At 44.2% G+C, this 259,127-nt stretch overlaps 3 protein-coding genes across 7 annotated transcripts; 2 read left to right on the top strand and 1 right to left on the bottom strand.

Annotated features, from left to right (window-relative positions):
- Positions 1 to 22,452: 22,452 nt before the first annotated feature.
- Positions 22,453 to 145,947, top strand: LOC115193092 (anoctamin-2; the record flags this gene model as incomplete). The annotated part of the gene is made up of 24 exons (XM_029752074.1): positions 22,453 to 22,551; positions 23,297 to 23,463; positions 23,669 to 23,723; positions 27,005 to 27,056; positions 61,489 to 61,544; positions 61,628 to 61,675; positions 61,773 to 61,837; positions 61,942 to 62,076; positions 63,195 to 63,355; positions 75,668 to 75,750; positions 84,508 to 84,582; positions 91,004 to 91,063; positions 97,586 to 97,660; positions 109,965 to 110,166; positions 111,799 to 111,910; positions 118,544 to 118,601; positions 118,686 to 118,786; positions 127,688 to 127,842; positions 127,980 to 128,132; positions 128,741 to 128,793; positions 129,264 to 129,442; positions 130,292 to 130,397; positions 142,906 to 143,392; positions 144,878 to 145,947. Coding segments are annotated over 24 exons (3,384 nt in total), but the record flags the coding sequence as incomplete, so codon positions are not given.
- A 3,152-nt stretch (positions 145,948 to 149,099) lies between these two features.
- cfap161 (cilia and flagella associated protein 161) lies at positions 149,100 to 180,234 on the top strand. Of its 4 annotated transcripts, none has more exons than XM_029752011.1 (10): positions 149,100 to 149,488; positions 152,447 to 152,536; positions 152,785 to 152,920; positions 159,869 to 159,944; positions 160,093 to 160,174; positions 166,369 to 166,404; positions 169,342 to 169,464; positions 170,132 to 170,205; positions 179,066 to 179,182; positions 179,536 to 179,549. In XM_029752011.1, exons 1-9 carry the CDS (start codon positions 149,417 to 149,419, stop codon positions 179,175 to 179,177), a joined length of 801 nt encoding a protein of 266 aa, XP_029607871.1. In that variant the 5' UTR covers positions 149,100 to 149,416; the 3' UTR covers positions 179,178 to 179,182; positions 179,536 to 179,549. The 4 variants fall into 4 exon arrangements, with proteins under 4 accessions (XP_029607871.1, XP_029607870.1, XP_029607872.1 ...); XM_029752010.1 differs by lacking the exon at positions 179,536 to 179,549 and adding an exon at positions 180,019 to 180,138 and having other exon boundaries at positions 149,101 to 149,488; XM_029752012.1 differs by lacking the exons at positions 179,066 to 179,182; positions 179,536 to 179,549 and adding an exon at positions 172,191 to 172,376 and having other exon boundaries at positions 149,174 to 149,488.
- A 5,803-nt stretch (positions 180,235 to 186,037) lies between these two features.
- ice2 (interactor of little elongator complex ELL subunit 2) lies at positions 186,038 to 253,941 on the bottom strand. 2 transcript variants are annotated; one of them, XM_029752006.1, is made up of 15 exons: positions 253,785 to 253,941; positions 253,556 to 253,666; positions 251,265 to 251,634; positions 249,498 to 249,617; positions 249,284 to 249,418; positions 239,162 to 239,278; positions 235,339 to 235,498; positions 233,425 to 233,603; positions 224,197 to 225,079; positions 223,060 to 223,226; positions 221,437 to 221,566; positions 211,200 to 211,284; positions 210,253 to 210,303; positions 208,582 to 208,834; positions 186,038 to 186,574 (listed from the first exon to the last, which is right to left on the bottom strand). In XM_029752006.1, the coding sequence occupies exons 1-15, from the start codon at positions 253,796 to 253,798 to the stop codon at positions 186,389 to 186,391; spliced, it is 2,961 nt and encodes a 986-aa protein (XP_029607866.1). In that variant the 5' UTR covers positions 253,799 to 253,941; the 3' UTR covers positions 186,038 to 186,388. The 2 variants fall into 2 exon arrangements, with proteins under 2 accessions (XP_029607866.1, XP_029607868.1); XM_029752008.1 differs by lacking the exon at positions 239,162 to 239,278.
- Between the last annotated feature and the right edge of the window lie 5,186 nt (positions 253,942 to 259,127).

The following is a 259,127-nucleotide window of genomic DNA, read 5'->3' as shown; positions in this document are numbered from 1 at the left end:
AGCTAGGTTGCGTCAGCTAACTGTCAGCTAGGTTGCATCAGCTAACTGTCAGCTAGGTTGAGCCAGCTCCTCGTCAGCTAGGTTGAGCCAGCTCCTCGTCAGCTAGTTTGAGTCAGCTCCTCGTCAGCGAGGTTGAGTCAGCTCCTCGTCAGCGAGGTTGAGTCAGCTACTCGTCAGCTAGGTTGCGTCAGCTTCAGGTCAGCTAATAGTTAGCTAGGTTGTGTCAGCTACTAATCAGCGTCAGCTAGGTTGTGTCAGCTACTAGTCACCGTCAGCTACTAGTCAGCTAGGTTTTTCAGCTAGGTTGTGTCAGCTACTCGTCAGCTAGGTTGTGTCAGCTACTCGTCAGCAAGGTTGTGTCAGCTAGGTTGTGTCAGCTACTCGTCAGCAAGGTTGTGTCAGCTACTCGTCAGCAAGGTTGTGTCAGCTACTTGTCAGCTAGGTTGTGTCAGCTACTCGTCAGCTAGGTTGCGTCAGCTGCTTGTCAGCTAGGTTACGTCAGCTACTTGTCAGCTAGGTTGTGGCAGCTACTCGTCAGCTACGTTGCGTGAGCTTCTCGTCAGCTAGGTTGCGTCAGCTACTCGTCAGCTAGGTTGCGTCAGCTACTCGTCAGCTAGGTTGCGTCAGCTACTCGTCAGCTAGGTTGCCTCTGCTAGATTACGTGAGCTACGTTGCCTCTGTTAGATTGGGTCAGCTAGGTTGCTTCAGCTATTCGTCAGCTAGGTTGTCAGCAACTTGTCAGCTAGGTTGTGTCAGCTACTCGTCAGCTAGGTTGTCAGCAACTTGTCAGCAAGGTTGTGTCAGCTACTCGTCAGCTAGGTTGTCAGCTTCTCGTCAGCTAGGTTGTGTCAGCTACTCGTCAGCTAGGTTGTCAGCAACTTGTCAGCTAGGTTGCATCAGTTACTCGACAGCTAGGTTGCCTTTGCTAGATTGCGTCAGCTAGGTTGCTTCAGCTACTCATCACCTAGGTTGCGTCAGCTTCTCGTCAACTACTCTTCATCGATTTGTCGGCTTGGTTGTGTCAGCTACTGGTCAGCGTCAGCTAGGGTTGTCAGCTGGGCTGTGTCGGCTACTCGTCAGCTAGGTTGTGTGTCAGCAGCTCATCAGCTAGCTTGTGTGTCAGCTGCTCATCAACTGGGTTGTGTGTCAGCTGCTCATAAGCTGCACGTCAGCTAGGTTTTGTGTCAGCTGCTCGTCAGCTAGGTTGTGTGTTAGCTACTTGTCAGCTACTCGTCAGCTAGGTTGTGTCAGCTACTCGTCAGCTAGGTTGTGTCAGCTAGATTGTACATACACTACTTGTCCCGCTAGGTTGCGTCAGCTAGGTTGCATCAGCTGCTCGTCAGCTAGGATGCGTCAGCTACTAGTCGGCGTCAGCTAGGTTGTGTCTTCTACTAGTCAGCTAGGTCGTGTCAGCTACTAGGCAGTCAGCTACTAGTCAGCTAGGTTGCTTCAGCTACTAGTCAGCTAGGTTGCGTCAGCTACTAGTCACCTTGGTTGCATCAGCCTCTAGTCAGCTAGGTTGTGTCAGCCTCTAGTCAGCTAGGTTGCGTCAGCCTCTAGTCAGCTAGGTTGCGTCAGCCTATAGTCAGCTAGGTTGCGTCAGCCTCTAGTCAGCGTAATTGCGTCAGCCTCTAGTCAGCTAGGTTGCGTCAGCTTGGTAGCGTCTGCTCCTCGTCAGCTGTGTTTTGTCTGCTACTAGTCAGTTTCATCTACTAGTCAGCTAGGTTGTGTTACCTACTCGTCAGCTAGGTTGTGTCAGTTCATCGTCAGCTAGGTTGCATCAGCTAGGTTGCATCAGCTAGGTTGCATCAGCAAGTTTGCGTCAGCTACTCGTCAGCTAGGTTACGTCAGCTACGTTGCATCAGATACTCGTCAGCTAGGTTGTGTCAGCTACTCATCAGCTACTCGTCAATTACTAGTCAGCTAGCTTTTGTCAGCTACTAGTCAGTGTCAGCTACGTGTCAGCTAGTTTTCTACAGCTACCCCTTAGCTAGGTTGCAACATATATTAGTCAGCTGCAGTTTCTACTCAGCTAGGTTTTGTCAAATACTAGTCAGCGTCAGCTAGGTTGTATCAGCTAGGTTGAGCCTGCTAGGTTGTGTCAGGTAGGTTGTGTCAGCTACTCATCAGCTAGGTTGTCAGCTACTCATCAGCTAGGTTGTGTCAGCTACTCATCAGCTAGGTTGCGTCAGCTACTCGTCAGCTAGGTAGCATCAGCTATTAGTCAGCTGCAGCTACTCGTCAGCTAGGTTGTGTCAGCTACTCGTCAGCTAGGTTGTGTCAGCTACTCATCAGCTAGGTTGTGTCAGCTACTCGTCAGCTAGGTTGTGTCAGCTAAGCATCAGTTAGGTTGTGTCAGCTTCTCGTCATCTAGGTTGCGTCAGCTTCTCGTCATCTAGGTTGCGTCAGCTACTCATCAGCTAGGTTGCGTCAGCCTCTAGTCAGCTAGGTTGCGTCAGCCTCTAGTCAGCGTAATTGCGTCAGCCTCTAGTCAGCTAGGTTGCGTCAGCTTGGTAGCGTCTGCTGCTCGTCAGCTGTGTTTTGTCTGTTACTAGTCAGTTTCATCTACTAGTCAGCTAGGTTGTGTTACCTACTCGTCAGCTAGGTTGTGTCAGTTCATCGTCAGCTAGGTTGTATCAGCTAGGTTGCGTCAGCTAGGTTGCATCAGCAAGTTTGCGTCAGCTACTCGTCAGCTAGGTTACGTCAGCTACGTTGCATCAGATACTCGTCAGCTAGGTTGTGTCAGCTACTCATCAGCTACTCGTCAATTACTAGTCAGCTAGCTTTTGTCAGCTACTAGTCAGTGTCAGCTACGTGTCAGCTAGTTTTCTACAGCTACCCCTTAGCTAGGTTGCAACATATATTAGTCAGCTGCAGTTTCTACTCAGCTAGGTTTTGTCAAATACTAGTCAGCGTCAGCTAGGTTGTATCAGCTAGGTTGAGCCTGCTAGGTTGTGTCAGGTAGGTTGTGTCAGCTACTCATCAGCTAGGTTGTGTCAGCTACTCATCAGCTAGGTTGTGTCAGCTACTCATCAGCTAGGTTGTGTCAGATACTCATCAGCTAGGTTGCGTCAGCTACTCGTCAGCTAGGTAGCATCAGCTATTAGTCAGCTGCAGCTACTCGTCAGCTAGGTTGTGTCAGCTACTCGTCAGCAAGGTTGTGTCAGCTACTCGTCAGCTAGGTTGTGTCAGCTACTCGTCAGCTAGGTTGTGTCAGCTAAGCATCAGTTAGGTTGTGTCAGCTTCTCGTCATCTAGGTTGCGTCAGCTACTCATCAGCTAGGTTGCGTCAGCCTCTAGTCAGCGTAATTGCGTCAGGCTCTAGTCAGCTAGGTTGCGTCAGCTTGGTAGCGTCTGCTGCTCGTCAGCTGTGTTTTGTCTGCTACTAGTCAGTTTCATCTACTAGTCAGCTAGGTTGTGTTACCTACTCGTCAGCTAGGTTGTGTCAGTTCATCGTCAGCTAGGTTGTATCAGCTAGGTTGCGTCAGCTAGGTTGCATCAGCAAGTTTGCTTCAGCTACTCGTCAGCTAGGTTACGTCAGCTACGTTGCATCAGATACTCGTCAGCTACTCGTCAATTACTAGTCAGCTAGCTTTTGTCAGCTACTAGTCAGTGTCAGCTACGTGTCAGCTAGTTTTCTATAGCTACCCCTTAGCTAGGTTGCAACATATATTAGTCAGCTGCAGTTTCTACTCAGCTAGGTTTTGTCAAATACTAGTCAGCGTCAGCTAGGTTGTATCAGCTAGGTTGAGCCTGCTAGGTTGTGTCAGGTAGGTTGTGTCAGCTACTCATCAGCTAGGTTGTGTCAGCTACTCATCAGCTAGGTTGTGTCAGCTACTCATCAGCTAGGTTGTGTCAGATACTCATCAGCTAGGTTGCGTCAGCTACTCGTCAGCTAGGTTGTGTCAGCTATTAGTCAGCTGCAGCTACTCATCAGCTAGGTTGTGTCAGCTACTCATCAGCTAGGTTGTGTCAGCTACTCATCAGCTAGGTTGTGTCAGATACTCATCAGCTAGGTTGCGTCAGCTACTCGTCAGCTAGGTAGCATCAGCTATTAGTCAGCTGCAGCTACTCGTCAGCTAGGTTGTGTCAGCTACTCGTCAGCTAGGTTGTGTCAGCTACTCGTCAGCTAGGTTGTGTCAGCTAAGCCTCAGTTAGGTTGTGTCAGCTTCTCGTCATCTAGGTTGTGTCAGCTTCTCGTCATCTAGGTTGCGTCAGCTACTCATCAGCTAGGTTGTGTCAGATACTAGTCAGCGTAAGCTAGGTTTGTCATTAAGGTTGCGCCAGCAACTCGTTCGCTAGGTTGCATCAGCTACTCGTCAGCTAGGTTGAATCTGCTCCGCGTCAGCGAGGTTGAGTCAGCTACAAGTCAGCGAGGTTGAGTCAGCTACAAGTCAGCGTAAGCTAGGTGTGTCACTAAGGTTGCGCCAGCTACTCGTCCGCTAGGTTGCGCCAGCTACTCATCCGCTAGGTTCCGCCAGCTACTCGTCAGCGAGGTTGCGCCAGCTACTCGTCAGCGAGGTTGCGTCAGCTACTCGTCTGCGAGGTTGCGTCAGCTACTCGTCAGCGAGGTTGCGTCAGCTACTAGTCAGTGTCAGCTACGTGTCAGCTAGTTTGCTACAGCTACCCCTTAGCTAGGTTGCAACATCTATTAGTCAGCTGCAGTTTCTACTCAGCTAGGTTTTGTCAAATACTAGTCAGCTTCAGCTAGGTTGTATCAGCTAGGAAGAGCCTGCTAGGTTGTGTCATTTAGGTTGTGTCAGCTACTCATCAGCTAGGTTGTGTCAGCTACTCGTCAGCTAGGTTGCGTCAGCTACTCGTCAGCTAGGTAGCATCAGCTATTAGTCAGCTGCAGCTACTCGTCAGCTAGGTTGTGTCAGCTACTCGTCAGCTAGGTTGTGTCAGCTACTTGTCAGCTAGGTTGTGTCAGCTACTCGTCAGCTAGGTTGTGTCAGCTCAGCGTCAATTAGGTTGTGTCAGCTTCTCGTCATCTAGGTTGCGTCAGCTTCTCGTCATCTAGGTTGTGTCAGATACTAGTCAGCGTAAGCTAGGTATGTCACTAAGGTTGCGACAGCTACTCGTCCGCTAGGTTGCGCCAGCTACTCGTCAGCGAGGTTGCGTCAGCTACTCGTCAGCGAGGTTGCGTCAGCTACTCGTCAGCGAGGTTGCGTCAGCTCCTCGTCAGCGAGGTTGCGTCATCTACTCGTCAGCGAGGTTGCGTCAGCTACTAGTCAGCGAGGTTGCGTCAGCTACTAGTCAGCGAGGTTGCGTCAGCTACTCGTCAGCGAGGTTGCGTGAGCTACTCGTCAGCGAGGTTGCGTCAGCTCCTCGTCAGCGAGTTTGCGCGAGCTTGCGTCAGCTCCTCGTCAGCGAGTTTGCGCGAGCTTGCGTCAGCGAGTTTGGGCGAGCTTGCGTCAGCTCCTCGTCAGCGAGGTTGCGCAGGCTTGCGTCAGCTACTCGTCAGCGAGGTTGCGCGAGCTTGCGTCAGCTACTCATCAGCGAGGTTGCGCGAGCTTGCGTCAGCTACTCGTCAGCGAGGTTGCGTGAGCTACTCGTCAGCGAGGTTGCGTGAGCTACTCGTCAGCGAGGTTGCGTGAGCTACTCGTCAGCGAGGTTGCGTCAGCTACTACTCGTCAGCGAGGTTGCGTCAGCTACTACTCGTCAGCGAGGTTGCGTCAGCTACTACTCGTCAGCGAGGTTGCGTCAGCTACTACTCGTCAGCGAGGTTGCGTCAGCTACTACTCGTCAGCGAGGTTGCGTCAGCTACTACTCGTCAGCGAGGTTGCGTCAGCTACTACTCGTCAGCTAGGTTGCGTCAGCTACTACTCGTCAGCTAGGTTGCGTCAGCTACTACTCGTCAGCTAGGTTGCGTCAGCTACTACTCGTCAGCTAGGTTGCGTCAGCTACTACTCGTCAGCTAGGTTGCGTCAGCTACTCGTCAGCTAGGTTGCGTCAGCTACTCGTCAGCTAGGTTGCGTCAGCTACTCGTCAGCTACTCGTCAGCTAGGTTGCGTCAGCTACTCGTCAGCTAGGTTGCGTCGGCTACTCGTCAGCTAGGTTGCGTCAGCTAGGTTGTGTCAGCTACTAGTCACCGTCAGCTACTACTCAGCTTGATTGTGTCAGCTACTTGTCAGCTTGATTGTGTTAGCTACTTGTCAGCTTGATTGTGTCAGCTACTTGTCAGCTTGGTTGTGTCAGCTACTCGTCAGCGAGGTTGCGTCAGCTCCTCGTCAGCCAGGTTGTGTCAGCTACTTGTCAGCGAGGTTGTGTCAGCTACTCGTCAGCTAGGTTGTGTCCGTTAGATTGTATATACACGACTTGTCCCGCTAGGTTGCGTCAGCTAGGTTGCGTCAGCTACTCGCCAGCCAGGTTGCGTCAGGTTCTCGTCAGCTACCAGTCAGCTAGGTTGTTTCAGCTACTAGTCAGTGTCAGCTACGTTGTGTCAGCTACTAGTCACCGTCAGCTAAGTCTGTCAGCTAGGTTGCGTCAGCTTCTCGTCAGCTATGTTGCGTCAGCTTCTCATTAGCTACTCGTCAACTAGGTTGTGTCAGCTAGATTGTACATACACTACTTTTCCCGCTAGGTTGCGTCAGCTAGGTTGCATCAGCTGCTCGTCAGCTAGTAGTCAGCTAGGTTTTGTCAGCTACTAGTCGGCGTCAGCTAGTTTGTGTCAACTACTAGTCGGCTAGGTTGTGTCAGCTACTAGTCACCGTCAGCTACTAGTCAGCTAGGTTGTGTCTTCTACTAGTCAGCTAGGTCGTGTCAGCTACTAGGCAGTCAGCTAATAGTCAGCTAGGTTGCGTCAGCTTCTCGTCAGCTAGGTTGTGTGAGCTTCTAGTCAGCTAGGTTGCGTCAGCCTCTAGTCAGCTAGGTTGCGTCAGCCGCTAGTTAGCGTAGTTGCGTCAGCTCGGTAGCGTCTGCTACTCGTCAGCTGTGTTTTGTCTGCTACTAGTCAGTTTCATCTACTAGTCAGCTAGGTTGTGTTACCTACTCATCAGCAAGTTTGCGTCAGCTACTCGTCAGCTAGGTTACGTCAGCTACGTTGAATCAGATACTCGTCAGCTAGGTTGTGTCAGCTACTCATCAGCTAATCGTCAATTACTAGTCAGCTAGCTTTTGTCAGCTACTAGTCAGTGTCAGCTACGTGTCAGCTAGTTTGCTACAGCTACCCCTTAGCTAGGTTGCAACATCTATTAGTCAGCTGCAGTTTCTACTCAGCTAGGTTTTGTCAAATACTAGTCAGCTTTAGCTAGGTTGTATCAGCTAGGAAGAGCCTGCTAGGTTGTGTCATTTAGGTTGTGTCAGCTACTTGTCAGCTAGGTAGCATCAGCTATTAGTCAGCTGCAGCTACTCGTCAGCTAGGTTGTGTCAGCTACTCGTCAGCTAGGTTGTGTCAGCTACTCGTCAGCTAGGTTGTGTCAGCTACTCGTCAGCTAGGTTGTGTCAGCTCAGCGTCAATTAGGTTGTGTCAGCTTCTCGTCATCTAGGTTGCGTCAGCTTCTCGTCATCTAGGTTGTGTCAGATACTAGTCAGCGTAAGCTAGGTTCGTCACTAAGGTTGCGACAGCTACTCGTCCGCTAGGTTGCGCCAGCTACTCGTCCGCTAGGTTGCGCCAGCTACTCGTTCGCTAGGTTGCGCCAGCTACTCGTCAGCGAGGTTGCGTCAGCTACTCGTCAGCGAGGTTGCGTCAGCTACTCGTCAGCGAGGTTGCGTCAGCTACTCGTCAGCGAGGTTGCGTCAGCTACTCGTCAGCGAGGTTGTGTCAGCTACTACTCGTCAGATAGGTTGCGTCAGCTACTACTCGTCAGATAGGTTGCGTCAGCTACTCGTCAGCGAGGTTGCGTCAGCTACTACTCGTCAGATAGGTTGCGGCAGCTACTCGTCAGCTAGGTTGCATAAGCTACTCATCAGCTAGGTTGCGTCAGCTACTCGTCAGCTAGGCTGTCAGCTTCTTGTCAGCTAGGTTGCTTCAGCTACTCGTCAGCTAGGTTGCTTCAGCTACTCATCAGCTAGGTTGTGTCAGCTTCTCGTCAGCTGTGTTGCGTCAGCTTCTCATTAGCTACTCATCAGCTGTGTTGTGTCATCTACTCGTCAGCTAGGTTGTGTCAGCTACTCGTCAGCAAGGTTGTGTCAGCTACTCGTAAGCTAGGTTGTGTCAGCTACATTGTACATACACTACTTGTCCCGCTAGGTTGCGTCAGCTAGGATGCATCAGCTGCTCGTCAGCTAGGTTGCGTCAACTTCTCATCAGCTACTAGTCAGCTAGGTTGTGTCAGCTACTAGTCGGATAGGTTGTGTCAGCTACTAGTCACCCTCAGCTACTAGTCAGCTAGGTTGTGTCTTCTACTAGTCAGCTAGGTCGTGTCAGCTACTAGGCAGTCAGCTACTAGTCAGCTAGGTTGCGTCAGCTACTCGTCAGCGAGGTTGCGTCAGCTACTCGTCAGCGAGGTTGCGTCAGCTACTCGTCAGCGAGGTTGCGTCAGCTACTCGTCAGCGAGGTTGTGTCAGCTACTACTCGTCAGATAGGTTGTGGGAGCTACTCGTCAGCTAGGTTTTATCCGTTAGATTGTATATACACTACTTGTCCCGCTAGGGTGCATCAGCTAGGTTGCGTCAGCTTACTGTCAGCTAGGTTGAGTCAGCTCCTCGTCAGCTAGGTTGAGTCAGCTCCTCGTCAGCGAGGTTGAGTCAGCTCCTCGTCAGCGAGGTTGAGTCAGCTACTCGTCAGCGAGGTTGAGTCAGCTTCTCGTCAGCGAGGTTGAGTCAGCTACTCGTCAGCTAGGTTGAGTCAGCTACTCGTCAGCTAGGTTGTTTCAGCTTCTGGTCAGCTAATAGTTAGCTATGTTGTGTCAGCTACTACTCAGCATCAGCTAGGTTGTTTCAGCTACTACTCAGCATCAGCTAGGATGTTTCAGCTACTAGTGAGCATCAGCTAGGTTGCGTCAGCTACTACTCCTCAGATAGGTTGCGTCAGCTACTCGTCAGCTAGGTTGCGTCAGCTATTCGTCAGCTAGGTTGCGTCAGCTACTCGTCATCTAGGTTGTGTCAGCTACTCGTCAGCTAGGTTGTCAGCTTCTTGTCAGCTAGGTTGCTTCAGCTACTTATCAGCTAGGTTGTGTCAGCTTCTCGTCAGCTATGTTGCGTCAGCTTCTCATTAGCTACTCATCAGCTGTGTTGTGTCAGCTACTCGTCAGCTAGGTTGTGTCATCTACTCGTCAGCTAGGTTGTGTCAGCTACTCATCAGCTAGGTTGTGTCATCTACTCGTCAGCTAGGTTGTGTCATCTACTCGTCAGCAAGGTTGTGTCAGCTCCATTGTACATACACTACTTGTCCCGCTAGGTTGCGTCAGCTAGGATGCATCAGCTGCTCGTCAGCTAGGTTGCGTCAGCTTCTCATCAGCTACTAGTCAGCTAGGTTGTGTCAGCTACTAGTCGGCTAGGTTGTGTCAGCTACTAGTCACCCTCAGCTACTAGTGAGCTAGGTTGTGTCTTCTACTAGTCAGCTAGGTCGTGTCAGCTACTAGGCAGTCAGCTACTCGTCAGCTAGGTTGCGTCAGCTAATAGTCAGCGAGGTTGCGTCAGCTACTCGTCAGCGAGGTTGTGTCAGCTACTCGTCAGCTAGGTCGTGTCAGCTACTAGGCTGTCAGCTACTAGTCAGCTAGGTTGCGTCAGCTACTCGTCAGCGAGGTTGCGTCAGCTACTACTCGTCAGCTAGGTTGCGTCAGCTACTACTCGTCAGCTAGGTTGCGTCAGCTACTACTCGTCAGCTAGGTTGCGTCAGCTACTACTCGTCAGCTAGGTTGCGTCAGCTACTCGTCAGCTAGGTTGCGTCAGCTACTCGTCAGCTACTCGTCAGCTAGGTTGCGTCAGCTACTCGTCAGCTAGGTTGCGTCAGCTACTCGTCAGCTGGGTTGCGTCGGCTACTCGTCAGCTAGGTTGCGTCAGCTAGGTTGTGTCAGCTACTAGTCACCGTCAGCTACTAGTCAGCTTGATTGTGTCAGCTACTTGTCAGCTTGATTGTGTTAGCTACTTGTCAGCTTGATTGTGTCAGCTACTTGTCAGCTTGGTTGTGTCAGCTACTTGTCAGCGAGGTTGTGTCAGCTACTTGTCAGCGAGGTTGTGTCAGCTACTTGTCAGCGAGGTTGTGTCAGCTACTCGTCAGATAGGTTGTGTCAGCTACTCGTCAGCTAGGTTGTGTCCGTTAGATTGTATATACACGACTTGTCCCGCTAGGTCGCGTCAGCTAGGTTGCGTCAGCTACTCGCCAGCCAGGTTGCGTCAGGTTCTCGTCAGCTACCAGTCAGCTAGGTTGTTTCAGCTACTAGTCAGTGTCAGCTACGTTGTGTCAGCTGCTAGTCACCGTCAGCTAAGTCTGTCAGCTAGGTTGTGTCAGCTTCTCGTCAGCTATGTTGCGTCAGCTTCTCATTAGCTACTCGTCAACTAGGTTGTGTCAGCTAGATTGTACATACACTACTTTTCCCGCTAGGTTGCATCAGCTAGGTTGCATCAGCTGCTCGTCAGCTAGTAGTCAGCTAGGTTTTGTCAGCTACTAGTCGGCGTCAGCTAGGTTGTGTCAACTACTAGTCGGCTAGGTTGTGTCAGCTACTAGTCACCGTCAGCTACTAGTCAGCTAGGTTGTGTCTTCTACTAGTCAGCTAGGTCGTGTCAGCTACTAGGCAGTCAGCTAATAGTCAGCTAGGTTGCGTCAGCTTCTCGTCAGCTAGGTTGCGTCAGCTTCTCGTCAGCTAGGTTGTGTGAGCTTCTAGTCAGCTAGGTTGCGTCAGCCTCTAGTCAGCTAGGTTGCGTCAGCCGCTAGTTAGCGTAGTTGCGTCAGCTCGGTAGCGTCTGCTACTCGTCAGCTGTGTTTTGTCTGCTACTAGTCAGTTTCATCTACTAGTCAGCTAGGTTGTGTTACCTACTCATCAGCAAGTTTGCGTCAGCTACTCGTCAGCTAGGTTACGTCAGCTACGTTGAATCAGATACTCGTCAGCTAGGTTGTGTCAGCTACTCATCAGCTACTCGTCAATTACTAGTCAGCTAGCTTTTGTCAGCTACTAGTCAGTGTCAGCTACGTGTCAGCTAGTTTGCTACAGCTACCCCTTAGCTAGGTTGCAACATCTCTTAGTCAGCTGCAGTTTCTACTCAGCTAGGTTTTGTCAAATACTAGTCAGCTTCAGCTAGGTTGTATCAGCTAGGAAGAGCCTGCTAGGTTGTGTCATTTAGGTTGTGTCAGCTACTTGTCAGCTAGGTAGCATCAGCTATTAGTCAGCTGCAGCTACTCGTCAGCTAGGTTGTCAGCTACTCGTCAGCTAGGTTGTGTCAGCTACTCGTCAGCTAGGTTGTGTCAGCTACTCGTCAGCTAGGTTGTGTCAGCTCAGCGTCAATTAGGTTGTGTCAGCTTCTCGTCATCTAGGTTGCGTCAGCTTCTCGTCATCTAGGTTGTCAGATACTAGTCAGTGTAAGCTAGGTTCGTCACTAAGGTTGCGACAGCTACTCGTCAGCGAGGTTGCGTCAGCTACTCGTCTGCGAGGTTGCGTCAGCTACTCGTCTGCGAGGTTGCGTCAGCTACTCGTCTGCGAGGTTGCGTCAGCTACTCGTCTGCGAGGTTGCGTCAGCTACTCGTCTGCGAGGTTGCGTCAGCTACTCGTCAGCGAGGTTGCGTCAGCTACTCGTCAGCGAGGTTGCGTCAGCTACTCGTCAGCGAGGTTGCGTCAGCTCCTCGTCAGCGAGGTTGCGTCAGCTCCTCGTCAGCGAGGTTGCGTCAGCTCCTCGTCAGCGAGGTTGCGTCAGCTCCTCGTCAGCGAGGTTGCGTCAGCTCCTCGTCAGCGAGGTTGCGTGAGCTACTCGTCAGCGAGGTTGCGTGAGCTACTCGTCAGCGAGGTTGCGTGAGCTACTCGTCAGCGAGGTTGCGTCAGCTACTACTCGTCAGATAGGTTGCGTCAGCTACTACTCGTCAGATAGGTTGCGTCAGCTACTCGTCAGCGAGGTTGCGTCAGCTACTACTCGTCAGCTAGGTTGCGGCAGCTACTCGTCAGCTAGGTTGCATAAGCTACTCATCATCTAGGTTGCATAAGCTACTCGTCAGCTAGGCTGTCAGCTTCTTGTCAGCTAGGTTGCTTCAGCTACTCGTCAGCTAGGTTGCTTCAGCTACTCATCAGCTAGGTTGTGTCATCTACTCGTCAGCTAGGTTGTGTCAGCTACTCGTCAGCAAGGTTGTGTCAGCTACTCGTAAGCTAGGTTGTGTCAGCTACATTGTACATACACTACTTGTCCCGCTAGGTTGCGTCAGCTAGGATGCGTCAACTTCTCATCAGCTACTAGTAAGCTAGGTTGTGTCAGCTACTAGTCGGATAGGTTGTGTCAGCTACTAGTCACCCTCAGCTACTAGTCAGCTAGGTTGTGTCTTCTACTAGTCAGCTAGGTCGTGTCAGCTACTAGGCAGTCAGCTACTAGTCAGCTAGGTTGCGTCAGCTACTCGTCAGCGAGGTTGCGTCAGCTACTCGTCAGCGAGGTTGCGTCAGCTACTCGTCAGCGAGGTTGTGTCAGCTACTACTCGTCAGATAGGCTGTGGGAGCTACTCGTCAGCTAGGTTTTATCCGTTAGATTGTATATACACTACTTGTCCCGCTAGGGTGCATCAGCTAGGTTGCGTCAGCTTACTGTCAGCTAGGTTGAGTCAGCTCCTCGTCAGCTAGGTTGAGTCAGCTCCTCGTCAGCGAGGTTGAGTCAGCTCCTCGTCAGCGAGGTTGAGTCAGCTACTCGTCAGCGAGGTTGAGTCAGCTACTCGTCAGCGAGGTTGAGTCAGCTTCTCGTCAGCGAGGTTGAGTCAGCTACTCGTCAGCTAGGTTGAGTGAGCTACTCGTCAGCTAGGTTGTTTCAGCTTCTGGTCAGCTAATAGTTAGCTATGTTGTGTCAGCTACTACTCAGCATCAGCTAGGTTGTTTCAGCTACTACTCAGCATCAGCAAGGATGTTTCAGCTACTAGTGAGCGTCAGCTAGGTTGCGTCAGCTACTACTCCTCAGAAAGGTTGCGTCAGCTTCTCGTCAGCTAGGTTGCGTCAGCTATTCGTCAGCTAGGTTGCGTCAGCTACTCGTCAGCTAGGTTGTGTCAGCTACTCGTCAGCTAGGTTGTCAGCTTCTTGTCAGCTAGGTTGCTTCAGCTACTTATCAGCTAGGTTGTGTCAGCTTCTCGTCAGCTATGTTGCGTCAGCTTCTCATTAGCTACTCATCAGCTGTGTTGTGTCAGCTACTCGTCAGCTAGGTTGTGTCATCTACTCGTCAGCTAGGTTGTGTCATCTACTCGTCAGCAAGGTTGAGTCAGCTACTCGTCAGCTAGGTTGTGTCAGCTACATTGTACATACACTACTTGTCCCGCTAGGTTGCGTCAGCTAGGATGCGTCAGCTGCTCGTCAGCTAGGTTGCGTCAGCTTCTCATCAGCTACTAGTCAGCTAGGTTGTGTCAGCTACTAGTCGGCTAGGTTGTGTCAGCTACTAGTCACCCTCAGCTACTAGTGAGCTAGGTTGTGTCTTCTACTAGTCAGCTAGGTCGTGTCAGCTACTAGGCAGTCAGCTACTAGTCAGCTAGGTTGCGTCAGCTACTCGTCAGCGAGGTTGCGTCAGCTACTCGTCAGCGAGGTTGTGTCAGCTACTCGTCAGCTAGGTCGTGTCAGCTACTAGGCAGTCAGCTACTAGTCAGCTAGGTTGCGTCAGCTACTCGTCAGCGAGGTTGCGTCAGCTACTCGTCAGCAAGGTTGTGTCAGCTACTCGTCAGCGAGGTTGTGTCAGCTACTCGTCAGCGAGGTTGTGTCAGCTACTACTCGTCAGATAGGTTGTGGGAGCTACTCTTCAGCTAGGTTTTATCCGTTAGATTGTATATACACTACTTGTCCCGCTAGGTTGCATCAGCTAGGTTGCGTCAGCTAACTGTCAGCTAGGTTGAGTCAGCTCCTCGTCAGCTAGGTTGAGTCAGCTCCTCGTCAGCGAGGTTGAGTCAGCTCCTCGTCAGCGAGGTTGAGTCAGCTCCTCGTCAGCGAGGTTGAGTCAGCTCCTCGTCAGCGAGGTTGAGTCAGCTCCTCGTCAGCGAGGTTGAGTCAGCTCCTCGTCAGCGAGGTTGCGTCAGCTCCTCGTCAGCGAGGTTGAGTCACCTCCTCGTCAGCGAGGTTGAGTCAGCTCCTCGTCAGCGAGGTTGAGTCAGCTCCTCGTCAGCGAGGTTGAGTCAGCTCCTCGTCAGCTAGGTTGAGTCAGCTACTCGTCAGCTAGGTTGATTCAGCTTCTGATCAGCTAATAGTTAGCTAGGTTGTGTCAGCTACTACTCAGCATCAGCTAGGATGTTTCAGCTACTAGTGAGCGTCAGCTAGGTTGTGTCAGCTACTAGTCGTCAGATAGGTTGTGGCAGCTACTCGTCAGCTAGGTTGCGTGAGCTACTCGTCAGCGAGGTTGCGTCTGCTACTACTCCTCAGATAGGTTGCGTCAGCTACTCGCCAGCTAGTTTGTGTCAGCTACTAATCAGCGTAAGCTAGGTTTGTCATTAAGGTTGCCTCAGCTACTCGTTAGCTAGGTTGAGTCAGCTCCTCGTCAGCTAGGTTGAGTCAGCTACTCGTCAGCGAGGTTGTGTCAGCTACTTGTCAGCGAGGTTGTGTCAGCTACTCGTCAGCGAGGTTGTGTCAGCTACTTGTCAGCAAGGTTGTGTCAGCTACTCGTCACCTAGGTTGTGTCAGCTACTCATCAGCTATATTGCGTCAACTAGGTTGAGTCAACTAGGTTGCATCAGCTACTAGTCAGCTAGGATGCGTCAGCTACTAGTCAGCTAGGTTGCTTTAGCTAGGTTGCGTCTGCCTCTAGTCAGCTAGGTTGCGTCTGCCTCTAGTCAGCTAGGTTGCGTCAGCCTCTAGTCAGCGTAGTTGCGTCAGCTTGGTAGCGTCTGCTCCTCGTCAGCTAGATTGCGTCAGCCACTCGTCAGCTAGGTTGTGTCAGCTACTCATCAGCTAGTTTGTGTCATCTACTTGTCAGCTAGATTGCGTCAGCCACTCGTCAGCTAGGTTGTGTGTCAGCTACTCGTCAGCTAGGTTGTGTCAGCTACTCGTCAGCTAGGTTGTGTTACCTACTCATCAGCTAGGTTGCGTCAGCTAGGTTGCATCAGCAAAATTGCATCAGCTACTCGTCAGCTAGGTTCCGTCAGCTACTCGTCAGCTAGGTTGTGTCAGCTACTCGTCAGCTAGGTTGTGTCAGCTACTCGTCAGCTAGTTTGCATCAGCTAGGTTACGTCAGCTACGTTGCATCAGATACTCGTCAGCTAGGTTGCGTCAGCTTGGCTGTGTCAGCTAATCATCAGCTACTAGTCACCGAAATTGTGTCAGCAACTAGGCAGTCAGCTACTAGTCAGCTAGGTTGTGTCACCTACTCGTCAGCTAGTGTCACCTACTCGTCAGCTAAAACTGTTCGCTGCTCTGGCACCCCAATGGTGGAACAAGCTCCCTCACGACGCCAGGACAGCGGAGTCAATAACCACCTTCTGTAGACACCTGAAACCCCACCTCTTTCAGGAATACCTGGGATAGGATATAGTAATCCTTCTAACCCCCCCCCCCAAAAAAAGGTATAGATGTACTATTGTAAAGTGGCTGTTCCACTGGATATCTTAAGGTGAATGCATCAATTTGTAAGTCGCTCTGGATAAGAGCATCTGCTAAATTACGTAAATGTAAAATGTAAATGTAAATGTACTCGTCAGCTACTAGTCAGCGAGGTTGTGTCAGCTACTAGGCAGTCAGCTACTAGTCAGCGTAAGCTAGGTTTGTCAGATATGTTGTGTCAGCTACTCATCAGCTAGGTTACATCAGCTACGTTGCGTCAGCTACTCGTAAGTTAGGTTTTGTCAGCTACTCTTCAGCTACTCTTCAGCTACTCGTCAGCTAGGTTACGTCAGCTACACTTCAGCTAGGTTGTGTCAGCTAGATTGCATCAGCTACTCATGAGCCATGTTGCGTCAGCTACTCGTCACCAAGGTTGTGTCAGCTACTTGTCAGCGAGGTTGTGTCAGCTACTCGTCAGCGAGGTTGTGTCAGCTACTTGTCAGCAAGGTTGTGTCAGCTACTCGTCACCTAGGTTGTGTCAGCTACTCATCAGCTATATTGCGTCAACTAGGTTGAGTCAACTAGGTTGCATCAGCTACTAGTCAGCTAGGATGCGTCAGCTACTAGTCAGCTAGGTTGCTTTAGCTAGGTTGCGTCTGCCTCTAGTCAGCTAGGTTGCGTCTGCCTCTAGTCAGCTAGGTTGCGTCAGCCTCTAGTCAGCGTAGTTGCGTCAGCTTGGTAGCGTCTGCTCCTCGTCAGCTAGATTGCGTCAGCCACTCGTCAGCTAGGTTGTGTCAGCTACTCATCAGCTAGTTTGTGTCATCTACTTGTCAGCTAGATTGCGTCAGCCACTCGTCAGCTAGGTTGTGTGTCAGCTACTCGTCAGCTAGGTTGTGTCAGCTACTCGTCAGCTAGGTTGTGTTACCTACTCATCAGCTAGGTTGCGTCAGCTAGGTTGCATCAGCAAGTTTGCATCAGCTACTCGTCAGCTAGGTTCCGTCAGCTACTCGTCAGCAAGGTTGTGTCAGCTACTCGTCAGCTAGGTTGTGTCAGCTACTCGTCAGCTAGTTTGCATCAGCTACTCGTCAGCTAGGTTACGTCAGCTACGTTGCATCAGATACTCGTCAGCTAGGTTGCGTCAGCTTGGCTGTGTCAGCTAATCATCAGCTACTAGTCACCGAAATTGTGTCAGCAACTAGGCAGTCAGCTACTAGTCAGCTAGGTTGTGTCACCTACTCGTCAGCTAGTGTCACCTACTCGTCAGCTAAAACTGTTCGCTGCTCTGGCACCCCAATGGTGGAACAAGCTCCCTCACGACGCCAGGACAGCGGAGTCAATCACCACCTTCTGTAGACACCTGAAATCCCACCTCTTTCAGGAATACCTGGGATAGGATATAGTAATCCTTCTAACCCCCCCCCCAAAAAAAGGTATAGATGTACTATTGTAAAGTGGCTGTTCCACTGGATATCTTAAGGTGAATGCATCAATTTGTAAGTCGCTCTGGATAAGAGCATCTGCTAAATTACGTAAATGTAAAATGTAAATGTAAATGTACTCGTCAGCTACTAGTCAGCGAGGTTGTGTCAGCTACTAGGCAGTCAGCTACTAGTCAGCGTAAGCTAGGTTTGTCAGATATGTTGTGTCAGCTACTCATCAGCTAGGTTACATCAGCTACGTTGCGTCAGCTACTCGTAAGTTAGGTTTTGTCAGCTACTCTTCAGCTACTCTTCAGCTACTCGTCAGCTAGGTTACGTCAGCTACACTTCAGCTAGGTTGTGTCAGCTAGATTGCATCAGCTACTCATGAGCCATGTTGCGTCAGCTACTCGTCACCAAGGTTGTGTCAGCTACTTGTCAGCGAGGTTGTGTCAGCTACTCGTCAGCGAGGTTGTGTCAGCTACTTGTCAGCAAGGTTGTGTCAGCTACTCGTCACCTAGGTTGTGTCAGCTACTCATCAGCTATATTGCGTCAACTAGGTTGAGTCAACTAGGTTGCATCAGCTACTAGTCAGCTAGGATGCGTCAGCTACTAGTCAGCTAGGTTGCTTTAGCTAGGTTGCGTCAGCCTCTAGTCAGCTAGGTTGCGTCTGCCTCTAGTCAGCTAGGTTGCGTCAGCCTCTAGTCAGCGTAGTTGCGTCAGCTTGGTAGCGTCTGCTCCTCGTCAGCTAGATTGCGTCAGCCACTCGTCAGCTAGGTTGTGTCAGCTACTCATCAGCTAGTTTGTGTCATCTACTTGTCAGCTAGATTGCGTCAGCCACTCGTCAGCTAGGTTGTGTGTCAGCTACTCGTCAGCTAGGTTGTGTCAGCTACTCGTCAGCTAGGTTGTGTTACCTACTCATCAGCTAGGTTGCGTCAGCTAGGTTGCATCAGCAAGTTTGCATCAGCTACTTGTCAGCTAGGTTGTCAGCTACTCATCAGCTAGGTTGTCAGCAACTTGTCAGCTAGGTTGTGTCAGCTACTTGTCAGCTAGGTTGCATCAGTTACTCGACAGCTAGATTGCGTCAGCTACTCGTCATCTAGATTGTGTCAGCTAGTCGTCAGCTAGGTTGTGTCAGCTACTCGTCAGCTAGGTTGTCAGCTACTTGTCAGCTAGGTTGCTTCAGCTACTCATCAGCTAGGTTGCGTCAGCTTCTCGTCAACTACTCTTTATCTACTTGTCGGCTAGGTTGTGTCAGCTACTAGTCAGCGTCAGCTAGGGTTGTCAGCTGGGTTGTGTCGGCTACTCGTCAGCTTGGTTGTGTCAGCTACTAGTCAGCGAGGTTGTGTCAGCTACTCGTCAGATAGGTTGTGTCAGCTAATCGTCAGCTAGGTTGTGTTCGTTAGATTGTATATACACTACCTGTCCCGCTAGGTTGCGTCAGCTAGGTTGCGTCAGCTACTCCCCAGCCAGGTTGCGTCAGCTTCTCGTCAGCTACTAGTCAGCTAGGTTGTTTCAGCTACTAGTCAGCGTCAGCTACTAGTCAGCTAGGTTTGTCAGCTAGGTTGTGTCAGCTTCTCGTCAGCTATGTTGCGCCAGCTTCTCATTAGCTAATCGTCAGCTGTGTTGTGTCAGCTACTCGTTAGCTAGGTTGTGTCATCTACTCGTCAGCTAGTTTGTGTCAGCTACTCGTCAGCTAGGTTGCGTCAGCTACTCGTCACCAAGGTTGCATCAGCTAGGTTGAGTCTGCTAGGTTGAGTCAGCTACTCGTCAGCTAGTTTGCGTCAGGTACTCGTCAGCTGCTCATCAGCTAGGTTGTGTCAGCTACTAGTCAGCGTAAGCTAGGTTTGTCGTTAAGGTTGTGTCAGCTACTCTTCAGCTAGGTTATGTCAGCAACTCGCCAGCTAGGTTGTGTCAGCTACTAATCAGCGTAAGCTAGGTTTGTCATTAAGGTTGCCTCAGCTACTCGTTAGCTAGGTTGAGTCAGCTCCTCGTCAGCTAGGTTGCGTCAGCTACTCATCAGCTAGGTTGAGTCAGCTACTCATCAGCTAGGTTGAGTCAGCTACAAGTCAACTAGGTTGTGTCAGCTACTTGTCAGCGAGGTTGTGTCAGCTACTCGTCAGCGAGGTTGTGTCAGCTACTTGTCAGCTAGGTTGCGTCAGCTACTCATCAGCTAGGTTGAGTCAGCTACAAGTCAACTAGGTTGAGTCAGCTACTCGTCAGCTAGGTTGTGTCAGCTACTTGTCAGCTAGGTTGTGTCAGCTACTCGTCATCCAGGTTGTGTCAGCTAGATTGTACATACACTACTTGTCCCTCTAGGTTGCGTCAGCTAGGTTTCATCAGCTGCTCGTCAGCTAGGTTGCATCAGGTTCTCATCAGCTGCTAGTCAGCTAGGTTTTGTCAGCTACTAGTCGGCGTCAGCTAGGTTGTGTCAGCTACTAGTCGGCTAGGTTGTGTCAGCTACTAGAGTCACCGTCAGCTACTAGTCAGCTAGGTTGTGTCAGCTACTAGTTGGCTAGGTTGCGTCAGCTACTAGTTGGCTAGGTTGCGTCAGCTACTTGTCAGCTAGGTTGCGTCAGCTACTTGTCAGCTAGGTTGCGTCAGCTACTTGTCAGCTAGGTTGCGTCAGCTACTTGTCAGCTAGGTTGCGTCAGCTACTTGTCAGCTAGGTTGCGTCAGCTACTTGTCAGCTAGGTTGCGTCAGCTACTTGTCAGCTAGGTTGCGTCAGCTACTTGTCAGCTAGGTTGTCAGCTACTAGTCAGCTAGGTTGTGTCAGCTGCTAGTCAGCTAGGTTGTGTCAGCTACTAGTCACCGTCATCTACTAGTCAGCTAGGTTGTGTCTTTTACTAGTCAGCTAGGTTGTGTCAGCTACTAGTCAGCTAGGTTGTGTCAGCTGCTAGTCAGCTAGGTTGTGTCAGCTACTAGTCAGCTAGGTTGTGTCTTCTACTAGTCAACTAGGTTGTGTCTTCTACAAGTCAACTAGGTTGTTTCTTCTACTAGTCAGCTATGTTGTGTCTTCTAACAGTCAACTAGGTTGTGTCTTCTACTAGTCAACTAGGTTGTGTCTTCTACTAGTCAACTAGGTTGTGTCAGCTACTAGTCAGCTAGGTTGTGTCTTCTACTAGTCAACTAGGTTGTGTCTTCTACTAGTCAACTAGGTTGTGTCAGCTACTAGTCAACTAGGTTGTGTCTTCTACTAGTCAACTAGGTTGTGTCTTCTACTAGTCAACTAGGTTGTGTCTTCTACTAGTCAACTAGGTTGTGTCAGCTACTAGTCAACTAGGTTGTGTCTTCTACTAGTCAGCTAGGTTGTGTCTTCTACTAGTCAGCTAGGTTGTGTCTTCTACTAGTCAGCTAGGTTGTGTCAGCTACTAGTCAGCTAGGTTGTGTCAGCTACTAGTCAACTAGGTTGTGTCAGCTACTAGTCAACTAGGTTGTGTCTTCTACTAGTCAACTAGGTTGTGTCAGCTACTAGTCAACTAGGTTGTGTCTTCTACTAGTCAGCTAGGTTGTGTCTTCTACTAGTCAGCTAGGTTGCGTCAGCTACTAGTCACCGTCATCTACTAGTCAGCTAGGTTGTGTCAGCTACTAGTCAGCTAGGTTGTATCAAATCAAATATATCAAGTTTTATTGGTCATGTACATCTTGCTAGCAGATGTTATTGCGATTGTAGCAAAATGCTTGTGCTTCTAGTTCTGACAGTGCATTAATGTCTGTCAAGCAATCGAACAATTCCACAACAACTACCTAATACACACATCTAAATAAATGGATGGAATAAGAATATATACATATAAAATGTGGATGAGCATTGTGTTAGCGACATAGGCAAGATGCAATAGATGGTATACATTTTACATTTAAATTTTAGTCATTTATCAGATGCTCTTATCCAGAGCGACTTACAGTAGTGAATGCATACATTTTTTTTTTTGTACTGGCCCCCCGTGGGAATCGAACCCACAACCCTGGCGTTGCACACACCATGCTGGCGTTGCAAACACCATGCTCTACCAACTGAGCCACAGTATGTACAGTATGTACATATGGGATGAGTAATGCAAGATATGTAAACATCATGATTAAAGTGGTATTAATAAAGTGACTCTATTTGTTAGAGTGGCCAATGATTTCAAGTATGTATGTAGGCAGCAGCCTCTCTGTGTTAGTGATGGCTGTTTAACAGTCTGACGGCCTGGAGATAGAAGATATTTTTCAGTCTCTCGGTCCCAGCTTTGAGGCACCTGTACTGACCTCGTCTTCTGGATGGTAGCGGGTTGAACAGGCAGTGGCTCGGGTGGTTGTTGTCCTTGATGATCTTTTTGGCCTTCCTGTGACATCGGGTGCTGTAGGTAACCTGGCGGGCAGGTAGTTTGCCCCTGGTGATGCGTTGTGCAGACCACACCACCCTCTGAGGTTGTGGGCAGTGCAGTTGCCATACCAAGCGGTGATACAGCCTGACCGGATGCTCTCAATTACTGCAGCTGTAAAAGTTTGTGAGGGTTTTAGGTGACAAGCCGAATTTCTTCAGCCTCCTGAAGTTGAAGAGGCACTGTTGCGCCTTCTTCACCACACTGTCTGTGTGGGTGGACCATTTCAGTCTATCATTGGTGTGTACGCCAAGGATCTTAAAACTTTCCACCTTTTCCACTGCTGTCCCATCAATGTGGATAGGGGGGGTACTCCCTCTGCTGTTTCCTGAAGTCCACAATCATCTCCTTTGTTTTGTTGGCGTTGAGTGTGAGGTTGTTTTCCTGACAATCAATGTGGATAGGGGGGGTACTCCCTCTGCTGTTTCCTGAAGTCCACAATCATCTCCTTTGTTTTGTTGGCGTTGAGTGTGAGGTTGTTTTCCTGACACCACACTCCGAGTGCCCTCACCTCCTCCCTATAGGCTGTCTTGTCATTGTTGTGATCATGCCTACTACTGTTGTGTTATCTGCAAACTTGATGATTGAGTTGGAGGCGTGCATGGCCACGCAGTCATTGGTGAACAGGGAGTACAGGAGGGGGCTGAGCACGCACCCTTTTGGGGCTCCAGTGTTGAGGATCAGCGAGGTGTAGATGTTGTTTCCTACCTTCACCTGGGGGCGGCCCGTCAAAGTCAGGGTCTACAGTGGAATTTGTCCATTTACCTTGGCTGTAGTTTAATATTGTTTCTCCTTTGTTTTTAGCTTTCACTCCGTTCAACATCCCTTTAAGACGTGTTGTGTACAGAATCAAAGATTTAAGGGTTGGGATGACTTGTAGATCATCCTTTGTAATCATCTTGTCTTGATCTACGTTACTAGCCTAAGAGTGTTGAAATTCAACCTATTTCTCACGCAACCTAAATACATCATTGAAGATCCCTGGTTTGTGCTCGTGTGTGCGTGTGTGCTCGTGTGTGTGTGTGTGTGTGTGTGTGTGTGTGTGTGTGTGTGTGTGTGTGTGTGTGTGTGTGTGTGTGTGTGCGCGTGTAGTCTAGGTCCCAGGGTATAGGGTTTATCCGGCTGCATGTTCCCTGGGCGACGCTGAGCAGAGAGGCGGAGCTACAGAAGATCAAAGTGCCAGTCAAAAAGGTATGCCTGTTACCACAGCAACACACATGCACACCTGGTAGCTTTTTGAGTAATCTTGTGATTGAGCTGATGTGACCGTGTTACATGTGTTGTGTTCTTTGATTGGACAGAGTTATGGATGTTGTGTTCTCTGATTGGACAGGATTATGGTTGTTGTGTTCTCTGATTAGACAGAGTCATGGGTGTTGTGTTCTCTGATTGGACAGGATTATGGTTGTTGTGTTCTCTGATTGGGCGATATACCGTATACCGGGGCATTTAGAAATACCTACTACCCTAAGCAGGAGGTGCGTGCTATACCACTGCTTATATCAAACTAAAACATATTCAAAGATGACAAAAAATGTAATGTGATACAAAATTGTATCACTTATTTTCAATTTCAATCAATAATAAAATGATAGCAATACCAATGCTAAGTTAAGTAAACTATCTGTGTCCAATAAATGATATCCAGCTCAGGACTCCAGCTATGCATTTGTTTTGCTAACTTGCTAGCTAATTGGCTAGATGGCGAGATCAAGCTTCTTTCTACAGCAGAGACAATCCCCTCCTGGATCAAGAATGCTGTTGCCTAAATTGTTTTGTGATTTTTTCCCCAAAAAATATGCGCCTCTTGTAATACCTTGTAATATTGTGTACCTCGGTATGGTACGGAAACGGTATGAACATCTGAATACCGCCCAACCCTATTATGTTCTCTGATTGGACAGAGTTATGAGTGTTGTGTTCTCTGATTGGACAGAGTTATGAGTTGCGGCAGCCTCAGGGCATCGCGGGGAAAATAGCATTGTTGTATCAAACCCTGATCAAACCCTTCCGACCTGATGTCCCAGAAACACTAAACACACAGTCCCACCAGAACCGAACAAAGACCCTTTCACACCCCTTCTCCAGAGACAAGCTACACCTGTGAGTACACACACATGCTCACACACATGCATACAAACACATATGCGCTCACACACATGCATACAAACACTCATGCGCTCACACACATGCTTACAAACACACATGCTTACAAACACATACAAGCACACATGCTTGCACATACATACAAACTCTTACACACACATATTAGCTCATGCTTTCTAACCATGTCTGTCATCCTCTGCAGGTTTGAAATCAAGTCGCAGGACATTCTATTTGACTATGCCGTACGCAGCAGAATAGTGAGTCACACACACCTCTCAATAACACTTTCTTACGGAGTACGGTTACATGCACACGATCATGTGATTATTGTGGATAGGGTAATTGTTAATCATGTGATTATTGTGGACAGGGTAATGGTTAATAATGTGATTATTGTGGACAGGGTAATGGTTAATCATGTGATTATTGTGGATAGGGTCATGGTTAATCATGTGATTATTGTGGACAGGGTCATGGTTAATCATGTGATTATTGTGGATAGGGTCATGGTTAACCATGTGATTATTGTGGATAGGGTCATGGTTAATCATGTGATTATTGTGGACAGGGTCATGGTTAATCATGTGATTATTGTGGATAGGGTCATGGTTAATCATGTGATTATTGTGGACAGGGTCATGGTTAATCATGTGATTATTGTGGATAGGGTCATGGTTAATCATGTGATTATTGTGGACAGGGTCATGGTTAATCATGTGATTATTGTGGATAGGGTCATGGTTAATCATGTGATTATTGTGGATAGGGTAATGGTTAATCATGTGATTATTGTGGATAGGGTCATGGTTAATCATGTGATTATTGTGGACAGGGTAATGGTTAATCATGTGATTATTGTGGATAGGGTAATGGTTAATCATGGGATTATTGTGGACAGGGTCATGGTTAATCATGGGATTATTGTGGACAGGGTCATGGTTAATCATGGGATTATTGTGGACAGGGTCATGGTTAATCATGTGATTATTGTGGACAGGGTCATGGTTAATCATGTGATTATTGTGGACAGGGTAATGGTTAATCATGTGATTATTGTGGATAGGGTCATGGTTAATCATGTGATTATTGTGGATAGGGTAATGGTTAATCATGTGATTATTGTGGATAGGGTAATGGTTAATCATGTGATTATTGTGGATAGGGTAATGGTTAATCATGTCATTATTGTGGATAGGGTAATGGTTAATCATGTCATTATTGTGGATAGGGTAATGGTTAATCATGTCATTATTGTGGATAGGGTAATGGTTAATCATGTGATTATTGTGGATAGGGTCATGGTTAATCATGTGATTATTTTGGATAGGGTAATGGTTAATCATGTGATTATTGTGGATAGGGTAATGGTTAATCATGTGATTATTGTGGATAGGGTAATGGTTAATCATGTGATTATTGTGGATAGGGTAATGGCTAATCATGTGATTATTGTGGATAGGGTAATGGTTAATCATGTGATTATTGTGGACAGGGTAATGGTTAATCATGTGATTATTGTGGATAGGGTCATGGTTAATCATGTGATTATTGTGGATAGGGTAATGGTTAATCATGTGATTATTGTGGATAGGGTAATGGTTAATCATGTGATTATTGTGGATAGGGTAATGGTTAATCATGTGATTATTGTGGACAGGGTAATGGTTAATCATGTGATTATTGTGGATAGGGTCATGGTTAATCATGTGATTATTGTGGATAGGGTCATGGTTAATCATGTGATTATTGTGGATAGGGTCATGGTTAATCATGTGATTATTGTGGATAGGGTAATGGTTAATCATGTGATTATTGTGGATAGGGTAATGGTTAATCATGTGATTATTGTGGATATGGTAATGGTTAATCATGTGATTATTGTGGATAGGGTCATGGTTAATCATGTGATTATTGTGGATAGGGTCATGGTTAATCATGTCACGGCTGTTCAAATAATCGGACCAAAGCGCAGCATGTTCGTAGTTCCAAATCTTTATTTATTCGTGAAACGTAATGCAATACACTAAATACTTGAACTAACAAAAACATCAAACCGTGACGCAGAGAGGAAAACACACTACTCAAAAATTAATCACCCACCAAAACAGGTGGGACAAACATCAACTTAAATATGACCTCCAATTAGAGACAACGACGACCAGCTGCCTCCAATTGTAGATCATACCAAACAAAACCAACATAGAAATACAAAACTAGAAACTGAACATAGAAATACAAAACATAGACCATCACCCCCTGTCATGCCCTGACCTACTCTACCATAGAAAATAACCACTTACTATGGTTAGGGCGTGACAAATCATGTAATTATTGTGGGTAGGGTAATGGTTAATCATGTGATTATTGTGGATAGGGTAATGGTTAATCATGTAATTATTGTGGACAGGGTAATGGTTAATCATGTGATTATTGTGGATGGTCAGATTAATTTAATAGTTAAAATGAAATATTTAGATACTTGCTAGATGAACAATTTCCCTAATAATCCTGTTTACATGGATACATCTGAAATCAAGCTACCTGATGGAACTCTGATTAAAAAAAAGAAACTGCAGTCAAAATAAACGTTCTACCACAGCGATAATGTTATTTTTGTGAAGCATATATAGTTGGCATGTGAAAACTACTTATAAAACGTTCAATTGTTCAGATTTCATTTCACTCACGCAAAAGAGGGAAGCTCGCATGGCTGATGCTAGCACACGCGCCGATCAAATACACGCGCCGATCAAATACACGCGCCGATCAAATACACGCACCGATCAAATACACGCGCCGATCAAATACACTGCGTTCTCTTACTACAGGATGGAGAAGGCGCCAAACCACTGGAACCAGTTCACAAATTGAACTTTGCAACCAATGAAGTGGCTGTTGTGGTTGAAGAGGTGCTTGATCATCTGTCGAGATGCCTTTGCTGTTTACTGAAAGAATCCGTTGGGACCTTGCAGACTTGAAATAGCTTTTTCGGCCAATTGGGAAAGATCATGTTAATAAAGCTCTGACGAAGGCCTTGAGGCAGATGCGTAAAGCTTAATAAAGAGCAGTGATACTAGCAAACATGTATAAATAAAATATACACAGCTGTCCTAATATTTTGAAAGATTGCTCAGAAAACCAGGTGTTTTAACTGGCGTTTGTTTACTTCAATTTTAACTATTACATAATCTGCCTACTGCTATAATCAGTTTAATATGGAATTATCACAGTGCATGGAAACGTGTCATAACAACAGCTTCAGTAAAGGAATCACCACCTTCATTTCCTGTGTTTGTCTGTACGTATGGGTTAGGGTTAGGGCTAACCCTAACCCCATTTCCTGTGTTTGTGTGTACGTATGGGTTAGGGTTAGGGTTAGGGTGTGATTATTGAGTAACCCTAACCCCATTTCCTGTGTTTGTGTGTACGTATGTTTAGGGCTAGGGTTAGGGTTAGATCTCTATATCCATCTGTATCTGTTAGCCCTAACCCTAACCCTAACCCTATCCCTAACCCCATTTCCTGTGTTTGTGTCTAGGTCAAGGAGATATTGACACGCACCGCCTGTACACAGACTTGCCAAGCCACTGGTGAGCTCTCTCTCTCTTTCTTTATATCTCCCTCTCTTTCTTTATATCTCCCTCTCGCTTGTGTATCTTTCTCTGTATCTGTATGTCTCTCTCTCTCTATCTCGCTCTGTTTCTCTCTCTCTCTCTCTCTTTCTTAGTATCTCCCTCTCGCTCTGTCTCTCTCTCTCTGTACCTCTCTCTTGCTCTGTTTCTCTCTCTCTGTATCTGTCTCTGTCTGTCTGTCTCTCTCTCTCTCCATCTGTATCCCTCTCTCTGTATCTGTATCTGTCTCTCTCTGTATCTGTATCTCTCTCTCTCTCTCTCTCTCTTTCTCTCTCTTTCTCTCTCTATCTGTATCTCTCTCTGTATCTGTCTCTCTCTGTATCTGTATCACTCTCTCTGTCTCTCTCTCTCTGTCTCTCTCTTTCTCTCTCTTTCTCTCCCTATCTGTATCTCTCTCTCTCTCTGTATCTCTCTCTATATATATATATCTCTCTCTCTGTATCTCTCTCTCTCTCTGTTTCTCGCTCTGTATCTCTCTCTCTCTGTATCTCTCTCTCTCATATATATATATATAATATATATATATATATATATCTCTATATATCTCTCTCAATTAAATTCAATTAAATTTGCTTTATTGGCTCTCTCTGTATATCAATTCAATTCAATTCAAGGGGCTTTATTAGCATGGGAAACATATGTTAACATTGCCAAAGCAAGTGATGTAGATAATATACAAAAGTGAAATAAACAATACAAATGAACAGTAAACATTACACTCACAGAAGTTCCAAAAGAATAATGACATTACAAATGTCATATTATGTATATATACAGTGTTGTAACGATGTACAAATGGTTAATGTACAAAAGAGAAAATAAATAAGCATAAATATGGGTTGTATTTACAATGGTGTTTGTTCTTCGCTGGTTGCCCTTTTCTTGTGGCAACAGGTCACAAATATTGCTGCTGTGATTAAACACTGTGGTATTTCATCCAGTAGATATGGGAGTTTATCAAAATCGGGTTTGTTTTAGAATTCTTTGTGGGTCTGTGTAATCTGAGGGAAATATGTGTCTCTAATATGGTCATACATTTGGCAGGAGGTTAGGAAGTACATCTCAGTTTCCACCTCATTTTTTGGGCAGTGTGCACATAGCCTGTCTTCTCTTGAGAGCCAGGTCTGCCTACGGCGGCCTTTCTCAATAGCAAGGCTATGCTCACTGAGTCTGTACATAGTCAAAGCTTTCCTTAAGTTTGGGTCAGTCACAGTGGTAAGGTATTCTGCCACTGTGTACGCTCTGTTTAGGGACAAATAGCATTCTAGTTTGCTCTGTTTTTTTGTTAATTCTTTCCAATGTGTCAAGTAATTATCTTTTTGTTTTCTCATGATTTGGTTGGGTCTAATTGTGTTGCTGTCCTGGGGCTCTGTGGGGTGTGTTTGTGTTTGTGAACAGAGTCCCAGGACCAGCTTGCTTAGGAGGCTCTTCTCCAGGTTCATCTCTCTGTAGGTGATGGCTTTGTTATGGGTTTGGGTTCTCTCTCTCTGTCTGTCTCTCGCTCACAATTCAATTCAATTTGCTTTATTGGCATGACTTAACAATATACATATTGCCAAAGCTTACTTTAGTTATTTACAATATTAAGATAAGATATATCTCTGTCTCTCTCTGTATCTCTCTCTCTCTCTGTATCTCTCTCTGTATCTCTCTCTCTCTCTGTATCTCTCTCTGTATCTCTCTCTCTCTGTATCTATCTCTCTTTCTCGCTATCTCTCTATCTCTCTGTATCTCTCTCTCTGTATCTCTCTCTCTGTATCTCTCTCTCTGTATCTCTCTCTCTCTGAATCTCTCTATCGCTCTCTGTATCGCTCTCTCTCTGTATCTCTCTCTCTCTGTATCACTCTCTCTGTATCGCTCTCTCTGTATCGCTCTCTCTCTGTATCTCTCTCTCTGTATCGCTCTCTCTCTGTATCGCTCTCTCTCTGTATCGCTCTCTCTGTATCGCTCTCTCTTTATCTCTCCCTCTCTGTATCGCTCTCTCTGTATCGCTCTCTCTGTATCGCTCTCTCTCTCTCTGTATCGCTCTCTCTCTCTGTATCGCTCTCTCTCTCTGTATCGCTCTCTCTCTCTGTATCGCTCTCTCTCTCTCTATCTCTCTCTGTATCACTCTCTGTATTGCTCTCTCTCTCTCTGTATCTCTCTCTGTATCTCTCTCTGTTTCGCTCTCTGTATCACTCTCTCTCTCTGTATCTCTCTCTGTATCGCTCTCTCTTTGTATCTCTCTCTCTGTATCTCTCCCTGTCTCTCTCTCTGTATCGCTCTCTCTCTCTCTCTCTCTCTCTCTCTGTATATCTCTCTCTGTATATCGCTCTCTCTGTATCGCTCTCTCTGTATCGCTCTCTCTCTCTGTATCTCTCTCTGTATCACTCTCTCTCTGTATCTCTCTCTCTGTATCGCTCTCTCTGTATTGCTCTCTCTGTATCGCTCTCTCTGTATCGCTCTCTCTGTATCGCTCTCTCTCTGTATCGCTCTCTCTGTATCGCTCTCTCTGTATCGCTCTCTCTGTATCGCTCTCTCTCTTTATTTCTCTCTCTTTATCTCTCTCTGTATCGCTCTCTCTCTCTATCTCTCTCTGTATCGCTCTCTCTTTGTATCTCTCTCTCTGTATCTCTCCCTGTCTTTCTCTCTGTATCGCTCTCGCTCTCTCTATCTCTCTCTCTGTATCGCTCTCTCTGTATCGCTCTCTCTTTATCTCTCCCTCTCTGTATCGCTCTCTCTGTATCGCTCTCTCTGTATCGCTCTCTCTCTCTCTCTCTGTATCGCTCTCTCTCTCTGTATCGCTCTCTCTCTCTGTATCGCTCTCTCTCTCTGTATCACTCTCTCTCTGTATCTCTCTCTCTGTATCGCTCTCTCTGTATCGCTCTCTCTGTATCGCTCTCTCTCTTTATTTCTCTCTCTTTATCTCTCTCTGTATCGCTCTCTCTCTCTGTATCGCTCTCTCTCTCTGTATCTCTCTCTCTGTATCGCTCTCTCTCTCTGTATCTCTCTCTGTATCTCTCTCTGTTTCGCACTCTGTATCGCTCCCTCTCTCTATCTCTCTCTGTATCGCTCTCTCTTTGTATCTCTCTCTCTGTATCTCTCCCTGTCTTTCTCTCTGTATCTCTCTCTCTGTATATCTCTCTCTCTGTATATCGCTCTCTCTGTATCGCTCACTCTGTATCGCTCTCTCTCTGTATCTCTCTCTGTATCGCTCTTTCTCTCTGTATTTCTCTCTCTCTGTATCGCTCTCTCTATCTCTCTCTCTCTGTATCGCTCTCTCGGTGTATCTCTCTCTCTCTGTATCTCTCTCTCGGTGTATCTCTCTCTCTCTGTATCTCTCTCTGTATTGCTCTCTCTATCTCTGTATCTCTCTCTTTATCTCTCTCTCTGTATCTCTCCCTGTCTCTCTCTCTGTATCTCTCTCTCTCTCTCTCTGTGTATATCTCTCTTTGTATATCTCTATCTCTGTATCTCTCTCTGTATCACTCTGTATCGCTCTCTCTTTGTATCTCTCTCTCTGTATCTCTCCCTGTCTCTCTCTCTGTATCGCTCTCTCTCTGTATCGCTCTCTCTCTGTATCGCTCTCTCTCTGTATCGCTCTCTCTCTGTATCGCTCTCTCTCTCTGTATCGCTCTCTCTCTGTCTCTGTATCGCTCTCTCTCTCTCTCTGTATCACTCTCTCTCTCTCTGTATCGCTCTCTCTCTGTATCGCTCTCTCTCTCTGTATCTCTCTCTGTATCGCTCTCTCTCTCTGTATCTCTCTCTCTATCTCTCTCTCTCTCTGTATCACTCTCTCTCTCTCTGTATTGCTAAATTACTTACATTGTCAAATTATACATATAACAGAGCCCAGACAGAACCTGTGATGAACGGTCAGAGCCCAGGTCGGACGGAACCAGTGGTTAACGGTCAGAGCCCAGACAGAACCTGTGGTTAACGGTCAGAGCCCAGACAGAACCTGTGATGAACGGTCAGAGCCTAGACAGAACCTGTGGTTAACGGTCAGAGCCCAGACAGAACCTGTGGTTAACGGTCAGAGCCCAGACAGAACCTGTGATGAACGGTCAGAGCCCAGGTCAGACGGAACCTGTGGTTAACGGTCAGAGCCCAGACAGAACCTGTGGTTAACGGTCAGAGCCCAGACAGAACCTGTGGTTAACGGTCAGAGCCCAGGTCTGGCAGAACCTGTGGTTAACGGTCAGAGCCCAGACAGAACCTGTGGTTAACGGTCAGAGCCCAGACACAACCTGTGGTTAACGGTCAGAGCCCAGGTCTGACGGAACCTGTGGTTAACGGTCAGAGCCCAGGTCTGACGGAACCTGTGGTTAACGGTCAGAGCCCAGGTCTGACGGAACCTGTGGTTAACGGTCAGAGCCCAGACAGAACCTGTGCAGATGATCTACAGTGGGCAACCAATTATTTAATACAAGATACATTTCACCAAAATCAAGGTTTCATAATTATTGGCACTCCTCATTTAGTACCTAGTGCCTCTGGCAGGGATACCACCATGGTCTTTTCCTGTAATGTTTGACAAGGTTAAGGAACACATTTGGAGGGATTTTGGACCATTCCTCTATGCAGATCCTTTCAAGATCCTTCACATTCTTGGGTTTGCGCTTATCAACTGCCCTCTTCAACTCAGCCCACAGGTTTTCTATTGGATTGAGGTCCGGCGACTGAGATGGCCACGGCAGAACATTGATTTTGTTGTCACAGAACCATTTCTGTGTGGATCTTGAGGTATGTTTTGGGTCACTGTCTTGTTGGAAAGTCCACCTACGGCCAAGTCCGAGCCTTCTGGCAGAGGTAACTAGATTGTCAACCAAAATTGCCTGATACTTGGTGGAATTCATTATACCATCAATCTTAACCGGTTCCCCTGGACCTCTGGAATTAAAACAGCCCCAAAACATCACTGACCCACCACCATATTTCACCGTGAGTATGAGGTGCCTCTCCTTGTATGCATCTCGGTTTCGACGCCAAACATGCCGATGCTGTATCTGACCAAAACGTTCAATTTTTGGTCTCATCTGGTCTCATCTCACCTTCTTCCAGTCATAATTTAAATGACGTTTGGCAACTCCAAGCGCTTGCGTCCATGTCTTGGGGTCATTAAGGGCTTCCTTCTGGCAAACCTTCCAAAGAGCCTGTGGTTGTGGAGGTGGCGTCTGATGGTGCTTTCTGAAACCTGGTGACCCCAAGACGCCATCAAGTCCTGCAATTCTTTCACAGTGATTCTTGGGGATTTTGTTGCTTCTCACCATCCTCCTCCCTATCCTGGGGGGCAAAATGCATTTTCGTCTTCTACCCATGAGGTTTTCAACTGTTCCATATCTTTTGAATGTTTTAATAATTGCCCTGACAGAGCCCAGTGGTAAATTCAATTGTTTGTGGATCTTCTTGTAGCCATTACCAGATTTATGAAGGTCTCCGATCATCTGTCTCTTTTGAACTGCCAGGTCTTTTCTTGTCTTCATGGTGTTGGATGACAAAGGGATATTACATGCCTGTTACCTCATTTTTATACCCTAGTGAAACAGGAAGTGATGTAATGGCACAATATAGTTCCTTAACACTTAGATTAACTTAAATAAGTTAATTTTGGTTTAATTTTGGAAGATGTTATTTTGGAAGATGTTATTTACAAAAATCTGTAAGGGTGCCAATAATTGTGAACTTGATTTGGAGGACATTTAATTAAAAATCAATCAATAATTGATTTTTGTGGGTTCCAGTGAAAAATTAATAAAGTACAGTATTGAGTTTCTCTATTAGTGTTTTTATTTTTAAAGATTTGTTTGTAAATTGCCAGTCGGGTGCCAACAATTTTGGAGCCCACTGAAGATGCTGCTGTAACCTGTGGATGGTAGAGCCATGCTGTATAGAGCCATGCTGTATAGAGCCATGCTGTATAGAGTCATACTGTATCAGTGGATGGTAGAGTCATGCTGTATAGAGTCATACTGTATCAGTGGATGGTAGAGTCATGCTGTATAGAGTCATGCTGTATCAGTGGATGGTAGGGCCATGCTGTATAGAGCCATGCTGTATAGAGCCATGCTGTATAGAGCCATGCTGTATAGAGCCATGCTGTATAGAGTCATACTGTATCAGTGGATGGTAGAGTCATGCTGTATAGAGTCATACTGTATCAGTGGATGGTAGAGTCATGCTGTATAGAGTCATGCTGTATCAGTCAATGGTAGAGTCATGCTGTATCAGTGGATGGTAGAGTCATGCTGTATAGTCATGCTATATCAGTGGATGGTAGAGTCATGCTGTATAGAGTCATGCTGTATCAGCCAATGGTAGAGTCATGCTGTATCAGTGGATGGTAGAGTCATGCTGTATAGAGTCATGCTGTATCAGTGGATGGTAGGGCCATGCTGTATAGAGTCATGCTGTATAGAGTCATGCTGTATCAGTGGATGGTAGAGTATTGCTGTATCAGTGGATGGTAGAGACATGCTGTATAGAGTCATGCTGTATCAGTGGATGGTAGAGTCATGCTGTATAGAGCCATACTGTATCAGTAGATGGTAGAGTCATGCTGTAATAGTGAATGGTAGAGTCATGCTGTATCAGTGGATGGTAGAGTCATGCTGTATCAGTGGATGGTAGAGCAATGCTATATTAGTGGATGGTAGAGTCATGCTGTATAGAGTCATGCTGTATCAATGGATGGTAGAGTCATGCTGTATAGAGTCATGCTGTATGAGTGGATGGTAGAGTCATGCTGTATAGAGTCATGCTGTATCAGTGGATGGTAGAGTCGTGCTGTATCATTGGATGGTATAGTCATGCTGTATCATTGGATGGTAGAGTCATGCTGTATAGAGTCATGCTGTATCAATGGATGGTAGAGTCATGCTGTATAGAGTCATGCTGTATCAGTGGATGGTAGAGTCATGCTGTATCAATGGATGGTAGAGTCATGCTGTATAGAGTCATGCTGTTTAATTGGAAGGTAGAGCCATGATATATCATTGGATGGTGGAGTCATGCTGTATAGAGTCATGCTGTATCAGTGGATGCTAGAGTCATGCTGTATAGAGTAATGCTATATTAGTGGATGCTAGAGTCATACTGTATAGAGTCATGCTATATCAGTGGATGGTAGAGACATGCTGTATCAGTGGATGGTAAATATATACTATATCAGTGGATGGTAGAGTCATGCTGTATAGAGTCTTGCTGTATCAGTGGATGGTAGTCTTGCTGTATCAGTGGATGGTAGAGTCTTGCTGTATCAGTGGATGGTAGAGTCTTGCTATATCAGTGGATGGTAGTCTTGCTATATCAGTGGATGGTAGAGACATGCTGTATCAGTGGATGGTAAATATATACTATATCAGTGGATGGTAGAGTCATGCTGTATAGAGTCTTGCTGTATCAGTGGATGGTAGAGTCATGCTGTATCAGTGGATGGTAGAGTCATGCTGTATTAGTGGATGGTAGAGTCATGGTGTATCAGTGGATTGTAGGAGTCATTCTGTATAGAGTCTTGCTGTATCAGTGGATTGTAGAGTCATGCTATATCAGTGGATTGTAGAGTCATTCTGTACAGAGTCTTGCTGTATCAGTGGATTGTAGAGTCATGCTGTATCAGTGGATTGTAGAGTCATGCTGTATCAGTGGATGGTAGAGTCATGCTGTATCATTGGATGGTAGAGTCATGCTGTATCAGTGGATTGTAGAGTCATGCTGTATAGAGTCATGCTATATCAGTGGATGGTAGAGTCATGCTGTATCAGTGGATGGTAGAGTCATGCTGTATCAGTGGATGGTAGAGTCATGCTGTATCATTGGATGGTAGAATCGTGCTGTATCATTGGATGGTAGAGTCGTGCTGTATCATTGGATGGTAGAGTCATGCTGTATCATTGGATGGTAGAGTCATGCTGTATCATTGGATGGTAGAGTCATGCTGTATCATTGGATGGTAGAGTCATTCTGTATAGAGTCTTGTTGTATCAGTGGATGGTAGAGTCATGCTGTATCAGTGGATGGTAGAGTCATGCTGTATCAGTGGATGGTAGAGTCATGCTGCATCAGTGGATGGTAGAGTCATGCTGTATCAGTGGATGGTAGAGTCATGCTGTATCAGTGGATGGTAGAGTCATGCTGTATCAGTGAATGGTAGTCATGCTGTATCAGTGGATGGTAGATTCATGCTGTATCAGTGGATGGTAGATTCATGCTGTATCATTGGATGGTAGAGTCATGCTGTATCATTGGATGGTAGAGTCATGCTGTGTCATTGGATGGTAGAGTCATGCTGTATCATTGGATGGTAGAGTCATGCTGTATCATTGGATGGTAGAGTCATGCTGTATCATTGGATGGTAGAGTCATGCTGTATCATTGGATGGTAGAGTCATGCTGTATCATTGGATGGTAGAGTCATGCTGTATCATTGGATGGTAGAGTCATGCTGTATCATTGGATTGTAGAGTCATTCTGTATAGAGTCTTGCTTAATCATTGGATGGTAGCGTCATGCTGTATCAGTGGATGGTAGAGTCATGCTGTATCAGTGGATGGTAGAGTCATGCTGTATCAGTGGATGGTAGTCATGCTGTATCAGTGGATTGTAGAGTCATGCTGTATAGAGTCATGCAATATTACTGAATGGTAGACACATGCTGTGTAGAGTCATGCTATATCAGTGGATGGTAGAGTCATGCTGTATCAGTGGATGGTAGAGTCATGCTGTATAGAGTCATGCAATATTACTGGATGGTAGAGTCATGCTGTATAGAGTCATGCTATATCAGTGGATGGTAGAATCATGCTGTATAGAGTCATGCTGTATCATTGGATGGTAGAGTCATGCTGTATCATTGGATGGTAGAGTCATGCTGTATCATTGGATGGTAGAGTCATTCTGTATAGAGTCTTGTTGTATCAGTGGATGGTACAGTCATGCTGTATCAGTGGATGGTAGAGTCATGCTGTATCAGTGGATGGTAGAGTCATGCTGTATCAGTGGATGGTAGAGTCATGCTGTATCAGTGGATGGTAGAGTCATGCTGTATCAGTGGATGGTAGAGTCATTCTGTATCAGTGGATGGTAGAGTCATGCTGTATCAGTGGATGGTAGAGTCATGCTGTATCAGTGGATGGTAGAGTCATGCTGTATCAGTGGATGGTAGAGTCATGCTGTATAGAGTCATGCTGTAGCAGTGGATGGTAGATTCATGCTGTAGCAGTGGATGGTAGAGTCATGCTGTATCATTGGATGGTAGAGTCATGCTGTATCATTGGATGGTAGAGTCATGCTGTATCATTGGATGGTAGAGTCATGCTGTATCATTGGATGGTAGAGTCATGCTGTATCATTGGATGGCAGAGTCATGCTGTATCATTGGATGGTAGAGTCATGCTTTATCAGTGGATTGTAGAGTCATTCTGTATAGAGTCTTGCTTAATCAGTGGATGGTAGAGTCATGCTGTATCAGTGGATGGTAGAGTCATGCTGTATCAGTGGATGGTAGAGTCATGCTGTATCAGTGGATGGTAGTCATGCTGTATCAGTGGATGGTAGAGTCATGCTGTATCAGTGGATTGTAGAGTCATGCTGTATAGAGTCATGCTGTATCAGTGGATGGTAGAATATTGCTGTATCAGTGGATGGTAGAGACATGCTGTATAGAGCCATGCTGTATAGAGTCATGCTGTATCAGTGGATGGTAGAGTCTTGCTGTATCAGTGGATGGTAGAGTCATGCTGTATAGAGTCATGCAATATTACTGGATGGAAGACACATGCTGTATAGAGTCATGCTATATCAGTGGATGGTAGAGTCATGCTGTATCAGTGGATGGTAGAGTCATGCTGTATAGAGTCATGCTATATCAGTGGATGGTAGAGTCATGCTGTATCAGTAGATGGTAGAGTCATGATGTATCAATGGATGGTAAAGACATGCTGTATAGAGTCATGCAATATTACTGGATGGTAGAGTCATGCTGTATAGAGTCATGCTATATCAGTGGATGGTAGAGTCATGCTGTATAGAGTCATGCTGTATCAGTGGATGGTAGAGTCATGCTGTATCAGTGGATGGTAAAGACATGCTGTATAGAGTCATGCAATATTACTGGATGGTAGAGTCATGCTGTATAGAGTCATGCTATATCAGTGGATGGTAGAGTCATGCTGTATAGAGTCATGCTGTATCAGTGGATGGTAGAGTCATGCTGTATCAGTGGATGGTAGAGTCATGCTGTATCAGTGGATGGTAGAGTCATGCTGTATCAGTGGATGGTAGAGTCATTCTGTATCAGTGGATGGTAGAGTCATGCTGTATCAGTGGATGGTAGAGTCATGCTGTATCAGTGGATGGTAGAGTCATGCTGTATCAGTGGATGGTAGAGTCATGCTGTATAGAGTCATGCTGTAGCAGTGGATGGTAGATTCATGCTGTAGCAGTGGATGGTAGAGTCATGCTGTATCATTGGATGGTAGAGTCATGCTGTATCATTGGATGGTAGAGTCATGCTGTATCATTGGATGGTAGAGTCATGCTGTATCATTGATGTAGTCATGCTGTATCAGTGGATGGTAGAGTCATGCTGTATCATTGGATGGTAGAGTCATGCTGTATCATTGGATGGCAGAGTCATGCTGTATCATTGGATGGTAGAGTCATGCTTTATCAGTGGATTGTAGAGTCATTCTGTATAGAGTCTTGCTTAATCAGTGGATGGTAGAGTCATGCTGTATCAGTGGATGGTAGAGTCATGCTGTATCAGTGGATGGTAGAGTCATGCTGTATCAGTGGATGGTAGTCATGCTGTATCAGTGGATGGTAGAGTCATGCTGTATCAGTGGATTGTAGAGTCATGCTGTATAGAGTCATGCTGTATCAGTGGATGGTAGAATATTGCTGTATCAGTGGATGGTAGAGACATGCTGTATAGAGCCATGCTGTATAGAGTCATGCTGTATCAGTGGATGGTAGAGTCTTGCTGTATCAGTGGATGGTAGAGTCATGCTGTATAGAGTCATGCAATATTACTGGATGGAAGACACATGCTGTATAGAGTCATGCTATATCAGTGGATGGTAGAGTCATGCTGTATCAGTGGATGGTAGAGTCATGCTGTATAGAGTCATGCTATATCAGTGGATGGTAGAGTCATGCTGTATCAGTAGATGGTAGAGTCATGATGTATCAATGGATGGTAAAGACATGCTGTATAGAGTCATGCAATATTACTGGATGGTAGAGTCATGCTGTATAGAGTCATGCTATATCAGTGGATGGTAGAGTCATGCTGTATAGAGTCATGCTGTATCAGTGGATGGTAGAGTCATGCTGTATCAGTGGATGGTAAAGACATGCTGTATAGAGTCATGCAATATTACTGGATGGTAGAGTCATGCTGTATAGAGTCATGCTATATCAGTGGATGGTAGAGTCATGCTGTATAGAGTCATGCTGTATCAGTGGATGGTAGAGTCATGCTGTATCAGTGGATGGAAGTGTCATGCTGTATCAGTGGATGGTAGAGTCATGATGTATATATGGATGGTAAAGACATGCTGTATAGAGTCATGCTGTATCAGTAGATGGTAGAGTCATGCTGTATAGAGTCATGCTGTATCAGTGGATGGTAGAGTCATGCTGTATCAGTGGATGGTAGAGTCATGCTGTATCAATGGATGGTAGAGTCATGCTGTATACAGCCATACTGTATCAGTAGATGGTAGGTCATGCTGTATAGATCCATGCTATATCAGTGGATGGTAGAGTCATGCTGTATCAGTGGATGGTAGAGTCATGCTGTATCAGTGGATGGTTGTCATGCTGTATCAGTGGATGGTAGAGTCATGCTGTATCAGTGGATTGTAGAGTCATGGTGTATCAGTGGATTGTAGGAGTCATTCTGTATAGAGTCTTGCTGTATCAGTGGATTGTAGAGTCATGCTATATCAGTGGATTGTAGAGTCATTCTGTATAGAGTCTTGCTGTATCAGTGGATTGTAGAGTCATGCTGTATCAGTGGATTGTAGAGTCATGCTGTATCAGTGGATGGTAGAGTCATGCTGTATCATTGGATGGTAGAGTCATGCTGTATCAGTGGATTGTAGAGTCATGCTGTATAGAGTCATGCTATATCAGTGGATGGTAGAGTCATGCTGTATCATTGGATGGTAGAGTCATGCTGTATCATTGGATGGTAGAGTCATGCTGTATCATTGGATGGTAGAGTCATGCTGTATCATTGGATGGTAGAGTCATTCTGTATAGAGTCTTGTTGTATCAGTGGATGGTAGAGTCATGCTGTATCAGTGGATGGTAGAGTCATGCTGTATCAGTGGATGGTAGAGTCATGCTGTATCAGTGGATGGTAGAGTCATGCTGTATCAGTGGATGGTAGAGTCATGCTGTATCAGTGGATGGTAGAGTCATGCTGTATCAGTGGATGGTAGTCATGCTGTATCAGTGGATGGTAGATTCATGCTGTATCAGTGGATGGTAGATTCATGCTGTATCATTGGATGGTAGAGTCATGCTGTATCATTGGATGGTAGAGTCATGCTGTGTCATTGGATGGTAGAGTCATGCTGTATCATTGGATGGTAGAGTCATGCTGTATCATTGGATGGTAGAGTCATGCTGTATCATTGGATGGTAGAGTCATGCTGTATCATTGGATGGTAGAGTCATGCTGTATCATTGGATGGTAGAGTCATGCTGTATCATTGGATTGTAGAGTCATTCTGTATAGAGTCTTGCTTAATCATTGGATGGTAGCGTCATGCTGTATCAGTGGATGGTAGAGTCATGCTGTATCAGTGGATGGTAGAGTCATGCTGTATCAGTGGATGGTAGTCATGCTGTATCAGTGGATTGTAGAGTCATGCTGTATAGAGTCATGCAATATTACTGGATGGTAGACACATGCTGTGTAGAGTCATGCTATATCAGTGGATGGTAGAGTCATGCTGTATCAGTGGATGGTAGAGTCATGCTGTATAGAGTCATGCAATATTACTGGATGGTAGAGTCATGCTGTATAGAGTCATGCTATATCAGTGGATGGTAGAATCATGCTGTATAGAGTCATGCTGTATCATTGGATGGTAGAGTCATGCTGTATCATTGGATGGTAGAGTCATGCTGTATCATTGGATGGTAGAGTCATTCTGTATAGAGTCTTGTTGTATCAGTGGATGGTACAGTCATGCTGTATCAGTGGATGGTAGAGTCATGCTGTATAGAGTCATGCTATATCAGTGGATGGTAGAGTCATGCTGTATAGAGTCATGCTGTATCAGTGGATGGTAGAGTCATGCTGTATCAGTGGATGGTAAAGACATGCTGTATAGAGTCATGCAATATTACTGGATGGTAGAGTCATGCTGTATAGAGTCATGCTATATCAGTGGATGGTAGAGTCATGCTGTATAGAGTCATGCTGTATCAGTGGATGGTAGAGTCATGCTGTATCAGTGGATGGAAGTGTCATGCTGTATCAGTGGATGGTAGAGTCATGATGTATATATGGATGGTAAAGACATGCTGTATAGAGTCATGCTGTATCAGTAGATGGTAGAGTCATGCTGTATAGAGTCATGCTGTATCAGTGGATGGTAGAGTCATGCTGTGTCAGTGGATGGTAGAGTCATGCTGTATCAATGGATGGTAGAGTCATGCTGTATACAGCCATACTGTATCAGTAGATGGTAGGTCATGCTGTATAGATCCATGCTATATCAGTGGATGGTTGTCATGCTGTATCAGTGGATGGTAGAGTCATGCTGTATCAGTGGATTGTAGAGTCATGCTGTATCAGTGGATGGTAGAGTCATGCTGTATCAATGGATGATAGAGTCATGCTGTATAGAGTCATGCTGTATCAGTGGATGGTAGAGTCATGCTGTATCAGTGGATGGTAGTCATGCTGTATCAGTGGATGGTAGTCATGCTGTATCAGTGGATGGTAGAGTCATGCTGTATCAGTGGATTGTAGAGTCATGCTGTATAGAGTCATGCTGTATCAGTAGATGGTAGAGAATTGCTGTATCAGTGGATGGTAGAGACATGCTGTATAGAGCAATGCTGTATAGAGTCATGCTGTATCAGTGGATGGTAGAGTATTGCTCTATCAGTAGAATGTAGAGTCATGCTGTATAGAGTCATGCTGTATCAGTGGATGGTAGAGTCATGCTGTATCAGTGGATGGTAGAGTCATGCTGTATAGAGTCATGCAATATTACTGGATGGTAGACACATGCTGTATAGAGTCATGCTATATCAGTGGATGGTAGAGTCATGCTGTATCAGTGGATGGTAGAGTGATGCTGTATAGAGTCATGCAATATTACTGGATGGTAGAGTCATGCTGTATAGAGTCATGCTATATCAGTGGATGGTAGAGTCATGCTGTATAGAGTCATGCTGTATCAGTGGATGGTAGAGTCATGCTGTATTAGTGGATGGAAGTGTCATGCTGTATCAGTGGATGGTAGAGTCATGATGTATCAATGGATGGTAGAGTCATGCTGTATACAGCCATACTGTATCAGTAGATGGTAGGTCATGCTGTATAGATCCATGCTATATCAGTGGATGTTTGTCATGCTGTATCAGTGGATGGTAGAGTCATGCTGTATCAGTGGATTGTAGAGTCATGCTGTATCAGTGGATGGTAGAGTCATGCTGTATCAATGGATGATAGAGTCATGCTGTATAGAGTCATGCTGTATCAGTGGATGGTAGAGTCATGCTGTATCAGTGGATGGTAGAGTCATGCTGTATCAGTGGATGGTAGTCATGCTGTATCAGTGGATGGTAGTCATGCTGTATCAGTGGATGGTAGAGTCATGCTGTATCAGTGGATTGTAGAGTCATGCTGTATAGAGTCATGCTCTATCAGTAGATGGTAGAGTATTGCTGTATCAGTGGATGGTAGAGACATGCTGTATAGAGCAATGCTGTATAGAGTCATGCTGTATCAGTGGATGGTAGAGTATTGCTCTATCAGTAGAATGTAGAGTCATGCTGTATAGAGTCATGCTGTATCAGTGGATGGTAGAGTCATGCTGTATCAGTGGATGGTAGAGTCATGCTGTATAGAGTCATGCAATATTACTGGATGGTAGACACATGCTGTATAGAGTCATGCTATATCAGTGGATGGTAGAGTCATGCTGTATCAGTGGATGGTAGAGTGATGCTGTATAGAGTCATGCAATATTACTGGATGGTAGAGTCATGCTGTATAGAGTCATGCTATATCAGTGGATGGTAGAGTCATGCTGTATAGAGTCATGCTGTATCAGTGGATGGTAGAGTCATGCTGTATTAGTGGATGGAAGTGTCATGCTGTATCAGTGGATGGTAGAGTCATGATGTATCAATGGATGGTAAAACATGCTGTTTCGAGTCATGCTGTATCAGTAGATGGTAGAGTCATGCTGTATAGAGCCATACTGTATCAGTAGATGGTAGGTCATGCTGTATAGAGTCATGCTGTATCAGTGGATGGTAGAGTCATGCTGTTAGAGCCATACTGTATCAGTAGATGGTAGAGTCATGCTGTAATAGTGGATGGTAGAGTCATGCTGTATCAGTGGATGGTAGAGTCATGCTGTATCAGTGGATGGTAGAGAAATGCTATATTAGTGGATGGTAGAGTCATGCTGTATAGAGTCATGCTGTATCAATGGATGGTAGAGTCATGCTGTATAGAGTCATGCTGTATGAGTGGATGGTAGAGTCGTGCTGTATCATTGGATGGTATAGTCATGCTGTATCATTGGATGGTAGAGTCATGCTGTATCATTGGATGGTAGAGTCATGCTGTATAGAGTCATGCTGTATGAGTGGATGGTAGAGTCATGCTGTATAGAGTCATGCTGTATCAATGGATGGTAGAGTCATGCTGTATAGAGTCATGCTGTATGAGTGGATGGTAGAGTCATGCTGTATCAGTGGATGGTAGAGTCGTGCTGTATCATTGGATGGTATAGTCATGCTGTATCATTGGATGGTAGAGTCATGCTGTATCATTGGATGGTAGAGTCATTCTGTATAGAGTCTTGTTGTATCAGTGGATGGTAGAGTCATGCTGTATCAATGGATGGTAGAGTCATGCTGTATCAGTGGATGGTAGAGTCATGCTGTATCAGTGGATGGTAGAGTCATGCTGTATCAGTGGATGGTAGAGTCATGCTGTATCAGCGGATGGTAGAGTCATGCTGTATCAGTGGATGGTAGAGTCATGCTGTATCAGTGGATTGTAGAGTCATGCTGTATAGAGTCATGCTGTAGCAGTGGATGGTAGAGTCATGCTGTATCATTGGATGGTAGAGTTATGCTGTATCATTGGATGGTAGAGTCATGCTGTATCATTGGATGGTAGAGTCATGCTTTATCAGTGGATTGTAGAGTCATTCTGTACAGAGTCTTGCTTAATCAGTGGATGGTAGAGTCATGCTGTATCAGTGGATGGTAGAGTCATGCTGTATCAGTGGATGGTAGAGTCATGCTGTATCAGTGGATTGTAGAGTCATGCTGTATCAGTGGAGTGTAGAGTCATGCTGTATCAGTGGATGGTAGAGTCATGCTGTATAAGTTGATGGTAGAGTCATGCTGTATAGAGTCATGCAATATTACTGGATGGTAGACACATGCTGTATAGAGTCATGCTATATCAGTGGATGGTAGAGTCATGCTGTATCAGTGGATGGTAGAGTCATGCTGTATAGAGTCATGCAATATTACTGGATGATAGAGTCATGCTGTATAGAGTCATGCTATATCAGTGGATGGTAGAGTCATGCTGTATCAGTGGATGGTAGAGTCATGCTGTATTAGTGGATGGAAGTGTCATGCTGTATCAGTGGATGGTAGAGTCATGATGTGTCAATGGATGGTAAAGACATGCTGTATAGAGTCATGCTGTATCAGTAGATGGTAGAGTCATGCTGTATCAGTGGATGGTAAAGTCATGCTGTATCAGTGGATTGTAGAGTAATGCTATATTAGTGGATGGTAGAGTCATGCTGTATAGAGTCATGCTGTATCAATGGATGGTAGAGTCATGCTGTATAGAGTCATGCTGTATGAGTGGATGGTAGAGTCATGCTGTATAGAGTCATGCTGTATCAGTGGATGGTAGAGTCATGCTGTATCAATGGAAGGTTAGAGTCATGCTGTATAGAGTCATGCTGTTTAATTGGAAGGTAGAGCCATGATATATCATTGGATGGTGGAGTCATGCTGTATAGAGTCATGCTGTATCAGTGGATGCTAGAGTCATGCTGTATAGAGTAATGCTATATTAGTGGATGGTAGAGTCATACTGTATAGAGTCATGCTATATCAGTGGATGGTAGAGACATGCTGTATCAGTGGATGGTAGATTCATACTATATCAGTGGATGGTAGAGTCATGCTGTATAGAGTCTTGCTGTATCAGTGGAAGGTAGAGTCTTGCTCTATCAGTGGATGGTAGAGTCTTGCTCTATCTGGATGGAGAGTCATGCTGTATCAGTGGATGGTAGAGTCATGCTATATCAGTGGATGGTAGAGTCATGCTATATCAGTGGATGGTAGAGTCATGCAATATCAGTGGATGGTAGAGTCTTGCTGTATAGAGTCTTGCTGTATCAGTGGATGGTAGAGTCATGCTGTATTGAGTCAGGCTATATCAGTGGATGGTAGAGTCATGTTGTATCAGTGGATGGTAGAGTCATGTTGTATCAGTGGATTGTAGAGTCATTCTGTATAGAGTCTTGCTGTATCAGTGGATGGTAGAGTCATGCTGTATCAGTGGATGGTAGAGTCATGCTGTATCAGTGGATGGTAGAGTCATGCTGTATCAGTGGATGATAGAGTCATGCTGTATCATTGGATGGTAGAGTCATGCTGTATCAGTGGATTGTAGAGTCATGCTGTATAGAGTCATGCTGTATCAGTGGATGGTAGAGTCATGCTGTATCATTGGATGGTAGAGTCATGCTGTATCAGTGGATTGTAGAGTCATGCTGTATAGAGTCATGCTGTATCAGTGGATGGTAGAGTCATGCTGTATCAGTGGATGGTAGAGTCATGCTGTATCATTGGATGGTAGAGTCATGCTGTATCATTGGATGGTAGAGTCATGCTGTATCATTCGATGGTAGAGTCATGCTGTATCATTGGATGGTAGAGTCATGCTTTATCAGTGGATTGTAGAGTCATTCTGTATAGAGTCTTGCTTAATCAGTGGATGGTAGAATCATGCTGTATCAGTGGATGGTAGAGTCATGCTGTATCAGTGGATGGTAGAGTCATGCTCTATCAGTGGATGGTAGTCATGCTGTATCAGTGGATGGTAGAGTCATGCTGTATCAGTGGATTGTAGAGTCATGCTGTATAGAGTCATGCTGTATCAGTGGATGGTAGAGTATTGCTGTATCGGTGGATGGTAGAGTCATGCTGTATAGAGTCATGCAATATTACTGGATGGTAGACACATGCTGTATAGAGTCATGCTATATCAGTGGATGGTAGAGTCATGCTGTATCAGTGGATGGTAGAGTCATGCTGTATAGAGTCATGCAATATTACTGGATGGTAGAGTCATGCTGTATAGAGTCATGCTATATCAGTGGATGGTAGAGTCATGCTGTATAGAGTCATGCTGTATCAGTGGATGGTAGAGTCATGCTGTATTAGTGGATGGAAGTGTCATGCTGTATCAGTGGATGGTAGAGTCATGCTGTATCAATGTATGGTAGAGTCATGCTGTATAGAGCCATACTGCATCAGTAGATGGTAGAGTCATGCTGTAATAGTGGATGGTAGAGTCATGCTGTATCAGTGGATGGTAGAGTCATGCTGTATCAGTGGATGGTAGGTCATGCTGTATAGAGCCATGCTATATCAGTGGATGGTAGAGTCATGCTGTATAGAGCCATACTGCATCAGTAGATGGTAGAGTCATGCTGTAATAGTGGATGGTAGAGTCATGCTGTATCAGTGGATGGTAGAGCAATGCTATATTAGTGGATGGTAGAGTCATGCTGTATAGAGTCATGCTGTATCAATGGATGGTAGAGTCATGCTGTATAGAGTCATGCTGTATCAGTGGATGGTAGAGTCATGCTGTTTAATTGGAAGGTAGAGCCATGATATATCATTGGATGTTGGAGTCATGCTGTATAGAGTCATGCTGTATCAGTGGATGCTAGAGTCATTCTGTATAGAGTAAGGCTATATTAGTGGATAATAGAGTCATACTGTATAGAGTCATGCTGTATCAGTGGATGGTAGAGACATGCTGTATCAGTGGATGGTAGATTCATACTATATCAGTGGATGGTAGAGTCATGCTGTATAGAGTCTTGCTGTATCAGTGGATGGTAGAGTCTTGCTGTATCAGTGGATGGTAGAGTCATGCTGTATCAGTGGATGGTAGAGTCATGCTGTATCAGTGGATGGTAGAGTCATGCTTTATCAGTGGATTGTAGAGTCATGCTGTATAGAGTCATGCTGTATCGTTGGATGGTAGAGTCATGCTGTATCATTGGATGGTAGAGTCATGCTTTATCAGTGGATTGTAGAGTCATTCTGTATAGAGTCTTGCTTAATCAGTGGATGGTAGAGTCATGCTGTATCAGTGGATGGTAGAGTCATGCTGTATCAGTGGATGGTAGTCATGCTGTATCAGTGGATGGTAGTCATGCTGTATCAGTGGATGGTAGAGTCATGCTGTATCAGTGGATTGTAGAGTCATGCTGTATAGAGTCATGCTGTATCAGTGGATGGTAGAGTCATGCTGTATCATTGGATGGTAGAGTCATGCTGTATCAGTGGATTGTAGAGTCATGCTGTATAGAGTCATGCTATATCAGTGGATGGTAGAGTCATGCTGTATAGAGTCATGCTGTATCATTGGATGGTAGAGTCATGCTGTATCATTGGATGGTAGAGTCATGCTGTATCATTGGATGGTAGAGTCATGCTGTATCATTGGATGGTAGAGTCATGCTGTATCAGTGGAAGGTAGAGTCATGCTGTATCAGTGGAAGGTAGAGTCATGCTGTATCAATGGAAGGTAGAGTCATGCTGTATCAGTGGAAGGTAGAGTCATGCTGTATCAGTAGATGTAGAGTCATGCTGTATAGAGTCATGCTGTATCAGTGGATGGTAGAGTCATGCTGTATAGAGTCATGCTGTATCAGTAGATGTAGAGTAATGCTGTATCAGTGGATGGTAGAGTCATGCTGTATCAGTGGATGGTAGAGTCATGCTGTATCAGTGGATGGTAGAGTCATGCTGTATCAGTGGATGGTAGAGTCATGCTATATCATAGGATCGTAGAGGTATATCAGTGGATGGTACTCTATACAGCATGACTCTACCATCCACTGATACAGCATGACTCTATACAGCATGGCGCTGCCATCCACTGATGTAGGTGGGACGCCAGTGGAATCACATGGCGCGAATTACAAATACCTCATAAATGCTATAACTTCAATTTCTCAAACATTTGACTATTTTACACCATTTTAACCTCTCTAGGGTAGGGGGCAGTATTTGCACGGCCGGATAAAAAACGTTCCTGATTTAATCTGGTTATTACTACTGCCCAGAAACTAGAATATGCATATAATTGTTTGATTTGGATAGAAAACACCCTTAAGTTTCTAAAACTGTTTGAATGGTGTCTGTGAGTATAACAGAACTCATATGGCAGGCAAAAACCTGAGAAGATTCCAAACAGGAAGTGCCCTCTCTGACCATTTCTTGGCCTTCTACACTCTCTTTATTGAAACTGAGGATCTCTGCTGTAACGTGACACTTCCTACGGCTCCCATAGGCTCTCAGAAGGCGGCAGAACGTTGAATGATGACTTTGCAGCCCATTGCTGAAAAACAGTAGCGCATTTGGTAAGTGGTCGATCTGAGAACAATGAGACTAGCGTGCGCGTGTACGAGAAGAGACCATTTTAGATGTTTAGTCTTTGAACGAAAACAGGGTTTCCGGTCGGAATATTATCGCTTTTTTACGAGAAAAATCGCATAAAAATGTATTTTAAACAGCGTTTGACATGCTTCGAAGTACGGTAATGGAATATTTAGATTCCAGATTTTTTTGTCACAATACTCGCCGGCGCGTCACCCTTCGTTACCCTTCGGATAGTGTCTTGAACGCACGAACAAAACAGAGGATATTTGAACATAACGATGGATTATTTTGAACCAAACCAACATTTGTTATTGAAGTAGAAGCCCTGGGAGTGCATTCTGACGAAGAACAGCAAAGGTAATCCAATTTTTCTTATAGTAAATCTGAGTTTGGTGAGTGCCAAACTTGGTGGGTGTCAAAATAGCTAGCCCGTGATGGCGAGCTATCTACTCAGAATATTGCAAAATGTGCTTTTGCCGAAAAGCTATTTTAAAATCGGACATAGCGATTGCATAAAGGAGTTCTGTATCTATAATTCTTTAAATAATTGTTATGTTTTTTGTGAACGTTTATCGTGAGTAATTTAGTAAATTCACTCAATGCCTGGTTTACCTCCACTGTACCCGCACCCCACCATACCCGTCTGTACATTATGCCCTGAATCTATTCTACCACGCCCAGAAATCTGCTCCTTTTATTCTCTGTCCCCAACGCACTAGATGACCAGTTTTGATAGGCTTTAGCCGTACCCTCATCCTACTCCTCCTCTGTTCCTCAGGTGATGTAGATTTTAACCCCTGTGTGTCCCCAGGCACTCTCATTTGTTGACTTCTGTAACCGTAAAAGCCTTGGTTTCATGCCTTGGTTTCATGCATGTTTTACTCACTGCTTTTACTCACTGCTTTAGCATACTCCGCCAACCCTGATGTCCTTGCCGTGTCTGAATCCTGGCTTAGGAAGGCCACCAAATATTCTGAGATTTCCATCCCCAACTACAACATTTTCCGTCAAGACAGAACTACCAAAGGGGGAGGAGTTGCAATCTATTGCAGAGATAGCCTGCAAAGTTCTGTCATACATTCCAGGTCTATGCCCAAACAGTTCGAGCTTCTACTTTTTAAAAATTAATCTCTCCAGAAATAAGTCTCACGCTGTTGCCAGCTGTTATAGACCCCCTCAGCTCCCAGCTGTGCCCTGGACACCATATGTGAATTGATTGCCCCCCATCAATATTCAGAGTTCGTTCTGTTAGGTGACCTAAACTGGGATGTGCTTAACACCCCGGCAGTCCTACAATCTAAGCTAGATGCCCTCAATCTCACGCAAATTATCAATGAACCCACAAGGTACAACCCTAAATCCGTAAACCCGGGCACCCTCATAGATATTATCCTGACCAACTTGCCCTCCAAATACACCTCTGCTGTTTTCAATCAGGATCTCAGCGATCATTGCCTCATTGCCTGCATCCGTTATGGGTCCGTGGTCAAACAACCACCCCTCATCACTGTCAATTGCTCCCTAAAACACTTCTGTGAGCAGGCCTTTCTAATCAACCTTGCCCTGGAATCCTTGAAGGATATTGACCTCATCCAGTCAGTAGAGGATGCCTGGTTGTTCTTTAAAAGTAATTTCCTCACCATCTAAAATAAGCATGCCCCTTTCAAAACAAAATTGAACTAAGAAAAGATATAGCCCTTGGTTCACTCCAGACCTGACTGCCCTCGACCAGCACAAGAACATCCTAGCATCGAATAGTCCCCACGATATGCAACTTTTCAGGGAAGTCAGGAATCAATACGTGTTGTCAGTTTTTCAATCAGAAATTTGCATTCGGTAGCTCTAACTCCAAAAAGTTTTGGGACACTGTAAAGTCCATGGAGAACAAGAGCACCTCCTCCCAGCTGCACACTGCACTGAGTCTAGGAAACACTGTCACCACTGATAAATCCACAATAATCGAGAATTTCAATAAGCATTTCTCTACGGCTGGCCATGCTTTCCTCCTGACTACCTCAACCCCGGCCAAGAGCTCTGCACCCCCCGCAGCTACTTGCCAAAGTCTCCCCAGCTTCTCCTTCACCCAAATCCAGATAGCAGATGTTCTGAAAGAGCTGTAAAACCTGGACCCGTACAAATCAGCTGGGCTAGACAATCTTGACTCTCTCTTTCTAAAATGATCTGCCGCCTTTGTTGCAACCCCTATTACCAGTCTGTTCAACCTCTCTTTTGTATCGTCTGAAATTCGTAAAGGTTGGAAAGCTGCCGCGGTCATCTCCCTCTTCAAAGGGGGTGACACTCTAGACCATCCTGCCCTGCCTTTCTAAAGTCTTCGAAAGCCAAGTTAAGAAAACAGATCACTCACCATTTCGAATCCCACCGTACCTTCTCCGCTGTGCAATACGGTTTCTGAGCTGGTCACAGGTGCACCTCAGCCACGCTCAAGGTACTAAACAATATCATAACCGGCATCGATAAAAGACAGCCGTCTTCATCGACCTGGCCAAGGCATTCGACTGTGTCAATCACCGTATTCTTATCAGCAGACTCAACAGCCTTGGTTTCTCAAATGACTGCCTCACCTGGTTCACCAACTACTTCTCCGATAGAGTTCAGTGTGTCACATCGGAGGGCCTGTTGTCCGTACCTCTGGCAGTCTCTATGGGGGTACCACAGGGTTCAATTCTTGGGCCGACTCTTTTCTCTGTATATTTCAATGATGTCGCTCTTGCTGCAGGTGATTCCTTGATCCACTTCTACGCAAACAACACCATTCTGTATACATCTGGCACTTCTTTGGACACTGTGTTAACTAACCTCCAAACGAGCTTCAATGCCATACAAGACTCCTTCTGTGGCCTCCAACTGCTCTTAAACACTAGCAAAACCAAATGCATGCTTTTCAACCAATCACTGCCCGCACCCGCCCACCCGACTAGCATCACTACTCTGGACGGTTCTGACTTAGAATATGTGGACAACTACAAATACCTAGGTGTCTGGCCAGACTGTAAACTCTCCATCCAGACTCATATTAAGCATCTCCAATCCAAAATTAAATCTAGAATCGGTTTCCTATTTTGCAACAAAGCCTCCTTCACTCACGCTGCCAAACATACCCTTGTAAAACTGACTATCCTACCGATCCTCAACTTCGGCGATGTCATTTACAGAATAGCCTCCAACACTCTACTCAGCAAACTGGATGCAGTCTTTCACAGTGCCATCCGTTTTGTCACTGAACTCCATATACCACCCACCACTGCGACCTGTATGCTCTCGTCGGCTGGCCCTCGCTACATATTTGTCTCCAAACCCACTGGCTCCAGGTCATCTATAAGTCTTTGCTTGGTAAAGCTCCACCTTATTTCAGCTCACTGGTCACCATAACAACACCCACCCATAGCACGCGTTCCAGCAGGTATATCTCACCGGTCATTCCAAAGCCAACTCCTCCTTTGGCTGCCTTTCTTTCCAGTTCTCTGCTGCCAATGACTGGAACAAATTGCAACAATTGCTGAAGTTGGAGACTTGTATCTCCCTCACTAACTTTAAGCATCAGCTATATGAGCAGCTTACCAATCGCTGCAGCTGTACATAGTCCATCTGTAAATAGCCCACCCAACTACCTACCTCATCCACATATTGTTTTTTACTTTTTTGCTCTTTTGCACACCAGTATTTCTACTTGCACATCATCATCTGCACATCTATCATGCCAGTGTTAATTTGCTAAATTTTAATTACTTTGCTACTATGGCCTATTTATTTCCTTACCTCCTTACTCCATTTGCACACACTGTATATAGATTTTTCTACTGTGTTATTGACTGTATGTTTGTTTATCCCACGTGTAACTCTGTTGTTTTTTTTGTTGCACTGCTTTGCTTTATCTTGACCAGGTTGCAGTTGTAAATGAGAACTTGTTCTCAACTGGCCTACCTGGTTAAATAAAGGTGAAATAAAAATAAAATAAAAAACAGTGAGGGAGCTGACAAGGTTCCTGAATGAGACCACGGGGGAAAAGTTAATCTTGTGGCTTTTTTTCTAATCCGAGAAAGTTTGTAAGATATGTACAACATGGTATGCATTTTTTTTTTTTTACCTTTTATTTAACCAGGTAGGCTAGTTGAGAACAAGTTCTTATTTGCAACTGCGACCTGTTACACATGGAATAAACAAAACATACAGTAAATAATACACTAGAACAAAAGAAAACAAAAAGTATACATACACTGAGTGCAAATGAGGTAAGTTAAGGCAATAAATAGGCCATGGAGGCGAAGTAATTACAATATAGCAAATAAACACTGGAATGGTAGATGTGCAGAAGATGAATGTGGAAGTAGAGATATTGGGGTGCAAAGGAGCAAGATAAATAAATAAATAAATAAATACAGTATGGAGATGAGGTAGGTAGATAGATGGGCTGTTTACAGATGGGCTATGTGCAGTGATCTGTGAGCTGCTCTGACAGCTGGTGCTTAAAGCTAGTGAGGGAGATATGAGTCTCCAGCTTCAGAGATTTTTGCAGTTCGTTCCAGTCATTGGCAGCAGAGAACTGGAAGGAAAGACGACCAAAGGAGGAATTGGCTTTGGGGGTGACTGGTGAGATATACCTGCTGGAGCGCGTGCTACGAGCGGGTGCTGCTATGGTGACCAGTGAGCTGAGATAAGGCAGGGCTTCACCTAGCAGAGACTTGTAGATAACCTGTAGCCAGTGGGTTTGGCGATGAGAATGAAGCGAGGGCCAACCAACGAGAGCATACAGGTCGCAATGGTGGGTAGTGTATGGGCTTTGGTGACAAAACGGATGGCACTGTGATAGACTGCATCCAGTTTGTTGAGTAGAGTGTTGGAGGCTGTTTTATAGATGACATCACCGAAGTCGAGGATTGGTAGGATGGTCAGTTTTACGAGGGTATGTTTGGCAGCATGAGTGAAGGATGCTTTGTTGCGCTATAGGAAGCCGATTCTAGATTTAATTTTGGATTGGAGATGCTTAAAAATGAGGGGTATGGTGTTCTCTCACCCCGGAAACGGTTTAGGAAGTGAGTCACAACAGTGCCTAAGGGCCGACCTTCAGATGCTGTTTAGATGTATAGTTTTCTTCTGGCGCTGGGGCTTTTTGAGCTTTGCTATTGGTCTCTTTCTTTGCTGGCTTTTCTCCCACTTCTTATGGAGACTCTCAGGTAGGCTCACTTAATATAAATGGCACCAGAGATGTGGGAAACAGGAGTGTGTTGGGTGAATATGTAAAACAAAAAAAGTACAGGTGATGTTTCTGCGGGAGACACATAGTGATGTGATGAATGAAGTCGATTGAGGGCTCTGGTGGAAAGGGGCAAGTGTGTTGAGCCATGGGACAAATTTTAGTCCAGGGGTGGCAGTCTTTTTTGTACCGGGTCTGTCTGTAAAAATGTGCTCCTCAAAGGAGGTGTGTAGGGGTAGACTGCTTGTTGTAAAAGCTGAAATTTACAAAGTCCTGGAGGAAGTCCAGAAGGCACTGTCTGAGCCGGTAAGGGGGTGTTTGAGCAGCCAAAGGGGGAGGTGCCGCCAATGTTTCCGCCACTGCAGGTGACGGCAGAGACGGTGGACTGGCAAGGGGGTCTGGAGGACTTGTTAGATTTTAACACAACAAGCCTGGGGGAGTTTGAGGGGGTGGGAGGTAAAGCCCTCTACAACCATTAAGGTAAGGAACATTAGGAGTATAACTTGAGTAAAGGCACATCAGTGGCAGGGGGTATGTGGGGTGGAGAGTATGGTGGGTTTTAGATGGAGGGGGCTCTACAAACCCCCAGTACCAAAGAGGTCAGGGGACCTCCAGTGGAGGGTTCTTCATGGAGCCCTGGCCACTGACAGCTGGTTGGCACGGGTTGAACCGGGAGTCAGGCAGGGGTGATCTTTCTGTGTTATGAGAGAAACTGATTGTTTTTCCTGTGTGCGCCATGTTAATGCCATTAATGTCTCTGTTGGAATGTCTGTGTGAGAGGTTGGGGGTGGTTTTTACTGTTGGGATGTTTATAATGGGGTACAGATATTCAAGTAAGGAGAAGGCCAAATGTGTTTTGTTGAATTTTCTGTTTGGCTAACAAGGAGGAACATGGACAAAGGTGGAGGGATAACAGACCCTTTACTATTATTTAATGGGATGGTCTCTGTGCGCTTTAGGGTGGAATTTGAGTTCTATAAAATTATTAGTGTGTTGAGGTTTCAGGAGATACGGTGTGTTGGGGGGGGTGTATGTATAGCTGGGGAAGATGTTTTGGATAGTAGAAGCGGTGAGGTTTCGGTTATTGTGATGTGTGGTGGTGTTTTGTATTGTGGGGTAGGGGGCAAGGTGAGTATGGTACATGTATGCAGTACATATATACAGTTGAAGTAGGAAGTTTACATACACCTTAGCCAAATACATTTAAACTCAGTTTTTTACAATTCCTGACATTTAATCCTAGTAAAAATGTCCTGTCTTAGGTCAGTTAGGATCACCACATAATTTAAGAATGTGAAATGTCAGAATAATAGTAGAGAGAATTATTTATTTCAGCTTTTATTTCTTTCATCACATTCCCAGTTGGTCAGAAGTTTACATACACTCAATTAGTATTTGGTAGCATTGTCTTTAAATTGTTTAACTTAGGTCAAACGTGTCAGGTAGCCTTCCACAAGATTCCCTCAATAAGTTGGGTGAATTTTGGCCCATTCCTCCTGACAGAGCTGGTGTAACTGAGTCAGGTTTGTAGGCTTACTTGCTCGCACACACTTTTTTCAGTTCTGGCCACATATTTTCTATAAGATTGAGGTCAAGGCTTTGTGATGGCCACTCCAATACCTTGACTTAGTTGTCCTTAAGCCAATTTGCCACAACTTTGGAAGTATGCTTGAGGTCATTCTCCATTTGGAAGACTCATTTGCGACCAAGCTTTAACTTCCTGACTTATGTCCTGAGATGTTGCTTCAATATATCCACATCATTTTCCTGCTTCATGATGCCATCTATTTTGTGAAGTGCACCAGTCCCTCCTGCAGCAAAGCACCCCCACAACATGATGCTGCCACCCCTGTGCTTCACGGTTGGGATGGTGTTCTTCGGCTTGCAAGCCTCCCCCTTTTTCCTCCAAACATAACGATGGTCATTATGGCCAAACAGTTCTATTTTTTGTTTCATCAGACCAGAGGACATTTCTCCAAAAAGTACGATCTTTGTCCCCATGTGCAGTTGCAAACCGTAGTCTGGCTTTTTTATGGCGGTTTTGGAGCAGTGGCTTCTTCCTTGCTGAGCGGCCTTTCAGGTTATGTCAATATAGGACTCGTTTTACTGTGGATATTAGATACTTTTGTACCTTTTGTTTCCTCCAGCATCTTCACAAGGTCATTTGCTGCTGTTCTGGGATTGATTTGCACTTTTCGCATAAAAGTACGTTCATCTCCAGGAGACAGAACGCGCCTCCTTCCTGAGTGGTATGTGGACTGCGTGGTCCCATGGTGTTTATATTTGCGTACTATTGTTTGTACAGATGAACGTGTTACCTACAGGTGTTTGGAAATCGCTCCCAAGGATGAACCAGACGTGTGGAGGTCTACAACTTTTTTTCTGAGGTCTTGGCTGATTCTTTTGAGTTTCCCATGATGTCAAGCAAAGAGGCACTGAGTTTGAAGGTAGGCCTTGAAATACATCCACAGGTACACCTCTAATTGACTAAAAGGATGTCAATTAGCCTATTTGAAGCTTCTAATGCCATGACATCATTTTCTGGAATTTTCCAAGCTGTTTAAAGGCACAGTCAACTTAGTGTAGGTAAACATCTGACCCACTGGAATTGTGATACAGGGAATTATAAGTGAAATAATCTGTCTGTAAACAATTGTTGGAAAAATTACTTGTGTCATGCACAAAGTAGATGTCCTAACTGACTTGCCAAAACTATAGTTTGTTAAGAAGAAACTTGTGGAGTGGTTGAAAAACAGGTTTTAATGACTCCAACCTTAGTGTATGTAAACTTCCGACTTCAACTGTGTGTGTGTATATATATATATATATATATATATATTTCTTTTTTTGGGGGGGGGTGTTTCATTAAAGAAAGACAAAAAGTCAAGTCCTCTCTCTCTCTGAAATGTATTGGCATGGGAAACATTGCCAAAGCAAGTGAAATACATAATAAACAAAAGTGAAATAAACAAAACATTTCACATTACACTCACATGTTTCCAAAGTAATAAAGGCATTTCAAATGTCATATGTTTATATACAGTGCTGTGCAAATAGTTAAAGTACAAGAGGGAAAATCTGTCTCTAATATGGTACAAATATTTGGCAGGAGGTTAGGAAGTGCAGCTCAGTTTCCACCTCATTTTGTGGGCAGTGTGCACATAGCCTGTCCTCTCTTGAGAGCCAGGTCTGCCTACTTTCTCAAAAGCAAGGCTTTGCTCACTGAGCCTGTACATAGTCAAAGCTTTCCTTAAGTTTGGGTCAGTCACAGTGGTCAGGTATTCTGCTCTGCTCTGCTCTGCATGCATTATTTGGTGTTTTACGTTGTACACAGATGATATTTTTGCAGAATTATGCATGCGGTGCAGTGTTTTTCCCATTTTGTGAATTCTTGGTTGGTGAGCGTACCCGAAGACCTCACAACCATAAAGGGCAATGGGTTCTATAACTGATTCAAGTGTTTTTAGACAGATCCTAATTGGTATGTCGAATTGTATGTTCCTTTTGATGGCGTAGAAGGCCCTTCTTGCCTTGTCTCTCAGATCGTTCACGGCTTTGTGGAAGTTACACGTGGCTCTGATGTACACACATTTGTTGTTTGTGTACATGGATTTTATAATGTTGAAAGTTTTTCCCTGAACACCACTTTCCATCAATTTGTATAGCAGACCAAATTGAGTCAAAAGTTTTTTGGAAATCAACAAAGCCTGAGAAGACTTTGCCTTTGTTTTGGTTTGTTTGTTTGTATATTCAAATCAAATTTAATTTGTCACATGCTCCAAATACAACAAGTGTAGACCTTACAGTGAAATGCTTACTTACAAGCCCTTAACCAACAATGCAGTTTTAACAAAATACCAAAAAAAAAGTAAGAGGTAAGAAAAACAAATAATTAAAGAGCAGCAGAAAAATAACAATAGCGGGGCTATATACAGGGGGTAACGGTACAGAGTCAATGTGCAGGGGCACCGGTGTCGAGGTAATTGACGTAATATGTACGTGTAGGTAGAGTTATTAAATTGACTATGCATAGATAATAACAGAGTAGCAGCAGCGTAGAAGGGGGGTCAATGCAAATAGTCTGGGTAGCCATTTGATTAGATGTTCAGGAGTCTTATGGCTTGGGGGTAGAAGCTGTTTAGAAGCCTCTTGAACCTAGACTTGGCGCTCCGGTACCACTTGCCATGCGGTAGCAGAGAGAACAGTCTATGACTAGGGTGCCTGGAGTCTAAAATTTTTTAGGGCCTTCCTCTGACACTGCCTGGTATAGAGGTCTTGGATGGCAGGAAGTTTGACCCCAGTGATGTACTGGGCCGTTCGCACTACCCTCTGTAGTGCCTTGCGGTCGGAGGCCGAGCAATTGACATACCAGGCAGTGATGCAACCAGTCAGGGTGTTCTCGATGGTGCAGCTGAGGACACATGCCAAATCTTTTCAGTCTCCTGAGGGGGAAAAGGTTTTGTCACGCCCTTTCACGACTGTCTTGATGTGCTTGGACCATGTTAATTTGTTGGTGATTTGGAAACCAAAGAAATTGAAGCTCTCAAACTGCTCCGCTGCAGCCCCATTGATGACAATGGGGGAGTGCTTGGACCTCTTTTTCCTATAGTCCACAATCATCTCCTTTGTCTTGATCATGTTAAGGGAGAGGTTGTTGTCCTGACACCACACGGCCAAATTTAATGATGGTGTTGGAGTCGTGCCTGGCCATGCAGTCATGAGTGAACCAGGAGTACAGGAGGGGACTGAGCACGCACCCCTGAGGGGCCCCTGTGTTGAGGATCAGCATGGCGGATGTGTTGTTACCTACCCTTACCACCTGGGGGCAGCCCGTCAGGAAGTCCAGGATCCAGTTGCAGAGGGAGGTGTTTAGTCCCTGGGTCCTTACCTTATTGATGAGCTTCGAGGGCACTATGGTGTTGAATACTGAGCTGTAGTCAATGAATAGCATTCTCACATAGGTGTTCCTTTTGTCCAGGTGGGAAAGGGCAGTGTGGAGTGCAATAGAGATTGCATCATCTGTGGATCTGTTGGGGCGGTATGCAAATTGGAGTCGCGCCATGACAAGCCTTTCAAAGCACTTCATGGCTTCAGACGTGAGTGCTACAGGTTGGTAGTTAGTTAGGCAGGTTACCTTAGTGTTGTTGGGCACAGGCACTATGGTGGTCTGCTTAAAACATGTTGGTATTACAGACTCGGACAGGGAGAGGTTGAAATGTCAGTGAAGACACTTGCCAGTTGGTCAGCACATGCTTGCAGTACATGTCCTGGTAATCCATCTAGCCCTGCGGCCTTGTGAATGTTGACCTGCTTAAAGGTCTTACTCAAATCGTCTGAAGAGAGCGTGATCACACAGTCTTCCAGAACAGCTGGTGCTCTCATGAATGTTTCAGTGTTATTTGCCTCGAAGCGAGCATAGATGTAGTTTAGCTCGTCTGGTAGGCTTGTGTCATTGGGCAGCTCTCAGCTGTGCTTCCCTTTGTAGTCTGTAATGGTTTGCATGCCCTGCCACATCCGACGAGCATTAGAGCCGGTGTAGTACGATTTGATCTTTGTCCTGTATTAACCTCACTAGGGGGTGTGGGATGCTAGCGTCCCACCTGGCCAACATCCAGTGAAATTGCAGAGCGCCATATTCAAAAACAGAAATACTCATTATAAAAATTAATGAAACTTACAAGTGTTATTCATTGGTTTAAAGATTAACTTCTTGTTAATCCAACCACGGTGTCAGATTTCAAAAAGGCTTTACGGCGAAAGCATACCATGCGATTATCTGAGAACAGCGCCCAGCAGACAAATCATTACCAACAGTAACAAGCCAAGTAGAGGAGTTACAAAAGTCAGAAATAGTGATAAAATGAATCACTTACCTTTGATGATCTTCCTATGTTTGCACTCACAAGACTCCATGTTACACAATAAATGTTGGTTTTGTTCGATAATGTCCCTCTTTATGTCCAAAACCTCAGTTTTGTTGATGCGTTTTGTTCAGCAATCCATTGGAACAAAGCGCGGTCACAACAGACAGACGAAAAATCAAAAAAGTACAATAAAAGTTCGTAGAAACATGTCAAACGATGTTTAAAATCAATCCTCAGGTTGTTTTTGTCATAAATAATCAATAATATTTCAACCGGACCAAAGCTTCATCAATAGAAAAGGAGAAACAAGAAAGGCGCGCTCCCGATCATGTGCTGGACTTATGTCTGGAAATTTCCACTGTTCCCTTATTGAGAGTGCTGTATCTCCCTCATTTTTCAGAGTAAAAGCCTGAAACAATGCCTAAAGACTGGCCACATGTAGAAGAAGCCATAGAGATCGTGAACTGGGTCCTAAGTCTTTGTATGGTGGATAGGCTTTCAATGGAAAAACAGCCTTTCAAAATAATAGTACTTCCTGGATGGATTTTCCTCAAGTTTTTGCCTGCCATATCAGTTCTGTTATACTCACTTTAGAGTGTTTTCTTTCCAAATCTACCAATTATATGCATATCCTAGCTTCTGGACCTGAGTAGCAGGCAGTTTACTTTGGGCATGCTTTTCATCCAAAATTCCGAATGCTGCCCCCTACCCTAGTGAAGTTAATGCTTTGCCTGTTTGATGGTTCGTCAGAGGGCATATCAGTTTTTCTTATAAGCTTCAGGGTTAGAGTCCCGCTCCTTGAAAGCGGCAGCTCTAGCCATTAGCTCAGTGTGGATGCTACCTGTAATCCATTGCTTCTGGTTGGGCTATGTACGTGCGGTCACTGTGGGGACGACGTCATCAATGCACTTATTGATGAAGACAGTGACTAATGTGGTGTACTCCTCAATGCCATCGGATGAATCCCGGAACATGTTCCAGTCTGTGATAGCAAAAGAGTCCTGTAGCTTAGCATCCGCTTCCTCTGATCACTTTTTTAATGATCTAGTCACTGGTGCTTCCTGCTTTAATTTTTGCTTGTAAGTAGGAATCAGGAGGATAGAATTATTGTCAGATTTGCCAAATGGAGGATGATTTGTATGCGTCTCTGTGTGTGGAGTATAGGTGGTCCAGAGTTATTTTTCCTCTGGTTGCACATTTAACATGCTGATAGAAATTAGGTAAAACAAATTTAAGTTTCCCTGCATTAAAGTCCCCGGCTACGAGGCGCGCTGCCTCGGTGAGTGTTTTCTTGTTTGCTTATGGCCGAATACATCTCATTCAATGCTGTCTTAGTGCCAGCCTCTGACTGTGGTGGTATGTAAACAGCTACGAATAATACAGAGGAAAACTTTCTTGGTAGGTAATGTGGTTGACAGATTTTCATGAGATACTCTCCCTCTGGTGAGCAATAGCTCGAGACTTCCTTAGATATCGTGCACCAGCAATTTTTTTACAAAAATACATAGTCCGCCGCCGCTGTTCTATCCTGTTGATACAGCGTATAACCAGCCAGCTGTATGTTGATAATGTCGTCGTTCAGCCACGACTCCTTGACGAATAAGATACAGTTTTAAATGTCCAGTCGGTAGTTTAATCTTCCGCGTAACTCGGCGATTTTATTCTCCAAGGACGTTTGCAGAATGGAGGGAAGTGGGGGTTTATTCAATCTACTACGGATTCTCAGAAGGCAGGCCGCTCTTCGGCACCGGTGCCTCCACTTCACACAGATCACGGGGATCCGGGCCTCCTCCTGAGCAAGCAGTATAACCTTCGTGTCGGGCTCGTCAGAGTCGTGAAAGGAAGTCCGTGGTGAGAAATCTCAGTCCTGATGTCCAGAAGTTATTTTCGGTCATAAGAGACGGCAGCATTATGTACAAAATAAGTAAAAAACAACGCAAATAAACTAACAAATAACACATTCGGCTGGGGGCACGTAAAACGTCTGCCTTATTCTCTGGCGCCATCTTACATCTATCAGGTATCTGATCGTTATTAGCTACTTGTGTCTGTAACTCTGTCTCTATCAGGTATCGCATCATTATTAGCTACTGGTGTGTATAACTCTCTATCAGGTATCTCAGTGTTATTAGTTGCTGGTGTGTATAACTCTCTATCAGGTATCTCAGTGTTATTAGTTGCTGGTGTCTATAACTCTCTATCAGGTATCTGTGTTATTAGTTGCTGGTGTCTATAACTCTCTATCAGGTATCTCATCATTATTAGCTACTGGTGTGTATAACTCTCTATCCATCAGGTATGTCATCGTTATTAGCTACTGGTGTCTATATCTCTGTCTCTCTCTCTCTATCAGGTATCTCCTCGTTATTAGCTACTGGTGTCTATATCTCTGTCTCTCTCTCTCTATCAGGTATCTCATCGTTATTAGCTACTGGTGTCTATAACTCTGCCTTTCCTCCACACGATGTGAGTATGATTCCATCCCCATGATAACATGGTGTTAAGAAGTTAAGGTCATGGGGTTAGAGGTAACACTGGTCTGTCCTCAGGGGTCATTCACCAGGAAAGGAGGGCGGGATCAGAGGAACGACAGACAGGTGAGCTGATGTGATTGGTCAGCAGTGTCCTTTAGCATGTCTTATGATTCCAGAGAAACAGCGTTAACTAAATTGTGTGTGTGTGTGTGTGTTTCAGCTCCTATATGAGGAGTGGGCCAACTATGGAGTGATGTTCAAATACCAGCCATTGGACCTAATCAGGTATAACCTAAAGTGTGTCTGTCTGGACCCACTCAGGTATAACCTAAAGTGTGTCTGTCTGGACCTGTAATAAGAAGTACTATATTGACTCTGACCTCTAACAGGAAGTATTTTGGGGAGGCGATTGGTCTGTACTTTGCCTGGATGGGAGTTTACACCCGGATGTTGGTCCCGCCCTCTCTACTGGGCCTCATAGTGTTCCTCTATGGTGTCCTCACTGTCAACACTAATGTACCCAGGTACACATACACACCACACACAGTCCTCATTCTCTCTCCCATGCTTTCTGTACACCAATATGTCTCTCTTTACTTGACTGATTGTTGAATCCTGCCCTTAGTTACTTTTCATAACAATTTTCCAATAACTTCAGTTAGCATGATCAAGCATTATGTCAGTTACCATAATCATTATGTCAGTTACCATAATCAATACGCCAGTTACCATAATCATTGCTTCAGTTACCATGATCAATACTTCAGTTACCATAATCATTACTTCAGTTACCATGATCAATATGCCAGTTACCATGATCAATACGCCAGTTACCATGATCAATACGCCAGTTACCATAATCAATACGCCAGTTACCATAATCAATACGCCAGTTACCATGATCAATACGCCAGTTACCATGATCAATACGTCAGTTACCATGATCAATACGCCAGTTACCATGATCAATACGCCAGTTACCATAATCATTACTTCAGTTACCATGATCATTATATCAGTTACCATAATCAATACGCCAGTTACCATAATCATTGCTTCAGATACCATGATCAATACGCCAGTTACCATAATCATTACTTCAGTTACCATGATCATTACTTCAGTTACCATGATCAATACGCCAGTTACCATGATCAATACGCCAGTTACCATAATCATTACTTCAGTTACCATAATCAATACGCCAAATACCATAATCAATGTCAGTTACCATGATCATTATGTCAGTTACGATAATCAATACGCCAGTTACCATAATCATTACTTCAGTTTCCATGATCAATACGTCAGTTACCATGATCAATATGTCAGTTACCATGATCATTATGTCAGTTACTATAATCAATACGCCAGTTACCATGATCATTATGTCAGTTTCCATAATCAATACGCCAGTTACCATGATCATTATGTCAGTTACGATAATCAATATGCCAGTTACCATAATCAATATGTCAGTTACCATGATCATTATGTCAGTTACCATAATCAATACATCAGTTACCATAATCAATACGCCAGTTACCATAATCAATACGCCAGTTACCATGATCAATACGTCAGTTACCATGATCAGTCATTACCTCAGGCTGTGTTTATGGTTTGTTCTTGTGTGTTTCAGCCAGGAGATGTGTGATGACAGTCTGAACTTCACGATGTGTCCACTGTGTGATGCGGTGTGTGACTACTGGAAGCTGAGTTCAGTCTGTTCGTTGACTCGAGCCTCTTACCTGTTTGACAACGGAGCTACCACCCTCTTCGCCATCTTCATGTCCCTCTGGGGTATCTATGTATATATATATATATATATAATTACTTTCCTGCCCATACCTATACCCTACTGCCCCTACCTACACCACTATTGCTCCTACCTACCCCCTACTGCCCCTTTACAGCAAAAGCAAAACATTAGATTATGTTAGGAGAGTACCCTGCCAAAAAAATCACACTGCCATTTTCAAAGCAACTAGATGCATCACAAATACCCAAAACACAGCTAAATGCAGCACTAACCTTTGACAATCTTCATCAGATGACACTCCTATGACATCATGTTACACAATACATGTATTTTTTGCTCGATAAAGTTCATATTTATATATAAAAACAGCATTTTACATTGGCACGTGACGTTCAGAAAATATTTTCCCTCAAATGCTTCCGGTGGATCAGGGCTACAATTTACAAAATTACTATTCGAAAACATTGTTAAAATGTAATATTGTCATTCAAAGAATTATAGATGAACATCTCGTGAATGCAACCGCATTGACAGATTTAAAAATAACTTTACTGGGAAATCACACTTTGCAATAAACGATGTGGTATGCTCAGAAAAATAGGCTAGGCGATACATGTTAGCGCCATCTTGGAACCATCTAAAATCAAAAATACTATCGTAAATATTCCCTTACCTTTGATTATCTTCATCAGAAGGCACTTCCAGGGATCCCAGGTCCACAACAAATGTAGTTTTGTACGAAAAAGTTAATAATTTATGTCCCAATAGTTCCTTCTTGTTAGCGCGTTCCGAAGGCTACTCATATTGTACTGAAGCGCGCGGGACTTGTCACCACGAATGTGCAAAAAATATATATTTACATTCGTTCAAACATGTCAAACGTTGTATAACATAAATCTTTAGGGCCTTTTTCAACCAAAGCTTCAATAATATTCAAGGCGGACGATTGCATTGTCTTACTAAACGTTTCGGAACAAAAGGTTTCCCATGGGTGCCTGCGTCATAGTAGTAATAGCCCTCCCCCTGTGATCAACTTCCCAAGCCTCTCTTTGGGTCAGTTTCTACCATAAAAGACTCAAACCACTTTGTAAAGACTGTCGACATCTAGTAGAAGCCTTAGGACGTGCTAAATGATTAATCAGTCCCTGTGTGTTTCAATGGCAAAGGTTTGAAGTGATTCCACACATCAGATTTCCATTTCCTGTTAGGATTTGTCTCAGGGTTTTGACTGCCATATGAGTTCTGTTATACTCACAGACACCATTCAAACAGTTTTAGAAACTTTAGAGTGTTTTCTATCCAAATCTACTAATTATATGCATATTCTCATTACTGGGCAGGAGTAGTAACCAGATTAAATCGGGTATGTTTTTTCTCCGGCCGTGCAAATACTGCTCCCTACCCCCAACAGGTTTTAACTACCCCCTAACTGTCCTTAACCTTCCCCTACCGCCCCTAACTACCCCCCCTCTTTATCTAACCCCTAATGCTTCTACCAAACCCCTACTACAACTACCTACAACCCTACTGCCCTTACCTAACCCCCTAATGCTGCTACCTAACCCCTACTACAACTACCTACAACCCTACTGCCCTTACCTAACCCCCTAATGCTGCTACCTAACCCCTACTACAACTACCTACAACCCTACTGCCCTTACCTAACCCCCTAATGCTGCTACCTAACCCCTACTACAACTACCTACAACCCTACTGCCCTTACCTAACCCCCTAATGCTGCTACCTAACCCCTACTACAACTACCTACAACCCTACTGCCCTTACCTAACCCCCTAATGCTGCTACCTAACCCCTACTACAACTACCTACAGTGGGGCAAAAAAGTATTTAGTCAGCCACCAATTGTGCAAGTTCTCCCACTTAAAAAGATGAGAGGCCTGTAATTTTCATCATAGGTACACTTCAACTATGACAGACAAAATGAGAAAAAGAAATCCAGAAAATCACATTGTAGGATTTTTTATGAATTTATTTGCAAATTATGGTGGAAAATAAGTATTTGGTCAATAACAAAAGTTTATCTCAATACTTTGTTATATACCCTTTGTTGGCAATGACACAGGTCAAACGTTTTCTGTAAGTCTTCACAAGGTTTTCACACATTGTTGCTGGTATTTTGACCCATTCCTCCATGCAGATCTCCTCTGGAGCAGTGATGTTTTGGGGCTGTCGCTGGGCAACACGGACTTTCAACTCCCTCCAAAGATTTTCTATGGGGTTGAGATCTGGAGACTGGCTAGGCCACTCCAGGACCTTGAAATGCTTCTTACGAAGCCACTCCTTTGTTGCCCGGGCGGTGTGTTTGGGATCATTGTCATGCTGAAAGACCCAGCCACGTTTCATCTTCAATGCCCTTGCTGATGGAAGGAGGTTTTCACTCAAAATCTCATGATACATGGCCCCATTCATTCTTTCCTTTACACGGATCAGTCGTCCTGGTCCCTTTGCATAAAAACAGCCCAAAGCATGATGTTTCCACCCCCATGCTTCACAGTAGGTATGGTGTTCTTTGGATGCAACTCAGCGTTCTTTGTCCTCCAAACACGACGAGTTGAGTTTTTACCAAAAAGTTATATTTTGGTTTCATCTGACCATATGACATTCCCCCATCCTCTTCTGGATCATCCAAATTCTCTCTAGCAAACTTCAGACGGGCCTGGACATGTACTGGCTTAAGCAGGGGGACACGTCTGGCACTGCAGGATTTGAGTCCCTGGCGGCGTAGTGTGTTACTGATGGTAGGCTTTGTTACTTTGGTCCCAGCTCTCTGCAGGTCATTTACTAGGTCCCCCCGTGTGGTTCTGGGATTTTTGCTCACCGTTCTTGTGATCATTTTGACCTCACGGGGTGAGATCTTGCGTGGAGCCCCAGATCGAGGGAGATTATCAGTGGTCTTGTATGTCTTCCATTTCCTAATAATTGCTCCCACAGTTGATTTCTTCAAACCAAGCTGCTTACCTATTGCAGATTCAGTCTTCCCAGCCTGGTGCAGGTCTACAATTTTGTTTCTGGTGTCCTTTGACAGCTCTTTGGTCTTGGCCACAGTGGAGTTTGGAGTGGGACTGTTTGAGGTTGTGGACAGGTGTCTTTTATACTGATAACAAGTTCAAACAGGTGCCATTAATACAGGTAACGAGTGGAGGACAGAGGAGCCTCTTAAAGAAGAAGTTACAGGTCTGTGAGAGCCATAAATCTTGCTTGTTTGTAGGTGACCAAATATTGATTTTCCACCATAATTTGAAAATAAATTCATAAAAACTCCTACAATGTGATTTTCTGGATTTGTTTTCTCATTTTGTCTGTCATAGTTGACGTGTACCTATGATGAAAATTACAGGCCTCTCTCATCTTTTTAAGTGGGAGAACTTGCACAATTGGTGGCTGACTAAATACCTTTTTGCCCCACTGTGCAACCCTACTGCCCTTACCTAACCCCCTAATGCTGCTACCTAACCCCTACTACAACTACCTACAACCCTACTGCCCTTACCTAACCCCCTAATGCTGCTACCTAACCCCTGATGATCCCAACTACCCCTAAATACCCAGTACTGCCCCTAACTACCCCCTACTACAACTACATACAAACCTACTGTTCTTACCTTACTCCTACTGTTGCTACCTAACCCCTAATGACCCTACCTACCCTCTACTGCCCATAACTACCCCCTACTGCCCATAACTACCCCATACCGCCCCTAACTGCCCCCTACTACCCCTAACTACCCCATACTGCCCCTAACTACCCCATACTGCCCCTAACTACCCCCTACTGCCCATAACTACCCCCTACTAGCCCTACCTACCCCATACTATCCCTGTCTACCCCATACAGGCCCTAACTACCCCATAATGGCCTTAACCACCCCCTTCTACTACTACCTACCCCCTTCTGCCCCTACCTACCCCCTAATGACCCTACCTACCCCTAACTGACCCCTAACTGCCCCTAACTACCCCCTACTTCCCCTAACTGCCCCTTACTGCCACTACCTAACCCCTACTACAACTACCTACAACTCTACAGTCCTTACCTAACCCCTACCGCTGAAACCTAACCCTTAATAACCCTACCTACCCCTACCTGACACCCTACTGCCCCTAACTGACCCCATACTCCCCCTAACTACCGCTATCTACCCACTACTGCCCCAAACTATCCCATGCTGCCCTTGACTACCCCCTACTACAACTACCTAAACCCTAATGACCCTAACTACCCCACAATGCTCATAACTACATCCTACTGCCCCTACCTACCCCCTACTGGCCCTATCTACCCCATAATGTCCCTAACTACCCCCCACTACAACTACAAAACCCCTAAGGACCCTAACTACCCCCTACTTCCCATAACTACCCCCTACTGCCCCTAACTACCCCCTACTACAACTACCTATTGCCCCTAACTGACCCCAATGACCCTTACTGCCCCTAACTATTCCATACTTCCCGAACTACCCCCTACCACAACTACCTAACCACTATTGCCCCTAACTACCCCATACTGCCCCTAACTACCCATTACTTCCCCTAAAATTTCCGAACATGATGTCATGGTTTTAGAAGCTTCTGATAGGTTAATTGACATCATTTGAATCAATTGGAGGTGTACCTGTGGATGTATTTCAAGGCCTACCTTCAAATTCAGTGCCTCTTTGTATGACAACATGGAAAAATTAAAATAAATCAGCCAAGACCTCAGAAAAAACACTGATAGATCTCCACAAGTCTGGTTCATCCTTGGGGAGCAATTTCCAAACGCCTGAAGGTACCACGTTCATCTGTACAAACAATAGTACGCAAGTATAAACACCATGGGACCACGCAGCCGTCATACCGCTCAGGAAGGAGATGCGTTCTGTCTCCTAGAGATGAACGTACTTTGGTGTGAAAAGTGCAAATCAATCCAAGAACAACAGCAAAGGACCTTGTGAAGATGCTGGAGGAAACAGGTATAAAAGTATCTATATCCACAGTAAAACAAGTCCTATATCGACATAACCTGAAAGGCCGCTCAGCAAGGAAGAAGCCACTGCTCCAAAACCGCCATAAAAAAGCCAGACTACGGTTTGCAACTGCACATGGGGACAAAGATCGTACTTTTTGGTGAAATGTCCTCTGGTTTGATGAAATAAAAATGGAACTGTTTGGCCATAATGACCATCGTTATGTTTGGAGGAAAAAGTGTGAGGCTTGCAAGCTGAAGAACACCATCCCAAGGGTGGCAGCATCATGTTGTGGGGGTGCTTTGCTGCAGGAGGGTCTGGTGCACCTGACAAAATAGATGGCATCAGGAGGCAGGAAAATTATGTGGCTATATTGAAGCAACATCTCAAGACATCAGTCAGGAAGTTAAAGCTTGGTCGCGAATGTGTCTTCAAAATGAACAATGACCCCAAGCATACTTCCAAAGTTGTGGCAAAATGGCATAAGGACAACTAAGTCAAGGTATTGGAGTGGCCATCACAAAGCCTTGACCTCAATCCCATAGAAAATTTGTGGGCAGAACTGAAAAAGCAAGTGCGAGCAAGGAGGCCTACAAACCTGACTCAGTTACACCAGCTCTGTCAAGAGGAATGGACCAAAATTCACCCAACTTATTGTGGGAAGCTTGTGGAAGGCAACCCGAAACGTTTGCCCCAAGTTAAACAATTTAAAGGCAATGCTACAAAATACTAATTGTGTGTATGTAAACTTCTGACCCATTGGAAATGTGATGAAAGAAATAAAAACTGAAATAAATCATTCTCTCAACTATTGTTCTGACATTTCACATTCCTAAAATAAAGTGGTGTTCCTAACTGACCTAAAACAGGAGATTTTTACTAGGATTAAATGTCAGGAATTGTGAAAAACAGAGTTTAAATGTATTTGGCTAAGGTGTATGTAAACTTCTGACTTCAACTGTATAATAATACTGCCCATAACTATCCTCTTACTGCCACTAACTACCCCCTTACTTTACCCTACTACCCCTACCTGCCCCTAACTATCCTCCTTACTTCCCCTACCTACCCACTACTGCTTCTACCTGTCCCCTACTTCCCCTACCTACCCACTACTGCTTCTACCTGTCCCCTACTTCCCCTACCTACCCACTACTGCTCCTACCTTTCCCCTACTTCCCCTACCTACCCACTACTGCTCCTACCTGTCCCCTACTTCCCCTACCTACCCACTACTGCTCCTACCTGTCCCCTACTTCCCCTACCTACCCACTACTGCTCCTACCTTTCCCTTACCTCCACTGCCTGCCACCTTACTTCCCCTACCTAACCCCATTACTTCCCCTACCTACCCCATTACTACCCCTACCTACCCCATTACTTCCCCCAACTACCCCATTACTTCCCCTACCTACCCCATTACTTCCCCTACTATCCCCTTACTTCCCCTACCTAACCCCATTACTTCCCCTACCTAGCCCATTACTTCCCCTACCTACTCCATTACTTCCCCTACCTACCCCATTACTTCCCCTACCTAACCCCATTACTTCCCCTACCTACCCCATTACTCCCCCTACCTAACCCCATTACTTCCCCTACCTAACCCCATTACTTCCCCTACCTAACCCCATTACTTCCCCTACCTACCCCATTACTTCCCCTACCTACCCCATTACTTCCCCCACCTACCCCATTACTTCCCCTACCTACCCCATTACTTCCCCTACTATCCCCTTACTTCCCCTACCTAACCCCATTACTTCCCCTACCTAACCCATTACTTCCCCTACCTACCCCATTACTTCCCCTACTATCCCCTTACTTCCCCTACCTAACCCCATTACTTCCCCTACCTAACCCCATTACTTCCCCTACCTAACACCATTACTTCCCCTACCTACCCCATTACTTCCCCTACCTACCCCATTACTTCCCCCACCTACCCCATTACTTCCCCTACCTACCCCATTACTTCCCCTACTATCCCCTTACTTCCCCTACCTAACCCCATTACTTCCCCTACCTACCCCATTACTTCCCCTACTATCCCCTTACTTCCCCTACCTAACCCCATTACTTCCCCTACCTAACCCATTACTTCCCCTACCTACCCCATTACTTCCACTACCTACTCCATTACTTCCACTACCTACCCCATTACTTCCCCTACCTAACCCCATTACTTCCCCTACCTACCCCATTACTCCCCCTACCTAACCCCATTACTTCCCCTACCTAACCCCATTACTTCCCCTACCTAACCCCATTACTTCCCCTACCTAACCCCATTAATTCACCTACCTAACCCCATTACTTCCCCTACCTACCCCATTACTTCCCCTACCTATCCCCATTACTTCCCCTACCTAACCCATTACTTCCCCTACCTAACCCATTACTTCCCCTACCTACCCCATTACTTCCCCTACCTACCCCATTACTTCCCCTACCTACCCCATTACTTCCCCTACCTATCCCCATTACTTCCCCTACCTATCCCCATTACTTCCCCTACCTATCCCCTTACTTTCCCTACCTTACCCCATTACTTCCCCTACCTAACCCCATTACTTCCCCTACCTAACCCCATTACTTCCCTTACTTCCCCTGCCTAACCCCATTACTTCCCCTGCCTAACCCCATTACTTCCCCTACCTACCCCATTACTTCCCCTACCTACCCCCATTTCTTCCCCCAACCTACCCCATTACTTCCCCTACCTACCCCATTACTTCCCCTACCTAACCCCATTACTTCCCCTACCTAACCCCATTACTTCCACTGCCTGCCCCCATTATTTCCCCTACCTACCCCCATTACTTCCCCTACCTACCCCATTGCTTCCCCTACCTACCCCATTGCTTCCCCTACCTACCCCTTAGTGACCCTACCTAACCCCATTACTTCCCCTACCTACCCCTTAGTGACCCTACCTAACCCCATTACTTCCCCTACCTAACCCCATTACTTCCCCTACCTAACCCCATTACTTCCCCTACCTACCCCTTACTTCCCCTACATATCCCCTTACTTCCCCTACCTAACCCCATTACTTCCCCTACCTAACCCCATTACTTCCCCTACCTAACCCCATTACTTCCCCTACCTAACCCCATTACTTCACCTACCTAACCCCATTACTTCCCCTACCTACCCCATTACTTCCCCTACCTATCCCCATTACTTCCCCTACCTAACCCATTACTTCCCCTACCTAACCCATTACTTCCCCTACCTACCCCATTACTTCCCCTACCTATCCCCATTACTTCCCCTACCTACCCCATTACTTCCCCTACCTATCCCCTTACTTTCCCTACCTAACCCCATTACTTCCCCTACCTACCCCATTACTTCCCCTACTTAACCCCATTACTTCCCCTACCTAACCCCATTACTTCCCCTACCTATCCCCATTACTTCCCCTACCTATCCCCATTACTTCCCCTACCTATCCCCTTACTTTCCCTACCTAACCCCATTACTTCCCCTACCTACCCCATTACTTCCCCTACCTAACCCCATTACTTCCCCTACCTAACCCCATTACTTCCCCTGCCTAACCCCATTACTTCCCCTGCCTAACCCCATTACTTCCCCTACCTACCCCATTACTTCCCCTACCTACCCCCATTACTTCCCCCAACCTACCCCATTACTTCCCCTACCTACCCCATTACTTCCCCTACCTAACCCCATTACTTCCCCTACCTAACCCCATTACTTCCACTGCCTGCCCCCATTATTTCCCCTACCTACCCCCATTACTTCCCCTACCTACCCCCATTACTTCCCCTACCTACCCCATTGCTTCCCCTACCTACCCCTTAGTGACCCTACCTAACCCCATTACTTCCCCTACCTACCCCTTAGTGACCCTACCTAACCCCATTACTTCCCCTACCTAACCCCATTACTTCCCCTACCTAACCCCATTACTTCCCCTACCTACCCCCATTACTTCCCCTACCTACCCCCATTACTTCCCCTACCTACCCCATTGCTTCCCCTACCTACCCCTTAGTGACCCTACCTAACCCCATTACTTCCCCTACCTACCCCTTAGTGACCCTACCTAACCCCATTACTTCCCCTACCTAACCCCATTACTTCCCCTACCTAACCCCATTACTTCCCCTACCTAACCCCATTACTTCCCCTACCTACCCCTTACTTCCCCTACCTACCCCATTACTTCCCCAACCTACCCCATTACTTCCCCTACCTAACCCCATTACTTCCCCTACCTAACCCCATTACTTCCCCTACCTACCCCTAGTGACCCAACCTACCCCCTACTGACCCTACCTAACCCCTACTGACCCTACCTACCCCCTACTGGCCCTACCTACCCCCTACTGACCCTACCTACCCCCTACTGACCCTACCTACCCCCTACTGACCCTACCTACCCCCTACTGACCCTACCTACCCCCTACTGACCCTATCTACCCCTAGTGACCCAACCTACCCACTACTGACCCTACCTAACCTCTACTGACCCTACCTACCCCTTAGTGACCCTACCTACCCCTACCTACCCCCTAGTGACCCTACCTACCCCCTACTGACCCTACCTACCCCCTACTGACCCTACATACTCCCTACTGACCCTACCTACCCCCTAGTGACCCTACCTACCCCCTAGTGACCCTACCTACTCCCTAGTGACCCTACCTACCCCTTAGTGACACTACCTACCCCTTAGTGACCCTACCTACCCCTTAGTGACCCTACCTACCCTCTACTGACCCTACCTACCCCTTAGTGACCCTACCTACTCCCTACTGACCCTACCTACCCCCTACTGACCCTACCTACCCCCTACTGACCCTACCTACCCCCTACTGACCCTACCTACCCCCTACTGACTCTACCTACCCCCTAGTGACCCTACCTACCCCCTACTGACCCTACCTACCCAATACTGACCCTACCTACCCCTTAGTGACCCTACCTACTCCCTACTGACCCTACCTACCCCCTACTGACCCTACCTACCCCCTACTGACCCTACCTACCCCCTACTGACTCTACCTACCCCCTACTGACCCTACCTACCCCTTAGTGACCCTACCTACCCCCTACTGACCCTACCTACCCCCTACTGACTCTACCTACCCCTTAGTGACCCTACCTACACCTACCTACCCCCTACTGACCATACCTACCCCCTAGTGACCCTACCTACCCCTTACTGACCCTACCTACTCCCTACTGACCCTACCTACCCCCTACTGACCCTACCTACCCCCTACTGACCCTACATACCCCCTAGTGACCCTACCTATCCCCTAGTGACCCTACCTACTCCCTAGTGACCCTACCTACCCCTTAGTGACCCTACCTACCCCTTAGTGACCCTACCTACCCCTTAGTGACCCTACCTACTCCCTAGTGACCCTACCTACCCCTTAGTGACCCTACCTACTCCCTACTGACCCTACCTACCCCCTAGTGACCTTACCTACCCCCTACTGACCCTACCTACCCCCTAGTGACCCTAACTACCCCTTAGTGACCCTAACTACTCCCTACTGACCCTACCTACCCCCTACTGACCCTACCTACCCCCTAGTGACCCTACCTACCCCCTAGTGACCCTACCTACCCCCTACTGACCCTACCTACCCCTTAGTGACCCTACCTACTCCCTACTGACCCTACCTACCCCCTACTGACCCTACCTACCCCCTACTGACCCTACCTACCCCCTACTGACTCTACCTACCCCTTAGTGACCCTACCTACACCTACCTACCCCCTACTGACCATACCTACCCCCTACTGACCCTACCTACCCCCTACTGACCCTACCTACCCCCTACTGACCCTACCTACTCCCTACTGACCCTACCTACCTCCTAGTGACCCTACCTACCCCCTACTGACCCTACCTACCCCCTAGTGACCCTACCTACCCCTTAGTGACCCTACCTCCTCCTTAGTGACCCTATCTACTCCCTACTGACCCTACCTACCCCCTAGTGACCCTACCTACCCCCTAGTGACCCTACCTACCCCCTAGTGACCCTACCTACCCCCTAGTGACCCTACCTACCCCCTAGTGACCCTACCTACTCCCTACTGACCCTACCTACCCCCTAGTGACCCTACCTACTCCCTACTGACCCTACCTACCCCCTAGTGACCCTACCTACCCCCTAGTGACCCTACCTACCCTCTTCTGACCCTACCTACTCCCTAGTGACCCTACCTACTCCCTAGTGACCCTACCTACCCCTTAGTGACCCTACCTACTCCCTACTGACCCTACCTACCCCCTAGTGACCCTACCTACCCCTTAGTGACCCTACCTACCCCCTACTGACCCTACCTACCCCCTACTGACCCTACCTACTCCCTAGTGACCCTACCTACCCCCTAGTGACCCTACCTACCCCCTAGTGACCCTACCTACCCCCTAGTGACCCTACCTACCCCCTAGTGACCCTACCTACTCCCTACTGACCCTACCTACCCCCTACTGACCCTACCTACCCCCTACTGACCCTACCTACCCCTACTGACCCTACCTACCCCTACTGATCCTACCTACCCCCTAGTGACCCTACCTACCCCCTAGTGACCCTACCTACCCCCTAGTGACCCTACCTACCCCCTACTGACCCTACCTACTCCCTACTGACCCTACCTACCCCCTACTGACCCTACCTACCCCCTACTGACCCTACCTACCCCTTACTGACCCTACCTACCCCCTACTGACCCTACCTACCCCTACTGATCCTACCTACCCCCTAGTGACCCTACCTACCCCCTAGTGACCCTACCTACCCCCTAGTGACCCTACCTACCCCCTACTGACCCTACCTACCCCCTACTGACCCTACCTACTCCAAACTGACCCTACCTACCCCCTATTGACCCTACCTACTCCCTACTGACCCTGCCTACTCCCTACTGACCCTGCCTACCCCCTAGTGACCCTACCTACCCCCTACTGACCCTACCTACCCCTTACTGCCTCTACCTCGCCCCTACTGCCCCTAACTACCCACTACTGCCCCTACCTACCCTTGTACTGCCCCTACCTACCCCTACTGACCTCACCTGTCCCATACTGCCCCTACCTACTTTCTACCGCAACTACCTATCCCCCTACTGCTCCTACCTACCCCTGTACTGCCCCTACCTATCCCCCTACTTGCCCTGTCTACCCGCTACTGCCCCTACTTAACCCACTACTGCCTCTACTTACTAGCAACTAATTAAGCTACCTAGCTTTTAGGGCTTTGGCCACAGAGTTTTGATACATTTCAGGTCCTTTTAACGTTTTTGTGTGTGTGTGGTGTGGTGTGGTGTGGTGTGGTGTGGTGTGGTGTGTGTGTGTGTGTGTGTGTGGTGTGGTGTGTTTAGCTGCTTTTTTTCTGGAGCACTGGAAGAGGAGGCAGATGTGTCTGAAACATGCCTGGGATCTGACCAGTCTAGAGGATGAGGAGGTAGGACCAGACACACCGACTTAAACGGCATGTTAGCATTACTAGAGTCATGACCTGCTGCTCTGATGTCAAGAGGTGAATGATACCAGCTCATCGTCTTCGCAGATTATCCTCTTAAAACACACCACACACACACACACACACACACACACACACACACACACACACACCACACCACCACCCACCCCCCCCCCCCACACACACACACACAAACACCCCACACAGCATGCCTATAATCAAATCAAATTGTATTTGTTACATGCACCGAATACAAATCGGTGTAGCCCTTACCGTGAAATGTTTACTTACAAGCCCTAAGCGTCAATGCAGTGAAAATAAAATATTTGCTAAATAAACTAAATAAAAAAATACTCCTACCTGAGATTGAGTTTTCTTGTAAAAGCAGTGAGCTAGATGGATAAACATATTTTTCAGGATATGTTAAAGCAGCGAGCTGGATAAAGAGATGTTTCAGGGTCTGTTAAAGCAGCGAGCTGGATAAAGAGATGTTTCAGGGTCTGTTAAAGCAGCGAGCTGGATAAAGAGATGTTTCAGGGTCTGTTAAAGCAGCGAGCTGGATAAAGAGATGTTTCAGGGTCTGTTAAAGCAGCGAGCTGGATAAAGAGATGTTTCAGGGTCTGTTAAAGCAGCGAGCTGGATAAAGAGATGTTTCAGGGTGTGTTAAAGCAGCGAGCTGGATAAAGAGATGTTTCAGGGTCTGTTAAAGCAGCGAGCTGGATAAAGAGATGTTTCAGGGTCTGTTAAACCAGTGAGCTGGCTGGATAAATACATATTTCAGGGTTTGTTAAAGCAGTGAATTGGATAAAGAGCTGCTTCTGGATCTGTTATAGCAGTGAGCTGTCTGGATAAAGAGCTGCTTCAAGGTTTGTTATAGCAGTGAGCTGTCTGGATAAAGAGCTGCTTCAGGGTCTGTTATAGCAGTGAGCTGTCTGGATAAAGAGCTGCTTCAGGGTCTGTTATAGCAGTGAGCTGTCTGGATAAAGAGCTGCTTCAGGGTCTGTTATAGCAGTGAGCTGTCTGGATAAAGAGCTGCTTCAGGTTCTGTTATAGCAGTGAGCTGTCTGGATAAAGAGCTGCTTCAGGGTCTGTTATAGCAGTGAGCTGTCTGAATAAAGAGCTGCTTCTGGATCTGTTATAGCAGTGAGCTGTCTGGATAAAGAGCTGCTTCAGGGTCTGTTAAATCTGCAAGCTGGATGGATAAAGAGCTGCTTAAGTGTCTGTCGAAGCAGTGAGCTAATGTGATAGAGCTGCTTCAGGGTCTGTTAAAGCATTGAGCTAGCTGGACGAAGAGCTGCTTCAGGGTCTGTTGAAGCAGTGAGCTAGCTAGACAAAGAGCTGTTTCAGGGTCTGTTGAAGCAGTGAGCTAGCTGGACAAAGAGCTGTTTCAGGGTCTGTTAAAGCAGTGAGCTGGATAAAGAGCTTCTTCAGAGTCTATTAAAGCAGTGAGCTGGATAAAGAGCTGCTTCTGGGCCTGTTAAAGCAGTGAGATGGATAAGGAGCTGCTTCAGTGCCTGTTAAAGCAGTGAGATGGATAAGGAGCTGCTTCAGTCTTACATCTAGACGTTCCGCTAGCGGAAAACCTGCTCCAATATTCATGATGGGCGTGGCGCGAAATATAAACTCCTCTAAAATCCGAAACTTCCATTTTTCAAACATATGACTATTTTACACCATTTTAAAGACAAGACTCTCCTTTATCTAACCACACTGTCCGATTTCAAAAAGGCTTTACAGCGAAAGCAAAACATTAGATTATGTCAGCAGAGTACTCAGCCAGAAATAATCAGACACCCATTTTTCAAGCTAGCATATAATGTCACAAAAAACAAAACCACAGCTAAATGCAGCACTAACCTTTGATGATCTTCATCAGATGACAACCCTAGGACATTATGTTATACAATGCATGCATGTTTTGTTCAATCAAGTTCATATTTATATCAAAAAAGAGCTTTTTTACATTAGCATGTGACGTTCAGAACTAGCATACCCACCGAAAACTTCAGGTGAATTTACTAAATTACTCACGATAAACGTTCACAAAAAACATAACAATTATTTTAAGAATTATAGATACAGAACTTCTTTATGCAATCGCCATGTCCGATTTTGAAATAGCTTTTCGGTGAAAGCACATTTTGCAATATTCTGACTAGATAGCCCAGCCATCACGGGCTAGCCTATTTAGACACCCACCAAGTTTAGCCCGGACCAAAGTCAGATTTACTATAAGAAAAATGTTATTACCTTTGCTGTCTTCGTCAGAATGCACTCCCAGGACTTCTACTTCAATAACAAATGTTGGTTTGGTTCCAAATAATCCATAGTTATATCCAAATAGCGGCGTTTTGTTTGTGCCTTCAAGACACTATCCGAATGGTAAAGAAGGGTTACGAGCACGACGCATTTCGTGACAAAAAAATTCTAAATATTCCATTACCGTACTTCGAAGCATGTCAACCGCTGTTTAAAATCGTAAAAAAGCGATAATATTCCGACTGGGAGTCGTTGTATCCGTTCAAAGACGAAAGAATAAAAACATGGGGTTGTCTCGTGCACGAGCCTGAGTCCCATTGTCCGCTGATAGACCACTTAGCAAAAGCGCTAGTGTGTTTCAGCCTGGGCCTGGAATTACGTCATTCAGCTTTTTCCTGGGTTCTGAGAGCCTATGGGAGCCGTAGGAAGTGTCACGTCATGCCAGAGATCCCCTGTTTAGGTTAGAGATGATCAAGGAAGCCAAGAAATGGTCAGAGAGGGCGCTTCCTGTTTGGAATCTTCTCAGGTTTTGGCCTGCCAAATGAGTTCTGTTATACTCACAGACACCATTCAAACAGTTTTAGAAACTTTGGAGTGTTTTCTATCCAAAGCTAATAATTATATGCATATTCTCTGGGCAGGAGTAATAATCAGATTAAATCGGGTACGTTTTTTATCCGGCCGTGAAAATACTGCCCCCTAGCCATAAGAGGTTAAAGCAGTGAGATGGATAAAGAGCTGCTTTAGGGCCTGTTAAAGCAGTGAGATGGATAAGGAGCTGCTTCAGTGCCTGTTAAAGCAGTGAGATGGATAAAGAGCTGCTTCAGTGCCTGTTAAAGCAGTGAGATGGATAAAGAGCTGCTTTAGGGCCTGTTAAAGCAGTGAGATGGATAAAGAGCTGCTTCAGTGCCTGTTAAAGCAGTGAGATGGATAAAGAGCTGCTTTAGGGCCTGTTAAAGCAGTGAGATGGATAAAGAGCTGCTTCAGTGCCTGTTAAAGCAGTGAGATGGATAAAGAGCTGCTTCAAGATCTGTTAATGCAGTTAGCTAGCTGGAGAAAGAGCTGCTTCTGTGTTTGTTATTTTATTGGAATCCCCATTAGCTGTTACAAAAGCAACCTCTGCTCTTCCTGTGGTCCACACCATGCAATAATTGCTCTATATTATACTGCACACTTTCTTGAATTTGGCCTGGATTTGGGGACTGTGAAAAGACCCCTGGTGGCATATTTGGTGTGGTAAGTGTGTGTCAGAGCTGTGTGTAAGTTGACTATGCAAACAATTTGGAATTTTTAACACATTAATGAGTCTTGTAAAAAGAAGAAGAGAGACTGAAATGCATTGTATTTATATTAACCCTCTGATTACAATGAATAGCAAGATGTGCCACTCTGTTCTGGGGCAGCAGCTGCTTAACTAGGTCTTTCCTTGCAGCACTTGACCACATATCTGGACAATAATCAAGATAAGATAAAACTAGAGCCTGCAGGATTTGCTTTTTGGAGTGTGGTGTCAAAAAAAGCAGCAGATCTCTTTATTACGGACAAACCTCTCCCCATCTTTACAACCATTGACTCTATATGCTTTGACATGACATTTTACAAGTGAAGTTAACACTAATTAGTTTAGTTTCCTCAACTTCTTCAACAGCCACACCATTCATTACCAGATTCAGTTGAGGTCTAGAGCTTAGGGAATGAATTGTACCAAATACTATGCTCTTGGGTTTTAGAGATGTTCAGAAGCAGTTTATTACTGGCCACGCTGTGTTTAAGCGCTTCAGGGTCTATTTAAGCAGTGTGCTATCTGCTCCTCGGCATGCACATCACCGACAACCTGAAATGGCCCAGCACCCCTTCAACCTCAGGAGCCTGAAGGAATTTGGCTTGGCCCTTAAGACCCTCACAAACTTCTACAGATGCACCAATGAGAGCATCCTGTCGGGCTGTATCACTGCCTGGTATGGCAATTACACTGTCCGCAATTGCAGGGCTCTCCAGAGAGTGCTGCAGTCAGCCCAACGCTTTACACCAGGGTCAAGAAGATCATCAAGGACCTCAGCCACCCGTGAACGGCCTGTTCACCGCACTACCATCTAAAAGGCAGAGACAGTACAGTTGCTGTTTTTCAGTCTCTCGGTCTGATGCTTCTATCTCCAGGCGATCAGACTGTTATAGTCAGCACCCTGCCATGAACTTAGTCATAATTTTTTATTTATTTCACCTTTATTTAACCAGGTAGGTTAGTTGAGAACAACTTCTCATTTACAACTGCGACCTGGCCCAGATAAAGCAAAGCAGTGCGACACATACAACACAGAGTTACACATTGAATAAACAAGCGTACAGTCAAGAACACAATAGAAAAAAAGAAAGTCTATATACAGTGTGTGCAAATAGCATGAGGAGGTAAGGCAATAAATAGGCCATAGTAGCGAAGTAATTACAATTTAGCAAGTTAACACTGGAGTGATGTGAAATTGTTGCTATTCAGCTACCACCCGGCACACTACCCTGCACCTTGAGACCCTGCCCTATGTATATAGTAACACTGGTCCCTTCAATGTTTACACCCTGTTTTACCCACTTCATATGCATACTAAATAAAAATATAAACGCAACATGTAAAGTGTTGGTCCAATGTGTCATGAGCGGAAATAAAATATCCCAGAAATGTTCCATACGCACAAAAAGCTAATTTCTCTCAAATTTTGTGCACAAATTTGTTTACATCCCTAATAATTAATTAGCATTTCTCCTTTTTAGCCAATATAATCTATCCACCTGACAGGTGGGGCATATCAAGAAGCTGATTTAACAGCATGGATATTATGATGGCGCCGGAAGAGATGGCTGCCGTTTTACGGGCTCCTAACCAATAGTGCTATTGTGTGTGTTTTTACACGTTATTTGAAACTTATTTTGTAAAGAAGGTTTCTGCCACCGTATCTTATGATGAAAAGAGCTTCTGGATATCAGGACAGCGATTACTCACCTCGTACTGGATGAAGATTTTTTGTTTAACGAGTCAGATGCGAAGGATTTACTTCAGACACCCGACAAGGCCCAAATCCCATTATTCACATGAAGAAGAGACGGAGATATCGGGGTCGTAGGTCGGGGTGCCTTGTAAGGATCCGACGGTCAGTGACTAATCCCCCTTTACCGTCAGTCCTATTAGCCAATGTGCAATTATTGGATAACAAAATGGATGAGCTCCAATCACGACTATCCTACCAACAGGACATTATAAGATATTACAGTTTGTGTTTCACCAAGTCGTGGCTGAACGACGACATGGATAACATACAGCTGCCTGGGTTTTCTGTTCATCGGCAAGATAGAACAGCTGCCTCCGGTAAGACAAGGGGTGGCGGTCTGTGTCTATTTGTAAATAACAGCTGGTGCACAAAATCTAATATTAAGGAAGTCTCAAGGTTTTGCTCGCCTGAAGTAGAGTATCTCATGATAAGCTGTAGACCACAGTATTTACCAAGAGTTTTCATCTATATTTTCCGTAGCTGTCTATTTACCACCACAAACCGATGCAGGCACTAAGATGGCACTCAACAAGCTGTATAAGGCCATAAGCAAACAGGAAAACGCTCATCCAGAGGTGGCGCTATTAGTGGCAGGGGACTTTAATGCAGGGAAACTTAAATCAGTTTTACCTCATTTCTATCAGCATGTTAAATGTGGAAACAGAGGGAAAAAAACTCTAGACCACCTTTACTCCACACTCAGAGACGCGTACAAAGCTCTCCCTCGCCCTCCATTTGGCAAATCTGACCATAACTATATTCTCCTGATTCCTGCTTACAAGCAAAAATTATAGCAGGAAGTACCGGTGACTCGCTCAATAAGGAAGTGGTCAGATGACGCAGATGCTAAGCTACAGGAATGTTTTGGAATAATGACTGGAATATGTACCAGGATTCTTCCGACGGCATTGAGGAGTACACCACATCAGTACTGGCTTCATCAATAAGTGTATCGATGGCGTCATCCCCACAGTGACTGTACGTACATACCCCAACCAGAAGCAATGGATTACAGGCAACATCCACACTGAGCTAAAGGCTAGAGCTGCCGCTTTCAAGGAGCAGGACTCTAACCGGGATGGTTAGAAGAAATTCCAGGCAAAGCGTCAATGCAGGACTAAGATTGAATCATACTACACCGGCTCCGACGCTCGTCGGATGTGGCAGGACTTACAAACTATTACGGACTGCAAAGGCCTACCAGATGAGCTAAATAACTTCTCTGCTCGCTTTGAGGCAAGCAACACTAAAGCATGCATGAGAGCATCAACTGCTCCGGACGACTGTGTGATCACGCTCTCCGTAGCCAATGTGAGAAAGACCTTTAAACAGGTCAACATTCACAAGGCCGCAGGGCCAGACGGATTACCAGGACGTGTACTCCGAGCATGCGCTGACCAACTGGAAAGTGTCTTCACTGACATTTTCAACCTCTCCCTGACCGAGTCTGTAATAACAACGTATTTCAAGCAGACCACCATAGTCCCTGTGCCCAAGAACACCAAGCTAACCTACCTAAATGACTACCGACCTGTAGCACTCAAGTCTGTATCCATGAGGTGCTTTGAAAGGCTGGTCATGGCTCACATCAACACCATTATCCTAGAATCCCTAGACCCACTCCAATTTGCGTACCACCCCAACAGATCCACAGATGATGCAATCTCTATTGCACTCCACACTGCCCTTTCCCACCTGGGTAAAAGGAACACCTACATGAGAATGCTGTTCATTGACTACAGCTCAGCGTTCAACACCTTAGTGCCCTCAAAGCTCATCAATAAGCTAAGGACCCTGGGAATAAACACCTCCCTCTGCAACTGGATCCTGGAATTCCTGATGGGCCGCCCCCAGGTGGTAAGGGTAGGTAACAACACATTTGCCATGGTGATCCTCAACATGGGGGCCCCTCAGGAGTGTTGTCTTAGTCCCCTCCTGTACTCCCTTTTCACCCACGACTGCGTGGTCAAGCACAACTCCAACACCATCATTAAATTTGCCGACGACACAACAGTAGTAGGCCTGATCACCGACAACAGTGTGGTGCCAGGACAACAACCTCTCCCCAAAACGTGAGCAAGTCAAAGGAGCTGATCGTGGACTACAGGAAAAGGAGGGCCGAACACTCCCCCATTCACCTTGACGGAGCTATAGTGGAGCAGATCGAGAATTTCAATCTCCTTGGTGTCCACATCACCAACAAACTATCATGGTCCAAACAAACCAAGACAGTCATGAAGAGGGCACGACAACACCTTTTCCCCCTCAGGAGACTGAAAAGATTTGGCATGGGTCCCCAGATCCTCAAGAAGTTCTACAGCTGCACCATCGAGAGCATCCTGACTGGTTGCATCACTGCCTGGTTTGGCAACTGCTCGGCATCTGACCGTAAGGCGCTACAGAGGGTAGTGCGTACGGCCCAGTACATCACTGGGGCAAAGCTTCCTGCCATCCAGGACCTAAATATTTGGCGGTGTCAGAGGAAAGCACAAAACACTGTCAGACTTCAGTCACCCACGTCATAGACTGTTCTCTCTGCTACTGCATGGCAAGCGGTACCGGAGTGCCAAGTCTAGGACCAAAAGGCTCCTTAACAGCTTCTACCCCCAAGTCATATGACTGCTGAAAAATGTATCAAATGGCCACCCGGGCTATTTACGTTTTTACACTGTTGCAACTTGCTGTTCATTATCTATGCATAGTCTCTTCACCCCTACCTACATGTATAAAATACCTCGGCTAACCTGTATACCCGCACATTGACTAGGGAACCGGTACCCCCTGTATTTAGCCTCATTATTGTTATTTTATTGTGCTACTTTTTATTATTTTTGACTTTAGATTGTTTGGTAAATATTTTTTTAACTCTTTCTTGAACTGTACTGTTGGTTAAGGGTGTGTAAGTAAGCATTTCACAGTAAGGTCTACACTTGTTGTATTCGGCGCATGTGACAAAGTTTGATTTCATTTACCTAATTTTCTGTCAATGGGCATGTTTTACCTGATTATTGATAACTGGGTATGTTTGACCTGATTATCTATAAATGGGAACTTTTTACCTTATTTATCTATTAATCCTGGGATCCTGAGTGGTGCAGGGCTCTAAGGCACTGCATCGCAGTGCTAGAAGCGTCACTACAGACCCGGGTTTGATCCCGGACTGTATCACAACCGGCCGTGATTGGGAGTCCCATAGGGCGGCGCACAATTGGCCCAGTGTCATGAGGGTTTGGCTGGAGTAGGCCACCATTATAAATAAGAATTTGTTCTAAACTGACTTGCCTTGTTAAATAAAACAATTAATCTTTAACTGAGCATGTTTGATCTAGAAATGGATAATCAACTAGACGTCATTGTTGCACCTTTTAGTGATCATAGTGTGAAATCCAGTATATATTGTCTGTGTGTTTGTGTGCCTTCAGTGTTTGTGTTTGTGTCTCAGGAAACCCCCAGGCCAGAGTATGATCAAATCCTACAAGAGAAGAGACGGAATAAGAGAGGAGCCAAAAGGAGTGAGGTATTTATTATAATAATTATAATATCTATATAGATAGAGTGATATTCACTGGATATCAGAAGGTGAATGAATATAATATCTATATAGATAGAGAGATACAGTGGCTTGCGAAAGTATTCACCTCCATTGGCATTTTTCCTATTTTGTTACCTTACAACCTGGAATTAAAATAGATTTTGGGGGTGGGTTTGTATCATTTGATTTACACAACATGCCTACCACTTTGAAAAGGCAAAATATTTTATTATTGTGAAACAAGCAAGAAATAAGACAAAAAAAACAGAACTTGAGCGTGCATAATCTACTTTGTAGAGCCACCTTTTGCAGCAATTACATCTGCAAGTCTCTTGGGGTATGTCTCTATAAGCTCGGCAAATCTAGCCACTGGGATTGTTGTCCATTCTTCAAGGCTAAACTGCTCCAGCTCCTTCAAGTTGGATGGGTTCCGCTGGTGTACAGCAATCTTTAAGTTATACTACAGATTCTCAATTGGATTGAGGTCTGGGATTTGACTAGGCCATTCCAATACATTTAAATCTTTCCCCATAAACCACTCGAGTGTTGCATTAGCAGTATGCTTTGGATCATTGTCCTGCTGGAAGGTAAACCTCCGTCCCAGTCTCACATCTCTGGAAGACTGAAACAGGTTTTCCTCAAGAGTTTCCCTTTATTTAGCGCCATCCATCATTCCTTCAATTCTGACCAGTTTCCCAGTCCCTGCTAATGAAAAACATCCCCACAGCATGATGCTGCCACCACCATGCTTCACTGTGGGGATGGTGTTCTCGTGGTGATGAGAGGTGTTGGGTTTGCGCCAGACATAGCGTTTGTCTTGATGGCCAAAAAGCTCAATTTTAGTCTCATCTGACCAGAGTATGTTCTTCCATACACTGCGTGCACAATTGTTAGGCAAATTGTATTCCTCGGGATTAATTTTATTGTTGAACAAACACAATGCTCTCAGTCAATCCAAAATGTTATTGAACCTCAAACCTGAATGTTTAACAAAGGAAAAGTGAGTTGTGTCTTTCTCAGGGAAATATATAAGTGTGCACAATTATTAGGCAACTAAATTACAAAAATAATTTCCTCTCAACTCACTTGTTGATTCTCAATTTTTAGAGTAAGTGTAACAGATAAGTAACACAAAATGACAATTATATAACATTTTTGGCCTTTCAAAAATATTCAGTGACCAATATAGTGACCCTTATTTTCAATAACTGCCATGAGCCTTCCATCCATGGAGTCTGTCAGTTTCTTGATCTGTTAACGATCAATTTTCGCTGAAGCAGCAACCACAGCCTCCCAAATGCTGTTCAAAGAGGTGTATTGTCTTCCCTCACTGTAAATCTCACGTTTGAGAAGGGCCCACAAGTTCTCAATAGGATTTAAGTCGGGTGAGGAAGGGGGCCAGGTCGTTATTCAGGCATCTTTGAGACCCTTGCTGGCTAGCCAAGCAGTGGAGTACTTGGATGCATGTGATGGAGCATTGTCCTGCATAAAGATCATGGCCTTCTAGAATGCTGAGGACTTCTTTCTGTACCACTGTTTGACGAAAGAATCTTCCAGAAACTGGCAGTAGGTTTGGAAGTTGAGTTTCAGTCCATCTTCAACCCGAAAAGGTCCAACTACCTCATCCTCAATGATAGCAGCCCATACCAGTACCCCTCCTTCACCTTGCTGGCACCTGACTCAAAGTGGTGCCCTGTGTCCATTACTGATCCAGACACGGGCCCATCCATTTGGTCCATCAAGAGTCACTTTCATTTCATCTGTCCATAAAACCTTTGAAAAATCTGTCTTCTGGTAATCTTGAGACTTCAACTTATGAATCTTATTCAGTGGTGGTCTTGTTTCAGTCTTCTTGACCTTGGCCATGTCTCTGAGCTCTTGACACCTTGTACTTCTGAACACTCCAGGTAGGTTGCAGTTCTGGAATACGGTGGCACTGGAGGATAATGGGTTCCTAGTAGTTTGACGTGTAATTCTTCTCAAGTCTTTTACAGTTAATTTGTGCCTTTTCTTCCCCATGCATTTTGCGCCCCAGTTGACTATTCGCAACAAAACCTTTGATTGTCCGGTGGTCACGCCTCAATAGTTTAGCTATTTAAAGAGTGTCGCAGCCGTCTGAAAGGCATTTTACATTTTTTGCTTTCAGTGTCAGTTAAATTTCTTTTTTGGCCCATTTTACCTGAGGTAATGAGGCTGCCTAATAATTATGCACAACTTGATATAAGGTGTTATTCACTTTCGCCAGACCCTCCCTCATTACACAAATACATATCACCTGAAAATGATTAAATCCAATAAGCATTCAAGTTTATATGGTTTGGAGTTCGAAAATGTGAATAGAAATAATGATAAGATCAGAATACTCACTTGCCTAATAATTGTGCACGCAGTGTATGTTTGGGGAGTTTCCCACATGCCTTTTGGCAAACACTTTAAGCAATGTCTTTTTTCTGGCCACTCTTCTGTAAAGCCCAGCTCTGTGGAGTGTACGACTTAAAGTGGGCCTATGGACAGATACTCCAATCTCAGCTGTGGAGCTTTGCAGCTTCTTCAGGATTATCTTTGGTCTCTTTGTTGCTTCTGATTAATGCCCTCCTTGCCTGGTCTGTGAGTTTTGGTGGGCGGCCCTCTCTTGGCAGGTTTGTTGTGGTGCCATATTCTTTAATTTTTTTAATAATGGATTTAATGGTGCTCCGTGGGATGTTCAAAGTTTCTGATATTTTTTTATAACCCAACCCTGATCTGTACTTCTCCACAACTTTGTCCCTGACCTGTTTGGAGAGCTCCTTGGTTTTCATGGTGCCTCTTGCTTGGTGGTGCCCCCTTGCTTAGTGGTGTTGCAGACTCTGGGGACTTTCAGAACAGGTGTATATATACTGAGATCATGTGGCAGATCATGTGACACTTAGATTGCACACAGGTGCACTTTATTTAACTAATTGTGTGACTTCTGAAGGTAATTGGTTGCACCAGATCTTATTTAGGGTCTTCATAGCGAAGGGGGTGAGTACATATACACGCACCACTTTTCATATTTAGATTTTTTTGAAACAAGTAATTTTTTTTCATTTCACTTCACCAATTTTGACTATTTTGTGTATGTCCATTACATGAAATCCAAATGCAACAAAATAGGAAAAACGCCAAGGGGAATAAATACTTTTGCAAGGCACTGTAGATAGATAGATAGATAGATAGATATAGATAGATAGATAGATAGATAGATAGATAGATAGATAGATAGATAGATAGATAGATAGATAGATAGATAGATAGATAGATAGATAGATAGATAGATATAGAGCTACACCACCGGTCAAAAGGTTTAGAACACCTACTCATTCAAAGGTTTTTCTTTATTTTTACTATTTTCTACATTGTAAAAAAACTATGAAACAACACATATGGAATTATGTACTAACCAAAAAAGTGTTAAACAAATCAAAATATATTTTATATTTGAGATTCTTCAAATAACCACCCTTTGTCTTGATGACAGCTTTGCACACTCTTGACATTCTCTCAACCAGCCTCATTGAGGAATGCATTGCAATCACCTGGAATGCATTCCAATTGACAGGTGTGCCTTCTTAAAAGTAAATTTGTGGAATTTCCTTCCTTCTTAATGCATTTGAGCCAATCAGTTGTGTTGTGATACGGTGGGGGGTGTAATACAGAAGATAGCCCTATTTGGTAAAAGACCAAGTCCCTATTATGGCAAGAGCAGCTCAAATAAGCAAAGGGAAATTAAAGTCTACCATTGCTTTAAGACATGAAGGTCAGTCAATCCGGATATTGTCAAGAACTTTGAAAGTTTCTTCAGTTGCAAAAAAAATCAAGCACTATGATGAAACTGGCTCTCGTGAGGACGTCACAGGAAAGGAATCAAATCAAATCAAAATCAAATCAAATGAAATGTATTTATATAGCCCTTCTTACATCAGCTGATATCTCAAAGTGCTGTACAGAAACCCAGCCTAAAACCCCAAACAGCAAGCAATGCAGGTGTAGAAGCACGGTGGCTAGGAAAAACTCCCTAGAAAGGCCAAAACCTGGGAAGAAACCTAGAGAGGAACCAGGCTATGAGGGGTGGCCAGTCCTCTTCTGGCTGTGCCGGGTGGAGATTATAACAGCACATGGCCTAGATGTTCAAATGTTCATAAATGACCAGCATGGTCAAATAATAATAATCATAGTAGTTGTCGAGGGTGCAACAAGTCAGCAACACAAGAGTAAGTGTCAGTTGGCTTTTTCATAGCCGATCTTTGAGAGTATCTCTACCGCTCCTGCTGTCTCTAGAGAGTTGAAAACAGCAAGTCTGGGACAGGTAGCACGTCCGGTGAATAGGTCAGGGTTCCAGCAGGTCTGGGACAGGAGGTCTGGGACAGGTAGCACGTCCGGTGAACAGGTCAGGGTTCCATAGCTGCAGGCAGAACAGTTGGAACTGGAGCAGCAGCACGGCCAGGTAAACTGGGGACAGCAAGGAGTCATCAAGCCAGGTAGTCCTGAGGCATGGTCCTAGGGCTCAGGTCCTCCGAGAGAGAGAGAGAAAGAGAGAATTAGAGAGAGCATATTTAAATTCACACAGGACACCGGAAAAGACAAGAGAAATACTCCAGAGTGTGACAGACTGACCCTAGCCCCCCGACACATAAACTACTGCAGCATAAATACTGGAGGAAGAAAGGAAGACCCAGAGTTACCTCTGCTGCAGAGGATAAGTTCATTAGAGTTACTAGCCTCAGAAATTGAAGCCCAAATGAATGGTTCACAGAGTTCAAGTAACAGACACATCTCAACATCAACTGTTCAGAGGAGACTGCATGAATCAGGCCTTCATGGTTGAATTTCTGCAAAGATACCACTACTAAAGGACACCAATAAGAAGAAGACTTGCTTGGGCCAAGAAACACGATAAATGAACATTAGACCAGTGGACATTTGAAATGTGCTCTGATGAATCCAAATTGGAGATTTTTGGTTCCAACCGCCGCGTCTTTGTGAGACGCGGTGTGGGTGAACGGTGGATCTCCGCATGTGAATTTCCCACCATGAAGCATGGAGGAGGAGTCGTTATGGTGTGGGGGTGCTTTGCTGGTGACATTGTCTGTGATTTATTTAGAATTCAAGGCACACTTAACCAGCATGGCTACCACAGCATTCTGCAGAGATACGCCATCCCGTCTGGTTTTGGCTTAGTGGGACTTTCCATTTTGTTTTTACACAGGACAATGACCCAACACACTTCCAGGCTGTGTAAGGGCAATATTACCAGGAAGGAGAGTGATGGAGTGCTGCATTAGATGAAGTGGCCTCCACAATCCCCCGACCTCAACCAAATTGAGATGGTTTGGAATGAGTCGGACCGCAGAGTGAAGGAAAAGCAGCCAACAAGTGCTCAGCATATGTGGGAACTCCTTCAAGACGGTTGGGAAATCATTCCAGATAAAGCTGGTTGAGAGAATGTCAAGCGTGTGCAAAGCTGTCATCAAGGCAAAGGGTGGCTATTTGAAGAATCTCAATATAAAATATATTTTGATTTGTTTAACACTTTTTTGGTTACTACATGATGACATATGTGTTATTTGATAGTTGTGATGTCTTCACTATTATCCAACAATGTAGAAAATAGTAAAAAATGTAATTCTCTGGATTGACTGACCATGTCTCAATGTCTGACCTTCATGTCTTAAAGTAATGATGGACAGTCGCTTCTCTTTTATCTTCTGTATACCACCCCTACCTTGTCACAACACAACTGATTGGCTCAAACGCATTAGGAAAGAAGGAAAGAAATTCCACAAATGAACTTTTAACAAGGCACACCTGTCAATTGAAATGCATTCCAGGTGACTACCTCATGAAGCTGGCTGAGAGAATGCCAAGAGTGTGCAAAGCTGTCATCAAGGCAAAGAGTGGCTACTCTGAAGAATTTCAAATATAAAATATTTTTTGATTTGTTTAACTTATCACTTTTTTGATCGCTACATGGTTCCATGTGTGTTATTTCATTAGTTTTGAGTAGGTGTGTCCAAACTTTAGACTGGTACTGTAGGTATATATGGTGTGTGTATTGTGTGTTAGTGTACAGGTGTGTGTTAGCGTACAGGTGTGTGTTAGCATACAGGTGTGTGTTAGCATACAGGTGTGTGGTGTGTGTTAGCGTACAGGTGTGTGTTAGCATACAGGTGTGTGTTAGCATACAGGTGTGTGTTAGCATACAGGTGTGTGGTGTGTGTGTGTTAGTGTACAAATGTGTGTTAGCATACAGGTGTGTGTTGTGTGTTAGTATTCAGGTGTGTATTGTGAAATGTTGGTATACAAAATAATATTTACTCCCAAAGACAGCTTAGCTCCATTAATGTGTGTTTGTGTGTGATGACATTATGTATTCCATTATTTGCAGCTGGGTGGAGTGAGGTATGGTGATGCAGAGGAGGGAGAGAAGGACAAGATGCTCTCACAGGTACAACTGATGGACGGAGGGAGGGAGGGAGGGAGGGAGGGAGGGAGGGAGGGAGGGAGGGAAGAATGGAAGGAGAGAGGGAAGAATGGGAGGAGAGAGGGAGGAATGGAAGGAGAGAGGGAGGAATGGAAGGAGAGAGGGAGGAATGGAAGGAGAGAGGGAGGAATGGAAGGAGAGAGGGAGAATGGGAGGATTGGAAGGAGAGAGGGAGGGAGGGAGGGAGGGAGGAATGGAAGGAGAGAGGGAGGAATGGAAGGAGAGAGGGAGAATGGGAGGATTGGAAGGAGAGAGGGAGGGAGGGAGGAATGGAAGGAGAGAGGGAGGGTTGGAAGAATGGAAGGAGAGAGGGAGGGATGGAAGGAGAGAGGGAGGGATGGAAGGAGAGAGGGAGGAATTGAAGGAGAGAGGGAAGGAGGGAGGAATGGAAGGAGGGAGGAATGGAAGGAGAGAGGGAAGGAGGGAGGAATGGAAGGAGGGAGGAATGGAAGGAGAGAGGGAGGAATGGAAGGAGAGAGGGAGAATGGGAGGATTGGAAGGAGAGAGGGAGGGAGGGAGGGAGGGAGGGAGGAATGGAAGGAGAGAGGGAGGAATGGAAGGAGAGAGGGAGAATGGGAGGATTGGAAGGAGAGAGGGAGGGAGGGAGGAATGGAAGGAGAGAGGGAGGGTTGGAAGAATGGAAGGAGAGAGGGAGGGATGGAAGGAGAGAGGGAGGGATGGAAGGAGAGAGGGAGGAATTGAAGGAGAGAGGGAAGGAGGGAGGAATGGAAGGAGGGAGGAATGGAAGGAGAGAGGGAAGGAGGGAGGAATGGAAGGAGAGAGGGAAGGAGGGAGGGAGGGAGGGAGGGAGGGAGGGAGGGAAGGAGGGAGGGAGGGAGGGAGGGAGGGAGGGAGGGAGGGAGGGAGGGAGGGAGGGGGGAATGGAAGGAGAGAGGGAGGGCGGGAGGAATGGAAGGAGAGAGGGAGGGGGGGAGGAATGGAAGGAGCGAGAGAGGGAGGGAGGAATGGAAGGAGCGAGAGAGGGAGGGAGGGAGGGAGGGAGGGAGGAATGAAAGGAGAGAAGGAGGGAGGATTGGAGGGAGTGAGGGAGGGAGGGAGGGAGGGGGGAAATAAGTGGTGGGAGGAAGCGAGGGAAGGAGAGAAGGCGGTAGAGAAGGAGAGAGAAAGGGAGGGAGGGAGGGAAAGTAGTGGTGGGAGGGGAGGAGGGAGGGAAAGAAGTGGTGGGAGGGGAGGACAGAGGGAGGCAAGGAGAGGGAAGGAAGGAAGGACAGGGGGAAGGAGAGGGAGGGAGGAAGGAAGGAAGGAAGGAAGGAAGGAAGGAAGGAAGGAAGGAAGGAAGGAAGGAAAGAGGGAGGGAAGGAGGGGGGGGAAAGAGAGAAGTGGTGGAAGGAGAGAAGTGGTGGAAGGAGAGAGAGGGAGGGAGGGGGGAGAGAAGTGGTGGGAGGGAGCGAGGGAAGGAAGGGAAGGAGTGAGGGAAAGAGAGAGGGAGGGAGGGAAAGCAAGAAGTTCTGGGAGGGAAGGAGAGAGGGAGAGGGAAAGAAAGAAGTGGTGGGAGGGAGGGAGGGAGAAAAGTCGTGGGAAGAGGGAGGGAGGGAGGGAGGGAGGGAAGGAGAGAGGGAGGGAGGGAGGGACAGAGAGAAGTTGTGGAAGGGGTGAGAGGGAGGGAGGGAAGAGAGAGGGAGGAGTTCCATTCAATTTGTTAAACAAAGCATGCTGAAGAGCTCCTACTGTTTTGTTAAAGATCAAGCTAACAGAGCTTCAATTGTTTTTATCTGAAGGATGCTAACAGAGCTTCCATTGTTTTTATCTGAAGGATGCTAACAGAGCTTCCATTGTTTTTATCTGAAGGATGCTAACAAAGGTTCCATTGTTTTGAACTGGAGGATGCTAATGCTAAGGCTTAACTGCAGTTTAGTAAATAAACCTGTGTGTGTGTGTGTGTGTGTGTGTGTGTGTGTGTGTGTGTGTGTGTGCGAGCGCGCGTGCGTGCGTGAACCCCTGCTCTGGTTGGTTTAGCCAAAAGCTGCTTACCTTCCGCAGATTACCTCAGATTATATATAGAGAGAGAAGGTAGACTAGCTAGAGAGATGTTGAGGCTTTCTGTAAACAGGTACATGATTTCCCTGTCAGTATGAGTCTATCCATAACCCTGTAGGTATGAGTCTCACCATAACCCTGAAGGTATGAGTCTATCCATAACCCTGTCAGTATGAGTCAATCCATAACCCTGTCAGTATGAGTCTATCCATAACCCTGTCAGTATGAGTCTATCCATAACCCTGTCAGTATGAGTCTATCCATAACCCTGTCAGTATGAGTCTATCCATAACCCTGTCAGTATGAGTCTATCCATAACCCTGTCAGTATGAGTCTATCCATAACCCTGTCAGTATGAGTCTATCCATAACCCTGTCAGTATGAGTCTATCCATAACCCTGTAGGTATGAGTCTATCCATAACCCTGTAGGTATGAGTCTATCCATAACCCTGTAGGTATGAGTCTATCCATAACCCTGTAGGTATGAGTCTATCCATAACCCTGTCAGTATGAGTCAATCCATAACCCTGTCAGTATGAGTCTATCCATAACCCTGTCAGAGTCTATCCATAACCCTGTCAGTATGAGTCTATCCATAACCCTGTCAGTATGAGTCTATCCATAACCCTGTAGGTATGAGTCTATCCATAACCCTGTCAGTATGAGTCTATCCATAACCCTGTCAGTATGAGTCTATCCATAACCCTGTAGGTATGAGTCTATCCATAACCCTGTCGGTATGAGTCAATCCATAACCCTGTCAGTATGAGTCTATCCATAACCCTGTCAGTATGAGTCTATCCATAACCCTGTCAGTATGAGTCCAATCCATAACCCTGTCAGTATGAGTCTATCCATAACCCTGTCAGTATGAGTCTATCCATAACCCTGTCAGTATGAGTCTATCCATAACCCTGTCAGTATGAGTCTATCCATAACCCTGTCAGTATGAGTCTATCCATTACCCTGTCAGTATGAGTCTATCCATTACCCTGTCAGTATGAGTCCAATCCATAACCCTGTCAGTATGAGTCCTATCCATAACCCTGTCAGTATGAGTCTATCCATAACCCTGTCGGTATGAGTCTATCCATAACCCTGTAGGTATGAGTCTATCCATAACCCTGTAGGTATGAGTCTATCCATAACCCTGTCAGTATGAGTCTATCCATAACCCTGTCAGTATGAGTCTATCCATTACCCTGTCAGAATGAGTCTATCCATAACCCTGTCAGTATGAGTCTATCCATTACCCTGTCAGTATGAGTCCAATCCATAACCCTGTAGGTATGAGTCTATCCATAACCCTGTAGGTATGAGTCTATCCATAACCCTGTAGGTATGAGTCTATCCATAACCCTGTCAGAGTCTATCCATAACCCTGTAGGTATGAGTCTATCCATAACCCTGTAGGTATGAGTCTATCCATAACCCTGTCAGTATGAGTCTATCCATAACCCTGTCAGTATGAGTCTATCCATAACCCTGTCAGTATGAGTCTATCCATAACCCTGTCAGTATGAGTCTATCCATTACCCTGTCAGTATGAGTCCAATCCATAACCCTGTCAGTATGAGTCCAATCCATAACCCTGTCAGTATGAGTCTATCCATAACCCTGTAGGTATGAGTCTATCCATAACCCTGTCAGTATGAGTCTATCCATAACCCTGTCAGTATGAGTCTATCCATTACCCTGTCAGAATGAGTCTATCCATAACCCTGTCAGTATGAGTCTATCCATAACACTGTCAGTATGAGTCTATCCATTACCCTGTCAGTATGAGTCTATCCATAACCCTGTCAGTATGAGTCCAATCCATAACCCTGTAGGTATGAGTCCAATCCATAACCCTGTCAGTATGAGTCTATCCATAACCCTGTAGGTATGAGTCAATCCATAACCCTGTCAGTATGAGTCTATCCATAACCCTGTCAGTATGAGTCTATCCATAACCCTGTAGGTATGAGTCTATCCATAACCCTGTAGGTATGAGTCTATCCATAACCCTGTAGGTATGAGTCCTATCCATAACCCTGTCAGTATGAGTCTATCCATAACCCTGTCAGTATGAGTCTATCCATAACCCTGTCAGTATGAGTCTAACCATAACTGACCATTTCGAATCCCACCGTACCTTCTCCGCTATGCAATCTGGTTTCCGAGCTGGTCACGGGTGCACCTCAGCCACGCTCAAGGACCTAAATGATATCATAACCGCAATCGATAAAAGACAATTCTGTGCAGCCGTCTTCATCAACCTGGCCAAGGCTTTCGACTCTGTCAATCACCATATTCTTATCGGCAGACTCAACAGCCTTGGTTTCTCTAATTACTGCCTCGCCTGGTTCACCAACTACTTTTCAGATAAAGTTGTGTGTCACATCGGAGGGCCTGTTGTCCGGACCTCTTGCAGTCTCTATGGGGGTGCCACAGGGTTCAATTCTCAGGCCAACTCTTTTCTCTGTATACATCAATGATGTCGCTCTTGCTGCTGTTATTCTCTGATCCACTTCTACGCAGACGACACCATTCTGTATACTTCTGGCTCTTCTTTGGACACTGTGTTAACAAACCTCCAGACGAGCTTCAATGCCATACAACACTCCTTCCGTGGCCTCCAACTGCTCTTAAATGCAAGAAAATCTAAATGCAAGCTCTTCAACCGATCGCTGCCTGCACCCTCCCGCCCGACCAGCATCACTACTCTGGACGGTTCTGACTTAGAATATGTGGACAACTACAAATACCTAGCTATCTGGTTAGACTGTAAACTCTCCTTCCAGACTCACATTAAGCATCTCCAATCCAAAATTACATCTAGAATCGGCTTCCTATTTCGCAACAAAGCCTCCTTCACTCACGCCGTCAAACATACCCTCGTAAAACTGACTATCCTACCAATTCCTGACTTTGGCGATGTCATTTACAAAATCGCCTCCAACACTCTACTCAGCAAACTGGACGTAGTCTATCACAGTGCCATCCGTTTTGTCACCAAAGCCCCATATACTACCCACCACTGCGACCTGTATGTTCTCGTTGGTTGGCCCTCGCTTCATACTCGTCGCCAAACCCACTGGCTACAGGTTATCTACAAGTCTCTGCTAGGTAAAGCCCTGCCTTTTCTCAGCTCACTGGTCACCATAGCAGCACCCACCCGTAGTACGCGCTCCAGCAGGTATATTTCACTTGTCATCCCCAAAGCCAACTCCTCCTTTGGCCGCCTTTCCTTCCAGTTCTATGCTGCCAATGACTGGAATGAACTGCAAAAATCACTGAAGCTGGAGACTCATATCTCCCTCACTAACTTCAATCATCAGCTGTAGGTGCAGCTAACCGATCATTGCACCTGGACACAGCCCATCTGTAAATAGCCCACCCAACTACCTCATCCCCCATACTGTTATTTATTTTTGCTCTTTTGCACCCCAGTATCTCTACTTGCACACCATCATCTGCACATCTATCACTCCAATGTTAATGCTTCATTGTAATTATTTCGCCACTCTGGCCTATTTATTGCCTTATCTCCCTAATCTTACTAAATTTCCACACACTGTATATAGATTTTTCTATTGTGTTATTGACTGTATGTTTGTTAATCCCATGTGTAACTCTGTGTTGTTGTTTTTGTCGCACTGCTTTGCTTTATCTTGGCCAAGTCACAGTTGTAAATGAGAACTTGTTCTCAACTGGCCTACCTGGTTAAATAAAGGTGAAATAAATAAAAAATTATAAATAAAAACCTTCCACCCACCTTGCACTCTATAAATAACCTTCTTCCTTGTCAGTGAAGGGCTGTTAAGTTAAAACCAAGACGTCCATATAATACTTATGAATGGCAGTTTTTTCTTGAAACTGCAAATACAATGATAGTTTCATGCAATGCTTTACTATAAAGGAGATCTTTCCACCATTACTCTTGCACACAGTGGTCTGCGAACCCACAACCTTCTGTGTTGCCATGCTTACAGGACGAAGAACAGTTTCTAAAAATTCACCCTGATTACTGTGATGTAGCTGTATTCACCATGGTTACTGGGATTTAGCTTTAATAACCATGGTTACTGGGATTTAGCTTTAATAACCATGGTTACTGGGATCTAGCTGTATTCACCATGGTTACTGGGATCTAGCTGTATTCACCATGGTTACTGTGATGTAGCTGTATTCACCATGGTTACTGGGATTTAGCTTCAATAACCATGGTTACTGTGATCTAGCTATGTTCACCATGATCTAGCTGTGTTCACCATGGTTACTGTGATCTAGCTGTATTCACCATGGTTACTGTGATCTAGATGTGTTCACCGTGGTAGTTATGGTAATCTAAACGTTTTCACAATGGTTACTGTGATCTAGCTGTATTAACAATCTGTCTATCTGTGTGTGTGTGTGTGTGTGTGTGTGTGTGTGTGTGTGTGTGTGTGTGTGTGTGTGTGTGTGTGTGTGTGTGTGTGTGTGTGTGTTCATTCCTCTGGCAGAGGGAGCAAGAGTCATTGACCTTGGAGGATCGGTTGCCAGGATACATGATCAACGTGTCAGTCATTCTAATGATGGTACTGTCACTACCACACTTCCTTTTTTACCCCTATCCATCACTCTATCATTCTATCCTTCTATACCTCTAATTATAACTATCCTTCTATACCTCTAATTATAACTATCCTTCTATACCTCCAATTATAACTATCCTTCTATACCTCCAATTATAACTATCCTTCTATACCTCCAATTATAAATATCACTCTATACCTCCAATTATAACTATCCTTCTATACCTCCAATTATAACTATCCTTCTATACCTCCAATTATAACTATCACTCTATACCTCCAATTATAACTATCACTCTATACCTCCAATTTTAACTATCCTTCTATACCTCTATCCATAGCTCTAGAACTAGCTATCTGTTAGGTATGCGTAACTGGCTGGGTAGCCAAAGGAGCCTTTTATTTCAGTGAACAAAAACACACGGCACTAAGAACACTACACACAATAGGGGTTGAAATAACCCAGCGCAAACCAGTCTAGCGTGCACATACACGAAACAACAAACAATTCCACACACAGACATGGGGGGAACAGAGGGTTATATACACGTCAAATACTGGGGGAATTGAAACCAGGTGTGTAGGAAAACAAGACAAGATAAATGGAAAAATGAAAGGTGGATCGGCGATGGCTAGAAAACCGGTGACGTCGACCACCGAACGTCGCCCGAACAAGGAGAGGAACCGACTTCAGCTGAAGTCATGACACTATCACTCTATACCTCTAATTATAACTATCCTTCTATACCTCTAAATATCACTATCACTCTATACCTCTAATTATAACTATGCTTCTATACCTCTAATTATAACTATCCTTCTATACCTCTAATTATAACTATCCTTCTATACCTCTAAATATCACTATCACTCTATACCTCTAATTATAACTATCCTTCTATACCTCTAATTATAACTATCCTTCTATACCTCTAATTATAACTATCCTTCTATACCTCCAATTATAACTATCCTTCTATACCTCCAATTATAACTATCCTTCTATACCTCTAATTATAACTATCCTTCTATACCTCTAAATATCACTATCACTCTATACCTCTAATTATAACTATCCTTCTATACCTCTAATTATAACTATCCTTCTATACCTCTAATTATAACTATCCTTCTATACCTCTAAATATCACTATCACTCTATACCTCTAAATATCACTATCCCTCTATACCCCCATCTAGCACTACCCTTCTATACCTCTACCTAGCACTCTATCCTTCTATACCTCTACCTAACACTCTATCCTTCTATACCTCTACCTAGCACTCTATCCTTCTATACCTCTACCTAACACTCTATCCTTCTATACCTCTACCTAGCACTCTATCCTTCTCTACCTCTACCTAGCACTCTATCCTTCTATACCTCTACCTAGCACTCTATCCTTCTATACCTCTACCTAGCACTCTATCCTTCTATACCTCTACCTAGCACTCTATCCTTCTCTACCTAGCACTCTATCCTTCTATACCTCTACCTAGCACTCTATCCTTCTATACCTCTACCTAACACTCTATCCTTCTATACCTCTACCTAGCACTCTATCCTTCTATACCTCTACCTAACACTCTATCCTTCTATACCTCTACCTAGCACTCTATCCTTCTCTACCTCTACCTAGCACTCTATCCTTCTATACCTCTACCTAGCACTCTATCCTTCTATACCTCTACCTAGCACTCTATCCTTCTATACCTCTACCTAGCACTCTATCCTTCTCTACCTAGCACTCTATCCTTCTCTACCTAGCACTCTATCCTTCTATACCTCTACCTAGCACTCTATCCTTCTATACCTCTACCTAGCACTCTATCCTTCTATACCTCTACCTAGCACTCTATCCTTCTCTACCTAGCACTCTATCCTTCTCTACCTAGCACTCTATCCCTCTATACCCCCATCTAACACTATCCTTTTATACCTCCACCTAGCACTCTATCCTTCTATACCTCTACCTAACACTCTATCCTTCTATACCTCTACCTAACACTCTATCCTTCTATACCTCTACCTAGCACTCTATCCTTCTCTACCTAGCACTCTATCATTCTCTACCTAGCACTCTATCCTTCTATACCTCTACCTAGCACTCTATCCTTCTATACCTCCACCTAGCACTCTATCCTTCTATACCTCTACCTAGCACTCTATCCTTCTATACCTCTACCTAGCACTCTATCCTTCTATACCTCTACCTAGCACTCTATCCTTCTCTACCTAGCACTCTATCCTTCTATACCTCTACCTAGCACTCTATCCTTCTATACCTCTACCTAGCACTCTATCCTTCTATACCTAGCACTCTATCCTTCTATACCTCTACCTAGCACTCTATCCTTCTATACCTAGCACTCTATCCTTCTATACCTCTACCTAGCACTCTATCCTTCTCTACCTAGCACTCTATCCTTCTATACCTCTACCTAGCACTCTATCCTTCTATACCCCCATCTAGCACTCTGTCCATCTATACCTCTAAGTATCAATTTATACCTCCATTTATAATCACTCTCTTTTTATAAATCTATCAATCTATCCTTCTACACCTCATCACTCTATACATGTATATATCACTCTATTCCTCTAAATATTACTCTTCCCTTCTATACCTCTATCTAGCACTCTATCCTTCTATACCTCAATCAATACCTATATCTTTCAACCTATCTTTCTATATCTCTATCCCTCTCTTTCCTTTTGTACTTCTATCTCTTACTATCTTTGATACGTCAATCCCTCTATCCTTCTATACCTCTAATTATCCTGCTATACCTCAATCTATCACTCCATACCTCTGCCGCTATTTACTTTTATTCCACTAATTACCATTCTATTCTTCTATACCGCTAATATCACTCTATATATCCCCATCCTTCTATACTTCTATCACTAGTAGTTACAAACAGCAAAGGCTCTAAACGCTGGCCCAATATATTGTATAATGTCTTTATATATTTAAACATTTTCTTGTGCATTTTGCTATTTGCCTCATGACTCCTGGGGGCTTTGTTGACTACAAACATTCTTTACCAATCCGTGGGACAGACTGTTTGTTCCCACACTCGGGACTCTGACTCTCTATTGGTTAAACAGACTTTTGGCCTCCCATCCTATTCTAACCACCTCTCACTGGCTTTGTGTTCATGTTACCTGATGAAATTGATGTACAATATGATCTTGTTACCATCTGATGCACATTCAGATGTTATAAATCAGCACTGCAGAGGTCTCCCTGTCCTCTGCCGTGCCTTGATTGTATTACTGCTGATCATATCTGGAAATGTGCATGTACACCCTGGCCCATCTACTGTTGCTAGCCCCAATTCTGACTGGTGCTCTGATATCACTGATTTCTGCTCTCGTGAAAGCCTGGGTTTTCTGCACGTTAACACTAGAAGCTTATTACCTAAAATGGATCAATTGAAAGTGTGGGTTCACAGCTCCAATCCAGATGTGTTGGTCATTACTGACACGTGGTTAAGGAAGAGTGTTTTGAATACTGATGTTAACCTTTCTGGTTATACCTTTTTCAGCAAGACAGATCTTCCAAAGGTGGGGGAGTGGCAATTTTTACCAAGGATCACCTTCAGTGCTCAGATGTCTCCACCAAGTCTGTCCACAAACAATTTTTAAGTATTAAACTTAAGTATTAAACTTTCAAATAGCTCTTTGTTGACTGTTGCTGGATGCTATCGTCCTCCATCAGCACCGGCCTGTACCCTACCTGCCCTAATCTCTCTCCTGGCCCCTTACACTAAGTCTGAATTTGTCCTGCTAGGTGACCTAAACTGGGACATGCTTAAACCACCTGAACCAAGTCCTAAAGCAATGAGACTCCCTAAATCTTTATCAGATTATTACCAATCCCAAAAGGTATGACTCCAAACACCCAGAAAAGGCTACTCTCCTTGATGTTATCCTCAAAAATAATCCTGATAGGTATCAGTCTGGTGTTTTCTGTAATGAACTTAGTGATCACTGTTTTACAGCCCGTGTTCAAAATGGCTGCTCAGTGAAACGACCTGTCCTAATTTGTCATGGACACTTGCTAAAAAAATTGAATGAGCAAGCCTTCCTTCATGAACTGGCCTCTGTAAAATGGTATATAATCAGCTTGATCCCCTCTGTCGAGACACTTGGACCTTCTTTTTTGATATTTTCAGTGGCATTGTTGACAAACACGCCTCCATAAAGAAATTTTGAATTAAAAACAGGTTTAGCCTCTGGTTCGACCGTGATCTTGCAGAGTTACTCCACCTCAAGAATTGCATTTGGCAAAAGGCTCGGCACATGCATACTCAGACTGACTGGCTCTCGTTCAGGCAAATGAGAAGTAAGTGCACTCAGGCTTTCCGGAAGGTCAAAGTTAGTTACTTAAAGGAGAATTTCTCTCTCTGTGAGTCTAACAGTTAAAGTCCTGGAGAATAAACCCTCCTCCTCACAGCTGCCCATGTCCCTTAATGTTGATGATGTGGTTGTTACTGACAAGAAGCACATAGCTGAGCTCTTTAATCAGGATTCCTATTTGACTCAGCCATGCCTCCTTGCCCGTCCAACATTTTCTCATCTCCCACCCCTTGTAATGTGACTATCCCCGATGCTTCTCCCTCTTTTTCCCCTGCCTCGCTACAAAGTTTCTCCCTGCAGGCAGTCACTGAGTCTGAGGTGCTAGTGGAGCTCCTGAAACTTGCTGCCCCTATCATCACCAAGCCTATCTCTGACCTTTTTAACCTGTCTCTCCTTTCTGGGGAGGTTCCCATTGCTTGGAAGGCAGCCACGGTTCATCCTTTATTGAAAGGGGGAGATCAAGTTGATCCTAACTGTTATAGGCCTATTTCTATTTTACCCTGTTTATCAAAAGTGTTGGAAAAACTTGTCAATAATCAACTGACTGGCTTTCTTGATGTCTATAGTATTCTCTATGGTATGCAATCTGGTTTCCGCTCAGGTTATGGATGTGTCACTGCAACCTTAAAGGTCCTCAATGATGTCACCATTGCCCTTGATTCTTATCAATGATGTGCTGCTATTTTAATTGACTTGGCCAAAGCTTTTGATACGGTAGACCATTCCATTATTGTGGTCCGGCTAAGGAGTATTGGTGTCTCTGAGGGGTCTTTGGCCTGGTTTGCTAACTACCTCTCTCAAAGAGTGCAGTGAATAAAGTCAGAAAATCTGCTCTCTCAGCCACTGCCTGTCACCAAGGGAGTACCCCAAGGCTCAATCCTAGGCCCCACGGTCTTCTCAATTTACATCAACAACACAGCTCAGGTAGTAGGAAGCTCTCTCATCCATTTATATGCAGATGATACAGTCGTATACTCAGCTGACCCCTCCCCGGATTCTGTGTTAACCTCTCTGGGCTAGGTGGCACCAAATCGTCCCACCTACGTAACAGCCAGTTGAATCCTGTGGCGCGATTTTCAAATACCTTAGAAATGCTATTACTTCAATTTCTCAAACATATGACTATTTTACAGCTATTTAAAGACAAGACTCTCGTTAATCTAACCACACTGTCCGATTTCAAAAAGGCTTTACAACGAAAGCAAAACATTAGATTATGTCAGCAGAGTACCCAGCCAGAAATAATCAGACACCCATTTTTCAAGCTAGCATATAATGTCACAAAAACCCAGAAGACAGCTAAATGCAGCACTAACCTTTGATGATCTTCATCAGATGACACACCTAGGACATTATGTTATACAATACATGCATGTTTTGTTCAATCAAGTTCATATTTATATCAAAAACAGCTTTTTACATTAGCATGTGACGTTCAGAACTAGCATACCCCCCGCAAACTCCCGGCAAATTCACTAACAATTTACTAAATTACTCACGATAAACGTTCACAAAAAGCATAACAATTATTTTAAGAATTATAGATACAGAACTCCTCTATGCACTCGATATATCCGATTTTAAAATAGCTTTTCGGTGAAAGCACATTTTGCAATATTCTAAGTAGATAGCCCGGCATCACAGGGCTAGCTATTTAGACACCCAGCAAGTTAGCCTTCACCAAACTCCGATTTACTATTAGAAAAGTTTGATTACCTTTCTTGTTCTTCGTCAGAATGCACTCCCAGGACTTCTACTTCAATAACAAATGTTGGTTTGGTCCAAAATAATCCATAGTTATGTTCCAACAGCGGCGTTTTGTTCGTGCGTTCTAGACACTATCCGAATGGTAAATAAGGGTCACGCGCACGGCGCATTTCGTGACAAAAGATTTCTAAATATTTCATTACCGTACTTCGAAGCATGTCAACCGCTGTTTAAAATCATTTTTTTATGCCATTTTTCTCGTAAAAAAGCGATAATATTCCGACCGGGAATCTGCAATTAGGTAAACAGCCGAAAGAAAATATATCACTGGGTCGACTCGGGCACGCACCTAATTCCTTTGTCCTCTGATCGGCCACTTGGCAAACGCGATAATGTGTTTCAGCCTGGGGCTGCCTCAACATCGTTCAGCTTTTTCCCGTGCTCTGAGAGCCTATTGGAGCCGTAGGAAGGGTCACGTTACAGCTAAGATCCTGACTCTTCAATAAACAGAGGCAAGAACAACAACACCTTGTCAGACAGGCCACTTCCTGCATTTTTTTTGCCTGCCATATGAGTTCTGTTATACTCACAGACACCATTCAAACAGTTTTAGAAACTTTAGGGTGTTTTCTATCAAAAGCCAATAATTATATGCATATTCTAGTTACTGGGCAGGAGTAGTAACCAGATTAAATCGGGTAAATTTTTTATCCGGCCGTGTAAATACTGCCCCCTAGCCCTAACAGGTTAAATGCTCTACAACAAAGCTTTCTTAGTGTCCAACAAGCTTTCTCTACCCTTAACCTTGTTCTGAACTCCTCTAAAACAAAGGTCATGTGGTTTGGTAAGAAGAATGCCCCTCTCCCCACAGGTGTGATTACTACCTCTGAGGGTTTAGAGTTTTGACATAGTCACCTCATAGAAGTACTTGGGAGTATGGCTAGACAGTACACTGTCCTCCTCTCAGCACATATCAAAGCTGCAGGCTTAAGTTAAATCTAGACTTGGTTTCCTCAATCGTAATCGCTCCTCTTTCACAACAGCTGCCAAACTAACCCTGATTCAGATGACCATCCTTCCCATGCTAAATTACGGAGACATAATTTATAGATCGGCAGGTAAGTGTGCTCTCGAGCGACTAGATGTTCTTTACCATTTGGCCATCAGATTTGCCACCAATGGTCCTTATAGGACACATCACTGCACTCTGTACTCCTCTGTATACTGGTCATCTCTGTATACCCGTCGCAAGACCCACTGGTTGATGCTTATTCCTAAAACCCTCTAAGGCCTCACTCCCCCATATCTGAGATATCTAATGCAGCCCTCATCCTCCACATACAACACCCGCTCTGCCAGTCACATTCTGTTAAAGGTCCCCAAAGCACACACATCCCTGGGTCGCTCGTCTTTTCAGTTCGCTGCAGCTAGCGACTGGAACAAACTGCAACAAACACTCAAACTGGACAGTTTTATCTCAATCTCTTCATTGAAAGACTCAAAGACTCAATCATGGATTTTTGTGGTACTTTCTGGTTTACATTTCCCATGAATACCACAGGACTACCACTGGACAATCACAGAGTACCACAGGACATTTGCTAATACAAGTTAGTAACGATGTCTAGCTATCTAACATTGCTAATACAGACAAGTAACGATAGCTAGCTAGCTATTAATGCAAATAAAAGCTAGTAACGATAGCTAGATAGCTAACAATGCTAATACAAGTTAGTAATGATGAGATGTCGCCGAAGAGGATGGCTGACATTTTACAAGCCCGTAACAAATTGCGCTAATTTGTTCGTTTTTTTTGCGTTGTTTGTAAATTATTTTTTTTACTTATTTTGTACATAATTTTGCTGCTACCGTCTCTTATGACCGAAAATAACTTCTGGACATCAGAACTGGGGTTACTCACCACGAACTGGAAGAAGCCTTTTCCTTTAAAGAGTGAGACGAGAAAGATATACTGCTTTCCCGGGAACAGGCCCAGATCCCTGTCATTTGCGTGAAGAAAAGAGGATGCAGATTGGGCATTTTGAGAATCCGTAGGTGAGCGAGTAAACTCTGACTGCCGTCAATTCTACTTGCAAACCTGCAATCATTGGAAAATAAAATTGATGACCTACAATTATTATTTATCCTACCAACAGGACATTAAGAACTGTAATATATTATGTTTCACACGTGGCTGAACGATGACACGGATAATATGGAGCTGGTGGGATTTTCCATGCACCGGCAGAACAGAGAAGCTACGTCTGGTAAGACGAGGGGTGGGGGTGTGTCTTTTTGTCAATAACAGCTGATGCGCAACGTATAATATTAATATTGCTTGCCTGAGGTAGAGTGACTTATGATAAGCTGTAGACCACACTATCTACCAATAGTTCTCATCTATATTTTTCCTAGCCGTCTATTTACCACCACAGACTGAAGCTGGCACTAAGACAGCACTCAACCAGCTCTATAAGGCCATAAGCAAACAAGAAAATGCTCACCCAGAAGTGGCGCTCCTAGTGGCCGGGAACTTTAATGCAGGCAAACTTAAATCAGTTTTATCAAATTTTTACCAGCATGTCACGTGCAACCAGAGGAATAAAACTCTTGACCACCTTTACTCCACACACAGAGATGAGTACAAAGCTCTCGCCCACCCTCCCTTTGGCAAATCTGACCATAATTCTATCCTCCTGATTCCTGCTAACAAGCAAAATCTAAAGCAGGACTCGCTCAATACGGAAGTGGTCAGATGATGCGGATGCTACGCTACAGGACTGTTTTTGCTAGCGCAGACTGGAATATGTTCCGGGATTCATCCAATGGCATTGAAGAGCATACCACCTCAATCACAAGCTTCATCAATAAGTGCATCGACGACGTCGTCCCCACAGTGACCGCACGTACATATCCCAACCAGAAGCCATGGATTACAGGCAACATCCGCATTGAGCTAAAGGCTAGAGCAGCCGCTTTCAAGAAGGACACTAATCTAGACGCCTATAAGAATTCCCACTATGCCCTCCGACGAACCATCAAACAAGCAAAGCGTCAATACAGGATTAAGATTGAATCCTACTACACCGGCTCTGACACTCGTCGGATGTGGCAGGGCTTGAAAACTATAACGGACAAGAAAGGGAAACCCTGACGCGAGCCTACCAGACGAGCTAAATGCCTTTCATGCTCGCTTCGAGGCAAGCAACACTGAAACATGTAGGAGAGCACCAGCTGTTCTGGATGACTGTGTGATAACACTCTCGGTAGCCAATGTGAGTAAGACCTTTAAACAGGTCATTCACAAAGCCGCAGGGCCAGACGGATTACCAGGACGTGTACTCAAAGCATGCGCTGACCAACTGGCAAGTATCTTCACTGACATTTCAACCTCTCCCTGACTGAGTCTGTAATACCAACATGTTTCAAGCAGACCACCATAGTCCCTGTGCCCAATGAAGCGAAGGCAACCTGCCTAAATGATTACCGCCCCATAGCACTCACGTCAGTAGCCATAAAGTGCTTTGAAAGGCTGGTCATGGCTCACATCAAAAGCATCCTCCCGGATACCCTAGACCCACACCAATTTGCACACCACAACATAAGGAACACTTATGTGAGAATGCTGTTCATTGACTACAGCTCAGCGTTCAACACCATAGTGCCCATGAAATTCATCACTAAGCTAAGGACCCTGAGACTAAACACCTCTCTCTGCAAATGGATCCTGGACTTCCTGAGGGGCCGCCCCCAGGTGGTAAGGGTAGGCAATAACACATCTGCCACACTGATCCTCAACACTCATGCCCCTCAGGGGTGTGTACTTAGTCCCCTCCTGTACTCCCTGTTCACCTACGATTGTGTGGCCAAACACGACTCCAACACCATCATTAAGTTTGCTGACGACACAACAGTGGTAGGCCTGATCACGGACAATGATGAGACAGCCTATAGGGAGGAGGTCAGAGAACTTGCAGTGTGGTGCCAGGACAACAACCTCTCCCTAAATGTGATCAAGACAAAGGAGCTGATCGTGGATGACAGGAAAAGTCGGGCCGAACAGGCCCCCATTAACATCGGCAGGGCTGTAGCAGAGCGGGTCAAGAGTTTCAAGTTCCATGGTGTCCACATCATCAACGAACTATCATGGTCCAAACACATCAAGACAGTTGTGAAGAGTGCACGGCAAAATCTTTTGCCCCTCAGGAGACTGAATAGATTTGGCATGGGTCCCCAGATCCTCAGAAATAGCTGCACCATCGAGAGCATCCTGACCGGTTGCATCACTGCCTGGTACAGCAACTGCTCAGCATCTGACCGTAAGGCGCTACAGAGGGTAGTGCGACCAGCCCAGTACGTCACCGGGGCAAAGCTTCCTGCAATCCAGGAACTATATAATAGGTGGTGTGAGAGGAAAGCCCATAAAATTGTCAGAGACTTCAGTCACCCAAGCCATAGACTGTTCTCTCTGCTACCGCACGGGCAAGCGGTACCGGAGCCCCAAGTCTAAGACCAAAATGCTCCTTAACAGCTTCTATCCCCAAGCCATAAGACTGCTGAACAATTAATCAGATGGCCACTGGACTATTACATTTACCCCCCTCTCCACCCCCATTTGTTTTAACCCTGACCGTAACACTAACCCTCACCCTAACACTAACCCTCACCCTAACCCAAACATTAACCCTCACCCTAACACAAACCCTCACCCTAACACAAACCCTCACCCTAACACAAACCCTCACCCTAACACAAACCCTCACCCTAACACAAACCCTCACCCTAACATTAACCCTCACCCTAACACTAACCCTCAACCTAACACTAACCCTCACCCTAACACTAACCCTCACCCTAACACTAACCCTCACCCTAACACTAACCCTCACCCTCACACTAACCCTCACCCTAACACTAACCCTCACCCTAACACTAACCCTAACACTAACCCTCCCATTAACACTAACCCTCCCATTAACACTAACCCTCCCCTTAACACTAACCCTCCCCTTAACACTAACCCTCCCCTTAACACTAACCCTCACCCTAACACTAACCCTCCCCTTAACACTAACCCTCACCCTAACACTAACCCTCACCCTAACACTAACCCTCACCCTCACACTAACCCTCACCCTAACACTAACCCTCACCCTAACACTAACCCTCACCCTAACACTAACCCTCACCCTAACACTAGCCCTCACCCTAACATTAACCCTATCATCCCCCCCATTTGTTTTGTACACCATTGCTACTCGCTACTTATTGTCTATGCGTAGTCACTTCACCCTTACCTACATGTGCAAATTACCTCAACTAACCTGTACCCCTACACACTGACTCGGTACCGGTATCCCCTGTGTATAGCCTCGTTATTGTTATGTTATTCTCTTAATTTATATTATTTTTTACTTTAGTTTATTTGGTAAATAGTTTCTTAACTCTTCTTGAACTACACTGATGGTTAAGGGCTTGTAAGTATGCATTTCACAGTAAGGTGTCATCTACAAGTCTCTGATAGGTAAAGCCCCGCCTTATCTCAGCTCACTGGTCACCATATCAGCACCCACCTGTAGCACGCGCTCCAGCAGGTATATCTCTCTGGTCACCCCCAAAGCCAATTCCTCCTTTGGCCGTCTCTCCTTCCAGTTCTCTGCTGCCAATGACTGGAACAAACTGCAAAAATCTCTGAAGCTGGAGACTCTTACTTCCCTCACTAGCTTTAAGCACCAGCTGTCAGAGCAGCTCACAGATCACTGCACCTGTACATAGCCCATCTGTAAATAGCCCATACAATCTACCTCATCCCCATACTGTATTTATTTATTTATCTTGCTCCTTTGCACCCCAGTATCTCAACTTGCACATTCATCTTCTGCACATCTACCATTTCAGTGTTTAATTGCTATATTGTAATTACTTCGCCACTACGGCCTATTTATTTCTTTACCTCCCTTATCCTACCTCATTTGCACACACTGTATATAGATTTTTCTACTGTATTATTGATTGTATGTTTGTTTATTCCATGTGTAACTCTGTTCTCAACTAGCCAAGGTGAAATAAAATAAAAAAGGTCTACATTTGTTGTATTCGGCGCATTTGACAAATAAAGTTTAATTTGATTAGATAGCTAACAATACTTATACAGGCTAACTACAATAGCTAGCTATATATCCCTCTATCCTGTGTTTTGGTTGATAATTTACTGTATGTGTGTTTGTGTGTTAGATGGGGGTAACGTTTTCCGCAGTGTTCGGAGTGATCCTGTATCGTATCACCATGCTGTCTATCTGGTCCATGAACCCAGACCCTGAAGCCAAGGCTTCTGTTAGGATGACAGTGACCACCACCGCCATCATCATCAACCTGCTAGTTGTATTGATACTGGATGAGATCTACGGAGCTATCGCTGTCTGGCTCACGAAACTGGGTAACCCTAACCCCTAACCCTAACCCCTAACCCTAACCCTAACCCTAACCCTATCGCTGTCTGGCTCACGAAACTGGGTAACCCTAACCCTAACACTAAACCTAACCCTAACCCTAACCCTAACACTAAACCTAACACTAACACTAACCCTAACCCTATCGCTGTCTGGCTCACAAAACTGGGTAACCCAAACCCTAACCCTAACACTAACCCTAACCCTAACCCTATCGCTGTCTGGCTCACGAAACTGGGTAACCCTAAACCCTAACCCTAACCCTAACACTAACCCTATCGCTGTCTGGCTCACGAAACTGGGTAACCCTAACCCTATCGCTGTCTGGCTCACGAAACTGGGTAACCCAAAACCTAACCCAACCCCTAACCCTAACCCTATCGCTGTCTGGCACACGAAACTGGGTAACCCTAAACCTAACCCTAACCCTATCACTGTCTGGCTCACGAAACTGGGTAACCCTAAACCTAACCCTAACCCTAACCCTATCACTGTCTGACTCACTGAACTGGGTAACCCTAACCCCTAACCCTAACCCTAACACTATCGATGTCTGGCTCACGAAACTGGGTAACCCTAAACCTAACCCTATTGCTGTCTGGCTCACTGAACTGGGTAACTCTCACCCTAACACTAACCCTAACCCTAACCCTAACACTAACCCTATCACTGTCTGACTCACTGAACTGGGTAACCCTCAACCTCAAACTAACCCTCACCTTAACACTAACCCTCACCCTCACACTAACCCCCACCTTATCACTAGCCCTCACCCTCACACTAACCCTCACACTAACCCTCACCTTATCACTAACCCTCACCCTCACACTAACTCTCACCCTCACACTAACCCTCACCCTCACACTAACCCTCACCCTCACACTAACCCTCACCTTAACACTCACCCTCACACTAACCCTCACACTAACCCTCACCTTAACACTAACCCTCACACTAACCCTCACCTTAACACTAACCCTCCCCTAAACACTAACCCTCACCTTAACACTAACCCTCACCCTCACACTAACCCTCACACTAACCCTCACCTTAACACTAACCCTCAAATTAACACTAACCCTCCCCTTAACACTAACCCTCACCCTAACACTAACCCTCACCCTAACGCTAACCCTCACCCTAACACTAACCCTCACCCTAACACTAACCCTCCCCCTAACGCTAACCCTCCCCCTAACGCTAACCTTCCCCCTAACGCTAACCCTCACCCTCACACTAACCCTCACCCTCACACTAACCCTCACCTTAACACTAACCCTCACCTTAACACTAACCCTCACCCTAACATTAATCCTCACCCTAACGCTAACCCTCACCCTAACATTAACCCTCACCCTAACGCTAACCCTCCCCCTAACGCTAACCCTCACCTTAACACTAACCCTCCCCCTATCGCTAACGCTAACAATCACCTTAACACTAAACCTCACCTTAACCCTCACCCTAACACCAACGCTCACCCAAACATTAACCCTCACCCTATCACTGTCTGGCTCACTGAACTGTTTAACACACACTTCTGATAACGTCTGATGATATGATTGGCTGGTTGTCCTGTCTGTCTAATAATGTGATTGGCTGCTTGTCTTGTCTGTCAGAGGTTCCTAAGACGGAGGCGGAGTTTGAGGAGCGTTTGATTCTGAAATCGTTTCTGTTGAAATCCATGAACACCTTTGCTCCCGTCTTCTATGTGGCTTTCTTCAAGGGCAGGTGAGGGGGTGTGTGTGCATGTGGGTGTGCATGTTTTATTTATTTTTATTGAACCTTTATATTAACAGGGAGTCATGCTGAGACCAAGGTCTCCTTTCCAAATGAGCCCTGTATAGCACCACAATACCAAATAATAAAACATTATACACATCAATACACTATGAAAAGCCAAACAGAGATACACAATCATAGAACATAAACTCATGTTTCAGTATAAAGGTCCTCAATCATTCATCTGAATTGCTCTGTAGGCACCAAATCATGTGTTTGTTTTAGACTTTTGGAGATTATTCCACAAGTAAAATGCATTAAAACTAATATCTGATTTACCTAACTCTGTAGAGACCGAATTCATTTCCAGAGTTAGCCATCCCTGAGACTGGGTGTGGTAACTCCTACGTGTAAAGGTTATTCATGATGTTAGGTACAGAGGGAGTTTTTGCAAAAGAGCTTTATGAATGAAAAGAGAGCAATGTAATGACCTTTACACAATGGGTGGGTCTAATCCTGGATGCTGATTGGTTAAAATCGTGTTCCAGCCGGTGTCTACAGGTCGTTTTTAAAAAAAACATCACAATGAGGTGCAGAGCAATCAATTTTCCTTCTCGGGGCAAGGAGACCCCCAGCTCCACTAAAATCATTGACAATTTTGTGCCATTTTCAAGGGATTGTTAAATAAATGTTAACTATCTGTTTGTAATATCATCACTGCAACACATGTAATATCCTCAGCGCGACACGCCCCCCAGTGTGAGTGTGTTGTTGATGAAACGCGTTTTGCTAGCCTGGATTACAATACTCCACCATTCATTTATCACAACGTGAATTTCACAAAATGTTTAATGACTTCTGTGTTTGGTTTATCCGGGACAATGTGGTGTGCCAGGACTTCCAATGTAGCAACTATTTGCTTGCAGAGGACTACAGGTGCAAAGTGGCTACTTTTAGCAAACAAGTAGCGAACGAACACAAGCTACTGGGGAATCCACACCCGCCTACTTCTTCTTTGTCTTCTACCCCAGTAGCCAGATGCATCTCTGGCCTGGTGGAAGTGTCTCTGCTGTGTCAGCTCTCTACAGCCGACTGGCCGTTACTCTGCAGGGATCCCTCCCAGAAGGGGTCTTCCCCTTCCCTGGATAATGGAGTTAGTAGGATGCTCCTGGATGACTAAGTGGATGTTCCTGGTTTCAATCCTGCCAACCAGCCATGGAGACATGACACTCGCTGTGGAAGTTGAAAACAGAGACCTCTGGCAATGGGGGCCTCCTTGGCGAAGGTGAGCCTGGACCAGACACAGACTAGAAACAGCTTTGATGCCCTAGTTCCAGAGGTTACGGTGCCTTCTTCCCTGGGGGCTTACGATTTGAGATCAGATCCAGAGGTACCTGCGCCTTCGTCCTCTACTCCTGGACTCTGTCCATGCATTTTAAGGCCACGTTCAGACAATGACTTATCAATGACCCAAGACTATCTCATATAATCCCTACCATTGTGTTGCTGACTTGTCATAATTCTGCAGCAAATGTACATTATCCCAGGGGCATTGGCAGTCACAAGGCACAAACTCAGATACCTCCTGCATCTCAACCTTTTTGTTTCAGTCTGTTGTTTCAGAAGTTGCATTTTGCTTAATTTTTATTTTGTTCATAAGTGTTTGTGTCAACCTGTTACCAACTAGCCAGTTAGCCAGCTAGGTTGCAATGGATCCCGCTTCGACCTGGAATAGACAATCTGGACGCTCTCTTCCTAAAATGATCCACTGCAATTGTCGCAACCCCTATTACTATTACTTTAGATTCCTAAAGATTTGAAAGCGGCCGAGGTCATCCCCCTCTTCAAAGGGGGAGACACTCTAGACCCAAACTGTTACAGACCTATATCCATCCTGCCCTGCCTTTATAAAGTCTTCGAAAGCCAAGTGAACAAACAGATCACCGACCATCTCGAATCCCACCGTACCTTCTCCACTATGCAATCCGGTTTCCGAGCTGGTCATGGGTGCACCTCAGCCACGCTCAAGGTCCTAAAAGATATCATAACCACCATCAATAAAAAACAGTACTGTGCAGCCGTCTTCATCGACCTGGCCAAGGCTTTCGACTCTGTCAATCACCGTATTCTTATCGGCAGACTCAACAGCCTTGGTTCCTCTATTTACTGCCTCGCCTGGTTCACCAACTACTTCTCCGATAGAGTTCAGTATGTCAAATAGGAGGGCCTGTTGTCCGGACCTCTGGCAGTCTCTATGGCAGTGCCACAGGGTTCAATTCTCTGGACGATTCTTTTCTCTGTATATATCAATGATGTCTCTCTTGCTGCGGGTGATTCTTTGATCCACCTCTACGCAGACGACACCATTATGTATACATCTGGCCCTTCTTTGGACACTGGGTTAACCAACCGCCAAACGAGCTTCAATGCCATACAACACTTCCTTAAAACCTGTTTTTGTTTTGTCATTATGGAGTATTGTGTTGAGGATCAGCGTTGCGGATGTGTTGTTATCTACCCTTACCACCTGCGGGCGGCCCGTCAGGATCCAGTTGCAGAGGGAGGTGTTTAGTCCCAGGGTTCTTAGCTTATTGATGAGCTTTGGGGTATTGTGTTAAGATTAATGAGGGTAAAAGTTTGAGTAAGGCTGTAACTGAATAAGGCTGTAACGTAAAACAAAATGTGGAAAAAGTCAAGGAGTCTGAATCAAATCAAATCAAATCAAATCAAATCAAATTTATTTATATAGCCCTTCGTACATCAGCTGAAATCTCAAAGTGCTGTACAGAAACCCAGCCTAAAACCCCAAACAGCAAGCAATGCATGTGAAAGAAGCACGGTGGCTGGGAAAAACTCCCTAGGAAAAACTCCTGAGAAAGGCCAAAAACCTAGGAAGAAACCTAGAGAGGAACCAGGCTATGAGGGGTGGCCAGTCCTCTTCTGGCTGTGCCGGGTGGATATTATAACAGAACATGGTCAAGATGTTAAAATGTTCGTAAATGACCAGCATGGTCAAATAATAATAATCATAGTAATTGTCGAGGGTGCAACAAGCACGTCCGGTGAACAGGTCAGGGTTCCGTAGCCGCAGGCAGAACAGTTGAAACTGGAGCAGCAGCATGGCCAGGTGGACTGGGGACAGCAAGGAGTCATCATGCCAGGTAGTCCTAGGGCTCAGGTCCTCCGAGAGAAAGAAAGAAAGAAAGAAAGAAAGAGAGAATTAGAGAGAGCATATTTACATTCACACAGGACACTGGATAAGACAAGAGAATACTCCAGATGTAACAGACTGACCCTAGCCCCCCGACACATAAACTACTGCAGCATAAATACTGGAGGCTGAGACAGGAGGGATCAGAAGACACTGTGGCCCCATCCGATGATACCCCCGGACAGGGCCAAACAGGCAGGATATAACCCCACCCACTTTGCCAAAGCACAGCCCCCACACCACTAGAGGGATATCTACAACCACCAACTTACCGTCCGAAGACAAGGCTGAGTATAGCCCACAAAGATGTCCGCCACGGCACAACCCAAGGGGGGGGCGCCAACCCAGACAGGAAGACCACGTCAGTGGCTCAACCTACTCAAGTGACGCACCCCTCCCATGGACGGCATGGAAGAACACCAGTAAGTCAGTGACTCAGCCCCTGTAAAAGGGTTAGAGGCAGAGAATCCCAGTGGGAAGAGGGGAACCGACAAGGCAGAGACAGCAAGGGCGGTTCGTTGCTCCAGCCTTTCCGTTCACCTTCACACTCCTGGGCCAGACTATACTTAATCATAGGACCTACTGAAGAGATAAGTCTTCAGTAAAGACTTAAAGGTTGAGACTGAGTCTGCGTCTCTCACATGGGTAGGCAGACCATTCCATAAAAATGGAGCTCTATAGGAGAAAGCCCTACCTCCAGCCGTTTGCTTAGAAATTCTAGGGACAATTAGGAGGCCTGCGTCTTGTGACCGTAGCGTACGTGTAGGTATGTACGGCAGGACCAAATCGGAAAGATAGGTAGGAGCAAGCCCATGTAATGCTTTGTAGGTTAGCAGTAAAACCTTGAAATCAGCCCTTGCCTTAACAGGAAGCCAGTGTAGGGAAGCTAGCACTGGAGTAATATGATCAAATTTTTTGGTTCTAGTCAGGATTCTAGCAGTAGTATTTAGCACTAACTGAAGTTTGTTTAGTGCTTTATCCGGGTAGCCGGAAAGTAGAGCATTGCAGTAGTCGAGCCTAGAAGTAACAAAAGCATGGATTAATTTTTCTGCGTCATTTTTGGACAGAAAGTTTCTGATTTTTGCAATGTTACGTAGATGGAAAAAAGCTGTCCTTGAAGCAGTCTTGATATGTTCTTCAAAAGAGAGATCAGGGTCCAGAGTAACGCCGAGGTCCTTCACAGTTTTATTTGAGACGACTGTACAACCATCCAGATTAATTGTCAGATTCAACAGAAGATCTCTTTGTTTCTTGGGACCTAGGACAAGCATCTCTGTTTTGTTCGAGTTTAAAAGTAGAAAATTTGCAGCCATCCACTTCCTTATGTCTGAAACACAGGCTTCTAGCGAGGGCAATTTTGGGGCTTCACCATGTTTCATTGAAATGTACAGCTGTGTGTCGTCCGCATAGCAGTGAAATTTAACATTATGTTTTCGAATGACATCCCCAAGAGGTAAAATATATAGTGAAAACAATAGTGGTCCTAGAACGGAACCTTGAGGAACACCGAAATTTACAATTGATTTGTCAGAGGACGAACCATTCACAGAGACAAACTGATATCTTTCCGACAGATAAGATCTAAACCAGGCCAGAACTTGTCCATGTAGACCAATTTGGGTTTCCAATCTCTCCAAAAGAATGTGGTGATCGATGGTATCAAAAGCGGCACTAAGATCTAGGAGCACGAGGACAGATGCAGAGCCTCGGTCTGACGTCATTAAAAGGTCATTTACCACCTTCACAAGTGCAGTCTCAGTGCTATGATGGGGTCTAAAACCAGACTGAAGCGTTTCGTATACATTGTTTGTCTTCAGGAAGGCAGTGAGTTGCTGCGCAACAACTTTTTCTAAAATTTTTGAGAGGAATGGAAGATTCGATATAGGCCGATAGTTTTTTATAATTTCTGGGTCAAGATTCGGCTTTTTCAAGAGAGGCTTTATTACTGCCATTTTTAGTGAGCTTGGTGCACATCCGGTGGATAGAGAGCCGTTTATTATGTTCAACATAGGAGGGCCAAGCACAGGAAGCAGCTCTTTCAGTAGTTTAGTTGGAATAGGGTCCAGTATGCAGCTTGAGGGTTTGGAGGCCATGATTATTTTCATCATTGTGTCAAGAGATATAGTACTAAAACACTTTAGTATCTCCCTTGAGCCAAGGTCCTGGCAGAGTTGTGCAGACTCTGGACAATGAAGCCCTGGAGGAATACCCAGATTTAAAGATGAGTCCGTAATTTGCTTTCTAATGATCATGATCTTTTCCTCAAAAAAGTTCATAAATTTATTACTGCTGAAGTGAAAGCCATCCTCCATTTGCGAATGCTGCTTTTTAGTTAGCTTTGCGACAGTGTCAAAAAGAAATTTCGGATTGTTCTTATTTTCCTCAATTAAGTTGGAAAAATAGGATGATCGTGCAGCAGTGAGGGCTCTTCGATACTGCACGGTACTGTCTTTCCAAGCTAGTCGGAAGACTTCCAGTTTAGTGTGGCGCCATTTCCGTTCCAATTTTCTGGAAGCTTGCTTCAGAGCTCGTGTATTTTCTGTATACCAGGGAGCTAGTTTCTTATGACAGATGTTTTTAATTTTTAGGGGTGCAACTGCATCTAGGGTATTGCGCAAGGTTGAATTGAGTTCCTCGGTTAGGTGGTTAACTGATTATTGTCCTCTGACGTCCTTGGGTAGGCAGAGGGAGTCTGGAAGGGCATCAAGGAATCTTTGGGTTGTCTGAGAATTTATAGCACGACTTTTAATCTTCCTTGGTTGGGGTCTGAGCAGATTATTTGTTGCAATTGTAAACGCAATAAAATGGTGGTCTGATAATCCAGGATTATGAGGAAAAACATTAAGATCCACAACATTTATTCCATGGGACAAAACTAGGTCCAGAGTATGACTGTGGCAGTGAGTAGGTCCAGAGACATGTTGGACAAAACCCACTGAGTCGATGATGGCTCCGAAAGCCTTTTGGAGTGGGTCTGTGGACTTTTCCATGTGAATGTTAAAGTCACCAAAAATTAGAATATTATCTGCTATGACTACAAGATCCGATAGGAATTCAGGGAACTCAGTAAGGAACACTGCATATGGCCCAGGAGGCCTGTAAACAGTAGCTATAAAAAGTGATTGAGTAGGCTGCATAGATTTCATGACTAGAAGCTCAAAAGACGAAAACGTCATTGTTTTTTTTTTTGTAAATTGAAATTTGCTATCGTAAATGTTAGCAACACCTCCGCCTTTGCCGGATGCACGGGGGGTTTGGTCACTAGTGTAACCAGGGGGTGAGGCCTCATTTAACACAGTAAATTCATCAGGCTTAAGCCATGTTTCAGTCAGGCCAATCACATCAAGATTATGATCAGTGATTAGTTCATTGACTATATGAATGCCTTCCGAATGCACTGTATGTGTCTCTCTCCCCTCCTCCCTCTGTAGGTTTGCTGGACCTCCAGGGGACTATGTCTACTTGTTTGGCCACTTCCGCATGGAGGAGGTGGGTTCACTACAACACACACACATGTGAACACAAACACACATCCACTAATGCTGTGTGCGTGGATGTGTATTTTCTCCACAGTGTGCCCCACCAGGCTGTCTGATAGAGCTGTGTATCCAGCTTAGTATGATCATGTTGGGAAAACAACTCATCCAGAACAACGTGTTCGAGATTGTTATACCGTATGTAGACACACACACACAAACACACACACACACACACACACACACACACACACACGTACTATCGCTTACATGTCAATTACAATTTGGAGCAGTCTGAGAGGTAGCTTTAACGTTAGCTAGCTCATATCTGTAAATAGATTACATAGCTATCTTAACGCTAATAATTCGTTTTCTCATATCTGTAAATGGGTTGCATAGCTATTTTAACATTAGTAGTTGGCTAGCTCATATCTGTAAATACATAACTATCTTAAAATGGCTGAACGGCGACATTAAGAACATACAGCTTGTCACGGTTGTCGTCGGTGAAAGAGGACCAAAACGCAGCAGGTACGTGTATGCTCATCTTGATGTTTTAATTACTCTCAAAAATGAACATACAAAAATAACAAAGAAACGAACGAACAACTACAAACAGTCTGGCCAAGCAAAGCTCAAACACAGAACAATCACCCACGAATAACAAACACAAACACACCCTAATATATGGGACTCTCAATCAAAGGCAGATAGACAACACCTGCCTTCAACTGAGAGTCCCAACCCCAATCAGCACAACATAGAAACACACTCACCAGACTACACATAGAAATACATAAACATAGACCATCAACCAAAAATCCCGGAAATACTAAATCAAACCCCCCTTTGAACAAACACACCACCCTGAACCACATAAAACAAATACCCTCTGCCACGCCCTGACCAAACTACACAAACAATTAACCTTATACTGGCCAGGACGTGACAGTACCCCCCCCCTTAAAGGTGCTACCCCGGAAGCACCTTAACAAAAAATAACCCCAAGCAACACCCTAAAGAAAAATTCCCCCTTACTAAAAAGGAGGGAAGGGAGGGTGGCTGCCGTCAACAACGGCACTGTGCTACACCCCCCCTCCCCAACCCACCTATATCAGGAGGTGGCTCCGGCTCAGGCCGTTCCAGGCTGTCTGGGCAGTCTGGCAGCTCGGGACAGTCTGGGCAATCTGGCAGCTCGGGACAGTCTGGGCAGTCTGGCAGCTCGGGACAGTCTGGGCAGTCTGGCAGCTCAGGGCAGTCTGGCAGCTCGGGACAGTCTGGGCAGTCTGGCAGCTCGGGACAGTCTGGGCAGTCTGGCAGCTCGGGACAGTCTGGGCAGTCTGGCAGCTCGGGACAGTCTGGGCAGTCTGGCAGCTCGGGACAGTCTGGGCAGTCTGGCAACTCGGGACAGTCTGGGCAGTCTGGCAACTCGGGACAGTCTGGGCAGTCTGGCAACTCGGGACAGTCTGGGCAGTCTGGCAACTCGGGACAGTCTGGGCAGTCTGGCAACTCGGGACAGTCTGGGCAGTCTGGCAACTCGGGACAGTCTGGGCAGTCTGGCAACTCGGGACAGTCTGGGCAGTCTGGCCACTCCGGCAGTTCAGGGCAGTCTGGCCACTCCGGCAGTTCAGGGCAGTCTGGCCACTCCGGCAGTTCAGGGCAGTCTGGCCACTCCGGCAGTTCAGGGCAGTCTGGCCACTCCGGCAGTTCAGGGCAGTCTGGCCACTCCGGCAGTTCAGGGCAGTCTGGCCACTCCGGCAGATCAGGGCAGTCTGGCCACTCCGGCAGATCAGGGCAGTCTGGCCACTCCGGCAGATCAGGGCAGTCTGGCCACTCCGGCAGATCAGGGCAGTCTGGCCACTCCGGCAGTTCAGGGCAGTCTGGCCACTCCGGCAGTTCAGGGCAGTCTGGCCACTCCGGCAGTTCAGGGCAGTCTGGCCACTCCGGCAGTTCAGGGCAGTCTGGCCACTCCGGCAGGTCAGCGCAGTCTGGCCACTCCGGCAGGTCAGGGCAGTCTGGCCACTCCGGCAGTTCAGCGCAGTCTGGCCACTCCGGCAGTTCAGGGCAGTCTGGCCACTCCGGCAGTTAAGCGCAGTCTGGCCACTCCGGCGACTGTTGACTGGCGGGCAGCTCCGACGACTGTTGACTGGCGGGCAGCTCCGACGACTGTTGACTGGCGGGCAGCTCCGACGACTGTTGACTGGCGGGCAGCTCCGACGACTGTTGACTGGCGGGCAGCTCCGTCGACTGTTGACTGGCGAGGCTGGGTTTACGCACTTGAAGGCTAGTGCGGGGAGCGGGAACAGGACGAGTCGGACTGGGTTGACGCACTTCCGGGTCCGCACGAGAGACAGGAGCTGGAAACCCAGGGCTATGGAGGCGCACAGCCGGTCTAGATCTTACCTCCTGCACAACCCGCCTTGGCTGGATGGAATTAGTAGCCCTGTACGAGCGGAGTACTCGTACAGGGCAGACTGGGCTGTGCAGGGGCCTGATGGTAGCCGTGCGTAGAGCGGGAGTTGGGTAGCCTGGTCCTCGGAGGCGTACCGGCGACCAGATGCGCTGCGCAGGCATCCTCCTACCAGGCTGGATGCCCGCTCTAGCACGGCACCTGCGAGGGGCTGGAATAACTCGCACCGGACTGAGCGTGCGTATGGGTGAGAGTGCGCTTCTCAGCGAAACATGGCGCTCCCCACCTCATACGCTCCTCCATATAACCACGGGTAGCTGGCTTCCGGCTCTTCCTATGCCTAGCCAAACTACCCGTGTGCCCCCCCCAAAAAAATGTCTTGGGGGTGCCTCTCGCGCTTCAAGCCAGTCGTGTACCTCGGAAACGTTCCCGGTCCATACCAGCCTCACTCCTTTCCTCTCTCTCGTGTACCACCTGTTTCCAAGGAAGGCGATCTTTCCCTGCTTGGATCTCCTCCCAAGTGTACGAGCCTTCTCCCTCCAAGATCTCCTCCCAAGTCCATCTCTCTCGTTTGTCCACTCCGAATTTCCTCCGCTCCTTCATCTGCTGCTTGGTCCTTGAGTGGTGGGTGATTCTGTCACGGTTGTCGTCGGTGAAAGAGGACCAAAATGCAGCAGGTACGTGTATGCTCATCTTGATGTTTTAATTACTCTCAAAAATGAACATACAAAAATAACAAAGAAACGAACGAACAACTACAAACAGTCTGGCCAAGCAAAGCTCAAACACAGAACAATCACCCACGAATAACAAACACAAACACACCCTAATATATGGGACTCTCAAAGGCAGATAGACAACACCTGCCTTCAACTGAGAGTCCCAACCCCAATCAGCACAACATAGAAACACACTCACCAGACTACACATAGAAATACATAAACATAGACCATCAACCAAAAACCCCGGAAATACTAAATCAAACCCCCCTTTGAACAAACACACCACCCTGAACCACATAAAACAAATACCCTCTGCCACGCCCTGACCAAACTACACAAACAATTAACCTTATACTGGCCAGGACGTGACACAGCTGGCGGGTTATACACCATCGGCAGGGATAGAACAGCAGCCTCTGGTAAGACACGGGGCAGGGCCTATGCATATTTGTAAACAACAGCTGGTGCACGATATCTAAGGAAGTCTCAGGGTTTTGCTCGCCTGAGGTAGAGTATCTCATGATAAGCTATAGACCACAATATTTACCGAGAGAGATTTCATCTGTATTTTTTGTAGCTGTCTACATACCACCACAGACCGATTCTGGCAGTAAAACCGCACTCAATGAGCTGTATATACCGCCATAAGCAAACAGGAAAATGCTCATCCAGAGGCGGCGCTCCTAGTGGACAGGGACTTTAATGCAAGGAAACTTAAATCAGTTTTACCTAATATCTATCAGCATGTTAAATGTGCAACCAGAGTGAAAAAAATCTAGACCTCCTTTACTCCACACATAGAGATGCATACAAAGCTCTCCCTCACCCTCCATTTGGCAAATCTGACCAAGCATCATTTTATCCTCCTGATTCCTGCTTACAAGCTAAAATTAAAGCAGGAAGCACCAGTGACTCGGTCTATAAAAAAGTGGTCAGATGAAGCAGATGCTAAACTACAGGACTGTTTTGCTAGCACAGACTGGAACAAGTTCCGGGATTCTTCCGATGGCATTGAGGAGTACACCACATCAGTCATTGGCATCATCAATAAGTGCATTGATGACATCGTCCCAACAGTGACTGTATGTACATACCCCAACCAGAAGCAATGGATTGCAGGCGACATTCGCACTGAGCTAAAGGGTAGAGCTGCCACCTTCAAGGAGCAGGACTCTAACCCAAAAGCTTTTAAGAAATCCCGTTATGCCCCCCGACGAACCATCAAACAGGCAAAGCTTCAATACAGGACTTTGATTGAATCGTACTATACCCGGCTCTGACGCTCGTCGGATGTGGCAGGGCTTGCAAACTGTTACAGAATACAAAGGCAAGCACAGCCGAGAGCTGCCCAGTGACACGAGCCTACCAGACAAGCTAAATAACTTATATGCTCGCTTCGAGGCAAGTACCACTGAAACATGCATGAGAGCGTCAGCTGTTCCGGATGACTGTGTGATCACGCTCTCCACAGCCGATGTGACTAAGCCCTTTAAACAGGTCAACATTCACAAGGCCGCAGGGCCAGATGGATTACCAGGACGTGTACCGCGAGCATGCGCTGACCAACTGGCAAGTGTCTTCACTGACATTTTCAAACTCTCCCTGTCCGAGTCTGTAATACCAACATGTCCCTGTGCCCAAGAACACTAAGGTAACCTGCCTAAATGACTACCAACCTAGTCCCTGTGCCCAAGAACACTAAGGTAACCTGCCTAAATGACTACCAACCTTAGCACTCACGTCTGTAGCCATGAAATGCTTTGAAACGCTGGTCATGGCTCACACCAACACCATTATCCCAGAAACCTTAGAACCACTCCAATTTGCATACCGCCCCAACAGATCCACAGATGATGCAATCTCTATTGCACTCCACACTGCCCTTTCCCACCTGGACAAAAGGAACACTTACGTGAGAATGCTATTCATTGACTATAGCTCAGCGTTCAACACCATAGTACCCTCAAAGCTCATCACTAAGCTAAGGACCCTGAGACTAAACACATCCCTCTGCAACTGGATCCTGGACTTCCTGACGGGCCGCCCCCAGGTGGTAAGGATAGGTAGCAACACATTCACAACACTAATCCTCAACACGGGGGCCCCTCAGGGGTGCATGCTCAGTCCCCTCCTGTAGTCCCTGTTCACTCATGACTGCACGGCCAGGCACAACTCCATCAAGCTTGCTGACAACACAACAGTGGTAGGCCTGATCACCGACAGCGATGAGACAGCCTATAGGGAGGAGGTCAGAGACCTGGCCGTGTGGTGCCAGGACAACACCCTCTCCCTCAACGTGATCAAGACAAAGGAGATGATTGTGGACAACAGGAGAAGGAGGACCGAGCATGCCCCCATTCTTATCGACGGGGCTGTAGTGGAGCAGGTTGAGAGCTTCAACTTCCTTGGTGTCCACATCACCAACAAACCAACATCGTCCAAACGCCAAGACAGTCGTGAAGAGGGCACGGCAAAGCCTATTCCCCCTCAGAAGACTGAAAAGATTTGGCATGGGTCCTCAGATCCTCAAAAAGTTCTACAGCTGCACCATCGAGAGCATCCTGACTGGTTGCATCACTGCCTGGTATGGCAACTGCTCGGCCTCGAACCGCAAGGCACTACAGAGGGTAGTGCGTACGGCCCAGTACATCACTGGGGCAAAGCTGCCTGCCATCCAGGACCTCTACACCAGGCGGTGTTAGAGGAAGGCCCTAAAAATTGTCAAAGACTCCAGACACCCTAGTCATAGACTCTTTTCTCTGCTACCGCACGGCAAGCGGTGCCAAAGCGTGTAGGTCCAAAAGGCTTCTTAACAGCTTCAACACCCAAGCCATAAGACTATTTGCATCACCCCCCCTCCTCTTTTAAGCTGCTGCTACTCTCTGGTTATTATCTATGCATAATCACTTTAACTCTACCTACATCTACATATTTCCTCAATTACCTCGACTGACCGGTGCCCCCACACATTGACTCTGTACCGGTACCCCCTGTATATAGCCTCCACATTGACTCTGTACCGGTACCCCCTGTATATAGCCTCGATACTGTTATTTCATTGCTACTCTTTAACTATTTGTTATTTTCATTTTTAACTTATCTATTTTTTACTAAACATTTATTTTTCTTAAAACTGCATTGTTGGTTAAGGGCTTGTAACTAAGCACTTCACTGCACGGTCTACACTTGTTGTATTCGGCACATGTGATAAATAACATTTGATTTGATTTGATCTATTATAGCCTCGTTACTGTTATTTTGTTGTTGCTCTTCAATTATTTGTTATTTTTCTATTTGTCTCTTTTATTTTATTTTTTTTTTACTATCGATTATTTTAGCAAATACTTTCTGAACACTTATTTTTCTTAAAACTTTTGGTTATAAGTAAGCATTTCATTATTCGGCGCAAGTGACAAATACAATTTGATTTAATTCGTTATTAGCTAGTTCATATCTGTAAATACATAGCTATCTTAATATTAGCAATTAGCTATGTATTACAGATATGAGTTAGCTATCTTAATATTAGCAATTAGCTATGTATTACAGATATGAGTTAGCTATCTTAATATTAGCAATTAGCTATGTATTACAGATATGAGTTAGCTATCTTAATATTAGCAATTAGCTATGTTTTACAGATATGAGTTAGCTATCTTAATATTAGCAATTAGCTATGTATTACAGATATGAGTTAGCTATCTTAATATTAGCAATTAGCTATGTATTACAGATATGAGTTAGCTATCTTAATGCTAGTAGATAGTTGGCTCATATTGTTAATACCTATGTAGGTAACAACCATGCTATTAGTTCAACCCTGAAATGTGTTTTCAGAATCTAAATAGTACACAGACATACATAACCCTAACCCTAAGTAAATACAGCTTACAGCTAAAAAAATATATATATATATACTGTCACAAGTGTCAATGAAGGGGGACCAAAACGCAGCAGGTATACTGCTCATCTTCTTTAATTACTTAATAAAGTGAACACTTAAACGAAAACAATGAACCGACAAACAACAGTTCTGCAAGGTACACAGACTATGCAGAAATCAACCACCCACAAAAACACAGGGAAAAACAGGCTGCCTACGTATGGCTTCCAATCAGAGACAACGAAAGACACCTGCCTCTGATTGGAAGCTATACTTGGCCACACATAGAAAAAGAAACATAGAAATAGAAAACTAGAACCAAAATCCTCTAGAACCAAAAAATAAAAAAACACACAAAACAAACACCCCCTGCCACGCCCTGACCAAACTACAATAACAAATAACCCCTTTTACTGGTCAGGACGTGACAGATACAGTGCATTCGGAAAGTATTCAGACCCCTTCCCATTATTCCAGATTTTGTTACCTTCCAGCCTTATTCTAAAATTGAATAAATTATATTTTTTCCTCATTAATCTACACACAATACCCCATAATGACAAAACAGAAATACATTATTTACATAAGTATTCAGACCCTTTGCTATGAAACTCGAAATTGAGCTCAGGTGCATCCTGTTTCCATTGATCATCCTTGAGATGTTTCTACAACTTCATAGGAGTCCACCTGTGGTCAATTCAATTGATTGGACATGATTTGGAAAGGCACACACCTGTCTATATAAGGTATCAGAGTTGACAGTGCATGTTAGAGCAAAAACCAAGCAATGAGGTCAAAGGAATTGTCCATAGAGCTCCGAGACAGGAAGGAGTCGAGGCACAGATCTGGGGAATGGTACCAAAACATTTCTGCAGAGAAATGAGAAACAAGATTCTTTGGACTGATGAAACGAAGACTCTTTGGCCTGAATGCCAACCATCACGCCTGGAGGAAACCTGGCATCATCCCTAAGGTGAAGCATGGTGGTGGCAACATCATGCTGTGGGGATGTTTTCAGCGGCAGGGACTGGGAGACTAGTCAGGATCGAGGGAAAGATGAACAGAGAAAAGTACAGAGTGATCCTTGATGAAAACCTGCTTCAGAGCGCTCAGGACCTCAGACTGGGCCGAAGGTTCATCTTTCAACTCGAAAACGACCCTCGGCACACAGCCAAGGCAACGCAGGGGTCTCTGAATGTCCTTGAGTGGCCCACCCAGAGCCTGGACTTGAACCTAATTGAACATCTCTGGATAACTGTGCAACGACGCTCCCCATCTAACCTGACATCGCTTGAGAGGATCTGCAGAGAAGAATGGGAGAAACTCCCCAAATACAGGTGTGCCAAGCTTGTAGTGTCATACCCAAGAAGACTCGAGGCCATAATCGCTGCCAGAGGTGCAACAACAAAGTACTGAGTAAAGGGTCTGAATACTTATGTAAATGTGATATTTCATTAAAAGAAAAATACATTTGCAAACATTTCTAAAAACCTGTTTTTTCTATGTCATTATGGGGTATTGTGTGTAAATTAAAACAATTTAATCAATTTTAGAATGAGGCTGTAACGTAACAAAAAGTCATGGTCTGAGTACTGTCCGAATGCACTGTAATGTCTACTGCACTGTATAACTAACTGAATTTCTCTCTCTGTCTCTATCACTCTCTCTCTGTCTCTATCACTCTCTCTGTGTCTCTATCACTCTCTCTCTGTCTCTATCGCTCTCTCTCTCTCCCTGTCTCTCACTCACTCTCTCTCTCTGTCTCTCACTCTCTCTCTGTCGCTCTCTCTCTCTCTCTGTCTCTCACTCTCTATCACTCTCTCTCTGTCTCTCTCTCACTCACTTTCTCTCTCACTCTCTCTGTCTATCACTTTCTCTCTCTCTGTCTCTCTCTCTGTCTCTCTCTCTCTGTCTCTCACTCTATCACTCTCTCTCTGTCTTTCACTCTGTCTCTCTGTCTCTGTCTCTCTCTCACTCACTTTCTCTCTCTCTCTGTCTATCACTCTCTGTCTCTATCACTCTCTCTCTCTGTCTCTCTCTGTCTCTCACTTTCTCTCTCTGTCTTTATCACTCTCTCTCTGCAGTAAGCTAAAAAAAATGTACAGAACATACAAGGAGAAGGATAAAGGAGGAGAGGAAGATGATGATGAGGAGGAGACGAAGAGGCCGAAGCAACAGTGGGACAAAGACTTCTCTCTGGATCCCTATGAGGGGCTTAGCCCGGAATACATGGAGATGAGTGAGTCAAGCACGCACACACATGCGCGAGCACACACACACACACACACACACGCCCAATGTGTACATGGAAAGTGAACAATTAACAAACAATGTGTATGTGTGTCTGGGCATGTGTGCATTCGTGTGTGTGTGCAGTAATCCAGTACGGGTTTGTCACCATCTTCGTGGCATCGTTCCCTCTGGCTCCTCTCTTTGCTCTGCTCAACAACGTGATCGAGATCCGCCTCGACGCTGCCAAGTTCACCACAGAGATCCGTCGCCCAGACGCTGTGCGCCGCAAAGACATAGGTACTGACCACAACACAACCACCTCACAGTCAACTGCAAGACAACCATGACGTAACCACACATGAACCACAATCGAACAACTTCAAACCGTAACACAATCTCTGTATGAGTTTTCTGGACTATCCTTAAAGAACTGTACTCTTCCTCTCCTTCTCTCTGTCTCTGTCACATTCTTCCTCTCTTTCTCTTATATGTCACATACCTCCTCTCCTTCTCTGTCTATGTCACATACCTCCTCTCCTTCTCTGTCTGTCACATTCCTCCTCTCCTTCTGTCACATTCCTCCTCTCCTTCTCTGTCTCTGTCACATTCTTCCTCTCTTTCTCTTATGTCACATTCCTCCTCTCCTTCTCTGTCTCTGTCACATTCCTTCTCTTTCTCTGTCGCGTTACTTCTCTTTCTGTCACATTCTTCCTCTCTCTGTCACATTCCTCCACTCCTTCTCACATTCCCCCACTCCTTCTTTCTCTGTCACATTCCTCCACTCCTTCTGTCACATTCCTCCTCTCCTTCTCTGTCTCTGTCACATTCCTCCTCTCCTTCTCTGTCTCTGTCACATTCCTCCTCTCCTTCTCTGTCTCTGTCACATACATACGTGCTGTCTCCAGGAATTTGGTTCAACATTCTCATTGGAATCAGCAAGTTTTCTGTCATTACAAATGTAAGTCTGTGTGTGTGTGTGTGTGTGTGTGTGTGTGTGTGTGTGTGTGTGTGTGTGTGTGTGTGTGTGTGTTTATATATGTAAATAATTGGTTATTTTGGTGAGATATCCTTTAATTTGTGTGTGTGGGACGGAGAGATTTGAAATGTCTATTTCTTATTAAAACTTTTGTAATTGTAATGTTTACTAATGTTTCCCTTGTTTATTGTCTATTCTATTTGCTTTGGCAATGTCACTATATGTTTCCCATGCCAATAAATCCCTTTGAATTGAGAGAGAGAGAGAGAGAGAGATGGAGGGAGGGAGAGGGAGAGAGAAAGAGGGAGCGAGAAAGAGGGGGAGGGAGAGGGAGAGGGAGAGGAGGAGGGAGAGGGAGGGAGGGAGGGAGAGAGAGGGGGGAGGGAGGGAGAGGGAGAGAGAAAGAGACCTGGTATTCAGCTTGTCAGTCTGTTTGTTGCTCTCTTCTTCAGGCCTTTGTGATCTCGTTCACTTCTGACTTCATTCCTCGGACGGTGTACCAGTACATGTACAGTCAGACTGGCAGCATGCATGGATTCACAGAACACTCCCTGTCCTACTTTAACGTGTCCAACTTTGAGGCTGATTCCTCCCCCTCCTCTACACTATTTACTGGAGTCACCATATGCAGGTAAACATAACCTCTAATGCTGTTCTCTAACCTTGACCTCTAATGTCTCTGTCTATCAGATATAAAGACTACAGGGATCCACCATGGGGAGCTCAGCCATACTCCTTCTAACCTCTAACCCTGACCCCTGTCCCTCAGATATAAAGACTACAGGGATCCACCATGGGGAGCTCAGCCATACTCCTTCTAACCTCTAACCCTGACCCCTGTCCCTCAGATATAAAGACTACAGGGATCCACCATGGGGAACTCAGCCATACTCCTTCTAACCTCTAACCCTGACCCCTGTCCCTCAGATATCAAGACTACAGGGATCCACCATGGGGAGCTCAGCCATACTCCTTCTAACCTCTAATCCTGACCCCTGTCCCTCAGATATAAAGACTACAGGGATCCACCATGGGGAGCTCAGCCATACTCCTTCTAACCTCTAACTCTGACCTCTGTCCCTCAGATATAAAGACTACAGGGATCCACCATGGGGAGCTCAGCCATACTCCTTCTAACCTCTAACCCTGACCTCTGTCCCTCAGATATAAAGACTACAGGGATCCACCATGGGGAGCTCAGCCATACTCCTTCTAACCTCTAACTCTGACCTCTGTCCCTCAGATATAAAGACTACAGGGATCCACCATGGGGAGCTCAGCCATACTCCTTCTAACCTCTAACTCTGACCCCTGTCCCTCAGATATAAAGACTACAGGGATCCACCATGGGGAGCTCAGCCATACTCCTTCTAACCTCTAACCCTGACCTCTGTCCCTCAGATATAAAGACTACAGGGATCCACCATGGGGAGCTCAGCCATACTCCTTCTAACCTCTAACTCTGACCTCTGTCCCTCAGATATAAAGACTACAGGGATCCACCATGGGGAGCTCAGCCATACTCCTTCTCTAAACAGTACTGGTCTGTCCTGGCAGCTCGATTGGCCTTTGTCATCTTCTTTCAGGTATAGACCACTCCTAACCCCTGACCCTAACCCCTGACCTCAGTATCAATCCAGCCCTGTCTTCTGACCCCAATCCTTGACTTCATCATCAATCCAAAGCCTGTAACCTGAAAGTGGTGAAGGGGGCTATATATGTTGTATCTAATGTAGAACCTTTTGTAATAAATACTCATGGAGAAAAAGGTGTAGATTCACACACAGAGCGTGGAGGATGTTTATTAAGCCTTCGCAGAAGGCAGGAATTGTGTTCACAGTCAGGCAATGGTCAAACACAGGCAGGTAGTCAAACAATACAGCACAACCATACAAACAGAAAGAACTGAACTAAGTAGGGAGCTGATGAGAAACGAACACAGGTGAAATCAATGAACATAAATGAAAGACTACGTTCAAGAACACAAAGACAAAGAGCACAAGGTTGACTACGAAAAGAAAAGCAGAACCTTACAGTACCCCCCCAACGTCCAACGGTGGAGGCGCACTGCGGGTAGAGACTGGAGGATGAAGAGGACTGTAGGTGACCAGTTTTAGCAGAGACACATGGAAAGACGAGGTGATTTTATACTGACGGGGTAACTGGAGGCAGTACGTGACAGGGTTGATGCGATGGGTTATCTTGGAGGCACCAATGAAGTGAGGACAGAACTTTTTGATGGGAGGCGGAGCCGGATGTCTCTGGTAGAGAGCCACACATGCTGTCTGGGGTGAAAGAGTGGCGTAGGTTGGCGTAGGTTGGCGGGGTCTGCCGGCAAACCATTTCTGGGTATTAGAGGCTTCCTGCAGATGCTGGTGAGCGGTCTCCCATACCCACTTACTACGCCGAAACCAGTCGTCGACAGATGGGACAGTACCAGGCTCCGCCTCCCAGGGAAACAAGGGGGGTTGGTAACCAAGGACACACTGAAATGGAGTAAGGCAGAAGGATGAGTGCGTTCTGAGCGTATTCGAGCCAGGCCATATGCCGACTCCAGTCATGTGGAAAGGCAGAATATTGGTGGTGTACTTCCCTATTACTTGGTTCAGGTGATCCGTCTGCCCGTTGGTCTGGGGGTGGTACCCGGAGGAGAGGCTGAGAGTGACACCCAGTCGCAGAAGGCTCGCCACACCCAGGACACAAACTGAGGCCCGTGGTCAGAGACGATTTCCTCCGGAATCCCATACAGACGGAACACCTGCTGGAACATACACTCTGCCAATTCCATGGCGTTAGGTAGACGAGGAAGAGGAACCAGACACATTTTTTTTAAATGGTCTACTATGACAAGGATGGTGGTGTTACCAGAGGTTTCAGGAAGGTCTGTGATGAAGTCAACAGCTATGTGGGACCAGGGTCTGTGAGGGATTGGCAAAGGTTGAAGCTTACTGGAAGGGAGATGACGAGGGCTTTTGGTTTGGGCGCAGACTGGACAAGAGAGTACGTAACCCCTTACGTCGGATGCCAGTGAGGACCACCAGAACTTCCGGGCTAGAAGTTCGGTGGTTCATGTAATGCCCGGTTGTCCTGACCCCAAGGACGTGTGACACCATTGCATCAGTTGGGGTCTAACAGCTGCTGGTACGTAACTCTTCCCAGCTGGTGTCTCAAGAGGAGCCGGGTCTGAGGTCAGGGCTTCTGGTATGGCAGAGTGAACCTCCCTCTGTACCGGTACCATAATGCAAGAGGAAGGAAGAATGGGTGTAGGGTCTGAGTTACTGGTCGGAAGGTCAAACTGGAGGGAGAGAGCATCAGCTTTTACGTTTTTTTTATGTAAGTAACATGAAAATGGAAGCATGTGAACCTTTTGCACATGCTGTATGTGTTCCTTCAGGGAGTAAATCAGGATGTCATCAATGTAGACGATGTGAAAGCGGTTGATCATATCCTGGAAAACTTTGTTCATAAAGGATTGGAAGACGGCAGGGGCGTTCGTAAGGCGGTAGGGCATGACCAGGTATTCGCAGTGTCCTCGCGGTGATAAAAGCCATCTTCCATTCGTCGCCTTCACGTATACGGACAAGGTTATGGGCACTTCGCAGGTCGAGTTTAGTATAGATGTTGGCGCAGCCCACTTGTTCAAGGGTCGCTGGGATCAGAGGAAGAGGGAAACGGTTCTTGACCGTGACGTCATTCAGGGAACAATAATCAATACATGGACGGAGACCATCGTCCTTTTTTCCAACGAAGAAGAAGCTGGACGTAGCCGGGGAAGAAGGACGAATTAAACCATTTGAGTGATTTGTCAATGTAGTTCTCCATTGCCTCATTTTCCGGGATAGAAAGGGGGTAAACACGGCCCTTTGGTGGGGACACTCCAGGGAGTAAGTCAATAGCACAGTCTCCTGGAAGATGTGGTGGCAGAGTGGAGGCCTTGACTTTGCTGAAGACATTGCTGTACTGGGCATATTCAGATGGTATGGTGGGTGGCACTGCCAAGGCAGATTCCTCAATGGTGGTGGCTCTGCAGGGTAGGCTGAGACAACTGGAGAAGCATGTAGAAGACCAGGACAGTAGTTCACCTTGTTGCCACGAGATGGCACAGTCATGACAACAAAGCCAGGGGTGTCTGAGGATGAGTGGCTGTTTGGGGGATGAGAGTTCCATGAGTTGAATGGTTTCGGTGTGGAAGACTCCAATCTGGAGGGTACGCTCTGTGTCCAGGGTGTTAATCATTAAAGGAGGGGTGACAGGTGTTAGATCAATGTCAAGCTCTTGAACTAGCTGGTGATCGATAAAATGACCTGCTGCTCCGGAATCTATCAAGCCCTCTACGTACTTGGTAACCCCCTTCACAGTTATCAATACTGGGACGGAGAATTAGTTCTGGGAGATATTTAGAAATCAAATCAAATCAAATGTATTTATATAGCCCTTCGTGCATCAGCTGAAATCTCAAAGTGCTGTACAGAAACCCAGCCTAAAACCCCAAACAGCAAGCAATGCATGTGAAAGAAGCACGGTGGCTAGGAAAAACTCTCTAGGAAAAACTCCCTAGAAAGGCCAAAAACCTAGGAAGAAACCTAGAGAGGAACCAGGCTATGACGGGTGGCCTCCTCTTCTGGCTGTGCCGGGTGGATATTATAACAGAACATGGTCAAGATGTTAAAATGTTCATAAATGACCAGCATGGTCAAATAATAATAATCATAGTAGTTGTCGAGGGTGCAACAAGCACGTCCGGTGAACAGGTCAGGTTTCCATAGCCGCAGGCAGAACAGTTGAAACTGGAGCAGCAGCATGGCCAGGTGGACTGGGGACAGCAAGGAGTCATCATGCCAGGTAGTCCTGAGGCATGGTCCTAGGGCTCAGGTCCTCCGAGAGAAAGAAAGAAAGAGAGAAAGAGAGAATTAGAGAGAGCATATTAAAATTCACACAGGACACCGGATAAGACAAGAGAAATACTCCAGATGTAACAGACTGACCCTAGCCCCCTGACACATAAACTACTGCAGCATAAATACTGGAGGCTGAGACAGGAGGGATCAGAAGACACTGTGGCCCCATCCGATGATACCCCCGGACTTGGCCAAACAGGCAGGATATAACCCCACCCACTTTGCCAAAGCACAGCCCCCACACCACTAGAGGGATGTCTACAACCACCAACTTACCATCCTAAGACAAGGCCGAGTATAGCCCACAAAGATCTCCGCCATGGCACAACCGAAGGGGGGGGCGCCAACCCAGACAGGAAGACCACGTCAGTGACTCAACCCACTCAAGTGACGCACCCCTCCCATGGACGGCATGGAAGAACACCAGTAAGCCAGTGACTCAGCCCCTGTTATAGGGTTAGAGGCAGAGAATCCCAGTGGAAAGAGGGGAACCGGCAAGGCAGAGACAGCAAGGGCGGTTCGTTGCTCCAGCCTTTCCGTTCACCTTCACACTCCTGGGCCAGACTACACTTAATCATAGGACCCACTGAAGAGATAAGTCTTCAGTAAAGACTTAAAACCTCTTACATCTACACGTTCCGCTAGCGGAACGTCTGCTCCAATATCCAATGATGGGCGGGGCGCGAAATACAAACTCCTCTAAAATCCGAAAACTTCCACTTTTCAAACATATGACTATTTTACAGCTATTTAAAGACAAGACTCTCCTTTATCTAACCACACTGTCCGATTTCAAAAAGGCTTTACAGCGAAAGCAAAACATTAGATTATGTCAGCAGAGTACCCAGCCAGAAATAATCAGACACCCATTTTTCAAGCTAGCATTTAATGTCACATAAACCCAAACCACAGCTAAATGCAGCACTAACCTTTTACGATCTTCATCAGATGACACACCTAGGACATTATGTTATACAATACATGCATGTCTGTTCAATCAAGTTCATATTTATATCAAAAAACAGCTTTTTACATTAGCATGTGACGTTCAGAACTAGCATTCCCACCGAACACTTCCGGTGATTTTACTAAATTATTCACGATAAACGTTCACAAAAAGCATAACAATTATTTTAAGAATTATAGATACAGAACTCCTCTATGCACTCGATATGTCCGATTTTAAAATAGAATATTGCAAAATGTGCTTCATCCGAAAAGCTAAGTACATAGCCCAGCCATCACGGGCTAGCTATTTAGACACCCACCCAGTTTAGCCTTCACCAAAATCACATTTCCTATAAGAAAAATGTTCTTACCTTTCCTGTTCTTCGTCAGAATGCACTCCCACGACTTCTACTTCAATAACAAATGTAGGTTTGGTCCCAAATAATCCATCGTTATGTTCCAACAGCGGCGTTTTGTTCATGCGTTCTAGACACTATCCCAACGCTAAATCACGGTCACGAGCATGGCGCAGAAAGTGACAAAGAATTTCTAAATATTCCATTACCGTACTTCGAAGCATGTCAACCGCTGTTTAAAACCAATTTTTATGCAATTTATCTCGTAGAAAAGCGATAATATTCCGACCGGGAATCTGCATGTCTGTATACTGAGGGAAAAACCGAAAGACGGGGGCGGGGCAGGTCGCGAGCGTAAGGCTTACTCCACTGAGAGACCACTTAGCTTTTGCTCTCCTTTGTTTCAGCCAGGGCTTTGAATTACGTCATTCCTGTTTTTCCCGGGCTCTGAGACCCCATTGGAGCCATGGGAAGTGTCACGTAACAGCAGAGATCCCTTGTAAAAGATAGAGAGAATCAACAAGGGCAAGAAATGTTCAGACAGGGTACTTGCTGAACAGAACCTTCTCAGGTGTTTGCCTGCCATAGGAGTTCTGTTATACTCACAGACACCATTCAAACAGTTTTAGAAACTTTGGAGTGTTTTCTCTCCAAAGCTAATAATTATATGCATATTCTAGTTTCTGGGCAGGACTAATAATCAGATTAAATCGGGTACGTTTTTTATCCAGCCGTGAAAATACTGCCCCCTAGCCATAAGAGGTTAAAGGTTGAGACTCAGTCTGCGTCTCTCACATGGGTAGGCAGACCATTCCATAAAAATTGAGCTCTATAGGAGAAAGCCCTACCTCCAGCCGTATGCTTAGAAATTCTAGGGACAATTAGGAGGTCTTACGGTCTTGTGACCGTAGCGTACGTGTAGGTATGTACGGCAGGACCAAATCGGAAAGATAGGTAGGAGCAAGCCCATGTAATGCTTTGTTGTTTAGCATTAAAACCTTGAAATCAGCCCTTGCCTTAACAGGAAGCCAGTGTAGGGAGGCTAGCACTGGAGTAATATGATCACATTTTTTGGTTCTAGTCAGGATTCTAGCAGCCGTATTTAGCACTAACTGAAGTTTGTTTAGTGCTTTATGCGGGTAGCCGGAGAGTAGAGCATTGCAGTAGTCCAGCCTAGAAGTAACAAAAGCATGGATACATTTTTCTGCGTAATTTTTGGACAGAAAGTTTCTGATTTTTGCAATGTTACGTAGATGGAAAAAAGCTGTCCTTGAAACAGTCTTGATATGTTCTTCAAAAGAGAGATCAGGGTCCAGAGTAACGCCGAGGTCCTTCACAGTTTTATTTGAGACGACTGTACAACCATCCAGATTAATTGTCAGATTCAACAGAAGATCTCTTTGTTTCTTGGGACCTAGAACAAGCATCTCTGTTTTGTCCGAGTTTAAAAGTAGAAAGTTTGCAGCCATCCACTTCCTTATTTCTGAAACACAGGCTTCTAGCGAGGGCAATTTTGGGGCTTCACCATGTTTCATTGAAATGTACAGCTGTGTGTCGTCCGCATAGCAGTGAAATTTAACATTATGTTTTCGAATGACATCCCCAAGAGGTAAAATATATAGTGAAAACAATAGTGGTCCTAAAACGGAACCTTGAGGAACACCGAAATGTACAATTGATTTGTCAGAGGACAAACCATTCACAGAGACAAACTGATATCTTTCCGACAGATAAGATCTAAACCAGGCCAGAACTTGTCCATGTAGACCAATTTGGGTTTCCAATCTCTCCAAAAGAATGTGGTGATCGATGGTATCAAAAGCGGCACTAAGATCTAGGACCACGAGGACAGAGGCAGAGCCTCGGTCTGACGTCATTAAAAGGTCATTTACCACCTTCACAAGTGCAGTCTCAGTGCTATGATGGGGTCTAAAACCAGACTGAAGCGTTTCGTATACATTGTTTGTCTTCAGGAAGGCAGTGAGTTGCTGTGCAACAGCTTTTTCAAAACATTTTGAGAGGAATGGAAGATTCGATATAGGCCGATAGTTTTTTATAATTTCTGGGTCAAGATTCGGCTTTTTCAAGAGAGGCTTTATTACTGCCACTTTTAGTGAGCTTGGTACACATCCGGTGGATAGAGAGCCGTTTATTATGTTCAACATAGGAGGGCCAAGCACAGGAAGCAGCTCTTTCAGTAGTTTAGTTGGAATAGAGTCCAGTATGCAGCTTGAGGGTTTGGAGGCCATGATTATTTTCATCATTGTGTCAAGAGATATAGTACTAAAACACTTTAGTATCTCCCTTGATCCTAGGTCCTGGCAGAGTTGTGCAGACTCAGGACAATGGAGCTTTGGAGGAATACCCAGATTTAAAGAGGAGTCCGTAATTGGCTTTCTAATGATCATGATCTTTTCCTCAAAGAAGTTCATAAATGTATTACTGCTGAAGTGAAAGCCATCCTCCATTTGCGAATGCTGCTTTTTAGTTAGCTTTGCGACAGTATCAAAAAGAAATTTTGGATTGTTCTTATTTTCCTCAATTAAGTTGGAAAAATAGGATGATCGAGCAGCAGTGAGGGCTCTTTGATACTGCACGGTACTGTCTTTCCAAGCTAGTCGGAAGACTTCCAGTTTGGTGTGGCGCCATTTCCGTTCCAATTTTCTGGAATCTTGCTTCAGAGCTCGTGTATTTTCTGTATACCAGGGAGCAGTTTCTTATGACAGATGTTTTTAATTTTTAGGGGTGCAACTGCATCTAGGGTATTGCGCAAGGTTAAATTGAGTTCCTCGGTTAGGTGGTTAACTGATTTTTGTCCTCTGACGTCCTTGGGTAGGCAGAGGGAGTCTGGAAGGGCATCAAGGAATCTTTGGGTTGTCTGAGAATTTATAGCACGACTTTTAATGCTCCTTGGTTGGGGTCTGAGCAGATTATTTGTTGCAATTTTAAACGCCATAAAATGGTGGTCTGATAATCCAGGATTATGAGGAAAAACATTAAGATCCACAACATTTATTCCATGGGACAAAACTAGGTCCAGAGTATGACTGTGGCAGTGAGTAGGTCCAGAGACATGTTGGACAAAACCCACTGAGTCGATGATGGCTCCGAAAGCCTTTTGGAGTGGGTCTGTGGACTTTTCCATGTGAATGTTAAAACCTGTTAGGGCTAGGGGGCAGTATTTACACGGCCGGATAAAAAACGTACCCGATTTAATCTGGTTACTACTCCTGCCCAGTAACTAGAATATGCATATAATTATTGGCTTTGGATAGAAAACACCCTAAAGTTTCTAAAACTGTTTGAATGGTGTCTGTGAGTATAACAGAACTCATATGGCAGGCAAAAACCTGAGAAGATTTCATGCAGGAAGTTGCCTGTCTGACAAGTAGTCGTTCTTCTTGTCTCTGTTTATTGAAGAGTGAGGATCTTAGCTGTAACGTGACACTTCCTACAGCTCCCATAGGCTCTCAGAGCCCGGGAAAAAGCTAAACGATATCAAGGCAGCCCCAGGCTGAAACACATTATCGCCTTTGCCAAGTGGCCGATCAGAGGACAAAGGAATTAGGCGCGTGCCCGAGTCGACTCTGTGCTGTATTTTCTTTCGGCTGTTTACCTAATTGCAGATTCCCGGTCGGAATATTATCGCTTTTTTACGAGAAAAATGGCATAAAAAATGATTTTAAACAGCGGTTGACATGCTTCGAAGTACGGTAATGAAATATTTAGAAATCTTTTGTCACGAAATGCGCCGTGCGCGTGACCCTTATTTACCATTCGGATATTGTCTTGAACGCACGAACAAAACGCCGCTGTTGGAACATAACTATGGATTATTTTGGACCAAACCAACATTTGTTATTGAAGTAGAAGTCCTGGGAGTGCATTCTGACGAAGAACAGGAAAGGTAATCAAACTTTTCTAATAGTAAATCGGAGTTTGGTGAAGGCTAAACTTGCTGGGTGTCTAAATAGCTAGCCCTGTGATGCCGGGCTATCTACTTAGAATATTGCAAAATGTGCTTTCACCGAAAAGCTATTTTAAAATCGGACATATCGAGTGCATAGAGGAGTTCTGTATCTATAATTCTTTAAAAAATTGTTATGCTTTTTGTGAACGTTTATCGTGAGTAATTTAGTAAATTGTTAGTAAATTCGCCAGAAGTTTGCGGGGGGTATGCTAGTTCTGAACGTCACATGCTAATGTAAAAAGCTGGTTTTTGATATAAATATGAACTTGATTGAACAAAACATGCATGTATTGTATAACATAATGTCCTAGGTGTGTCATCTGATGAAGATCATCAAAGGTTAGTGCTGCATTTAGCTGTCTTCTGGGTTTTTGTGACATTTTATGCTAGCTTGAAAAATAGGTGTCTGATTATTTCTGGCTGGGTACTCTGCTGACATAATCTAATGTTTTGCTTTCGTTGTAAAGCCTTTTTGAAATCGGACAGTGTGGTTAGATTAACGAGAGTCTTGTCTTTAAATAGCTGTAAAATAGTCATATGTTTGAGAAATTAAAGTAATAGCATTTCTAAGGTATTTGAAAATCGCGCCACAGGATTCAACTGGCTGTTACGTAGGTGGGACGATTTGGTGCCACCTGCCCTAGAGAGGTTAAAGTCACCAAAAATTAGAATATTATCTGCTATGACTACAAGATCCGATAGGAATTCAGGGAACTCAGTGAGGAACCCTTCATATGGCCCAGGAGGCCTGTAAACAGTAGCTATAAAAAGTGATTGAGTAGGCTGCATAGATTTCATGACTAGAAGCTCAAAAGACGAAAACGTCATTGTTTTTTTTTTGTAAATTGAAATTTTCTATCGGAAATGTTAGCAACACCTCCACCTTTGCCGGATGCACGGGAGGTATGGTCACTAGTGTAACCAGGGGGTGAGGCCTCATTTAACACAGTAAATTCATCAGGCTTAAGCCATGTTTCAGTCAGGCCAATCACATCAAGATTATGATCAGTGATTAGTTCATTGACTATAACTGCCTTGGAAGTGAGGGATCTAACATTAAGTAACCCAATTTTGAGATGTGAAGTATCACAATCTCTTTCAATAATGGCAGGAATGGAGGAGGTCTTTATACTAGAGATTACTAAAGCGAACACCGCCATTTTTAATTTTGCCCAACCTAGATCGAGGCACAGACACGGTCTCAATGGGGAAAGCTGAGCTGACTACGCTGACTGTGCTAGTGGCAGACTCCACTAAGCCTACCTGCCTGGCAGTGGGGGGACCCTTCTCATCCCTCTGTTGGTGGGGCAAACAGGGCAATGGTTGAGTAGATGATCTTTCCCTCCACAGTATAGGCAGAGCCTTTCTTGGATCCACTTTTGACGTTCAATACACGAGAGAGGAGCATGGCCCAACTGCATGGGCTCTGGAAGACTCAGACGGTATGACGAAATCATGGAAAGAGAATGTTTTGCGTTCCTGGGTGGCAGAGTTTTTCGGTGATGAGGTGCTCGATGGAGATGGACATACGAATGTATTTACTTAAATCCTGAAGGTCACCTCTACAGGCCAGCTCCGCCTGAAGTTCCCTGTTGAGCCCTCTTCAGTAGACGGTAAGGAAAGCAGCCTCATTCCATCCACTCCCTGCGGCCACGGTGTGGAACTCGAGGGCATACTCAGCAGCTGAATAGCGTCCTTGTTGAAGTTCTATGAGGAGGTCTCCTATAGGACGACCGGAGGGAGAGTGATCGAATACCTCTTTGAAGAGGGTGTGGAAATGGGTCTCGGATCCGAGTTCTGTGCTGTTGGCAGTCCATATGGCGGTGGCCCAATCCAGCGCTTTGCCTGGGAGTAGAGACAACAAAAATCCACCCTGCTGTTGTCGGTGGAGAAGTTAGTGGGGTTGTGCTCAATGTATTTGCTGCATTGTATCAGAAGTCCCTGACATTTCCCAGGTGAACCGTCATATTTTCCAGGCATGGATATGAATGAAGGAGGGCCATGGGGATCGAAGGAGTAGGCATAGGCTGGCCGAGAAGATGGCACATTTCCTCCATACGCTCCTCTTGCTGGGTTAGGCATCGCTGTAGCTCCACTGAATCCATTCCGTTTTTAGGTGAGGTATTCTGTAATGAATACTCAGGGAGAACAAGGTGTCGATTCACTACTCAGGGAGAAAAAGGTGTCGATTCACTACTCAGGGAGAAAAAGGTGTCGATTCACTACTCGGGGAGAAAAAGGTGTCGATTCACTACTCGGGGAGAAAAAGGTGTCGATTCACTACTCGGGGAGAAAAAGGTGTCGATTCACTACTCAGGGAGAAAAAGGTGTAGATTCAATACTCAGGGAGAAAAAGGTGTAGATTCAATACTCAGGGAGAACAAGGTTCTCAGAGCGCGGCATATTATTAAGCCTTAGCAGAAGGCAGGAATTGTGGTCACAGGCAGGCAATGGTCAAACACAGGCAGGCAATGGTCAAACACAGGCAGGCAATGGTCAAACACAGCCAGGCAATGGTCAAACACAGGCAGGCAGTCAAACAAACAATACCTCACAACCATACAAACAGAAAGAACTGAACTAAATAGGGAGCTGATGAGACCAGGTGAGAAACGAACACAGGACAATGTTCCAGAACACAAAGAAACAGGGCTATGTTCCAGAACACAAAGAAACAGGGCTATGTTCCAGAACACAAAGAAACAGGGCTATGTTCCAGAACACAAAGAAACAGGGCTACGTTCCAGAACACAAAGAAACAGGGCTATGTTCCAGAACACAAAGAAACAGGGCTATGTTCCAGAACACAAAGAAACAGGGCTATGTTCCAGAACACAAAGAAACAGGGCTGTGTTCCAGAACACAAAGAAACAGGGCTATGTTCCAGAACACAAAGAAACAGGGCTATGTTCCAGAACACAAAGAAACAGGGCTATGTTCCAGAACACAAAGAAACAGGGCTATGTTCCAGAACACAAAGAAACAGGGCTATGTTCCAGAACAGAACACAAAGAAACAGGGCTATGTTCAAGAACAAAAAGAAACAGAACAAGGTTGACTAAGAAAAGAAAAGCAGAACCTTACACATTTCTGTTGAAAAACCTGTTGTATCTAATGTAGAACCTTTCTGTTGAAAAACCTGTTGTATCTAATGTAGAACCTTTCAGATGATTTTTTATTTGCATCTAATGTAGAACCTTTCTGTTGAAAAACCTGTTATATCTAATGTAGAACCTTTCAGATGATTTTTGTTGTATCTAATGTAGAACCTTTCAGGTTGAACCTGTTGTATCTAATGTAGAACCTAATGTAGAACCTTTGTTGTATCTAATGTAGAACCTGTTGGATCTAATGTAGAACCTGTTGTATCTAATGTAGACCCTTTGTTGTATCTAATGTAGAACCTTTGTTGTATCTAATGTAGAACCTGTTGTATCTAATATAGAACCTGTTGTATCTAATATAGAACCTGTTGTATCTAATGTTGAACCTGTTGGATCTAATGTAGAACCTTTCTGTTGTATTTCATGTAGAACCTTTATGTTGTATCTAATGTAGAACCTGTTATATCTAATGTAGAACCTGATGGATCTAATGTAGAACCTGTTGTATCTAATGTAGAACCTTTCTATTGTATCTAATGTAGAACCTGTTGGATCTAATGTAGAACCTGTTGTTTCTAATGTAGAACCTGTTAAATCGAATGTAGAACCTGCTGTATCTAATATAGAACCTGTTGGATCTAATGTAGAACCTGTTGGATCTAATGTAGAACCTGTTGATCTAATATAGAACCTGATGGATCTAATGTAGAACCTGCTGTATCTAATGTAGAACCTGTTGTATCTAATGAAGACCCTTCCTGTTGTATTTCATGTAGAACCTATGGTAATGGATCTAATGTAGACCCTTTCTGTTGTAGAACCTGGCGATGTTCCTGAGCATGCTGGTGGCCTGGTTGATCCCTGACGTTCCCCGTTCTCTTAGAGAACAGGTCAGGAAAGAGAACATGTTGCTGATGGAGTTCCTTGTTCAGGATGAACAGGAGGCCGTACGCTCCAGACTTCCACATCACTCCCCCACAGAACAACCTGCACAAACACATAACACACACTCACATATTGACATCGTGGTGGAGGGGTCAGTGGGAGAAGAGGGGGCAGAGGAGGAGAAGGTGGACAGATCAGGACAAACCCTGGACAACCCAGATAGCACTGACCCAGCAGAAGGAGGAGAAGAAGGAGGGGGAAAAGATGGGAGAGGAGAAGAGGGGAAAGAAGAAGAGTCAGAAGATCAGAGCGAAGGAGTGGGAGAAGGAGGAGAAGGAGACAGAGGAGGAGAAGGGCCAGACCAGGAGGAAGTCTCCATTGTGGATCTGGACTCTGTTATGGACCAGCTGTATCTGTCAGGTAATAACACTAACCCCTAATCCCTAGTTACCTGCTGTATCTGTCAGGTAATAACACTAAACCCTGACCCCTAATCCCTTGTTACCTGCTGTATCTAAACCCTGACCCCTAATCCCTAGTTATCTGCTGTGTCTAAACCCTGACCCCTAATCCCTAGTTACCTGCTGTATCTGTCAGGTAATAACACTAACCCTTGACCCCTAATCCCTAGTTACCCGCTGTATCTGTCAGGTAATAACACTAACCCATAATCCCTAGTTACCTGCTGTATCTAAACCCTGACCCCTAATCCCTAGTTATTTGCTGTGTCTAACCCCTGACCCCTAATCCCTAGTTACCTGCTGCGTCTGTCAGGTAATAACACTAACCCCTAATCCCTAGTTACCTGCTGTATCTGTCAGGTAATAACACTAAACCCTAATCCCTAGTTACCTGCTGTGTCTGTCAGGTAATAACACTAACCCATAATCCCTAGTTACCTGCTGTATCTGTCAGGTAATAACACTAACCCCTGACCCCTAATCCCTAGTTACCTGCTGTATCTGTCAGGTAATAACACTGACCCCTAATCCCTAGTTACCTGCTGTGTCTGTCAGGTAATAACACTAACCCATAATCCCTAGTTACCTGCTGTATCTGTCAGGTAATAACACTAACCCCTGACCCCTAATCCCTAGTTACCTGCTGTATCTGTCAGGTAATAACACTGACCCCTAATCCCTAGTTACCTGCTGTGTCTGTCAGGTAATAACACTAACCCATAATCCCTAGTTACCTGCTGTATCTGTCAGGTAATAACACTAACCCCTAATCCCTAGTTACCTGCTGTGTCTAACCCCTGACCCCTAATCCCTAGTTACCTGCTGTATCTAAACCCTGACCCCTAATCCCTAGTTACCTGCTGTATCTGTCAGGTAATAACACTAACCCCTAATCCCTAGTTACCTGCTGTGTCTAAACCCTGACCCCTAATCCCTAGTTACCTGCTGTGTCTAAACCCTGACCCCTAATCCCTAGTTACCTGCTGTGTCTAACCCCTGACCCCTAATCCCTAGTTACCTGCTGTATCTGTCAGGTACCTACGACGAGCATGTTTTCTAGTTTCATCTTCTTAAAACACTCATTGGTTTAAAATCTACGCTCTTAGAAAAAAAGGGTTCCAAAAGGGTTCTACTGCTGTCTCCATAGGATAACCCTTTTTGTTTCCATTCAGAGCCCTTTTTGGTTCCAGGTAGAATCCTTTTGGGTTCCATGTAGAACCCTCTGTAGAAAAGATTCAACATGGAACCAAAAGGGGTTCTATCTGGAATCAAAAAGGGTTCTTCAAAGGGTTCTCTTATGGGGACAGCCAAAGAACCCTTTTAGATTCTTGATAACACCTTTTTTTCCTAAGAGTCTATCCTTTACTTTTCTCTTCACTTGTATTAATATGTCTATGTTGTTGTACAGTGTAACTTAAATCCAGATGGATTTGATTTGCTGCAGACCCAGAGCCGTCCCAGAGCCAGAGCCTAGCTGACATGGAGCTGCCTGTCTCTGGAGCAGCCCCACTGGAGCAGGAGGACGAGCCACCAGGCCCAGACAGCCCTCCAGCTGCCCCAGAAGAGGACACAGCCTCCCCCGAGACTCCACTGGCCAAGACCCACCCAGCAGGCCTGAAGGCTGCAGACAGCAGGCTGTTCTCCAGAGGCCCTCCCCTCATAGATTCAGCATACTCCAGGACCAAGGGCCGCTGCTCCACCCTGCCTCCCAAACAGAGAGGGCCTGAGCCAGGGCACAGCCGGCCCCGACCCAGCCACTCAACCAGCCTCACAAAGTTCCACCTTCCAGCTCTACCTCCTCTGGTCCCCTCACCTTCCCCTACAAACACCCCTCAGTCAGCCCCTCCCAAGCCCCTCCCACCCCCTCCCAAGCCCCTGTCTCACAATGAACTGTTAATGCTGAAGGGGCCTCCCAGAAGAGAACCAGGAGGCTCCAGGGCTAAGGGGCGCTGCTCCACTCTGCCTGCCCGCCAGCGAGGTCCCGAGGCTGAGGAGAGCTCCTCCAGACCCAGCCACTCTTCCAGCTTCACCCGGCAGGAAGACCGTATCCCCCCATCCCCCAGTGAACTAAAACAAGACACCCCGGTGTGAGGAGAGGGGAAATAGAGGGGGAGGATTAGAGAGGGACAGCCGAGTCTCATCATCAGAGAAATTGATCTGTCCATCTCTCCGTCTTCATCCACCCATCTCATATGATAGCTCAGATGCAACATTGACTTGGTTGTAGGAACCAAATGGACCTGTTCTTCTTCTAGCGCATCAGTTAATAGCTCAGGTCGATTCACTGGGTTTATAAAGGAGAATGAAGTGGAATAAATCAGGATAAAAGAGAGTAGAGGAGAATAAAGGATAATAAAATGTATTAAAGGATAATAATGGAAAATATACCAAGATAAATAAGAATAAAGGAGAATAAAGGAGAATAAACCAGGATAAATGAGAATGAAGGAGATTATAAACTGGGTGGTTCGAGCCCTGAATGCTGATTGGCTGACAGCCGTGGTATATCAGACCGTATACCAAGGGTATGACAAAACATATATTTTTACTGCTCTAATTACGTTGGTAACCAGTTTATAATACTAATAAGGCACCTCGGGGGTTTGTGGTAAGTGGCCAATATAGGAAAATAAACCACGACAAAAAAGAATAAAGGATAATAAAACAAGATAAAGATGAATAAAAGAGTAATCCAGGATAAAGGAGAATATACCAGGACAAAGTAGAATAAAGGAGGATAAATGAGAATAAAGGGTAATAAAGGAGAATAAACCAGGATAAAGGAGAATAAAAGAGAATAAACCAGGATAAAGATGAATAAAAGAGTAATCCAGGATAAAGGAGAATATACCAGGACAAAGGAGAATAAAGGAGGATAAATGAGAATAAAGGGTAATAAAGGAGAATAAACCAGGATAAAGGAGAATAAAAGAGAATAAACCAGGATAAAGGAGAATAAAAGAGTAATCCAGGATAAAGGAGAATATACCAGGACAAAGGAGAATAAAGGAGGATAAATGAGAATAAAGGGTAATAAAGGAGAATAAACCAGGATAAAGGAGAATAAAGGAGAATAAACCAGGATAAAGCAGAATAAACCAGAACAAAGAAGAATAGAGGAGTATAAACCAGGATAAATGACAATAAAAGAGAATAAAGTACATTAAATGAGAATAAAGGAGACTAAACCAGGATAAAGGAGATTAAAGTATAATAAAGTATAATAAAAGAGAATAACCTAGGACAATGGACAAATGAGAATAAAGGAGAATAAACCAGAACAAATGAGAATAAATGAGAATAAAGGAGAATAAACCAGAATAAATGAGAATAAAGGAGAATAGGTTTTGGTGATTCTGAGACAATAGTTCGTTATCAATAAAATGTCACAATATAATTCGATTTTGCTGCTGGGGGACAAGGAGAACCGCAGCTCCGCTAAAATCATTGACAACTATATGCTGTTTTCAACGGATTGTTAAATAAATGTTAACTATTTGGTTGTAATATCATCATGTCTTGAAGAGCGAAATCAGAACTACACATTTCTGATTTCCCCATTTAGCTCCATCAGAGTTTTACAGCAATCAGTAAACATCAATTGATCATGTTTTTTCAGATATGTGAAGGTATCCAGATTCATTTGGTATGTAGCTAGTTAGCTAAAGCAAACAACGTGTGTAATTTAGCCTGTTTCATCAGAGACTAGGGTTTTGGAAAGAGTTTTCCATTGTCAGTCGGACTACTGTCATCACCACTATAGATGGCAAGCAAATCAAACAATATTTGGATATAGCCATCTAGTTTGTCCCCTGAAAGTTAGCTTGTTAACTAGCCGTATTGCCGTGATCTGTTGTTAGCTAGCTAGCCAATTTGACGTGGTCCATCAATATCATGTCTGTCAGCAGCAATTGGGATTAAACACTCTTAAAAACAATGTTGAAAAGGGGATAATGTTAGCTAACTTTGCTAGGTAGGCCTATGTTGGTTGGAGAAAAAAGTACACTATGTCTACTTACCACCATGTTTAGCCAACTGTACCAAGTTTCTACCGGTAGCTTGCATAGTAAACATTATCAGCTAACAGTAACGTTACAATGGCATATGCGCCATTCTGCTGCTTTGACAGCCAGACCCCAGAAAGGATGGGAAATTAACCTAAACCACTCATACTGGTCAGGCATAGTTATTTTATATCACTCAAATATCCAATTAATGGTGGTCAATATTGAGAGATATCGTGAGGCTACCCTGACGTAGTTAAAAATACATGATCAATTGATGTTTAATGATCATTAAAAACATGCAGTTACTTGCTGTATAACTCTGATGATAGAGCTAAATGTGCTAAATTGTTTTGCATGGAATAGTCTAAAATGTGTAGTTCTGACTATGCTCTTCAAGATGAGATATTACAACCAAATAGTTAACATTCCCTTAACAATCCCTTGCAAACGGCACACAGTTGTCAATGGTTTTAGTGGAGCTGCGGGTCTCCTTGCCCCTCAGCAGGCAAATCGAACGCGCTGCACCTTTATTGAGACGTTTTGTTGATAACGACCTATAAGGCCTCAGACTGAGAATGTCCCAGTGTTCTAACTCTCTCAGCCAGTGAGAAGACACAGCTGCTGCTCACACTGTATTGTTACTGCCAGACGGAACTGGACCAACCCGGGCTGAACTGGACCAGACCAAACAAGACCACACCAGACAGAGCCAGCTCCCCTCCCCCAGTAGACACAGGGCCAATCTGAAATGGCACCCTACTCCCTATCAGGCTCTGGCCAAAATAACTACACTATATAGGGGAATAGGGTGCCATTTACTCCCAGTAGACCCTCTATGAAGTATTTAGGTAAACAGTAATAACAGAGCTATGCTTGTAGATTTATTATATTACAACTGTGACATTTTGATAATATGAAAATCATTACTTTTGTTCATAAGAAAAAAAATCTATTAAATAAAAAACATTTTTGCTATGAGTTTTCTCTTGTCAACAACCAAGGTCCAGTATGGCTTTAGAATATATCAACTGACAATCAGTGTTGGGGAAGCTACTCTGAAAATATGGTTTACCAAACTACCAATTATGTCACACTAGAAGAAGTAGCTAAACTAAAGCTACCCTTAAGAAAAATATTGTTTACTTAACTGAAGTTACTTTAAAAAAGCAGTTCACTATATACAAACTACTTCGTGAAAATGTATCATATTTAAATATGAAATATCGTAGACTACAAATTATAAGAATGGATCACTCTGGAGTCAGAATGTGTAATTCAGCCTATACACAAAAAGTATGTTTCAAGTGGAAATAAGGAAGGTCTGATGCCAAAACAGAAAGGAAATTATTGCCTGCTTCACCCATATTTTCCTTTCTTTTTACAGAAAAGTAGTGGGTTATTCCAGTAGTTAGCTACACCACTACATGGAAAAATATATATTAACTACTGGTAACACTACCAAGATTTTTACTTGTAGTCGTATTATTCGTTGAATTAACGTTAACGTTCAACACTCCCCAACACTGCTGACAACTGCTGTGAAAGACAACAAGTATAGTTCATCCTGACACCTTCCATGTCTGCCAAATGTTGCTAAACGGGAGGTGAGGGAACACTGCCATTTTAATGAGTGTTTTTGATGTATTTTTGTCTCTTTTACTGTAAATGTAATGTGTAAAGTCACTGCATAGACCAGTCAAACAGCGCTGTTGCTACAGGTCCAGATCTCCCTGTATGAGTCTGCCTTCCGGTGGAACAGTTACCGTGGAGACGGCTAAACAGCGCTGTTGCTACAGGTCCAGATCTCCCTGTATGAGTCTGCCTTCCGGTGGAACAGTTACCGTGGAGACGGCTAAACAAAGCTCGTGTAGTTGTTTTGGTTGGAGAGCTTGGCTAGCTAGCTACAGGATAAATACCAGCTAGTTACCTAGCTAACTTACAATAAGTACACAAACATAACAAGCATCTGCAGCACCATGGCTCACGTTAGGACATACAGACCAAACGTCCGTGTTGGAAACTGGAGGGAGGACGTTACATTGGAGGAGGTGAGTGTCTCCAGAATAGCACAGTTACCACAGGCATGGCTAGCTAATTAAGCCCGAGAAGCCGGTGTTTGAAGGATATATTGGCACGGGTGTCGTTAGGCCCAGACGAAGTCAATGTGACAGTTGGCGTTAAACCAATATTAGTTGGTGCCTAGATATTCGACATACTACTTCTTGTTATTATTATTCCGGCGCCTATTCCTACAGTGTTTATGCTAGAAACGCCATTCCAACTTCAGAACGTGCGGAATGGTTTGGACCGAGTTGCTTGAATACAACTTTAGCACACAATTGGTGTCTGCTAGGGGTTTTATGGTGTCTGCTAGGGGTTTTATGGTGTCTACTATAGGTTTTATGGTGTCTACTATAGGTTTTATGGTGTCTACTATAGGTTTTATGGTGTCTGCTATAGGTTTTATGGTGTCTGCTAGGGGTTTTATGGTGTCTGCTATAGGTTTTATGGTGTCTGCTATAGGTTTTATGGTGTCTATTATAGGTTTTATGGTGTCTGCTATAGGTTTTATGGTGTCTACTATAGGTTTTATGGTGTCTGCTAGAGGTTTTATGGTGTCTGCTAGAGGTTTTATGGTGTCTGCTATAGGTTTTATGGTGTCTGCTATAGGTTTTATGGTGTCTGCTATAGGTTTTATGGTGTCTGCTAAAGGTTTTATGGTGTCTGCTAGAGGTTTTATGGTGTCTGCTAGAGGTTTTATGGTGTCTGCTAGAGGTTTTATGGTGTCTGCTAGAGGTTTTATGGTGTCTGCTATAGGTTTTATGGTGTCTGCTATAGGTTTTATGGTGTGTGCTATAGGTTTTATGGTGTCTACTATAGGTTTCATGGTTTTATGGTGTCTACTATAGGTTTTATGGTGTCTGCTATTGGTTTTATGGTGTCTACTATTGGTTTTACGGTGTCTGCTATAGGTTTCATGGTTTTATGGTGTCTGCTATTGGTTTTATGGTGTCTGCTATTGGTTTTATGGTGTCTACTATTGGTTTTATGGTGTCTGCTAGGGGTTTTACGGTGTCTGCTATAGGTTTCATGGTTTTATGGTGTCTACTATAGGTTTTATGGTGTCTGCTATTGGTTTTATGGTGTCTGCTATAGGTTTTATGTCAAATCAGCTAATTATTCCCACTTTGCAACCACTTAGACAAAATATTTCAAGCTTACCAGCTTCGTATACTTCTCTGCTACTCAAATCTGGCGTTTGGACTAAACTTAACATTCAAATCAATATTTACAGCAGTTTAAGTAACCCAATCAACAACATTTTCTGTAACATTTTTGCAAACAATGTCCGTTTTCACCACTACCACAGAAAGTTAGTGTACAGTTGTTTTTGTAACTGCATTACCACGTGTTTTTCAAACTTTGCCCAACAGCTGCCATTTTGACCACAACCACATACCACAATCTGACAGCAACCACACAACTGCTTACCATATCTAGTGACAACAACCACACAATTACATACCACAACCACACAACTTCTTACCATATCTAGTGACAAAAACCACACAATTACATACCACAACCACACAACTTCTTACCATATCTAGTGACAAAAACCACACAATTACATACCACAACCACACAACTTCTTACCATATCTAGTGACAACAACCACACAATTACATACCACAACCACACAACTTCTTACCATATCTAGTGACAACAACCACACAATTACATACCACAACCACACAACTTCTTACCATATCTAGTGACAACAACCACACAATTACATACCACAACCACACAACTGCTGACCATATCTAGTGACAAAAACCACACAATTACATACCACAACCACACAACTGCTTACCATATCTAGTGACAACAACCACACAATTACATACCACAACCACACAACTGCTTACCATATCTAGTGACAACAACCACACAATTACATACCACAACCACACAACTTCTGACCACACATTTAACTACTGACCGTATCCAAATAACTACCGACCACAAATTCTGACAAAATCTAATGAATTTCGATGGGAATTAAAAATGACATTTTTACACTTCTTTCACTACCACAAACAAACGTTTAAAGAGCTTTAGCTAGCTCCACCAACTTTACCTGTAAAGTTACCATCTAGTTTTTATACAATATCATTTTTGTTTGGGGACTTAACTGATGTCTCTGTCCTTGGCGCGCACACACACACACACTGAGCTGTCTCTCCACACACACACTGAGCTGTCTCTCCACACACACACACTGAGCTGTCTCTCCACACACACACTGAGCTGTCTCTCCACACACACACACTGAGCTGTCTCTCCACACACACACACTGAGCTGTCTCTCCACACACACACACTGAGCTGTCTCTCCACACACACACACTGAGCTGTCTCTCCACACACACACACTGAGCTGTCTCTCCACACACACACACACTGAGCTGTCTCTCCACACACACACACACACTGAGCTGTCTCTCCACACACACACACACTGAGCTGTCTCTCCACACACACACACACACACTGAGCTGTCTCTCCACACACACACACACACACTGAGCTGTCTCTCCACACACACACACACTGAGCTGTCTCTCCACACACACACACACTGAGCTGTCTCTCCACACACACACACACTGAGCTGTCTCTCCACACACACACACACTGAGCTGTCTCTCCACACACACACACACTGAGCTGTCTCCACACACACACACACACTGAGCTGTCTCTCCACACACACACACACACTGAGCTGTCTCTCCACACACACACACACTGAGCTGTCTCTCCACACACACACACACTGAGCTGTCTCTCCACACACACACACACTGAGCTGTCTCTCCACACACACACACACTGAGCTGTCTCCACACACACACACACACTGAGCTGTCTCTCCACACACACACACACTGAGCTGTCTCTCCACACACACACACACACTGAGCTGTCTCTCCACACAGGACACACTGAAGGACTTCTTGGAAAGGAAGGAGAGGGGAGAGCTGATGGTGCAGAAAACTGGGTTCCTCAAACAAAACATCCTCAAACAGGTCAGCGTATCTTAAATAAGACATCAGTCTTATACCCCCACGTCCCCCGTCCCCACTTGTATTCTCCTACTAGCTGACATTGCTGAAAGCTACTTTATTGAGGACACATGTACTTATTACTGAGATATGTAGTTGTGCCACCTAGATGAATGCATTAACTGTATCACTCTGGATAAGAGTTTCTGATAAATAACTCAAATGTGTGTGTGTGTGTGTGTGTGTGTGTGTGTGTGTGTGTGTGTGTGTAGGTTAGCCTGTCTGTTTCTCTGGGAGGTGCAGTGTGTTTTGGTGATGTGGTGATGCTGGTGAATGTGTGCGGAGAAAACAGCTTCTCAGTCAGCATCTATGCTGACCTGACCAACCTGGGGGAAGGGCCTAGTCCAGGTACACACACGCGTGCCATAACTCTATCCCTGAGGGACGGTCAATAAGTCAAAAGTAATATTTAGGATTTTCCATGTCACCAATGTGGATACTGTTCCAACGATGATGATGATGATAGTGGTGATTATGATGATGGTGATGATAATGATGGTAGCGATGGTGATGATAGTGATGTTGATAGGGATAGTGATGTTGATAGGGATAGTGATGTTGATAGGGATAGTGATGGTGATGATAGTGATGTTCATAGGGATAGTGGTGTTGATAGGGATAGTGATGTTGATAGGGATAGTGATGGTGATGTTGATAGGGAGAGTGATGGTGATGATAGTGATGTTGATAGGATAGCGGTGATGATAGGGATAGTGATGTCGATAGGGATAGTGATGATGATGATAGTGGTGTTGATAGTGATAGTGGTGTTGATAGGGATAGTGGTGTTGATAGGGATAGTGATGGTGATGATAGTGGTGTTGATAGGGATAGTGATGTTGATAGGGATAGTGATGTTGATAGGGATAGTGATGGGGATGATAGTGATGTTGATAGGGATAGTGGTGATGATAGGGATAGGGATGGTGATGATAGTGATGTTGATAGGGATAGTGGTGATGATAGGGATAGTGATGTTGATAGTGATAGTGATGTTGATAGGGATAGTGATGTTGATAGGGATAGTGGTGTTGATAGGGATAGTGGTGTTGATAGGGATAGTGATGTTGATAGGGATAGTGATGTTGATAGTGATAGTGATGTTGATAGGGATAGGGATGGTGATAGGGATGGTGATGGTGATAGGGATAGTGATGTTGATAGGGATAGTGAAGGTGATAGGGATAGTGATGTTGATGATAGTGATGTTGATATGGATAGTAATGTTGATAGGGATAGTGATGGGGATGCTTGTGATGTTGATAGGGATAGTGATGGTGTTAGGAATGGTGATGGTGATGATAGTGATGTTGATGATAGTGATGTTGATAGGGATGGTGATGTTGATAGGGATGGTGATGTTGATAGGGTTAGTGGTGTTGATAGGGATAGTGATGGTGTTGATAGTGATGTTGATAGTGATGTTGATAGTGATGTTGATAGGGATAGTGATGGTGATGATAGTGATGGTGATGATAGTGACGTTGATAGTGATAGTGATGGTGATGATAGTGATGTTGATGGTGATAGGGATAGTGATGTTGATAGGGATAGTGATGTTGATAGGGATAGTGATGATAGTGATGTTGATAGTGATGGTGTTGATAGTGATGTTGATAGGGATAGTGATGTTGATAGTGATGGTGATGATAATGATGGTAGCAATGGTGCTGATAGTGTTGTTGATAGGGAGGGTGATGTTGATAGGGAGAGTGATGTTGATAGGGAGAGTGATGTTGATAGGGAGAGTGATGTCGATAGGGAGAGTGATGTCGATAGGGAGAGTGATGTCGATAGGGATAGTGATGTCGATAGGGATAGTGATGTCGATAGTGATGTTGATAGTGATAGTGATGTTGATAGTGATAGTGATGTTGATAGTGATAGTGATGTTGATAGGGATAGTGATGTTGATAGGGATAGTGATGTTGATAGGGATAGTGATGTTAATAGGGATAGTGATGTTGATAGGGGTAGTGATGGTGATGATAGTGATGTTGATAGGGAAAGTGATGTTGATAGGGATAGCGATGTTGATAGGGATAGTGATGTTGATAGGGATAGTGATGTCAATAGGAATAGTGATGATGATAGGGATAGTGATGTTGATAAGGATAGTGATGATAGTGATGGTGATGATAGTGACGTTGATAGTGATAGTGATGTTGATAGGGATAGTGATGTTGATAGGGATAGTGATGTTGATAGTGATAGTGATATGGATAGTGATGTTGATAAGGATAGTGATGGTGATAGTGATGGTGATGATAGTGATGTTGATAGGGATAGTGATGTTGATAGTGATGGTGATATGGATAGTGATGGTGATGATAGTGATGTTGATAGGGATAGTGATGTTGATATGGATAGTGATGTTGATAGGGATAGGATAGTGATGTTGATAGGGGTGTTGATAGTGATAGTGATGTTGATAGGGATAGTGATGTTGATAGGGATAGTGGTGTTGATAGGCATAGTGATGTTGATAGGGATAGTGATGTTGATAGGGATAGTGATGGTGATGATAGTGACGTTGATAGTGATAGTGATGGTGATGATAGTGATGTTGATAGTGATAGTGATGTTGCTAGTGATAGTGATGTTGATAGGGATGGTGATGATAGTGATGTTGATAGTGATAGTGATGTTGATAGTGATGGTGATTATAGTGACGTTGATAGTGATGTTGATAGGGATAGTGATGTTGATAGGGATAGTGATGGTGATGATAGTGATGTTGATAGAGATAGTGATGTTGATAGGGATAGTGATGGTGTTGATAGTGATAGTGATGGTGATGATAGTGATAGTGATGTTGATAGTGACGTTGATAGTGATAGTGATGTTGATAGTGATGGTGATGATAGTGATAGTGATGGTGTTGATAGTGATGGTGATGGTGATGATAGTGATAGTGACGTTGATAGTGATGTTGATAGGGATAGTGATGTTGATAGGGATAGTGATGGTGATGATAGTGATGTTGATAGGGATAGTGATGGTGATGTTGATAGGGATAGTGGTGTTGATAGGGATAGTGATGTCGATAGAGATACTGATGTCGATAGGGATTGTGATGTTGATAGGGATAGTGATGTTGATAGGGATAGTGATGGTGATGATAGGGATGTTGATAGGGATAGTGATGGTGATGATAGTGATGTTGATAGTGATGGTGATGATAGTGACGTTGATAGGGATGGTGATGGTGATGGTGATAGGGATGGTGATGTTGATAGGGATAGTGATGTTGATAGGGATAGTGAAGGTGATAGGGATAGTGATGTTGATGATAGTGATGTTGATATGGATAGTAATGTTGATAGGGATAGTGATGGGGATGCTTGTTATGTTGATAGGGATAGGGATGGTGATAGGGATGGTGATGTTGATAGGGATAGTGATGTTGATAGGGATAGGGATAGTGATGTTGATGATAGTGATGTTGATATGGATAGTAATGTTGATAGGGATAGTGATGGGGATGCTTGTGATGTTGATAGTGATGGTGTTAGGAATAGTGATGGTGATGATAGTGATGTTGATAGTGATAGTGATGTTGATAGTGATGGTGTTGATAGGGATAGTGATGTCGATATGGATAGTGATGGTGATGATAGTGATGTTGATAGGGTTAGTGATGTTGATAGGGATAGTGATGGTGATGATGATGATAGTGATGTTGTTAGTGATAGTGATGTTGATAGGGATGGTGATGTTGATAGGGATGGTGATGTTGATAGGGATAGTGGTGTTGATAGGGATAGTGATGGTGATAGTGATGGTGATGATAGTGATGTTGATAGGGATAGTGATGTTGATAGGGATAGTGATGGTGACGATAGTGACGTTGATAGTGATGTTGATAGGGATAGTGATGATAGTGATGTTGATAGTGATGGTGTTGATAGTGATGTTGATAGGAATAGTGATGTTGATAGTGATGGTGATGTAAGTCGCTCTGGATAAGAGCGTCTGCTAAATGACTTAAATGTAAATGATAATGATGGTAGCAATGGTGATGATAGTGATGTTGATAGGGAGGGTGATGTTGATAGGGAGAGTGATGTTGATAGGGAGAGTGATGTTGATAGGGAGAGTGATGTTGATAGGGAGAGTGATGTTGATAGTGATGTCGATAGGGATAGTGATGTCGATAGGGATAGTGATGTCGATAGGGATAGTGATGTCGATAGGGATAGTGATGTCGATAGGGATAGTGATGTTGATAGGGATAGTGATGTCGATAGGGATAGTGATGGTAATGATAGTGATGTTGATAGGGATAGTGATGTCAATAGGGATAGTGATGTCAATAGGGATAGTAATGTTGATAGTGATAGGGATAGTGATGTTAATAGGGATAGTGATGTTGATAGGGATAGTTATGTTGATAAGGATAGTGATGGTGATGATAGTGATGTTGATAGTGATAGTGATGTTGATAGGGATAGTGATGTTGATAGGGATAGTGATGTTGATCGGGGAGTGATGTTGATAGTGATAGTGATGGTGATGATAGTTATGTTGATAGGGATAGTGATGTTGATAGTGATGGTGATATGGATAGTGATGTTGATAGGGATAGTGATGGTGATAGTGATGTGATGATAGTGATGTTGATAGGGATAGTGATGTTGATATGGATAGTGATGTTGATAGGGATAGTGATGTTGATAGGGATAGTGGTGTTGATAGGGATAGTGGTGTTGATAGGCATAGTGGTGTTGATAGGCATAGTGATGTTGATAGGGATAGTGATGTTGATAGGGATAGTGATGTTGATAGGGATAGTGGTGTTGATAGGGATAGTGGTGTTGGTAGTGATAGTGGTGATGATAGTGACGTTGATAGTGATGTTGATAGGGATAGTGATGTTGATAGGGATAGTGATGGTGATGATAGTGATGTTGATAGGGATAGTGATGGTGATGTTGATAGGGATAGTGGTGTTGATAGGGATAGTGATGTCGATAGAGATAGTGATGTCGATAGGGATTGTGATGTTGATAGGGATAGTGATGTTGATAGGGATAGTGATGGTGATGATAGGGATGTTGATAGGGATAGTGATGGTGATGATAGTGATGTTGATAGTGATGGTGATGATAGTGACGTTGATAGGGATGGTGATGGTGATGGTGATAGGGATGGTGATGTTGATAGGGATAGTGATGTTGATAGGGATAGTGAAGGTGATAGGGATAGTGATGTTGATGATAGTGATGTTGATATGGATAGTAATGTTGATAGGGATAGTGATGGGGATGCTTGTTATGTTGATAGGGATAGGGATGGTGATAGGGATGGTGATGTTGATAGGGATAGTGATGTTGATAGGGATAGGGATAGTGATGTTGATGATAGTGATGTTGATATGGATAGTAATGTTGATAGGGATAGTGATGGGGATGCTTGTGATGTTGATAGTGATGGTGTTAGGAATAGTGATGGTGATGATAGTGATGTTGATAGTGATAGTGATGTTGATAGTGATGGTGTTGATAGGGATAGTGATGTCGATATGGATAGTGATGGTGATGATAGTGATGTTGATAGGGTTAGTGATGTTGATAGGGATAGTGATGGTGATGATGATGATAGTGATGTTGTTAGTGATAGTGATGTTGATAGGGATGGTGATGTTGATAGGGATGGTGATGTTGATAGGGATAGTGGTGTTGATAGGGATAGTGATGGTGATAGTGATGGTGATGATAGTGATGTTGATAGGGATAGTGATAGGGATAGTGATGGTGACGATAGTGACGTTGATAGTGATGTTGATAGTGATGTTGATAGGGATAGTGATGATAGTGATGTTGATAGTGATGGTGTTGATAGTGATGTTGATAGGAATAGTGATGTTGATAGTGATGGTGATGTAAGTCGCTCTGGATAAGAGCGTCTGCTAAATGACTTAAATGTAAATGATAATGATGGTAGCAATGGTGATGATAGTGATGTTGATAGGGAGGGTGATGTTGATAGGGAGAGTGATGTTGATAGGGAGAGTGATGTTGATAGGGAGAGTGATGTTGATAGGGAGAGTGATGTTGATAGTGATGTCGATAGGGATAGTGATGTCGATAGGGATAGTGATGTCGATAGGGATAGTGATGTCGATAGGGATAGTGATGTCGATAGGGATAGTGATGTTGATAGGGATAGTGATGTCGATAGGGATAGTGATGGTAATGATAGTGATGTTGATAGGGATAGTGATGTCAATAGGGATAGTGATGTCAATAGGGATAGTAATGTTGATAGTGATAGGGATAGTGATGTTAATAGGGATAGTGATGTTGATAGGGATAGTTATGTTGATAAGGATAGTGATGGTGATGATAGTGATGTTGATAGGGATAGTAATGTTGATAGTGATAGGGATAGTGATGTTAATAGGGATAGTGATGTTGATAGGGATAGTTATGTTGATAAGGATAGTGATGGTGATGATAGTGATGTTGATAGTGATAGTGATGTTGATAGGGATAGTGATGTTGATAGGGATAGTGATGTTGATCGGGGAGTGATGTTGATAGTGATAGTGATGGTGATGATAGTTATGTTGATAGGGATAGTGATGTTGATAGTGATGGTGATATGGATAGTGATGTTGATAGGGATAGTGATGGTGATAGTGATGTGATGATAGTGATGTTGATAGGGATAGTGATGTTGATAGGGATAGTGATGTTGATAGGGATAGTGATGTTGATAGGGATAGTGGTGTTGATAGGGATAGTGGTGTTGATAGGCATAGTGGTGTTGATAGGCATAGTGATGTTGATAGGGATAGTGATGTTGATAGGGATAGTGATGTTGATAGGGATAGTGGTGTTGATAGGGATAGTGGTGTTGGTAGTGATAGTGGTGATGATAGTGACGTTGATAGTGATGTTGATAGGGATAGTGATGTTGATAGGGATAGTGATGGTGATGATAGTGATGTTGATAGGGATAGTGATGTTGATAGGGATAGTGATGGTGATGATAGTTACGTTGATAGTGATAGTGATGGTGATGATAGTGACGTTGATAGTGATAGTGATGTTGATAGTGATAGTGATGTTGATAGGGATAGTGATGGTGATGTTGATAGTGATGATGATAGTGATAGTGATGTTGATAGGGATTGTGATGTTGATGGTGATGATAGGGATGTTGATAGGGATAGTGATGATGATGATGGTGATGATAGGGATGTTGATAGGGATAGTGATGTTGATAGGGATAGTGATGGTGGTTATGATGATGTGATGGTGATAATATAAACCCTGTTTGTCTCTCTAGCCGTTCAGGCTCCCTGTGGAGTCAGTGGGGGGAGGAGTCTGCAGCCATGCACACGCAATGCATTCATCATCAGCAGGTACACACACACACGCACACACGCACACACGCACACACACAGACACACAGACACACACGCACACGCACACACACGCACACACACACACAGACACACAGAGGAATAGGTGTGGAGTAGGTGTTTTTTACCATGCGGTGTGTTTGTCCAGTGTGGATGGCAGTGCAGAGGGAGAGCCTCTGCGCTACAATCAGAGTTTCGCCCTCAGAACAACTAGTGGCTTTGCTGGAGGGGTGAGTTCCAGACACACACACACAGACACACAGACACACACACAGACACACACACAGACACACAGACAGACAGACAGACAGACAGACAGACAGACAGACAGACAGACAGACAGACAGACAGACAGACAGACAGACAGACAGACAGACAGACAGACAGACAGACACTATACATATTAGACCTCTATAATATAATACATAGATTTAACCTAACCCATAGAACTACATATTAGACCTCTATAATATAATACATAGATTTAGCCTAACCCATAGAACTACATATTAGACCTCTATAAGATAATACATTAACCTAACCCATAGAACTACATATTAGACCTCTATAATAGATGCATTTAACCCTAACCCATAGAACTACATATTAGACCTCTATAATACATACATTTAACCCTAACCCATAGAACTACATATTAGACCTCTATAATACAATACATACATTTAACCCTAACCCATAGAACTACATATTAGACCTCTATAATATAATAAACTCAGCAATAAATGAAACGTCCCTTTTTCAAGACCCTGTCAAAGCTAATTTGTGAAAATCCAAATAACTTCACAGATCTTCATTGTAAAGGGTTTAAACACTGTTTCCCATGCTTGTTCAATGAACCATAGACAATTAATGAACAAGCACCTGTGGAACGGTCATTAAGACACTAACAGCTTACAGACGGTAGGCAATTTAGGTCACAGTTATGAAATCTTAGGACGCTAAAGAGGCCTTTCTACTGACTCTGAAAAACACCAAAAGAAATATGCCCAGGATCCCTTCTCATCTGCGTGAACGTGCCTTAGGCATGCTGCAAGGAGGCATGAGGACTGCAGATGTGGCCAGGGCAATAAATTGCAATGTCCGTACTGGGAGACGCCTAAGACAGAGCTACAGGGAGACAGGACGGACAGCTGATCCTCCTCATAGTGGCAGATCATATGTAACAACACCTGCACATCCGAACATCACACCTGCGGGACAGGTACAGGATGGCAACAACAACTCCCCGAGTTACACCAGGAACACACAATCCCTCCATCAGTGCTCAGACTGTCCGCAATAGGCTGAGAGAGGCTGGACTGAGGGCTTGTAGGCCTGTTGTAAGGCAGGTCCTCACCAGACATCACTGGCAACAACGTCGCCTATGGGCACAAACCCACCGTCGCTGGGCCAGACAGGACTGGCAAAAAGTGCTCTTTACTGACGAGTCGCGGTTTTGTCTCACCAAGGGTGGTGGTCAGATTCGCGTTTATCGTTGAAGGAATGAGCGTTACATCGAGGCCTGTACTCTGGAGCGGGATCGATTTGGAGGTGGAGGGTCCGTCATGGTCTGGGGCGGTGTGTCACAGCATCATCGGACGGAGCTTGTTGTCATTGCAGGCAATCTCTATGCTGTGCGTTACAGGGAAGACATCCTCCTCCCTCATGTGGTACCCTTCCTGCAGGCTATCCTGACATCACCCTCCAGCATGACAATGCCACCAGCCATACTGCTTGTTCTGTGTGTGATTTCCTGCAACACAGGAATGTCAGTGTTCTGCCATGGCCAGCAAAGAGCCCGGATCTCAATCCCACTGAGCACGTCTGGGACCTGTTGGATCGGAGGGTGATGGCTAGATGGCTAGGATCATTCCCCCCAAAATGTCTGGGAACTTGCAGGTGCCTTGGTGGAAGAGTGGGGTAACATCTCACAGCAAGAACAGGCAAATCTGGTGCAGTCCATGAGGAGGAGATGCCCTGCAGTACTTAATGCAGCTGGTGGCCACACCAGATGCTGTCTGTTACTTTTGATTTTGACCCCCCTTTGTTCAGGGACACATTATTCCATTTATTTTAGTCACATGTTTTCCGATTAATTAAGGCCGATTTCAAGTTTTCATACCAATCGGAAATCGGTATTTTTGGACGCCGATTTGCCGATTTATTTTTAGACCTTTATTTAACTAGGCAAGTCAGTTAAGAACATATTCTTATTTTCAATGACGGCCTACCAGGGAACAGTGGGCTAACTGCCTTGTTCAGGGGCAGAACGACAGATTTTTACCTTGTCAGCTCAGGGATTCAATCTTGCAAATTTACGGTTAACTAGTCCAACGCTCTAACCACCTGCTTTACATTGCACTCCATGAGGAGCCTGCCTGTTACGCGAATGCAGTAAGAAGCCAAGGTAAGTTGCTAGCTAGCATTAAACTTATCTTATAAAAAACAATCAATCAATCATAATCACTAGTTAACTACACATGGTTGATTATATTACTAGTTTATCTAGCCTGTCCTGCGTTGCATATAATCGCTTAGGTACACGTTGCTCCAACCATAAACATCAATGCCTTTCTTAAAATCAATACACAAGTATATATTTTTAAACCTGCATATTTAGTTAATATTGCCTGCTAACATGAATTTCTTTTAACTAGGGAAAATGTGTTACTTCTCTTGCAACATAGTCAGGGTATATGCAGCAGTTTGGGCCGCCTGGCTCGTTGCAAACTGTGTGAAGATTATTTCTTCCTAACAAAGACAGCCAACTTCGCCAAACGGGGGATGATTTAACAAAAGCGCATTTGCGAAAAAAGCACAATCGTTGCACGACTTTACCTAACCATTAACATTAATGCCTTTCTTAAAATCAATACACAGAAGTATATATTTTTAAAACTGCATATTTAGCTAAAAGAAATCCAGGTTAGCAGGCAATATTAACCAGGTGAAATTGTGTCATTTTGCGTTCATTGCACGCAGTCAGGGTATATGCAACAGTTTGGGCCGCCTGGCTCGTACTGTAACAGGAATAACGTTTTGTTTTCGAGATGATAGTTTCCGGATTCGACCATATTAATGACCTAAGGCTCGTATTTCTGTGTGTTATTATGTTATAATTAAGTCTATGATTTGATAGAGCAGTCTGACTGAGCGATGGTAGGCAGCAGCAGGATCGTAAGCATTCATTCAAAATAGCACTTTCGTGCGTTTTGCCAGCAGCCCTTTGCAATGCATTGCGCTGTTTATGACTTCAATCCTGTCAACTCCCAAGATTAGGCTGGTGTAACCGATGTGAAATGGCTAGCTAGTTAGCGGGGTGCGCGCTAATAGCTTTTCAAACGTCACTCGCTCTGAGACTTGGAGTAGTTGTTTCCCCTTGCTCTACATGGGTAACGCTGCTTCGAGGGTGGCTGTTGTCGATGTGTTCCTGGTTCAAGCCCAGGTAGGAGCGAGGAGAGGGACGGAAGCTATACTGTTACACTGGCAATACTAAAGTGCCTATAAGAACATCCAATAGTCAAAGGTATATGAAATGCAAATCGTATAGAGAGAAATAGTCCTATAATTCCTATAATAACTACAACCTAAAACATCTTACCTGGGAATATTGAAGACTCATGTTAAAAGGAACCACCAGCTTTCATATGTTCTCATGTTCTGAGCAAGGAACTTAAACGTTAGCTTTTTTACATGGCACATATTGCACTTTTACTTTCTTCTCCAACACTTTGTTTTTGCATTATTTAAACCAAGTTGAACATGTTTCATTATTCATTTGAGGCTAAATTGATTTTATTGATGTATTATATTAAGTTAAAATAAGTGTTCATTCAGTATTGTCATAATTGTCATTATTACAAATAAGTAGAAAAAAAATCGGCTGATTAATCGGTAGCGGGTTTTTGGGCCTCCAATAATCGGCATCGGTATCGGCGTTGAAAAATCATAATTGGTCGACTTCTAGTTGCTGTACCAGGCGGTGATACAGCCCGACAGGATGCTCTCGATTGTGCATCTGTAAAAGTTTGTGAGTGTTTTTGGTGACAAGCTGAATTTCTTCAGCCTCCTGAGGTTGAAGAGGGCTGCTGCACCTTCTTCACCACGCTGTCTGTGTGGGTGGACCATTTCAGTTTGTCTGTGATGTGTACGCCGAGGAACTTAAAACTTTCCACATTCTCCACTCCTGTCCCGTCGATGTGGATAGGGGGCTGCTCCCTCTGCTGTTTCCTGAAGTCCACAATCCTCTCCTTTGTTTTGTTGACATTGAGTGTGAGGTTATTTTCCTGACACCACACTCCGAGGGCCCTCACCTCCTTCCTGTAGGCCATCTCGTTGTTGTTGGTAATCAAGCCTACCACTGTAGTGTCGTCTGCAAACTTAATGATTGAGTTGGAGGCGTGCATGGCCACGCAGTCATAGGTGAACAGGGAGTACAGGAGAGGGCTGAGAACGCACCCTTGTGGGGCCCCAGTGTTGAGGATCAGCGGGGTGGAGATGTTGTTACCTACCCTTACCACCTGTGGGCGGCCCGTCAGGAAGTCCAGGACCCAGTTGCACAGGGCGGGGTCGAGACCCAGGGTCTCGAACTAGGACGAGTTTGGGGGGTACTATGGTGTTAAATGCTGAGCTGTAGTCGATGAACAGCATTCTTACATAGGTATTCCTCTTGTCCAGATGGGTTAGGGCAGTGTGCAGTGTGATTGCAATTGCGTCGTCTGTGGACCTATTGGGGCGGTAAGCAAATTGGAGTGGGTCAGGTAGGGTGGAGGTGATATGGTCCTTGACTAGTCTCTCAAAGCACTTCATGATGACGGAAGTGAGTGCTACAGGGTGATAGTCATTTAGCTCAGTTACCTTTGCTTTCTTGGGAACAGGAACAATGGTGGCCCTCTTGAAGCATGTGGGAACAGCAGACTGGGATAAGGATTGATTGAATATGTCCGTAAACACACCAGCCAGCTGGTCTGCGCATGCTCTGAGGACGCGGCTGGGGATGCTGTCTGGGCCGGCAGCCTTGCGAGGGTTAACACGTTTAAATGTTTTACTTACGTTGGCTGCAGTGAAGGAGAGGCCGCAGGTTTTGGTAGCGGGCCGTGTCAGTGGCACTGTGTTGTCCTCAAAGCGAGCAAAGAAGTTTAGTTTGTCTGGGAGCAAGACATCGTGGTCCGCGACGGGGCTGGTTTTCCTTTTGTAGTCCATGATTGACTGTAGACCCTGCCACATACCTCTCGTGTCTGAGCCATTGAATTACGACTTTACTTTGTCTCTATACTGATGCTTAGCTTGTTTGATTGCCTTGCGGAGGGAATAGCTACACTGTTTGTATTCGGTCATGTTTCCGGTCACCTTGCCCTGATTTAAAAGCAGTGGTTCGCGCTTTCAGTTTTGCACGAATGCTGCCATCAATCCACGGTTTCTGGTTGGGGAATGTTTTAATAGACACTGTGGGTACAACATCACTGATGCACTTGCTAATAAACTCGCTCACCGAATCAGCGTATTCATCAATGTTATTGTCCGACGCTATGCGGAACATATCCCAGTCCACGTGATGGAAGCAATCTTGAAGCGTGGAATCAGATTGGTGGACCAGCGTTGAACAGACCTGAGCACGGGCACTTCCTGTTTTATTTTCTGGCTATAGGCTGGGAGCAACAAAATGGAGTCGTGGTCAGATTTTCCGAAAGGAGGGTGGGGGAGGGCTTTATATGCGTTGTAGATGTTAGAATAACAATGATCCAGGATTTTTCCAGCCCGGGTCGCGCATTCGATATGCTGATAAAATTTAAGGAGCCTTGTTTTCAGATTAGCCTTGTTAAAATCCCCAGCTACAATAAATGCAGCCTCAGGATATGTGGTTTCCAGTTTACATAGAGTCCAATGAAGTTCTTTCAGGGCCGTCTTGGTGTCTGATTGGGGCGGGGATATACACGGCTGTGATTATAATCAAAGAGAATTCTCTTGGTAGATAATGCGGTCGGCATTTGATTGTAAGGAATTCTAGGTCAGGTGAACAAAAGGACTTGAGTTCCTGTATGTTGTTATGATCACTCCACGTCTCGGTAATCATAAGGCATACACCCCCGCCCTTCTTCTTACCATACCTCTATAATATAATACATATATTTAACCTAGCCCTAACCCATAGAACTACATATTAGACCTTTATAATACACACATTTTAATTCTCTTTAATATGATCTCTGTGGGAGAGTACCCCTGACCCCTAGCAGACATGTATCCCTGACCCCTGACCCCTAACAGACATGTATCCCTGACCCCTAACCCCTAGCAGACATGTATCCCTGACCCCTGACCCCTAGCAGACATGTATCCCTGACCCCTGACAGACACGTACCATGGAACTAGAGAAAGCACCAGCTTTAATACTATGCTTACTGAATGTGTGTGTGTTTTACAGTTGTATCTGACGAGTGACCACAAGACCTTCCAGAAGGTGATTGCTCTTTTTTCATTGAAGGACTGACTCCTAACAGACATGTATCCCTGACCCCTAACAGACATGTATCCCTGACCCCTAACAGACATGTATCCCTGACCCCTGACCCCTAACAGACATGTATCCCTGACCCCTGACCCCTAACAGACATGTATCCCTGATCCCTGACCCCTAACAGACATGTATCCCTGACCCCTAACAGACATGTATCCCTGACCCCTAACAGACATGTACCCCTGACAGACATGTATCCCTGACCCCTAGCAGACATGTATCCCTAACCCCTGACCCCTAACAGACATGTATCCCTGACCCCTGATCCCTAACAGACATGTATCCCTGACCCCTAGCAGAAATGTATCCCTGACCCCTGACCCCTAACAGACATGTATCCCTGACCCCTAACAGACATGTACCCCTGACCCCTGACAGACATGTATCCCTGACCCCTAGCAGACATGTATCCCTGACCCCTGACCCCTAACAGACATGTATCCCTGACCCCTAACAGACATGTATCCCTGACCCCTAACAGACATGTATCCCTGACCCCTAACAGACATGTATCCCTGACCCCTGACAGACATGTATCCCTGACCCCTAACAGACATGTATCCCTGACCCCTGACCCCTAACAGACATGTATCCCTGACCCCTGACAGACATGTATCCCTGACCCCTGACCCCTAACGGACATGTATCCCTGACCCCTAACAGACATGTATCCCTGACCCCTAACAGACATGTATCCCTGATCCCTAACAGACATGTATCCCTGACCCCTAACAGACATGTATCCCTGACCCCTGACCCCTAACAGACATGTATCCCTGACCCCTAACAGACATGTATCCCTGACCCCTGACCCCTAACAGACATGTATCCCTGACTCCTGACCCCTAACAGACATGTATCCCTGACCCCTGACCCCTAACAAACATGTATCCCTGACCCCTAACCCCTAACAGCCATGTATCCCTGACCCCTAACAGACATGTATCCCTGACCCCTGACAGACATGTACCCGACCCCTAACAGACATGTATCCCTGACCCCTAACAAACATGTATCCCTGACCCCTAACAGACATGTATCCCTGACCCCTAACAGACAAGTATCCCTGACCCCTGACCCCTAACAGACATGTATCCCTGACCCTTGACAGACATGTATCCCTGACCCCTAACAGACATGTATCCCTGACCCCTGACCCCTAACAGACATGTATCCCTGACCCCTGACAGACATGTATCCCTGACCCCTAACCCCTAACAGACATGTATCCCTGACCCCTAACCCCTAACAGCCATGTATCCCTGACCCCTAACAGACATGTATCCCTGACCCCTGACCCCTAACAGACATGTACCCGACCCCTAACAGACATGTATCCCTGACCCCTAACAAACATGTATCCCTGACCCCTAACAGACATGTATCCCTGACCCCTAACAGACAAGTATCCCTGACCCCTGACCCCTAACAGACATGTATCCCTGACAGACATGTATCCCTGACCCCTAACAGACATGTATCCCTGACAGACATGTATCCCTGACCCCTAACAGACATGTATCCCTGACCCCTGACGGACATGTATCCGTGACCCCTGACCCCTAACAGACATGTATCCCTGACTCCTGACCCCTAACAGACATGTATCCCTGACCCCTGACCCCTAACAAACATGTATCCCTGACCCCTAACCCCTAACAGCCATGTATCCCTGACCCCTAACAGACATGTATCCCTGACCCCTGACAGACATGTACCCGACCCCTAACAGACATGTATCCCTGACCCCTAACAAACATGTATCCCTGACCCCTAACAGACATGTATCCCTGACCCCTAACAGACAAGTATCCCTGACCCCTGACCCCTAACAGACATGTATCCCTGACCCTTGACAGACATGTATCCCTGACCCCTAACAGACATGTATCCCTGACCCCTAACAGACATGTATCCCTGACCCCTGACAGACATGTATCCCTGACCCCTAACCCCTAACAGACATGTATCCCTGACCCCTAACCCCTAACAGCCATGTATCCCTGACCCCTAACAGACATGTATCCCTGACCCCTGACCCCTAACAGACATGTACCCGACCCCTAACAGACATGTATCCCTGACCCCTAACAAACATGTATCCCTGACCCCTAACAGACATGTATCCCTGACCCCTAACAAACATGTATCCCTGACCCCTAACAGACATGTATCCCTGACCCCTAACAGACAAGTATCCCTGACCCCTGACCCCTAACAGACATGTATCCCTGACCCTTGACAGACATGTATCCCTGACCCCTAACAGACATGTATCCCTGACCCCTAACAGACATGTATCCCTGACCCCTGACAGACATGTATCCCTGACCCCTAACCCCTAACAGACATGTATCCCTGACCCCTAACCCCTAACAGCCATGTATCCCTGACCCCTAACAGACATGTATCCCTGACCCCTGACCCCTAACAGACATGTACCCGACCCCTAACAGACATGTATCCCTGACCCCTAACAAACATGTATCCCTGACCCCTAACAGACATGTATCCCTGACCCCTAACAGACAAGTATCCCTGACCCCTGACCCCTAACAGACATGTATCCCTGACCCCTGACAGACATGTATCCCTGACCCCTAACAGACATGTATCCCTGACCCCTAACAGACATGTATCCCTGACCCCTGACCCCTAACAGACATGTATCCCTGACCCCTAACAGACATGTAACTCTTTCTTTCATTGAACGACTGCTTCATTCATGTCACCTGGATTGTCTTCAGGCATTCTTCACTTTATCTTCATTTTTTTCTTACTTTATTTTCATCTCAGTTTTCTTTCTTATCGTTTTTGTGAGGTATATTTTAGCTAGGTTATGAAATATGCTTTGCAAATAAAGTTTGCTGTGATTTGAAGTGTGCCAAGAAGTCCCGCCTCCAGGAAGTGATCATGGAGCATCAGGCTAACTTCCTGTCCTGGTGGAAGGTTTTACACAATGACCCTCAGGAAAGACTGGAGCATGAGGGGCTGCCTGTTCCTGTACGTAAAAAGCGAGCACACACACACACACACAGTTCTGTTATCAGTAGACCAGTTTATACCTTGCGTTAGCATGTGGTATATGTGATCTGATCAACATTTGACATGTCTACCCTTTGTTTTAAAATGTGTCCCTTTTCTGTCTACTGTGTCCACATTGTGACCAGATTTCCTGGTCCCTCTCTGTATGCAAATCATTTGACAGATATTCTTTGAAAATATGATTTATTTATTTTAAGGCACTTATTGATGCTATATGTCAATGGTGCCACCTGTCAATGATTTGAGGGCAGTATAATGATGGTTTGACCATCCAGATCTGTTTACACTTGTTAGATATCCAGACACAATTGGTCCCTATCTAGCTCCAGGTGTGGTCAGGAACTTCTGATCTGTCTCTCTCTACAGGCCAACAGTAAAGTGCTGTAACTCTGTCTCTCTACAGACCAACAGTAAAGTGCTGTAACTCTGTCTCTCTACAGGCCAACAGTAAAGTGCTGTAACTCTGTCTCTCTACAGGCCAACAGTAAAGTGCTGTAACTCTGTCTCTCTACAGGCCAACAGTAAAGTGCTGTAACTCTGTCTCTCTACAGGCCAACAGTAAAGTGCTGTAACTCTGTCTCTCTACAGACCAACAGTAAAGTGCTGTAACTCTGTCTCTCTACAGGCCAACAGTAAAGTGCTCATCTCCCACTGCAAGACCAACCAGGCTCTGGCTGTTCTAGGACAGCACATCTTGTGGTAAAACATTAGAGAACCCTGTAAAGGTTACACAGGATAGAAGCAGCAGTAGTCTATTAGTAGTCTATGTTGGATTTTGTAGTAGTAATAGTAGTAGTAGCAGTACTAGTAGTACTAGTATCTAATATTAAACCTATTCCTGCAGGACTCTGTATGGTAAAGAATGTAGTAGTAGTATTAGTAGTAGTGGTGGTAGTAGCGTAGTAATAGTATATAACTGCAGGACTCCATTTGGTAAAGAATATGAGGTGACAGTAGTAGTAGTAGTAGTAGTAGTAGTATAGTGTATTAATTCAACAGAACTCCACATGGTAAAGAATATCAGGTGACAGTAGTAGTAGTAGTATAGTGTATTAATTCAACAGAACTCCATATGGTAAAGAATATGAGGTGACAGTACTAGTAGTAGTAGTATAGTGTATTAATTCAACAGAACTCCATATGGTAAAGAATATGAGGTGACACCAGTAGTAGTAGTATAGTAGTTATATAGTGTATTAATTCAACAGAACTCCACATTGTAAAGAATATGAGGTGAGAACAGTACTACTAGTAGTAGTAGTATAGTGTAATAATTCAACAGAACTCCATATGGTAAAGAATATGAGGTGAAAACAGTACTACTAGTAGTAGTAGTATAGTGTAATAATTCAACAGAACTCCATATGGTAAAGAATATGAGGTGACACCAGTAGTAGTATAGTAGATATATAGTGTATTAATTCAACAGAACTCCACATTGTAAAGAATATGAGGTGAGAACAGTACTACTAGTAGTAGTAGTAATAGTAGTAGTATAGTGTATTAATTCAACAGAACTCCATATGGTAAAGAATATGAGGTGACACCAGTAGTAGTAGTATAGTAGTTATATAGTGTATTAATTCAACAGAACTCCACATTGTAAAGAATATGAGGTGAGAACAGTACTACTAGTAGTAGTAGTAATAGTAGTAGTATAGTGTATTAATTCAACAGAACTCCACATTGTAAAGAATATGAGGTGACAGAGGTAGTAGTAGTTATATCGTGTATTTTTTTCAACAGAACTCCATATGGTAAAGAATATGAGGTGGAAACAGTACTACTAGTAGTAGTAGTATAGTGTAATAATTCAACAGAACTCCATATGGTAAAGAATATGAGGTGACACCAGTAGTAGTATAGTAGTTATATAGTGTATGATTTCAACAGAACTCCATATGAGGGATAGTAGTAGTAGCTAGTATGGTAGTATTGTACCTTTATTTAACTAGGCAAGTCAGTTAAGAACAAATTCTTATTTACAATGACGGCCTACCCCGGCCAAACCCGGACGACGCTGGGCCAATTGTGCGCCGCCCCATGGGACTCCCAATCACGGCCGGTTGTGATACAGCCTGGATTCGAACCAGGGTGTCTGTAGTGACGTCTCAAGCACTGAGATGTAGTGCCTTAGAACACTTTGCCACTCGGGAGCCCAACCCTAGTAGTAGTAGTTGTAGTATTATTATTAGTAGTAGTAGTAGTAGTTGTAGCTAGTAGTACTACAGTTGTAATATTGTTTATTATTGTTCCTAACAGGAGTCCATATGGTAAAGAATATGAGGGGACAATAGTATTGTAGTAGTTGTAGTAGTATTGTAGTAGTAGCTAGTAGTACTACAGTTGTAATATTGTGTATTAATGTGTCTAGCATAACTATGTATGGAAAAGAATACGAGGTGGCAGTTGTAGTGGTAGTAGTTAGTAGTACTACAGTAATAATATATTGTGTATTATTGTGTCTAACAGGACTCTGTATGGTAAAGAATATGAGGTGGCAGTAGTAGTAGTAGTCTAGTTTTACTGTAGTAGTAGTAGTTTTACTATAGTAGTAGCAGTAGCCGTAGCTAGTAGTAGTATTTGTAGAATTAATAGTATTAGAATTTTATTAGTAGAAGTAGTGTTGTAGTAGCAGTAGTAATAGCAATATTATAGTATTAATATTGTATTGTGTCTAACAGGACTCCGTATGGTAAAGAATACACTAGTAGTAGTAGTATTATTGTAGTAGTAGTACTACAGTAATAATATTGTGGATTATTGTGGCTAACAGGGCTCCATATGGTAAAGAATACGAGACAGCAGTAGTAGTAGTAGTAATCCCTAAAATGGTGCCGAAGAAGAAGGTAGACGTTTTACATGCCCCCAACCGATTGTGTTTTTTGTTTGTTTATTTGCTTTGTTTTTTACTTATTTTGTACATAATGTTGCCGCTACCGTCTCTTATGACCGAAAATAACTTCTGGACATCAGGACTGTGATTACTCACCACAAACAGGCACGACGTGAACGACGTACTGCTTTCCCGGGAACAGGCCCAAATCCCCGTCATTTGCGTGATGAGAAGACGGACGTTTTTTACTTATTTTGTACATAATGTTGCCGCTACCGTCTCTTATGACCGAAAATAACTTCTGGACATCAGGACTGTGATTACTCACCACGGACTTCCTTTAACGAGTCTGACGGGGCCGACGCGTACAATATACTGCTTTTTTGGGAACAGGCCCAGATCCCCGTGATTTGCGTGAAGAGAAGGCGGAGAAAAAGGGGCCAGAGGGCGGGCTGCCTTCTGAGAATGAACCCCCACTTCCTTCCATTCAGCTAGCAAACGTGCCAATCTTTGGACAATAAAATAGATGACCTACGCGGAAGATTAAACTACCAAGGTACTTTCTTGTATACTGGAGCCTCAGAATGGAATGAGTTGCCTCTGCCTATAAAAACAACATCCTCTCTGGACAGCTTTAAAAATAAAGTAAAAATATGTTTGATGTCTTCTGTGCCCATATGAATAACCCCTATGATGTAACTGGAATGACGAGATAGATGTTCTTCTTCTATGTTTTTGTTTTATTATTTCACTGCTATACTGTGTTGGATCTTGTCTAGCCATCTTGTCTCAAGAGGACCACAATGGAAATAAGTCCCCAGACTTTATTGTGTGTTATCCTCGATGATTTTATTTATGGCTTTTAGGTTTTATGTGTGCTTGTTTTTTAAAATGGTCGAATTAATAAACTAAACTTAAACTAAACGGGACATTAAAAACTGTAACATCTTATTCTTCACGGAGTCGTGGCTGAACGACGACACTATCAACATACAGCTGGATGGTTATACGCTGTATCGACAGGATGCAACAGCGGCGGCGGACTATGTATTTTTGTAAACAACAGCTGGTGCACGATATCTAAGGAAGTCTCGAGCTATTGCTCGCCTGAGGTAGAGCATCTCATGATAAGCTGTAGACCACACTATCTACCTAGAGAGTTTAAATCTAGAGAGTTTACATACCACCACAGTCAGAGGCTGGTACTAAGACAGCATTGAATGAGCTGTATGCTGTCATAATCAAATTTTATTTGTCACATACACATGGTTAGCAGATGTTAATGCGAGGGTAGTGAAATGCTTGTGCTTCTAGTTCCAACCATGCAGTAATATCTAACTAGTAATCTAACCTAACAATTTCACAACAACTACCTTAGAAAAAACAAGTGTAAAGGAATGAATAAGAATATGTATATAAAAATATATGAATGAGCGATGGCCGAACAGCATAGGCAAGATGAGGTAGATGGTATAGAGTACAGTATGTACATATGAGATGAGTAATGTAGGGTATGTAAACATTATATAAAGTGGCATTGTTTAAAGTGGCTAGTGATACATTTATTACATACATTTTTCATTCTTAAAGTGGCTAGAGATGAGTCAGTATGTTGGCAGCAGCCACTCAATGTTAGTGATGGCTGTTTAACCTCTATGGGACCGGCGGGACGAATTCGTCCCACCTACGTAACAGCCAGTTGAATCCTGTGGCGCGATTTTTAAAACGTTTGAAATGCTATTACTTCAATTTCTCAAACATATGACTATTTTACAGCTATTTAAAGACAAGACTCTCGTTAATCTAACCACACTGTCCGATTTCAAAAAGGCTTTACAACGAAAGCAAAACATTAGATTATGTCAGCAGTGTACCCAGCCAGAAATAATCAGACACACATTTTTCAAGCTAGCATATAATGTCACAAAAACCCAAACCACAGCTAAATGCAGCACTAACCTTTGATGATCTTCATCAGATGACACACCTAGGACATTATGTTATACAATACATGCATGTCTGTTCAATCAAGTTCATATTTATATCAAAAAACAGCTTTTTACATTAGCATGTGACGTTCAGAAAAAGCATACCCCCCGCAAACTTCCGGGGAATTTACTAACAATTTACTAAATTACTCACGATAAACGTTCACAAAAAGCATAACAATTATTTAAAGAATTATATATACATTACTCCTCTATGCACTCGATATGTCCGATTTTAAAATAGCTTTTCGGATGAAGCACATTTTGCAATATTCTAAGTACATAGCCCAGCCATCACGGGCTAGCTATTTAGACACCCACCCAGTTTAGCCTTCACCAAAATCACATTTCCTATAAGAAAAATTGTCTTACCTTTCCTGTTCTTCGTCAGAATGCACTCCCAGGACTTCTACTTCAATAACAAATGTAGGTTTGGTCCCAAATAATCCATCGTTATGTTCCATCAGCGACGTTTTGTTCGTGCGTTCTAGACACTATCAGAATGGTAAATCACGGTCGCGCGCATGGCGCAGAACGTGACAAAAAAATTCTAAATATTCCATTACCGTACTTCGAAGCATGTCAACCGCTGTTTAAAATCAATTTTTATGCCATTATTCTCGTAAAAAAGCGATAATATTCCGACCGGGAATCTGCAATTAGCTAAACAGCCGAAGGAAAATACTGCACGTGGTCGAATCGGGCACGCGCCTAATTCCATTGTCCTCTGATCGGCCACTTGGAAAAGGGGATTCTGTGTTTCAGCCTGAGGCTGCCTCGTCATCGTTCAGGTTTTTCCCGGGTTCTGAGAGCCTATTGGAGTCCTAGGAATTGTCACGTTACAGCTAAGATCCTGACTCTTCAATAAACAGAAGCAAGAACAACAACACCTTGTCAGACAGGTTACTTCCTGCATGAAACCTTCTCAGGTTTTTGCCTGCCATAGGAGTTCTGTTTTACTCAGACACCATTCAAACAGTTTTAGAAACTTTAGGGTGTTTTCTATCCAAACCTGAACAATAATATGCATATTCTAGCTTCTGAGTTGGTGTAGGAGGCAGTTAAAAATGGGCACATATTTTTTCCAAAATTCTCAATACTGCCCCCTAGCCCGTAGAGGTTAACAGTCTGATGGCCTTGAGATAGAAGCTGTTTTTCAGTCTCTCGGTTCCAGCTTTGATGCACCTGTACTGACCTCGCCTTCTGGATGATAGCGGGGTGAACAGGCAGTGGCTCTGGTGGTTGTTGTCCTTGATGATCTTTTTGGTCTTCCTGTAACATCAGGTGGTGTAGGTGTCCTGGAGGGCAGGTAGTTTGCCCCCGGTGATGCATTGTGCAGACCTCACTACCCTCTGGTGAGCCTTACGGTTGTGGGCGGAGCAGTTGCCGTACCAGGCGGTGATACAGCCCGACAGGATGCTCTCGATTGTGCATCTGTAAAAGTTTGAGTGATTTTGGTGACGAGCTGAATTTCTTCAGCCTCCTGAGGTTGAAGAGGCGCTGCTGCGCCTTCTTCACCACGCTGTCTGTGTGGGAGGACCAGTTTGTCCGTGATGGGTACGCCGAGGAACTTAAAACTTTCCACCTTCTCCACTGCTGTCCCGTCGATGTGGATAGGGGGCTGCTCCCTCTGCTGTTTCCTGAAGTCCACGATCATCTCCTTTTTTTTTTACATTGAGTGTGAGGTTATTTTCCTGACACCACACTCTGAGGGCCCTCACCTCCTCCCATTAGTCCGTCTCGTTGTTGTTGGTAATCAAGCCTACCACTGTAGTGTCGTCTGCAAACTTGATGATTGAGTTGGAGGCGTGCATGGCCACGCAATCATGGGTGAACAGGGAGTACAGGAGAGGGCTGAGAACGCACCCTTGTGGGGCTCCAGTGTTGAGGATCAGTGGGGTGGAGATGTTGTTACCTACCCTCACCACCTGGGGGCGGCCCGTCAGGAAGTCCAGGACCCAATTGCACAGGGCGGGGTCGAGACCCAGGGTCTCGAACTTAATGACGAGTTTGGAAGGTATTATGGTGTTAAATGCTGAGCTGTAGTCGATGAACAGCATTCTTACATAGGTATTCCTCTTGTCCAGATGGGTTAGGACAGTATGCAGTGTGATTGCGATTGCGTCGTCTGTGGACCTATTGGGGTGGTAAGCAAATTGGAGTGGGTCTAGGGTGTCAGGTAGGGTGGAGGTGATATGATCCTTGACTAGTCTCTCAAAGCACTTCATGATGACGGAAGTGAGTGCTACGGGGCGATAGTCATTTAGCTCAGTTACCTTCGCTTTCTTGGGAACAGGAACAATGGTGCCCCTCTTGAAGCATGTGGAACAGCAGACTGGGATAAGGATTGATTGAATATTTCGTAAACGCATCAGCCAGCAAACAAGAAAATGCTCACCCAGAGGCGGCGCTCCTAGTAGCTGGGGAGTTTCATGCAGGGAAACTTAAATCAGTTTTACCAAATTTCTATCAGCATGTTAAATGTGCAACCAGAGTGGAAAAAAAACTCTTAACCACCATCGTTCCACACACAGAGACAAATACAAAGCTCTCCCTCTCCCTCCATTTGGAAAATCTGACCATAATTCCATCCATCCTGATTCCTGCTTACAAGCAAAAATTAAAGTAGGAAGCACCACTAGATAAATAATAAAGTTGTCTAATGAAGCAGATGCTAAGCTGCAGGACTGTTTTGCAGCACAGGCTGGAATATGTTCCGGGATTCCTCCGATGGCATTGAGGAGTACACCACCTCAGAGACTGGCTTCATCAATAAGTGTATCAATGACGACGTCCCCACAGTGACCGTACGTACATACCCCAACCTGAAGCCATGGATTACAGACAGCATCCGCACTGAGCTAAAGGCCAGAGCTGCCACTTTCAAGGAGTGGCACTCCAACCCGGAAGCTTATAAGAAACCCAGCTATGCCCTCCGATGAACCATCAAACAGGCAAAGCTTCAATACAGGACTAAGATCGAATCATACTACACTGGCTCTGACGCTCGTCGGATGTGGCAGGACTTGCAAACCATTACAGACTACAAAGGGAAGCACAGCCGAGAGCTGCCCAGTGACACAAGCCTACCAAACGAGCTAAACTACTTCTAAGCTCGCTTCGAGGCAAATAACACTGAAACATGCATGAGAGCACCAGCTCTTCCGGAAGACTCTGTGATCGCGCTCTCCGCAGCCGATGTGAGTAAGACCTTTAAACAGGTCAACAGTCACAAGGCCGCAGGGCCAGACAGATTACCAGGACGTGTACCGCGAGCATGCGCTGACCAACTGGCAAATGTCTTCACTGACATTTTCATCCTCTCCCTGTCTGAGTCTGTAAAACCAACATGTTTTAAGCAGACCACCATAGTGCCTGTGCCCAAGACAACTAAGGTCACATGCCTAAATGACTACCGACCCGTAGCACTGACGTCTGTATCCATGAGGTGCTTTGAAAGGCTGGTCATGGCTCACATCAACACCATTATTCCAGAAACCCTAAACTCACTCCATTTTACGTCCCGCCCCAACAGATCCTCCACACTGCCCTTTCCCATCTGGACAAAAGGAACACCTATGTGAGAATGCTGTTCATTGACTACAGCTCAGCGTTCAACACCATAGTGCCCTCTGCAACTGGATCCTGGACTTCCTGACGGGCCGCCCCCAGGTGGTAAGGGTAGGTAACAACACATCTGCCACCCTGATCCTCAACACGGGGGCCCCTCAGGGGTGCGTGCTCAGTCCCCTCCTGTACTCCCTGTTCACTCATGACTGCACGGCCAGGCACGACTCCAACACCATCATTAAGTTTGCCGATGACACAACAGTGGGAGGCCTGTTCACCGACAACAACAAGACAGCCTATAGGGAGGTCAGAGACCTGGCCGTGTGGTGCCAGAACAACAACCTCTCACAGAACGTGATCAAGACAAAGGAGGTAATTGTGGACTACAGGAAAAAGAGGAGCGAGCATGCCCCCATTCTCATCAACGGGGCTGCAGTGGAGCAGATTGAGAGCTTCAAGTTCCTTGGTGTCCACATCACCAACAAACTAACATGGTCCAAACACTCCAAGACAGTCGTGAAGAGGGCACGACAAAACCTATTCCCCCTCAGGAGACTGAAAAGATTTGGCATGGGTCCTCAGATCCTCAAAAGGTTCTATAGCTGCACAATCGAGAGCATCCTGACTGGTTGCATCACTGCCTGGTATGGCAACTGCTCGGCCTCCAAACGCAAGGCACTACAGAGGGTAGTGCTAACGGCCCAGTACATCAGTACATCCTGAAGAGGATTTCCTCAGGAGGGGCTTTTATTTGTAACAGTAGAAGAGGGCGGTTCCAAGACGCCTGATCATATCTGTGCTCAGGGGGGCGGGCCAATGACTTAGTTAAACTTTAAAGGGAATACAATTATCTTACATTAAAGGTTTAGCATCACATCATTTCACAAATAGTTTCATCTTTACTCATTCAAATTATACAATAATTAGATGCAAAAACCATAATTGAGAAATGTACACATTCAGAGATATAGTTATGTGTGTTTTCTGTCCTTCGTGAGGGCACCAAATGAAGCAGACTCAACATAACTGTCCCTTAAGTGTCCACGTACCCTTCCCACATTCTTACAAGTGGACATATAGTTTCATTTTCCCATTTTGGGGATTGAGGACTTCGGCCACGTGAAATCCTTTGTTCACTCTGTGGTCTCTCTCTTTGCATGACCAGTGGGAGAGAGTCTCCGCCGGGGAATTTAAGACCTGAGATAACAGAACGTGGGTGTAGGAGAGTGAGAGAAGGGGGAAGCCAGGATCTACACCGAGAAAGGGCCACATCATGACACATGTAAATCTATACCACCGTCATCCAGCACAGATAGAAAATACCTTTTAACATTAGGTCTTTCCTGACACATAAAGAAACAGGAGTTATTCCTGAAATAAAAACCCAACTTTTGAGATACAAATTGTGTGTGCTATTTGAAACTCCGTTTTTAATCTATCCAGATACCAAGATAAGAGGCCACCCTTTCAATGTGTTGATCATTTACTGTTAAAATCTGTCTGCTTTGAGATTGGAAAAAAACATGAACTGTCTCTTTCCATTGTTGTTTCTGAATGTCGTCAAATTATGAGAAGCATCTTCAATTTTAGAGGCACAGGAATGTAGCAGTATAGTAGTAATATTGTGTCTGACAGGACTCCGTATGGTAAAGAATATGAGGTGACAGCAGTAGCAGTAGTATAGTAGTAATATTGTGTATTATTGTGTCTAACAGAACTCTGCATGGTAAAGAATATGAGGTGACAGTAGTAGCAGTAGTGTAGTAGTGCGAGTAGCTAGTAGTAATATTGTATATTATTGTCTAAAACAGGATTCTGCATGGTAAAGAATATGATGTGACAATAGTCATCATGTAGTATTAGTACAATTGTAGTAGTATTATTGTAATAGTGTAGTAGCAATATTATATATTCCTGCAGGACTCCGTATGGTAAAGAATACCAGGTGACAGCAGTAGTAGTATTGACGTATTGTAGTAGTAGTAGTAATATTGTATATTCTTGCAGGACTCTGTATGGCAAATAATACAAGCAGTAGTAGTAGTAGTAGGCAGTAGGCAGTAGTAGTAGTAGTATTGTAATAGTGTAGAAGTAATATTATACTGTATATTCCTGCAGGACTCCGTATGGTAAAGAATATGAGGTGACAGCCCACACCTTCCTGGACTCCCATAAGGCCGAGCGAGACATCAACCATTGGCTGCTGCTGACCGCTGACCCTGCAGGGGCCGGGCTTACTCTACTGGACCGCCCATAGACACACAATGGCATTTAACACGCACAACAGGGCATCTGAAATTAAGTAAAGTCTCAATAAAGGTTTGATTCTGATTATCTCGTTGTTATTACTGCTCTCACAATAAAGGTGGGTGATCATAGTACAGTGGAAAGGGTTACTGGGTTAGTACAGTGTAATGGTTAGTACAGTGGAAATGGTTACTGGGTTAGTACAGTGGAAAGGGTTACTGGGTTAGTACAGTGGAAAGGGTTACTGGATTAGTACAGTGGAAAGGACACTGCAGCTGCCCTCTGCCTGGGACACTGCAGCGGCTCTCTGCAGCTGCCTGGGACACTGCAGCTGCTCTCTGCCTGGGACACTGCAGCTGCTCTGCCTGGGACACTGCAGCTGCTCTCTGCCTGGGACACTGCAGCAGCTCTCTGCCTGGGACACTGCAGCTGCTCTCTGCCTGGGACACTGCAGCTGCTCTCTGCCTGGGACACTGCAGCTGCTCTCTGCCTGGGACACTGCAGCAGCTCTCTGCCTGGGACACTGCAGCAGCTCTCTGCCTGGGACACTGCAGCTGCTCAATGCCTGGGACACTGCAGCTGCTCTCTGCCTGGGACACTGCAGCTGCTCTCTGCCTGGGACACTGCAGCTGCTCTGTACCTTCCTGCTGTCTGATTCCCTTCCATCCTACAACAGGTAACACCTACACATTAATTAAACAGGAAAGTCACAATTTAAAAATGCAGATTTTGTCTTGGACATTTGATGGGAGAAATGACTGATGTACAGTTCATGATGATTGCCTAATCACACATATGACATTTTGGAAAGATGTGACCTTTTTAACCCTTCGAAACAGCCCCTATGACCCCTGAGTTTCAAGTCTTTACGTTAAGAACTGACTGATTAACAGTGTTGAATGCAGTGTTTTTACCTAACTGCAGGTTGTGAAATCAAAACCACTTTTAGGGTAATTAAACCACTTCCGGTTGCTCCAGGAAGCTTAAACTCAACACAGATAATCCTCATAGAGGCCTGATGTATTGTGATTGAAGACAGTTTGATTTGGCATTCATAATCCACATAGGCATCAGGTTGAAGTTAGGGGAATAGGCAATGTATTCCTATGGGGAGAGATATCATTGTAAACCTTTAGAAGAAAACACCCTGTTTTCACTGTTAAGGGTTAATTCCACACGGTCAAGGTTAGGCTTGCGCAGATCGGGAGGACCTTAGGAACGTTCCTGTGGTTGAATTGTGTTTCTAGCCTCAATGGTTCTGCAGCTGTCACCCAAAAGCACCTCACATTTCAGTCAGGCTTAATTTTGGGCCTACTTTTTTGCACGGTCGCTGCACTCAGCCCGAGCGAGCTATGGTCAAGTGGGGCATCTCCTTGAACTCGGCACGGCCTAGAGACTACGGTGATGCCATTTGCCAACACTTTTAGTGTTGATTTCAGTCTGTCCATTTGGTGATGGTTCATCACTGTTTAAACTTATTGGAAACTGACAAAAATCAGCGTCCATCAGTCAATAAGATATCATTCTGACACCAAACAGATACATACTGAGTCCAAACCCACTTTGTCCAACTCGTTTAGAAGCCAACTATCACATATTTCAGAGCAGGCCCAAAATTCACAGCGCCTTCTGTTAAAACCATACAAAATAAAATAAACACGTAGTTACCTTCTAGCTGAGGGTCCAGTTCTGACATTATGTGTAAGCCTAGCTGAGGCGACCCTGAATCCTGAGTTTCTGCTCGATAGGTCATTCGGAGCCCGAGCAGCGACCTTAGTGCTGAAAATTCACTTATTCCGGGCATTGCAACGGGGTCCCTGAAAGAGCTATCGGACAGAAACATAAGGGTCCGTCTCTATGGGCCGAGGCAATTTCAATGCACCTAGTCTTCGGATTCTGGGACTTTTCTAAATGTCGTCCTTTTCACGACGTTCAAAATTAATTGAAGTTATTGCAAATGGACAACGCTGTTTCTTGGCCTGAAAACCTTCTAGAGGTTCATAACTCACCGTGCACTATCGACTTAACTTCTTTGGGCTATGTGGGACGTTAGCGTGCCACCTGTGGCGCACCCTATCAACAGCAGGTGCATTTCAAGAGCGGCAAATTTGAAACCAAATAAATGTCAAAATTCAAGTTTTTCAAACATACAACTATCTGGCACCCTTTGAAAGATAAACATCTCCTTAATCTAACCACGTTTTCCGATTTCAAAAAGGTTTTACGGCGAAAGCATAAAGTTAGGTTATGTTAGGAGAGTACATTGACAATAGCTGTGTGTAGTGTATTGTCAATTCAAAGACAGGCGTCACCAAAACCATAAAATCAGCTAAAATTATGCACTAACCTTTTACAATCTCCATCAGATGACACTCCTAGGACATTATGTTAGACAATGCATGCATTTTTAGTTCTATCAAGTTCATATTTATATCTAAAAACAGTGTTTTACTATGGCGTTGATGTTCAGGAAATCGTTTCCCTCCAATACCGGCAGTCAAGTCATCACAACAAAATAATTAATTAATATTAGAAAACATTGGTAAAATATTATATTGTCATTCAAAGAATTATAGATTTACATCTCTTGAACGCAATGGACTTGCCAGATTTAAAATTAACCTTACTGGGAAATCACACTTTGCAATAATCTGAGCACTGCGCCCAGAAAAATACGCATTGCGATACAGACTAACCGCCATGTTGGAGAGATCTAAAATCGAAAATACTATGTAAATAATCCATTACCTTTGATTCTCTTCATCAGATGTCACTTCCAAAGAATCCCAGGTCCATAACGAATGTAGTTTTGTTCAAAAAAGCTCATCATTTATGTCCCAAAACCTCCGTGTTGTTAGCACATGATCTAAGCCAGCCGGACTTCACTTCACATCACGAACGGAAAAAATATATTTCCGTTCGTTCAAACATGTCAAACGTTGTATCGCATAAATCATTAGGGCCTTTTTTAACCAGAACATGAATCAAATTCAAGGCGGACCATTGGGTTCTCTTTTAAAACGTTTCGGAATGAGAGTACCCACCATCAACTCGCACGCCAGGTGTCTAATGGGCCATCGCCGTTCCAAAGCTCTTCTTCAGTCAGATCTCACTGTAGAAGACTCAAAACACTTTGTAAAGGCTGGTGACATCTTGTGGAAGCAATAGGAAGTGCCAAAATATTCCTCAACCCCTTTGTTTTTCAATGACATAGGCTCAAAGTCAATTCAACACATCAGGTATCCACTTCCTGTCAGAATCTGTCTCAGGGTTTTGCCTGCCAAATGAGTTCTGTTATACTCACAGACACCATTCAAACAGTTTTAGAAACTTTAGGGTGTTTTCTATCCATATATAATAAGTATATGCATATTCTAGTTACTGGGTAGGTGTAGGAGGCAGTTAAAAATGGGCACATATTCTTTCCAAAATTCTCAATGCTGCCCCCTAGCCCGTAGAGGTTAAGCTCTAGAACAGGTATATAGAGTTTCAGAGTTCTAGGTCTGACGGTTCTTGGATAGTTCGAACGCAGGTAACTATTGCAGGCTCTGTGTGTCTGTAAGCATCACACTGTGTCACTCCACATTGACTGTGTGTGTGTGTGAGTACAGAAAATCACAGAAATCACGTAGCGCTCCGGAACCCGCCTTAATGGATTCGCCTGAAAACGCCACAACTGGATCTATAACTTTTTGTAAGAAAAAAAACTTCTTTAACTTCTTTGGGAAAGGGGGCGGTATTTTGACGTCTGGATGAAAAGCGTGCCCGAAGTAAATTGCCTGCTACTCAGGCCCAGAAGCTAGGATATGCATATAATTGGTAGATTTGGATAGAAAACACTCTAAAGTTGCTAAAACTGTTAAAATAATGTCTGTGAGTATAACAGAACTGAAATGGCAGGCGAAACCCCGAGGACAAACCATCAACAACAACAAAAAATGATTCAGCATACCACTGATTTCAATGGCTGGCACTTTTATAATAGGGCGAAATCGTCCCCGATTTCAGTTCCTAGGGCTTCCACTAGATGTCAACAGTCTTTAGAAAGAGTTTCAGGCTGTTTTTTGCAAAAATGAGGGAGAAGGTGTAGTTTTTCTATGTGGCTCCCATTTTGGCTGTAGTATTTCCAGCTAATGGCCGAGAGAGCTCGTTCTTTTTGTTTATCTTCGGTAAAGACAATAACGATTCTGTCTTAAATTTTATCATTTATTAGCGTATTAGGATACCTAAGGTTTGATTATAAACGTTGATTGACTTGTTTGAATAAGTTTATTGGTAACGTTTGGGATTCATTTTGTATGCATTTTGAAGGAGGGAAACCGAGTGGATTATTGACTGAAGCGCGCCAGCTAAACTGAGTTTTTATGGATATAAAGAAGGACTTTATTGAACAAGAGGACCATTTGTAATGTAACTGGGACCTTTTGGAGTGCCAACAGAAGAAGATCTTTAAAGGTAAGGCATATATTATATCGCTATTTCTGACTTGCGTGTCGCAACTCCCTGGTTGAAAATGATTTGTTATGCATTTGTGTGCTGGGCGCTGTCCTCATGGTATGCTTTCGCCGTAAAGCCTTTTTGAAATCTGACACGGCGGCTGGATTAACAAGTTAAGCTTTATTTTGATGTACTGCACTTGTGATTTCATGAAAGTTAAATATTTATAGTAATTTAATTTGAATTTCGCACTCTGCAATTTCACCGGATGTTGGCCAGATGGGACGCTAGCGTCCCAATGATCCGCAAGTTAACCATCACCAGACGGACATTGTACAATTTCTCATAAATTACGACAGATAAATGGCTGGTTCTATTTTTCCTTACACCGTAGGTTTATGTACTTTGACGTGAAGCGGTCAAATTAGCGCTGTATCACTGTTTTCGACCTTTAATCCCAGAAAATGGGCATTAACTCAAAGAGAGTTGTGGCCTCAACGCCATCTTATTTCTGGGCTAAAAGCACATTTGGCCAAACCTGTGCTCACCGAGTTTCGTCTTCGAAGTCTTTTCCATTTACGAGAAACGGCCATGTCCGTTTGATGTTTTGTCCATTTGCAATAAGCAGCCAGTTGCCATCTGGTGGAATTTTCCAGTACAGCGGAAAATTATTATTATTTTTTTACATTTTACAACGCCGAAACCAAATGTCCGAGATACTTTATTTGATGACTTCCCAGAAGATCGGGCCCTGGGGGACGATCTGAGGCCGTAGGCCTATTTTAATAACATCCGCGGACGTCTAGTAATACATTTGCAATATGGAGATCCTCATCAACCATACGGGAAATGCCACTTGCATCCCTTATGTAGGTAAATCTATTGTAATGACATGTAAAGGTATTGGCACCTGACCTGAATGTACTGAAGCGACCTGAGCTGTGGTGCTGTAGACTAGTCCTGGCTTTGTGTACTGGAAGGCTTGTAGTGCTTAAATACCACAGGGGGGTTTCTAAATGTAATGTCTAGGGCCTATAATAAAACTCTGCCACTATTCTCCGCCTCTGAGTCAGATCAGCCCTGGCCCAAGGACTAGCCTCCACCCTTCTTGACTTTTCCCAAGGAAAAAGTACATACACCGTTTAAGCTCTTATTCGATCAAAATATGTTTAGTCATATGCTATTGAGCTTCTCCAAACCATGACAAAATGTAATATTCAATAGTTTATCTTTCTGTATTTTCACTACAAAGGGGGGGCGTCTCGCCTCAAGTTCCTTCAAAACATTGTTGGTTTTTAAATGTTCTTACTCATTGCCACAGTGTGTATATATATATTATTATTATTATTTTGACATTTAATGTACATATACATATTATTTTGACAGTTAATGTGTGTATGTATATATAGGAGCTCAAGAATGTCACTGTACTCTAATCACACCTGCAACCCTGTACATGTGACTATTAAACGCTTTAATCTAAATAATAAAAAAAAGTACAAAATATAATGAGCAAAAAAATACACCAATCCACTCAACATTTTAACAGACGCTTTCATCCAGAGGAAACGTTTTCGTACTGGTCCCTCATGAGAATCGAACCCACAACCCTAGCATTGCAAGGGCCATGCTGTAATGGTTCTATACATACATCTCTAACAATTGTGAAATTGTTCAATATTATTTGTTAAATATTATTGCACTGTTAGAGCTAGAAACACAAGCATTTCACTACACCCGCAATAACATCTGCTAAACATGAGTACGTGACCAATAACATTTATAGATGGTTCTGTAGGTGGTCCTAAGGGCTGTTCTGCTGGATAGAGCGTTGGATCTGCTTCTTCATCCACTTGTCTCGCCTCTGTGTTTTCTTCCCTTTATTCTTCTTCTTCTTCTTCGCTCCCCGACTGGAGGCGGGGTTAGCTGGCCCTGCCATCCCCTTACTTGGTCCCGGCTTCCCTGGTTCTCCAGCCCCGCCCTTCCTTGCCTGGGAGGACAGGAGAGAGGAGAGAGTAACTGCAATGGGAGCTGCTGGGGGGCAGACTGGCCTGGCCAGTTTGTTGTATGAGAGGGGTGTGTTATGACAGAAACGTTAGGGTGTGTTAGAGGTTAGCGTGTTACCCTGAAGGCCTGTAGCAACACAACAGACAACCCTGAGGGTGAATAAAATGTTTCAGATTCCATCTTTCCACCATGATAATACCCTTCCTGCTGTTGAGTATTTCTACAGCTAGTTATTAAAGCAACTTTTTGGGCGACCTGAACAAATTCACAGAAATGTCAGTTATAGTTCTGATAGTGTCATTGAAAGCGAGTCGAAGAATGGGTTGATCTGTTGCTACAATGGATTAAATTGTTTTATATATTACATTTACATAAGTATTCAGACCCTTTACTCAGTACTTTGTTGAAACACCTTTGGCAGCGATTACAGCCTTGAGTTTTGGGTATTTGTATTTATTATGGATCCTCATCAAGCCAGCAGATCCTCTTTCAGCAAAATGAAGGCAGACCATTTTAAAAACATTACAATACATTCACAGATGTCACAACACACTGTGTGCCCTCAGGCCCCTACTCCACCACATATCTACAGTACAAAATCTATGTGGAGTGCGCATGTTATCGTGTGTGTGTATGTTTGTGTTGCTTCAGTCCCCGCTGTTCCATAAGTTATATTTCTATCTGTTTTTTAAATCTAATTTTACTGCTTGCATCAGGTACTTGATGTGGAATAGAGTTCCATGTAGTCATGGCTCTATGTAGTACTGTGCGCCTCCCATAGTCTGTTCTGGACTTGGGGACTGTGAAGAGACCTCTGGTGGCATGTCTTGTGGGGTATGCATGGGTGTCTGAGCTGTGTGCCAGTAGTTCAAACAGACAGCTCTGTGAATTCAACATGTCAATACCTCTCATAAATACAAGTAGTGATGAAGTCAATCTCTCCTCCACTTTTAGCCAGGAGAGATTGACCTGCATATTATTAATATTAGTTATCTGTGTACTGAACATCCAAGGGCCAGCCGTGCTGCGCTGTTCTGAGCCAATTTCAATTTTCCTGAGTGCCTTTTTGTGGCACCTGACCACACGACCTGTCAGTTGTCCAGGTGCAACACAACTAGGGCCTGTAGGACCTGCCTTGTTGATAGTGCTGTTAAGAAGGTAGAAACTAGGGCCTGTAGGACCTGCCTTGTTGATAGTGTTGTTAAGAAGGTAGAAACTAGGGCCTGTAGGACCTGCCTTGTTGATAGTGTTGTTAAGAAGGTAGAAACTAGGGCCTGTAGGACCTGCCTTGTTGATAGTGTTGTTAAGAAGGTAGAAACTAGGGCCTGTAGGACCTGCCTTGTTGATAGTGTTGTTAAGAAGGTAGAAACTAGGGCCTGTAGGACCTGCCTTGTTGATAGTGTTGTTAAGAAGGTAGAAACTAGGGCCTGTAGAACCTGCCTTGTTGATAGTGTTGTTAACCTCTATGGGCTATGTGGGACGCAAGCGTCCCACCCCTGGTACACCCTATCAACAACAGGTGAAATATCAAGAGCGCCAAATTTGAAAACAATTAAATGTCATAATTGAAATTTCTCAAACATACAACTATCTTACACCCTTTGAAAGATAAACATCTCCTTAATCTAACCACGTTGTCCGATTTCAAAAAGGCTTTACGGCGAAAGCATAAAGTTAGATTATGTTAGGACAGTACATTGAAAATAGCTGTGTGTAATGTTTTGTCAATGCAAAGACACGCGTCACCAAAAGCAGAAAACCAGCTAAAATTATGCACTAACCTTTGACAATCTCCATCAGATGACACTCCTAGGACATTATGTTAGACAATACATGCATTTTTTGTTCTATCAAGTTCATATTTATATCCAAAAACAGCGTTTTACTATGGCGTTGATGTTGAGGAAATCTTTTCCCTCCAATAACCGCCAGTCAATCAGCACAACAAATTAAATAATTACTATTCGAAAACATTGGTAAAATATATTGTCATTCAAAGAATTATAGATTTACATCTCTTGAACGCAACCGGATTGTCAGATTTAAAAATAACCTTACTGGGAAATCACACTTTGCAATAATCTGAGCACTGCGCCCAGAAAAATACGCTTTGCGATACAGACTAACCGCCATGTTGGAGAGATCTAAAATCAAAAATACTATGTAAATAATCCATTACCTTTGATTCTCTTCATCAGATGTCACTTCCAGGAATCCCAGGTCCATAACAAATGTAGTTTTGTTCGAAAAAGCTCATAATTTATGTCCAAAAAGCTCCGTGTTGTTAGCACATGATCTAAGCCCGCCGGACTTGTCTTCATGAAAGAGGGGAGAAAAAATATTTACGTTCGTTCAAACATGTCAAACGTCGTATAGCATAAATCATTAGGGCCTTTTTCAACCAGAACATGAATAATATTCAAGGCGGACGATTGCATTCTCTTTTAAAACGTATTGAAACGAGAGTACAACATGAACTCGCGCGCCAGAGTCTTGTCGGCCACCACCGTTCCAAAGCTCTTGTTCGTTCAGTTCTCACAGTAGAAGACTCAAACCACTTTGTAAAGACTGGTGACATCTAGTGGAAGCCATAGGAAGTGCTCAACGATTAATAAGCCCCTGTGTGTTTCAATGGCATAGGCTTAAAGGTAATTCAACACATCAGGTATCCACTTCCTGTCAGAATTTGTCTCAGGGTTTTGACTGCCATATGAGTTCTGTTATACTTACAGACACCATTCAAACAGTTTTAGAAAATTCAGAGTGTTTTCTATCCAAACCTGAACAATAATATGCATATCCTAGCTTCTGAGTTGGTGTAGGAGGCAGTTAAAAATGGGCACATATTTTTTTCAAAATTCTCAATACTGCCCCCTATCCCCAACAGGTTTTAAGAAGGTAGAAACTAGGGCCTGTAGGACCTGCCTTGTTGATAGTGTTGTTAAGAAGGTAGAAACTAGGGCCTGTAGGACCTGCCTTGTTGATAGTGTTGTTAAGGTAGAAACTAGGGCCTGTAGGACCTGCCTTGTTGATAGTGCTGTTAAGAAGGTAGAAACCAGGGCCTGTTGGACCTGCCTTGTTGATAGTGTTGTTAAGAAGGTAGAGCAGCGCTTTAATATGGACAGACTTCTCCCCATTTTAGCTATTGTTGTATCAATATGTTTTTACCATGACAGAGTAACCCTGGATTGTAAACTAACTAAGCAGCTTAGTCACCTCAACTTGCTCAATTTCCACATTATTTATTACAAGATTTAGTTAACAATTTGTCCAAAATACAATGCTTTTAGTTTTAGATATGTTTAGGACTAACATTCCTTGCCACCCATTCTGAAATTAAGTGCAGCACTTTGTTAATTAAGTGTTGCAGTCATTTCAGTTGCTGTAGTAGCTGACATGTATAGTGTTGAGTCATTTGCATACATAAACACACTGGCTTTACTCAAAGCATGTTATTAGCAAAGATTGTAAAAAGTAAGGGGCCTGGACAACTGCCCTGGGGAATTCCTGATTCTACCAGTAAGGGGCCTGGACAGCTGCCCTGGGGAATTCCTGATTATATCTGGATTATGTTGGAGAAGATTCCATTTAAGAACACCCTCTGTGTTCTGTTAGACAGGTAACTCTTTATCCACATTATAGCAGGGGGTGTAAAGCCATAACACATATGTTTTTCCAGCAGCGGACTATGATCGATAATGTCAAAAGCCGCACTTCAGTCTAACAAAACAGACCCCAGAATCTTATCATTAGTAATTTGTATAAGTGCTGTGCTTGTTGAATGTCCTTCCCTATAAGCATGCTGAAAGTTTGTTGTCAATTTGTTAACTGTAAAATAGCACCGTATCAGGTCAAACAATTTTTTCAAAAAGTTTACTAAGGGTTGGTAACAAGCTGATTGATTGGCTATTTGAGCCAGTAAAGGGGGCTTTACTATTTTTAGGTAGCGGAATTACTTTTGCTTCCCTCAAAGCCTGGGGGCATGCACTTTCTAGTAGGCTTAAATTGAAAATATGGCAATATCACCCATTATTATCCTCAGTAATTTTCCATCCAAGTTGTCAGACCCCGGTGGCTTGTCATTGTTGATAGACAACAACAAAAAAGCACCTCTTTCACAATCACTTTACAGAATTCAAAATTACAATTCTTGTCTTTAATAATTTGGTCAAATATACTTGGATGTGTAGAGTCAGCATTTGTAGCTGGCATGTCATCCCTAAGTTTGCTTATATTGCCAATGAAAAACAAATTAAAGTAGTTGGCAAAATCAGTTGGTTTTGTGATGAATGAGCCATCTGATTCAATGAATGATGGAGCTGAGTTTGCCTTTTTTCCCAACATGTCATTTAAGGTGCCCCAAAGCTTTTTACCGTCATTCTTCATGTCATTTATCTTTCTTTCATAGTGTAGTTTCTTCTTTTAACTCAGTTTAGTCACATGATTTCTCAATTTGCAATAAGTTTGCCAATCGGTTGTGCAGACTTATTTGCCATTGATTTAGCCTCATCCCTCTCCATACAATTTTTCAATTCCTCCTCAATACACTGGAATTTAACAGTTTTTACAGTCATTTTCTTAATGGATGCTTATTAGTAACTGGAATAAGCAATTACATAAATGTGTCCAGTGCAGCGTCTGTTTGCTCCTCATTACACACCATGGACCAATACATTCTTTACATCAACTATATAGGAATCACTACAAAACTTCTTATATTACTTCTTATACACTATATTTGGCCCAGCCTTAAATGTTGTTTTCCTAGATATGGTTACTATATTATGATCACTACATCCGATGGATCTGTAAACTGCTTTCAAGCAAATTTCTGCAGCATTAGTAAAGATGTGATCAATATATTTAATTCCTGTGCTGTTTGTAACTACCCTGGTAGGTTGACTGATTACAGGTGCTGGTTACAGTTTGACGCTTTTCTTGAGTGGGCAGCATGATGAGAGCCATTCAATATTTAAAAATCACCCAGAAAATATACCTCTCTGTTGATATTGCATACATTATCAAGCATTTCACATGTTATCCAGATACTGACTGTTAGCACTTGGTGGTCTATAGCAGCTTCCCACCAGAATGGGCTTTAGGTGAGGCAGATGAACCTGTAGCCATATTACTTCAACAGTATTTTACATGAGCTCCTCTAAACTTTTTAGGAATGTGGTCCTGAATACAAAACAGCAAGATCTCCACCATTGGCAATTCTATCTTTTCTGTAAATGTTATAACCTTGTATTGCTACCACTGTATCAAAGGTACTGTCTAAGTGAGTTTCAGAGATAGTCAGAATATGAATGTCATCTGTTACAAGCAAGTTATTGATTTCATGAACCTTGTTTCTTAAGCTACATATGTTAACTGTTCTGCCTGCGGCTATGGAACCCTGACCTGTTCACCGGAAGTTCTACCTGTCCCAGACCTGCTGTCCCAGACCTGCTGGAACCCTGACCTGTTCACCGGACGTGCTACCTGTCCCAGACCTGCTGTCCCAGACCTGCTGGAACCCTGACCTGTTCAACGGACGTGCTACCTGTCCCAGACCTGCTGTTTTCAATTCTCTAGAAACAGCAGGAGCGGTAGAGATACTCTCAAAGATCGGCTATGAAAAAGCCAACTGACACTTACTCTTTTGTTACTGACTTGTTGCACCCTCGACATCTACTATGATTATTATTATTTGACCCTGCTGGTCATTTATGAACATTTGAACATCTTGGCTATGTGCTGTTATAATCTCCACCCGGCACAGCCAGAAGAGGACTGGCCACCCCTCATAGCCTGGTTCCTCTCTAGGTTTCTTCCTAGGTTTTGGCCTTTCTAGGGAGTTTTTCCTAGCCACCGTGCTTCTACACCTGCATTGCTTGCTGTTTGGGGTTTTAGGCTGGGTTTCTGTACAGCACTTTGAGATATCAGCTGATGTAAGAAGGGCTATATAAATACATTTGATTTGATTTGATTTAACGTGGGCTATTTTGAGTACTTTTCTTCTGGGATGCTTGCTTGTTTTCATTGCTTTACTGGAAAGCTTAGTAGAAGTAGATGTGTTATTTATGTTAGTGCAGGGTGAGCTGCACACAGTGGACTTCCTCCTAGGGCACACCGCCTCAGTGCTAACAGTATAAATCTGGTTCATAGGCTCATGATTACTGCTTACAATAGCTGTAGGATTAGCAGTGGCATTCAGGTCAGTTAGAGATACATACATTAGGTTACTTACATTGTGTCTACCAACACCCCTGGTGTAATATACATTTGCTGAAGCATTGATAACTCTGTGTCACAATGGTAGGGATTAGCTGAGCTGGACTTGGGTCATTGATAAGTCATTGTCTCAACGCAGTCTTATAATGCTGTGAAAGTATCCAGGAACCTAAATGATTTCGGTGGATGCCATCCTCCTTATAAAACCTGTTTTGTTTCCAAAAGGTATTGAAATTGTCAACAAAAGTTACACCCATTGAGCTGCAATAATCACATAGCCAGTTGTGAAATTGAGAGAATCCTGCTAAAGTGTTCAATGCCACGATTCAGAGAGGGCACAGGGCCAGATATGATGGGTATTTTGTTAGTGTCTAGCAGAGAGTCAATCAGCTCTTTAAAATCCAGTTTCAACTGTTCAGAGCTGCCCTTCATAATGTCATTAAAACCCACATGGACTACGATAGAATTGATTTCCATGTCCTGGTGTAGTCCATTCAGGAGCAGCTTAGTAATGTAATTTACTCAAGCTCCGGGATAGGACATGGTTTTTGCACCAGGAACGGTCACATTTCTGAACATGGAGCTGCCCAGAATCAGATGGCTTAAAGGACAGGGAAATCTGCCCACTCCCACGGAGAACCCTTTATGGACGAGCAAGAGGCAGGATAGCCCGTTGCTCCCAGCGCAAGCCTCCGACAGATGGAGAAGCCCCGCTCGATCCAGAGCAGGGACGGAAGGTTGCCGATGACGACTTCGAAATCGTAGTAGTAGGCACCGAGGCCGCAGACACAGGCAGCCCCAGCGACGAAGGTGCAGGAAGATCAGGCTCCAGGATGGCAAAACTATTAGTTGTTTGTATCCGCTCCGGGCCTCTCGTTGGGAGCGTAGACTGCTTTGCGGGATTCCTATGTCTTTGGCTTACACGGCTCATGACATGAGATCATCGTTGATTGCCTGGCTCCTCGTGCTGAGCTCCTTCGACTCCGCTATCAGATAGGGGAGCTCCGGGCAACACAGGCCAGTCGGTAAACGGCAAGACGGAGATGCATCCAACAAGCGCGAATGCCGTCGAAAATGTTAACATCACCTCTGCGTTATTTCCCAGTTTCTTAAGTAGGCTGGCGACCTGCGTGATCAAGGAAGCCACCTCAAGCCAATAATCCTCGGCAAGCAAACAATTGCTGCATTGGAACTCTGAGTGGTCTGGTTTATCCTGAAACAGATCGTAGTAGATACAGCTCCTACAGCACTGGAACACAGTGGTCTGGTTTATCCTGTAACAGATCGTAGTAGATACAGCTCCTACAGCACTGGAACACAGTGGTCTGGTTTGTCCTGTAACAGATCATAGTAGATACAGCTCCTACAGCACTGGAACACAGTGGTCTGGTTTATCCTGTAACAGATCGTAGTAGATACAGCTCCTACAGCACTGGAACACAGTGGTCTGGTTTATCCTGTAACAGATCGTAGTAGATACAGCTCCTACAGCACTGGAACACAGTGGTCTGGTTTGTCCTGAAACAGATCGTAGTAGATACAGCTCCTACAGCACTGGAACACAGTGGTCTGGTTTGTCCTGTAACAGATCGTAGTAGATACAACTCCTACAGCACTGGAACACAGTGGTCTGGTTTGTCCTGTAACAGATCGTAGTAGATACAGCTCCTACAGCACTGGAACACAGTGGTCTGGTTTATCCTGTAACAGATCGTAGTAGATACAGCTCCTACAGCACTGGAACACAGTGGTCTGGTTTGTCCTGTAACAGATCGTAGTAGATACAGCTCCTACAGCACTGGAACACAGTGGTCTGGTTTGTCCTGAAACAGATCGTAGTAGATACAGCTCCTACAGCACTGGAACACAGTGGTCTGGTTTGTCCTGTAACAGATCGTAGTAGATACAGCTCCTACAGCACTGGATCACAGTGGTCTGGTTTATCCTGAAACAGATCGTAGTAGATACAGCTCCTACAGCACTGGAACACAGTGGTCTGGTTTATCCTGTAGTAGATACAGCTCCTACAGCAATGGAACACAGTGGTCTGGTTTGTCCTGTAACAGATCGTAGTAGATACAGCTCCTACAGCACTGGATCACAGTGGTCTGGTTTATCCTGAAACAGATCGTAGTAGATACAGCTCCTACAGCACTGGAACACAGTGGTCTGGTTTATCCTGTAACAGATCGTAGTAGATACAGCACTGGAACACAGTGGTCTGGTTTGTCCTGTAACAGATCGTAGTAGATACAGCTCCTACAGCACTGGAACACAGTGGTCTGGTTTATCCTGTAACAGATCGTAGTAGATACAGCACTGGAACACAGTGGTCTGGTTTGTCCTGTAACACATCGTAGTAGATACAGCTCCTACAGCACTGGAACACAGTGGTCTGGTTTGTCCTGTAACAGATCATAGTAGATACAGCTCCTACAGCACTGGAACACAGTGGTCTGGTTTGTCCTGAAACAGATCGTAGTAGATACAGCACTGGAACACAGTGGTCTGGTTTGTCCTGTAACAGATCGTAGTAGATACAGCTCCTACAGCACTGGAACACAGTGGTCTGGTTTATCCTGTAACAGATCGTAGTAGATACAGCACTGGAACACAGTGGTCTGGTTTGTCCTGTAACAGATCGTAGTAGATACAGCTCCTACAGCACTGGAACACAGTGGTCTGGTTTGTCCTGAAACAGATCGTAGTAGATACAGCTCCTACAGCACTGGAACACAGTGGTCTGGTTTGCCCTGTAACAGATCGTAGTAGATACAGCTCCTACAGCACTGGAACACAGTGGTCTGGTTTATCCTGTAACAGATCGTAGTAGATACAGCACTGGAACACAGTGGTCTGGTTTGTCCTGTAACAGATCGTAGTAGATACAGCTCCTACAGCACTGGAACACAGTGGTCTGGTTTGTCCTGAAACAGATCGTAGTAGATACAGCTCCTACAGCACTGGAACACAGTGGTCTGGTTTGTCCTGTAACAGATCATAGTAGATACAGCTCCTACAGCACTGGAACACAGTGGTCTGGTTTGTCCTGAAACAGATCGTAGTAGATACAGCTCCTACAGCACTGGAACACAGTGGTCTGGTTTGTCCTGTAACAGATCATAGTAGATACAGCTCCTACAGCACTGGAACACAGTGGTCTGGTTTATCCTGTAACAGATCGTAGTAGATACAGCTCCTACAGCACCGGAACACAGTGGTCTGGTTTATCCTGTAACAGATCGTAGTAGATACAGCTCCTACAGCACTGGAACACAGTAGTCTGGTTTGTCCTGAAACAGATCGTAGTAGATACAGCTCCTACAGCACTGGAACACAGTGGTCTGGTTTGTCCTGTAACAGATCATAGTAGATACAGCTCCTACAGCACTGGAACACAGTGGTCTGGTTTATCCTGTAACAGATCGTAGTAGATACAGCTCCTACAGCACTGGAACACAGTGGTCTGGTTTATCCTGTAACAGATCGTAGTAGATACAGCACTGGAACACAGTGGTCTGGTTTGTCCTGTAACAGATCGTAGTAGATACAGCTCCTACAGCACTGGAACACAGTGGTCTGGTTTGTCCTGAAACAGATCGTAGTAGATACAGCTCCTACAGCACTGGAACACAGTGGTCTGGTTTATCCTGTAACAGATCGTAGTAGATACAGCTCCTACAGCACTGGATCACAGTGGTCTGGTTTATCCTGTAACAGATCATAGTAGATACAGCTCCTACAGCACTGGAACACAGTGGTCTGGTTTATCCTGAAACAGATCGTAGTAGATACAGCTCCTACAGCACTGGAACACAGTGGTCTGGTTTGTCCTGTAACAGATCGTAGTAGATACAGCTCCTACAGCACTGGAAAACAGTGGTCTGGTTTATCCTGTAACAGATCGTAGTAGATACAGCACTGGAACACAGTGGTCTGGTTTGTCCTGTAACAGATCGTAGTAGATACAGCTCCTACAGCACTGGAACACAGTGGTCTGGTTTATCCTGTAACAGATCGTAGTAGATACAGCTCCTACAGCACTGGAACACAGTGGTCTGGTTTGTCCTGTAACAGATTGTAGTAGATACAGCTCCTACAGCACTGGAACACAGTGGTCTGGTTTGTCCTGAAACAGATCGTAGTAGATACAGCTCCTACAGCACTGGAACACAGTGGTCTGGTTTGTCCTGTAACAGATCGTAGTAGATACAGCTCCTACAGCACTGGATCACAGTGGTCTGGTTTATCCTGAAACAGATCATAGTAGATACAGCTCCTACAGCACTGGAACACAGTGGTCTGGTTTATCCTGTAACAGATCGTAGTAGATACAGCACTGGAACACAGTGGTCTGGTTTATCCTGAAACAGATCGTAGTAGATACAGCTCCTACAGCACTGGAACACAGTGGTCTGGTTTGTCCTGTAACAGATCGTAGTAGATACAGCACTGGAACACAGTGGTCTGGTTTGTCCTGAAACAGATCGTAGTAGATAAAGCTCCTACAGCACTGGAACACAGTGGTCTGGTTTGTCCTGTAACAGATTGTAGTCGATACAGCTCCTACAGCACTGGAACACAGTGGTCTGGTTTATCCTGTAACAGATCGTAGTAGATACAGCACTGGAACACAGTGGTCTGGTTTGTCCTGTAACAGATCGTAGTAGATACAGCTCCTACAGCACTGGAACACAGTGGTCTGGTTTGTCCTGAAACAGATCGTAGTAGATACAGCTCCTACAGCACTGGAACACAGTGGTCTGGTTTATCCTGAAACAGATCGTAGTAGATACAGCTCCTACAACACTGGAACACAGTGGTCTGGTTTGTCCTGTAACAGATCGTAGTAGATACAGCTCCTACAGCACTGGAAAACAGTGGTCTGGTTTATCCTGTAAGATCGTAGTAGATACAGCACTGGAACACAGTGGTCTGGTTTGTCCTGTAACAGATCGTAGTAGATACAGCTCCTACAGCACTGGAACACAGTGGTCTGGTTTATCCTGTAACAGATCGTAGTAGATACAGCTCCTACAGCACTGGAACACAGTGGTCTGGTTTGTCCTGTAACAGATCGTAGTAGATACAGCTCCTACAGCACTGGAACAGTGGTCTGGTTTGTCCTGAAACAGATCGTAGTAGATACAGCTCCTACAGCACTGGAACACAGTGGTCTGGTTTGTCCTGTAACAGATCGTAGTAGATACAGCTCCTACAGCACTGGAACACAGTGGTCTGGTTTGTCCTGTAACAGATCGTAGTAGATACAGCTCCTACAGCACTGGATCACAGTGGTCTGGTTTATCCTGAAACAGATCGTAGTAGATACACCTCCTACAGCACTGGAACACAGTGGTCTGGTTTATCCTGTAACAGATCGTAGTAGATACAGCACTGGAACACAGTGGTCTGGTTTGTCCTGTAACAGATCGTAGTAGATACAGCTCCTACAGCACTGGAACACAGTGGTCTGGTTTATCCTGTAACAGATCGTAGTAGATACAGCACTGGAACACAGTGGTCTGGTTTGTCCTGTAACAGATCGTAGTAGATACAGCTCCTACAGCACTGGATCACAGTGGTCTGGTTTATCCTGTAACAGATCGTAGTAGATACAGCACTGGAACACAGTGGTCTGGTTTGTCCTGAAACAGATCGTAGTAGATACAGCTCCTACAGCACTGGAACACAGTGGTCTGGTTTGTCCTGAAACAGATCGTAGTAGATACAGCTCCTACAGCACTGGAACACAGTGGTCTGGTTTGTCCTGTAACAGATCATAGTAGATACAGCTCCTACAGCACTGGAACACAGTGGTCTGGTTTGTCCTGAAACAGATCGTAGTAGATACAGCTCCTACAGCACTGGAACACAGTGGTCTGGTTTGTCCTGTAACAGATCATAGTAGATACAGCTCCTACAGCACTGGAACACAGTGGTCTGGTTTATCCTGTAACAGATCGTAGTAGATACAGCTCCTACAGCACTGGAACACAGTGGTCTGGTTTATCCTGTAACAGATCGTAGTAGATACAGCTCCTACAGCACTGGAACACAGTGGTCTGGTTTGTCCTGAAACAGATCGTAGTAGATACAGCTCCTACAGCACTGGAACACAGTGGTCCGGTTTGTCCTGTAACAGATCATAGTAGATACAGCTCCTACAGCACTGGAACACAGTGGTCTGGTTTATCCTGTAACAGATCGTAGTAGATACAGCTCCTACAGCACTGGAACACAGTGGTCTGGTTTATCCTGTAACAGATCGTAGTAGATACAGCACTGGAACACAGTGGTCTGGTTTGTCCTGTAACAGATCGTAGTAGATACAGCTCCTACAGCACTGGAACACAGTGGTCTGGTTTGTCCTGAAACAGATCGTAGTAGATACAGCTCCTACAGCACTGGAACACAGTGGTCTGGTTTATCCTGTAACAGATCGTAGTAGATACAGCTCCTACAGCACTGGATCACAGTGGTCTGGTTTATCCTGTAACAGATCATAGTAGATACAGCTCCTACAGCACTGGAACACAGTGGTCTGGTTTATCCTGAAACAGATCGTAGTAGATACAGCTCCTACAGCACTGGAACACAGTGGTCTGGTTTGTCCTGTAACAGATCGTAGTAGATACAGCTCCTACAGCACTGGAAAACAGTGGTCTGGTTTATCCTGTAACAGATCGTAGTAGATACAGCACTGGAACACAGTGGTCTGGTTTGTCCTGTAACAGATCGTAGTAGATACAGCTCCTACAGCACTGGAACACAGTGGTCTGGTTTATCCTGTAACAGATCGTAGTAGATACAGCTCCTACAGCACTGGAACACAGTGGTCTGGTTTGTCCTGTAACAGATCGTAGTAGATACAGCTCCTACAGCACTGGAACACAGTGGTCTGGTTTGTCCTGAAACAGATCGTAGTAGATACAGCTCCTACAGCACTGGAACACAGTGGTCTGGTTTGCCCTGTAACAGATCGTAGTAGATACAGCTCCTACAGCACTGGATCACAGTGGTCTGGTTTATCCTGAAACAGATCGTAGTAGATACAGCTCCTACAGCACTGGAACACAGTGGTCTGGTTTGTCCTGTAACAGATCGTAGTAGATACAGCACTGGAACACAGTGGTCTGGTTTATCCTGAAACAGATCGTAGTAGATACAGCTCCTACAGCACTGGAACACAGTGGTCTGGTTTGTCCTGTAACAGATCGTAGTAGATACAGCACTGGAACACAGTGGTCTGGTTTGTCCTGAAACAGATCGTAGTAGATAAAGCTCCTACAGCACTGGAACACAGTGGTCTGGTTTGTCCTGTAACAGATCGTAGTCGATACAGCTCCTACAGCACTGGAACACAGTGGTCTGGTTTATCCTGTAACAGATCGTAGTAGATACAGCACTGGAACACAGTGGTCTGGTTTGTCCTGTAACAGATCGTAGTAGATACAGCTCCTACAGCACTGGAACACAGTGGTCTGGTTTATCCTGTAACAGATCGTAGTAGATACAGCTCCTACAGCACTGGAACACAGTGGTCTGGTTTATCCTGTAACAGATCGTAGTAGATACAGCTCCTACAGCACTGGAACACAGTGGTCTGGTTTATCCTGTAACAGATCGTAGTAGATACAGCTCCTACAGCACTGGAACACAGTGGTCTGGTTTATCCTGTAACAGATCGTAGTAGATACAGCACTGGAACACAGTGGTCTGGTTTATCCTGTAACAGATCGTAGTAGATACAGCTCCTACAGCACTGGAACACAGTGGTCTGGTTTATCCTGAAACAGATCGTAGTAGATACAGCTCCTACAGCACTGGAACACAGTGGTCTGGTTTGTCCTGAAACAGATCGTAGTAGATACAGCTCCTACAGCACTGGAACACAGTGGTCTGGTTTGTCCTGAAACAGATCGTAGTAGATACAGCTCCTACAGCACTGGAACACAGTGGTCTGGTTTATCCTGTAACAGATCGTAGTAGATACAGCACTGGAACACAGTGGTCTGGTTTGTCCTGTAACAGATCGTAGTAGATACAGCACTGGAACACAGTGATCTGGTTTATCCTGAAACAGATCGTAGTAGATACAGCTCCTACAGCACTGGAACACAGTGGTCTGGTTTATCCTGTAACAGATCGTAGTAGATACAGCTCCTACAGCACTGGATCACAGTGGTCTGGTTTATCCTGTAACAGATCGTAGTAGATACAGCTCCTACAGCACTGGAACACAGTGGTCTGGTTTATCCTGTAACAGATCGTAGTAGATACAGCACTGGAACACAGTGGTCTGGTTTGTCCTGAAACAGATCGTAGTAGATACAGCTCCTACAGCACTGGAACACAGTGGTCTGGTTTGTCCTGAAACAGATCGTAGTAGATACAGCTCCTACAGCACTGGAAGCGTTCATTTATTTCTCCAGATAAAGAGGCTCCATTACAAAACTCATCTGCTACCAACTTCGTTAGCTTGATGGCTAGTAGCTTAGCATCTCTTTTAAGCAAGCTTCAACCTGTCAAGCAGGATTCCGGGACAAGAAATAGCGGTGCAAGCTGCTAAAACCTAACCGCGTCGCAGAATCCGACAAGTTTGGTATTCGTATTTAATGAAAAGTTTGTTTGAATCAAAAATAACAAACCAAGTGTTTTCCAGCATACAGGTATGACGCTAAACTTTTGACTGGAACTCGAGTCTTCTTGGGTATGACGCTACAAGCTTGGCACACCTGTATTTGGGGAGTTTCTCCCATTCTTCTCTGCAGATCCTTTCAAGGTCTGTCAGGTTGGGTGGGGAGGTCTCTTAAGAGATGTTTGATATAAGCATTCCGCTACACCTCGCAATAACATCTGCTAACCATGTGTATGTGACCAATAAAATGTTATTTGATCAGGTTCCAGTCTGTGCTCTAGCTGGGCCACTCAAGGACATTCAGAGACTTGTCCCAAAGCCACTCCTGCGTTGTCTTGGCTGTGTGATTAGGGTTTTTGTCCTGTTGGAAGGTGAACCTTCGCCCCAGTCTGAGGACCTGAGCGCTCTGGAGCAGGTTTTCATCAAGGATCTCTCTGTACTTTGCTCTGTTCATCCTTCTCTCGATCCTGACCAGTCTCTCAGTCCCTGCCGCTGAAAAACATCCCTACAGTATGATGCTGCCACCACCATGCTTCACTGTAGGGATGGTGCCAGGTTTCCTCCAGACATGACGCTTGCCATTCAGGCCAAAGAGTTCAACTTTGGTTTCCTCAGACCAGAGAATCTTGTTTCTCATGGTCAGAGTATTTAGGGGCCTTTTGGCAAACTCCAAGCAGGCTGTCATGTTCCTTATACTGAGGAGTGGCTTCCATCTGGCCACTCTACCATAAAGGCCTGATTGGTGGAGTGCTGTAGAGATGGTTGTACTTCTGGAAGGTTTTCCCATCACCACAGAAGAACTCTGGAGCTCTGTCAGAGTGACCATCGGGTTCTTGGTCACCTCCCTGACCAAGGCCCTTCTCCCCCGATTGCTCAGTTTGGCCGGGCGGCCAGCTCTAGGAAGAGTCTTGGTGGTTCCAAATGAAGGCCACTGTGTTCTTGGGGACCTTCAACGTTGCAGACTGTTTTTTGGTGCCCTTCCCAGATCTGTGCCTCAACACGATCCTGTCTCAGAGCTCTACGGAAAACTCCTTTGACCTCATGGATTGGTTTTTGCTCTTACATACACTGTCAACTGTGGGACCTTATATAGACAGGTGCATGCCTTTCCAAATCATGCCAATCAATTGAATTTACCACAGATGGACTCCAAGTTGTAGAAACAGAAGGACAAGTAATGAAGTCACTGAAACCCTTAACAAAGAGTTGCAGTCTGTTTTGGAATGGGTGGCCAGTAATAAACTGGTCCTGAACATCTCTAAAACTAAGAGCATTGTATTTGGTACAAATCCTCCCCTAAGTTCTAGACCTCAGCTGAATCTGGTAATGAATGATGTGGCTGTTGAACAAGTTGAGGAGACTAAATTACTTGGCGTTACCTTAGACTGTAAACTGTCATGGTCAAAACATATAGATTCAATGGTTGTAAATATCGGGAGAGGTCTGTCCGTAATAAGGAGATGCTCTGATTTTTTTACACCACACAAAGCAAGTTCTGCAGGCTCTAGTTTTATCTTATCTTGATTGTGGTCAAGTGCTGCAAGGAAAAATCTAGTTAAGCTGCAGCTGGCCCAGAACAGAGCGGCACGTTTTACTCTTCATTGGAATCAGAGGGCTGATATAAATACTATGCATGCCAGTCTCTCTTGGCTAAGAGTTGAGGAGAGACTGACTGCATCACTTCTTTTTATAAGAAACATTGTGTTGAAAATCCCAAATAGTTTGCATAGTCAACTTACGCACAGCTCTGACACACACACTTACTGCATTGATACGTAGGCTACATTTGCCTTTCTAAAAATGTATGTAGTTCTGTTCTTGTCTAATGATGTTCAGTATTATTTTTTAACCTTTATTTAACCAGGTAGGCTAGTTGAGAACAAGTCCTTTATTTAACCAGGTAGGCTAGTTGAGAACAAGTCCTTTATTTAACCAGGTAGGCTAGTTGAGAACAAGTCCTTTATTTAACCAGGTAGGCTAGTTGAGAACAAGTCCTTTATTTAACCAGGTAGACCTGTTGAGAACAAGTCCTTTATTTAACCAGCTAGGCTAGTTGAGAACAAGTCCTTTATTTAACCAGCTAGGCTAGTTGAGAACAAGTCCTTTATTTAACCAGGTAGGCTAGTTGAGAACAAGTTCTCATTTACAACTGCGACCTGGCCAAGATAAAGCAAAGCAGTGCGACACAAACAACAGAGTTACACATGGAATAAACAAACATAGTCAATAACACAATATATATATATTTTTTAAAGTCTATGTACAGTGTGTGCAAATGAGGTGAGATAAGGGAGGTAAGGCAATAAATAGGCCATAGTGGCAAAACATTTACAATTTAAACACTGGAATGGTAGATGTGCAGAAGATGAATGTGCAAGTAAAGATTACTGGGGTGCAAAGGAGCAAGATACATAAATTATGTAATTCTGTGTTATGTTTCATGTTTTGTGTGAACCCCAGGAAAAGTAGCTGCTGCATTTTCAACAGCTAATGGGGATCCTAATAAAATACCAAATCTCTCCACCAATCAGGCCTTTATGCTAGAGTGGAAAGACGGAAGCCACTCCTTAGTAAAAGGCGCATGACAGCCCGCTTGGAGTTTGCCAAAGACTCTCTGGTCTAATGAAACCAAGATTGAACTCTTTGGCCTTAATGTCAAGCGTCACGTCTGGAGGAAACCTGGCACCATGAAGCATGGTGGTGGCTGCATCATGCTGTGGGGATGTTTTTCAGTGGCAGGGATTGGGAGACTAGTCTAGTTCATCTTTCAACAGGACAATGACCCGAAGCACACAGCCAAGACAACGCAGTGGCTTCTAGGCAAGTATCTGAATGTCCTTGAGTGGCCCAGCAAAAGCCTGGACTTGATCCGGATCCAACATCTCTGGAGAGACCTGGGCTGTGCAGCGACGCTCCCCATCCAACCTGACAGAGCTTGAGAGGATTTGCAGAGAAGAATGGGAGAAACTCCCCAAATACAGGTGTGCCAAGCTTGTAGCGTCATACCCAAGAAGACTCGTAATCACTGCCAAAAGATGCTTCAACAAAGTACTAAGGGTCTGAATAGTACCAGTCAAAAGTTGACACACCTACTCATTTAACGGGTTTCCTTTACTTTTGCAATTTTCTACTTTGTAAAATAATAGTGAAGACATCAAAACTATGAAAAAACACATAGAATCATGTGTTAAACAAATAAAAAATATATTTTAGATTATTCAAAGTAGCCACCCTTTGCCTTGATGGCAGCTTTGCACACTCTCGGCATTCACTCAACCAGCTTCACCTGGAATGCTTTTCCAACAGTCTTGAAGGAGTTTCCACATATGCTGAGCACTTCTTTGCTGCTTTTCCTTCACTCTGCGGTCCAAACAATCTCAATTGGTTTGAGGTTGGGTGATTGTGGAGGCTAGGTCATCTGATGCAGCACTCCATCACTCTCCTTCTTGGACAAATAGCCCTTACACAGCCTGGAAGTGTGTTGGGTCATTGTCCTGTTGCAAAACAAATGATAGCCCCACTAAACCTAAAACAGATGGGATGGCGTATTGCTGCAGAATGCTGTGGTAGCCATGCTGGTTAAGTGTGCCTTGAATTCTAAATAAATCACTGACAGTGTCACGAGCAAAGCACCCCCACACCATCACACCTCCTCCTCCAAGCTTCACGGTGGGAACCACACATACGGAGATCATCCGTTCACCTACTCTGCATCTCACAAAAACACGGCGGTTGGAACCAAAAATCTAAAATTTGGACTCAGACCAAAGGATTGTTTTCCACCAGTCTAATGTCCATTGCTCATGTTACTTGGCCCAAGCAAGTCTTCTTATTATTGGTGTCCTTTAGTAGTGGTTTCTTTGCAGCAATTCGACTATGAAGGCCTGATTCATGCAGTCTCCTCTGAACAGTTGATGTTGAGATGTGTCTGTTACTTGAACTCTGTGAAGCATTAATTTAGGCTGCAATTTCTGAGGCTGGTAACTATAATCAACTTATCCTCTGCAGCAGAGGTAACTCTGGGTCTTCCTTTCCTGTGGCGGTCATCATGAGAGACAGTTATATCATAGCACTTGATGGTTTTTGCGACTGCACTCAAAGTTCTTAAAGTAATGATGGACTGTCATTTCTCTTTGCTTATTTGAGCTGTTCTTGCCATAATATGGACTTGGTCTTTTACCAAATAGGGCTATCTTCTGTACAACACAACTGATTGGCTCAAACAAATTAAGAAGGAAAGAAATACCACAAATTAACTTTTAACAAGGCACACCTGTTAATTGAAATGCATTCCAGGTGACTACCTCATGAAGCTGGTTGAGAGAATGCCAAGAGTGCCTTGATGACAGCTTTGCACAAAGGGTGACTACTTTGAAGAATCAAAAATCTAAAATATATTTCATTTGTTTAACACTTATTTTGTTACTTCATGATTCCATTTGTGTTATTTCGTAGTTTTGATGTCTTTGCTATTATTCTAAAATGTATAAAAATAGTAAAAATAAAGAAAAACCCTTGAATAAGTAGGTGTGTCAACTTTTGACTGGTACCGTATGCAAATGTGCTATTTTTTTTTTTGTAATACATTTGCAACAATTTCAAAAAAATCTGTTTTGCTTTGTCATTATGGGGTATTGTGTAGTTGGATTAAATAGTTTTTTTCCTCATCAATAAGGCTGTAGCGTAACAAAATGTGAAACGAGTCAAGGGGTCTGAATACTTTCCGAATCCACTGTGTTGCCATTTTGATGATTCTATATGTATACTGATTCGTTACTGTGATTCTATATGTATACTGATTCGTTACTGTGATTCTATATGTATACTGATTCGTTACTGTGATTTTATTGCAGATTTCTCCTCCTCTCCCCTGTAACTATTCCCCAGGTCGTTGCTCTAAATGAGACTCTGTTCTCAGTCAACTCACCTGGTGAAATAAGGGTTCATTAAATGAAAATATGTCTAATGAAGAGAGACAGAGAGCATATTGATCAGTCATGGAAATAAAAAACATGTCAGCTATCTATTTAAAAAGAAGCTGGAGAACGAGCTATAGGATTACATCGGTTTTTTATTTGTATTAATTGATACTTGGTATTGGTATAATATCATCCCAAAATAATATTGCGATATGTAACTATCATTTTTTTCCCCCTCTCACATCTGTTGTACCTTCTGTCTATGCTGCAGGTCTGGTTGGGGGTTAGGGGTTAAGACTAGGGGTTAAGGTTACCTTGTGTTGCTGCAGGTCTGGTTAGGGGTTAAGACTAGGGGTTAAGGTTACCTTGTGTTGCTGCAGGTCTGGTTAGGGGTTAGGGGTTAAGACTAGGGGTTAAGGTTACCTTGTGTTGCTGCAGGTCTGGTTGGGGGTTAGGGGTTAAGACTAGGGGTTAAGGTTACCTTGTGTTGCTGCAGGTCTGGTTAGGGGTTAGGGGTTAAGACTAGGGGTTAAGGTTACCTTGTGTTGCTGCAGGTCTGGTTAGGGGTTAAGATTAGGGGTTAAGGTTACCTTGTGTTGCTGCAGGTCTGGTTAGGGGTTAAGATTAGGGGTTAAGGTTACCTTGTGTTGCTGCAGGTCTGGTTGGGGGTTAGGGGTTAACCTGTTTGGGGTAGGGGGCAGTATTGAGAATTTTGGAAAAAATATGTTCCCATTTTTAACTGCCTCCTACACCAACTCAGAAGCTAGAATATGCATATTATTGTTCAGGTTTGGATAGAAAACACTCTGAATTTTCTAAAACTGTTTGAATGGTGTCTGTGAGTATAACAGAACTCCTATGGCAGGCAAAAACCTGACAAGGTTTCAAGCAGGAAGTACCCTGTCTGACAAGGAGTCGTGCGTCTTGCATCTTTTTATTGAAAAGTAAGGATCTTAGCTGTAACGTGACAATTCCCAGGGCTCCAATAGGCTCTCAGAGCCCGCGAAATAACTGAAGGTTTACGAGGGAGCCTCAGGTTGAAACAGATTATCGCCTTTTGTAAGTGGATGCTCCGAGGACCTTTGAATGATGCGCGTGCATGAGTCGCTTCTGAGGAGAAATTTTATTCGGCTGTTTAGGCTCAATGCATACTCCCGGTCGGAATATTATCACTAATCTACGAGTTGAATGGCATAAAAATTGGTTTTAAACAGCGGTTGACATGCTTCGAAGTACGGTAATGGAATAGTTAGACATTTTTGACACGCCAATGCGCCATGCGCGGGACCGCGAAGAAGCATTCTAGAACTCACGAACAAAACGTCGCTGTTTGGATATAACGATGGATTATTTGGGACCAAACCAACATTTGTTATTGAAGTAGAAGTCCTGGCAGTGTATTCTGATGAAGAACAAGCAAGGTAAGAACATTTTTCTTATAGGAAATGTGATTTTGGTGGATGCTGACCTGGGTGGGTATCTAAATAGCTAGCCCTGTAATGCCGGGCTATGTACTTAGATTATTGCAAAATGTGCTTCATCCGAAAAGCTATTTTAAAATCGGACATATCGAGTGCATAGAGGAGTAATGTATCTATAATTCTTAAAATAATTGTTATGCTTTTTGTGAACGTTTATCGTGAGTAATTTAGCAAACTGTTAGTAAATTCAACGGAAGTTTGCCGGGGGTTATGCGTTTTCTGAACGTCACATGCTAATGCAAAAAGCTGTTTTTTGATATAAATATGAACTTGATTGAACAGACATGCATGTATTGTATAACACAATGTCCTAGGTGTGTCATCTGATGAAGATCATCAAAGGTTAGTGCTGCATTTAGCTGTGGTTTGGGTTTTTGTGACATTATATGCTAGCTTGAAAAATGGCTGTCTGATTTTTTCTGGCTGGGCACTCTGCTGACATAATCTAATGTTTTGCTTTCGTTGTAAAGCCTTTTTGAAATCGGACAGTGGGGTTAGATTAACGAGATTCTTGTCTTTAAATAGCCGTAAAATAGTCATATGTTTGAGAAATTGAAGTAATAGTATTTCTAACGATTCAAAAATCGCGCCACTGGAATTTCAGTAGCTGTTACGTAGGTGGGACGAAATCGTCCCACATACCCCAGAGAGGTTAAGATTAGGGGTTAAGGTTACCTTGTGTTGCTGCAGGTCTTGTTGGGGGTTAGGGGTTAAGATTAGGGGTTAAGGTTACCTTGTGTTGCTGCAGGTCTGGAGGGGGGAAGGTACAGGGTGGCCGGCTGTGTTTCTGGTGGAAGGGTAGGACCAGCGTGGGGTCCAGCGGTACCCAGGGTACAGGGCCGAGTGCAGAGGGAGGGGGCACGCTGCTATGGGTCTGCTGCAGGTCATAGGCCTCTCGGACAATCCTCCGCCCCTCCACTGCCTTGAAGATGGTTACGAAGGGCTCCCCTGCCTTATGACCAATCAGATAGTGACCCTCGGATAACCTATAGACACACAGATCAGATAGTGGCCCTCAGATCACCTAAAGACACAATTGTGTGAGGGGTAGGAATGGGAGGATTTCTCCATTCCCTTCTCAGGCCGTTGTATTGGGCAGTTCAAATGGTGAGAAATGCCTCAGTCCCCGGAGTAAAAACTTTACAGTACAGGGCATCAATAAGCTGCTGCCAAACATTTTAAACAGCATCAGGAAAGTGAGGCCATGATAATTCATGTGGGATTCAAAGACATTATGAAGGGCAGCTGAAGATGGATTTTAAAGAACTGATTGGGTCTCTACTTGACACCAACAGACACCCCATAACATCTGTCCCTCTGCCCTCCCTAAATCGTGGCATTGAACGGTTCAGCAGACTGTTAGCCCTCCATAACTGGCTACCAGACTATTACAGCTCTGTGGGTGGAACATTTACTGACTATTCTGATACCTTCTGGTAAACAAAGCTCCTTTATAAGGAGGATGGAATCCACCCAAATCATTTGGGTTCCTGGATCCTTTCACAGCATTATAAGGCTGCGTTGAGACAATAACTTATCAATGAGCCAAACCCAGCTCAGTTAATCCCTACCATTGTGACACAGGGTTATCAATGCTTCATCAAATGTATATGATCCTAGGCGCATTGGAAGATACAATGTAAGTAACCTAATTTATGTCCACCTGAATGTCACTGCTGATCCCATAGCTATTTTATGCAGTAATCAACCTCTTCACCCTCATCATTCAGTTAGGCCTCATTTAAACTATATTGTGAAGTACATTTTTGCTCCTGAACTTATTTAGGCTTGCCATAACAAAAGGGTTGAATACTTATTGACTTTAGACATTTCAGCTTTATTTTTATTTTTTTATTAATTTGTAAAAAAAAAAATCTAATTCCACTTTGACATTATTGGGTAATACTGTGTGTAGGCCAGGAAAACACAATCCCAATTTAAATTCAGGCTATAACACAACATTTGAGGGGGAAAGGTCAAGGGGTGTGAAGACTTTGTATCTGTATCATACTAATTAAATAGAAATCATTTCAAATGCCCATCCCTAAAACTACACTAGGTGATGGGGCAGTAAGCGAAAGATCGCTGGTTCCAATACCCACGACGCCAAGGTGAAAAAGCTGTTCATGTGCCCTTGAACAAGTCACTTAACCCTAATTTGCTCCAGGGACACCGTGCTACTATGGCTGACCTTGTAAAACAACATATTTCACTGCATCTATCCGGTGTGTGACAATAAAATAAAATGAATGTTACACTACAATAAAAGGTTGGAAGACATTACACCACCTTTACACCTTTAGCAAGTCAACTCACCAGTAAGAGGAAGTCAACTCACCAGTAAGAGGAAGTCAACTCACCAGTAAGAGGAAGTCAGCTCACCAGTAAGAGGAAGTCAACTCACCCAGTGATCTTCTTCAGCAGATGATGCAGTATGTTGAGGGACTTGGCTGGTCTGCAGGGTAGAGACACAGGAGAGTGGAGACAGAGGAGAGAGAAGAGTAGAGTAGAGAGAGATGAGTAGATAGACGAGAGGAGGAAGACACATAATACAGAGTGGAGAGAGGAGAGAGAGGATAATAGAGAGGGGAGAGAGAGAGGAGAGACAGAAGATTAGAGAGAGAAAAGAGGAGACAGGAGAGGAGAGGGGAGGGGAGAGAGAGGAGAGGAGAGGGGAGAGAGAAGATTAGAGAGAGAGAAAAGAAGAGACAGGAGAGGATAGGAGAGTAGAGAGAGGAGAGGGTAGAGAGAGGGAGAGGGGAGAGAGAGGAGAGGGGAGAGAGGAGAGAGAGAAGATTAGAGAGAGAAAAGAGGAGACAGGAGAGGAGAGTAGAGGGGAGAGAGGAGAGGGGAGGAGAGGGGAGAGAGACAGAGGAGAGAGAGACAGAGGAGAGAGAGACAGAGGAGAGAGAGAGGAGAGGAGAGCATAGCAGAGAGAGACAGAGGAGAGGAGAGGAGAGGGAGAAGATTAGAGAGAGAGAAAAGAGGAGACAGGAGAGGATAGGAGAGTAGAGAGAGGAGAGGGGAGAGAGAGGAGAGGAGAGGAGAGGAGAGGAGGGGAGGGGAGAGGAGAGAGAGTAGAGGAGAGAGAGGAGAGGGGAAAGAGAGGAGAGGAGGGGGGAGAGAGAGGAGAGGAGGGGGGGAGAGAGGAGAGGAGGGGGGGAGAGAGAGCATAGCAGAGAGAGTAGAGAATAGAATAGATTACATCAGATTGGACTGAGGATGATAGATATTAGGTAATTCATTCTAACATACATCAATGATTGTAATGCTACAATGATCACTGAGGACAGCTAGTGATGATTAGATGCATTTCTGTAGTATGGCTCTCCTGTCCTTAAGGACACTCACTTGAAGTCACAGGAAGCGTTGGGATTCCAGGTTTCTGGCAGCTTCCGGAGCAGAGCTACCTTTGATGTGTGGGCACTGATATGACCTAGAGAGAGGGAGAAGAGACCCCTCAGCAAGCTGGTCCTGGGGCTCTGTTCATTAACAGACCCCACAGATCCCCAGGACAGCAACACAATTAGACCCAAACAAATCATGAGGAAACAAAAAAATAATTACTTGACACTAGAACTAGAAAGCTATTTGGCCCTAAACAGAGAGTACACAGTGGCAGAATACCTGACCAATCTGACTGACCCAAACTTAAGGAAAGCTTTGACTATGTACAGACTCGGTGAGCATAGCCTTGCTATTGAGAAAGGCCGCTGTAGGCAGACCTGGCTCTCAAGAGAAGACAGGCTATGTGCAACACTGCCCACAAAATGAGGTGGAAACTGAGCTGCACTTCCTAACCTCCTGCCAAATGTGTGACCATATTAGAGACACATATTTCCATCAGATTACACAAAGAATTAGAAAAAATCTATTTTGATAACCTCCCATATCTACTGGGTGAAATACCAGTGTGACATCACAGCAGCAAGATGTGTGACCTGTTGCCACAAGAAAAGGGCAGCCAGTGAAGAACGAACACCATTATAAATACAACCCATATTTATTTATATATATATATATTCCCTCTTGTACTTTAACTATTTTCACATTGTTACAACACTGTACAGTAAGTGTTCAGACCCCTCGACCTTTTCCACATTTTCTAACGATACAGCCTTCTTCTAAAATGGATTAAATCGTTTTTTTCTCATCAATCTACACACAATACCCCATAACGACATCACAATACCCCATAACGACATCACAATACCCCATAACGACATCACAATACCCCATAACGACAGTCCCTGCCGCTGAAAAACCTCCCCACAGCATGATGCTGCCTCCACCATGCTTCACCATAGAAATGGTGCCAGGTTTCCTCCTGACGTGACACTTGGCATTGAAGCGAAAGAGTTCAATCTTGTTTTCATCAGACAAGAGAATCTTGTTTCTCAAACTCCAAGCGGGCTGTCATGTGCCTTTTACTGAGGAATGACTTCCGTCTGGTTGCTACCAAAAATGCCTGATTGATTGAGTGCTGCAGAGATGGTTGTTCTTCTGGAAGGTTCTCCCATCTCCACATAGGAACTCTTGAACTCTGTCAGAGTGACCATTGGGTTCTTGGTCACCTCCCTGACCAAGGCCTTTCTTCCTTGATTTGCCCTGCGGCCAGCTCTGGAAAGAGTCTTGGGGATCCCAAACTTCTTCCATTTAAGAATTATGTGTTTTTGGGGACCTTCAATGCTGCAGAAATGTTTTGGTACCCTTCCCCAGATCTGTGCCAGTGTCTTACCTATATAAAGGGGACAGTGCTGAGTATAGTAGTGTAATAGTACCTTACCTACAGTTGAAGTCAGAAGTTTACATACACCTTAGCCAAATACATATGAAATAAGTTTCACAATTTCTGACATTTAATCCTAGTAAAAATTCCCTGACTTAGGTCAGTTAGGATCACCACTTTATTGTAAGAATGTGAAGTGTCAGAATAATAGTAGAGAGAATGATTTATTTCAGCTTTTATTTATTTCATCACATTCCCAGTGGGTCAGAAGTTTACATACACTCAATTAGTATTTGGTAACATTGCCTTCAAATTGTTTAACTTGGGTCAAACGTTTCGGGTAGCCTTCAACAAGCTTCACACATTAAGTTGGGTGAATTTTGGCCCATTCCTCCTGACAGAGCTGGTGTAACTGAGTCAGGTTTGTAGGCCTCCTTGCTCATACACGCTTTTTCAGTTCTGCCCACAATTTTTCTATGGGATTGAGGTCAAGGCTTTGTGATGGCCACTCCAATACCTTGACTTAGTTGTCCTTATGCCATTTTGGCACAACTTTGGAAGTATGCTTGGGGTCATTGTTCATTTTGAAGACACATTTGCGACCAAGCTTTATCTTCCTGACTGATGTCTTGAGATGTTGCTTCAATATATCCACATAATTTTCCTGCCTCCTGATGCCATCTATTTTGTGAAGTGCACCAGTCCCTCCTGCAGCAAAGCACCCCCACAATATGATGCTGCCACCCCCGTGCTTCAGGGTTGGGATGGTGTTCTTCGGCTTGCAAGCCTCACACTTTTTCCTCCAAACATAACGATGGTCATTATGGCCAAACGGTCCTATTTTTATTTCATCAGACCAGAGGACATTTCTCCAAAAAGTACGATCTTTGTCCCCATGTGCAGTTGCAAACCGTAGTCTAGATTTTTTATGCCGATTTTGGAGCAGTAGCTTCTTCCTTGCTGAGCGGCCTTTCAGGTTATGTCGATATAGGACTCATTTTACTGTGGATATAGATACTTTTGTACCTGTTTCCTCCAGCATCTTCACAAGGTCCTTTGCTGTTGTTCTGGGATTGATTTGCACTTTTCTCACCAAAGTACGTTCATCTCTAGGAGACAGAACGCGTCTCCTTCCTGAGCGGTATGACGGCTACGTGGTCCCATGGTGTTTATACTTGGGTACTATTGTTTGTACAGATGAACGTGGTACCTTCAGGCATTTGGAAATTGCTCCCAAGGATGAACCAGACTTGTGGAGGTCTACATTATTTTTCTGAGGTCTTGGCTGATTTCTTTTGATTTTCCCATGATGTCAAGCAAAGAGGCACTGAGTTTGAAGGTAGGCCTTGAAATACATCCACAGGTACACCTCTAATTGACTCAAATTATGTCAATTAGCCTATCAGAAGCTTCTAAAGCCATGACATCATTTTCTGGAATTTTCCAAGCTGTTTAAAGGCACAGTCAACTTAGTGTATGTAAACTTCTGACCCACTGGAATTGTGAAAGTGAATTATAAGTGAAATAATCTGTCTGAAAACAATTGTTGGAAAAATGACTTGTGTCATGCACAAAGTAGATGTCCTAAACGACTTGCCAAAACTATAGTTTGTTAACAAGACATTTATGGGATGGTTGAAAAACGAGTTAATGACTCCAACCTAAGTCTATGTAAACTTCCGACTTCAACTGTATATATAGGGGACAGTGGTGGAGTGTAGTAGTGTAGTAGTGTCTTACCTATATAGGGGACAGTGCTGGAGTGTAGTAGTATCTTACCTATATAGGGGACAGTGTAGTAGTGTAGTAGTGTCTTACCTACATAGGGGACAGTGTAGTGTAGTAGTATCTTACCTATATAGGGGATAGTGCAGTAGTGTAGTAGTATATTACCTATATAGGGGACAGTGTAGTAGTGTAGTAGTATATTACCTATATAGGGGACAGTGTAGTAGTGTAGTAGTATCTTCCCTATATAGGGGACAGTGTAGTAGTGTAGTAGTATCTTACCTATATAGGGGACAGTGTAGTAGTGTAGTAGTATCTTACCTATATAGGGGACAGTGTAGTAGTGTAGTAGTATATTACCTATATAGGGGACAGTGTAGTAGTGTAGTAGTGTAGTAGTATCTTACCTATATAGGGGACAGTGTAGTAGTGTAGTAGTATCTTACCTATATAGGGGACAGTGTAGTAGTGTAGTAGTATATTACCTATATAGGGGACAGTGTAGTAGTGTAGTAGTATCTTACCTATATAGGGGACAGTGTAGTAGTGTAGTAGTATATTACCTATATAGGGGACAGTGTAGTAGTGTAGTAGTGTAGTAGTATCTTACCTATATAGGGGACAGTGTAGTAGTGTAGTAGTGTAGTAGTATATTACCTATATAGGGGACAGTGTAGTAGTGTAGTAGTGTAGTAGTATATTACCTATATAGGGGACAGTGTAGTAGTGTAGTAGTATCTTACCTATATAGGGGACAGTGTAGTAGTGTAGTAGTGTAGTAGTATATTACCTATATAGGGGACAGTGTAGTAGTGTAGTAGTGTAGTAGTATATTACCTATATAGGGGACAGTGTAGTAGTGTAGTAGTATATTACCTATATAGGGGACAGTGTAGTAGTGTAGTAGTATCTTACCTATATAGGGGACAGTGTAGTAGTGTAGTAGTATATTACCTATATAGGGGACAGTGTAGTAGTGTAGTAGTATATTACCTATATAGGGGACAGTGTAGTAGTGTAGTAGTATATTACCTATATAGGGGACAGTGTAGTAGTGTAGTAGTATATTACCTATATAGGGGACAGTGTAGTAGTGTAGTAGTGTAGTAGTATATTACCTATATAGGGGACAGTGTAGTAGTGTAGTAGTGTAGTAGTATATTACCTATATAGGGGACAGTGTAGTAGTGTAGTAGTATATTACCTATATAGGGGACAGTGTAGTAGTGTAGTAGTATATTACCTATATAGGGGACAGTGTAGTAGTGTAGTAGTATATTACCTATATAGGGGACAGTGTAGTAGTGTAGTAGTATCTTACCTATATAGGGACAGTGTAGTAGTGTAGTAGTATATTACCTATATAGGGGACAGTGCAAGAGTGTAGTAGTGTAGTAGTGTATTACCTATATAGGGGACAGTGTAGTAGTGTAGTAGTGTATTACCTATATAGGGGACAGTGTAGTAGTGTAGTAGTATATTACCTATACAGGGGACAGTGCAAGAGTGTAGTAGTGTAGTAGTATCTAACCTATATAGGGGACAGTGTAGTAGTATCTTACCTATATAGGGGACAGTCTAGTAGTGTAGTAGTGTCTTACCTATATAGGGGACAGTGTAGTAGTGTAGTAGTATCTTACCTATATAGGGGACAGTGTAGTAGTGTAGTAGTATCTTACCTATATAGGGGACAGTGTAGTAGTGTAGTAGTGTCTTACCTATATAGGGGACAGTGTAGAAGTGTAGTAGTATCTTACCTATATAGGGGACAGTGTAGTAGTGTAGTAGTATCTTACCTATATAGGGGACAGTGTAGTAGTGTAGTAGTATCTTACCTATACAGGGGACAGTGGAGTAGTGTAGTAGTATATTACCTATATGGGGACAGTGTAGTAGTGTAGTAGTAACTTACCTATATAGGGGACAGTATAGTAGTGTAGTAGTATCTTACCTATATAGGGGACAGTGCTGGAGTGTAGTAATATCTTACCTATATAGGGGACAGTGTAGTAGTGTAGTAGTAAATTACCTATATAGGGGACAGTGTAGTAGTGTAGTAGTATATTACCTATATAGGGGACAGTGTAGTAGTGTAGTAGTATATTACCTATATAGGGGACAGTGTAGTAGTGTAGTAGTGTCTTACCTATATAGGGGACAGTGTAGTAGTGTAGCAGCATATTACCTATACAGGGGACAGTGCAAGAGTGTAGTAGTGTATTACCTATATAGGGGACAGTGTAGTAGTGTAGTAGTATATTACCTATACAGGGGACAGTGTGGTAGTGTAGTAGTATCTAACCTATATAGGGGACAGTGTAGTAGTGTAGTAGTATATTACCTACATAGGGGACAGTGTAGTAGTGTAGTAGTATCTTACCTATATAAGGGACAGTGTAGTAGTGTAGTAGTATCTTACCTATATAGGGGACAGTAATAGTGTAGTAGTGTAGTAGTATCTTACCTATATAGGGGACAGTGTAGTAGTGTAGTAGTATCTTACCTATATAGGGGACAGTGTAGTAGTGTAGTAGTATATTACCTATATAGGGGACAGTGTAGTAGTATATTACCTACATAGGGGACAGTGTAGTAGTGTAGTAGTATCTTACCTATATAAGGGACAGTGTAGTAGTGTAGTAGTATCTTACCTATATAGGTGACAGTGTAGTAGTGTAGTAGTGTAGTAGTATCTTACCTATATAGGGGACAGTGTAGTAGTGTAGTAGTATCTTACCTATATAGGGGACAGTGTAGTAGTGTAGTAGTATATTACCTATATAGGGGACAGTGTAGTAGTGTAGTAGTGTAGTAGTATATTACATATATAGGGGACAGTGTAGTAGTGTAGTAGTATATTACCTATATAGGGGACAGTGCAAGAGTGTAGTATTGTAGTAGTGAATTACCTATATAGGGGACAGTGTAGTAGTGTAGTAGTATATTACCTATACAGGGGACAGTGTAGTAGTGCATTAGTATCTTACCTATATAGGGGACAGTGTAGTAGTGTAGTAGTATCTTACCTATATAGGGGACAGTGTAGTAGTGTATTAGTATCTTACCTATATAGGGGACAGTGTAGTAGTGTATTAGTATCTTACCTATATAGGGGACAGTGTAGTAGTATCTTACCTATACAGGGGACAGTGTAGTAGTGTAGTAGTATATTACCTATATAGGGGACAGTGTAGTAGTGTAGTAGTATCTAACCTATATAGGGGACAGTGTAGTAGTGTAGTAGTGTAGTAGTATCTTACCTATATAGGGGACAGTGTAGTAGTGTAGTAGTGTAGTAGTATATTACCTATACAGGGGACAGTGTAGTAGTGTAGTAGTATATTACCTATATAGGGGACAGTGCAAGAGTGTAGTAGTGTAGTAGTGTATTACCTATATAGGGGACAGTGTAGTAGTGTAGTAGTGTCTTACCTATATAGGGGACAGTGTAGTAGTGTAGTAGTCTATTACCTATATAGGGGACAGTGTAGTAGTGTATTAGTATCTTACCTATATAGGGGACAGTGTAGTAGTGTATTAGTATCTTACCTATATAGGGGACAGTGTAGTAGTATCTTACCTATACAGGGGACAGTGTAGTAGTGTAGTAGTATATTACCTATATAGGGGACAGTGTAGTAGTGTAGTAGTATCTAACCTATATAGGGGACAGTGTAGTAGTGTAGTAGTGTAGTAGTATCTTACCTATATAGGGGACAGTGTAGTAGTGTAGTAGTATATTACCTATATAGGGGACAGTGCAAGAGTGTAGTAGTGTAGTAGTGTATTACCTATATAGGGGACAGTGTAGTAGTGTAGTAGTGTCTTACCTATATAGGGGACAGTGTAGTAGTATCTTACCTATATAGGGGACAGTGTAGTAGTGTAGTAGTATCTTACCTGTATAGGGGACAGTGTAGTAGTGTAGTAGTATCTTAACTATATAGGGGACATTGTAGTAGAATCTTACCTATATAGGGGACAGTGTAGTAGTATCTCACCTATATAGGGGACAGTGTAGTAGTGTAGTAGTGTCCTACCTATATAGGGGACAGTGTAGTAGTGTAGTAGTATCTTACCTATATAGGGGACAGTGTAGTAGTGTAGTAGTATATTACCTATATAGGGGACAGTGCTGGAGTGTAGTAGTATCTTACCTATATAGGGGACAGTGTAGTAGTGTAGTAGTATATTACCTATATAGGGGACAGTGTAGTTGTGTAGTAGTATATTACCTATACAGGGGACATTGCAAGAGTGTAGTAGTGTAGTAGTATCTTACCTATATAGGTGACAGTGTAGTAGTGTAGTAGTATATTACCTATATAGGGGACAGTGTAGTAGTGTAGTAGTATATTACCTATATAGGGGACAGTGTAGTAGTGTAGTAGTATCTTACCTATATAGGGGACAGTGTAGTAGTATCTTACCTATATAGGGGACAGTGTAGTAGTGTAGTAGTATTTTACCTATATAGGGGACAGTGTAGTAGTGTAGTAGTATATTACCTATATAGGGGACAGTGTAGTAGTGTAGTAGTATCTTACCTATATAGGTGACAGTGTAGTAGTGTAGTAGTATCTTACCTATATAGGGGACAGTGTAGTAGTGTAGTAGTATCTTACCTATATAGGGGACAGTGTAGTAGTGTAGCAGTATATTACCTATATAGGGGACAGTGTAGTAGTGTAGTAGTATATTACCTATATAGGGGACAGTGTAGTAGTGTAGTAGCATATTACCTATATAGGGGACAGTGTAGTAGTGTAATAGTATCTTACCTATATAGGGGACAGTGTAGTAGTGTAGTAGTGTAGTAGTATCTTACCTATATAGGGGACAGTGTAGTAGTGTAGTAGTATATTACCTATATAGGGGACAGTGTAGTAGTGTAGTAGTATATTACCTATATAGGGGACAGTGTAGTAGTGTAGTAGTATCTTACCTATATAGGGGACAGTGTAGTAGTGTAGTAGTGTAGTAGTATATTACCTATACAGGGGACAGTGCAAGAGTGTAGTAGTGTAGTAGTATCTTACCTATATAGGGGACAGTGTAGTAGTGTGGTAGTGTAGTAGTATCTTACCTATATAGGGGACAGTGTAGTAGTGTAGTAGTGTCTTACCTATATAGGGGACAGTGTAGTAGTGTAGTAGTATATTACCTACACAGGGGACAGTGCAAGAGTGTAGCAGTGTAGTAGTATCTTACCTATATAGGGGACAGTGTAGTAGTGTAGTAGTATCTTACCTATATAGGGGACAGTGTAGTAGTATCTTACTTATATAGGGGACAGTGTAGTAGTGTAGTAGTGTAGTAGTATCTTACCTATATAGGGGACAGTGTAGTAGTGTAGTAGTATATTACCTATACAGGGGACAGTGTAGTAGTGTAGCAGTATATTACCTATATAGGGGACAGTGTAGTAGTGTAGTAGTATATTACCTATATAGGGGACAGTGTAGTAGTGTAGTAGTGTAGTAGTATCTTACCTATATAGGGGACAGTGTAGTAGTGTAGTAGTATATTACCTATATAGGGGACAGTGTAGTAGTGTAGTAGCATATTACCTATATAGGGGACAGTGTAGTAGTGTAATAGTATCTTACCTATATAGGGGACAGTGTAGTAGTGTAGTAGTGTAGTAGTATCTTACCTATATAGGGGACAGTGTAGTAGTGTAGTAGTATATTACCTATATAGGGGACAGTGTAGTAGTGTAGTAGTGTAGTAGTATATTACCTATATAGGGGACAGTGTAGTAGTGTAGTAGTATATTACCTATATAGGGGACAGTGTAGTAGTGTAGTAGTATCTTACCTATATAGGGGACAGTGTAGTAGTGTAGTAGTGTAGTAGTATATTACCTATACAGGGGACAGTGCAAGAGTGTAGTAGTGTAGTAGTATCTTACCTATATAGGGGACAGTGTAGTAGTGTGGTAGTGTAGTAGTATCTTACCTATATAGGGGACAGTGTAGTAGTGTAGTAGTGTATTACCTATATAGGGGACAGTGTAGTAGTGTAGTAGTGTAGTAGTATCTTACCTATACAGGGGACAGTGTAGTAGTGTAGTAGTATCTTACCTATACAGGGGACAGTGTAGTAGTGTAGTAGTGTAGTAGTATCTTACCTATACAGGGGACAGTGTAGTAGTGTAGTAGTGTAGTAGTATATTACCTATATAGGGGACAGTGTAGTAGTGTAGTAGTATCTTACCTATATAGGGGACAGTGTAGTAGTGTAGTAGTGTAGTAGTATATTACCTATATAGGGGACAGTGTAGTAGTGTAGTAGTATATTACCTATATAGGGGACAGTGTAGTAGTGTAGTAGTATCTTACCTATACAGGGGACAGTGTAGTAGTGTAGTAGTATCTTACCTATACAGGGGACAGTGTAGTAGTGTAGTAGTGTAGTAGTATATTACCTATATAGGGGACAGTGTAGTAGTGTAGTAGTATCTTACCTATACAGGGGACAGTGTAGTAGTGTAGTAGTGTAGTAGTATCTTACCTATACAGGGGACAGTGTAGTAGTGTAGTAGTATCTTACCTATACAGGGGACAGTGTAGTAGTGTAGTAGTATCTTACCTATACAGGGGACAGTGTAGTAGTGTAGTAGTATATTACCTATATAGGGGACAGTGTAGTAGTGTAGTAGTGTAGTAGTATATTACCTATATAGGGGACAGTGTAGTAGTGTAGTAGTGTAGTAGTATATTACCTATATAGGGGACAGTGTAGTAGTGTAGTAGTGTAGTAGTATATTACCTATATAGGGGACAGTGTAGTAGTGTAGTAGTGTATTACCTATATAGGGGACAGTGTAGTAGTGTAGTAGTATATTACCTATAGGGGACAGTGTAGTAGTGTAGTAGTATCTTACCTATATAGGGGACAGTGTAGTAGTGTAGTAGTATCTAACCTATATAGGGGACAGTGTAGTAGTGTAGTAGTATATTACCTATATAGGGGACAGTGTAGTAGTGTAGTAGTATATTACCTATATAGGGGACAGTGTAGTAGTGTAGTAGTATCTTACCTATATAGGGGACAGTGTAGTAGTGTAGTAGTATCTTACCTATATAGGGGACAGTGTAGTAGCGTAGTAGTGTAGTAGTATATTACCTATATAGGGGACAGTGCTGGAGTGTAGAAGTGTCTCAGCCCACAGCCGGCAGGCCTCAGTCTTAGTTAGACTCTCCACTCCATAAGAAAGCTGGTACTCCATCTTGGACAGGACATAGACAGGGACTACCTGCAGGACACACACAGGTTTACTAAGGGTTTACTAAAGGTTTACTAAGGGTTTACTAAACACAGTGAACAGCATATACCAGATGTGTGGTACATGTTTACAAAGAGGGAGTATATTAAACCAAAAAACAGTTTTAAGTGAAATATTAGCTTTTGTCTGAAGCCGAAAAATACACAAAATTCCAAAGTTAATTTTGAATTCATTGAAGAGCACACTTCTCCAGCGTGCAAGTGTCCATCGAAGGTGAGCATTTTGCCCACTGAAGTCGGTTTTGACGCCAAGACCCTGGTGAGGACGACGAGCATGCAGATGAGCTTCCCTGAGACGGTTTCTGACAGTTTGTGCAGAAATTCTTCGGTTGTGCAAACCCAGTTTCATCAGCTGTCCGGGTGGCTGGCGTCAGACCATCCAGCAAGTAAAGAAGCCGGATATGGAGGTCCTGGGCTGGCGTGGTTACACGTTGTCTGCGGTTGTGAGGCCGGTTGGACGTACTGCCAAATTCTCTGAAACAACATTGGAAGCGGCTTATGGTAGAGAGAAGAACATTCAATTATATGGCAACAGCCGTGGTGAACATTCCTGCAGTCTGCATGCCAACTGCACTGCTCCCTCAAAACTTGAGACTTCTGTTGCATTGTGTTGTGTGACAAAACTGCACATTTTAGAGTGGCCTTTTATTGTCCCCAGCACAAGGTGCACCTGTGTATTGATCATGCTGTTTAATCAGCTTGCTGATATGCCACACCTGTCAGGTGGATGAATGATCTTGGCAAAGGAGAAATGCTCGCCAACAGAAATAAGCTTCTTGTGGGTATGAACCATATCTGGGATCTTTGTTATCCCTTTCATGCCCTGCCTCCAGTCCACTTACCGATATCTGAACAAGAGAGACTCATCAAAATTGCAACAACCGGTTCTGTGAAAATTGAATTTAATCAGAAGCCACTGCCAGATTTCTGAATAGGGCTGCGCTCAGAGTTTATTGCTCTGGTAAATCTCGCTGTTAAGACACTGATGCCCTTTGCAACCACGTACCTATGTGAGAGTGGATTCTCGGCCCTCACTAGCATGAAAACTAAATACAGGCACAGACTGTATGTGGAAAATTTACATAGGCGTTGAATAAAACCAGTTGGCAGAGTAGTGACTTCAACTAGCTTTGGCTTCCATCTAGTGGAAAGGAATGGTAACTACACTGGACTGCTAGTTGGCAGAGTAGTGACTTCAACTAGCTTTGGCTGCCATCTAGTGGAAAGGAATGGTAACTACACTGGACTGCTAGTTGGCAGAGTAGTGACTTCAACTAGCTTTGGCTGCCATCTAGTGGAAAGGAATGGTAACTACACTGGACTGCTAGTTGGCAGAGTCAAAGGAGACTTTAATAATAAATGCCATTTAGGCAGACACCTTTATCCAGAGCCACCTGGCTACATGGTAGTGGAAACAGTGTGTGTGTGTGTGTGTGTGTGTGTGTGTGTGTGTGTATTCCAGACCTTGTTGCTGGTGCCCAGCCTGCGTGTGTGTGCCAGATAGACATCACTCCGCACCAGCAGCAGCAGGTCCTGTAGACTGTACAGTTTATACAGCAGGTTTCCTTCCTCTGGAGTCGAATAGTCCTCCTCATCCTCAGCACCCCCCATGAGATCATCACACAGCAGCCCTGGGGACACATGAGCATGTAACACTGCAGCCCTGGGAGGGACACATTAACATGTAACACAGCAGCCCTGGGGGGGACACATTAACATGTAACACATTTACATTTACATTTAAGTCATTTAGCAGACGCTCTTATCCAGAGCGACTTACAAATTGGTGCATTCACCTATAATATCCAGTAGGACAACCACTTTACAATAGTGCATCTAAATCTTTTAAAGGGGGGGGGGGGGGGTTAGAAGGATTACTTTATAACACAGCAGCCCTGTGGGGGGGACACACACACACAAACACACACATTAACATGTTACACTGCAGCCCTGGGGTAGGACACATTAACATGTAACACAGCAGCCCTGGGGAGGGGGACACATTAACATGTAACACAGCAGCCCTGGGGAGGGGGGGACACATTAACATGTAACACAGCAGCCCTGGGGAGGGGGGGACACATTAACATGTAACACAGCAGCCCTGGGGAGGGGGGGACACATTAACATGAAACACAGCAGCCCTGGGGAGGGGGGGACCACATTAACATGAAACACAGCAGCCCTGGGGGGAGGACACATTAACATGAAACACAGCAGCCCTGGGGGGGGGGGGACACATTAACATGTAACAACACAGCAGCCCTGGGGAGGGGGACACATTAACATGTAACAACACAGCAGCCCTGGGGGGGACACATTAACATGTAACAACACAGCAGCCCTGGGGGGGGGACATTAACATGTAACACAGCAGCCCTGGGGAGGGGGACACATTAACATGTAACACAGCAGCCCTGGGGGGGACACATTAACATGTAACACAGCAGCCCTGGGGAGGGGGGACACATTAACATGTAACACAGCAGCCTTGGGGGGGACACATTAACATGTAACACATCCACGGCTATCATCATTACACACATACCATGCTACAGTCTCACATACCGTTGGAATATATTTGTATCTGTCAATACTAACGTTTCTGTTGTACAGTCTTCCTGTTGTCTATTGGTCCAGATTGAGAAGGGGCATCGACATACGTCTCTCCATCCTGGGTACTGTCCAGGTAGTTGGACACGCAGGGCTTCACCAGCGACTGGGGGTTTGGGTTGGAGAGGGGTTCTGCGGGCTGGGAGGAGCAGGGTCTGGCTGGGTCCTGGGTCTGGTTGGGTTTGAGCATGGCCTTCTGCATGGCTAGGATCTGATCCAGCTGGTCACAGCCCCCTGGTACCTTAGCCTTCCTGGCCACTCTCCGAGTCCCAGGGGCGAGGGATGGTGGTGAGGAGGCAGAGGGCGATCGAGGGGTGTCCTGTTGACGTGTTGGGGAGAGTTGGGTCACCGCGGCTGGGGGTAACCTGTTGGTGGTGGAGACTGGGGATACAGGGTCATCAATCACCAGGCGCTCGTCTTCTGAGTCTCCGCCTGAGGAAAACTGCTCCTCAGAGTCCTGAACAGAGCCAGGTTTCAGCTGATTGGCTGAAGGGACAGTAGCAGCCAATGATTGTTCAGCACAGCTCTGCTCTCTCCCCTCTGTCTCTGAAACCACCGTCCTGTTTGTCCATAATAAGTTCCCCTCTTCATCCGGAGTTCTGCTGGCCTTAGATTCCTCTTTAACCAGGGTCCCACTGTACTGTTTAGACTTGGTTTTAGGCTGACTGACCAAGTCTTTAGGCTGACTGACCAAGTCTTTAGGCTGACTGACCAAGTCTTTAGGCTGACTGACCAAGTCTTTCTGTAGATTATGGGTCTTCAGCCTCTTGGGGGACTGAGTGGCTTCTCCAAACGTTTCTAGGTCTGTGAGATCCAGTCCAAAGTCCAGACCAGAGGTCTCAAAAGACACCAGCCTCCTCTGAGAGCTCTCCTGTAGAGCACACAAACACACACTGAGTTACAGCTGTCCTGTAGAGCACACACACTGAGTTACAGCTGTCCTGTAGAGCACACACACTGAGTTGCAGCTCGCCTGTAGAGCACACACTGAGTTACAGCTCTCCTGTAGAGCACACACACTGAGTTACAGCTCTCCTGTAGAGCACACACACTGAGTTACAGCTCTCCTGTAGAGCACACACACACACACACACACTGAGTTACAGCTCTCCTGTAGAGCACACACACACTGAGTAACAGCTTGCCTGTAGAGCACACACACTGAGTTACAGCTCTCCTGTAGAGCACACACTGAGTTACAGCTCTCCTGTAGAGCACACACTGAGTTACAGCTCTCCTGTAGAGCACACACACTACAGCTCTCCTGTAGAGCACACACACTGAGTTAGAGCTCTCCTGTAGAGCACACACTGAGTTACAGCTCGCCTGTAGAGCACACACTGAGTTACAGCTCGCCTGTAGAGCACACACTGAGTTACAGCTCGCCTGTAGAGCACACACTGAGTTACAGCTCTCCTGTAGAGCACACACACTACAGCTCTCCTGTAGAGCACACACACTGAGTTAGAGCTCTCCTGTAGAGCACACACACTAAGTTAGAGCTCTCCTGTAGAGCACACACTGAGTTACAGCTCTCCTGTAGAGCACACACACTGAGTTACAGCTCTCCTGTAGAGCACACACACTGAGTTACAGCTCTCCTGTAGAGCACACACACTGAGTTACAGCTCTCCTGTAGAGCACACACACACACACTGAGTTACAGCTCTCCTGTAGAGCACACACACACTGAGTTACAGCTCGCCTGTAGAGCACACACACACACTGAGTTACAGCTCTCCTGTAGAGCACACACACTGAGTTACAGCTCTCCTGTAGAGCACACACTGAGTTACAGCTCTCCTGTAGAGCACACACACTACAGCTCTCCTGTAGAGCACACACACTAAGTTAGAGCTCTCCTGTAGAGCACACACTGAGTTACAGCTCGCCTGTAGAGCACACACTGAGTTACAGCTCTCCTGTAGAGCACACACTGAGTTACAGCTCTCCTGTAGAGCACACACACTACAGCTCTCCTGTAGAGCACACACACTAAGTTAGAGCTCTCCTGTAGAGCACACACTGAGTTACAGCTCTCCTGTAGAGCACACACTGAGTTACAGCTCGCCTGTAGAGCACACACTGAGTTAGAGCTCTCCTGTAGAGCACACACACACTGAGTTAGAAACCAACTTTACTCTAGCAAGGGAAACAATTACAAAACATCTGCTTTGAAACCAAATGTAGGGTTAAGGTCAGGGGTCAGGGGTTAGGCTACAGACAGCTAGGAGATGTAGGGTTAAGGTCAGGGTTAGGCTACATATAGCTAGGAGATGTAGGGTTAAGGTCAGGGGTTAGGCTACAGACAGCTAGGAGATGTAGGGTTAAGGTCAGGGGTCAGGGGTTAGGCTACAGACAGCTAGGAGATGTAGGGTTAAGGTCAGGGTTAGTTAGGCTACATACAGCTAGGAGATGTAGGGTTAAGGTCAGGGGTTAGGCTACAGACAGCTAGGAGATGTAGGGTTAAGGTCAGGGGTAGGCTACAGACAGCTAGGAGATGTAGGGTTAAGGTCAGGGGTCAGGGTACATACAGCTAGGAGATGTAGGGTTAAGGTCAGGGGTCAGGGGTTAGGCTACAGACAGCTAGGAGATGTAGTGTTAAGGTCAGGGTTAGTTAGGCTACATACAGCTAGGAGATGTAGGGTTAAGGTCAGGGGTTAGGCTACATACAGCTAGGAGATGTAGGGTTAAGGTCAGGGGTAGGCTACAGACAGCTAGGAGATGTAGGGTTAAGGTCAGGGGTAGTTAGGCTACAGACAGCTAGGAGATGTAGGGTTAAGGTCAGGGTTAGGCTATAGACAGCTAGGAGATGTAGGGTTAAGGTCAGGGGTCAGGGTACATACAGCTAGGAGATGTAGGGTTAAGGTCAGGGTTAGTTAGGCTACATACAGCTAGGAGATGTAGGGTTAAGGTCAGGGGTAGTTAGGCTACAGACAGCTAGGAGATGTAGAGTTAAGGTCAGGGGTCAGGCTACAGACAGCTAGGAGATGTAGGGTTAAGGTCAGGGGTCAGGGGTTAGGCTACAGACAGCTAGGAGATGTAGGGTTAAGGTCAGGGGTTAGGCTACATACAGCTAGGAGATGTAGGGTTAAGGTCAGGGGTAGTTAGGCTACAGACAGCTAGGAGATGTAGGGTTAAGGTCAGGGGTTAGGCTACAGACAGCTAGGAGATGTAGGGTTAAGGTCAGGGGTAGTTAGGGTACAGACAGCTAGGAGATGTAGGGTTAAGGTCAAGGGTTAGGCTACATACAGCTAGGAGATGTAGGGTTAAGGTCAGGGTTAGGCTACAGACAGCTAGGAGATGTAGGGTTAAGGTCAGGGGTCAGGGGTTAGGCTACATACAGCTAGGAGATGTAGGGTTAAGGTCAGGGGTTAGGCTACAGACAGCGAGGAGATGTAGGGTTAAGGTCAGGGGTTAGGCTACAGACAGCTAGGAGATGTAGGGTTAAGGTCAGGGGTAGGCTACAGACAGCTAGGAGATGTAGGGTTAAGGTCAGGGTTAGGCTACATACAGCTAGGAGATGTAGGGTTAAGGTCAGGGGTAGTTAGGCTACAGACAGCTAGGAGATGTAGGGTTAAAGGTCAGGGTTAGTTAGGCTACAGACAGCTAGGAGATGTAGGGTTAAGGTCAGGGGTAAGGGGTTAGGCTACAGACAGCTAGGAGATGTAGGGTTAAGGTCAGGGTTAGGCTACAGACAGCTAGGAGATGTAGGGTTAAGGTCAGGGTTAGGCTACAGACAGCTAGGAGATGTAGGGTTAAGGTCAGGGTTAGGCTACAGACAGCTAGGAGATGTAGGGTTAAGGTCAGGGGTAGTTAGGCTACAGACAGCTAGGAGATGTAGGGTTAAGGTCAGGGTTAGGCTATAGACAGCTAGGAGATGTAGGGTTAAGGTCAGGGGTCAGGGTACATACAGCTAGGAGATGTAGGGTTAAGGTCAGGGGTAGTTAGGCTACAGACAGCTAGGAGATGTAGAGTTAAGGTCAGGGGTCAGGGGTTAGGCTACAGACAGCTAGGAGATGTAGGGTTAAGGTCAGGGGTCAGGGGTTAGGCTACAGACAGCTAGGAGATGTAGGGTTAAGGTCAGGGGTTAGGCTACATACAGCTAGTAGATGTAGGGTTAAGGTCAGGGGTAGTTAGGCTACAGACAGCTAGGAGATGTAGGGTTAAGGTCAGGGGTTAGGCTACAGACAGCTAGGAGATGTAGGGTTAAGGTCAGGGGTAGTTAGGGTACAGACAGCTAGGAGATGTAGGGTTAAGGTCAGGGTTAGGCTACATAAAGCTAGGAGATGTAGGGTTAAGGTCAGGGGTCAGGGGTTAGGCTACATACAGCTAGGAGATGTAGGGTTAAGGTCAGGGGTTAGGCTACAGACAGCTAGGAGATGTAGGGTTAAGGTCAGGGGTAGGCTACAGACAGCTAGGAGATGTGGGGTTAAGGTCAGGGTTAGGCTACATACAGCTAGGAGATGTAGGGTTAAGGTCAGGGGTTAGGCTACAGACAGCTAGGAGATGTAGGGTTAAGGTCAGGGGTAGTTAGGCTACAGACAGCTAGGAGATGTAGGGTTAAGGTCAGGGGTTAGGCTACATACAGCTAGGAGATGTAGGGTTAAGGTCAGGGTTAGGCTACAGACAGCTAGGAGATGTAGGGTTAAGGTCAGGGGTCAGGGGTTAGGCTACATACAGCTAGGAGATGTAGGGTTAAGGTCAGGGGTTAGGCTACAGACAGCTAGGAGATGTAGGGTTAAGGTCAGGGGTAGGCTACAGACAGCTAGGAGATGTAGGGTTAAGGTCAGGGGTAGTTAGGCTACAGACAGCTAGGAGATGTAGGGTTAAGGTCAGGGGTCAGGGGTTAGGCTACATACAGCTAGGAGATGTAGGGTTAAGGTCAGGGGTAGTTAGGCTACAGACAGCTAGGAGATGTAGGGTTAAGGTCAGGGTTAGTTAGGCTACATACAGCTACGAGATGTAGGGTTAAGGTCAGGGGTTAGGCTACATACAGCTAGGAGATGTAGGGTTAAGGTCAGGGGTAGGCTACAGACAGCTAGGAGATGTAGGGTTAAGGTCAGGGGTAGTTAGGCTACAGACAGCTAGGAGATGTAGGGTTAAGGTCAGGGTTAGGCTATAGACAGCTAGGAGATGTAGGGTTAAGGTCAGGGGTCAGGGTACATACAGCTAGGAGATGTAGGGTTAAGGTCAGGGTTAGTTAGGCTACATACAGCTAGGAGATGTAGGGTTAAGGTCAGGGGTAGTTAGGCTACAGACAGCTAGGAGATGTAGAGTTAAGGTCAGGGGTCAGGCTACAGACAGCTAGGAGATGTAGGGTTAAGGTCAGGGGTCAGGGGTTAGGCTACAGACAGCTAGGAGATGTAGGGTTAAGGTCAGGGGTTAGGCTACATACAGCTAGGAGATGTAGGGTTAAGGTCAGGGGTAGTTAGGCTACAGACAGCTAGGAGATGTAGGGTTAAGGTCAGGGGTTAGGCTACAGACAGCTAGGAGATGTAGGGTTAAGGTCAGGGGTAGTTAGGGTACAGACAGCTAGGAGATGTAGGGTTAAGGTCAAGGGTTAGGCTACATACAGCTAGGAGATGTAGGGTTAAGGTCAGGGTTAGGCTACAGACAGCTAGGAGATGTAGGGTTAAGGTCAGGGGTCAGGGGTTAGGCTACATACAGCTAGGAGATGTAGGGTTAAGGTCAGGGGTTAGGCTACAGACAGCGAGGAGATGTAGGGTTAAGGTCAGGGGTTAGGCTACAGACAGCTAGGAGATGTAGGGTTAAGGTCAGGGGTAGGCTACAGACAGCTAGGAGATGTAGGGTTAAGGTCAGGGTTAGGCTACATACAGCTAGGAGATGTAGGGTTAAGGTCAGGGGTAGTTAGGCTACAGACAGCTAGGAGATGTAGGGTTAAAGGTCAGGGTTAGTTAGGCTACAGACAGCTAGGAGATGTAGGGTTAAGGTCAGGGGTAAGGGGTTAGGCTACAGACAGCTAGGAGATGTAGGGTTAAGGTCAGGGTTAGGCTACAGACAGCTAGGAGATGTAGGGTTAAGGTCAGGGTTAGGCTACAGACAGCTAGGAGATGTAGGGTTAAGGTCAGGGTTAGGCTACAGACAGCTAGGAGATGTAGGGTTAAGGTCAGGGGTAGTTAGGCTACAGACAGCTAGGAGATGTAGGGTTAAGGTCAGGGGTAGTTAGGCTACAGACAGCTAGGAGATGTAGGGTTAAGGTCAGGGTTAGTTAGGCTACATACAGCTACGAGATGTAGGGTTAAGGTCAGGGGTTAGGCTACATACAGCTAGGAGATGTAGGGTTAAGGTCAGGGGTAGGCTACAGACAGCTAGGAGATGTAGGGTTAAGGTCAGGGGTAGTTAGGCTACAGACAGCTAGGAGATGTAGGGTTAAGGTCAGGGTTAGGCTATAGACAGCTAGGAGATGTAGGGTTAAGGTCAGGGGTCAGGGTACATACAGCTAGGAGATGTAGGGTTAAGGTCAGGGTTAGTTAGGCTACATACAGCTAGGAGATGTAGGGTTAAGGTCAGGGGTAGTTAGGCTACAGACAGCTAGGAGATGTAGAGTTAAGGTCAGGGGTCAGGCTACAGACAGCTAGGAGATGTAGGGTTAAGGTCAGGGGTCAGGGGTTAGGCTACAGACAGCTAGGAGATGTAGGGTTAAGGTCAGGGGTTAGGCTACATACAGCTAGGAGATGTAGGGTTAAGGTCAGGGTTAGGCTACAGACAGCTAGGAGATGTAGGGTTAAGGTCAGGGGTCAGGGGTTAGGCTACATACAGCTAGGAGATGTAGGGTTAAGGTCAGGGGTTAGGCTACAGACAGCTAGGAGATGTAGGGTTAAGGTCAGGGGTAGGCTACAGACAGCTAGGAGATGTAGGGTTAAGGTCAGGGGTAGTTAGGCTACAGACAGCTAGGAGATGTAGGGTTAAGGTCAGGGGTCAGGGGTTAGGCTACATACAGCTAGGAGATGTAGGGTTAAGGTCAGGGGTAGTTAGGCTACAGACAGCTAGGAGATGTAGGGTTAAGGTCAGGGTTAGTTAGGCTACATACAGCTACGAGATGTAGGGTTAAGGTCAGGGGTTAGGCTACATACAGCTAGGAGATGTAGGGTTAAGGTCAGGGGTAGGCTACAGACAGCTAGGAGATGTAGGGTTAAGGTCAGGGGTAGTTAGGCTACAGACAGCTAGGAGATGTAGGGTTAAGGTCAGGGTTAGGCTATAGACAGCTAGGAGATGTAGGGTTAAGGTCAGGGGTCAGGGTACATACAGCTAGGAGATGTAGGGTTAAGGTCAGGGTTAGTTAGGCTACATACAGCTAGGAGATGTAGGGTTAAGGTCAGGGGTAGTTAGGCTACAGACAGCTAGGAGATGTAGAGTTAAGGTCAGGGGTCAGGCTACAGACAGCTAGGAGATGTAGGGTTAAGGTCAGGGGTCAGGGGTTAGGCTACAGACAGCTAGGAGATGTAGGGTTAAGGTCAGGGGTTAGGCTACATACAGCTAGGAGATGTAGGGTTAAGGTCAGGGGTAGTTAGGCTACAGACAGCTAGGAGATGTAGAGTTAAGGTCAGGGGTCAGGGGTTAGGCTACAGACAGCTAGGAGATGTAGGGTTAAGGTCAGGGGTCAGGGGTTAGGCTACAGACAGCTAGGAGATGTAGGGTTAAGGTCAGGGGTTAGGCTACATACAGCTAGTAGATGTAGGGTTAAGGTCAGGGGTAGTTAGGCTACAGACAGCTAGGAGATGTAGGGTTAAGGTCAGGGGTTAGGCTACAGACAGCTAGGAGATGTAGGGTTAAGGTCAGGGGTAGTTAGGGTACAGACAGCTAGGAGATGTAGGGTTAAGGTCAGGGTTAGGCTACATAAAGCTAGGAGATGTAGGGTTAAGGTCAGGGGTCAGGGGTTAGGCTACATACAGCTAGGAGATGTAGGGTTAAGGTCAGGGGTTAGGCTACAGACAGCTAGGAGATGTAGGGTTAAGGTCAGGGGTAGGCTACAGACAGCTAGGAGATGTGGGGTTAAGGTCAGGGTTAGGCTACATACAGCTAGGAGATGTAGGGTTAAGGTCAGGGGTTAGGCTACAGACAGCTAGGAGATGTAGGGTTAAGGTCAGGGGTAGTTAGGCTACAGACAGCTAGGAGATGTAGGGTTAAGGTCAGGGGTTAGGCTACATACAGCTAGGAGATGTAGGGTTAAGGTCAGGGTTAGGCTACAGACAGCTAGGAGATGTAGGGTTAAGGTCAGGGGTCAGGGGTTAGGCTACATACAGCTAGGAGATGTAGGGTTAAGGTCAGGGGTTAGGCTACAGACAGCTAGGAGATGTAGGGTTAAGGTCAGGGGTAGGCTACAGACAGCTAGGAGATGTAGGGTTAAGGTCAGGGGTAGTTAGGCTACAGACAGCTAGGAGATGTAGGGTTAAGGTCAGGGGTCAGGGGTTAGGCTACATACAGCTAGGAGATGTAGGGTTAAGGTCAGGGGTAGTTAGGCTACAGACAGCTAGGAGATGTAGGGTTAAGGTCAGGGGTTAGGCTACAGACAGCTAGGAGATGTAGGGTTAAGGTCAGGGGTAGGCTACAGACAGCTAGGAGATGTAGGGTTAAGGTCAGGGTTAGGCTACATACAGCTAGGAGATGTAGGGTTAAGGTCAGGGGTAGTTAGGCTACAGACAGCTAGGAGATGTAGGGTTAAGGTCAGGGTTAGTTAGGCTACATACAGCTACGAGATGTAGGGTTAAGGTCAGGGGTAGTTAGGCTACAGACAGCTAGGAGATGTAGAGTTAAGGTCAGGGGTCAGGCTACATACAGCTAGGAGATGTAGGGTTAAGGTCAGGGGTTAGGCTACAGACAGCTAGGAGAGGTAGGGTTAAGGTCAGGGGTCAGGGGTTAGGCTACATACAGCTAGGAGATGTAGGGTTAAGGTCAGGGGTTAGGCTACAGACAGCTAGGAGATGTAGGGTTAAGGTCAAGGGTAGGCTACAGACAGCTAGGAGATGTAGGGTTAAGGTCAGGGGTAGTTAGGCTACAGACAGCTAGGAGATGTAGGGTTAAGGTCAGGGGTCAGGGGTTAGGCTACATACAGCTTGGAGATGTAGGGTTAAGGTCAGGGGTTACGCTACAGACAGCGAGGAGATGTAGGGTTAAGGTCAAGGGTCAGGGGTAGGGTACAGACAGCTAGGAGATGTAGGGTTAAGGTCAGGGGTCAGGGGGTAGGGTACAGACAGCAGGTAGTTGTTTGTCCATAGCTGGAGTCTCAGTCATGAGGTGGAAGACATTCTTGGTTCCAGTCTTGTTGACTGACAGCTTCATGCTCTCCTCATGGAACAGCCGACTCCTCTCTCTCACTGTCATCTCTGTCTGCAGCGGAGGTTCGACGTACACCGTCTTACTCTGGCTATTGCCTGCAACACAGATACATTACTTACAGGTCTGCTGGTTCACATCATGAAAACTAGTTTATTAAAACTGATGTTAACTTTATGGCAGGTCTGATCATGGTAGATCTCTCATTGGACTGTTCAACGTTGGTCTGACCAATTGGAATATATGCTTCAAAACAGTTTTGATCACCTGGACTGGGAAATGTTCCAGGTAACTTCTGGGAATAGTATGGACGTATACACGGACTGGGTTCACCAGGAAGTGCATAGAGGATGTTGTTAAAAGACTGTGATGATTAGAACTTATCCAAACCTAAAAACGTGGATAGATGGCAGAACCACCACATTTAACCACGGCAAGGTGACTGGGAACATGGACGTGTACAAACAGACCAGCTATGACCTCTAAGGCATACAAGAGGCACAAACGACAACACAGGGACAAAGTGGAGTTGCAATTCAACAACTCAGACAGACTAGATGTGGCAGGGACTCCAGGCAATCACAGACAATAAAGGTACTTCCTGTATATAGCCATGTTATTACCTGGTACTCCCTGTATATAGCCATGTTATTACCTGGTACTCCCTGTATATAGCCATGTTATTACCTGGTACTCCCTGAATATAACCATGTTATTACCTGATACTTCCTGTATATAGCCATGTTATTACCTGGTACTTCCTGTATATAGCCATGTTATTACCTGGTATTCCCTGTATATAACCGTGTTATTACCTGGTACTACCTGTATATAACCGTGTTATTACCTGGTACTCCCTGTATATAGCCATGTTATTACCTGGTACTTCCTGTATATAACCATGTTATTACCTGGTACTTCCTGTATATAGACATGTTATTACCTGGTACTTCCTGTATATAGCCATGTTATTACCTGGTACTTCCTGTATATAGACATGTTATTACCTGGTACTTCCTGTATATAACCATGTTATTACCTGGTACTTCCTGTATATGGCCTCGTTGTTGTTATCTTATGGTGTTACTATTTCTTTTTTTTACTTTGCAAATATTTATTTTTAACTCTGCATTTTTGGAAAAGGGCTCGTAAGTACGCATTTCACATTAAAGTCTACACCTGTTGTATTTGGCGCATGTGACAAATAAAATTAGCTTTGATCAATATTGCCGACCGGTGGCTTTAAAGCTTCTCATTTGCCAATACAAAGCATCATCGGTCCAGGGTTGGTTTTGACCACTACAGGTAACTCCCAGGGTTAGGGGTTAGGGTCAGGATGAGGGGTTAGGGTCAGGATGAGGGGTTAGGGTCAGGATGAGGGGTTAGGGTCAGGATGAGGGGTTAGGGTCAGGATGAGGGGTTAGGGTCAGGATGAGGGGTCAGGGTCAGGATGAGGGGTCAGGGTCAGGATGAGGGGTCAGGATGAGGGGTCAGGATGAGGGGTCAGGGTCAGGATGAGGGGTCAGGATGAGGGGTTAGGGTCAGGATGAGGGGTTAGGGTCAGGATGAGGGGTTAGGGTCAGGATGAGGGGTCAGGATGAGGGGTCAGGATGAGGGGTCAGGATGAGGGGTCAGGATGAGGGGTCAGGGTTAGGATGAGGGGTTAGGGTCAGGATGAGGGGTCAGGATGAGGGGTTAGGGTCAGGATGAGGGGTCAGGATGAGGGGTTAGGGTCAGGATGAGGGGTCAGGATGAGGGGTCAGGATGAGGGGTTAGGGTCAGGATGAGGGGTTAAGGGTTAGGGTCAGGATGAGGGGTTAGGTTATATCCTACCTCTCCCAGGATTGATTTTGACCACTACAGGTAACTCCCAGGGATCAGTGAAGTCCGGACCATGGTTGTCCAGCAGTCTGACCAGACTTTCTCTACTCAGGACAACATGGGGTTCATACCGACCACTCAGCTTCTCTGCATTACTGTCAGTACTGACGCCCTAAACGTGAAACAAATACCAACATTAGTGTATAAAATGAGGACTCTAAGACATAACACTGTTTAGAAACATCAATGGAAGAGTTATATTATGAGCAAGAGTGTTGCCTGAGTGTGTTTAATAGTTGAGTTCATATACAAAGGCCTCCCAACGACTGAGCTCCAACCTGACACAACAACCAATGTGGTAAGGACTGGGTCTGGTGTAAGGGCTGGTGTGAGGACTGGGTCTGGTGTGAGGGCTGTGGTAAGGACTGGGTCTGGTGTGAGGACTGGGTCTGGTGTAAGGGCTGTGGTAAGGACTGGGTCTGGTGTGAGGACTGTGGTAAGGACTGGGTCTGGTGTGAGGACTGGGTCTGGTGTAAGGGCTGTGGTAAGGACTGGGTCTGGTGTAAGGGCTGTGGTAAGGACTGGGTCTGGTGTAAGGGCTGGGTCTGGTGCAAGGGCTGTGGTAAGGACTGGGTCTGGTGTAAGGGCTGTGGTATGGACTGGGTCTGGTGTAAGGGCTGTGGTAAGGACTGGGTCTGGTGTAAGGGCTGTGGTAAGGACTGGGTCTGGTGTGAGGGCTGGGTCTGGTGTAAGGGCTGTGGTAAGGACTGGGTCTGGTGTGAGGGCTGTGGTAAGGACTGGGTCTGGTGTAAGGGCTGTGGTAAGGACTGGGTCTGGTGTAAGGGCTGTGGTAAGGACTGGGTCTGGTGTGAGGACTGGGTCTGGTGTAAGGGCTGTGGTAAGGACTGGGTCTGGTGTGAGGGCTGTGGTAAGGACTGGGTCTGGTGTGAGGGCTGTGGTAAGGACTGGGTCTGGTGTGAGGACTGGGTCTGGTGTAAGGGCTGTGGTAAGGACTGGGTCTGGTGTGAGGGCTGTGGTAAGGACTGGGTCTGGTGTAAGGGCTGTGGTAAGGACTGGGTCTGGTGTAAGGGCTGTGGTAAGGACTGGGTCTGGTGTAAGGGCTGTGGTAAGGACTGGGTCTGGTGTAAGGGCTGGGTCTGGTGTAAGGGCTGTGGTAAGGACTGGGTCTGGTGTCAGGGCTGTGGTAAGGACTGGGTCTGGTGTGAGGACTGGGTCTGGTGTCAGGGCTGGGTCTGGTGTAAGGGCTGTGATAAGGACTGGGTCTGGTGTGAGGGATGTGGTAAGGACTGGGTCTGGTGTGAGGACTGGGTCTGGTGTAAGGGCTGTGGTAAGGACTGGGTCTGGTGTAAGGGCTGTGGTAAGGACTGGGTCTGGTGTGAGGACTGGGTCTGGTGTGAGGACTGGGTCTGGTGTGAGGGCTGTGGTATGGACTGGGTCGGGTGTAAGGTCTGTGGTAAGGACTGGGTCTGGTGTAAGGACTGGGTCTGGTGTAAGGACTGTGGTAAGGACTGGGTCTGCTGTAAAGGCTGTGGTAAGGACTGGGTCTGGTGTAAGGGCTGTGGTAAGGACTGGGTCTGGTGTGACGACTGGGTCTGTTGTAAGGACTGGGTCTGGTGTAAGGGCTGTGGTAAGGACTGGGTCTGCTGTAAGGGCTGTGGTAAGGACTGGGTCTTGTGTAAGGGCTGTGGTAAGGACTGGGTCTGGTGTAATGGCTGTGGTAAGGACTGGGTCTGGTGTAATGGCTGTGGTAAGGACTGGGTCTGGTGTAAGGGCTGTGGTAAGGACTGGGTCTGGTGTAAGGGCTGTGGTAAGGACTGGGTCTGGTGTAAGGGCTGTGGTAAGGACTGGGTCTGGTGTAAGGGCTGTGGTAAGGACTGGGTCTGGTGTAAGGGCTGGGTCTGGTGTAAGGCCTGTGGTAAGGACTGGGTCTGGTGTAAGGGCTGTGATAAGGACTGGGTCTGGTGTAAGGGCTGTGGTAAGGACTGGGTCTGGTGTAAGGCCTGTGGTAAGGACTGGGTCTTGTGTAAGGGCTGTGGTAAGTAGAGGTCGACCGATTAATCGGAATGGCCGATTTAATTAGGGCCCATTTCAAGTTTTCATAACAATCGGTAATCGACATTTTTGGACACAGATCATGGCCGATTATATTGCACTCCACGAGGAGACTGCGTGGCAGGCTGACTACCTGTTACGCGAGGGCAGCAAGAAGCCAAGGTAAGTTGCTAGCTAGCATTAAACTTATCTTATAAAAAACTATCAATCTTAACATAATCACTAGTTAACTACACATGGTTGATGATATTACTAGTTTATCTAGCTTATCCTGCGTTGCATATAATCGATGCGGTGCCTGTTAATTTATCATCGAATCACAGCCTACTTCGCCAAACGGGTGATTTAACAAGCGCATTCGCGAAAAAAGCACTGTCGTTGCACCAATGTACCTAACCATAAACATCAATGCCTTTCTTAAAATCAATATACAGAAGTATATTTTTTTTAAACCTGCATATTTAAAAGAAATTCAGGTTAGCAGGCAATATTAAACTAGGGAAATTGTGTCACTTCTCTTGCGTTCATTGCACGCAGAGTCAGGGTATATGCAGCAGTTTGGGCCGCCTGGCTCGTTGCAAACAAATTTTCCAGAATTATACGTAATTATGACATAACATTGAAGGTTGTGCAATGTAACAGCAATATATAGACTTATGGATATGACCCGTTAGATAAAATACGGAACGGTTCTGTATTTCACTGAAAGAATAAACGTGATAGTTTCCAGATTCGACCATATTAATGACCTAAGGCTCGTATTTCTGTGTGTTTATTATAATAAAGTCTATGATTTGATATTTGATAGAGCAGTCTGACTGAGCGGTGGTAGGCACCAGCAGGCTCGTAAGCATTAATTCAAACAGCACTTTCGTGCGTTTGCCAGCAGCTCTTCACAATGCTTCAAGTATTGAGCTGTTTATGACTTCAAGCCTATCAACTCCCGAGATTAGGCTGGTGTAACCGATGTGAAATGGCTAGCTAGTTAGCGGGGTGCGCGCTAATAGCGTTTCAATCAGTGACGTCACTCGCTCTGAGACCTTGAAGTAGTTGTTCCCCTTGCTCTGCAAGGGCCGCGGCATTTGTGGAGCGATGGGTAACGCTGCTTCGAGGGTGGCTGTTGTCGATGTGTTCCTGGTTCGAGCCCAGGTAGGAGCGAGGAGAGGGACGGAAGCTATACTGTTACACTGGCAATACTAAAGTGCCTATAAGAACATCCAATGGTCAAAGGTATATGAAATACAAATGGTATAGAGAGAAATAGTCCTATAATTCCTATAATAACTACAACCTAAAACATCTTACCTGGGAATATTGAAGACTCATGTTAAAAGGAACCACCAGCTTTCATATGTTCTCATGTTCTGAGCAAGGAACTTAAACGTTAGCTTTTTTACATGGCACATATTGCACTTTTACTTTCTTCTCCAACACTTTGTTTTTGCATTATTTAAACCAAGTTGAACATGTTTCATTATTTATTTGAGGCTAAATTGATTTTATTGATGTATTATATTAAGTTAAAATAAAAGTGTTAATTCAGTATTGTTGTAATTGTCATTATTACAAATAAATAAATAAATAAAAATCGGCATCGGCTTTTTTTGGCCCTCCAATAATCGATATCAGTATCGGCGTTGAAAAATCATAATCGGTCGACCTCTAATACAAAGGCCTCCCAAAGACTGAGTTCCAACCTGACACAATAACCAATGATGTCCCTCTCTGTTGTAGCAATTAAGAAGTAAAGCCTCATTCTTACAGAGTGTGAGAGCTTTGCTTTCTTGACTGGAGGAATATCTGATGAAACAGTCTCGTAGTCAAATGCCAACTGCGCTTCATTAGGCACCACTTTGTGGTCTGTGATCAGCACTTCGCCCTGCAGGCACACAGGAGGAGAAGACAGGCTCTGTGACTCAAGTACAAAGGATAACAGTTTATAGTACTACTACTATATAGAATACATTATTCTAGTATATCTCACCATAGTATTACTGTTATATAGAATATATTATTCTAGTATATCTCACCATAGTATTACTGTTATATGGAATATATGATTCTAGTATATTTCACCATAGTATATCTCACCATAGTATTACTGTTAAATGGAATATATGATTCTAGTATATTTCACCATAGTATTACTGTTATATAGAATATATTATTCTAGTATATCTCACCATAGTATATCTCACCATAGTATTACTATTATATAGAATACATTATTCTAGTATATCTCACCATAGTATTACTACTATATAGAATACATTATTCTAGTATATCTCACCATAGTATTACTGTTATATAGAATATATTATTCTAGTATATCTCACCATAGTATTACTGTTATATAGAATACATTATTCTAGTATATCTCACCATAGTATTACTGTTATATAGAATATATTATTCTAGTATATCTCACCATAGTATTACTGTTATATAGAATACATTATTCTAGTATATCTCACCATAGTATTACTGTTATATAGAATACATTATTCTAGTATATCTCACCATATTATATCTCACCATAGTATTACTATTATATAGAATACATTATTCTAGTATATCTCACCATAGTATATCTCACCATAGTATTACTATTATATAGAATACATTATTCTAGTATATCTCACCATTGTATTACTATTATATAGAATATATTATTCTAGTATATCTCACCATAGTATATCTCACCATAGTATTACTACTATATAGAATACATTATTCTAGTATATCTCACCATAGTATTACTATTATATAGAATATATTATTCTTGTATATCTCACCATAGTATTACTATTAAATAGAATACATTATTCTAGTATATCTCACCATAGTATTACTATTATATAGAATACATTATTCTAGTATATCTCACCATAGTATTACTACTATATAGAATACATTATTCTAGTATATCTCACCATAGTATTACGGTTATATAGAATATATTATTCTAGTATATCTCACCATAGTACTACTGTTATATAGAATATAGTATTCTAGTATATCTCACCATAGTACTACTACTATATAGAATACATTATTCTAGTATATCTCACCATAGTATTACTACTATATAGAATACATTATTCTAGTATATCTCACCATAGTATTACTGTTATATGGAATATATTATTCTAGTATATCTCACCATAGTATTACTGTTATATAGAATATATTATTCTAGTATATCTCACCATAGTATTACTGTTATATAGAATATATTATTCTAGTATATCTCACCATAGTATATCTCACCATAGTATTACTATTATATAGAATACATTATTCTAGTATATCTCACCATAGTATTACTATTATATAGAATACATTATTCTAGTATATCTCACCATAGTATTACTGTTATATAGAATATATTATTCTAGTATATCTCACCATAGTATATCTCACCATAGTATTACTATTATATAGAATACATTATTCTAGTATATCTCACCATAGTATTACTACTATATAGAATACATTATTCTAGTATATCTCACCATAGTATTACTGTTATATGGAATATATTATTCTAGTATATCTCACCATAGTATTACTGTTATATAGAATATATTATTCTAGTATATCTCACCATAGTATTACTGTTATATAGAATATATTATTCTAGTATATCTCACCATAGTATATCTCACCATAGTATTACTATTATATAGAATACATTATTCTAGTATATCTCACCATAGTATATCTCACCATAGTATTACTACTATATAGAATACATTATTCTAGTATATCTCACCATAGTATTACTGTTATATAGAATACATTATTCTAGTATATCTCACCATAGTATATCTCACGATAGTATTACTACTATATAGAATACATTATACATTACAACTCCTCTAGCTCCAGAATGAAATAGGGTGCAGGCCAGGCAGCAGGCTGTTAGCCAGCCTGCCAGCTTAGTGGAGTCTGCCATTAGCACAGTCAGCGTAGTCAGCTCAGCTTTCCCCATTGAGACCGTGTCTGTGCCTCGATCTAGGTTGGGCAAAATTAAAAATGGCGGTGTTCGCTTTAGTAATCTCACTAGTATAAAGACCTCCTCCATTCCTGCCATTATTGAAAGAGATTGTGATACTTCACATCTCAAAATTGGGTTACTTAATGTTAGATCCCTCACTTCCAAGGCAGTTATAGTCAATGAACTAATCACTGATCATAATCTTGATGTTATTGGCCTGACTGAAACATGGCTTAAGCCTGATGAATTTAGGCCTCACCCCCTGGTTACACTAGTGACCATACCCCCCGTGCATCCGGCAAAGGCGGAGGTGTTGCTAACATCTACGATAGCAAATTTCAATTTACAAAAAAAAAAAGACGTTTTCGTCTTTTGAGCTTCTAGTCATGAAATCTATGCAGCCTACTCACTCACTTTTTATAGCTACTGTTTACAGGCCTCCTGGGCCATATGCAGTGTTCCTCACTGAGTTCCCTGAATTCCTATCGGATCTTGTAGTCATAGCAGATAATATTCTAATTTTTGGTGACTTTAACATTCACATGGAAAAGTCCACAGACCCACTCCAAAAGGTTTTCGGAGCCATCATCGACTCAGTGGGTTTTGTCCAACATGTCTCTGTACCTACTCACTGCCACAGTCATACTCTGGACCTAGTTTTGTCCCATGGAATAAATGTTGTGGATCTTAATGTTTTTCCTCATAATCCTGGATTATCAGATCACCATTTTATTGCGTTTACAATTGCAACAAATAATCTGCTCAGACCCCAACCAAGGAGCATTAAAAGTCGTGCTATAAATTCTCAGACAACCCAAAGATTCCTTGATGCCCTTCCAGACTCCCTCTGCCTACCCAAGGACGTCAGAGGACAAAAATCAGTTAACCACCTAACCGAGGAACTCAATTTAACCTTGCGCAATACCCTAGATGCAGTTGCACCCCTAAAAATTAAAAACATCTGTCATAAGAAACTAGCTCCCTGGTATACAGAAAATACACGAGCTCTGAAGCAAGCTTCCAGAAAATTGGAACGGAAATGGCGCCATACCAAACTGGAAGTCTTCCGACAAGCTTGGAAAGACAGTACCGTGCAGTATCGAAGAGCCCTCACTGCTGCTCGATCATCCTATTTTTCCAACTTAATTGAGGAAAATAAGAACAATCGGAAATTTCTTTTTGATACTGTCGCAAAGCTAACTAAAAAGCAGCATTCGCAAATGGAGGATGGCTTTCACTTCAGCAGTAATACATTTATGAACTTCTTTGAGGAAAAGATCATGATCATTTGAAAGCAAATTACGGACACCTCTTTAAATCTGGGTATTCCTCCAAAGCTCCATTGTCCTGAGTCTGCACAACTCTGCCAGGACCTTGGCTCAAGGGAGATACTAAAGTGTTTTAGTACTATATCTCTTGACACAATGATGAAAATAATCATGGCCTCCAAACCCTCAAGCTGCATACTGGACCCTATTCCAACTAAACTACTGAAAGAGCTGCTTCCTGTGCTTGGCCCTCCTATGTTGAACATAATAAACGGCTCTCTATCCACCGGATGTGTACCAAGCTCACTAAAAGTGGCAGTAATAAAGCCTCTCTTGAAAAAGCCGAATCTTGACCCAGAAATTATAAAAAACTATCGGCCTATATCGAATCTTCCATTCCTCTCAAATATTTTAGAAAAAGCTGTTGCACAGCAACTCACTGCCTTCCTGAAGACAAACAATGTATACGAAACGCTTCAGTCTGGTTTTAGACCCCATCATAGCACTGAGACTGCACTTGTGAAGGTGGTAAATGACCTTTTAATGACGTCAGACCGAGGCTCTGCATCTGTCCTCGTGCTTCTAGATCTTAGTGCCGCTTTTGATACCATCGATCACCACATTCTTTTGGAGAGATTGGAAACCCAAATTGGTCTACATGGACAAGTTCTGGCCTGGTTTAGATCTTATCTGTCGGAAAGATATCAGTTTGTCTCTGTGAATGGTTTGTCCTCTGACAAATCAATTGTACATTTCGGTGTTCCTCAAGGTTCCGTTTTAGGACCACTATTGTTTTCACTATATATTTTACCTCTTGGGGATGTCATTCGAAAACATAATGTTAAATTTCACTGCTATGCAGACGACACACAGCTGTACATTTCAATGAAACATGGTGAAGCTCCAAAATTGCCCTCGTTAGAAGCCTGTGTTTCAGACATAAGGAAGTGGATGGCTGCAAACTTTCTACTTTTAAACTCGGACAAAACAGAGATGCTTGTTCTAGGTCCCAAGAAACAAAGAGATCTTCTGTTCAATCTGACAATTAATCTGGATGGTTGTACAGTCGTCTCAAATAAAACTGTGAAGGACCTCGGTGTTACTCTGGACCCTGATCTCTCTTTTGAAAAACATATCAAGACTGTTTCAAGGACAGCTTTTTTCCATCTACGTAACATTGCAAAAATCAGAAACTTTCTGTCCAAAAATTACGCAGAAAAATTAATCCATGCTTTTGTTACTTCTAGGCTGGACTACTGCAATGCTCTACTTTCCGGCTACCCGGATAAAGCACTAAACAAACTTCAGTTAGTGCTAAATACGGCTGCAAGAATCCTGACTAGAACCCAAAAATGTTATCATATTACTCCAGTGCTAGCCTCCCTACACTGGCTTCCTGTTAAGGCAAGGGCTGATTTCAAGGTTTTACTGCTAACCTACAAAGCATTACATGGGCTTGCTCCTACCTATCTTTCCGATTTGGTCCTGCCGTACATACCTACACGTACGCTACGGTCACAAGACGCAGGCCTCCTAATTGTCCCTAGAATTTCTAAGCAAACGGCTGGAGGTAGGGCTTTCTCCTATAGAGCTCAATTTTTATGGAATGGTCTGCCTACCCATGTGAGAGACGCAGACTCAGTCTCAACCTTTAAGTCTTTACTGAAGACTTTTCTCTTCAGTAGGTCCTATGATTAAGTGTAGTCTGGCCCAGGAGTGTGAAGGTGAACGGAAAGGCTGGAGCAACGAACCGCCCTTGCTGTCTCTGCCTTGCCGGTTCCCCTCTTTCCACTGGGATTCTCTGCCTCTGACCCTATTACAGGGGCTGAGTCACTGACTTACTGGTGTTCTTCCATGCCGTCCATGGGAGGGGTGCGTCACTTGAGTGGGTTGAGTCACTGACGTGGTCTTCCTGTCTGGGTTGGCGCCCCCCCCCCCCCCTTGGGTTGTGCCATGGCGGAGATTTTTGTGGGCTATACTCGGCCTTGTCTTCGGACGGTAAGTTGGTGGTTGTAGACATCCCTCTAGTGGTGTGGGGGCTGTGCTTTGGCAAAGTGGGTGGGGTTATATCCTGCCTGTTTGGCCCTGTCCGGGGGTATCATCGGATGGGGCCACAGTGTCTTCTGATCCCTCCTGTCTCAGCCTCCAGTATTTATGCTGCAGTAGTTTATGTGCCGGGAGGCTAGGGTCAGTCTGTTTCATCTGGAGTATTCCCTTGTCTTATCCGGTATCCTGTGTGAATTTAAATATGCTCTCTCTAATTCTCTCTTTCTCTCTTTCTTTCTTTCTCTCGGAGGACCTGAGCCCTAGGACCATGCCTCGGGACTACCTGGCATGATGACTCCTTGCTGTCCCCAGTCCACCTGGCCATGCTGCTGCTCCAGTTTCAACTGTTCTGCCTGCGGCTACGGAACCCTGACCTGTTCACCGGACGTGCTTGTTGCACCCTCGACAACTACTATGATTATTATTATTTGACCATGCTGGTCATTTATGAACATTTTAACATCTTGACCATGTTCTGTTATAATATCCACCCGGCACAGCCAGAAGAGGACTGGCCACCCCTCATAGCCTGGTTCCTCTCTAGGTTTCTTCATAGGTTTTTGGCCTTTCTAGGGAGTTTTTCCTAGGGAGTTTTTCCTAGCCACCGTGCCTCTTTCACATGCATTGCTTGCTGTTTGGGGTTTTAGGCTGGGTTTCTGTACAGCACTTTGAGATATCAGCTGATGTACGAAGGGCTATATAAATAAATTTGATTTTGATTTTTTTGTTGTTGATTATTCTAGTATATCTCACCATAGTATATCTCACCATAGTATTACTGTTATATAGAATATATTATTCTAGTATATCTCACCATAGTATATCTCACCATAGTATTACTGTTATATAGAATACATTATTCTAGTATATCTCACCATAGTATATCTCACCATAGTATTACTATTATATAGAATATATTATTCTAGTATATCTCACCATAGTATTACTGTTATATAGAATATATTATTCTAGTATCTCACCATAGTATATCTCACCATAGTATTACTGTTATATAGAATATATTATTCTAGTATATCTCACCATAGTATTACTACTATATAGAATACATTATTCTAGTATATCTCACCATAGTATTACTGTTATATAGAATATATTATTCTAGTATATCTCACCATAGTATTACTGTTATATAGAATATAGTATATTTCACCATAGTATTACTACTATATAGAATACATTATTCTAGTATATCTCACCATAGTATTACTATTATATAGAATATATTATTCTAGTATATCTCACCATAGTATTACTGTTATATAGAATATATTATTCTAGTATCTCACCATAGTATATCTCACCATAGTATTACTGTTATATAGAATATATTATTCTAGTATATCTCACCATAGTATTACTACTATATAGAATACATTATTCTAGTATATCTCACCATAGTATTACTGTTATATAGAATATATTATTCTAGTATATCTCACCATAGTATTACTGTTATATAGAATACATTATTCTAGTATATCTCACCATAGTATATCTCACCATAGTATTACTGTTATATAGAATATATTATTCTAGTATATCTCACCATAGTATTACTGTTATATAGAATACATTATTCTAGTATATCTCACCATAGTATATCTCACCATAGTATTACTGTTATATAGAATATATTATTCTAGTATATCTCACCATAGTATTACTATTATATAGAATATATTATTCTAGTATATCTCACCATAGTATTACTGTTATATAGAATATATTATTCTAGTATATCTCACCATAGTATTACGGTTATATAGAATATATTATTCTAGTATATCTCACCATAGTATTACTGTTATATAGAATATATTATTCTAGTATATCTCACCATAGTATTACTGTTATATAGAATATAGTATATTTCACCATAGTATTACGGTTAAATAGAATACATTATTCTAGTATATCTCACCATAGTATTACGGTTAAATAGAATATATTATTCTAGTATATCTCACCATAGTATTACTGTTATATAGAATATATTATTCTAGTATCTCACCATAGTATATCTCACCATAGTATTACTGTTATATAGAATATATTATTCTAGTATATCTCACCATAGTATTACTACTATATAGAATACATTATTCTAGTATATCTCACCATATTATTACTGTTATATAGAATATATTATTCTAGTATATCTCACCATAGTATTGCTGTTATATAGAATATAGTATTCTAGTATATCTCACCATAGTATTACTGTTATATAGAATACATTATTCTAGTATATCTCACCATAGTATTACTGTTATATAGAATACATTATTCTAGTATATCTCACCATAGTATTACTGTTATATAGAATATATTATTCTAGTATATCTCACCATAGTATTACTGTTATATAGAATACATTATTCTAGTATATCTCACCATAGTATATCTCACCATAGTATTACTGTTATTTATAATATATTATTATAGTATATCTCACCATAGTATTACTGTTATATAGAATATATTATTCTAGTATCTCACCATAGTATATCTCACCATAGTATTACTGTTATATAGAATATATTATTCTAGTATATCTCACCATAGTATTACTACTATATAGAATACATTATTCTAGTATATCTCACCATAGTATTACTGTTATATAGAATATATTATTCTAGTATATCTCACCATAGTATTACTATTATATAGAATATATTATTCTAGTATATCTCACCATAGTATTACTGTTATATAGAATATATTATTCTAGTATATCTCACCATAGTATTACTGTTATATAGAATACATTATTCTAGTATATCTCACCATAGTATATCTCACCATAGTATTACTGTTATATAGAATATATTATTCTAGTATATCTCACCATAGTATTACTGTTATATAGAATACATTATTCTAGTATATCTCACCATAGTATATCTCACCATAGTATTACTGTTATATAGAATATATTATTCTAGTATATCTCACCATAGTATTACTATTATATAGAATATATTATTCTAGTATATCTCACCATAGTATTACTGTTATATAGAATATATTATTCTAGTATATCTCACCATAGTATTACGGTTATATAGAATATATTATTCTAGTATATCTCACCATAGTATTACTGTTATATAGAATATATTATTCTAGTATATCTCACCATAGTATTACTGTTATATAGAATATAGTATATTTCACCATAGTATTACGGTTAAATAGAATACATTATTCTAGTATATCTCACCATAGTATTACGGTTAAATAGAATATATTATTCTAGTATATCTCACCATAGTATTACTGTTATATAGAATATATTATTCTAGTATCTCACCATAGTATATCTCACCATAGTATTACTGTTATATAGAATATATTATTCTAGTATATCTCACCATAGTATTACTACTATATAGAATACATTATTCTAGTATATCTCACCATAGTATTACTGTTATATAGAATATATTATTCTAGTATATCTCACCATAGTATTACTGTTATATAGAATATAGTATTCTAGTATATCTCACCATAGTATTACTGTTATATAGAATACATTATTCTAGTATATCTCACCATAGTATTACTGTTATATAGAATACATTATTCTAGTATATCTCACCATAGTATTACTGTTATATAGAATATATTATTCTAGTATATCTCACCATAGTATTACTGTTATATAGAATACATTATTCTAGTATATCTCACCATAGTATATCTCACCATAGTATTACTGTTATTTATAATATATTATTCTAGTATATCTCACCATAGTATTACGGTTATATAGAATATATTATTCTAGTATATCTCACCATAGTATTACTATTATATAGAATATATTATTCTAGTATATCTCACCATAGTATTACTGTTATATAGAATATATTATTCTAGTATATCTCACCATAGTATTACTATTATATAGAATATATTATTCTAGTATATCTCACCATAGTATATCTCACCATAGTATTACTGTTATATAGAATATATTATTCTAGTATATCTCACCATAGTATTACTATTATATAGAATATATTATTCTAGTATATCTCACCACAGTATTACTATTATATAGAATATATTATTCTAGTATATCTCACCATAGTATTACTGTTATATAGAATATATTATTCTAGTATATCTCACCATAGTATTACGGTTATATAGAATATAGTATTCTAGTATATCTCACCATAGTATTACTGTTATATAGAATACATTATTCTAGTATATCTCACCATAGTATTACTGTTATATAGAATATATTATTCTAGTATATCTCACCATAGTATTACTGTTATATAGAATATATTATTCTAGTATATCTCACCATAGTATTACTGTTATATAGAATATATTATTCTAGTATATCTCACCATAGTATTACTGTTATATAGAATATATTATTCTAGTATATCTCACCATAGTATTACTGTTATATAGAATATAGTATATTTCACCATAGTATTACGGTTAAATAGAATACATTATTCTAGTATATCTCACCATAGTATTCCTGTTATATAGAATATATTATTCTTGTATATCTCACCATAGTGAGCAGCTGTTTCTCAAAGTTGAGCTGGAGGCAGGAAGAGAAGTTTCCTCCTGTGAGGCTGGTAATCTCATGGATCTGATAGAGTTGGGGAAGCCTCCTGATCTGGTCTAGACAGGCTCTCAGGTACTCCTGGAGCAGAAAGGGATGAGAGGACTGTACAGAGGTCTAACATCAGCAGACTAGTAACCAGGAAGTAACAGCGCATTACCTCTGAGTAGAGAGCGGCCCCCTGGGATATGTAGTTGTAGTCGTCGGGACACATCCTGGCCACTTCCTGCAGGTACCTCATGAACTCTGACCTCTCACTGTTCACATTCAGCAACAGAGTCTGATCGGCATAGATAAACAGGGTTAGTGCTAGATCGGGTAGGGTGAAGGCAAGCTGCGATTAGAATCTGACAAGGAGGGAGGCACAGTCACAGGCTCTGACCCTACAGGCACAGTCACTGACCCTACAGGCACAGGCTCTGACCCTACAGGCAGTCACAGGCTCTGACCCTACAGTCACAGTCACAGGCTCTGACCCTACAGTCACAGTCACAGACCCTGACCCTACAGTCACAGACCCTACAGTCACAGTCCCTACAGTCACAGGCTCTGACCCTACAGGCACAGGCTCTGACCCTACAGGCACAGGCTCTGACCCTACAGGCACAGGCTCTGACCCTACAGGCACAGGCTCTGACCCTACAGGCACAGGCTCTGACCCTACAGTCACAGGCTCTGACCCTACAGTCACAGGCTCTGACCCTACAGGCACAGTCACAGGCTCTGACCCTACAGGCACAGTCACAGGCTCTGACTCTACATGCACAGTCACAGGCTCTGACCCTACAGGCACAGTCACAGGCTCTGACCCTACAGGCACAGTCACAGGCTCTGACCCTACAGTCACAGGCTCTGACCCTAAAGTCACAGGCTCTGACCCTACAGTCACAGGCTCTGACCCTACAGGCACAGGCTCTGACCCTACAGGCACAGTCACAGGCTCTGACCCTACAGTCACAGGCTCTGACCCTACAGGCACAGTCACAGGCTCTGACCGTACAGTCACAGGCTCTGACCCTACAGTCACAGGCTCTGACCCTACAGGCACAGGCTCTGACCCCTACAGTCACAGGCTCTGACCCCTACAGTCACAGGCTCTGACCCTACAGGCACAGGCTCTGACCCTACAGGCACAGGCTCTGACCCTACAGGCACAGTCACAGGCTCTGACCCTACAGTCACAGGCTCTGACCCTACAGGCACAGTCACAGGCTCTGACCCTACAGTCACAGGCTCTGACCCTACAGTCACAGGCTCTGACCCTACAGGCAGTCACAGGCTCTGACCCTACAGGCAGTCACAGGCTCTGACCCTACAGGCACTCACAGGCTCTGACCCTACAGGCACTCACAGGCTCTGACCCTACAGGCACAGGCTCTGACCCTACAGGCACAGGCTCTGACCCTACAGTCACAGGCTCTGACACTACAGGCAGTCACAGGCTCTGACACTACAGGCAGTCACAGGCTCTGACACTACAGGCAGTCACAGGCTCTGACCCTACAGGCACAGGCTCTGACCCTACAGGCACAGGCTCTGACCCTACAGGCACAGGCTCTGACCCTACAGGCACAGGCTCTGACCCTACAGGCACAGGCTCTGACCCTACAGTCACAGGCTCTGACCCTACAGGCACAGGCTCTGACCCTACAGTCACAGGCTCTGACCCTACAGGCACAGGCTCTGACCCTAGTCACAGTCACAGGCTCTGACCCTAGAGGCACAGGCTCTGACCCTAGAGGCACAGGCTCTGACCCTACAGGCACAGGCTCTGACCCTACAGGCACAGGCTCTGACCCTACAGTCACAGTGTGACAAAAGCATAGAGTAGTGTTGAGAGCATTATGTGCATGAGGAGCTTCTCTGTATGCATTGTGCTATACAAATGTATTGTATTCTAAATATTAAGAGCCAGTCGGTAGCCTACCTGAGAAGCCTCTCTGGGCTGTTTGCTAGTCAGCACATGGAGATATGTCAGCTGGTCTTTACTGGCGAGTCTGGAGAAACAGGGGTATGGAATCCTGGGCTCCGGGAACAACTCTGGTACCCGGCCGGGAAGGCTGGGGTCCTGGCCGGAGGGCCTAGGGTGACTGGGTCCCTGTCTGGAGACTGCCTCACTAGCAGGCGGGTGATGAACCTTACGGTCCTCATCCTGACTGTCAGAACTGGACTCTCCGGTACCACTCCTCTCATCATTGATGTTTCTGCTGCTGTTTGACTGGTTCTGTGTAGAGGGGAGCTTGGCTGGTCCTGATGGGTCCTGTAACTGCTCCTTCACGTCAACCTTTACTGTGGGACTGGACATCACAACAACTAGTTACCAGTTCTAATGGTTACCAGTTCTAATGGTTACCAGTTCTAATGGTTACCAGTTCTAATGGTTACCAGCTCTAATGGTTACCAGCTCTAATGGTTACCAGCTCTAATGGTTACCAGCTCTAATGGTTACCAGCTCTAATGGTTACCAGTTCTAATGGTTACCAGTTCATCATTCTAATGGTTACCAGTTCTAATGGTTACCAGTTCTAATGGTTACCAGTTCATCATTCTAATGGTTACCAGTTCTAATGGTTACCAGTTCTAATGGTTACCAGTTCATCATGCTAATGGTTACCAGTTCTAATGGTTACCAGTTCTAATGGTTACCAGTTCATCATTCTAATGGTTACCAGCTCTAATGGTTACCAGTTCTAATGGTTACCAGTTCTAATGGTTACCAGCTCTAATGGTTACCAGCTCTAATGGTTACCAGCTCTAATGGTTACCAGCTCTAATGGTTACCAGCTCTAATGGTTACCAGCTCTAATGGTTACCAGTTCTAATGGTTACCAGTTCATCATTCTAATGGTTACCAGTTCTAATGGTTACCAGTTCTAATGGTTACCAGTTCATCATTCTAATGGTTACCAGTTCTAATGGTTACCAGTTCTAATGGTTACCAGTTCATCATGCTAATGGTTACCAGTTCTAATGGTTACCAGTTCTAATGGTTACCAGTTCATCATTCTAATGGTTACCAGCTCTAATGGTTACCAGTTCTAATGGTTACCAGTTCATCATTCTAATGGTTACCAGCTCTAATGGTTACCAGTTCTAATGGTTACCAGTTCTAATGGTTACCAGTTCATCATTCTAATGGTTACCAGCTCTAATGGTTACTAGTTCTAATGGTTACCAGTTCTAATGCTTACCAGTTCTAATGGTTACCAGTTCTAATGGTTTTCCAGTTCTAATGGTTACCAGTTCTAATGGTTACCAGTTCATCATTCTAATGGTTACCAGCTCTAATGGTTACCAGTTCTAATGGTTACCAGTTCTAATGGTTACCAGTTCTAATGGTTACCAGTTCTAATGGTTACCAGTTCATCATGCTAATGGTTACCAGTTCTAATGGTTACCAGTTCTAATGGTTACTAGTTCTAATGGTTACCAGTTCTAATGCTTACCAGCTCTAATGGTTACCAGTTCTAATGGTTACCAGTTCATCATTCTAATGGTTACCAGCTCTAATGGTTACCAGTTCTAATGGTTACCAGTTCATCATTCTAATGGTTACCAGCTCTAATGGTTACTAGTTCTAATGGTTACCAGTTCTAATGGTTACCAGTTCATCATGCTAATGGTTACCAGTTCTAATGGTTACCAGTTCATCATGCTAATGGTTACCAGTTCTAATGGTTACCAGCTCTAATGGTTACCAGTTCTAATGGTTACCAGTTCTAATGGTTACCAGTTCTAATGGTTACCAGTTCATCATTCTAATGGTTACCAGTTCTAATGGTTACCAGTTCTAATGGTTACCAGTTCTAATAGTTACCAGTTCTAATGGTTACCAGTTCTAATGGTTACCAGTTCTAATGGTTACCAGTTCATCATTCTAATGGTTACCAGTTCATCGTTCTAATGGTTACCAGTTCTAATGGTTACCAGTTCATCATTCTAATGGTTACCAGTTCTAATGATTACCAGTTCATCATTCTAATGGTTACCAGTTCTAATGGTTACGAGTTCTCATGGTTACCAGTTCTCATGGTTACCAGTTCTCATGGTTACCAGTTCTAATGGTTACCGGTTCTAATGGTTACCGGTTCTAATGGTTACCGGTTGTAATGGTTACCAGTTCTAACAGTGAGAAAGAGATAAACTCCCCTCAATCTGCTGTCCACTGACGCTCCGTTAGGTAGCTACTGTAGCCAGCCAGCTAGCTGCATACTGTACCTTCCAACAGCGATATCCCACAGTCCCTTGATGGTCGGCGCCAGGGAGAACTTATCATATAGGTCTCTGTTAAATACTAGACAGTCTGGGGCTGGGAGCGGGACGTCCTCCCTACGAGGAGATAGGGAACAGCGTTTCATCATGATGATGTTACAACTAGCGTTAGCATCTCTACGGCTAGCAAACCTCAAACATTTTCACCAACTGGTTAATCACAAACCAAGCTCACCATGTCAGCTCCATGTGTACCGCTGTTTTAGGTTGGCCTGGTTATGAGATAAGATGTAGCTGAGAATAATACAACTATAAATAGTTAGCTAGTAGCCACTTATTTACTTTAACACTGGCAGTGTTGTGAGCTTCAGCGTTCAACGTGAACCCGCTGCGATACAGGCAAGAACTACTAAGTACTTCCGGGTCAAAATCAAATCCAACTTTATTTGTCACATGCGCTGAATACAACAGGTGTAGTAGACCTCACAGTGAAATGCTGAATACAACAGGTGTAGTAGACCTTACAGTGAAATGCTGAATACAACAGGTGTAGTAGACCTCACAGTGAAATGCTGAATACAACAGGTGTAGTAGACCTCACAGTGAAATGCTGAATACAACAGGTGTAGTAGACCTTACAGTGAAATGCTGAATACAACAGGTGTAGTAGACCTCACAGTGAAATGCTGAATACAACAGGTGTAGTAGACCTCACAGTGAAATGCTGAATACAACAGGTGTAGTAGACCTCACAGTGAAATGCTGAATACAACAGGTGTAGTAGACCTCACAGTGAAATGCTGAATACAACAGGTGTAGTAGACCTTATTGTGAAATGCTGAATACAACAGGTGTAGTAGACCTCACAGTGAAATGCTGAATACAACAGGTGTAGTAGACCTTATTGTGTAATGCTGAATACAACAGGTGTAGTAGACCTCACAGTGAAATGCTGAATACAACAGGTGTAGTAGACCTTACAGTGAAATGCTGAATACAACAGGTGTAGTAGACCTCACAGTGAAATGCTGAATACAACAGGTGTAGTAGACCTCACAGTGAAATGCTGAATACAACAGGTGTAGTAGACCTCACAGTGAAATGCTGAATACAACAGGTGTAGACCTCACAGTGAAATGCTGAATACAACAGGTGTAGTATACCTCACAGTGAAATGCTGAATACAACAGGTGTAGTAGACCTTACAGTGAAATGCTGAATACAACAGGTGTAGTAGACCTCACAGTAAAATGCTGAATACAACAGGTGTAGTAGACCTTACAGTGAAATGCTGAATACAACAGGTGTAGTAGACCTCACAGTGAAATGCTGAATACAACAGGTGTAGTAGACCTCACAGTGAAATGCTGAATACAACAGGTGTAGTAGACCTCACAGTGAAATGCTGAATACAACAGGTGTAGACCTCACAGTGAAATGCTGAATACAACAGGTGTAGTAGACCTCACAGTGAAATGCTGAATACAACAGGTGTAGTAGACCTTACAGTGAAATGCTGAATACAACAGGTGTAGTAGACCTCACAGTGAAATGCTGAATACAACAGGTGTAGTAGACCTTACAGTGAAATGCTGAATACAACAGGTGTAGTAGACCTCACAGTGAAATGCTGAATACAACAGGTGTAGTAGACCTCACAGTGAAATGCTGAATACAACAGGTGTAGTAGACCTTATTGTGAAATGCTGAATACAACAGGTGTAGTAGACCTCACAGTGAAATGCTGAATACAACAGGTGTAGTAGACCTTATTGTGTAATGCTGAATACAACAGGTGTAGTAGACCTCACAGTGAAATGCTGAATACAACAGGTGTAGTAGACCCTACAGTGAAATGCTGAATACAACAGGTGTAGTAGACCTCACAGTGAAATGCTGAATACAACAGGTGTAGTAGACCTCACAGTGAAATGCTGAATACAACAGGTGTAGTAGACCTCACAGTGAAATGCTGAATACAACAGGTGTAGTAGACCTCACAGTGAAATGCTGAATACAACAGGTGTAGTAGACCTCACAGTGAAATGCTGAATACAACAGGTGTAGTAGACCTCACAGTGAAATGCTGAAAATAACATGTGTAGTAGACCTCACAGTGAAATGCTGAATACAACATATGTAGTAGACCTCACAGTGAAATGCTGAATACAACAGGTGTAGTAGACCTTACAGTGAAATGCTGAATACAACAGGTGTAGTAGACCTCACAGTGAAATGCTGAATACAACAGGTGTAGTAGACCTTACAGTGAAATGCTGAATACAACAGGTGTAGTAGACCTCACAGTGAAATGCTGAATACAACAGGTGTAGTAGACCTCACAGTGAAATGCTGAATACAACAGGTGTAGTAGACCTTATTGTGAAATGCTGAATACAACAGGTGTAGTAGACCTCACAGTGAAATGCTGAATACAACAGGTGTAGTAGACCTTATTGTGTAATGCTGAATACAACAGGTGTAGTAGACCTCACAGTGAAATGCTGAATACAACAGGTGTAGTAGACCTTACAGTGAAATGCTGAATACAACAGGTGTAGTAGACCTCACAGTGAAATGCTGAATACAACAGGTGTAGTAGACCTCACAGTGAAATGCTGAATACAACAGGTGTAGTAGACCTCACAGTGAAATGCTGAATACAACAGGTGTAGACCTCACAGTGAAATGCTGAATACAACAGGTGTAGTATACCTCACAGTGAAATGCTGAATACAACAGGTGTAGTAGACCTTACAGTGAAATGCTGAATACAACAGGTGTAGTAGACCTCACAGTAAAATGCTGAATACAACAGGTGTAGTAGACCTTACAGTGAAATGCTGAATACAACAGGTGTAGTAGACCTCACAGTGAAATGCTGAATACAACAGGTGTAGTAGACCTCACAGTGAAATGCTGAATACAACAGGTGTAGTAGACCTCACAGTGAAATGCTGAATACAACAGGTGTAGACCTCACAGTGAAATGCTGAATACAACAGGTGTAGTATACCTCACAGTGAAATGCTGAATACAACAGGTGTAGTAGACCTCACAGTGAAATGCTGAATACAACAGGTGTAGTAGACCTCACAGTAAAATGCTGAATACAACAGGTGTAGTAGACCTTACAGTGAAATGCTGAATACAACAGGTGTAGTAGACCTCACAGTGAAATGCTGAATACAACAGGTGTAGTAGACCTCACAGTGAAATGCTGAATACAACAGGTGTAGTAGACCTTATTGTGAAATGCTGAATACAACAGGTGTAGTAGACCTCACAGTGAAATGCTGAATACAACAGGTGTAGTAGACCTCACAGTGAAATGCTGAATACAACAGGTGTAGACCTCACAGTGAAATGCTGAATACAACAGGTGTAGTAGACCTCACAGTGAAATGCTGAATACAACAGGTGTAGTAGACCTTACAGTGAAATGCTGAATACAACAGGTGTAGTAGACCTCACAGTGAAATGCTGAATACAACAGGTGTAGTAGACCTTACAGTGAAATGCTGAATACAACAGGTGTAGTAGACCTCACAGTGAAATGCTGAATACAACAGGTGTAGTAGACCTCACAGTGAAATGCTGAATACAACAGGTGTAGTAGACCTTATTGTGAAATGCTGAATACAACAGGTGTAGTAGACCTCACAGTGAAATGCTGAATACAACAGGTGTAGTAGACCTTATTGTGTAATGCTGAATACAACAGGTGTAGTAGACCTCACAGTGAAATGCTGAATACAACAGGTGTAGTAGACCCTACAGTGAAATGCTGAATACAACAGGTGTAGTAGACCTCACAGTGAAATGCTGAATACAACAGGTGTAGTAGACCTCACAGTGAAATGCTGAATACAACAGGTGTAGTAGACCTCACAGTGAAATGCTGAATACAACAGGTGTAGTAGACCTCACAGTGAAATGCTGAATACAACAGGTGTAGTAGACCTCACAGTGAAATGCTGAATACAACAGGTGTAGTAGACCTCACAGTGAAATGCTGAATACAACAGGTGTAGTAGACCTCACAGTGAAATGCTGAAAACAACATGTGTAGTAGACCTCACAGTGAAATGCTGAATACAACAGGTGTAGTAGACCTCACAGTGAAATGCTGAATACAACAGGTGTAGTAGACCTTACAGTGAAATGCTGAATACAACAGGTGTAGTAGACCTCACAGTGAAATGCTGAATACAACAGGTGTAGTAGACCTTACAGTGAAATGCTGAATACAACAGGTGTAGTAGACCTTACAGTGAAATGCTGAATACAACAGGTGTAGTAGACCTTACAGTGAAATGCTGAATACAACAGGTGTAGTAGACCTCACAGTGAAATGCTGAATACAACAGGTGTAGTAGACCTTACAGTGAAATGCTGAATACAACAGGTGTAGTAGACCTCACAGTGAAATGCTGAATACAACAGGTGTAGTAGACCTCACAGTGAAATGCTGAATACAACAGGTGTAGTAGACCTTATTGTGAAATGCTGAATACAACAGGTGTAGTAGACCTCACAGTGAAATGCTGAATACAACAGGTGTAGTAGACCTTATTGTGTAATGCTGAATACAACAGGTGTAGTAGACCTCACAGTGAAATGCTGAATACAACAGGTGTAGTAGACCCTACAGTGAAATGCTGAATACAACAGGTGTAGTAGACCTCACAGTGAAATGCTGAATACAACAGGTGTAGTAGACCTCACAGTGAAATGCTGAATACAACAGGTGTAGTAGACCTCACAGTGAAATGCTGAATACAACAGGTGTAGTAGACCTCACAGTGAAATGCTGAATACAACAGGTGTAGTAGACCTCACAGTGAAATGCTGAATACAACAGGTGTAGTAGACCTCACAGTGAAATGCTGAATACAACAGGTGTAGTAGACCTCACAGTGAAATGCTGAAAACAACATGTGTAGTAGACCTCACAGTGAAATGCTGAATACAACAGGTGTAGTAGACCTCACAGTGAAATGCTGAATACAACAGGTGTAGTAGACCTTACAGTGAAATGCTGAATACAACAGGTGTAGTAGACCTCACAGTGAAATGCTGAATACAACAGGTGTAGTAGACCTTACAGTGAAATGCTGAATACAACAGGTGTAGTAGACCTTACAGTGAAATGCTGAATACAACAGGTGTAGTAGACCTTACAGTGAAATGCTGAATACAACAGGTGTAGTAGACCTCACAGTGAAATGCTGAATACAACAGGTGTAGTAGACCTCACAGTGAAATGCTGAATACAACAGGTGTAGTAGACCTTATTGTGAAATGCTGAATACAACAGGTGTAGTAGACCTCACAGTGAAATGCTGAATACAACAGGTGTAGTAGACCTTATTGTGTAATGCTGAATACAACAGGTGTAGTAGACCTCACAGTGAAATGCTGAATACAACAGGTGTAGTAGACCCTACAGTGAAATGCTGAATACAACAGGTGTAGTAGACCTCACAGTGAAATGCTGAATACAACAGGTGTAGTAGACCTCACAGTGAAATGCTGAATACAACAGGTGTAGTAGACCTCACAGTGAAATGCTGAA

This window comes from Salmo trutta, chromosome 4 (genome assembly GCF_901001165.1).
Source record: "Salmo trutta chromosome 4, fSalTru1.1, whole genome shotgun sequence".
NCBI lineage: Eukaryota > Metazoa > Chordata > Actinopteri > Salmoniformes > Salmonidae > Salmo > Salmo trutta.
The sequence above is the reverse complement of the archived record's forward strand: the minus strand, read 5'-3'. Positions and strand labels throughout refer to the sequence as shown.

Excerpts from the sequence above, each read along its gene's own strand:
- cfap161 (XM_029752009.1), top strand. The coding sequence starts at position 149,417 with ATGGCTCACGTTAGGACATACAGACCAAACGTCCGTGTTGGAAACTGG. Across the intron at positions 159,945-160,092 it reads AATGCATTCATCATCAGCAG|TGTGGATGGCAGTGCAGAGG; the intron begins GTACACACACAC and ends GTGTTTGTCCAG. Across the intron at positions 166,405-169,341 it reads ACCACAAGACCTTCCAGAAG|TGTGCCAAGAAGTCCCGCCT; the intron begins GTGATTGCTCTT and ends TGTGATTTGAAG.
- ice2 (XM_029752006.1), bottom strand. Across the intron at positions 249,419-249,497 it reads GGGCCGCTCTCTACTCAGAG|GAGTACCTGAGAGCCTGTCT; the intron begins GTAATGCGCTGT and ends TTTCTGCTCCAG. Across the intron at positions 225,080-233,424 it reads TGGACAAACAACTACCTGCT|GAGAGCTCTCAGAGGAGGCT; the intron begins GTCTGTACCCTA and ends TGTGCTCTACAG.